The following is a 288,358-nucleotide window of genomic DNA, read 5'->3' as shown; positions in this document are numbered from 1 at the left end:
AAAAGAGCTCTAAAGCAGCCGGGGGCCGCCTCAGCGCCGCAGCCGTTGACCGCCCTAACGGCCGCCTCAGCGCCGCAGCCGTTGCCGCCAGCGGGCGCCCACTGCGGCTGCGCGGAGGCGCCTTGGCGGGCAGCGCCGCTGACACCGCCCCGCGCGCGCGCCCGCCCGCCCGCCTGAGGAGAGGGCCGAGCGCCATTCCCGCCCCTGCGGAGCGGGAGTCGGCGGCGGGAAACGAACGCTGCGAACTTAATTCTCACCTCGAATAGGCCGGCATTCCCGCCATGCGAAGCGCCGTGTGCGCCTGCCGCGTGCAGCCAAGCTCTTCCTGTGAGGCCAGACAGCGTCCTGCTGCAGGGAGATAAAACATTATATAGTTCGGGTGTTCCCGAGAGCAGCTGTGGCCAGTACGCAGCCATGATTAACTGATGGGTGGCACACGTGAAGATACCGCACTGTGGTAAACCAGCTCGTTGTAGGCCTTTGTGGAGGAGCAAATCAGCTAAAGGCGCAGTGGCCTGTACATGCCCTCCTAGAGAACTGCAGACTGAGGAACTCACACAAGCCCTGAACGTGAACTAGAAAATTATTATTTAACGCCGGGCCTCTTCCATGCTCCTCTGTGATCTGTCGTTGCCGTGATGGGCCTGTATTCAACTTTGTGAGACCTGCACTTCTCCACAGGGATTTCCTCGACTCCCACTGCCATCACCCCCTCACTATGACACAGGCCTAAGTCCTTGTTCAGCAGCACTGACCCACGCTTCATTTTAAGGAGCATTTAGGACTTGCATGCTACAAAATAGTCCTGCTGCTACATGGCACAGTTTTCTTCAATAATGTATGCCTGCACCCAGTATAATCTATTCGTCAAAACACAGTACCAAATCCCGATCCCGTTCAGCCTTATGGGTCAGACTTTTGTCAAAAAATTGTCATTAGACTTTCCTGTAAGATGTCCACCTTCAGAACCTGGTGCAGGTTCTACCATAGATGGAAATGGCTGGAGTTTGCCTTGTCTTTCAGTTCTTCAGCTCTCTGAATCCAAAGGTAAAATGTCAAAGAAGAGTGTGCTATTCATTGACAAATTAGCTGTTCTGAAGGATGACACTGATTTTCCTGTCACTTAACTGTGATGTCCCCATAATTTAGACATCTCTTGCACAGGAGTAGCACATTTAGGAGTTGAGGATGAAACTAACTTTCTCTTCAATTCACTGATGACATTTTCAATTTCTAAAGGCCGTCTCCCTTGTTCAAAAATAGTAGTAGTGATTCTAAAGAAATATAACAAGGCAAGGCAAACCAGCTGAGGTGGAGCATGAAATTACATTTCTCAAATATCATTAAGACTGGGTTAATTTTGTACCACTGGCCATTCTTGACTTTAGTCACAAGAGCAGATTCATTTGCCGACTTCTTGGTCAGTGGGTTAAATTTGGTCATGAAGACTTTAATCATTACTTTACTGTGAAAGGTTATTATTAGTCAAAGGTGATGGGAGCAGCAAGAATAAATAGCTTATTACTAATTTGTGTCAGTTATATATGAACTCAGTGCTTTCCTTCTTTTTCACCCATGTGAACTCAAACTGCTTTCAGCAGGCATGCCCCTATTTGCCATTTAACATGGCAATTACTCTTTTTTGTCTGTGCTTTTCTCGCAACTCCGCCTTTCTTTGCAGCTATCTTTTTTCCTCCTTCTCTGCTGTGTGACACTAGAGATGTGTTTGTTTTACAGACAAGAAGGTAGGTCTTTGCCAGAAATTCATAATCCGCTTCTCCTGTCAGTATTTACCCTCCATTTCAAGCTTCTCCAGTAACTTCCTACTTCCCTACATTTGCTTTTCTTATACGTATATAATAAAAAAAACCCCAAACTACTCAACTATGTAAATGACACACTTTACAAACTGATTCTTTAGAGCTGAACAAAAATGTTATTATTATGTTGTCTACCTCATGTCAGGGAAAGGACAGCTGCGTTTTCATGCAATGTGTTGACTCTGACTAACTTTCAAGGTCATAATACTGTTAGTAAGGCAGCAGTTAATCACTGGAAGGTTTTACCAGGTTAAATGGAGGATTTTTCATCACTTGGAAAATTTAAAACAATGTGCGGTTTTGTTCAACCACTAGTTAGTTGAGGAAGTGACCAGTTTACATTACTAAGCCTGTAATTTGTAGAAGCCCAGACGTGCTACTTACAGTTACTCTTCTTGGGCTGAAAATGTTCACCTCTAAATGAATAAGAGGAATGTACATAGATAATATAAAACAGTAACTACTCTTGCTGTGTTTGTATGTATGTTTGATTTATGAGTGGTTAGAAGAGTTGCTGGAATTCCTTTTAGTTTTGTTAAGAAGATAAGAAGTAACAGTTGAAAAACTTTCCCAAAAGAATTAATGTTCTAGAAAAAAATTCATTTTCTTTTATTTTTTTCTAGGTAAAGAAATCATCAGCTAATACAGAATGATGGATATTATTTTCTTAGTAAATGTATAGCAGTACAAATCTTTGAACTCCAGACCTCTTGTAACAGAGAGCTAAGACAGATTCTCACAGTGCTCTATTTTAATTTGTTCTGGATCAATATGAGTGAACACTAAATATTTCTATCCATTTTATCTTAATTAGGAAGGAAGGAAGGACCTAGACACTTTGCTCATAAGTCAGATAAGACTGAATTCAAATCTGTTTTCAGATCTGACAAATTTTGTCAAATATTCTCTATTTCTAATGTTGAATGGAATTAGGTCCAGAAGCACAAACACAGTACAAGACAACCAACTTTCCTACTCAACTTATTCCTCTGAAACTATGGAACATTACAATTTTAAAACGGAAGCCTAAGAACATATCATCAGTCCATTTTCCCCAGTTCTGTTTAAAGAGCTCTTTGAAAAGCATAGTTAACTTCTTTTTCATATGTTAATATCGTATTAAATTGCCTTATTGCTTTGTGATGTACAGAAACTTTGACGTTGGTTTCTCTTATTTTATTTCAAGAATTCTTTTTTCTTGTAAGCTCGAAAAAAGAATCTTCCACTTAAATAAGTTGATTGCAAGCAGTTTCAGTAATTGAATCCCTAGATATTTGTCTTTATGCTGGGAGGTTTCATTTAACTTTTAATGGATTTTTAATGCTGAAACAGTTTCATTTAAAACTGTTGCCATAAAACATGTTAGAATTTCTATTTTTGTTGCAGGATTTTTTCCCCAAAAACCGTTTTAAAAGCTGAGGTTTAAGACGATATTATTACACTAAGAAATACACTGTAAAACATACTTCAAGAAATGAGAAAGATTTCTAGAAAACAGAAAAGACTATCATGCTGTCAATCTGTTGCAGAGTGTTCACCAGCACTAAAATTTTTACATTTAAATAATATTGCTAATAACTAGAGTATATTTTCAGTGGGAAGAAAAATCCTCTGCAACCAAAATGTATAAGCTCTGTAAACTGAAGGCCTTTCTATCACAAATTTAGGAAGTCAGTGGCTGCACAGCTGCACAGGAGTCCTGTCATCAGGGTGGCTTACCTAAGCCCACCACCTATGGAAGAAGGATAACATAACTTCTGACCCCTGCTTCCTTTAATTGCATTCTTTGTAAAACAGGACCCAGTTAACCCCCTACTCTTCCCTGGCGTGGGGTCAGCAGGACTCAGACAGCATCCTTCTGTGCTGTGAATCGAGGTCTAATGGGCAAGCAGTCTGCAGAGAGGCAGGAAAGGTACCAGGGATGACAACCTCCCCCTCACAAGCCCAGGACACGCTCGGTCCAAGGAAGGTGGGCCCCATAAGGCAGCATTTGGGAACCAACAGATGCTAGTGAGGGCTTCCTGCACGGGGCTGGGCTCCATTGTCTGTGGAGGGAAGAGGTTTGATGACTTAGTTGTTTATCAAGATGAGGTACTTTATAAGTTCATATACCCAAAAAATACTACCTGAATGCATTTTCTAGGTGCAGAGAGCAGGAATTTAGTTGGTTCTCCTAAGACACCAAACTAATGCAGCTTAATAAGATAGTACCTGTCAGCTGAGCTATGGTAACAACAGGCGTGTTCTGATCAGCCTGAGTTACAAAGCAATTTGGCTAGATAAGTATCTTCTGACAAAAAAAGAGTTTTAAGAATAGGAAAAGCCTTCCATGACAGTCTCTTGTAATTAATCATTCACACAGACCTTTTTTTTTTGACATGATTCGACAAAATTTTAAGTGTTCCCAAGATACAGGACAAGTGACTGGATCATAAGAGCACAGATATTTCAGATCCAGGTAGATAAATATCCAAACTACCTAAGATAACATAAAACTGAAGTTTAGTTCCTCACAAACCAATCACAGAAATGAAACGTTACGATTATTTTAATATGACAATGGGGAAGTCAGTGGCTTTACTACTTATTCATATAATCTAGTCCTTAAAAATATCTCCTGTTTTCATCATTGTTGCAGTAAAAGTAGTTGTTCTCTTTATACGTCATTCAAACTCTCATACATCAATGAATATAAGATCAGAGGACAATAATATTCAAGGAGGGGCTGGTAGCTCACTCTTATGCAAAGTTGAAAAATGACCAAATCAGGACTTATACACACATATTGACAGGGATTTTTTCTGATTTTGGTTTGTTTGTTGGGGTTTTTTTGTTTTTGTTTTGTTTTGTTTTGTTTTTTTTAAATAAGTAGTTCCTAGAGGACTTTCAGCTCTACCTAAGCTCATTTCTTCTGAAATCCATCCAAGTTAAGACATTCAACATCACACAGAACATGTTCTTAAGTTCCTGCGTTCTGTTCATCTATTGTCCTATGTCTTGCTTTTGAGCCATGGCAAAGTTGTTGAACAGAAGGAAAACCGGTTTTAGCTCTTGCTCGTATCATTCAGCTAATCCTGTGATCATACTCGGGAAGGTCCTCCACTGAAGTCACAGCAGGTACAATGAAATCAGAATTCTGGATTTGACTTCATTGTGCACAGTGTCTGGAAGATGAATAAGCCAGACTGATACTTACAATGATGCATAGCCATTCTCAGACAGTTTAGCATAATACATTATTCCAAAATCTTCTGAAAATACCAGCTTTTGGACACTCATAAGGTTTTTAACAAAGAACTCTCTAAATGCATTTTAAAATGTTTAAAGCCTTGTATCACTAAAAAGGAGACCTGAAAAATTAAGTCACTGTGACTTTCCAATTGTGGCCATGACAGCATACATTTATTTCTGACATTTACCGTTATTCCCATGAAACCCATAAATATTGCAGACAACTAGCTGGTTGATCAAACATTGCATACCTTAGCTTCTTCCATAATTTAGGATTTTTTAAGTTAGGATTTGAAAAATAAAAACGTTGAACATTTCATATTTATTACTTTGCAGTCTTCAAAAGGAAAATCATGCACCCCACCCTGTTCTGCACCATCCAGTGAACAACTCCTCAAAAGAGCAATGATTCCTGTTGTGGCTAATCGGTTCTGTAATACTACAGATCAATGTGGAATATCTTTTTCTGATTCCTATTTATGTCCTTGCCCATATGATTTCCTTCACCCTGTTTTGGGATATATCATTTAGTCATTCGAGGCCATCACAGACATTTTACCTCCTGCAGGAATGAATCCCACAGATTACTTATACATGTAAAATATATTTCCCAATAATTCTAAAACATGCCTCTGCTTTCCTCTTCTTTCTCTCCATTCACGCTGCTAAATGCTACAGTAAAAGGACCTCTAAACCTTATTTTTCCTGATAGCATTTCAGCTAGTCCCTTGTACCTTAAAATCAATGAAAAGACATTTAGCAAAGCACGTCAAATGCAACAATAGCATTGAAGAATATAAAGATGTCATATGTTCGATTTTCGTCTGCTCATTTAAAAATATGTTATCTGTATTGTTAACTTCTGGTGGAGGCTGGGCAGAAATTGATATTGCTATTTATGTTTGCTCCTATGGAGAGGTTCTGCCCTCTCAGAGCACAGTAATTGTGCTCAGTAATTGAAGTATGGGATTATTTTAGGCTAATGTGTGTTTACTTCAAGTTAAATTTCATCTCTGCTACTTCCATTTCCCTCTGAAATGTTTCTCAGTCCTCCATAATTTTCACCATCTCTGCCGAAGCTTTCTTCTCCAGTAGTATTACTGTCTCTGTCCTGCTTCTGTCTTCTTCCTTCCCCACATCAAATGTCTGGATTTGTTTCGTTTAGCATTAGAAGTTTATTTTGTATCTAATGCAGTTTTGACCATTATATCAGATACTTAGCCAGAGTCCTGTGGTTTTTGTGATGAGCAGTCCTGTCTCACAAACCTCTAGTTTCTAGAAGGACTTGACAAACATATTGATAAGGGACTTGACTACTGCTTTTCCAGAAGGCTTTTCAGAAGATCCTTCACCTAATGCTTTTAAGGAAATTAAGACAGTATAAGAAGGAAGACAGTTGCATGGGTAAATAATTGGGCAAAAGACAGGGAACAGAATGTAAGAGTAAGTGGTCAGAAAGCTGTTCATCAGCTTCATAAGCAACTTAAGAATAGGTGTCAATGAGAGGTGAGGTATCCATGTTTACAAATAATGTTAAGTTATTCAGGATGGAGTAACTGTCGAGAATTGCAGAAGGTGCCTACAAAACTGAGTAACTGTTTAAATGTATTTTGCACCCAGATGTTGCATATGTAGTTTTATTTGCCTCATCTCAAAAAGACAGAACTGGAAAAGGTTTAGAGAAGAACAGCAAAGATCACAGGTATGGTGTATTTTCCAATGAAGAGTGACTCTGCAGACCAGGACTCTACAGCCTTGAAAAGGTCAAATATGTGGCAGAACCACATAAAACCGTAAATAGCCCCAGAAAGTTTTTGCTTATTTTCTTTCCCAGTGGAAGAACTAGGGCTCATCAAATGAAGCTAGCAGGAAACAAATTCACACTAAGTAAATATGTAGTTAAACAATATGTAGTTAAACTGGTGGAAACCCTTGGTATAGGATGCTATGAATGCTAACCATTTACATGATCTCAAGGGGACACTGTATGAAATCATGGAGAAGAAGTCTAATTGAGCTGTTAAACACAAAGATTTGGCTAAACCTCTCTGGAGAAGTCTATGAGCTGCAAATTCTTGGTAAGAATGCATACCAGGAGGTGTCACTGGAGGCTTGCATCCCCAGGCACCTGCTGGTGGCCACCACTGGCAACAGGACACAGGATTAGATGGCAGTGCAGCCGTGTCTTATGTTCTACTCCAGTAGTGGAGTTACGCTGGTTGCTTTCAGTCACCGAGACACTTGGAAGAGCAACAATGGATGTTGTGCCTAACTGATGATGTACTTAGTCAGCGAAGTTACGAAAAGACCCAACAGCTGGATATTGAAGCCAAGAAAGTACAGACTAAGATACAGTTTTTAAATACAGAAGGTCATTTATGTTTGGAAACCATTAGTACAGCTGTAGTACACTCCTGCTCAATCACAGCTTTCAAAGAGACATATGTCTTTTCTCAAAACCAAGACTTGTGTGCAGACACCACAGGGAAGCCCCACAGGCAGGTTGGAAGTGCAAGTCCTGACAAGACAGATTTGCTTTCTAGCCTAGAGGCTGGACACAACTTCAGTCTGAGCCCCTGTCCTAATGTGATTGATGAAGAACAGCTTAGAGAATTGCCATCGTCATGAACTGCATTCAGAGATGCGTTTCCAGTTGGAGTCAGGGCGTGTGTCTTTTAAGATATAAGTGTAAGAACATGCTTTCTTTCATTCATTGAAACAAATTTGTTGTAAATCTTTGTGTCATCCATTGGGATCTTTGTAATGTTACATTCTTAATGAGTTTAATAATTTTAGCACCTCTGTATAAATACAGAATTAATTTATATTAATCCTAGTAAAGTACAGATCACTGCCAAACTACTGCTTAGTTCCTGTTTCACAGTGTACTGTATTGGCAAAATTATGAGCTGAACGAGCTAATAGAATCTGTTTTGAAATATGGCCTTGATTTTGTGAGCAGCTGCCCGGCGTTGTAATCTTACAAAATCAACTTCAGTCTATATTTGTCTCCCTGTCTGTAACAAGAGGGTAATAATTTACTTCACAGGAGGGGTATAAGGATGGGACTGATCCTGTCAGTTCCTGTAGCTCTATCTTGCTCTATAGTCAGAGGAGTTCAATACCTGGAGGAATGCAGTGCTGAGCCCAGTGTTAGCAAAAGGCTTTGGAGATGAAAGCATAGAGTGCTATTTTTAAAAGATACATTATTCAGCCTTCAACTGTGAAATCCCTGCTGCTATGTAAAGAAAACATTAATTTTCCTTTAAAAGAACAGTGTGTGGGTTAAACACTTCTGATGGCAGGACTCTGCACAGCGTGTGGGCTTTAAGTACAGATATAAAAACTAGCCTAGAGTACTGTTTCACGTATAGTGAGAAAACTTGTACCGTTTGGTTGAGCTAAACGCTTACAATGAACTTTGACATCTACAAATGTACTTTGACACCTGACTCCTACTGCAACCGGTGGGCATTAAGTACCTAAATACCTCACAGGAGCTGATCCTTATGTCTTGTGGCTGGTGCTTAGCTGGGATTCAGATTTAAATGACCAAAATTGCCACCCACAGAAACTATTCAAATGCGGTCCAACTCTGGTAGTGCCTCAAGTCCCTAGTGAGATCAATTTTTAACAGTAGAGCTCCAAGGAGACCTCCAGGCATGTGCAGAAATTTCTCCTCCTTAGCACTACGAGGTGACTCAGTATTTTCCCCACACAAGTTCCAGCCAAATCCACAAACTAAGTGTTCCACCATTTTTTCCTATCCTAATCTGGCAAGCAAGTAATGGCAGACGAACCAGCTTGTACTGTCTAAAATATAGCTTTTAAGACAAAGCCAAGGGAAGGAAGATGGTGGTGTTCCCCATCCCATCAGTTGAAACAGCAGCTTCGTTTTTAAGGCTTTTATCCAGGAAGACCAGAATTCAGATCTTTCTGTTTGATGGGTCAAGTCCATCTCGTCTGATTTCAGTAATCAGACGGAATATTACGTGCAGTGTGGAACATGTATTCTCAATATTTCCATAGAAGCTATTTTTATCCGCACAGGATACATAGGTAATTGCAACAGCGTGTACCTGTCTCTCTAGCCTAATACTACAGAGGTGCACCTGGAGGGGGAAGTCTTAGATGCCTGTTTCATTTCCAAGGACAAGGTGTATATTTTGCTTGTACGTTGTAAAATGCTCTAACAGTCCTTAGATCTAGGACTTGGGCCAAAAATTCCTGCTCCCAGGAGAAAACAATAACCGTGTACTGCGTTTCCATGTTTTGAAAGCAAAGCGTATGTAAGAGTGAATAGGCATCTACCTGTAGGAGAATCCTGTGTGCAGAGCTATTTCTAGATACCATTCAGCAAAATATTTAGACTCCTGCTTGAGATATACTGATGATTTAAAATTCAAAACCATTTTCCCTGTTTTTCTATTAGCAAATTAGATGGTTTCCTGATTGATGACTTTGCTAGTTTACAGGTACTCTGGAGAGCTGCACAGAGGGAACTCAAGCACTTAGTGTAGTCCTGCGGACTTTGCTTTAGCAGAGAGGCAAAGGAGGTCACACATATACAAAGGAGGTATTCAGACATTTGACTTTCTTCTGATACTACTACCCAAAAAAATCTATTTAACTCTTACACTGAAGATCCTGGAAATTCCCGGAGACACCATACTCCATTCTCAGCAAACCCCTTTCTTCATTAAATAGTAGTCTTATTTCTGCGTAGGCTGCTTTCCTTTCCTTAATGAACACCTGCCCCCCTAAACCTTCACCCTATATTTATTCTGAATATAGAAGACCATCCCCCAGTATCAAAACCAATTCTGTCATTGCTTTTCTCTTATTGACGTGAAATACAGTGAAACATGAGTCACAGGAGAGTCCACATGTACACATTGTGGCTAAGGGAGAGGAAAAACAACTGTTAATAATTTTCATCTGTTACCACGTTGATTAACTTTCTTCCAGTCACAATGATATCACTGACCTCAGAGGAAGGGAAAAAAATAACATAAAAGCACATTTACATTTCATGAATAGGGTCATGCAAAAGCTCTGGGCATGAATACACTGCAGACAACCAATAGGCTTTTTCAGCAGAGAAAAATCATGCTTTGGGCTACCATGGCTACCTTGCTGTCTCTAACAGGGCTAACACAGCCAAACTACTTCCCCAGCTAATCCTGCCCCTGGCCATCACATGACTTTTTTCAGCCCGTAAAGGGTTGAGTTTTTTTCAAATATAGGTTCTTTAAAGATAGACATAGAAAAGCAAAATGCAGTCACATTCTCAATCAGCTCATTTTGTTCTCCCAGTGTTTTGTTCTGTACGTCCACGTTATACTTGAACTAAAAGTGACCTGTCACTTTTAATGCTAGAAATGTTTGAAAAATCGGTGAGAGAGACAGACATTTATTCTTGTCTCTGAGGCTGTCTTGCTCCCATTTAGGTGCAGAAGGACTGCTGGTACTAAGTACTAAAAGTCCTGTCTATTGTTATATTAATGACTATGTGATCTCTTCTTCCCGGGTCAAACAGAGTGTTCCTCTGTCTCAGACTTTGATTATTGTCCTGTAATTTCCCCGTTGGTGTCACTCATCTGACAGCATGCATTCAAATTACATTTCACTTTCTTTTGAATGAAAAAAAATATATCTTGATCCACACATAAAATATTCATGTCACAATCTCTGGAAAAGTAATTGTGTCCTTAAAGTTCAGACACTGCCTCACCCCTGGGGGTTGTATATACCAGTTTAGATGGTGTATGCTGTTTTCAGCTACCGCTGTGGATCAAACACAACTGCTGGCTTGATTTCTAAGCACTGTCACTGTGTACCATATGAATATATAACAGCAGCGTAAATTGTCTGAAAAGCTGGTATAGCTGATCTCATTACATAAAAGGGGCTTTTTTTATTAAGGGAACAATAGAAAATTTAAATGTCTAGGAAGTTTTCTTGAGAGTTGTCAGGTAATCATCATGCTCCTGGGGAAGCTGAAGCACAGTCTTCCTTCTGTGAAAATCACTCCTTTCAAATCTCTTTTACCCATGTAGCTCCGTACAGAAACACACATAGCTGCCTGGAGCAGATATGGCAGTCACCAGCAACATTACGCAACTCCACCAAATCCAGCAGCGGTGATCTCCAGACCTCACTGGGATTTCAGTCAGGTCTGTGATGGACCAGGTATGCCAGTGGGTTAGACTGCACCTGACTATTTAGGAGGGTACATGTGAGAGGCTGAGCACTAGTGGTCTTCTCCATCTAAATGACGTGCAGAGGTTGGCTTCGCTTTTAGGGACCGCAGCTTGATCTGAGCACATGGGGATGGTAGGGAGGGCCACCATGGCCTGCACAAGACAACAAAGGACAACACATGTTATAGCGCTGCCCCAAAAAGATATTTTCTGTTTGTCAGCCTGCCATCAGTGCAGTCGCTCCAAAATCTCCCTTTCCCACGGCTGGCAGACCTGCTCAAATGTGAAAATGTTGGCCCTAGTTGTATTTGTAAAACCTCTCCAGTATTGCCTTAGTGTAGTTTGGGATATTTTGCTATCCATCCTTTAACCATCGCCTCTCTGTTTCAGTGTGCATCAGTGGTTGGCGGTGCTCTGGCTGGCTGGCTTAAATTCTGTCTGTGCAGCCATTCACTTCGCTGGTGCAAATAATCCTCCGCGGCCTGACCCACTGCCCCAAAACCTTTGGCTCAAGCCCATAAAGGCTACATCTCACTGAGCTATGCTTCTCTCTCAGGTAACACCCACAAATATGAAGAAGGAGAATGCTACAGCTCTATTTAAAACATTAAAATGAGTATTAAAAAGTACCGACACAATTAGAGCCCAGTGGGATTTCACTTTTTACCAACTTCTCTGAATAACAGATACCTTTAATTCATGTCTCTGGTTTCTAACCAATTCCTTCTCCATCTTAATAATGTATTACCTCACCCATATTTAGAGAACTCTTACAATAATCTATCAAGGGAAACTTTGTCAAATAGCTTTCTACAAATCTAGACATATTAGATCTATTAATTTAATTTAATAGCTGCTCCACATTGTAAAAGCAACCACTTCCTTTTTTCTGTAATGGTGAGAAAAAAAAATAATGCTTCAAGTCATTACATTAGCCTCACTCTGCTCAGATTATATGATGTGACTGCTTCAAAGAACATTTTTTAATAAAAACTGCCAATTTGCACTTGCAGAAAAACTGTGCTTTGCTGGTTGGTGTCCTTACCTCCTATAATGCACATTCCCATTGAAGCTACAAGTCCCTCACCTTAAATATCTCCTTAACACCGAAAAAGAAAAAATGGTGAAGAAAAATACCACTATCTCCACCTTCTTCTGTGTGCCAGAGAGATCAAACTGAGGGAGCTCATGGACCACACTCATCTTTTTTTCTGAAAGTACAGCCCCAGCAGAGAAAGTCTCATATTTTATTACAAAAAAAATATATTCCAAACCCCTGCAGCTGCAGAGGGAAGTTTTAACACGTTATCCGTATGTTTTCAAAACTCAGAATATTAATAAATTCATTCTATTTCTTAAAACCCAGGCATATGGAAATTGGACTTGTATTTAATCAGCTGAACAGAGGTATTTTTCATCAGAGGAACAAGAGTTGAGATGGTTTGTTTCAAAAGGACAACTAACCTATCCTTGAAGAGCAGTATTTGCCTCAGCTGAATATTTGGGTGGTGTTGATTACAAGGATAGTATCTTGCATTTTTATATATAAAGCCTTTTATCTTGTGAATCTGGAGTTAGCAGACTTAGCATTGCCAGCAACTGAGAACTGAAAATAACATCAAACCTTGTAATACTGTTAAGAAGGATTGATACATATCACATGGAAAAACATCTTAATTCTTGTTCTCTGTTTAAAGCGAGAAGACTCAAGGACAGAGCAGCTCCTCTTTCATCTTGAAAAGCCTGCCATACACTTTTTGTATCGCATACTTGGAATTGTTGACTACTGCTAATCCAGATTTTAAAGGGGAGTTTTTGCCCTGAAGAAGTTGGTACAGTGATTCAAATTTCAAAGAGATCAGAGCAAACACTGTTTTTCTTTGGTTAACTTTGCATAAAATGTTAAGATGTGTCAGTCTAATTTCTGATAAATGAAAGCAGCTGATGTTTGAAAATGTACTGTGGAAATGTCTGGCTGGCTGTTCGCATCCAGGGTGAGAATCAGCTATCAAGCTTGAAGGCATTTTAATGATGCTAATGTTTTAATGCTGGCTGTTAAATGAAAACGAAATTTTGGTTTTTAATGTGGAATATGGAACTGCTCCTAATGGTTTGGCTAGGACTTCTCGGTATATCTCATAAGTTCATACAATTAGATTAAGCTATGAAAAATTAACTATTAGACCATATTCATTTTTGATGTAGTAAATCCACCTGAAGTCAGTGGAGTAAAATGAGGTATAACTTTGACCCAACAGCTGTATTTATTGCAGTTAAGTCTAGGGTTAGAGGCATGGTCTTTTCTGTTAGCCGTTCTTTTTATTCTGACAAAGAATTATAGATAGGGCTTCATATTTCTAAAAAATTACTGTTACAATAAATTAATGTCTGATCTTTCTCTATTATTAATATTGAATGAACTCTCAGAAAACGATCATAGTTGTTTATGATAGCGCATAATTATTTAAAATCACAGTGATGCGTTTTATTAGAAGCCCACACCCTACAGAAGGTTTCTCCCTCTATTTCAAGGAAGAACAATCCGTAGGGTTTAAAGGAACATTGTTGGCACCTTTCTTTTCCTTTAAAAACTGAAGAACTTTTAGACTACAACATTACATATTAATAACATTTTATGGTTTTCTATCATCATTCCTTTCCTTCCAACAGGTTGAATGGTGTTTTATACATACTTATTTTTATTAACTACTCAAAAGAGTTCTCAGTCGAATCTCGTATGAGCAGACTTTCTCCTTGAGTCTGTGCTACTTTCCTTTGAGTCAGGAATGGAAACAAGACAGAAAACTCACATGACAAAAGAAGTAGTGTTTGAAAGAGGGACTGTGTTGCACTTAATGGTCTATGACTGATGAAAGCTGGGTACTTTTCCCAGTGATGACTGGTTTTACTCTGAGCAAATCACTTAAGTCTTCACGCTACAGTTTTCCCTCCTATAAAATAGGAGCCTAATGCTTCCTTCTTGTAAAGGAAGAAGGTGAAGGAGTGAGAGACCTTTTTTGTCTCTCACACCCTTGTTAGAGTGTTAATTCTTAGGATGCATCTCCGACTGTATGGCCAAAGGAAAATAAAGGTCTTGATGTTAATCAGAGCCTCTAACTGGTACCTGAAATGCAAATAACGAATGCTAATTCAAAGTGAAAATCCTTGGATTTATTTTTTTTGTTTTTGAAGTGTTCAGGTCAAGTTCGAGATCGTTCTTATTTTACCTGAATGAGTTTTCTTGAACCAGTTCCAGTTCTGTTTGAAAAATATTTGGCATGGTAGTCTCTAATGTTGTTCACAGGCCATGCTAGGATCTTTATGAGGCTGAACATATCCTAAATTCAATAAAACAAAAGAAAGCACTTATGTTTTTTTTTTTTAAATTGTTCTTTCTTACAGACTGCTGTGTTTCGGGGAAAAGAATACTTCTCAGCTGTGTGTCTTTCATTTGGTTTTTCCGATTTCAAGCTTAGCAGGCACAGTCTTTTTTCACTTAATAGGCCAACTTAAATGTATTGTAATTAAAACAAAGATAATCTTATTTTAGCGTGAAGTATATATCTGAATTTTACATTATCCTTCAATGACAACACCTATGATTTATATGTGACTGACAAACTGAAAGTTTAGAACTTAAAAGACTGGGATGTTTTTATTCTTTTTTTCATTTTTACTCTTTTATTAATTGGGGAAGGAAAGGAAAGTAAGCAAGAGGTAACTAATCCAAAAAAGAGGAGACTTGGGGCCTTGGTGCATCAGAAGAAGATGCTGTCCTTTTTTGCCACTTAAAATTTCTGGTCACTCAGATTTTAAAAGTGCATACAAGTCTCCATTATAAATCAAAGTTCCTGCCTTGTGATTTAACATTATCATAAATGCAGTCTGTCAGAACAGATATCTCAGGCCGCAAGTGCACGTGGCTCCATATCACTTCAGGAAAGGAGAGGGCTCTTCTTAACAGCTAATCTTTGCCACCTAAATTAGGATGCTGGTCTTTGGGTTTAATGGATGGGGTGCTGATAAGATCAATTCAGACCAAGTTGGATCGTGCTCTGAAGTGCTTCTTACAGAAGACACACTTTAGCCACTACATGAACAGAAAACCAATGAAGACCAGGTTGCTAAACACGTAATTGAGTTAGGTGCCCAGACTTAAGCAGCAAAACAACTTTTTCTGCAAAGTGTTCAACCTGAGCATAAACTGGTGTTGCCTAAAATTGAATCCTCAGAGGAAACGCTGAGTGCTCTCAAGCATCAGTGTTGCATCAAAGTATAAACTAGCTACAGAAAATGCAATTGCTTCGCTCAAAAATACATGTATGAGAAATCATTTTAGAGAAAATAGGAAACAACTTAAATATTTGAGAAACGGACAGGAGCCACAACAGAGCTAAACATCTATTAAATTTTGACCCATAGCAGAAAGAAGAATCACTTAGGAAGTGTAGAGGGTTTTCCCTCAAGTCTTCCTCTAAAACAGAAAAACCACTTTTTGAAAGACCAAAAAAGCTTATTTTAGCCTTAAAATCCAAAGATTCCAGGAAATCCTGTGCTTGCTCATCTCTGTGGGTCAGCTATTCCACTAGTCATATCCTTTACAGCGGGCAATACACAATGCTTCAGAGAAAGCGTAAATTACTTGCTCAGAGGGATATTTTTTTTTAAGCTAACAGCCAGAATTAGTGGGCTAGGCTGTGTTCGAAGGCTTCACGTTTATAGCCCATAGAAATAGTTTATCTTTTGCTTTATTCTGTTATAGCTCTGTACTTCTTCTGGGACCAGAATCAATACAAATAACAAAGCAGTAGAAGAGCCTGGAACTAGGCTGGCTGGATAAAGTTTTAAGTACTAACAAATTAAGGAAAAACTCTTCAGATTTCCAGATTAATTAATTGACAGGAAGGCAGTGGAGAAGCACAAGCTGACTGACATTTGATCTCTAAAACAAACGTCTGCATTCATCTTCTTACCATACCCACCCCTGCTCTACTCTGCATCACCAATATAAGCGAGAGAAAGCAGCATGCCAACATTTCTTCTCTATCCATTTGCAGCAGTGGAATTGCATTCTTCTCAAGTGCTTTTAAAGTTATATTTTTAGTAGATGCTCCTTCCTTTTAGAGTAATTCTGTTAGGAGTGTATCACGGGTGCCATGTTAGCAAAACTTAGCTATTTTGCTAAATGTCAGAAACATACCAACAGCAGCTAGGGCAGCACGAGGAGAGCCCTTTTGTCTGATCGTGAAAGCTGGGGATTGTTTTGACAGAGCAAGATGAAGAGTTAAGGAAAACACTGTGGTTGTTTTTATTTCTCCTACTCCTAATGCTCTTGCAGTTACATGACACCTTTTTACTTCCGCCTCCTTCCTTTTTTTTTTTTAAATAAAAATGAACAAATGAAGGCAAAAAAAATAATCCACTTTTTGGGGTAGAGTTCAGAGGTCTGAGCGTAGAACTAACTTACCCTGGGAACAGGGATTTTTAACATTTTTGTATTGATTTAAGTCAACAGGCACATTTGCTTAATTACACAGACACGCACACACCCATGCATATGGACACACACACGGAACCACACAAAGAGCTTAAGGTAGAATAAAAGTCCCTGCACAGGATGCTCCTAGGACTTGAATTCATATTGAAATTCACCTCTTACAATGAGTTGCCATCAGTTTGCACTATATTGTGACAGTTAAGCCTCTCCATCCATCCATCCATCCATCCATCCATCCATCCATCCATCCATCCACCCACCCATCCCCACGCGTGCATGATTTCAAATGTCCCGTACTTATGGTTGTGGCTCCTGTACAAATAAACCTACAGAATGCGGTCTCCCATTACCGCTTAGATCCCTTGGCACTAAAAAAAAAAAACTAAATGAGAAAGCCATAGAGGATTTCAGATAAGAAACAAAAATGACAGAAGAGAAGATCCAGAATGAATTGCCACGTCTCAGATTGTGGAAAAACTTACTTTCTCCCCCTGCCTAGTTAGCCAGCTTGTCTGTCAATTCCAAAAGGGAAAAAAAAACAAACAGAGAAAAGCAAATACAAACCATTTAGTATGAGTCTGTGGTTTGGGAAGAAAAAAAACTTCTAAATCCCATCCCGAAGCTCATACATTTCTGTAAATATATAAATATTTTGCACTGCTTTCTAAACAAAAAAAAATAAAGAATGCAGTTCATCATGAACCAGAACCACTGCTAAGAAAGCACTGATATAAAAAAGAGGAAATTTCTACTTCACTCCAACAGGAATTTCAAACTAAGGAAAGCATTTCTGATGTAAAAGCACTAATCAAACAAATGGTCTGTCACAGATGTGTGAAGAAAAATAATTTTAAGCTCCTTGACTAAGCCAGTCAATTTGCTGTTCTGCTCTTTCTGTGTTTTCTTGGAGATGCACTTCCTTTGAGAAAGTAAAGCCAGACAGAAAACTAAAAAAACCATTCATAATCTAGGAATCCTTTAATGGCAACGTATGTATTTTTGTAGCACAAACACAGAAATTCACTTGACATCCTATCAAGAATGGAAGAAAGATAACTTCTCTGTGTTTGGTCCTCCCAGTTCTAGAACAACAAGGTCTTTGGGGGATTCAGCACTTAAACTTGGCACAAAAAGCAATTCACATTTCGCATTTATTCAAGTCCTTCTCTGGCGTGCCTTTGAAAAGAGAACAAACATATTTGTTGCTAAGGAAGGCCATACAAATATTTAAAGTTCTGCTTGGATTAAGATTTTGCAACATGAATGTAAAATGAAGTTGTTTTTTTCTCTTTCGGCACCTGGGCCCTGAAGAACATCGGTGAGTGAGTAGCAGCTAACTTAGAAACTTGCACTGTGGCACTTAGTGGAGAGATAAAGGGAAGATACCAGGACAGACAAGATTGATTCTGCCCTGATTTAGATGCCTAAAGATTTTTGCACTGAAGCAGCAAGAAAGCTTGGTCGTGGTTTCAGGTTGGTTAATAGAAAACGATTATTTAGATTACAGTTCCAGTAGAGATCTCACCCCTAGCTAAAGTTCTACTGTGCTAAGCACTGTAATACAGTATAGAGTTCCTGTTCTGAAAACTTGCTACAACAGGATACTGAGGCATTAAGTGAATCTCCACAAATCACAGAGCACAGCTGATGCAGGCTCCAGTTCTCCAGAGTCACACTTCAGTGTCCCATCCAGTGGGCTACTCAGGCTTGTGCAAAAATTTGGGATTGTTGGGTTTTTTAGCTCCTTTAGTCTCTTATGATTTTTCCAAAGGCTGAGCTTGTGCTTATTAGAAGTTTAAAAGACGGGCGTTCATGTGAGCTGAACAATGAACTGGTTGGCCAGTGTACCAAGGCAAGATTCATTCCTGTGTGCAAATAAGTTACCCATACAGATTCAATTACTTAAGTCATGGTTATTAAACAGCTACTGAGTTTGGATGTACAAGTGTGTGGTACCGGAATAAAGCCCTCCATCATTTCCTTTTTATGACCTTCAGCAACACTTGGTTGGTACTGCAGCTTATAAATATTAAGGAAGTATTACTAGTTAGAAATAAATTTGCTGTTGCAATATCCAGATTAATAAAAACACACCAAACAACACAACAAATTCTACAGCAAGAGGGAAGCTAATTTTTTTACACTATATGTCCCATGCAGATGTCATAGAAAGAGGCAAAATTTAAGTTTACAAGTTTAGATCAAATGTTATGAATTGACATAAAATTGAATTCAATGAATGACTTAGTCTATGCCCGCACCGTCATTTTAGCCCATTCCTCTGGCCCCCTGCCCGTGTTTCTCACTTGCCTCGCCAGTCCCTGCTCCCATTGGGAGTGAATCAGGTGCCTGGCACTGAGGCGAAGCACAGACGCAGAGCTGTGCCGCTCGCCGTGGGCTGCTCGCTGCTCCAGGCAGTACAGCCACAGACCTTCTGCTCCCAGCAGCGCTAACCTTGAACAGTACAAATGCAAGCTTGTCCCTGCTAGCCGCCTTCAGTATCAGGGTTTTCCTTTGACGTAGCTAACTAATATGGCGTAAGTAACCACAACCATGCAGAGACTTGACTAAGAGACAGTGCAAATGTCGCTTTAGATAATGATTTCAGCATCATACATCCCCTAAAGCATGAAGAAAAAAAAAAATCTGTTTTTTTAATGGAGAATAATCTATGAGAAAGTTCCCTGTGAAAAGGCAAATGTCATTAAAAAGAAGAATGTGGAAATAGCTAAGGAGCTGACGGAACACGTCCTGTACTCCTAAGGCCATGTCCTTAGCTGATACGAACAGATTTATGCTGAAGATAGACTCTGACAACACTTAGCTCCAGAAGAGGACACCACTGTTGTAACACTGAGCGTAACTTTTAGGGGCATTGCTGCCTAGTTTACCTTCATCCCCCAGGTAGTCCTCAAAGCTTCTTTTTTAATACAAGGATACTGAGATGCAATTTACCAGATATTATACATGGCAGGGGCAAGGGGGACATTAAATATAGTCAGTGGTGATATGCCAGTGCAGTGGTCTAAAAGGGGGAGAGGGGTAAGTATCTCAAAAGCAACAGGTACCCACATTTTCCTCCAATTAAGTTACAGAGTGGTCAAAGGTCTGGTGCTGATCAAACACAGCAACGTTGTCTCTTTGATTGAACTGTGGTCAATTTTCCTTCTCCACCTTAGAGCTTTTACAGTTCAGATACCAGCCATTAAAATATCTGACAGCTGCTAGGGATACCCAACAAGTAGGAAAAGACATATGAAATGGGAAAAAAAAAATAATTCTGTGCTCTTTGTTCAGCGTGCATGTCCTACAAGAATGGCAGTGGTCCTACAAGGTTCTGAAGAGGAGATAATAGACATCCTTTGATATGCCACCAATTTTGTGGAATAAAATATTGTTGTTCTTTACACAGGCATCCCCTAACGTTAATTCTATCATTAATCCAACATGATTCAAAACTGGGAAAAGAGTTTGTCTTTCTCTATCACGTTTGCTTACACACACTCTGTTGTCAACTGTTAAGTGTTTAATGGGTCTTTCTGTCTCCTGGAACTGTCCTTCTAAACAGTCACATGGCACTTATTAAAGTTACAATAGGGAATACTGCACCCTTGCACCGCAGACATAAAACACAATGCAAGTTCAACATTCTTTACAGAGAAAATCAATAGATCTTCTAACAAAGCAAACCTTCAGCAGTTTCTTATCCAACCTACAAACCCCTTTAGTTCAGCAAGTACAAGATGAATGACAGATAGCACTGAGCTAATTTCAAGAAAACAGCGCCGAAGCAATATCCTCAAATGGCCTATTATTCCTGAAACCACTGAATTTACACATTCATTTGTCATTATATATGGGGCTGTGTCCCATTATATGGTTAGGACAGTTTTTCTACTGATGAAATAGTACATCAATAAAGCCATCTAATGCATCATTATCAAAGCTTAACCTTGCCAGTATGTTAAAATACTGGCGTTAATACGTTCTAAATTAATTAATACTTTATTAGGACAGTGGTTTAGAAATGTACTTATTTCCCAGGCAATTTCCACGCTTCCGTTTTTGTTTCTTTCTTGCCTTTGGCTTTGCATTATTGCCCCAGTAATAAAAGGATGTGCCCCCTTCCAAGTGACACTGAACCATTACACTGCCACCTGATATTTATTATCCATATAAGAAAAGTTCATTAAAGAGAGTTCATTAAAAACTTTGTTAAGGCTTGATTGCTTTCTGCTTACATAGGTAGAAGCTCCAGTGTTGGCCAAAAGTACAATCAGGTGGTTTCAGTAGAGGGCTTCAGTGATTACAGTATGTCAGTTGCACTGACAGTACATTTCAATAGTTAAGAGAATCCCAGACCACAGAATTTCCTCAAAAGGAGCTGCACGTAACAAACACCATCATCGATGGTCTCTCCTGGTAACGTTCTCCTCTTCTTCATGTACATATTTCTTCCACCCTGCTACCAGATTGCAGAAACTACTTATTGTAGCTTCATAGAGAAAGGCTTCACTATCATTTCTGAATCTGTTGTCTTATTAAATCATTTTTTTAATCCGTGTAGCAAAGGTAAGAAGCTTGAGCTGATGCCAGTATGACTGAGGTACATGTAGTTTATTAGATGACTACTCACAACTACATGTTACGTGTGAATCTAGCCAGTGTGAACCACTGAGAGTGCATTCAGCAAGAACAGCAGCACCATGAAGACAGGATGCCAAGGAAAGTTCTCACTTTTCACTGCATAGCGGAGAACTATGGTTAATATAGCAAGAAGTCGTGAAGTAAAACAGATGGAAGAAACATTCTGAGTGTTAGGGAGGAAGCCAGAGCAGTAAGTTGTAAAGGGAGATGACTTGTTTTGCATGAACAGTCGGCATTCTGGTCAGATTTCTGGGTCAGATTTTATAAATATTTTCCAATCCTATCTTTTTTACTATTAAGACAACAATATCATTAAAGTCTCAGAGGGATTCGTTCTGAGAATTAGTGTTTGTCACTTGTCTGGTTAAAGCAAAACTTGAACTTTTAAAGAAACAATTCCTTTTTTTTTTTAAAACTTCTCCACAAACAAGAAAACAAAGCCTCATAAATCTACATGAAAGACAGCTGTGACTGGACCTACATAGTTGCAGAAAGGGTGAACCAAGTTAGAGGGCTCTTAGTCCTATTAGTTCCTGTGCCGAGAAGGTGGCTAGCAAGAGGCTGGAATAATCCGAGATTGATCATTTGCTGAGCTCCATCCACACTATTCAGGAGTCCTATTGCATTATAGCAATAATATATGACGGCAGTAACAGTAACTTTAGCAAAATGATGATATGGCTACTGTGCATATTAACGAAAGGATAATCACCTTTTCTAATTCTCCAGTAGGTGAGCAGCACGTCAGTGTTGTTTATCCAGATTATAAAATCAGTACAGGTAGGTGTAAGGGTATTGGAGCTTGTGAAAATGAAAATCACAAGTATCTGTAAGGATGCTGTAGTTATGTATGAATACAATTGTAGTAATTTCTCATAGATCTTTTTATAAGCCCTAAATTAATCAACAATACAGAATATCTACTATTGTTAGGATTTTTCAGATACCCGACAGCGTATTTTTAAACTATTCTATTTCCATTGAGCCTATCACTTGTACCTTTTGTGGCTACCTACCTGAATTATAGCCAAGAAAATTCAATCAAATTGTAGCAAAGGGTGATAGATTATTTGAATAATTGTTTTCTGAGCATCAGACTATTCAAAATTTAATTCAAAACGACTTATCTGTGACCTCTACAAAATTCCTCTCAGATAATGTCTGGTTATAATGGCATCAAGGAGAAAAATACAGGTTTGAATTGAGACCCACTCTGCTGCTAGGACCCGATTTAGAAAAACCTTTAAAGAAGCGCTTTATTGGTATGGACAAGGTTTCTTGTATTTGATGTGCTGGAGGTGATGACACATTTCAATCTCTCCATTTAAGAATGTGAGGAACCCCAGGAACTGAGTTTCTGGGCCTGCCCGTACGCTTTTACAGTCCTGCTCTTTCAGGGACTTCAGGATTTCTGCTATTTCCCCCAAAATGACTGAGAAATTCTCTGCTGATTTGGATCAGCATGTGAACAGACTTGTAATGAGCAGATACCTTCACTTGGAGGGAGCAGCTTACTGAGGGGAGGCTCTGTTTGGCCCCGCTTTCAAGGACGTTTATTATCTTCTCCTTTGCTGTTTGCACTGACTCCTGTACCATACCAATTGCCAACTCCTGCGGCAGCAGAAATAGCAAAGAAAGATGCCAGTCTCAGTGCTGCACGGGTTGGCAGAGCTACCGCGCCTAGGATGTTCACAGGCACTAGGTCGACAACATCTAGGGGGTTTAGAGAGAAGCGTGTTGGAATGTGTATCTGAGTAGGCTGGGGAACAGCCACTGAGCTCCTTGACTCTGCTGCAATGCTGCTAAATAGTCTCCTAAGGTCCTCCAAGTGACTGCTGAATGCTTCAGCAGGTAGCAATCTCAAACCCCAACTCACGACTCCCAGGTGCAAGGAAGGACAACGTGTTCCCTACCTAAAGGTTCCCTCATACCCCCCGTAATGAACTGGCAAAGAATCAGTGCTAATTTGGTGGGGGGAATGCTTGTGGACTTGAAAAAGAGCCTTCATCTGATTTTCCAAAATGTGAAAAAATGTAAATCACGCTATCCTGTTTCAAAGTCTATTAGACGGTAGCAGTGATGTATAGCTCAACCTCGCACCTTTCACTGTGACTAATATGCAGCTTTCCTGGTGTTCACTAGGATGACTGGTGATAATGATAATGATGAATATCCATGCAAAATATCTGAGGTTTTTGGAAAACGGTTCCCTTTGACTCATTAAGTACACAGGCTTCACCAGCAAGATAATGTGTCAAAAGCTGTTTCTGAAGAACACAAGTTACCACTTCGTTTAAACAACCCAGGATAATTTTAACATGACTGAATGTGCCTGAGCACTGCAAATGTAAAGCAAAAGTAAATTTTCCCTCCTTTAAGACTTGTCTTTACATTATCCAAGAAAACATTAAGATCGCTCTCACTGCAGTCGTATCTCAATTTTATACTCGTAGAATTTTGTGATGGTAATAAATTCCTTGAAAAATTAGTATCCCCAGTACGAAGAACTGCAGCTGATGTGCTCACTGCATACAGAAAGAACCGTGGCAGCTTACTTGTAACATTTAACCTGGAAATGTAAGAATTAAAGTAACTCATTCACTGTGTAATCCTGACATAAACGAAAACAGACGCAAAATAATACTACACAATCAAATCCAATGCATGGCTACGTGAAGCAGCAAGTGGATGTGACTGGCTCTTAAGTGAGTTAATGCGTAGGCTGCTTCCTTCACTGAATGGAATCAGATGGCAGATAGTTAACTTCAGGCATGATGTGTCTCAAATAGATTCAAGCTTGAAATATAATGAAACGAGTAATTGGCATTTACCCAAGAAGTGCCTGTATTAAATGGACGCTGAGAAGAAGCAAGCGGTATAAAGCAAGCATAAAAACTAGCAATGCCTAGGTGATGCTCTTTTCTCCTCGGCAACTGTAAGAAGCTTGGACAACCAATGTATAAGCAGAATAAAAGCACAGAAGAACCAGTGTAGGCAATCTCAAATACCATAGTAAAGGGGGGAAAAGGAATTAGAAAAAAAAAAAAAAGAAAAAAGAAAAAATATGAACAGTACCTGAATAATTGTGAAAAATAATCTCTAAAAGGAATTAACTGTGTAGCCATTCATCTTCTAACATTGTCAACACATACTTCTGCTGCTGTCTTAGAGTAGCTTCTTTAATATTTAGGAAGTACCACTGTCGTTTTCCCCCTCTGCCTTTCTGGTTGCATCCTTTAGGACTGACTGCTTGTTGCTAATGTCAGTGTCCTCAGGGAGAGGAATCATCATCCCCCTTCAGTTCCAGTCTGAGGCCGATGAGCGTGAGGCGAGATGGCACTTTGAGGGACTCTGCAGCACGGAAACACGTCCGGCACAGGAGGAGAGGAAGGACTGCTCAGTAATCAGGTCTTTGTTCTTTTCTACCAGTCTCTCAGGGAGACGTACTAGTGCTTGCATTTCCTCCTAAATGGGAAAATAAAGAGCTATCACACCTCATTTTAATTGTTTCAAACAGAAAAAGAATACCAAAAAATGTTGTGATATTCTTGGAATTAAGAATATTGCATTTATAGTGCGTAAAAAGTTAAGCACATCTTAATTTGCAATATTGCACTAGGAAGGAAAATTCATCCAAACTCCATCTGCCTTTCACCGTCCATTATAAATGCATTAATAAGAACAGGCTTACCAAATAATCTGACAAGGCCTTGAGATAATAACGAAATGTAATCTACCTTTACAATTATACGGATATGCCTGCACGGCCCTTCTTGTTACCCGTAGCCTTGAAGAGACTGCCCCTGGGCTGCAGCCTGCCAGTTAAATTACAGAGATTTTGAGAAACACAGCTCTTAACAAGGAAAATATGAATTTCCTGCAAACGTTCCTGATAGTAAATAGAAAGGATCTCTGCACATACAGCGACAATGTCCTCATCTGCCATCCTGCTTTCAAGCCATAACCAAATATGCTTACCGGCTGACCAAAAGTTAACTTGCTATTCCTGGATAACAGCTTTATCCTGTTGTACCTGAGGCTGCTTTAATGATGCTAAAAATACAGACCTCGTGGCTACGCGCTAGGCTAACAGAATTGGGCCCCCACTACATTATGGCTCAAACTTAACATGATGCATGATGTCAAAGCTAGAAAATCATTTTGTTTCCTAAAGTGGACAGGAGATGTGATTTAAACTGCCTGGGTTGGAGTCCTATAATCAGTCATCCAAAATAAATTTTATTATTTAAGACTTATTCAGAGGCAGACAAGCTGAAAACCTATTTTTATACAATAAAAAAGTTTATAGGCTCTCATAAACATGTAAATTACTTCTTCATACACATTCTGCACACTGATTTCTTTTGTTTCATATGTAAGACTTTCTGTTGTGCTTTGTGACTGTGCTCAGCAGTTTCTATTTGCAAACTCCCCCCACTGGGGTTTTCTTTGTCATTAACAGCACCAACCTCAAACTACTCTCCACACATGCCCTGCGACGAAAATACTGTTTCCGTACATAGGTTTGAATTAACATGGAACATTCCACCTAAACTCTCCAACAGCACCTGACTTTGTGTAGCTACAAACATGTAGCTAGTGCAAATATGTTTGTTAGATTTTGCTATTGTTTTGCTGCAGATGGGTGCAAGCAAATACTATCTGCATCACTGGTGTCCTCAGCCAGGCAGCGGGGTACGCTGACTTGCAAAAATTTTAAGGCAGGTGCACGACTTCCAGACTGAAACAGGAGTGAGGGACACCACACCTCCCTCCTCGCGTGGTCAGACCTACCAGTAGTTCCCAAATGATAGTAGCTTATGTTGCATCAACTCCCAGCTGCTGCGTGCTGACAACACGGGGTTGTAACAGCCTGGTTTTGGTTACACACGGTTACTGGGACATATAGATGCCTTGATCGTTTCTCCCATGCAAACGGCACATACTCCTCTGCAAACTCTGGCATATGGACACCGCATAATGTTCACTTCTCTGTCGGTTAACTTGCCTCATGTGCAGGGGAAGTCTCAAGGGCCACGTCACAGCGTCTCAGGGAACAACACTGGAGCCAGAGCAGATGTATGAGCCTTTAGTGTTTGATCGGACCTTCCTGAGAAGCTCAGCTACAAATATCTCTCTCCAGACCTGGCATCCTAGAGTAAAGTAACACCCAGTGACATAAACCTTCCACTGAACCTTCCACTGGCCTTAAGTGTGCTATGATGTTTTCCAGCTTTTATGGAAAAAGAGATATTTTATCAAAAGAACATTTTTTTAAACATTTCCACAACAGCCTGTTTTCCTCAGTTCAGAAGGAAAACAAGAACAGCTAAGAAATACTGGACATGTCTTACTGGTCAAGGGCATTTTCGGAGGAACAGGCAAACCCAGCTATTTTTATCTCATTTCATGCCCTCATGGGTTAGGAAAATGAGCCAAGTCTTTTAGAAAGTTGTATTGCACTTAAATTGGCTTTTGCCTCAAAATGCAAATCTTCCCTGCCAACACATACAGAATGTAAAACTTGCCAATTGGACGACAAGCAGGAAGCAGAGGATTGCAAATGATGTTGCAAAGATAGGAGATAAAATACACAGCCTAGTAGGAGATAAATGTATAAAGATTACTGCCATGTATATTTACTCCTGTGTAATCTAGATATGACTGGAATAATGACGGTATTACTTATACAGCTGTTTATGTATTTAAACATTTCTTTCCTGTTATTTTAAAGGATTACAGGGAAACGCAAATAAATGCTTTTTTCATGCTCTCCTACTAAAGTGAACAAAAAATAGTCTTTAACTATTGTTCTCTTTTTGCTTCCAGGTAGTAATCAGGCTTCATCTCTGTAACTCTTCCTGTTGCTACAGTTTCAGTTGTTCTTCCTCCCTTTGTCAAAATGTGCAGATTCTAATCCTGAAAACTTCCCTCGTTTTATCTCTGGACAGAATGATCCAGAGATTAGATCGGGTCTTAGATATCCCTCACAAACTTGCGCGTCTCCCAGTTGGAGTCACTGATTTGTCCTAAGATGAGCCAAATTCCACTGAATTCAAAAAGTTTTCTTTAAGTGACATCATGGGATGTGAGATATTTATGATGACGCTTTCACTAGTTTCTGATACTAGGAAAGGAAAAGAATTTTTTCTCTACTCAAAGAATATGTATAGCACTAGAGAAGTTCACTCCTGGGTTTGGGAAATGACTTTTTTTTTTTTCCCCCTCTTGAAGCAAATTTTTGGGCTCACGAAGTTCAAGTGAATGTCATATCTGCTAAGACGTATTCTGTAATCTTTTTAAAATAATAATGCTGAACAAGAATCACTGCTTCTCTTTGCTTATAAAAAATAGGTCCCAAGAATGTGTCATACAATTGTTCTTTTTTTTTTCTTTAAGATTGATTTAAATACTTTTAAATATGACATCAGCCTTGAAGCTTTTCATAGGAACAAAGACATATAGGTCAGGAGTGTGTCAAAATGACATTTAAATGTCAGACCAGCACTTACTTTATTGAGATATGAAGTAATGTCTGCCTATTCACTGAAAAAGTATTTAAGTCTATTTCAAGGTATCAAAGACAGTTCTGCAGTAATGATGCCTTTGAGTGGCTGCGGGAAGATGTGGAATAGAAACTGAGATAGATTTGATGGGGAGAAATAGTGGTGAATAAAATTAGGAATTGTCTACCAGTCTGACATGAAGTCAACATGACCACATTACATCTGTACTTGCACACAGTGTGAATTAAAGCAAAGAAAAATCAAATAAAGAACTTTGTGAAGCACCGTAGCTCAAAAATAACGGAAAAGATAAAATGCCACAAAGTTGGGGACAGAAAAGACTCCTTTAACATAGCTGAGCCAACATTGCCTCCACCCATTTGTAATGAAAAGTAAACGCAGAGGGGGCCAGCGACTTCTGTGCCAGGAGGCTGCAGTCAGAGATGACAGAGGATGGGGAAAGGAAAACAGCACTATTGAAGTGCAAAAACAGAAAACTGAGTCTAAAGACTATTAAGAGAAAAGTCTTGCAGGGAGAATATTATGGAACTGCAGTCTGAGTTTATATCCTGCCAATGAGGGACTGCCTTACTTACAGCTTCCCCCCCTAAGTAGTAGTTTGAGGTGAAGACCCTGGTTCAGGCCTTCCCAGCAGGGAAGGTGAAATACACTTCAGCTCCCCCAGGCGTTGCTCCGGCCCCAGGACAGGTCAGGGTAGCAGTGAGTGACACCCAAGGACCCTGCTCCCGGGCAACAGATTTATTCACCAGTGCCATCAACCATCCTTACCTCCTTCCGTCACATTTTTAAAAGCAGGCGTCACACTCGTGGAAGGACCTTCCATCCCTGGAAGAGGTGCAGAGTTTCTCCTTCATTTTCCCAATGACCTCGTACGCGTGGGTGTGTTGTTACCTTGGGGTGAGTTCTGCCTCCATGGCTGGGATGTCCTTGGCCGCTGTAGGATCACCTGGGAAGGCGCTGACTCATTCTGGGTGAGATAGAGGTACCTGTCCGCTAAGAAGAAAATGGTCAGCAGCACTCATTAGCTAATTTCTCCTATGCAGGTCACAGAATAGCTGTCAGCTAATTACCTTCCCTGGCTTGTATCCTAAATTGAATTTGAACTAGGAGTCCACAGGTAAAAAAGTTTTATAGTCTATTCCAAATCTCACACCTTTTATCCCTACATTGTTGGGGTTCGGGAAGGGAGAGGATGGAAAGTTTCCATTTCTTCCTCCCCACAGATTGTTAGTTTTTCCCCCAGAAATTCTTACTTTAAAGTTGTTGATTATTTCATAGACAATATCAGTGTGTGTTCTATGATGTACTTAAGAGCTCGGAATTTGTGAGCTTGCTATGCTGTATAATACTTTTACATTATGGGACAACCTACATTCATGATGCGCTGTGCGTTGACAATATATGGGTACCTTAACTGACAGGAGGACACTGTCCTTGTGGTCTAGTACCCTTACTTCATGCTGGCTCTGACAAATACAGCCAGCAGACATTAAATGGTGCAGACATTCAAAATACCCGAAGTGCATTTTTCATCCAGTATTATTTTTCACAAATATGCTTAGGTGACAGCTTGTTTAATGCACACTGAATAATATGGGTCATGGCATTCGCCAGCAAGTGAGAGAGCTCCACCACCGAACATTTTATTAGGTGCATTACTAGTTAGTGTTCACACCATCGTAACGTTTACATTTCCTTTTTATCTGGTGAATGACCAAGGGCTACACTGGCATTTAACTTATCCCTACATTAGGGACTGTGCAAAAAGAGAAGCGCCAAGAGGGTGCATCCCTGAATGGTACACAACACAATGGAGAGCACAAAACAGTGTTTTGTCTTCAAGGGGTATATTTTTGGTGCCTGAATCCAAAAAATGTTATGGGCATGGAGGGTACTAGCTACCCCACCAACCCCAGCTGCCTCTGACTAGGCAAAGCTCACCAACTCCCTCAATTCAGGAGGCAAAATGCTAAGGTTTAAAGAGGATCAGCCTCAGGTTTACCTGGACGCAGGTTTCTTACATGTAGGTCACTGGGCTACGTCATGACCATTCTTATGGGGGCTAGAGTAGGCAGGGGCTCTTTTTGCCTTCTCTTCTCCAACCGTATGGTTATAACAAAAACACGACCTTAACAGCCAAGGGTAATTTGAGGAACACGTACACAAAAAAACATTTGGGCAAAGCATCTCAACATCAGGATTCTGGAGTTCTGGTGCATCACACTGACATACATATCCCCACATATCTATCTGTAGAGTTCATCACCTTCTTATTCAATTGAAAATAAATCAATAACCTGTCCAGAATATTTTAAAGACTATAGAAAGAAGAAATAAAACGCTTTCTCCGTACCTCGATATTCTAGATGCGTTTATCCCACGCAGAGACATTCTTACACTAGCACGCATACGAGATGTTGCATCCACGTTGCCAAGAGCAATGCCATGAGGAGATGGTCTGCCAGAGACAAAAGCAGCACAGACACGTTAACACTGTGCCCCACGCACGCTAATAAGACCTGTCACTTGCCAGCACTAGCTAACACAGACTCTGCTTTGGGCTGACATAGCTATATTGCTCTTGAGGACTCTCAGAGCAGTCTGGAAGAACTCTGTTGCTCAATTCAGACAAGACCACAGACATGCAGTATCAGGCCCATCAAAACGTTACAGTCAAGATGTACTCAAGAACCCAGAGGGAGGGTGAGGAAAAAAAAGGTTATGCTATTTTGTAAGCATGGCTCTGACTGGCACCATGTTCACAGACCCATCGTTTATCAGACAAATTATTCAGATTATCACAGAATCACAGAATGGTAGGGGTTGGAAGGGACCTCTGGAGATCATCTAGTCCAACCCCTCTGCCAGAGCAGGGTCACCCAGAGCAGGTGGCACAGGAACGCGTCCAGGTGGGTTTGGAATGTCTCCAGAGATGGAGACTCCACCACCTCTCTGGGCAGCCTGTGCCAGGGCTCTGCCACCCTCAGGGTAAAGAAGTTCCTCCTCATGTTTAGGTGGAACTTCCTATGCTCAAGTTTGTGCCCATTACCTCTTGTCCTGTCACTGGGCACCACCGAAAAGAGCCTGGCCCCATCCTCCTGACACCTATCCTTTAAGTATTTATAAGCGTTGATAAGATCCCCCCTCACTCATCTTTTTTTCAGACTGAAAAGACCGAAGTCCCTCAGTCTTTCTTCATAAGAGAGATGTTCTAGTCCCCTAATCATCTTGGTAGCCCTTTGCTGTACCCTCTCCAGCAGTTATTATCTGCCTTTTTAACGTATTGTTTTCTATTTCTATTTTTTTTGATCATATAGTAGCTTGGTTCATATTCCCCTATGCCATTACCGGTTTTGAGTCTGTGTCCAACACAGAACCACAGCTCTAAGCTTTCAAAATCAGTTCCCTGGAATCGACCCAGAATTGGGATTTTGAATTCGGGTCATAGACAGCTTTTTGAACCCAGTTTGCTTCTGACAAAACATCCTTGAGATTGTCTAAAGAGAAGCGGTGTTGGTTTTTTTTCTTTTTACAATGCAAATTAAAACCTGATTTACTGAGCTTTACCCGCCCTGTGACACAGCGCTGCACCACCACAGCTGCCAATCAGGATGCTGCCAAACGCTGATTTTGGAACCCCGCATCCCAGCAATCAGCAGCACTGAGATTAACAAGAACGAAGCTCATATTTTTTTCATGAGAACGAAGCTTCCTGTCCATCAGTGCTCAACTGAGTCCTACTGTTTGGACCTTGTAAAGTTTGACCCATTTAGGAGAGGGCAACAGAGTTCCCATGCTATTTGTTCGGCAAAGTAAACCTCCAAATAGAAACTACAGGCATGTCAGCTTTTGTAAACTGTATTTCAAAGACACACAATCCTACCTAGGTCATCAGGGTTGTCAAAACACTTTTCAAAGATGATCGAATAGCCTTTTTCTATTTCTGTATACCCCTTTTTTCCTTTTTTTCTCCCCACCGTCGTCCATTTTTTCTAATACAGAAAAACAGGCAGGGAACTGAGGCACAGAGAGCGAAATGATGTGTTCCCCATCTAGCAGCAGAAGTGACAGAGGTGAGAAGAGGATTAGGTGTCCTGGGTACCTGCTGGCCATGAGACAACATCACCAGCCCGTTCCAAATTTATGTCAGGCCTGCTTGCACAGTCATAAAGCCTCTTGTTTTCCCTCTAACCTCCCCATGGTGCAGTCAGGATTTCTGTCCACATTAGCATTTTGATTCTGGAGTTCTGAAATATCTGTCCTGACACGCGGATGACAAGGAGCTGAAATAGTTTGATATACATTTGGAGGGCAAACTGAAACCAAAAATTGTGACAATCCACTGGCGATTAAAATGTCTTTGCTGCTTTATTTGGTGGGTCCTGTTGGTGCTTGGGGAGACTACAGCTGCCTGAACGCTTCCCTTCTACTTGAGCGGCTGGTTTGACAGGAATGGACTTTAGGCAACTTTGACGTGCGCTTAGCTCTTCTTTTTATCCTGTCTTTTCTACGCACACACATGCACACCCCCTCGCTTGTACGCAGATTCCTCCAACCTTGCCAGTCTTCTTTCTACAACCTGCCCCCTTTACCTGCACATACACCTTTCCATCCAAATGCCATGAGCTCTTCTTCCTAAAGATAATCACTGCTAAACGCTGAATGTTGCCTGGCCTGCCCAGGTCACGCATCTCATCCTCCATCTCTGCTCCAAATCCTTGTCTGAAATTCTATGCTAGCTTTTACAGTAGAGGTACAGACAGTGTTAAGTTTGCCAGCTATGAACGCACCCTGGTGTTTTCTCATTTTTAGATAATTTTAATCTGAAGGAAGATCTCAGCTTTCTTGTAACACATCCCTTTTCAAAAAAATCATGAAAAGAACAAAAGTTTGTGAATTTTGTCCTGAAATTAATTCTGGTGCCATATTTCCAATATTAGCCTTTGAATCCCTTCCAAGCTGATATTAGTTACATGGTACAGGACATATTTTCTTTTTTTTCTCTTGGAAAGAAAAATAGTTCTTTTTATTGTGGCATTTAATGCTCTCCAGCGCTTTTGAGGATCTTGATCTAAGTGATGTATTAACCTTACATAAATGGCTGCTTTTTTTTTTCTTCATTATTTTGCTTATTGAAAATCAAACGCTTATTTTACCATTGATAATGGTAACTCCTGCTAAAGGATGGTGTTAGTCTATTGATGACAATGAGAGATAGTGAGCTATGAAAAAAATCATAAAAAGGACAAGGAAGTGTAAGTTAAAGCCAGACATACTAAAATGAAAGACACACTTTTTAACGGTGAGATTAATTACCATGATAATATATTACTAGAGAAAGTGGCAGGCTCTCTAGCTCTGTGTTTCCTCAAGATTGTTGTTTTCCTGGAAAATCTGCCACTCTGAAGCATGTGTTCCTGAGGCTTTGTAGGAAGGCCTGGAAAAAATCCCACTACCCGCATGATGCTGGAGGTCAAGCCAGATCCCCAGTTCCCACTGGCAAGGTACGTGTCTGTTAAGGGGAGCTTACAGTGCTGTGGCTGGTGGTGCCTGTTCCCAACACGCCCTTTCTGCAAGGCAAGCCGGCTGGTCCTGGGCACAAACACCATGCTGCAGGAGGACGGCAGAGAGAGGCGGGTTGCATGCCCATGGGTGCTCTCTCTCTGATCCAGCTCTCCCTCAAAGTGAAGGTGCAAAAGAGCAGCAGGCATGCTGTAAGACCCAGAGGGAGAGCTTCAGAGAGGCAGGAAGGAGCAGGAAAGGCTGCGTGGGTGCGTAGGTTATACTCTGTACTTCGTCCTCCCGTCCAGGCCAAAGCCCGTGGCACCAGACACCTGAGAAAGAATGGAGACGCAGATCTGAGCAGCAGAGTCTGGATGAGAGAGGTAAGCAGGCAACAGAAACCATAAGGTCTGGGAGGACAGTGGCCTAGGACAGATGGGATGAGAGGAGGGGGAGGCCGGGATGAGTGCTCAGCAGTGGAAAAGGGAGAGAGGACGGATCATGAGACCCAGCTAGTGCAGAATGGGAACTGCTGTGCTGACTCTGGTTCTGCAGATGGACCCCCATCAGATCAGCACGTGCCCTCATCACATAAAGGTATGAAGAACATCTGCAGATTGGCTAGGACTCTTCTTTCCTACGTGTGGTGGATTGGCCAGCAGCCAGACGCCCACCCAGCCGCTCTCTCACTCCCCCTCCTCAGCAGGACAGGGAGAGAAAAATAGGATGAAGAATGTCATGGGTCAAGTGTCGCACTTTGAAAGTCTATCTAATCTTGTCCTGTTTCATACATCTTTACCTGTCTAGTCCCTTAAACATCACTGCTTCAAGACACTTTGTGCTAGAAGTTGGGAGTCTGCTCCTTTCCCTTCCTTCTTTGGCATGCGAGGTAACTGTCAAGGGTAAGGTCACAGGACTGCGGACTGACAGGCAGAAGGTCCTCTCTCCGTGGTTTTAGCTGGCTAGACATGAGCTCAAAGCCTATATTAGCAAGGTGTCATCTTGTGCCTTATCATAACTGCTCTCTCTCCTCTCCTGAAGAGTCTTAGTATCTTAACTTCATTTCTATCTGCATCAGTATAGGCGGTTAATCTTGACTTAAGTTAATGGAGATTTACATTAGTACTAGCAAGATCTGAATCAAGTAACACAGGCAGAACCAGGCCCAAAGGAAAGCCTGGAGGAACTCAGAGGTTCCCCCAAGCAAGTGATAACAGTGCTTAAAAAAATTCTGTTCCTTTGGTGACAGATTTCTCACACCGAATATGTTATTACCATATATTATTTCCTTTTTCTTTTTATAGAAACTTTGATATCCAATTTCTGGGTATAACTTTCAAATATTAGGCTACGTTGAACTTGTAGGTTCCTGAAGCTGATGACTGACATCAGTGATGAAAGATGGTAAATGCTGTAATTATAATTCATAAATTAAATGCTACAGCTAGGAGATGCTTAAAAAAAATTAATGTGGCTCTTAATTAACTTTCAGTGGGAAAGAATAAAATAGTTTATAAAAAGTTTTAACAAAAATGAAGTTGTAATTTTTTTGCTTTGGAAATAAATGTTGAAAATCAATTATCTTTGCAGAAAAATGCAAGATTCATGTTTTTATCAATCAATGAAGATCTGATTACACCAAAGAAACAATTAAAAATAGGACAGCAGATATAAACCAGCTTTTTTTATTACTTTTGCTGGACTAGAAATAGAACGAAAAGCAGCACTGCAGAACAACTCAGTGTTTAACCACTCTGTTGTTCTGTCACAGAGCAGAGATTCAATTCCAAATAGAGGATGTGAGTACTTCCGTGCGTATTCCTACTTTGTCCTCAGTGTTGGACAAACATCTGCTTGTGGCACCCTATATGTGTAATGTGGAGTTTATGAGAAACAATTATAAAGTGTTTTGCAGGTCAAAAAAAACCCCAAAACAAACCACCAAACATTTTCTTCATAGAGCAGTAAATTATTTATCTAGTTTCCACTGTCAACATTATGGGTGAGATTGCAAGTGACCGTACGTAACCTATACATGGGATAAGAAAGTAAAAGAGCTCGGTTTTGGGGCAATTCAGACCTTGACTGTCAGTGAGGTGACAGTCAATGAAGCCTCACACAAACACACCACCCCCGGTCCATCCTACGCAACCAACGTGCTTTGGTAGGGAATGGAAAGGGACACAGCAAGGAATAGTCAAACAAAGCTCTCCCCTGTTAAAGCCCTTTAAAACAGTGTGTACTCATTTTGTAAATCATCTCTGGGGGATATATCCAAGACAGCTTCCCTGAGAGAAAACCGAAATAACAGATCATCGAAGTTACAGGTTGAAATTCTCCAGCTCCCCATAATCTGGTAAACGTCAACTGATATTTCTGACTGCTGGAAGTAAATGATTAAGCCAGTATTTATAGACAGACTTTTGTTGTCCCTTTAAGAAAATACACACACACTCAGAGTTTAGTTTCAGTCCGCATATTGAAATATCTCCTTGTCTTGCTTGTCTTATTTTCAAGGGCTGGCATCCAAGGGCTGTCATGCTGCTTCTTAATAATTTTGACATCTGGTCAGGTCATTTTTCAGAATTAAATGACATGCAGCTTTCACGTTTTCCTTTTTCAACCTAGATAAAACTAATGCTGAAGCTTTCCTTTCACATATGGCAAAAGCATTTCCATATCAAGCTCATCACCGTTCCTGTTTAACGAAACTGCAATATGACTGGGACACATCATAACATGCAACATCACCCACGTCAGAAAAAAATACCTTTGCTCTCAGGAAGGTTAGGTATGCACTATTAAAAAAAAAAATGAAAAAAAATAATCAGATGCTTCCTGCATGAATTTTGGAGCAAAATCCCAACCTACATGCCTAGGGGATTGCCTGATGAAGGTGTGAGCTTGGTCTTTTTCTAACATACCCATGCAGACTTTTATAGGCAATTTGAGGAACTGATGCATGAGGCCAAAAATCATCCCCACGCTTGCCCAGTAGTCGCAGATGCGAACAGAACAAGCCTCTGTCAACTGAGTCTGCTACCGGTGGTCAGGCCAGTTTATGGACTTGAACCTTACCATAGCCTTACCTTACTAGGAGCAGTTTTATAATCCCTCGGTTCTGGCTGATGTGGTCACTTTTCCATACTAATATAGTTCTTTTCAAGAAACAACAAGCAACATATTTATTTATCATCTGAAGAGGTTCCAAAAAGAAACTTGGATATATATTTTAACATGACTGTCATTAGTATTTCTGTACAGGGAGCACTTCGGGACCCTCCGAAGTGCTGCCACTAAAACCAATTAGTATCCTTGCAGCGTGAGCTGCCATTCATCATGAGAAAACAGCTGCGATCTATTCTTGTATAATTAGTATGCATTTGTAATGCTGTAGATACTTTTATTTCTGTGTAATTTTTATGCTAATGCTGAAGGCAGAGAGACCAAGCTCCTCGCTGCTGCCTTTCTCCCCACGGCTGAAGCCTCTCCTCCAGCTCAGCTGCGAAGGGGACCAGCAGCGAGGGAGGGGAGGTGCCTGCATCTTCTTCAGCACGAGCGCGAGACGTCCGCAGGGCACAGTGGTGCCGTGACCTCCAACACGGGGCCACACTGCTGCGTGACGCGCAGGGCAGCACAGAGACACTGGGCAGCCTGACAACACGTTTATGAATACACCAGTTTGTTGCACTTTTTGGAGGCGAGGCGGGGCAGGAGAGGGGGTCTTTTTAAAGCAAGGAAGAACCGTTCTGTTTTTCAGGCTTGATCTCTTTCTAAGAGGAGAACTTAGCCTATTAGAAGACTATGCAAATCCCAGTTTTCTTTTTTAAATGGTAATTACAGTCAGTGTAACTCATACCATTATTTGTGCTGTGTGACATTATGTTAAATTCTTTTTCAGTTAATTTATTGTTTGCTACTGATCTCTAGTGCCCTTCAGACACTCTTGAAAATAATTATTTGGGGCTCTATTAAAATATTTTAATGAATAAAGCCCCTGAAGTACTAGCTGATGACCACCAGCAATATTTTAAACAGGAACAGGCGTGGGCCTTTGGGGTTTTGTTATTTTTAATATTACTGGAAGAAACTGGAACAAAGCTAACAGGGAACAAGCTTTCTAATGCTCTCTAATCTTGGGAGTCAAAAGAAAACTTAGTATGTTACTTTATACATAGGCACTGTTTTGAAAGGCTCTTGTCTGGTTGCTGTATTAAATTATGGAAAACTAGATTAACAGAATCACACAAAAGTGTTAGTTCATCTTTCTGCCAACGCATTGTGTTTTTTAAGTCCTTAACACCTGTAGTCCCACTTTGGCTGTTGTAGAACAAAGTGAGGTTGTGGACATTTTACAGTGTAAAATCTGCTGCTCTTGTCTTGACTTCCTTTCAACCAGGGGAACTCTGATGCCACCAAATTCTTGAACAGAACTGCATTAATTTGCATAAGTTGGAGGCTGAGATGAGAACAGACTGACTGTTCCTGTTGGGACATCCATTGGGGGAAGCGGGTGGGGGGGAAGAAGGCAAGAAAAAAAAAAGATTGCCTTATTTTGGATTCAATTAATCCATTTTCAAAATGGATAGAATCAATTTGAAAGAAGATGCTTTTAAATTGGAATTAGAGTATCCACACTCCTTACGAAAAGGCATTTCTCAAAAAATAAGTAACGAGAAGTAGCTTCTTAAGAGTGGCAAACCTTTGCAAACAGCCGTGGGAAAATTCAGTTATAGAAATCAAAAGTCAGAAATTTCAGATAATCAATAATGCAAGAGCTAGTTTTAGCCTGGCATTTTTCTTCATCTCTCTTCAGCTGCTGCTGCAAACCATTCTCACCCCCTGCTCTGAATGGCAGAAGATCAGAGAGTTAATGATATTACCAACATATATTACATTACAAAATTCCTGCTCCGCAGCGTGTTAGCTGCACTCATTCAGCCACCTCCACCCTCCTCTCCCATTTTAGGTTGTGCCTGGAACAACATACAGCTTGAAACCAATATTAAGTAACAGATTTAGTCACAGTTAAATTTCAAAACTAAAAGTTTCCTGCAAATCAGAGTATTTCTGAACTGCATTGTAGATCAGCACGTTAGAGACGGACATGAGCACTTCTCACTGTGACCGGATCAAGGAAAACAAAGTAAAAGGGTTCAAGAGAGTGTGATTTATTTGCCCTTATTTTCCTGAAAGCAAAGAAAAGTATGCTTTATGTAACTAAAATATGCTTGGGAATGGTTATGTATACTCAAAAAGCCAACACCTTCCTTGTTAACTTACTGTTTACATAAAACGTTACGCGTACATATGTGGTTAGCAAGGACAAGGTCCGTAGCTCAACGTTATGTTTTCTTCTGTGTCACAAGAAAGTCCGGGAAAAAATGGCATATTCTTAAGGAAGCACATCAACAGTGCCGTGCCAAACATCATCAGATTGTGACTAGTGCTCCATTTTACATCTTAAATATTTTTATCTTGTATTTGTTTTGTGCTATCTGAAGTTAGGTTTCTGAGTGGGCGCTTCAGAGCAAATATAAGCCTATATCCTTCACTGCAGTTCGAGAGCTCTCTTTTCTCCACAAATCCCCTCCTACTGCCTCCTTCCCATCTCCACAGTGCCTCAGCCTCTCATGAACGAGACTCTATAGTCATTTAACACCCTTCTTCAAGAAGACTCAGACTCTATCACCCTATACATGTGAAACAACAAGATGCCTCCTCCAGACGCGCTCTACATAAAGCAGTCTCATCAGCTAATCTCCCGCCTCTGGGAATCTCAGAAAATGGCTCACATCCTTCTTTACCCCTCCGTTTTATCTCTCTATCCCCTCTTACCTGCCTTTCTCTTCCTGCTCTTTTCACCCAACAGTGAGTTCGATGGAGTGATGCTCAGGAGTCAAGTTGCATACAAGGCTGCAAAATACACCCCCAAGACTTGACAGGTCCTTCAGGTCAAGAAGTTCGGCTCTGCAAAAGTGGCGGAAGACTGTACATCACAACAACTCCGTTGCAGTGGCAGGCAATCGATGAAAACTCAATAATATCAATAAAATATGTACAAAGACTATGATGTTCGCTGTTTTGGGGCTGCATCTTTGATAAGATGTCAGTAGCAAACCACTAGGAGTTGCCACAAAGCTGTGACACATTGATTTTATGAAATTGGAGTCTCTGGCTCTATTTCTATTAAAAACAAAAGAAAACAGGCACAGGCATTCCTCCCGTGCACCTGGGAGCTGTTGGCTAAGGAGTCAAGTAATTCAGAATTTGTGCTGTTTAATTTTAGCACTGCAAACTACCTAAAGCTCCTGTAAAATAAGAGCTCATTAGGGGCAAAATTGACAGTGAAGGTATTTTCTGCAGCTAAGCTTCCAAGCCAAAATACTTGTATCTAAAAAGATGGGGGGGAAGGGCAGGAGAAAGTGTGCTAAAATATCTCTCCATGTTTTCTATATTGAAAAGGGGCTTCTTAATAGAAAACTCTGCAGCATAAGATTTAATCCCTCTCTGATGTGCAGCATCACCTAACATTTTAAAGAGTGAGATTTTAAGATGCTTTTACTTTCTTTCTGAAAGATTTCCAGATTCACTGGAAACAAACCGATTTCCTATGTACTGAAAGATACTAAAAGATTTGAAATTTGTATTTATAACTAGAGCCAAGTTCTCAATGTTGTGAATGGAAGAAATGCAATTAGCATGTGAAAATTAAAAAGGGAATATAGCAGCGTACGCATTTGACACCCTTGTCTGTGCTCTGTGATGACATCTCTGCTGCTTTGGCAGTTGACTCCTGACTATATTTCAATGACATGCTGTTTGAAAATATCCTGTTTAACCGTCTCCCTGTCTGTGCCATGAGGTTCACTCAGCTCCTAAGAAGAGACGTTCCTACCGTATCTGCCACGTAGCCATCCTTGGGCTGTGCCACGAGTAGAATAAAAGAAGACTTAGCAAATCAGGCTATCTCCCTGTTTCTTCATAGGCATGATTTTATCCAAATATATATACAGATATCTTATTTTTTTTTAAGGCAGCAGCCTCTAGAAGGTAGCTGAGAATGAAAACGTAACTGAGAAAGAAGCTGCCTGATTTGGAGTGGGGCAACAGACAGAGCTACTCTCATGCAGGCTGACATAGTTGAGACAAGCAAACAAAGGGAGTCATCAAGTGCCCTTAGTCTTGTTCTTTTGGAAGAACTGAGATGGAAGAGACCGAATGAATCGCCACTGTCAAAAAAGTGGGGAAGAGCCTTCTTCCACGGGAAGCCATCCAACCTCTATTTCCTGAGTCCAGTCTTGTAGCGTGCTCTCAAGTCAGTATAGCCCTATTATTCTATTTTAGTAAAATTTTCCAGGTTCAAACCAATGTTCCAAGATCATTCCTGTGATGCCAGCAGAGTCTTCACTTGTTGAGCATACTTACATCCTCAGAAGTCCTTTGATGGAAACACATCTACCATCAGACACGAAACTCTGTAGCTGCGGAAGGATCCAGTACTTCAGGGACCCATACTCCCAACTAGCAGTGCAAGATTAGTACCAGGGTCAAGACAGAAAACCAGACATCTCTTTTAGAGAAAAGAATAAAAGACTATGTATTAAATTGGTCCTTGTTTTTCAACACATTCTTTTTTCTGGTAAGTTCTCTATGCCCTATTAGTAAGACACACTGGTTGAAAGAAAAGGAAACTTGAAGGAACCAGAGGAATACTGACTGACAGCAGCATGCTCAAAAAGCTCTCTTTCAAAGGAAGCTCATAAAATATGTAGCCCAGCTGTTCTTTTCTTTCTAATCAGGCTTTCTGATATAATGAAGGTTCATCCAGAATGACGCTTCCTCATTCATGTGATGCTTCTGGCAAGAAAAGGGAAAAAGCAAATAATGGGAAAAGAAGATCAACTTAATCCATTTCAGCTTAACTGTGCAGGTGAACTCGGGAGGAAATGATTTTAAACTGAAATCTGTGAAACCTTTGTCTCTTCAAAAAACCCCTCTTTTTAACAGCAAATATTTGTTGAAGATTGCCCTGTCTTATTGATGCTGCTAATTCGCTAACGAATTAGTCTGGGTGTGCCACTGCATCTGGCCCCTCTATCTGCTTAAAACATAAATAACCGTACCACCGCCCCCACTCATAATGTGGTTTCGTATCACGTGCCCTGTGTCACTGTACAGCACTGCAGCGCGGTCTCCTGCAAGCATCAGGCAACGCCTGCCAGTCTGCTGGCCAGACTGGTTGTCCCGGTGGCACTGGGTTTACAGAGCATGCCAAATTTAGTCATGTATACGAGCATCACCTCGCTGACAGCTACAGTGAGATATACAGGGCAATTAGAATGGTGTTATTAATGGTAATCAAGGATTGACATCACCTCCTGCTCAGCCCATGTTATTCAATATAAAAAGAAGCTCAATTAGTTCTGCGTTCAGAGTTTGGGTTCACATTAAGTTGTGAAAGCGGCAGTTAATTGGGGCTTCTCATTTTGGCAGGTTAAAATAAAAAAAAAAAGAGGCATTTGAGTAGTTTTCACTTTTAATAAGAGCGCATTTTACTCTTAAGGTCAGAAGCGTGACATATGTTCTACCTCTTGTTACAGAAATAATGATGTATCGGGTCATCTGAGATATACAGGGATGAGGGGGAAAAAGGGAAAAGCAAGACAGAGAGACAGCTACAGGCCTGCTGTTGACATACGAACCTCTTCTTCTGTGCAGCCATCACTAGGACGCCAGGTTGCTAAATACCGTGAAAAATAAAACCACTTACTAAAAAGAATTATTTACTGTTTTGGATTGCAAAACATAACTCTTTTGTAGATCAGGCATTTTAAATAACTGTTTTGATATTCAGGCAGTACCAAGCAGTGAGACAGCTTGTCAGTGCTTCCTTTATAAAACACTCATTTCTTAAAAAACATCGCATTTCTTGTCAGTTGAAAGCAAAAACGTTTAAATCAGCGTGTCTATTTTTGAAATGAAGATCAGCAAAAATCAAAACAAAACAAAACAAGATGTTGCAACTATTTCCAAGTTCTATTTATACTTCTTCCTAGCAAAGAGATATTTTCTCTTCCGAAGGAAAATCCAGGAAAGCCTGTATTAAGAATCATTTTATTTAAAACCCGATACTGCTAATTAGGCTATTTTGTTGGCTTACGGGCTGGACAGTGAAGATGCATTAATTTTACGAGTTAGGAAGACAGCAGCAGCGTCATTTGCCGTTGTTTTCTGGGTAGCACTAGGGAGCATGGCCTCAGTTATCATTTTTCTTCCCACACGGAGCACTCCGTTTGTGGTGGTATTTGCATACCCAGAGGCAAAGGATCTGCAGAGAAGTGTCTGATTGTACCGCGCTCCCCGAAGTGGGCAGATAACCCGGGCAGCAGGCTAATTTATAGTTATCCAAATGAAGTACTGCGGACCAGACTCCCAAGAGAAGTTCTGAGCACCTTACTCCGTGAAATCAATGGGACTGTTTGCAGAGTAAGAATACGGGCAGACAAGTAAGTTTCTGTCGGATGAATTGCTCCGTCGGCTAAAACGCTTGGAGAAGGAATCAGTATGGGGTTGCTGACGTGCTCCGACCCAGCGCACTCTGAGCGAATTGGGCAAGTGCCCGTCCTATATCAAAATGTTTTCGGCAGTGACTCACACATTTATTTAGAAATACAGTATCTGCTCTTTAATTCGTTGACACCGGTGTTCAGAGCAGCACTGTCAAAGTCAGTAGGGTTACACGAGTATGAGGAGGGAATCAGGCCAGCAGTGTTTCTGAACGAAAGCGATGGCTAAGACTAAATGAATACAGCATCCCGCACAAAAGGCTGCTCAAGAAAATATTTTTAGAAGCTTGCAGATCCGCTGCCTATCAAGTGACTCCCTCCGTTGAGGCACCCGTTGAACCGTCTGTTTTACCGTAGGTCAGATCTGTCTCTAAAGGCCAGGTCTGACAGGCTGGCTGCTAATGCCAACCCAAGAAATGGAAATCTGCGGGGCTTCCTCTGCTTCTTGTAGACTGCTGACCTTTCTGAAGCCTAATACAAAATACAATGCATTGATGTTTGGGGATCGCTCGCTATTATTGTATGCTGACCATTTGTAGAAACTTTGTACGGTAACTATTTTGCCTGCAAAGCACGTTACATGGTATTTTGGTACGATGGGTGTAGTGTGAGCAATAGCAGTACAGCAATATGAAATAATGGCATCCATTAAAAAATGAGCATAGATGCAAACAAAAGGAAAGGAGAAAAAATTTCAATTTTATCACAGTCTTCCAATGAAACGTTCAGTAAAGAGCAGAGACAAAGTCCTTAGGTTTCTAATGTGCTTTTATAACACCACCACCCCTACCGCTTCCATCAGACCTTGTTTGCTGATGGAAAACCTTTCCTTTCATCATAGAGTAGTGTATGAGTTAGCAAAAAAAGAAGACAATAAAAATTGCAACATGCTAGCCAAAACCCACTTCCAAACAGCTAAAACAAACACCATCTAAACTTCCAAGCAAAAGATGACTCTGAATGCAGCATATCCTTGGTCAACTGAATAACTGAGCTTGAGAGTATGAGCCGTAGATAAATGTTTTCTAGGATCTGAGTTCAGCCATTTAGCAAGCAGGTGTTGCTAAATCCCGTCCCCTCAGGTGCACCAGCACTGCCCAGGCAATCCCATACCGAGAAACTCAGTTTATGCCGCTTTTCCAGTTTCCCTTCCACCAAATCATTATGATGGCCACCAAGTGTTCTAACATCTGGGTATCACACAATTGCTTTTTCCTTGGAAATACCTGCAATCTGGTCCTTATTTTGAGTCCCAGGAAAGACGGAGAAGCAGTGGCCCCAGGAGCATCCCTGGGGACTTACAGCTACTGTGGAAGTCCCAAGAGAGCTGGCAACGTTGAGTTCCCTGCTGTCTAACCCCTACGTAACTTATACCTTAACCTGAATTTAATCCACCATACTTAAATCAAATTTATAAAGACACACAAACCAAGAAAAATCTAAGGAAATGCCCTAAAAGCATGGATCTAAAAGCAGGTCAAGGGAAGTCTCTAAACTGGTAGGTAGAGAGGAGGCTCTTGAATAATTATTTATTGTTATCTAAGCGTTACTGCAACCTCCTGTTACTAAAACATTTCGTATGGTGGTATTGTAATTACACATAGCCTATTCTTAGGAAAGATTAGAATTTCTAGTTTGAGTTACTCTGAGTATTTCAGAAATTGGAAGGAGAGGAAGAAAATGTGTGATTATTTCTAATTATCTGCATCTTTTTATTGTGTCACGTGAAAGAATTCCTTTGCACTATAAATTTATTTGTCAGTTTGTTGCGAAGTCCAGATGTCTCCTTTGCATGTAATTTTAACCAAAGCGTAGGCAAAATAGCTTCCCTGGAAACTAGTATCAGTCCAACTAGTAATATCAGCTATGTTAGCAAGGGAATTAAGGTATGTCTGCATCAAGTAACAAAGTAGTGTGTACACATCCTTCAGCTGGCTTTGAGCTGATAAATCCACATGACAGTATGGTGCCGTGCAAGCGTTTGAAAATACTGTAGCCATCCATGTGTGGAGGTGCAGTTATGTGAGGGTTATAAACCCTCTCATCAACCCAAAGGCAACTAAATCCGGCGTACTGGCAGGAAACATGGCCACGTTGCTTCTTGAGCTGGGCTGGCTTGTACAGCCACACTGCAGGTACCTGCAGGGCGATCCCACTATTTCTGGTGCTGGGCTATTTTCTGTGTCCTACACTGTGGTGTCCAAAATCTTATTTCTTCCTGCGTACGAATTTTGACAAGAAAAGTAGCATCATTTACGGTGAGCCAGAAGCACAGCTAGCACCTGAGAAAGCGGGCACTGGAAGGAGTAAGCCAACAAGAAAAAAAAAAAAAGCCCTTTGGCGCTGCTGCCTGAAGCTTCACTGGCATTACTAATTTCTGCCAAGCAGAAGTTTTAACTCTGGAGAACATCCCACATAGCTGTCACCATATTTCTTCCATTGCTGCTGCAGCTGCACGACACTGCACTGCACTCGGATAGCACAAAACACCACTAAGCGAAACTCTGTTCTACTTGAGGATTAACGCCTGCTGCTAACCAGGTGCCCACTGGGTCTCACAGAGCTGTAATTCTGAGCTCCTCCTTCTCCCCCATGAGCATTGCTATGGTTCAGTCAAATCCATCACTCCTAAGGCGGAATGACCCCTCCGAGAGAGGATGCCCTGCACCCCCGGCGTCGTGGCAGCACTGGCAGAAACGGCCGGCTGAGGACAAGGGAGCATTGCAGCGTCCACAAAGGTTTGCGCCACCCGTGGGTGAAAAGTTGCGTACATCATTCCCAAAATAAAACATTAAATCTAGAAAATGTTTTGTTTTCATCTGAGCTGTAGGAAGAAAGCCATTTCAAATACAAATCAAATCAGATATTTTCCTTATTGAATATCTGTATCGCAATGAAGACCCCGTCTGGGACAAAACACCTAAATTAAAGTTTTGGAATATCCACCAGGAGGGAAATCTTCCTTTTCATTCAGGGCCAAGTCACTGTAAGCTTAACTTACAGTGAGGAAATAATTTTGTATCTGCAGCAAGTAGTCTCTACAGTTATTGAATTCAGAATTTTTCCCTGCTGAATTTACACAAAAGATATAACTTACTCAGTTTAGCTTCTAAAAGGAAATGTTTTCCTGAGTTGGCGTTTCCTGGCGTGAATTTGCAAATTCCACTTTCTAACATCCACTGTACTATTATGAATTAAAAGAGCCCATCCCCAATGCACTCTATCAATAGAAGCGTATCAGCTTTTGCACACGTTTATCCAGCTGTCATTTTTATATACGATGATGTGGGTCCCAGGCCTGCTTCGGCACAGAAAATACTGCCTGTGATTTTTTTTCCCCCCAGTCTTTTTTCTTGTTTGTTCCTAACAAATAAGAAAGTCAAAGAATAATTAAAGTGTAGACCAGAACAAAAATAACCTCATAGTAAACAAGTGTGCTTGTGCAATATAAATGATAATTTATTTTACAAGCAGAGATTAAAAGAGCTTGGCTTGTTCAGCTCCTCAAAACAATAGCTAAGAAGGGATATGACTGCTCCCTATAAATATATCTGGGTATGTAAACATGAAGGGAGAGAAAAATTACTTAGACAACCAGTAAAACATTGGCGAAAGGACAAATGAGTGTAAACGAGCCATGAATTAATTATGGTTAGAAATTAGGATAAGTACCTGAAAGTAGAAGATACCCGTGCTTTCAGGCTGATTTATAAAAACATGAGCTGCCCAGTTGCTCTGTGTTTAGCCTGAAAAGGAGTTTGGTGGTCTTGTTCCTGTTACCAAGGTGTGTGTGCGCGGAAACACAAATGGGCGTACATCCGACATGTATCCCGTAACATACATCCTGGCATATATCCTGTAACGTTTACTAGAGAACTGTAAAGGATTACTTCATTCTGCTTGTGAAAAGAGAAAATTTAAGCCAATATCCTTATGTCATCTGGTTTTTATAGAACTAATTTTAGATTCTGTGGGGTCAGACTCTTACTAACCTTCCTGTAGTGGAGGAGGGTGAACGAGGAGCCCGCCCCTGGACTCCCACACTATAAAAATCCCACTCTGTCCGCATACTTCCCTAAAACTGAGAGCTCTGCGTTCCCTGTGGGGGAAAACATGTTTCGATCCAAAACATAAAATAGTAAAAATTTTATTGTGGCACACTGAAGCTGGTTTAGAGACATTGTGCTCCCCTAAGGTAATGCAAGTCCTTGTTTCCCCTACCATGAAGCATGTTGGAGCTTTTTTTTTTTTCGCAGCTAGAGAAATCAGGGGTGTTTTTAAACAAATATTTCTTAAGATTGATTCTTTATTCCCCACCCACTTGTAAACTGCCTGTAAATGGATTTTAAAAATGACTGAGTTCGTCCTATACTTCAAATTATTCACAAACATGTCCAATAAATAATTCTTGTTCTGTAGACTGTTTGTAAAATGCATATTTATCTGGAATTGAAAATTCATGCTATGCAGCTAATTAGCCTTCACAGAGGACTTAAGCAGGCCTGAAGGGTGCCTAGGGCTTGTGCTAGCTCTCGGCACAGGGATGCATTTTCCCTAACTGAATTTACATTTCTAAATTTCTTGGACCATTTTATCTGGAAATCAAATCATCCCCACCACCACCCCAGCTTCCTACTTGGATCTCAGTACAATATTTGTTTGTTTTGATCAAGTCTCTCCTAGAATAATGAAATACACTCATGCTCCCTCACTAAGTTAACGCATACTTAAAACTGTGTCTTAAATTCCATTTAGAAACAAGTTTGACGGCAAAAAAGAGTATGAAGAAAATACGCATCTTTCACTCAGATTTCTTGCTAGATGTTCATCTTTGATTAGTCTCCAGTGAGTTTGATTTTCTCCATACTTCCCACTTTTAGCTTATTTTTTTTTATTTCTGCATGCACTATGTATTGTTTCACTGTACTACGTTTAGACCTCTTCAAATACAAAGAGACATAGCCAATATTTAGCATCATTATTATTCTTCCAATGCCCATCCCATTTACGTATAATACTAGACTCGGTTACAATGAAAATATAAGACAGATAATTTACAAAAACGGTGGAAATCCATTCCATAACCTCACAAATCACTCTCTACTTCCAGATAAAAATTCTCATCTTTCCACGCTAGATCATACACATCATGTAAGAATGATTTTTTACTTGTATCTCCCCCATCATTCTCATCAATATTTAGTAAATTCATTTGTCAACATCTTTTACTTTTCAAGAAAACAGAAATATTTTCAATCTTAAAAGCCTTGCTAAAACGCTTTGGCGTTTTACCGCGTCAACTGTGTTGACGGTCTTTGAGTGGAAAGTTCTGGGGCTTGTTAGATCTCCTGAACGTGCTATACTTCCAGCGTGCCACTACTGTGAAAATTTGAGTGACGACGCTGGAACAGATCTCCACTGCACTGGACATTGGAGAAGCTTTAAAATTACTAACAGATATTTAGAAGTATCCATGTTTAGTTGTGCATATGAAGACGAACTGTTAGTGTTCAGAGAAATAAAAAAAAAAAAAAAAGCTATTAAAATACTATTTTTAAAATAGCCAAAACACCTTTCAGATCAAGTGAGCCTATATCGAAACACATTGCTATCAAATCCGAGTTCTGCCTTAGTTAAGTAGAGAAGGGGCAGAGAAACTGAGAAAGCTGTAGGCGTACCTAGGTTCAGGAACACTTTTTCAGCAGGCCGTGTTTATTGATATTCCTAGAAGTACTAGGCTGCTTGTGAAAACATTAGTTTTCAAGACAGAATTGCTGACTAGCAAATCTCATATAGTCCTGCCTAGCATTAAATACCTGCTTTTAATGGTGCCACTTTAAGGAACGAGTCACAATGTAGAAGCTTATGTCCCCCGAACGGTGTAATTACTGAGAAAGGGTATGGCAAGTAGAGAGCACCCAGCCTCCATCTTGTTTTATTTCTGGGGCTGACGAAAGCTGCAATTTGTTACTTAGTTAAAGCTGGCAGATTAATGAGCTATCAAATTAGAGATGCTGTACACTGCATCAAAGTCACAACCAACTTATTCAGATCCCTTACCTATTAAATCAAATCTATAACCGAGCAAACCGCATCACTAGCAAAAAGCATTCCCCGGTCAACCACGCTGAGATGCTAATCAATATCGTCATCTCAGCCAAGGACTTCATCGTACCGAAGTCATGCAGGACAACTATGACAGTGCAATGCCTTATGGGTGGATGAGCTGCACTGGTGTAACTACACACTCCCTATAGACATGCATCAGTATACATATGCACCATTCCTTGGCTAATCTCTGGAAATAAACCAGAACTCCCATCAATGGCTACTCAGAACACGAGAATATGGATTATGAACCCCAGGAAATCCTCGGTTTGAAACCAAATTTCAGAATACATCATCACAAGGTATCGGAGAAAGCTGTAAAATGCAATTCTACTGACTAAGCTCTCTTCTGTATAGCACAAGTGTGCCAAGTTTGATGCAGAAAGATTTTAAACCAGCTGAGTGAGGTAGAAAAGAGTTAATAATTCTTTTTGCCCATACAGGCAATGATCCTCGTGAAAGATGGGATTTTTTTTCCCCTGAGTTAGTTCAGGGAGTTGTAGATCAGGTGAAGCTGAGCCTCATCAGCACCCAAAACGTTAATACCTGAACTTGTATAAAAGGTAGGTGTAGATCTTGGAATAAAAGGAACGGTGGGAGGACAAAGATGATAGAAAGGCGGCAGAAGAATTTCTGGCTGCTTACCCATACAAGAACAAGGAAAACGTCAGTTAAGAGTCCTCACTGGGCCGTTATCTGCACTGCACCTGCCGCTGGGGCCTGTATTCAGAGGCAGAAGGAAAGCACAATTGTGGTACAAGAAAAATAGTAAAAGATGGGAACTCAGCTGCAGTACTTTAAGGACACGGGTAGAGGCAAGTATTTTGCAGGTGTTGGTGCAAAGATATGTACAACCAGGTTTGAGACTCAAGCAGAAGGTCTTGACCAAAATTGTTCCCTAAGAATGAAATGCCTGAAAAGCATTCGCACTCCAGATAACTTTACTACACATCCTTTGAGAATATAGCATGAAATGCTTAGTGTGGAGTTTCACTAACAGTGTGTTTCTTCTTTGTAGACACGAATTCAGAATTCAGGCAGGAGGAGCTCCAGTATCCCAAAAGCACCGAGTGTTTCTACAAGTCGGTGACTTTACGTTTTGTTGAGGCTAATTGACCAGGAATGAGTCCCACTTTGTTCGTCTTCCCTGTATTTTGGGGAAATAGCCTGCAACGAAACTCATTTCCAGAACACGCAAATTCTCTTTGTATGTTAAAAAATTGCACATTTCTGCCTACGAGCTCTGGACTGCTTTTGGGTAGCAGGGCTGCCCAAGCTGGGTATGTTACAGCTGTGAGCAAAACCATACCATCACCATCAAAGCACTGGGACCATGACGATAAAATAAAAGGATGGCTCTGCTGCGAGAGAAAGTCATTTTCAGTGGGGAAGAGAAGCATGATGCTGCAGCTCATTCTCTCCATAAGGGAAGATGCTGAAGTGGAGAGAGGGCAATGTTTTCTTTCTTTGGAAACACAACCCACACAGAACCTCATTGCAATAGTCCTTGGAAGCCGAGCTCTGGAAGAACCATTTCCAGGATTAAACAGTTAGGTGCAATATTAATACTGCGGGCTTAGTCTCATGCTTAATTTTTGATTTGGACTCACAGACAGGCAATTAATTTAAATTAGGTGATATCAGAAGGGATGCTGTTGTAGCAGATTTCTCATCTGTTAATTTAGAACTAGCAGCAATGGTATCCAGTCATGTTTATTTTAATTTATGGGCATATTCGGTCTTCTGCTCAGAAGAAAGAGCAAATGTGGAATTGATGAGACTTTTTCAACATTATTTTTCTTTCTCCTTCCAAGTTTGGGGCACTTGCTTCCAAATGTCTGGCACAAAAACACAGACAAAATGAATGGCAGAAGCAGTAAAATTCCCAGATTGTTAAAAATTATCAAAACCTGAGTATCCTGAATATTGGTAGAATTTCCTTCCCTTTACTAATGAGCTTCCTACAGTCTATAGACAGGAATCTGATTTAATTTGAGTGTCTCTTAGAATAAGTATATTCTCCCAGGTACAAGAATATGTCCTATTATTTGAAATGCACTTGATTTTCTTTCAAAACCACATATCATTTCGAAAAAGGGTAAAGTTAGAGGTGAAAAGCGGATAGCGCTATCACGTTAGTTTTGTGGAGCGTCACACCTGACTCCAAGGGTTTGGTCTATTGCTGAACAAAGTGTCCTGCCTCAGCACCCCCACCCAGAAGACTGGTTTTCTTAATTTACTCCAGCATCCTCAGCAAGCAATAAAAGCCTTTCACAAGCAGCGTGACATATTAAGAAAGGATCTTCCTGAGTTGCCATTCATTTTTGAAATGTTATGTTATAGAATCCTGCCTGTACAGGAACAGGTTTTAATGTGCAACGTTCCCAACACGTCTGGCTCCCTTTTACTGACCTGGGCCCCAGAGTTGTTCTGCGTATGACTTACATCTTGTATAAAGGATATAAATTAATAAAATCAGGACACTTCCACAATTTTAGCGCATAAAAAATTAAAGTCTGTCAAACGAAAGGCACTAAGATTGCAAAAACAGTCATTATAAGTTAAAGTGCCATCTTAAGCCAGCCCCCCAAGGCTGTTTATGCCATGAACATAAACGTGAACACGCCACAGACATAAACTCCTCTTTCCCACAGGAGTTGTGGCCGCATTCCCTAAGCCACTGCTTGCTGTGTGGTCACTTTGTTGTACCACCACTGCTCATCGTGTGGCTGCATGCACTGCCCGCGCCCAGCCTCCCACTCTGGTTCCTGCGGTGCTCGTTACTGAATTGCCCCAGAGCTTTGCAAGTACTGGTACGCCTGCCTGCGTGAGCAGGGACTGTTTGCCCCCCGACCCCCACTTTTGGGCGGACCAAGGGAGCCGAGGAACAGAAACAGAGGACCCGCTTGCAGTGATTGTGGTCGTAACAGCTTCCAGCTAGCAAACCCAGGTGCCTTATGGCATCCTATAGACTCCTGCACAACTTCAGTCAAGCATTCAGGCCAGGACCACATCTGCTATTCAGGTAATCAGAGACAAAGCTAAGAGAGAGTCAGGGATTTGTGAAACATTAATTGAGCAGGAAGCTGGCTGTAGCCATCCCATGAAATGCTACACACTGGCCATCTGTAGCCTCTCATTCTTGCTGGAACCTAGGCTCTTGATTAAGTACTGTACGGCAAGTAACCTCTGGGCAGTCAGGAGTCAATTTGCTGAGTCTTCTGCTTAGGATGAATTGCCAGCAAGGGCGGGTGCATCTTTACAGCATTTATGTAGCATCTCACATATGCAAACGAATACATAGGAAGAGTTCTTACCATCACATTTCTCAACTTGGGTATCTCAGTTGTACCTATGAGGCACACGAGGCATAAAACTTTATTTCTGATCTTCTGATCTCTAAGACCTTGAGATATGAACTGTCTTGTGGAAGTGTTTGTCAGATCACTTGTTCGTGTGTTTGAAGATGTTCAGCATTGTACTTCCAGGTAGTTAAGGCAGCTACTGGAGTGGCAGGCATGCACCGTGGTAACTCGGAGAGTAAGGGAAATGAGGCTGAAGGAAAGGGGCTCAAGCTGCCATCACCAGGCCTGACGACACTTCAGGAGTACTCTAAGGCCACACATCTTGTCTACCAGGAAAAAGAGCGATTTTCAGAGGACCAGTTTGTCCAGATTGAACCCCTTCAAGAGGAAGGCTGACTCAAGAGAAGCAGAATTAAACTCTCTCCACAACTATTATTCTGCCCCACAAGCAGCAGAAAACCCAATCTGGGAATTCCTAGTGAATTGTGAATTCCTGTGAAGAAGCATTTTGATTTTATAGGAAGGCAACAAAGATATCACAGCAAACAGATATCAGTTCGGGGCACTAATTTTCACCTGTAACCTTTTGTGCTATTTTGGTCTTTACTAGAGGATAAGTTACTTTCACTGTGCCACCTAAATTGACTAAGATTTATCACATTTTCCCAGCAATTTCTTTAATGCGCCTTCAGAGCATTACGTAAAAATTGAATAGGCAGAAGAGTCTGCTCCAGACCTGTACGCAAACAGATGTCTTGCAGTATCTTTCCAAACCCCAGTCCCCTGTTGGAAATATCAAAGCTGCAATGTCCACTCAATGAGACCGTCAAAGTCACCTCTCATCAGCAAGGACAGCAGGACACAGCTTTTGTGGAGCAGGTCCGGTAATAACAACATCAACCCCAAATTAGGCTCTCGGGTAGCAGGGCAAACAGCCAAGTGAATAAAAGCATTAGGGAAACAAAATTCCACAATCACAACCCATTGCTGGTTTCAGAGGAAGAGAGAGATCTCCATCCAGGATTTCTATGAAAGTTTTAATTATATGCAAACTTAAGAGAATTTATTCTGTGTTTTTACTGAGCTCATTAGGGACCATTAGAAGGAAATATTCTAAAAAGCACTACATTACCTAAGGGACTTTTTTTTTTTAATTATTAATTATTTTAACCTACACTAGTTAATGGTCCAGCCTGTTTTGAAAAATACATACTGTACTTCAATATTACATATGTACCGTCCAAATAGATTCTGTAGTCAATGGCGGGAAGGATACACTTGAGGATGCACACAAACACATTTGTTTGAAAGAGTTATTAGATTTTCTAATAAGCTCAGAGGAAAGAGAAGGTACGCTCAAATGACAGCTTTTGTAAGGAAACCATGTGGTTAAAAATAGTCTTTCAGCGAAGTGCTGAAATTACAACCCAAATAAACAGGAAAGGATTCATTATGTTCCTTATTGAGACGAAGTTGCTATCGAAGTTAGGTATCAAAGATGATGGATATACTTCATTTGCCAAATATTTGGGAGTTCTGTACCTTTTAAATTGGCTTTGGGAAATGAAATCATCATGTGAGTGCTACTTAGAAGTTCTGTTATACATCTTACAATTGTTCTGTCGTGGCCTTATTATATTCATATATTGTACTTGCTATCTCAAAAGGAACATACCATGTGAAAAACCCCACCTGTCGAACTCCCAACTCTTCCGTGCATGAATGAGGACGGTGAAGCACACAGCTCAGCATAAAAAGCTAGATAAATTGTAGATATATTGTATATCAGAATGGTTCCTGAGATATTGAATACGTATAGTAAGGAATATAAAAGAATTCCTTTGCGACATGTGTTGCTTAGTTCAATAACCTCTGTAATGCTGGAAATACTTTTTCTCTCTCACTGTATTAACAGAAGCATTGTTCTTTGTACTTTTTCTTTTTTCCCTAGACAACTTTAGGATGAAAATTAACAGCTGAGGAAAAGCTGCATATGAATTTATGGGAGGGTACAACAAAGGGCAGCCTGTATAACTCACGGGAGGGCTAGATCCCATACAAATGTGCTGGTCTCCCCACCAGAGCTAACCCGTGATGGCAGAGCCCTGCAAAACAATACTGTATCTTGCAACAGTCTCTGGGCCTTTCACGTCTAATTCAGGCGCCTCTGCTACAGTGCTGCATGGCTTTATCCCTAAGGTCATTTCACAGGGATTTATAGAGTTCAGCAGGAAAGATACCTAGGTAAGCATTCTTTGCAAATTTAACCAGTTAGGTGTTTTTTTTTAAAAGAAAAGCTTCTCACAAAACGCAACCTTAAATGGAGATGCTACATACACTTTAAAACTGCCCTCTAGAGCTAAGTGAAAGATTTGATGTGAAGATTAAACCTCTGCATTATATTCTCTCTGAAATCAAATAAAAAGTAATAAAGAATCCTCCTAGTGCACGGTACTATACAAATATAAACCAGAGGGAAAAAATTTACAATGTTCTGGTGTGTTAAGACTGCTGTCCTATGTTAGCTAAAACTGAGCAAGTAAATACCTCGGTACAGTTATTCAAAATATATTGTTACCTTTCCAAGTTATGAAGTGCTTAAAAAGATATATCAGACAGTCTTAGAACCTTGCAAAAATGCTTTAGGTTCTCTAGAGGTAACTGAAAGATAAATGGTAATATTTTAGTATATGTACTTATGTAAACAAATACATTTATCTTTGGATATTAAGAGCTTTATATTTGAACAAAAAAGAGCGTACATGCAGATGATTTGCTGGTTCTGAATGTATCTGATTATATTGATTTGATTTTCTAGGCAATGGACTTGATTCACTGGTTTTTTCATTTGATTTAGCAGATGGTAATTTTGATTCTGTATATGAGGTACACGGCATGGTAGGTGAAATGGCTGATAAATAGGGAATTCAACTGAATAGGAAGTATATTTAATTTTACAGTTGACCTTCTATTTTAAAAAAATAAATAACTGCCTTTCTATTTAAAATACTCCTGTTCAAGGGGGAAAAAAAAGGGCTTTAACGTGGCCTGTTGATTTCATCACTAGCTGTCCTTTCCAGATGCTGTAACATACAGTAAATATTTTAATCATAATATGTTTCCTCAGATTTTGTCTCTCTATTTCAATGCCTCATGCATTCAATATAATTTTAAATTTCTGAACCACGCATCATTCCCCCCCGATTCTCCATCCTGACTTTGCTACCCAGAGGAATTCCTCTTCCCAGTTTTCTCTCCCTCTATGCCAGGCATCTCGACGCAGACTAGAGACAGGTCCCTCACCTTCAGCGTCAGTGACGAATTTTGTCTTCTCCTCCAGGTTACGTCTCTGAATGCTCTAGGGTATTTTATTTCCTTCACTGCCCCGTTTGGAATTTCTCACCAGCTACTTCTCACTACAGTCCTTCTCCTTCAAGCTAAATAGGTTCATGTTCATTTCTGCCCTCTATCAGTGTAAGAGTTTAAACCTGGAGTTAAAGGTACCCCCATGAAAGGGAAGGAAGTGGGGAACACAGAAGGCACTTGGGGAGACTGCTCTTTATCCCGAGGCTTGGGTTGGACTGCCAGAGCAGCTGTGCTGCCTAGGACTTCAGAGAAAGAGAAAGTCCTAGAGAACAGAAAAACTGGTCGAAAATAAGAGGAAAATGAAACCATCGGGGCAGAGGATCTCATTTAAGAGATATCTCTGAAGAGACATTGGGTCGAAGGCCACAAACACTCCAGCTGCAACAAGAGGACGCGGAGTGGGAGGGCATCTCTCCACAGGAACAGCAAGAGGACAAAAGCCGATTTATAAGCCCAGAAGCAGTGGAAGACATAACGAAATGCTTGCAAGTAAACAAGAGAGAAAGATTAAATGTTTCCTTTAACCTCCTCAAACTGTATTAACTTGGTTGGTGACAGAAATTACACTGCCCAAAGTGGACTGGGTCACTCCAAGCCATTTCACGAGCCAAACCCAAGGTTTCCCAAGTCATTTTTAATAATATAAAAGCATTCATATTCTGATGATATCAGATTTGTCTCTGAACCAGAAAAAAACCACCACCACGTTTGAAAGAGCAAAGGCACTGTTTGATGCATATTGCTCTGGGAAACCTGAGGCAACCCCGGGGGAGAGCGGAGAGGCAGCAGAGACGAGAAGCGCATACAGTTACTGTAGTACAGCACACCAAAGCTGTTTAAGAAGCCAAGTAAAAGCTACAGCGGAGGTGCCTGGAGGTTACAACAGGAGCCTTGACCCTGGAAAATGCATTTTCCATGAAGCTCCAAGAGCAAATATCATGAGGTGGAGGCCAAACAAAACCCAGGGGCAGAAAAAGAAGAAAATGAGCTCAAAAGAAACGGAGATTTGGTCCTTTCGGGTCAAATGCTATGTTTGTAATGCCTGCACTCCCATCTACGCTATCATTTCACAGAGGGACAAAAATAAAATATTTCACTAGGCAATATGAGGAAAAATCTGAAAAATGCCTCAGATCCAGGTTTTCAAAGGTATCTATAGACAGAATAGGTACATAAAAAAAATTCAGGAGTAAGTGCTTTCATATCTCCCTTTGAAATCCCTAAGTGCCATGGAGGTGATTTTCAAAGTCTCACTAAAAGCCTAGCTACAGTTTTAAATATTGAAGTACCTTGGCCAACATTTCTTAGGCTCTTTTCAAAATGAAATGCAACTTCTCACATTCCTGGATTACCAACTTTAATCCTTCTTGCACTGAAACAAAGACTGTTAGGGTTAAAAGCGGAGTTTAAAATAGTAGTATATTCCAGTTGTAGGATTCTGTATAAATAAACAGAACCCTGAAGCAATACCAGTTGTCCTGAAATTTCTACCAGGAAATTAAGTAAATTGGACCTGGATAATATAGAAGAAATTAAAAAGATGCATTTTATCCAGTTATATTTTGTCATGTAAAATTATGCGTGGCGATATTGGAACTTTAAAAATGCATTTTTGGATATCCTAACTTTGGGAATTCCATGTTCATGCCATCACTGAACCACATACACAGGGTTTACGTGAGTTATGGTTCTTCGTTTTCATCGTTTTGTCATATATTTTTCAGAATTATGACTTTTAATAGCAGTTGATGACAGTTTTAAAGGTTAATACTGTTAGAGGAAGATATATCACACCAGATCCAACAGCCCGAGAGGGGTGAAGCTGCTGCTGCTCCATGCCCCCAGGGCCAGCCAACAGCAAGGTTGGAGGAGTGTTCCCAGCAGGCACATTGTCCTGGGTTGAGCGACACAGGACTAATTTCTCTTCTAATACTGGGGAAAACTCCACTTTTGGAAGATTCGAGTGTCTGAATTTGTGAAAATATTTACTTTATAGCCATCTAGGCTGTGTGGGATTCAAGGTCTGAGTGTTTTCAAGCCTTGACAGGTGCAGGAAGGAGGAAAAGCGAGGCCTGGGCATTTGACCCAGGCTGGCCAACAGGATTATTTCATACCATGAACGCCACATTCAATATAAATTAGAAAGTTTGCTGCGTAGTTTCTCTCTCCCTTGATAGCAGCAGTGCAAAGAAACTCCTTTTCCTGGTGCCGGAGCCCTGAGCCCTCCCCTTCCTCCCAAAGCCGTTGCGCTCGCAGTGTCCGACACTTGCTGTCCGCTGCTGGGAGTGCACAGCTTCCTGCTGAGACAATGGGCTGAGTATCATTCGTGTATATCTTATATTAGTATTGGGATTAATACTGGTTCTTTAGTATTGTTGTTAATTATTTAGTCTTATCCTATTAAATCTATATTTCAACCTTTGTGTTCCCTTGCTTTCCCTGATTCCCCTTTCCGGGTGGCGAGGGGTCATCGGGTGATAGAATAATTGTCTAACTGACAATAAATTGTTATGGGTTTTCTCAAACCATAACATACATACACAGAGAGAGTACATATACACCACGTATACACATATATAAGTGGGCAGCCACAAAAAGCACAGGGACTCGGAGCGCTCACACGCAAACGGGCTAACCAGTGTACTGGCCAGCCCACTATTTACACGCAATCAGACCTTTTATCCCCTTATCCCTTTATTTTCCTACACGTTCCTCCCCAAATAACCTAACCCCCTCCCAAAAGTTCCTCCCCTAATAATCCCACAAATCCTGTGCAATCCCAAACTGCTTTTCCCCTGCATTCCATAATGTGTCCCACCCCGCAGTGAAGGGCCTGGAAGCAGCCGTCAGGGTATTATTTGCGCTCCCCCTCCTGCCGTTGTCTCTCTGAGCTCCTCTGTGGGTGTGCAGAAGAGCTTTTATCACAGAACCTAAGAGATACTTTAGACAAATCTATATGTAATGTGAACTGTGGTTATGTTTGACCACACAGCTATAAAGACCTAGTGAAGAACTCTCTACAGATAAAGTCAGATCTACTTTGACTGCAAAATTACTTTGTTTCTTCAGTCTATTAATATTCTAAAAAGTGGCTATATGCGGAAGTATTTAATCTGTCGCAAATATAAATAGAAGTTAGTTACGTTCACACGTGCCCGTTACCCTGGCATCACTGGGAGGCTTTGACATTCACAGCAATAGCACTATGCTGTGTTGTACATAAATTGGCAGAAATTCACGTTTGGGATTACTGCTCTCAGCACACTCAAACACACAGCAGTGAGGTCGACACATTTTCAGCTTAAATACTGCTCTTCCGTATTTCTGATTAATGAATTTCTCTTTAGTGTTCACTCTATCAAGTGCCTAAAGTTTAAACCTTCTATCAAATCAATAAAGCCCTTCCAGTGTTCATTATTTAACTCTCAAATGCTTTTCCTTCCTTATCATTTTTTCCCTGAGGTACATTAAGCACTTTGGAGAAGTGCTGTAAAGACCCTAGCATAAGACAGAATTACTTTTTAAAGTTTATGTTTTAACTACATTTCTTTACAATACAAAGTTAAATTACTCAGAATTGAAAATGACCAATTAACAGTATGCCATTAATTCAAACAAGTTATGTGTCCAACTTAGATCACCCAGGTTCCCTACAGATTGCATGATCACATATATACCTTCATAAATAAGTGGTTACGATGACATATTTCTGTGTTGGGTCACTACTTCGGTTTATAGGTTGTCACTAGGCTTCATCCATATCCCATACCCCAGTTTAAAGAAGACATGACAATTTGACCCCAGTAGAAAAGGTTTAATCTAAAATAGAGTACACTCTAGTGACATCAAAGTTGTATATGTAAAGGTGTATGTATAAAGGTATATATATGCAACTTGATACATATATTTATATATGTGCATACATAGATATATTAAATATATATATATATGAATGTATGAAACCCTAAACCCATCAGCAAGTGGGTATACTCTGTCTTTAATGGCTCTGGCAAACTTGGCTTTGGGTGTTGGCACAACAAAATTCTATGAATATCTTCAATCAGGAGGCACGCTACGTTTAGCCTCATTTATCATAATTAGCTTAAGCAATTTCAACATTATAATAAAGGCGATGGAATCGATTTGAGTTGTTTATTTATTTTAGAGAAAATATTTTTCCATTTGTCATCATCATTTCTGCTTGGCACTTGACCTTTTAATCAAAACGTGCACAATCATTTCTTTTCATCCTATGCTTATTCACTGATTACTTTTGCTCATGGTTTATGTGTTGCCCAAGTGCTGAGTAACCAAGAGCCAGCAGGATGACTCATTAGCATGATGCACAGCTATTATGCTGTTATAGGAGATGACTGAAGAAAACTATACAGGACTGACTACCTTCTTGCACCTGCATCAGCTCCAGGTCTGTGGAGCTGCAAATCATAATCAGAGAGATACGCCAGCAACTGTGGTTTTCTACTGCCCAAGGAACTGATGAGGGAGTGCCTAAGCCCATGTCAGAGATAATTAATATTGCAGTTGTGCTTTAAAAACTTTCTTCTTTCTGTGTTAGTTGCAGCAATTAAGCTATATGAAAACTCAGAATCTGTCCAGAAATATATAAAAAAACCCCTTCCTTAGCAGAAAAGAACAAGAACAAAAACCAAAACTCATTATCAAATACAGGGCAAGTTAGCTGTTGTGCAGCTATCAAGAAAAGGAATTAATCAAGACAAATATATTTTAAAAAAACCAACACCTATAGCACAGAATAAATCTTGCATAAGCTGTACTTCAATACAGAGTGTAAAGTCATAAAAAACGTTTTCCAATAAGCATTTTGCAAAAAGAAGTAACTAACTGCCTTGATATAACTGATCAGTGTTGACCTGCAATGTCTCTTTACTAGGTCAAACTTGAAAATCAGGCTTCTTCTCATTAAGTAAAAGATTTTTTCCAACTGAAAGAAAAAAAAAAAAGAAAAAAAGTATCTCTGTAAAGTTGTTTAAAAGTTTACCCAAAGGAGCCTTTCAAAGACTGGACTGGAAAGAAACATGGTCCACTCGAAACAGAGATAGTTGCCGAAGCTCCGTAGGCAATGCAATCTTGCCCTTACTCAATATACGTGGAGAATATTGATAGTGGAACTCAATTATGAACGACAGAGAAAAGTACTGAAAATTAATCTGAATAAAATGAAGGCCATTGATCATTGTCAACAACCCTGAAAAGCCAAAAAAACCCCACACCCAGCTCAGCATATTTGGGGAGATAATTGAAAAGTAGAACAATAAATCTGCTTTAATAGCCATTTAGCTCAACTAGAAATCAGACAATAGAAGTCAGGTAGAAAAGAACCAGTCTAACCACAAATGGATTTGCAAATATGAAAGTTAACATGAGAGTATTCTTCCCCAAGTCTTATGAATAAAGGGACCTACGGTCAGGACATCCATCAGGTAACATATGGTTCAGAAAAGGGATGCAGAATTCAAAGAAGCTATAGCTATATCATGTCATAAAACAGAGTTTGAAAATGACTAGAAACAAAGCAATTAAATTAAAAAATTTTAAATAGGGAGAACAGCACAACTTTCCTCTAGAAGGAAATACAATATCTATGGTCAGCAGCTGCTGAATAGTACAATTCAGTGGTATTGCTTGAAGCTTGTAACTGGAAAATTAATCTATCGGTCACTGACATAGATGCTGAACAGATGTGTTCTGATACAACTTGTATTGATATTGACTTGAGGCATAGAGGAGAACAGAGAATTTTACCTGCAACTCTTACTAAAGGAATTTTATCTGTGCCTCAGTTTCAGGAGAATAGGAAGGTTAATGTGTATTTTGTTTCCTCAGCCTGAGTGAAAAAAAAAAGGATCTATTATTGGGCCCAGATAAAGGAAAATCTCTCAGCTAGCCCTCATCATTATTCCTGCTGATTTTTTATTCTTGTTTGCACAAAGCTGCTTTCATCAAACTTATTTTTATTATCCTGAATTACTTATGAATAAAAAATTCTGAATCATAAAACTGTGGTAAGAGATCTTTAAATTAATGTGAAGCAGATTCACAATATACCATCTTAAAGGTATCATTTTTTAATACCTAGCAAAGGGTACAGTTACCTCACATTTTAAAACTATTAATTTACTTGGAATAAAATGGTCAACATAGCCTTAATAGGCAAGAATGTAACTCTTAAGTTTACACATTTCTTAAAATGTTGCTGAAGATCTTTAGGCGTTATTTCACTTTCCTTCTCCACATTCTGAAAAAAAATTACCGATGCAAATTGTATTAATATTAAGAGCAAAATTAGTCTTAAATGGATTTGACTACCGTAATTGGAATTTATGCTTTAGCTTACCAGTCCTCTACAAGGCACAGGTTTGACTTTGCAAATCAAGAGATACCTTTGCTAATACAAATATTTGCTAAAATGCACCGGAGACCTGGCCTTTATTTTCACTCCTCTGCAAGACATGTTGAACAGGTCTCTTAATAATCACCTCAGGAAAACCTCAATAGCTCTCCCCACTTTTTTGTATTTATTTGGTTAGTTCCACACCTTAGCACAACTGGCCTTTTTTTTCTCCCACTATTCCTTTAGATTTCTGGAAGAAAGGATCGTTAACCTATGAGCATTTTCTGCTAAAAAAAAAAAAAAAAAAAGCCAAATTCTCAACTGAACATAAAGACAAACAAAAGGAGAACTTCTCTGACATTACCTTTAATCTGTGGGAGAGGCTGTCTAAATGCAAATGAATCCACAAATCTCTTTGCAGATCCATGGAACATTTGGTAATTCCAAAACAAGGGCTAATAACCCAATCTCTGTGAAGGAAAAGCCATCCTTTGAGGACTGGTTTTAGTGTGGTCCATATCAGGGAAAGTTTGAGTTACGATAAGCCCAACAGTATTATCGAATATATTGATAGTTATAATACTGCAATATGCAAGTGATAAAACCATAAGTAGCCCTATAAAATACTCGCAGAAACACCTATGAGTAAGATCTCATACCAAATTCCCAAGCACTCTGCTGTAGAACAACGTGTATTTCCTTCCCTGCTCTCCAACCTCCCTCCCACAACCGGGTATCAGACCACTGCAGCAGCTTCGCACTGCGTAGAAGAGAAAAGGAAATGAAAACGAGTTGCCAAAGAGGATTCAAAGAATCAACAGCAGGAAAAAAAGACCACGACCTAGATTTGACACATTTCAGTTCACGCTTTGACACTGCCTGCTCCCAAACTGTTACAGGAATATTCTGAAACCCTTTATTGAAACTAATATACACGTGCTTCCAGTAGTTCAAAAATGACAGGAGCCAAAGAAGAAAATTTCCTAATTTTTGTAGCGTCCAAAAATAACCTGAAACATTTTTTTACATAAAGAATACATAATCCCTACAGCATATGCGTCAGCTCGATGGATAAAGGGTAGTGTGGAGTACAACCAGCTGGTCCTAGTCTACCCTTTCACCTGGCATGAAGATTGCGTATTAGCCATGAGACTTCATCAACTTCAATTTATGGATTTTCAAATGCTGGATGCTCTCCTTCATCTATTCCAGATTAAGGAGAAATATACACACTGTACTTGAAAAAGGAAAACTCATCTGAACTGTTGTTTGATTCTTTGTAAAGGGCAGCTTTCAGAGGAACAGCACATTCAAAGGAGCTTTTTCCATAAATATAGCATCTCAGAGACAATGAATGGACGGAGAATTCCATTTGTCAAATTATTTTTTCATGGCTGCTCTGTGAGATTGCGGCAGGCAGATTTGATGAACAGCCAGACCACAAATCTCTGGCACTTTTATCACTCCTTCTGGGAAACTACTTGTGCCCAAATGCAGTCGGTCCAGACAACTGTACAAATAGACTCCCCAGGTCTCCTGAAGCTGCCCCCCTGCTGAGCCACGGAAGCTACATCCTTCTTCAGAATTATCCTACTCCTTTTCTCCTCGTTGAAATAACAGGATTTGCCAAATCCACTATGACAAAGAACTCAGTCACCCTCTGTCATATTTATTCTTCTGTCGCACGCAAACCTTCTGATGGGGTTGTAGGGTAAGACTGCGGAATGAATGTGCATTTTGACATTGGAAAAGTTTTTTTGACTTTTCCATTGTCCCCTAAATCTTCTCTCCTTATTTTTCATGCTGTTAATCGCCTTGGTTTTGCTTCATGGAACGGAAGCCCACTTACTTCTAACTCTATCACCATTGAGCAAAGTCCTGGTGTAGAAGGCTGACCTGGATTATTTGCTCATTTTGTATAAACATCAGCTGAAATGCCAGGGCTCGATTCCAGCCTCACTTCTACTTGTTTTACAGCATGACAATGAAATTGCCTTCATTATTTCTGCGCTGTGCCAATGAGATCAGAAAGGAAGTTCAGAACGCACCATCCTACGCAGGAGTCTAATTTATTCCTCTAGATTACTGGGGAACTTATTTTGTCATGAGCTCATACATATATGGATGGTGTATACGGATGTTTATTTTTCCCAGCACTGGAACCTTGCCTAGCTGTACTAGATGTCTTTCCCTCACACTTGCAGACTCAAGTCTTATCTAGTTGGAGTTTATGGCAGCTAAAATAACCCCATTTGACCAAATGTTCAGTCTCATTGTTAGTTCAGGCAGAGATTATAGTCACACTGTTCACATTGGGATGGCTAATGTCACATCAGCGCTTTCGTTATAAACCCTGTTCTAAAAATTCATTCCAAGATGAAACAAGACTGGCATATCAGTTCAATACTTGAATGTCCTTTATAAAATAGTTGAAAACAGTTTAACTATTTTTAAACTGCAAGTAGAAAAGCAAAATAAAACAAAAACTAAATTCTCATTGTTGTCTATACATAGAGCATAAAATATTTTTTTTCTTTGAAGCTGGCAATCATTTCACTTGGACTCTGTTCAATAGATTCACTCTAAGTCTTTACATGGTTGGAATAAGAGGTGTTAGGGAAAGAAAAATTGCAAATCAGGAAGACACCACAGGTATGATGGCAAAGTAAGGGGAAAGCTGAACTCGTTCTCCTCCACTATAAGAGCTTGATGTGGCGTGAGATAGAAGTGATGGACTGATATCTCAGTCTTACTTTTGAGTTTCCTAGGTGGCAAATCTCTTCCGTGACATGAATCAGGTGTTTGCATTTCAGACAACCATTCTGAGTGATACGGAATATATTAACGCCATCAGCATTTCAGGTTGAGTTGATTAGCATGCAACCCAGACAGAAGTGACCTGGTAGACTGCGACCATCACAGCAGGACTTCTGATTCCAGTATTGCCTTCAGGAGGCAGATGACTTAAAACTGTTCAGCCAGAAGTTTTGGCAGAGTCTCAGTTTCATTCAGCCAGGCTTACCGAGGAACTTTCTAGATCAATATAATCAAAGAGAACATGCACAGGAGGCTCCCTTCTAATTCCAGTCTGCAAGAAAACCACAGTGTTACTGGCATTTGTTTTCAAGCATGTTTTGAGACACTTTTTTCTGTTGCTGACAAAAGATCAAACTGTCCCATTTAACGAACAGCTTAAGCAAGCAGTCTGTTTATGCTTTTGATAGTAACCTTTGCCCAAGCAGCGTGGCAGGACTATCTTTCTCTGGCAGGTGAAGCCCTATTGAGGAAACTAATTGACAGATGCTATATTCCCAGAACAAGGTAAACTCTTGACGCGCCTGGCTGGATCACATTCTTCCTTGGCACTTGCCATATACAAAATACAATAAAATAAAAAATCACTGTACTGTTTATCGCAGATGCCTGGTAAACCTTTCAAGAAAGGGGAAGGGCTTCCGGCTTCAGCAAACAGCATGTTCTCTGCAACCACGGTGCCCAAGCTGTTGATGGAGAACACTCTTCTTATAAAAAGCTTGTTAGTTTAGAGGCTGCAGATGTAATCCAGTTTCAAACGGGCACAAAATTACAAGGTTTTGAAATTCTCTGAGACAGCAGCTTTCTGGCTGACAAATGGCCTATTGGTGGGTAAGAGAGACTTCACAGCCATGGACCTCACTGGGATCTCTTCTTGCATTATTCCTGCCTGGCCCTTGGAGCATCTTCTGCTACAGCAAATGTTCTAATACCTCAAAACTCAACCTTCTTCTTCCTGCTACCAGAAATGAATCAGGATTCTTTCTTTCATTAGCTGTCGTCTGTTCTCTCTGCATTACAGCCAACAGCAGGGATGTGCAATGGCCCTAATGAATTTTGCAGGTTCAGTTGAAAAAGAGCCAGCTCTTTTAGCTACTTCATCTCGATACAACTTGCATCAATTAGCTCACAGACAGGTGAACATATCACTAGAAAATCTGACCTAGCAACTCCTTGCAGGATGGATTAGCAGCGAGATAAACTGAGATAAAACCTTGCTTTGCCAGGTTTTAAAAGAAAAATAGACTATGCATAAACCTCCTTAAGCAATAGGAAAAAGAAAAACTGCCAGTGAACTGGACAGTCATGCTGCAAACGTGCAGTCAGACCTCCAGTGCAAGAAAGAATTGAAATTTCTCCTCAGAGCCTTAAACAGAGGGCAGGGGAGGGCCCTTGGCACTGCTCCCTATGCGCACGGGAGTACTCTGCCTTCATCTCCAGAAAGCGGGCTGGTATGAATTGCAGTGTAGGAAGCAATTTTAGAAGGAAATAAAAACTTAACTTGAAGTTTATCAATACCTATGCCTCTCCCTACAGATAGGTATGGTGACAAAAGCTATTTTTCAGAGTGCATTTATAATACAAAGAGTTGAGATTTGTGACAAGATGCTATTGTTGTTCTCAAAGATCCTGCCTGCCCTCAGCACTGCCTGATCTCTGTGGAGCGGCTCCACGTGCACAGGTTGGGAGAAGAGTTTGCAGAAGATTAGGAGGACAGTTACTTCTTTGTTGTTTCTAACTGAAAGTGGCCCTGATGAGCTCTGGAAGCAAAATTGTCTTCCCCACGTTCGTAATGCTGATTTCTCAACTAGTATAGAAGAGAACGAGTGAAAAGCTTACCACGGTCAAGTGAGAAGGCATGGGAGAAGGATGAATACGGAAAGAAGCAAAGGGAGAATAATAAACAGGGACTGGTGGAGATTGCCAGCAAGCAGGGCAGAAGGGAGCAATTGGAACGTAAACCTCCGCCAGAAGCAGGAATTGAAATGCGGTCAGGCAACAGCTTGGCAATTTAGTAGCAGAAGTACATTCCTCATCCCCCTCTAGTGCCAGATCTGCAGAGAGGATGACTTCATGCCGCAGGTTTCCCTGTTAACTCGAATGGCTTACATCTGTGCTACTGACCCGAGAGTGCTGATCATAAGGTACTGCACTAAAACGTTGAGCCCTGCAGAAATGCCTGCTCTGCTTTGCATAATCCAGTCCCAAGGGACTGCAAGATTCCCCTTGATTTCCCACTTTAATTGCCCTATGATCATAATGAGACCAACGTTTTGGTACAGGTCTATTGGAAGATGTGTTGATTGATTCTGAAATTGCCACCTGTCTCGTTTTCCTCCGGCTGAAACAGCACGCGTATGGTTGGCTGCGCTTACCTTAAACCATCCAAAAAGGTGACAGGGCAGGGTTATAGATGAACAGGTCTCAATTCAGCTGCCTAGCTGTTACGTGTCTGACTGCCATTTGAGAGGCAGTCAGATACCCAAGCTTAGGCAAGAGAAGTAATCCCAGAGACTACTGGGGTCCAAGACTGTGTTAAAACCTCTGATAACCGTTTCATAATCAGTATGCACCAAATACTCATCTATACAAGAAGAACCACTGTGACACCACCAACAACAAAACTGAAGTAATTTTGTTTACATTTTTGCTAAAATGCCAACACGTAACCAGTCTAATATTTTGAGATAGCATCCAGAGCCTTGCACTAACAACACGCATTTCACACTTAGGTTATGTATTTTGTATGTAACAGTATGTAATACACTGAAATTTTATTCTGCAGCCTTAAAGAATTTCACACACATTAACTAATTACTCCTGACAAGACTCCTCTGAGGTAGGTGTGAATGTATCATTTGCATTTTATGGGTGGGGAATCTGAGACAGAAGAAGATATTCCTATCTCACACTGCTGTAAACCCACTGAAAAATAAATCTCTATTAACTAAGGGAGTCCCAGGCTCAGATTAAATCAATGGCAAAGTTCAGAGCTGGACATTTTGTTCTTTTCTCTAATATCTGTGCTCACTCTAAAATATCACAGGAACTTCCTCTTGTTCCTATATGAAAACTTTCAGTGAGGGTTCCTTCCTTTCCCGAGCAGTTGCTTGACACCTGACACAATATAAGCCCTTGTGATAACCAGGGCTTTGGGGTTAATATCATAAAAAGGTGTCAAATACTTTTCAACTAGGCCTGGTCAAAAGTTTTTTGATGGATGTGCCTCCTCCAGGAGAGACACTGCTAAGGGATGTGATGCTTCTACCAGAACCGTTGTCAGGGAGAAGGATGGGGGGACTTGGGAGTCCCTCTGGGGTGGCACTGAGCAGCTGAGATGCCCCAATTCCCGACCAGTCAGCAGGGTATTCCCTGGCTCTCAACCCTCTCCCCACCAGCTCCTTGCTTAGCAAGATGCTGGGTTCCACAGGCTCCTGAAGAAGACATCTCCTTCGTCTGCTTCACTCCCCAGGCAGTCAGAGGCCTCTGGCAGCTCCAGAGGAGAGTATGCCAGGGAACACAGAGCAATTGCTTACGGAGCCGCACAAGACATTGCCCTTTGGTTCTCACATAACTCCCTTTTCACTCCAAATTTCATTACATAAGAATAATAAATAAATAAATAAATGAAAATAAATTGTTTCATCCCAATTCAGGATTAATTTTAATTTTTTTTACTCTTAGGGACAAAGGGAAATTACTGTTTCCATCAAAAATCAGTTCAGAAAAATCCCATACTTTTTAATTTATAACATCTAGAACTGCGTTTCAGACTCCTAACACTTCAAAGAAATCACTTACAAAGCTTACTACTGCGAAACTTTGGGTCAGGCCAACTATTAATGCTGAAAAATTAAGGGCTTGAGAATACTTAGGGGAGTAAAAGAGAAAGAAAAAATATTGCTTATTTCATAAGGGAAAGTCTCAATTTTACTTCTAATAACTGTCAACAGGCTGTATCCAGCTATGTGGATAATTGCTCGTGCACACCTACACTAACGCAGGTGAACTTGATGAGGCTTTTCTGGGCAGAATTTTTCCTATTTGGTTTTATAACTCAAGAGATTTCTAATCTCTCCAATCTATCTATACACGAAAGCCATTGCAGTTTCTCTGCTTCAAAATCGGTATTAAAAAGAAAGAAAGAAAAAAAACCATCTAAAAATGATTCTAAAATATACTTGCCTGGAAAGCAGCAGTTAGCATGAACTTGAGGGGGAGCTGGGGGGGGGGGGGGGGGGGCAGGCAGGGAAGGTGGGTCATACAACTGGAAATCCTCCCACTATTCCCTATTTAACAACAATTGAAAAATAGGACTGGATTTTTAACTTAATTTATGCGCATAACAGAACATAAAATAGACCCCTTTCCTTGCAACCTGCATGTCTGTGCACGAGGGGTTGTTCACATTCCAGGCAGGCAGCCGGGTAGCAGGAATGGCTGAATCGCCACGCTGTGGCAATATCACAGGGGCCTGTAAATAGCGTGATGGGGGCAGGGGGGGAATGTTTATCTTTTTTTTGCTTTTAGCTTTCTTGAAAGTTGGCACGTTTTAGGTAAATGAAATCTCCCTGGTAAATATTTTCTGCAAAAACGAGCTATGTGGAAAATGGTCGCTGTGTACATTCACTTTTCTTGCTTGTATTTTGCAAAGCATGAAATGAAAAGCTTATTTACTCGTGATTCCCCCCTCCGGAGTCAAAATGCAAGTCAACTGCTGCCTGATTTCTGTTCAGAAATGCAACGATACAACACGGTACAGAAATCTTTAAATATTAAAGGGAGTAAACCCACATGACACAGGCATGCCACATCATAGCTGATCTCAATGTGGCAATTGAATACAACGCACCGCGAAACAATACACGATACAGCATATGACATAAACATCCAATTTTAGCAGATGTTCTCTTTGCTACGTTCAAGACTTTTACTGTGCCCTGAGATATTTATGGAAGACTCACTTCCCTGTAATGCTGGGTAAGAGGTGATACATAGCACTAGGATGTGCAGCACCATAAAAACAGCTCTGCAAGCTGACTAAATTCCGTGAAAAAGACCCACTGGAATAAACATTGTACACGGGAAAAAAGGTGATAGATGTCAGCGAAAACTGCAAGAACTCTACTGTCTGCATACATCATTCCCTGTGGCTAAATCTATCACTTCCATTGGCACACAAAATGCCTATACTCTGGGGAAGAAGCAAAGCATTAGACAGCTAGATCAGAAGGATGAAACACGGCTTCAAACTTCTTGAGTAAGATGAGAGCAAAGCAAGCTTTATATGGCTGATTGAGAATGGATGGGGTAACAGATGCGTTCTGAAAGAATTCACAGCCTTTACTGAAAAGCAGTGCATTGCCCTGAGACCCTTGCATACAGCCTATAAGGCATCCAGTCCACACAACTACGTCTGCATGTCTGGTTTTGTTTGCAAAAAATAATGAGACAAATGTTTTGCGTATATCGGGGTGACAGAAGAGGTAATATAAATGCAAGCTTTGTGGCCCATGAGAAAATAAGGGTGGAGGAGTGAGGAATGATCACATGTATACTAAGTTAATAATGCAATGCTGAAATTTAGGGAAAAAATGGAAATAACTGAATTTTGAGGTTTTTTATAAATTAATAAATAATGTCTAACAAAATTTGTACATTCTTAGATTGATTTTTCGTAATGAAATTGTATTGGCTGTCCAGATGAGCAGGGGTCAGGGTTGTAGAAAGTCATTGAGAAGAGACCCGTATTAGAGGTTCTGTGACTTAAATTGTTATGCTACTTCAAACTCTCTTGAGATCTCTTCATTTGACCCAGTTTTAAGCTATCAAAATCCTCCAGCTTGTGACTGGAGCTGAACTTGCCAAGGGACACAAAAGATAATAATAAGGGCTTCTACAGGTATGTCAGCCAGAAAAGGAAGCTCAAAGAAAGCGCAGCCCCACGCCCCACCCCCAGTGAACAAGACTGTTAACAACGGATGAGAAGGCTGAGGAAGTCAACAACTTTTTTGCCTCAGTTTTCACTGGCAACTTCTCTTCCCGCACCTCTTGAGTTAATGGACCACAAGGCAGGGACTGGGGGAAGAAAAGTCCCTCCCACTGTGAGAGAAGATCAGGTTCGTGACCACCTGACAAACCTGAATATTCATAAGTCTATGGGACCTGACGAGATGCACCCCAGAGTCCTGAGGGAATTGACTGATGTAGCTGCCAAGCCACTCTCCATGATATTTAAAAGTCATGGCAGTCAGGGGAAGTCCTTGGTAACTGGGTAAAGGGAAATATTGCACCCATCTTTAAAAAGGGTAGAAAGAAGGACCCTGGGAACTACCGACCTGTTGGCCTCACCTCTATGCCTGGGAAGATCATGGAAAAGATCATGGAAGATCCTCCCAGAAGCTATGCTAAGGCACAGGGAGGTGATTATGACCTATGCTAAGGGAGGTGATTTGAGATAGCCAGCATGGCTTCACCAAGGGCAAGTCTGGATTGACCAAATTAGTGACATTCTATGATGGAGTGACTACATCAATGGACCAGAGAAGAGATAAGTATGTCACCCATCTGGACTTCTGTAAGGCCTTTGACACAGTCCCCCACAACATCCTTCTCTCTAAATTGGAGAGAGATGGATTTGATGGATGGACTGTTAGGTGGATGAGGAACTAGTTGGATGGTTGCATCTAGAGGGTAGTGGTCAATGGCTCAATGTCCAGATGGAGATCAGTGCCAAGTAGTGTCCCTCAGGGGTCCATATTGGGACCAGTACTGTTTAATACCTTCATTACTGACACAGACAGTGGGATCAAGTGCGCCCTCAGCAAGTTTGCAGATGACACCAAGCTGAGTGGCATGGCTGACACACGCCAGAGACTGGATGCCATGCAGAGGGACCTGAAGAAGCTCAAGAAGTGGGCCCATGCGAACCTCATGAGGTTCAATAAGGCAAAGTCCAGGGTCCTGCACCTGGGTCGGGGCAACCCCCAGCATCAATACAAGCTGGGGGATGAAGGGGATGGAGAGCAGCCCTGTGGAAAAGGACTTGGAGGTACTGGTGGATAAAAAGCTGGACACGAGCTGGCAATGTGTGCTTGCAGCCCAGAAAGCCAACCCTGGGCTGCATCAAAGGAAGCATGGCCAGGAAGTTGAGGGTGGTGATTCTGCCCATCTGCTCCGCTCTCGTGAGATTCCACCTGGAGTACTGCATCCAGCTCTGGAGTCCTCAGCACAGGAAAGACATGGATCTGCTGGAGTGGGTCCAGAGGAGGGCCACAAAGACAATCAGAGGGATGGAGCACCTCTCCTATGAGGACAAGATGAGAGAGTTGGGGTTGTTCAGCCTGGAGAAGAGAAGGCTCCAGGGAGACCTTATTAAGGTCTTATTAAGACCTTTCAGGACTTAAAAGGGGGCTTATAAGAAAGATGAGGACAAACTTTTTAGCAGGGCCTGCTGTGATAGGACAAGGAGTAACGACTTTAAACTGAAAGAAGGTAGATTCAGATTAGATATAGGGAAGAATTTTTTTACACTGAGGGTGGTGAAACACTGGCACAGGTTGCCCTGAAAGGTGGTAGATGCCCCATCCCTGGAAACTTTCAAGGTCAGGCTGGACCTGAGGCTCTGAGCAACCTGATCTAGTTGAAAATGTCCCTGCTCATTGCAGGGGGGTTGGACTAGATGACCTTCAAAGGTCCCTTCCAAACCAAACTATTCTATGATTCTATTATAGACTGAACCGAGGCTTGTGAGTGAGCCTCAAGCATGCTCCCTCTCCTCCTGTCCCTGTCTCCAGGTGAAGTGAGGCCAGGGCCCATGGGAGAACTAGGGCATGTTCTAATGGATTCTTCAGTCTCAGAGAGACTGGGGCCACAGGTCAACATTAATCTTCTGGAAAACTAAAAGGACAATATCAGCACATTTTTTAAATGGAATTAATGTCACTATTATTCGTGTTTATTATTCTGCTATTTGGAATAGGGCAGCTTATACAAAATGTCCACTGGGAAGAAACACAACAGTGTACTTGCTACATTTATACAATCAAAATGATGTTATATCCCCAAAATTAGAAGGGAAAAAGATAATAGAAAATTACTTGCACCATGAACCATTCAGGTCTGTTGGATGCCATTATAGTTATTGTATCCAAATAGATGTAGACAGCTTAATACTTTGCTCCAATGTGGTATCTTATTTCCCAAAGATACACTCAACACTAATGACTACCTGCATGACACAATGAAATTCATAATTACTTTTCATTTAACAAAAACCAGCAAATGTTAATGAGGAGTTTTGAGTATTTCCCATATCTCAATATACTGGTTTGGAACCCTTAATCAGTCTGTAAGCCTGTTTACAGCAATAAAGATAAACCCAAAGACTGGTAAGAATTAGATACTTCCAGTGACCCCTAATTGTACATCTTCAAACAAAGCAATAGGGAAATAAAAATAAAACCCAAAGAAATAAAAAGCCATGGCATGGTATACCAAATGACATTATTATAACAGAGCACACACGTGCCAAGGCTAAGGAGAACTTCGTCAAATGCTCAGAGAAAAAAGTACATCAGTGAAAAGACTTGAAATTTCATTGAGTAAATAGAGACAGAGGAGAAGAAGAAATTACCTAAGAACAGGAAAACCAAGATTAATAAAAAGAGATGAAGGAGAAAATTAATTTCATTTTAAGATAAGGAACAGTGCTATGAAGAAGACAAATGAAACGACAGCTCGGAAAGGGCATACAGGAAACTATATGCACAAATTGCAAATTATAAGTTTTGTTAAGTTTTCCCAATTTCCTGACTTCAAAGAGGGAAGGGGGTGAGAAATGTAGGTGGGTTAGAAACTGAGAATAAAGACACAGTGATTTAGATGAGTGCAAAACCACTAAAGATTTTTGAGAAATCAGTTGGAAACGATTGGAAATTATTACCTTGTGAAATCTCTTATCTGTGGAAAATTAGTGGTGGTCGTATAGCAGCTTCTAGCAATAGACAAAACATCACCTTCATGTTGGCAAATTGATAAGAAATGGCAAAAACCAAACAGCTGTGAAACAGTCTTAACTAACTTCTTTTAAGAGGATTTGTTCTCAAGATCAGTCAAGCAAATAATTTGTTGTGAATTACCCATCAAGCTTTGCATGTTCTTTTTATCCTTTTGAAATTTGTACAAACAATTTATTTTGCAAACTGTATTTAAGAGTATTTGTTTGGAAACCCTCCTAATTCCTGAGCTACGGTGTATGGCACTGTAAGTCTTCAACATTCAAGGCTTGAAAAGTGAGCATTATTGACCAACTTTATTTGTACACTTAGGATCATTCTTTCTGAGAAGATGATAGAAGACATTTGGAAGAATTTCTGTGTTAACAAATTAAAATAGCCTTTAACAGCTTAATTCCTTAGTTTCCCATTAGCAAACCAGAAATATTTTCTTTCCAGTTTGTAAGAATACGCTTATTTATATTGCTCGGTGATACTGTGCAATATCCCACAGTTATAGTTGCCAGGTTAATTTATAGGTAAATGTATAATTTCAGTCACCAATAATGTTAGCCAAAGTATCTTTGGCTCAAGTAAAATACATAGAATTTTAAAATTAAAATAATTTATTACTAAATTCTTTGTAGAGATCATAAGGTAGAGGAAGAGAAGGAAGAAGATGGTTTGGTGGAAAAGAAAATGTGAGAAGTAAAAGACCCTAACTGTGCAGTTGTGCTGTCCTGGACCTGTTCTACAGGTGTAAAAAGAGAGTCTTAAATAAGAGATTTTCTAGACAATATAAAGCTCTAAATTCAATGTATTTAGTCTTCATAAAACCATTGAGCATAGTGTCATATGGCAAACTGTTAGGGAATAGAAAGACAAAAACTGCAAGATGGCTAAAGAACCTGAAGAAAAATCTTCAACGTTTATATTCATAGAAGCTATGGAAGATTACCAACAGAGTCCCTCGAAGAGGATCTCAAGATCAGTTTAATCTACTATTTTCATTAAAACTTTGTCACAAAACATAGGCGTGGACTCCTAAAACTTACTGAGGACATGAAGTTGGAAGGAACTATCAGTAGTGCAGAGGAATAGAGATACCATCTGAAAAAACCTAAATTACCTGAAAAGCAGCAGTACTAAAATGGGATGAAATTCACTATGAATTGTAAGGTCATACACTTAGGAACTAATACAAAATATCAGCCAGGAGTTCATGAACAGAGGAAGACAGAGATCAGCATGTAATTCTCCACTTGGTGTCTGCAGCCACAGCAGCTGTGTCTATACTAGTTAGCCTGCGCTGGTGTGGTGTCCATGCCATCTAACCTCACACACCCGGTGGGGCTCAGGTTTGGCCTGTGGGAGCTGGCCCCATCTCTTGTAATGCCAAGGGAAATCTCTGGAGCAGTGCTGACCAGGGTCTATTCCCATAGGCAATATTGAGAAATTCATCCTGTCCTAGAGGAGAAGAGTGGACACGAGCTGTAGCCTGACACTTGTGTTGAAGGAAAGAGGTTGGGTCTGGACAATTTTATTTCTCTATAGAGACTTGGCCATTATTTCCAGTAATGACAGGGAAAGCTTGTCTCGCTGCAGAAGGCACTGATATTAACTCCTCAGCGAAAGTACACAGACTTCTGATTCCTCAGGTCTAGGAAAGACGAACACAAGCTGGGGCAGGTGCTGAGATGATTAGGAGGATGGAAAGTCCATCTCACAAAGTAAAACCAGAAGAAGCCAGCTTGTTCAGCCTACCCTCTCAAAGCCTGTGACCAGCTATAACTCTTGTCTATGAATACCTACTGGTAAATGCAAAGAATGAGGCCAGTTAACTGCAAAATGCAATGCTGGCAAAAGAATGATCTGGTATGAACTGGTTACTAAGATGTTTAGGCTGAAAAGTGGAAGGAAGTTTTAAGATGTCAGAAGAGCAAGGTTCTGTAACAGCTTTCTGAAAGGCTACCAGGGCGACAGAGGACCAGATTTCAGAGTCTGCTGGTCTTGTGGATTGCTCTTCCTTTGGATTCAGCCTTGAAGACTAGGCGTATTAAAATACCAAAGCAAAGCTGTATGCTGCTTTCAAAATTGTGGTTTACCATTGACATCTTAGTAAAACCAAGAAGGTTATGATTAATAAATCTCCAAAATGTGGACCTATAGTTCGTAACTTTGTTTCTTGGTCACAGTGCAACTGTTCACTACAAATACACTGATCATCCAAGCAAGACATGAATCTTCCCTAGGGCATCTCCAAAGCTGTGCAATGAGCTCCCACTGGAATTAAAAACCACCCCCAGCCTTAACTACGTTCTGCTTCAGTGCCCCAAATACGAAGCACATTTTTAAAGACAGAGAATAGGATGCATTCATTCTTTCAGTATTAAAAAAGTAACCCAAAATTTGCTATGTACATAAATCTTCCATGAAAGAATGAATCAAGCAAGAGACAGAAATATCATTTTATCACATTGCAGTACTGAAAGAGGCTTAGCGTAACTGTGAATAGGTGGGTAAAGAAATCGTGATAGAATAGTTGCATCTGACCTACTCTTTGTACTCCAGACAAAAATGAAAAACATGCGAGCGGGGTAGTTTTACTGGATGATCAAAAATGAGAGGTTCAGAGACAGAATCAAGTAATATATCAGTAAATCTGCATGTGAAAACTCAGGCAGTCTCTCTGTGTAATTAGTATAGTCAGTGAGGAAAAATTTCTTCTGTTTTTCCTTTGCATGGTTCCCTTAAATAAAAACAAAGAAGTAATTCAGAGATGACAATGAATATTGAGAGTTATGTTTTGTCAGATACATCCTGTTGCAGAGCATCTTTCTCAATGAATGAATAAATAAATAAATCCTTAACAAGCAGGAAAAGAATACAGACTAAATCTGGCTACTTCCTTTTAATTGAATTTACTATTATTTAGTGACTCTGTATGGAACAAGCATACAAAAATGGCATAGAAGAAAAGAAGACAGACACTTTGGGATTCTAGAGAAAAAGGGAGGAGCAAGTATGACACACTGCTTACCAGTGACAGAAGACTAAAAAAGCCCCAGTGCCACCATTATGACAAAGGCAAGGAGATTTATTCAGTGATGCAATTTACCACAATTGGATAGAAAACAACACTGTTTTGAATGTGTACACCAGTTGAGAACCCTATGATTGATAGCATACTCGTGGCTAAACACAACTGGGTTCTTTGTTTGCTTCCAGATTAGTTAGAATTAAGAAGCTCTCTCGGTAAGATATTTTTCTGGGGAAGGAGTAACTGAAATAGCAAAGGTTTCTTTCCAGATAACAATAGCATGGCTTGATATAGATTTCTTGATGAAGCTGCTCAGTACGTTTGCAAAATAAATTAAAATATAATTTCAAGGTCATAAAAACCTCATACGAAGAATGAAATTCTGATCACTCATTATTTTCTTCCTATGAGTTAACTTATTATGCTGGTAAGGAAATCAAATGAAAATCAGAATTCTGCACTTCCAGCAGCTGGAACTGTCTTAAGAGTATTATTTACTCACTTGTGTGGGCAGGAATCACTGCAAATGGTGCAGGGCTGCACTCACAAAAAATCAGGGAAAGTTCTGCTCATCTTTTAACTGAGCTTCAGCCAAATTTTCAGCAAACAGTGACTAATGGTTTTGTATGACATGTAGACTTTCTCGCAAGACTGAGATGAAACACAGTCAATAAGTAATACGCTTCACTTCATTATCTCGTGGCTGGGCTTCCTCAAGCACCCTCAGAGGGTGAAAAAGCTTAATCCTTTGACTGCACTTTGACAAGTGCACACATGGTCAAACATCCATACCCACCTACGCACAAATACACCCCGACACTTTCAGTCCCTTACCTGGACACTGCGGAAACTGCGGCCTTAACTTTTTATCCGGGTAGACTTTTGATACAAAACCTGTGTATTTCATGACCCTTACCTGAGTGTTAGTTATATTCTTCAAAAGGATGGAGCCAAATTAAAATGGTTTTTATTCTAAATAAAGTTTTAAAGGAATATATGTAAAATGTATTTTTATTGAGACCTTAAGGTTACCTGAAGAGGGGTTTAATTCACTTAAAAAAGAGATACAACCTTAGAGATCTTTCTAAACCTAATAAAGCTGGAAGAGAATGGAAAAAACCTTGAGGGAAATAACGGGACTAGATTAAACCTTGAAGGAAGACAGACTCTGAATTTCACATAAACTGCAATGTACAAATATATGTACTTCGGGCTTTTCTGGTCTTGCAGTTTACGCTAGATGAGATATGCTGCAAGCTCTGACTTGTATGAACATTATATGAAATCAGAGAGTTATGATACACACTTCAAATGGTACGAGTGCCATACCTTGCAGACACAAACGCTACCCATGCTTAATAATCAGCAGACTGTAGAGAATACTTGATTCTATAAACTTTAACAGGTATGTAATTGTATCATCTCTATTGGCATTTGAAGCCATGCTTTCATTTTAAACAATGTAAATCCCCAAAATATTATTATAACCTTATTATCTACTCTGCCTGGTTGTTTTCCATCACTTTCAGCGCTGCAAGGTTCCCATTAATTCAAACACAGAAGTGATAGCTTTTGAATGGTGATAAATACCCTTATGGTACTCTTCATGAAAATGGTATACCCAGTCGTACTTTGCCTGCACATAATCACCTATCACTAATACAGAACTCGCCACTCAAATGAAACTTTATGAATATTAAGTGAGACAAATTCCCTACCTGGAAGAGTTGACTATTTAAAATAAGAAAGACAATATCCCTTTCTTGTAACCCAAAGAAGGAAAGGAAAAGAAGAATCAGCTGAAAGAGTTGCAGTTCAACCAATTAAGAATTAGCATTCCCCAGTCATGCCACTTCCAGTATCTGTGGTTCTGAACACCAAAAGGGAAAAGTATTCTCAAATCCTGGAGTGGTAATGCCTTATGTGAAACTTCTGATTAAGCAATAGTTAAGAATTCATAGAATTTTTATTTTGACCCTATTCCAGTATTTTTCATTGTTTACTGCAGGAATAGTCCCACTGATTTCAATGAAAATTCTCACTGGAGTAATCTCGAGCTAGTGTACCATTCATGGTAAGAATATCAGAATCTCTTTCTTAATTATTTTCAATTCAGAAGCATTTGCAAACACAACTTCCGCTGAATATAGAACGGATTTTAAGTATTCCCTTAATAGATCACAGAAATAGTTTTTCACTTGCAGGTGTCAGAACTATTTATCCTTTGGACTACTTGCTGCTCCAGATTTGTAGGTGACCAGTCAACAACACATCATCAACATATCATATAATCACAAAAGGCAGGAGAAAAGAGAAAGCAGAGGAGGTGAGACTGATTATCTTTGTCAAAGGCAGCAGTGAAATCAAGAAGAGTAAGCTAGAGGCATGTACCTTAAATTGATCAAGGAGTAGCTCATTAGGAGCCTTGCTTCATGCCGCTTCTGAGGTAGTGAAAGGGCAGAAGGTAGACAAGAAAGACTCGAGCAGAGAGATGCAGGGTGAGTCTGTGCAGCACAGGGGATTTGTTAGAGAAGTAGGTTTTTTTAATGTAAGACACCACAAGAGCATGCTTCTAGGCTGTGCACAGTTACAAGCTGAGAGAAAGGTAAGAGCCTCCAAAATAGGCAGGAGAGGAGGAAACTGAAGGGACAAGTGAGACCCCGCAGAGTAGGATTCAAGTGGAACATCCGATTCTTACACTGTGGTGAACAGTGGCAGATGGGAAGAGACAGGAGGGGAAAAAAAAAAAAAGAAAGGTTCAAAGATGATTCTGTGCACTTCAAAATAGAAAGAGACATCAGAAATGACCATATAAATTTCCTATAGAGACATTAGGTTTATGACCTGGCGTTGGAGGAAAGGAGAGCAATCTCTCTCTCATTATCTTTTGGGGGTTTTAATTATTTTAATGTGCAATTGTGCTGCCTTGGAAGGATGATGATAGCCTGGAAAAGGATTTGGAAAAGTTTCTCTGAATACCTTGCCTGCTTGCTGACTAGAAGCAGGGTCTTGCCGCCAACATCAGTTAGGAAATAACCAAGAAAAGCTACTCAACACATGCTAAAAGCCTTTGTGCCCTTGAGATTCTGCAATGGTGCCAACACCCAAAACCTGTAATTCCAGTGAAATGCAGAAGTGCATTAATAGTAAAACCAACAAAAGAGGATAGAAACCTGGAATTTAAAACACAACTGGCTGAATATTCTGATTGTTTATAATAAAAAATTATTTCGTTGGCTCCCTTGTTTCAGGAAAGCGAGACCTATAAGCAATGGTCCCATTAGAAAAGTCCTTACTGTGACAGGGAACCTGAGGTGACTGCCCTTCATCACAAATCAGAAGAAATGGATCTGTTTTCATGTCTACAGCTACTGCAATTATATCCAAAGCAAGTAAAGATTTGGGATACACATCTCAAAGGGCCTGGCTGTCACCAGGCACACGCTGAATATTTCCCAAAGCTCAGATCCTGTCCATGACTTCCCATGTGCAAGGTCAGAATTTACTGTTTAATTTTCTCTCTCTCAGAACAAGCTGCAAAAATATGTCTCTTGACTTTGTATTCCTCCCTATGAGGAAGAGAGAGTTTTCTCACTCATATTTAGAAATTTTGTCAAGGGTGAAAGAAATGCAGATTGAAAAAAACCAAACAGCTTCACAACTTCATAGTAATAAAACCAATCCAGAAATAGAACTTTGATCAAATAATAAAAAGAATGCCCTACAATGCACATTCAGAACTAATTCCAAGTTTGATATTAACAAGTAACTGGCTTTATTTGCAACAACAATGCAATCTCTAAAGAGATTATTGTGACAAAGACAGTCTTCATCTATAGTCTTACATTAAAAAAAAAAGAAGATTGGATTATGGTCTTTTAATCAATATCCTTATTGCTTTTAATTAAAATGGAATGAAGAGATGTGGGAACTCATTTCAATAACATCTCAATCAGGTATGAAGGATTCACATACAGTTCATATAGTGACACTTGTATTGCAGGCAAAGTTTTGCAGAAACAGTTGAAATACTGGAGTCGGAGACTTTCAAAGGTCTAAAACGGTGCTTGGACCCTTTGCTACTGATAAAGCTTAAAAGGCAGCTTTCACTAGAAGTCACTTCATGGAAATGCAGACACTTTCACCAAAAGAGTATATGAAGGGGAGGACTCTTAACTAGTGGTAACTAGCTATGACATGACACAATACGGAAGTCACTAGAGAGCTTTCTAGAGGCCAGGCATAATTCCATCTCGTTAACAGTTTGCCTGAATTGTTTCTATTTTGTAACAGAAATGCTTGTAAAGTATTAAAAAAACCCCGTGCCTGCAAGACTGACTCAAGGCATGCATGAGTACCACCAGCCCCTGATAAGGACTGCTGTCTGCTGGCCAAAGCAAAGGCACCGTGCAGCATGGCATGGATCCCTGGACAGCATGTAGTCGCTTTTGCCAAAGGTACATCTGGCAAAGGTTCGGCAAGGTACTGCTCCAACAGGCTTCCAGGGAAAGCTCACGTTGCAGCTGGAAAGAAGGCAAAAGAATTCTGCCTATGTAAATCTGTGTACGAGGCCACCAAGGATACTACAGTCAGCAGTTTGTGGTCCCAGGAGCTCTGTGCAGCCTGGGGAGCCGTAGTTCCCCCTTCTGAACCTCACAGTAAATGTCTGTGTACATCCACATAATGTATTCAGAGCTACGTGCCTCCTGCTAAAGGACATCTATCAGCACCACCGCCGCAAACTCCTCTCATCAGACAACCATCAGCACTCAAGCAACCTTTAGTGAAACAGAAAACAAATAACCTCTTAAGACAAAAATAGTTTAACACTTATTTATAGACTGTCATTACCACTTCATGCCAGATGGGAAACACAATGAGCTTGCAGGTGAGATGCTGCCACCTGTCAAAACCAGGTCAAATGAAAACCTTCATTTTATCATTGCTCCTTTGGAACCATTAACAAAGCCTGAGACACTGGACTTTCATTTCGGATTATTTTTTTTCTTTCTGTTCATTACACATCTGCAGAGGCCCGCTGAAAATGGATGATACAAAAAACTGAAATGTTTCAGGGGACAGGAAAACAATGTCCTCTACAAAACATTACCATGCGATCACCAGACACATTCAATGCATTTTGCTTGACAGAATAGAAGTGGCGACAACAGCGAAATTCAGAAGCTGAAACAACTTCCAGGAAATTTGAAAATAAAGTAGCACATATAAAATGTCATCCCACAAACGTCTAGCCTATATGGTACCACAAACTCAATGCTTCCTTCCAGTTTAGCTGGAAGGCGACTGAATGCAAAAGATGGTAAGCAACAGTGACATGAAGGCTAACACCATGTCACAACAGAGGTACCTCAGCATAATCTGTCAAAATGAGGCATTTGTCCTTGGGAAAAGAGAGTAGTCTAATTTTATATAAATACATTTATATAATTTAAGATATCTTTGCATATATTTATACACACTGGCATGCACCCAAATTGACTTTAAATGCATGCACGCTGCTGAATAAATATACCACATCTGTGAGCACACCATATGATCTCAATCAAGAACTTCAAACAGCCCAGAGGGATGTGAACACCATTGGAAACCCAAGGAAGATGCATGCTTTTTTTCCAGAGTTCCTTAGAAAACACAGACCGTGGGCACGTTACGTAAGAAATTAAAATCCATGTGCATCTAAAAAAGCTGCGTTTGCCATCAACATCGCGGCTTTTCAGCAGAAGTCATCAGAGAGGCCCTTGGTGGTGCATGTGGCCCCTTTTAGCGGGCTGGCGGAGGGATGGTCACCTCTCTGGGGCTAGGCCAGGCTGGGTGCTGGTGGGCTCCTCGCCTCCCGGTCACACCTACCCGCATCAGGGCTCTGTCACAGCTGTTTTTTTTCTGTGTCCCCTCCAGCTCTGAATACTCTTCTCTCTGAATTTCTGACTCTACGAGTGCCAAGATTAGATTTAAAGGGTAGTTAACAGGCTTTTTGTTAAAAGTGTTGCTATCACTTGTATTTATAGTTTAATCCATCAACAGACTCTTGTTTCTGCCTTCTCATTTTATAGCGAGCTTCTTTCTGGGGAAAAGAGATCACAGCTAGAGCAATGAGTTTTGTAAGGACACTCCAAAACAGCATTAAAGGAAAAAAGTCAAACCATCTCTGTGTTTCCTTATGCATGTTTCATTAGCGCTAGTTCACCGAGGCTCACAAAGCTTTCAGACATGAAAATAAAAGATGTTCTTACTGGAATCGTTGTCACAAGTTCTTCTTAAGGCTGGGAAATGGAGCACATCCCTGTCCTGAGGAGCTCACTAAGTGTGTGCTATGGGGCTATCCCGAGTTGGGGTATTTTTCTGAGCTGCAGCCTGGAAGCCACATTTGCAAAGAATATTTAAGCTTTTAAGATGATTATAGGTGACTGCAGGTTTATGAAAGGGTCTAATGGAATTAGGTACCTTATTTCCCCTGACGTTCAATGTTTTTTAGGCACTTCTCTCCTTATTAGATGACACAATTTAATTTATCCTTCAGTTATAATTTCTTCCGAATACCAAAGTAATATACTTTCTTCCAATAATTCTTCTAATTAAATGTTGTTGCCTCAAATATGTTGCACATACCCGTTCTTTTTTTAAAAACGTAAGAACATTAGCATTTTTCTTTGTCACACATTTACCATTTACCTATTCATATAAGCTTTTACATCTGTCTTTGCCATTTTCAGGTCCCCCATCCTTAAGTAGAAATAAATAGAAAAGGTTTTTATATTCCTGGGGAAAAAATCCTAAGCATCTTGTTCCCCTCTAAAATGGCAACCCCTGTGAAAACTAGAAGCAACACATATACTTGTTTATTCTTACAAAGTAATAAAAGACTCTGAGCTCTGGTCCTCGATGAACTGTCTGCTACAAACTGTCAGCTAAATATAAATCCATCATCATCTTATGCATCCACGCTATAGACCTTTCCCACAACCTTTGGGAAACATACCTTCTTCCCTAACCCCTAAACAAATAAAACAGGCAGCTGTAAAATGTTTATGCTTGGTTAAAATCTTGTCGTCCTTGAGAACACAGAAAACACAGGAATTGCCATATCTGATCAGCTCAATGATCCATCTCACCCACTATCTCGCCTCCAGCCCTTGCCAGTACCTGGAGGGAGCATAATGAAGCTGTTTTTAAAGGGGTGCTTGTTATCACTGTGCAGTGTGCGCGATACGCCATTACCAAGGAAGCAGACGGGCTCTTCATCTTATTCAAATTACAGACAGAAGATACAGCCATTATTTAGAACCTGCAGAATTTCATGAGTTAAGAAACAGGTTGGCAAAAAAAATGTGATTGACTGAAAGAGTGCAGACCCTTGGCTGTACTGAGATCAATTGAGTTACAGTGAGCTGGGGATCTGCTCCAAGTCCTCAAACTTGGAAGCTTCAGAAGCGATTCTTCTTTTTCGTAATTACCTTTTAAACATAGACAGCCATCCAATAAACTAATAATATTTTAGGGTAAATTCTTAAGTAGATTGTCAACCCTGATTTACTATTAGTCTCAGGAAGATCGTGAAAATATTTTAGAAGCAGACAGGAACTCGTAGGCAGGAGTTCACATTAGGAGCTTGCAGCAATACATTAAGACCTCTTTTTTTATAGAAAAATATCCTCAAAATATTTCTATGCTTTTTACTGAACATCCATTTTGCAAAACAAGTAGGGCATTGGGTAGGGACACATTCAGATTTCATGCATGGCTTGACTATGAAGATTAAATTGTAATTCTGTGACAATATTTTTTAAAAAACATAGCAAACCCATGTACATATTTAAAAGCTGTTTATACTCTGACATGTGGCTTGGATTTAAGCTTTCAGAATGGCAGAATTTGCCGAGAGCATGCATTTCTTGAGACATAGAAGAAAATATTAAATAATCCAAAGATTGTTTAAATAATTCCAAGAGCCCCAAAACATTGCTGGCTCTCCCTTGAGTCACCCTGGAGGCTGCAACTTACATGTGTTAAACTAGGCTAAAGCAGTGCTTGAAGTAGAAACCCTGCCCCTTCTTTTCCTCTAAGGAAATCCTAATCCCCATGAAAAAGGAAAGAAAGAGAAGATATTTGAAGAGAAGAGCTGAAGCATCCTCCTTGTTCATCTCTAGCTGTTGAATGGTCTCTAGAAACTTGACAGAAGATGAAATATGGACAGAGAACTTGAATTGCACCTCATGCCTCTCCTATCAGGATGAGAAGATGTAAATAGAGACTATCCACTTGATAGTCTTCATTAAAACTTAAATACTGAAAATCTAAACAGTAAAACTTAGTTACTCAAGTCTGTGAAAGCTGGTGAAGACATTTTCAGAAGGGACAATACAATGAATGGTGATGGTTTCCATGAGGAAGTTAACACTAGTGGCTGGGAGTTACGCGCCCACATCTCCATTAATATGATGCAACGTCAACAGCTCAGACAAGGGCCCACGATGCTTGGTCAGGGCCACCCCAACGCTGCTGCACCCCAAGTCCCTCTGGGCCCTTAAGGCAACCTGCTACAGGGAGTCTGCTGCACACTGTGTGTGTGTATACCACATAGTGAATGGGCATCCACCACTACCACAGGTAAAATCATTAGTAAAAAGGAGAATCTATGAACGCATACCAACTTACATCCCAAAGCCTTCGGCCACTAAAGCTGAATCTTGAGCTGCTGAACTATCGGAGTAAGATATTTAGGCTCTTTACTATTGTTACCTGCTGGCTCTTATAGGAGAAGAAAACCCCAGTGCTTACTGTGCTAAATCACATAACCATAAATGTTTCCATGATGAAATAAATTATGATCTCAGCAAAACTAGCATGAAACTGAGATCAGAACTGAGCCAAACAAACTTCTGTTTGTGCTGTAGGCAGAGCAAACAAATAAACCTAGTAGCAAATTTTAGGCACAAATATTTAATAAGGTCATTCCTCAGGTGCAGTAGCCTTTGGTGGCATGGTTCATTTCCAATATTAACTATTTAGTCGAGAAGTGAACTGGGTTTGCAGCTTTTCTTTTTCCCCCTGAATTAAATGATGTGCTGCCGTTCACCTATGAAGGTGCCTTGAAGCCTTGCATACATGATTTAAGGTGATTTCCTGTAAAGGCAGGAAAGTCTGTTGTGATTCCTTGGGAGTTATTTATGTCTTTGGGGAATGAACTAAGATAGTGTGTGTGTTTTTATATGTGTATGTATGCACGTATATATATACACACACATACATATATATATATATGCAAGCCCTTACTCCTGAATGGAGGAAGTGGATTCAAGAATAACCTGTCATTTTCTTAATTGTTAACTGAATGGAGTTAAAGAGAAACAGCTGCATTTCTGTGTTAGATTAAGTGGTAGAAATCTTACAAATAAATGAATAATTTCAGCCAAGATTTTTAAAATTTGTGCAACTTCAGACATCTTAAAGTGGAAGAACATTTTCTTCTCTTTGTAGATCAGATATTCTTTAAATGATTCAGAGCGAGCACCTCAAAAATAGAAGGATTTAAGACCTGTAGCTACTTTCAAGAATGGTCTAAATAAATGACATGAACATTTTACTTCGCCTGGGTACCATATCTGCTTCCAGTACTTGCAGTTTTGATGGCAGTTTATTATTTTAAGAAAGTGTTAAAGGCAACTAATCTAGCCGGTGGAAGAGATGTTGTCCACTCTGCAAATACACCTCTTGAAGATAGAAATGGATCCACAGTGAGTCAGTACTGACAACAGAGTTCAAATTTTTCTCTTGAAAAAAATTTTAATGTACATATCACCCTCTTCCACGCACTATGGACACTTGTTTTCACAGAATGGCAACCTCCATCTGGAAGAAATGGCAGTAGGAGAATCCTGTCTTTAGGAGGCTGTCTGAGGGAGCTATGTATCCCCAGACTAATACAGACCTAACAATTTAAAGATTAAAAATGCGCAGCATCTTGAACAGAAGAAAGCAGCAGATGGGAAACCATTATGAATCATAAGGGCAGCTAACCATTGCAACTGCCAGAAGGAGGTAAGCAACCATAACAACAGCCCAATTTGTTTTCCATATATCAAGCCTTAAAAGTAAGCGGAGTCAAGAAAACCAGACAAATCCAAACGAACTGAAATGTTCCAGGATTATATTTCAAAGAAAGCCTACATCTTGTAGGAAGAATCTCAAATGTTGAAGGTAGTAAGTAATTTTCTGTTCATTTCTTAGCCCGCTCTTTTCAAAAAGATTTTCAAAATCCACAGGGAATAGTAAATCAATAGCTGAAATAATATAAAACCCCAAATGATATAATAATAATAGAAGCAATAAGAATTGATAATAGAAACCCTCCAAAATCCATAGGCAAATAGGTAGTACAATTCAATCCAATAGGCAGCTGACCAAAACGAACTTTTCTGGTACGGACTTAACAGTTACCCAAACAGAGAAAAAGAAACTTGTTTCTTGTGTATGGCCTAACATTGTGTAAAAAAACCAAACCACACACATAGAAAAAACCCACAAAAAAATCCCCAAAACCCAACCAAACACAAACAAACAAACAAACAAAAAACCCAGAAATCCTATGCATTTCTCATTTGGTGAATCAGTTTTAGCTGGAAGAGCTTGAAGGCTACTTCAACTAGTTTGCCTACAAAATGTTTGAAAGTGAGAAAGACTCCTGAAATTAGCACTATTTTTTTCCAGTTTATTTCATACCCTTGAAAGAGTCCAGGAAGTCCCTTCTCTACTTTAGTTACTGGATGTCTTGGCCATGACTGTGACCGTGCTGTGTTCGTAGCTGTCTTCTGTTCAGATTCTTGGAAAGGGCTTGAACTATTTTCAAGACTACTCAATAATGATCATGTATTTTATTAAAACCCATTAAAAGGAATTTTGCCCTGACTTAACTTCCATTATAGACTATTGAGTCAATGGACGTGCACAGTGCCTAAATTGGGAAAGAGTCTGATACTTAGGTTTTATTACATCTATCATTCTAAATTTAGTGTAAAGGAGAAGGAATACAGTCTCACACAGTCGTTCTCAGAGACAATTAAAATCTGTTGTTCACACTAGCTTCTTCCATACAGAAAGGTGGTATGGTATAAGACACATACTTATCTTCTGAGACTTTAACCCAGCTTGCAGTCCACAGCCTGGATTATTTGTTGTGATTTAATATGATGTATTCTGTACCTAATAAACCATTTAATTCAAATAATTATTACATTATTCAACTAAAATTGAAGTGATAATAATATGTGGATTCCTCCACTGAACTCATTCCCTCTGTAACAGTTTCACAGAGCAATATCATTTGAAGTAATCACTTTTTAGTGTAATAGCTCAGTAACCATAAATTATTAAAAACTACATTTAATGAATTAAAGTGACATAAAACAATCTGCGCTGAAAGAGAAGAGTATTATTTTCAAGGAGGAAAAGGCAAGAACACTGTCTCATTCAACAAGCTAGTGGGATGGGACGTGGAGCACCCATCTTTGCAAAAACCTAAAATGCAACACAATATACCAAGAATTGTTCCAAAATTTAGGAATTTGGCTTGTCATGTATGTTGAGCAAATAAGACTAAAGAAAAATCTGAGCTAACAGATTTCCCTTCCCATATATTTATTTATAAAAAACCTAACAATAGGTGTAAAAATCAGTAGGGTGGAGATCACACAACCTAAAAGCAACTACCAAGCACAGAAAACACAAGCACGCTTTTGTTTCTTTGTCCGTGGTTTCGTCCTGAAAAGTGCTTTGTTCTCTAAAATGTTAAAAACCAGCAGCAGCATCAAGTGTTACTTCTGAAGCAATATTCAGAAAGACTGTTGTCAAGCACAGGGCTTTAACCCTGGAAATAATATATGTTGAATACTAAACTGGGTTCTACAAGAGTAGAAGGAACCTGTTTTTTCTTTCCTAACGAAGTTTTCTTAAGGAACCATTGTTTACAAACTATTTTTCCCTCTATTTCAAGGTTCCCCAAGCTTCGTTAGGGCTGATGTTGCTGCCTCAGTACTCTAGTTTGATCTTCTTGGTGGCCTTGCTTTTAATTTAATTCCCTTTGGCTGCCAAACGGCCACTTGCGATACCAATGAGGAGGAAGCTGTAGCAAGGGTAAGGGTAGCGTAGAACCACAGCACTACAGCTTCGTCTTGGACATGCCCATGATAACAACAAAAGCTAAGAACGCTGAGGAATCACAGGACTCCAAAACACAAATAGCACTGCAGAACTAAAGAAAGAATTCAATTGAAAATAATTGCTTTAGAATCACACATTTGCAGTGACCAAAAAATATCTCCTCATTTAAGCAGACCGTAACAGGCGTAAACGTGGAGATTTGAGCTCATGTCTACATGACAACAAGACAAGAGAACAGAAGATTTGGAAGTAGATTACCGATTGATCTTCCAGAAAATTAGTGTTTGCATGAAATATAACCAGAAGTGTGATCGACATCCAATATCTCCCCCCGCGTCCCTTGAGAAGAGAATCTACCTAGAAAAGAATGCCCCCAGGCAAACACAGTAGCTCCTGAACTAAGAGAGATCTCTCCACTCAAATCAGGCTTTCGCAATAAAAGTTGCAAGGTTGAGGCACAGAGCAAAGTCACACGTATTTAAACCAGAAGAGACGATCAGTCTGGTCTGACATTCCACAAAATTGAGGCATAGTATTTTACTGACTGCTGAAAGGTTTGCCTCTCCTTGCTATTGCAAGACAAGAAATAACCTTTCCAGCATGTCAGCGGATGTTTGGCTAGTAAAGACAAAAATTGGCTTTCCCTAGCACATAGCAGCTACTGTCAATTTATAGCTGTTAGAGGAATAGAGATTTGTGCATTTACTTGGCACTGGTCCAAGCATGAGAAACACAGACAGCTGACTCTGAGGCCACCAAAATATCAGAAATCCTGATATTTTATATTTTAGCAGAAATGTCTCCTAGATATGCAGGCCGCAGACAGATTGCCTCCATCAGGATCCAGTGGTTCTCTGGAGACAGCCTCACTAGTCTCAAGAGTAAAGTAGAAGTACAAAAGCAAAAGATTTGTTATTTTGACAGGAGAAGAAGAAAATAAAATGTGGATTCACAGACCTCAAAAGTCTTAAATAAAAAGCTAAATCACACACACCCCCCTGCCAAGCTCCAAGAACATTGTGACTAGAGGGCTCAAATCTTTGGCCTATAGAGAGTTTGTGCTAAACCCTCTTATAAACAGCTTCGAAACTTCCACATCTCGCATATCTTGCACTGGTGCCCTGATTCATCAGTCAGAGAGGGTATTTCTCACAGGTCCTTCAGATTATATGATTTTAACTATTGCCATCTCAAGTCTTCTTTCCAATATGTCTCTCAGTTTATCAAATCCATAAATTCCAGGCAAACAGAATTTTCGCTTGTACTGCCATTTAAGTTTAACTTAAGCTATACATGACGACTAGGAAAACAAACTCAGAGGAAACCTTTTGGGGCATCACTTCCCTGTAGTAAACAACTCTCTGCGAATCTCTGAAGTGAGATTTCTGCTTTTGCCATAACCAGGGCATTTTCTGTGCAAACCGTGCCTTTGCTTTTGAGCTTCCTAACTCGGCTTCTTCTCCTGTCGGGCTTCAGCTAGGTCCTCTCTGGGCAACTCGTGCTTGCAATCAAACGTGCTTAAGCCATACAAGAGTGGATGGTTTCTATGTTCAAGGAAGATGGGAACGATTCCATATTTCACCTGCATGAGTGCAAGTGCCAGACAGAGCGCTACCCGTCACAGCACTGGAGGAGCAGACGGCCCGCTGTGACGCCACCGAGCGGTGGATGGTGATGTCACCAGACGATGGACTGTGACCTCACGTCCCTCACTGCTTATATGCGAGCACCAGCAGAGCCTGGTCCAGCCTGGCTCGTGCCTGGACTCCTGCCAAGCGTGCCTGCAAGGTGTGGAGCGCCGAGCAAGGATTCTTCTGGTGCTGGGTGGTGCTTTGGGGGCTGCCGTCAGCAGCTCTCAGTGCCAGTCCCAGAGCCACCCCCTGTGTTTCCCCGGCCCTGCCTGGTTCAGGCAGCCGGGCACCGTGGGGCACGCTCGCAACAGCGGAGGTGAGCTGTGGGGGAAACGTGACCCTGGGGTGGCCATGGGGCACACGGTGGGGCTGGGGGAGCCAGCAGGGTGTCCTTCTCGAGGGGCTGGGCATTTCTTCCTCCCCTCCCCTATCCTCCCTGGGACAGCCAGTGACCGTGGCCTCTCTCCATTTTGCAGCACGTGACACCCTTTGTCAGCGCTGTCGCCAGTGAGGGGGAGCAGCTCCTCATCCTCAGCTCTCCCCAACCCGCTCCGGAGCACAAAATGGACACGGAGAGAGAGTGGAATTGCCCTATCTGCTGTGACGTTCAGAAGGACATCGCCGTCGTGCAGCCATGCCAACACCAATTCTGCCTGGGCTGCATCCTGCGGTGGAAAAACAGAACACCGAGTTGCCCACTCTGCAGAACCATGATGGAGAAGATCAAGTTTTCCATACGGGGCGAATATGACTACCTAGAGCAGGTCATCACCCCTTCCGAACAACCATCAGGTGCCAGCAGCGAGGAAGGCAGAGCTCCTGGTGACCTGGAAGAGGAGGAGGCTGTGGAGAGAGAGGCCACGGCTACCGTGGGTGGCCTCCTGCCTGAGGTCTGGGCAGCCCTTTTCCAGGAGCACCAGCATCTCCTCGACCCCGTGCTGCCCTGGCTGCGCCGGGTGCTGCAGCAAATATATGAGGACCGGTGGTGGCTGGCGATGGCAGCAGAGAAGCTGATCCTGCAGGCCCTGTGCTTCTACGGGCTGGACGAGCACGCTGTGATGGAGCGGATGGAGCCTGGCCTTGGGCACTATACAGTCCGGCTGATCCAGGACCTCATGAATGTCATCGTGCGCCGGTGCAGGAAGGAGGCCCGGAGGCTGCTGCGCTCCCTCGCTGACGGGGAAGAGGAGGACGAAGACAACGGGGAAGAGGAGGAGGAGGTCGACAGGGAAGAGGAGGAGGAGGCCGACGGGGAAGAGGAGGAGGAGGCCGACGGGGAAGAGGAGGAGGAGGCCGACGGCCCTGTGGGCAGCCCCAGCCCCACCGTGTCCCGCGGGGGCACTCCCGGCCCCCAGCCGGCCTCCCCCAGCAGCCCTGTGGGCTCCCAGCCCCAGGAGGAGCCGGGGGAGGCGGCGATGGCAGCTCCCTCTGCCCAGGGCGGCAGCCGCAGCCCCTCGGCTCCCAGCCGGGGCAGGCACCGCTCACCCAGGGGGCCCTGGCGCCCCCCAAAGAGGAGGGCCCCTGGCCCCCAGGACTCTGCACAGCCCCGCAAGAGGCCGCGCCGCCGGCGGCGCTAGCAGGGCTCCTTTCCAAAAACGGAAATAAAATCCCATTTCCCCGACACAGTCTCTGGGTGCTACTTTCTGCCCCTTCTCCTGCTGCCTCTCCCTGTCCCCACCGCGGGTGGCACCAGCCTGCTGGGGGACACGGCCATGGGCCCCCGCACCTCCCAGGCCATGTTGGCAGTGCCTCCTCCCACAGCAAATCCTGCTGCAGCCCCGACAACGGAAGACGGCCTGGAAAAGCACCAGGCTGATGCTTATAGAGGAGTAACGAGTGAAAGGTTGACCAGACATTCCTCAGACAGGGAAAGGAAAACTCTGATAACGCCCAACACAATTTCTGCAGAATGCATCAGTGAAAAATGTACCGTTTGCTAATGCAGAGTCCAAGGAAACGTACAACCTGAAGACCAACTAGAGTTCATTTAATCAGAGGCGGGGGGAAGGGGGGAAGAAAGATCTATGCGTTCAAACAAAAATGAGTATTATAAAAGGAGGGCAGGAAGAAAGGGAAAAGTACAGCAAATTATGGATATGAAAAGGAGGGTAATACCAGAAGTGCTGTTCATATGAACACTAATAATACATAAGGATCTTGGACGTATGTATGAGAAAAAACTTCTTTACGGTGAGGGTGTCAGAGCACTGGAACAGGCTGCCCAGGGAGGCTGTGGAGTCCCCTTCTCTGGAGACTTTCAAGACCCACCTGGATGCAGCCCTGAGTAACGTGCTCTGGGCAATCCTGCTTTAGCAGGGGAGTTGGACTAGATGATCTCTAGAGGTCCCTTCCAACTCGGAAATTCCATGAATCCCTCTGTCCTATCACCAGCCCTCCTCTTCTGCTTGGCATTAGAGTTATTCATTAAATTTCAAGCTCCAAGTTAAAACGTCACACTGGAAGAGGGGGTTCATAAGTGAAAAAGCTATGACATAAAAAATTACTCTAACAAAATACAAATTTTATGTGTTAAAGGAGAAGGGAGATATGCTCATTTTGGGTGCTAACCAACAGAGGTCAATCTTATTATATTAAAGATGAATTTGGCTTATTACAGCCTTCGGAAAGCATCTTGTTACAGGTTACCGTCATAGGAAGAGAACAGAAAAACTAGCGTGGAGGAAAAGCTTTCAGAATTTCTCCCTCTGTCAACACCCATCCACACCATCCCCAATTTAATTTTTTAAGTGCCTGCTAACAATGGCATTTTAAATGTTCGGTTTGGCTCACTAAGTGGAAGAAGAGAGTTCAGAGGTTATGGACTGTTATAACTCATCCATGTTTTATTGTGCCTGATTCTTACAGGCAGGAAAATCTCACAGCTTTTGAACGGTATGGCATGTTAATCACCTAATTTGTAGGTGAGTACTCGTAGCGTTTTTGGATCAAAGCATCTTTAAACCTCTTTAAACCATCAAAAATGGCTGGTAATTTCTTAGTTGAGTATAAAGGATGTGTTGGAATGCCAAATTAGTGCTAGAAAGCGAATGAAGGCTTGGATGAACAGTAACTGGATTGAAACTTTTCACATAAAAACTAGACTGAATGAGCTTGCAAAAAGAGGTCCTCGCCTAAGAATTTGCACAGAGAGAACAGCACATGACAACTCGGACTGCTTCAGATACCATCAAACAAAAGAAATGCCCAAGCCTAGAGGAAGCAATGTGATATAGAAGCATCAGACTTGGGCATCAGCTCTGGTTATACACCTCATTCTCATGTGGACTTGCTATCACTTTCTGTCAAACAGCTTATTACGTGTGCCCCATTTTCCTCATAAAGTGGACATAATTTTATTTGTCTTTGAAAAGTTATTTTTTAGATATCAAAACGACCTTTTAAAAGATAGGAAGGAAGCGTTGTCTGGAAAATTAGATAATCACCTTCAACTTAGACAATACAGTGCCATAGCTTTACTCCTAGTTATTTCCTAGTTCATCCTGAGAAAGTCACTCTAGTACTTTTATGTCTCATTTCCCCAGACAAAATAATAGTAGGAGTACTGCAAAAATAAATGCATCCAGCCAATATTTTCTACTCAGATCTGCATCCATTCCTGCCTGTAATCTGACAGTGTTGCAGGTGCTGTTTTCTGCTTGTGGGATGATGACTTTAGCATGATATATTGAGAAATCATGTAACTAATTAATTCAGCATCTTACTTTGATGATATGGCTTATGTTGAGGAGGGAGGAAGAGAGTCCAGCTGGATTCATTTAATTGTTTCTTTAAACAGCTTAAGAGAAGTAGTGTGTGATCATCTGACTACGTGACATCAATTTCAGCACGAATACAGAAGAGGTGCAGCCATCAATGTTAAGGTGGCAATTCATGACCACTTGGGATGGGCAGGTTACCTATGTTTCTCTTCAGCGTTCCCATGAACAGTTAGCCCTGTCTGTAGTGGGTATCTTCTCAGGTAAAGATTTTCCATACACCTGTCTATGGTATTCATTTAATTTACGGAATGCTTCCTTTTACGTCCCAGTACAAATTCATACAGCATCAATGTTCATACCAATTTACAATATCAACAGCAGGTTCAAAATAACCGTACATGGAATACCGAAGTATGCCTCTTCCATCTTGCAGGCAAGAGAAATGCATTAAGATGCAGACCCAAAAGATTCAGATAGAAGTACATTATTTTTGCCCACAAAATGCTTACTATCTTTTCCTCATAAACAGATGTAAATTTAAAATTACATTTGCTGTAATGAAAAGAAGACAAGACTGGGGCTTTGAGAACTTTTTCTCCACTATGGCAACACATTCTTACACATTAAATCTGCTGTTGACAAAGACAGAATCTGACCTAAGAACGGCTGATGCCTGTTGGGAAAACCGCATACACCCATAGATGAGACCTGTCAACACAACTGACATTGATAAGGTCGGACAGATTTCATAGCTGGTTTTGTTGTGGGTTTTTTTAACCATCTTTGCATTTGGGAAGCTATACTCATCAGAACATGAGCAATTTTAGGAAACAATCACTTTTAAAGAAGCATTTTTTTCTCCAAGACTAATCAACTTTGCATATTTACAGTAATGTGGACAACAGTCCCTGTAGCATCTTCATAACAAATCGGCATAACTGTAAGGCATAGATTGTGAATGATACCAATCACAGGGCAGAACTAAACCAGATATTCCAAAAAGCTTCATTATCTACCCAAATCACAAATTGTTTTTTGAATTGTCCTGGAAAAACACTGCTCGAGCTCCTAGCAGTAATTCAAAATTACTACTCTTGACCCAAAAATATTTGGAAGGACCTATCCTGGTGGGCATTATGCAGGTGAAATAGGCTCTTTCTCCTCCTCTCTCTCTTTTACAAAAATTTACTATCCCCGTTGTGGCAAGAAGGGATAGGAATGCCCCCTGAAAATACTTAATGACCAGCTCCTGTTGAACAAAAATTATCCCTCAAAATGCCAGATGTTTAACTTGCATGGTTTCCAATTGAAAACGCACTCCTAGATACTCAGAAAACATCTGGGAAGCCTGGCGGTATTAGATAGCTATCCTTGAGAAAGCAAATGAGATAAATGCAGCCTAGCACAGATCTGGTTAGGCAAGTGAGCATGACGTTGCGTCAGTAACTATCCCCTTTCTGTCATCGCTTACAAGAACTATTCTATTGTTATCATAGAAGTAGGTTTAGCATCCCAATATTTTTTTTTCCTTACTTATACTGTGGAATTCAGTAAATCCAAGTGCCCTTTCACATAAAAATGCACAAAACTCCCTCTAGATAAAGTGCTAGCCCTATTGGTAAAATGCAGACAGCTCTGAAAACATCCCCAAGTACTACAAAAGACAGCCCCGGCATCACTAACTAACGTCCAGGAAGAGTGAGCTAGCAAATCTGTTAAAAATTAAAAGTATATGCTCTGGAAAGCATTTGAAAGGAAGAAGCGTAGTCACCAGCAGAGAGCCAAAAATGCTTTAATTTGCATGCTGCAGGACTCTCTGATCTGTAAATAAGAGCAATTACATCAGAATACTGTTACTGGCTGAATACTGTTTTCCAGACAAAGGCACGTGGTTCCACTGGGCACACAGAGCATGGAAATCAGACTGCACTCCGTTTTGCTAGCACGATTGCTGAGGTCTCTGCTTACCCTGCAGAATACAGGGTTTATCCAGGGGGTTTCTGCTCAAGCATGAGAAACACAGACAGCTGACTCTGAGGCCACCAAAATATCAGAAATCCTGATATTTTATATTTTAGCAGAAATGTCTCCTAGATATGCAGGCCGCAGACAGATTGCCTCCATCAGGATCCAGTGGTTCTCTGGAGACAGCCTCACTAGTCTCAAGAGTAAAGTAGAAGTACAAAAGCAAAAGATCTGTTATTTTGACAGGAGAAGAAGAAAATAAAATGTGGATTCACAGACCTCAAAAGTCTTAAATAAAAAGCTAAATCACACACACCCCCCTGCCAAGCTCCAAGAACATTGTGACTAGAGGGCTCAAATCTTTGGCCTATAGAGAGTTTGTGCTAAACCCTCTTATAAACAGCTTCGAAACTTCCACATCTCGCATATCTTGCACTGGTGCCCTGATTCATCAGTCAGAGAGGGTATTTCTCACAGGTCCTTCAGATTATATGATTTTAACTATTGCCATCTCAAGTCTTCTTTCCAATATGTCTCTCAGTTTATCAAATCGATAAATTCCAGGCAAACAGAATTTTCGCTTGTACTGCCATTTAAGTTTAACTTAAGCTATACATGACGACTAGGAAAACAAACTCAGAGGAAACCTTTTCGGGCATCACTTCCCTGTAGTAAACAACTCTCTGCGAATCTCTGAAGTGAGATTTCTGCTTTTGCCATAACCAGGGCATTTTCTGTGCAAACTGTGCCTTTGCTTTTGAGCTTCCTAACTCGGCTTCTTCTCCTGTCGGGCTTCAGCTAGGTCCTCTCTGGGCAACTCGTGCTTGCAATCAAACGTGCTTAAGCCATACAAGAGTGGATGGTTTCTATGTTCAAGGAAGATGGGAACGATTCCATATTTCACCTGCATGAGTGCAAGTGCCAGACAGAGCGCTACCCGTCACAGCACTGGAGGAGCAGACGGCCCGCTGTGACGCCACCGAGCGGTGGATGGTGATGTCACCAGACGATGGACTGTGACCTCACGTCCCTCACTGCTTATATGCGAGCACCAGCAGAGCCTGCTCCAGCCTGGCTCGTGCCTGGACTCCTGCCAAGCGTGCCTGCAAGGTGTGGAGCGCCGAGCAAGGATTCTTCTGGTGCTGGGTGGTGCTTTGGGGGCTGCCGTCAGCAGCTCTCAGTGCCAGTCCCAGAGCCACCCCCTGTGTTTCCCCGGCCCTGCCTGGTTCAGGCAGCCGGGCACCGCGGGGCACACTCGCAACAGCGGAGGTGAGCTGTGGGGGAAACATGACCCTGGGGTGGCCATGGGGCACACGGTGGGGCTGGGGGAGCCAGCAGGGTGTCCTTCTCGAGGGGCTGGGCATTTCTTCCTCCCCTCCCCTCTCCTCCCTGGGACAGCCAGTGACCGTGGCCTCTCTCCATTTTGCAGCACGTGACACCCTTTGTCAGCGCCGTCGCCAGTGAGGGGGAGCAGCTCCTCATCCTCAGCTCTCCCCAACCCGCTCCGGAGCACAAAATGGACACGGAGAGAGAGTGGAATTGCCCTATCTGCTGTGACGTTCAGAAGGGCATCGCCGTCGTGCAGCCATGCCAACACCAATTCTGCCTGGGCTGCATCCTGCGGTGGAAAAACAGAACACCGAGTTGCCCACTCTGCAGAACCATGATGGAGAAGATCAAGTTTTCCATACGGGGCGAATATGACTACCTAGAGCAGGTCATCACTCCTTCCGAACAACCATCAGGTGCCAGCAGCGAGGAAGGCAGAGCTCCTGGTGACCTGGAAGAGGAGGAGGCTGTGGAGAGAGAGGCCACGGCTACCGTGGGTGGCCTCCTGCCTGAGGTCTGGGCAGCCCTTTTCCAGGAGCACCAGCATCTCCTCGACCCCGTGCTGCCCTGGCTGCGCCGGGTGCTGCAGCAAATATATGAGGACCGGTGGTGGCTGGCGATGGCAGCAGAGAAGCTGATCCTGCAGGCCCTGTGCTTCTACGGGCTGGACGAGCACGCTGTGATGGAGCGGATGGAGCCTGGCCTTGGGCACTATACAGTCCGGCTGATCCAGGACCTCATGAATGTCATCGTGCGCCGGTGCAGGAAGGAGGCCCGGAGGCTGCTGCGCTCCCTCGCTGACGGGGAAGAGGACGACGAAGACAACGGGGAAGAGGAGGAGGAGGTCGACAGGGAAGAGGAGGAGGAGGCCAACGGCCCTGTGGGCAGCCCCAGCCCCACCGTGTCCCGCGGGGGCACTCCCGGCCCCCAGCCGGCCTCCCCCAGCAGCCCTGTGGGCTCCCAGCCCCAGGAGGAGCCGGGGGAGGCGGCGATGGCAGCTCCCTCTGCCCAGGGCGGCAGCCGCAGCCCCTCGGCTCCCAGCCGGGGCAGGCACCGCTCGCCCAGGGGGCCCTGGCGCCCCCCAAAGAGGAGGGCCCCTGGCCCCCAGGACTCTGCACAGCCCCGCAAGAGGCCACGCCGCCGGCGGCGCTAGCAGGGCTCCTTTCCAAAAACGGAAATAAAATCCCATTTCCCCGACACAGTCTCTGGGTGCTACTTTCTGCCCCTTCTCCTGCTGCCTCTCCCTGTCCCCACCGCGGGTGGCACCAGCCTGCTGGGGGACACGGCCATGGGCCCCCGCACCTCCCAGGCCATGTTGGCAGTGCCTCCTCCCACAGCAAATCCTGCTGCAGCCCCGACAACGGAAGACGGCCTGGAAAAGCACCAGGCTGATGCTTATAGAGGAGTAACGAGAGAAAGGTTGACCAGACATTCCTCAGACAGGGAAAGGAAAACTCTGATAACGCCCAACACAATTTCTGCAGAATGCATCAGTGAAAAATGTACCATTTGCTAATGCAGAGTCCAAGGAAACGTACAACCTGAACACCAACTAGAGTTCATTTAATCAGAGGCGGGGGGAAGGGGGGAAGAAAGATCTATGCGTTCATACAAAAATGAGTATTATAAAAGGAGGGCAGGAAGAAAGGGAAAAGTACAGCAAATTATGGATATGAAAAGGAGGGTAATACCAGAAGTGCTGTTCATATGAACACTAATAATACATAAGGATCTTGGACGTATGTATGAGAAAAAACTTCTTTACGGTGAGGGTGGCAGAGCACTGGACCAGGCTGCCCAGGGAGGTTGTGGAGTCCCCTTCTCTGGAGACTTTCAAGACCCACCTGGATGCAGCCCTGAGTAACGCGCTCTGGGCAATCCTGCTTTAGCAGGGGAGTTGGACTAGATGATCTCTAGAGGTCCCTTCCAACTCGGAAATTCCATGAATCCCTCTGTCCTATCACCAGCCCTCCTCTTCTGCTTGGCATTAGAGTTATTCATTAAATTTCAAGCTCCAAGTTAAAACGTCACACTGGAAGAGGGGGTTCATAAGTGAAAAAGCTATGACATAAAAAATTACTCTAACAAAATACAAATTTTATGTGTTAAAGGAGAAGGGAGATATGCTCATTTTGGGTGCTAACCAACAGAGGTCAATCTTATTATATTAAAGATGAATTTGGCTTATTACAGCCTTCGGAAAGCATCTTGTTACAGGTTACCGTCATAGGAAGAGAACAGAAAAACCAGTGTGAAGGAAAAGCTTTCAGAATTTCTCCCTCTGTCAACACCCATCCACACCATCCCCAATTTAATTTTTTAAGTGCCTGCTAACAATGGCATTTTAAATGTTCGGTTTGGTTCACTAAGTGGAAGAAGAGAGTTCAGAGGTTATGGACTGTTATAACTCATCCATGTTTTATTGTGCCTGACTCTTACAGGCAGGAAAATCTCACAGCTTTTCAACGGTATGGCATGTTAATCACCTAATTTGTAGGTGAGTACTTGTAGCGTTTTTGGATCAAAGCATCTTTAAACCTCTTTAAACCAACAAAAATGGCTGGTAATTTCTTAGTTGAGTATAAAGGATGTGTTGGAATGCCAAATTAGTGCTAGAAAGCGAATGAAGGCTTGGATGAACAGTAACTGGATTGAAACTTTTCACATAAAAACTAGACTGAATGAGCTTGCAAAAAGAGGTCCTCGCCTAAGAATTTGCACAGAGAGAACAGCACATGACAACTCGGACTGCTTCAAATACCATCAAACAAAAGAAATGCCCAAGCCTAGAGGAAGCAACGTGATATAGAAGCATCAGACTTGGGCATCAGCTCTGGTTATACACCTCATTCTCATGTGGACTTGCTATCACTTTCTGTCAAACAGCTTATTACGTGTGCCCCATTTTCCTCATAAAGTGGACATAATTTTATTTGTCTTTGAAAAGTTATTTTTTAGATATCAAAACGACCTTTTAAAAGATAGGAAGGAAGCGTTGTCTGGAAAATTAGATAATCACCTTCAACTTAGACAATACAGTGCCATAGCTTTACTCCTAGTTATTTCCTAGTTCATCCTGAGAAAGTCACTCTAGTACTTTTATGTCTCATTTCCCCAGACAAAATAATAGTAGGAGTACTGCAAAAATAAATGCATCCAGCCAATATTTTCTACTCAGATCTGCATCCATTCCTGCCTGTAATCTGACAGTGTTGCAGGTGCTGTTTTCTGCTTGTGGGATGATGACTTTAGCATGATATATTGAGAAATCATGTAACTAATTAATTCAGCATCTTACTTTGATGATATGGCTTATGTTGAGGAGGGAGGAAGAGAGTCCAGCTGGATTCATTTAATTGTTTCTTTAAACAGCTTAAGAGAAGTAGTGTGTGATCATCTGACTACGTGACATCAATTTCAGCACGAATACAGAAGAGGTGCAGCCATCAATGTTAAGGTGGCAATTCATGACCACTTGGGATGGGCAGGTTACCTATGTTTCTCTTCAGCGTTCCCATGAACAGTTAGCCCTGTCTGTAGTGGGTATCTTCTCAGGTAAAGATTTTCCATACACCTGTCTATGGTATTCATTTAATTTACGGAATGCTTCCTTTTACGTCCCAGTACAAATTCATACAGCATCAATGTTCATACCAATTTACAATATCAACAGCAGGTTCAAAATAACCGTACATGGAATACCTAAGTATGCCTCTTCCATCTTGCAGGCAAGAGAAATGCATTAAGATGCAGACCCAAAAGATTCAGATAGAAGTACATTATTTTTGCCCACAAAATGCTTACTATCTTTTCCTCATAAACAGATGTAAATTTAAAATTACATTTGCTGTAATGAAAAGAAGATAAGACTGGGGCTTTGAGAACTTTTTCTCCACTATGGCAACACATTCTTACACATTAAATCTGCTGTTGACAAAGACAGAATCTGACCTAAGAACGGCTGATGCCTGTTGGGAAAACCGCGTACACCCATAGATGAGACCTGTCAACACAACTGACATTGATAAGGTCGGACAGATTTCATAGCTGGTTTTGTTGTGGGTTTTTTTAACCATCTTTGCATTTGGGAAGCTATACTCATCAGAACATGAGCAATTTTAGGAAACAATCACTTTTAAAGAAGCATTTTTTTCTCCAAGACTAATCAACTTTGCATATTTACAGTAATGTGGACAACAGTCCCTGTAGCATCTTCATAACAAATCGGCATAACTGTAAGGCATAGATTGTGAATGATACCAATCACAGGGCAGAACTAAACCAGATATTCCAAAAAGCTTCATTATCTACCCAAATCACAAATTGTTTTTTGAATTGTCCTGGAAAAACACTGCTCGAGCTCCTAGCAGTAATTCAAAATTACTACTCTTGACCCAAAAATATTTGGAAGGACCTATCCTGGTGGGCATTATGCAGGTGAAATAGGCTCTTTCTCCTCCTCTCTCTCTTTTACAAAAATTTACTATCCCCGTTGTGGCAAGAAGGGATAGGAATGCCCCCTGAAAATACTTAATGACCAGCTCCTGTTGAACAAAAATTATCCCTCAAAATGCCAGATGTTTAACTTGCATGGTTTCCAATTGAAAACGCACTCCTAGATACTCAGAAAACATCTGGGAAGCCTGGCGGTATTAGATAGCTATCCTTGAGAAAGCAAATGAGATAAATGCAGCCTAGCACAGATCTGGTTAGGCAAGTGAGCATGACGTTGCGTCAGTAACTATCCCCTTTCTGTCATCACTTAAAAGTAAGAACTATTCTATTGTTATCATAGAAGTAGGTTTAGCATCCCAATTTTTTTTTTCCTTACTTATACTGTGGAATTCAGTAAATCCAAGCGCCCTTTCACATAAAAATGCACAAAACTCCCTCTAGATAAAGTGCTAGCCCTATTGGTAAAATGCAGACAGCTCTGAAAACATCCCCAAGTACTACAAAAGACAGCCCCGGCATCACTAACTAACGTCCAGGAAGAGTGAGCTAGCAAATCTGTTAAAAATTAAAAGTATATGCTCTGGAAAGCATTTGAAAGGAAGAAGCGTAGTCACCAGCAGAGAGCCAAAAATGCTTTAATTTACATGCTGCAGGACTCTCTGATCTGTAAATAAGACCAATTACATCAGAATACTGTTACTGGCTGAATATTGTTTTCCAGACAAAGGCACGTGGTTCCACTGGGCACACAGAGAGCATGGAAATCAGACTGCACTCCGTTTTGCTAGCACGATTGCTGAGGTCTCTGCTTACCCTGCAGAATACAGGGTTTATCCAGGGGGTTTCTGCTCAAGCATGAGAAACACAGACAGCTGACTCTGAGGCCACCAAAATATCAGAAATCCTGATATTTTATATTTTAGCAGAAATGTCTCCTAGATATGCAGGCCGCAGACAGATTGCCTCCATCAGGATCCAGTGGTTCTCTGGAGACAGCCTCACTAGTCTCAAGAGTAAAGTAGAAGTACAAAAGCAAAAGATCTGTTATTTTGACAGGAGAAGAAGAAAATAAAATGTGGATTCACAGACCTCAAAAGTCTTAAATAAAAAGCTAAATCACACACACCCCCCTGCCAAGCTCCAAGAACATTGTGACTAGAGGGCTCAAATCTTTGGCCTATAGAGAGTTTGTGCTAAACCCTCTTATAAACAGCTTCGAAACTTCCACATCTCGCATATCTTGCACTGGTGCCCTGATTCATCAGTCAGAGAGGGTATTTCTCACAGGTCCTTCAGATTATATGATTTTAACTATTGCCATCTCAAGTCTTCTTTCCAATATGTCTCTCAGTTTATCAAATCCATAAATTCCAGGCAAACAGAATTTTCGCTTGTACTGCCATTTAAGTTTAACTTAAGCTATACATGACGACTAGGAAAACAAACTCAGAGGAAACCTTTTGGGGCATCACTTCCCTGTAGTAAACAACTCTCTGCGAATCTCTGAAGTGAGATTTCTGCTTTTGCCATAACCAGGGCATTTTCTGTGCAAACTGTGCCTTTGCTTTTGAGCTTCCTAACTCGGCTTCTTCTCCTGTCGGGCTTCAGCTAGGTCCTCTCTGGGCAACTCGTGCTTGCAATCAAACGTGCTTAAGCCATACAAGAGTGGATGGTTTCTATGTTCAAGGAAGATGGGAACGATTCCATATTTCACCTGCATGAGTGCAAGTGCCAGACAGAGCGCTACCCGTCACAGCACTGGAGGAGCAGACGGCCCGCTGTGACGCCACCGAGCGGTGGATGGTGATGTCACCAGACGATGGACTGTGACCTCACGTCCCTCACTGCTTATATGCGAGCACCAGCAGAGCCTGCTCCAGCCTGGCTCGTGCCTGGACTCCTGCCAAGCGTGCCTGCAAGGTGTGGAGCGCCGAGCAAGGATTCTTCTGGTGCTGGGTGGTGCTTTGGGGGCTGCCGTCAGCAGCTCTCAGTGCCAGTCCCAGAGCCACCCCCTGTGTTTCCCCGGCCCTGCCTGGTTCAGGCAGCCGGGCACCGCGGGGCACACTCGCAACAGCGGAGGTGAGCTGTGGGGGAAACGTGACCCTGGGGTGGCCATGGGGCACACGGTGGGGCTGGGGGAGCCAGCAGGGTGTCCTTCTCGAGGGGCTGGGCATTTCTTCCTCCCCTCCCCTCTCCTCCCTGGGACAGCCAGTGACCGTGGCCTCTCTCCATTTTGCAGCACGTGACACCCTTTGTCAGCGCTGTCGCCAGTGAGGGGGAGCAGCTCCTCATCCTCAGCTCTCCCCAACCCGCTCCGGAGCACAAAATGGACACGGAGAGAGAGTGGAATTGCCCTATCTGCTGTGACGTTCAGAAGGACATCGCCGTCGTGCAGCCATGCCAACACCAATTCTGCCTGGGCTGCATCCTGCGGTGGAAAAACAGAACACCGAGTTGCCCACTCTGCAGAACCATGATGGAGAAGATCAAGTTTTCCATACGGGGCGAATATGACTACCTAGAGCAGGTCATCACCCCTTCCGAACAACCATCAGGTGCCAGCAGCGAGGAAGGCAGAGCTCCTGGTGACCTGGAAGAGGAGGCGGCTGTGGAGAGAGAGGCCACGGCTACCGTGGGTGGCCTCCTGCCTGAGGTCTGGGCAGCCCTTTTCCAGGAGCACCAGCATCTCCTCGACCCCGTGCTGCCCTGGCTGCGCCGGGTGCTGCAGCAAATATATGAGGACCGGTGGTGGCTGGCGATGGCAGCAGAGAAGCTGATCCTGCAGGCCCTGTGCTTCTACGGGCTGGACGAGCACGCTGTGATGGAGCGGATGGAGCCTGGCCTTGGGCACTATACAGTCCTGCTGATCCAGGACCTCATGAATGTCATCGTGCGCCGGTGCAGGAAGGAGGCCCGGAGGCTGCTGCGCTCCCTCGCTGACGGGGAAGAGGACGACGAAGACAACGGGGAAGAGGAGGACGAAGACAACAGGGAAGAGGAGGAGGAGGCCGACGGGGAAGTGGAGGAGGAGGCCGACGGGGAAGAGGAGGAGGAGGCCAATGGCCCTGTGGGCAGCCCCAGCCCCACCGTGTCCCGCGGGGGCACTCCCGGCCCCCAGCCGGCCTCCCCCAGCAGCCCTGTGGGCTCCCAGCCCCAGGAGGAGCCGGGGGAGGCGGCGATGGCAGCTCCCTCTGCCCAGGGCGGCAGCCGCAGCCCCTCGGCTCCCAGCCGGGGCAGGCACCGCTCACCCAGGGGGCCCTGGCGCCCCCCAAAGAGGAGGGCCCCTGGCCCCCAGGACTCTGCACAGCCCCGCAAGAGGCCGCGCCGCCGGCGGCGCTAGCAGGGCTCCTTTCCAAAAACGGAAATAAAATCCCATTTCCCCGACACAGTCTCTGGGTGCTACTTTCTGCCCCTTCTCCTGCTGCCTCTCCCTGTCCCCACCGCGGGTGGCACCAGCCTGCTGGGGGACACGGCCATGGGCCCCCGCACCTCCCAGGCCATGTTGGCAGTGCCTCCTCCCACAGCAAATCCTGCTGCAGCCCCGACAACGGAAGACGGCCTGGAAAAGCACCAGGCTGATGCTTATAGAGGAGTAACGAGTGAAAGGTTGACCAGACATTCCTCAGACAGGGAAAGGAAAACTCTGATAACGCCCAACACAATTTCTGCAGAATGCATCAGTGAAAAATGTACCGTTTGCTAATGCAGAGTCCAAGGAAACGTACAACCTGAACACCAACTAGAGTTCATTTAATCAGAGGCGGGGGGAAGGGGGGAAGAAAGATCTATGCGTTCATACAAAAATGAGTATTATAAAAGGAGGGCAGGAAGAAAGGGAAAAGTACAGCAAATTATGGATATGAAAAGGAGGGTAATACCAGAAGTGCTCTTCATATGAACACTAATAATACATAAGGATCTTGGACGTATGTATGAGAAAAAACTTCTTTACGGTGAGGGTGGCAGAGCACTGGAACAGGCTGCCCAGGGAGGTTGTGGAGTCCCCTTCTCTGGAGACTTTCAAGACCCACCTGGACGCAGCCCTGAGTAACGTGCTCTAGGCAATCCTGCTTTAGCAGGGGAGTTGGACTAGATGATCTCTAGAGGTCCCTTCCAACTCGGAAATTCCATGAATCCCTCTGTCCTATCACCAGCCCTCCTCTTCTGCTTGGCATTAGAGTTTTTCATTAAATTTCAAGCTCCAAGTTAAAACGTCACACTGGAAGAGGGGGTTCATAAGTGAAAAAGCTACGACATAAAAAATTACTCTAACAAAATACAAATTTTATGTGTTAAAGGAGAAGGGAGAGATGCTCATTTTGGGTGCTAACCAACAGAGGTCAATCTTATTATATTAAAGATGAATTTGGCTTATTACAGCCTTCGGAAAGCATCTTGTTACAGGTTACCGTCATAGGAAGAGAACAGAAAAACCAGTGTGGAGGAAAAGCTTTCAGAATTTCTCCCTCTGTCAACACCCATCCACACCATCCCCAATTTAATTTTTTAAGTGCCTGCTAACAATGGCATTTTAAATGTTCAGTTTGGCTCACTAAGTGGAAGAAGAGAGTTCAGAGGTTATGGACTGTTATAACTCATCCATGTTTTATTGTGCCTGATTCTTACAGGCAGGAAAATCTCACAGCTTTTGAACGGTATGGCATGTTAATCACCTAATTTGTAGGTGAGTACTCGTAGCGTTTTTGGATCAAAGCATCTTTAAACCTCTTTAAACCAACAAAAATGGCTGGTAATTTCTTAGTTGAGTATAAAGGATGTGTTGGAATGCCAAATTAGTGCTAGAAAGCGAATGAAGGCTTGGATGAACAGTAACTGGATTGAAACTTTTCACATAAAAACTAGACTGAATGAGCTTGCAAAAAGAGGTCCTCGCCTAAGAATTTGCACAGAGAGAACAGCACATGACAACTCGGACTGCTTCAGATACCATCAAACAAAAGAAATGCCCAAGCCTAGAGGAAGCAATGTGATATAGAAGCATCAGACTTGGGCATCAGCTCTGGTTATACACCTCATTCTCATGTGGACTTGCTATCACTTTCTGTCAAACAGCTTATTACGTGTGCCCCATTTTCCTCATAAAGTGGACATAATTTTATTTGTCTTTGAAAAGTTATTTTTTAGATATCAAAACGACCTTTTAAAAGATAGGAAGGAAGCGTTGTCTGGAAAATTAGATAATCACCTTCAACTTAGACAATACAGTGCCATAGCTTTACTCCTAGTTATTTCCTAGTTCATCCTGAGAAAGTCACTCTAGTACTTTTATGTCTCATTTCCCCAGACAAAATAATAGTAGGAGTACTGCAAAAATAAATGCATCCAGCCAATATTTTCTACTCAGATCTGCATCCATTCCTGCCTGTAATCTGACAGTGTTGCAGGTGCTGTTTTCTGCTTGTGGGATGATGACTTTAGCATGATATATTGAGAAATCATGTAACTAATTAATTCAGCATCTTACTTTGATGATATGGCTTATGTTGAGGAGGGAGGAAGAGAGTCCAGCTGGATTCATTTAATTGTTTCTTTAAACAGCTTAAGAGAAGTAGTGTGTGATCATCTGACTACGTGACATCAATTTCAGCACGAATACAGAAGAGGTGCAGCCATCAATGTTAAGGTGGCAATTCATGACCACTTGGGATGGGCAGGTTACCTATGTTTCTCTTCAGCGTTCCCATGAACAGTTAGCCCTGTCTGTAGTGGGTATCTTCTCAGGTAAAGATTTTCCATACACCTGTCTATGGTATTCATTTAATTTACGGAATGCTTCCTTTTACGTCCCAGTACAAATTCATACAGCATCAATGTTCATACCAATTTACAATATCAACAGCAGGTTCAAAATAACCGTACATGGAATACCTAAGTATGCCTCTTCCATCTTGCAGGCAAGAGAAATGCATTAAGATGCAGACCCAAAAGATTCAGATAGAAGTACATTATTTTTGCCCACAAAATGCTTACTATCTTTTCCTCATAAACAGATGTAAATTTAAAATTACATTTGCTGTAATGAAAAGAAGATAAGACTGGGGCTTTGAGAACTTTTTCTCCACTATGGCAACACATTCTTACACATTAAATCTGCTGTTGACAAAGACAGAATCTGACCTAAGAACGGCTGATGCCTGTTGGGAAAACCGCGTACACCCATAGATGAGACCTGTCAACACAACTGACATTGATAAGGTCGGACAGATTTCATAGCTGGTTTTGTTGTGGGTTTTTTTAACCATCTTTGCATTTGGGAAGCTATACTCATCAGAACATGAGCAATTTTAGGAAACAATCACTTTTAAAGAAGCATTTTTTTCTCCAAGACTAATCAACTTTGCATATTTACAGTAATGTGGACAACAGTCCCTGTAGCATCTTCATAACAAATCGGCATAACTGTAAGGCATAGATTGTGAATGATACCAATCACAGGGCAGAACTAAACCAGATATTCCAAAAAGCTTCATTATCTACCCAAATCACAAATTGTTTTTTGAATTGTCCTGGAAAAACACTGCTCGAGCTCCTAGCAGTAATTCAAAATTACTACTCTTGACCCAAAAATATTTGGAAGGACCTATCCTGGTGGGCATTATGCAGGTGAAATAGGCTCTTTCTCCTCCTCTCTCTCTTTTACAAAAATTTACTATCCCCGTTGTGGCAAGAAGGGATAGGAATGCCCCCTGAAAATACTTAATGACCAGCTCCTGTTGAACAAAAATTATCCCTCAAAATGCCAGATGTTTAACTTGCATGGTTTCCAATTGAAAACGCACTCCTAGATACTCAGAAAACATCTGGGAAGCCTGGCGGTATTAGATAGCTATCCTTGAGAAAGCAAATGAGATAAATGCAGCCTAGCACAGATCTGGTTAGGCAAGTGAGCATGACGTTGCGTCAGTAACTATCCCCTTTCTGTCATCACTTAAAAGTAAGAACTATTCTATTGTTATCATAGAAATAGGTTTAGCATCCCAATATTTTTTTTTCCTTACTTATACTGTGGAATTCAGTAAATCCAAGTGCCCTTTCACATAAAAATGCACAAAACTCCCTCTAGATAAAGTGCTAGCCCTATTGGTAAAATGCAGACAGCTCTGAAAACATCCCCAAGTACTACAAAAGACAGCCCCGGCATCACTAACTAACGTCCAGGAAGAGTGAGCTAGCAAATCTGTTAAAAATTAAAAGTATATGCTCTGGAAAGCATTTGAAAGGAAGAAGCGTAGTCACCAGCAGAGAGCCAAAAATGCTTTAATTTGCATGCTGCAGGACTCTCTGATCTGTAAATAAGAGCAATTACATCAGAATACTGTTACTGGCTGAATATTGTTTTCCAGACAAAGGCACGTGGTTCCACTGGGCACACAGAGAGCATGGAAATCAGACTGCACTCCGTTTTGCTAGCACGATTGCTGAGGTCTCTGCTTACCCTGCAGAATACAGGGTTTATCCAGGGGGTTTCTGCTCAAGCATGAGAAACACAGACAGCTGACTCTGAGGCCACCAAAATATCAGAAATCCTGATATTTTATATTTTAGCAGAAATGTCTCCTAGATATGCAGGCCGCAGACAGATTGCCTCCATCAGGATCCAGTGGTTCTCTGGAGACAGCCTCACTAGTCTCAAGAGTAAAGTAGAAGTACAAAAGCAAAAGATCTGTTATTTTGACAGGAGAAGAAGAAAATAAAATGTGGATTCACAGACCTCAAAAGTCTTAAATAAAAAGCTAAATCACACACACCCCCCTGCCAAGCTCCAAGAACATTGTGACTAGAGGGCTCAAATCTTTGGCCTATAGAGAGTTTGTGCTAAACCCTCTTATAAACAGCTTCGAAACTTCCACATCTCGCATATCTTGCACTGGTGCCCTGATTCATCAGTCAGAGAGGGTATTTCTCACAGGTCCTTCAGATTATATGATTTTAACTATTGCCATCTCAAGTCTTCTTTCCAATATGTCTCTCAGTTTATCAAATCCATAAATTCCAGGCAAACAGAATTTTCGCTTGTACTGCCATTTAAGTTTAACTTAAGCTATACATGACGACTAGGAAAACAAACTCAGAGGAAACCTTTTGGGGCATCACTTCCCTGTAGTAAACAACTCTCTGCGAATCTCTGAAGTGAGATTTCTGCTTTTGCCATAACCAGGGCATTTTCTGTGCAAACTGTGCCTTTGCTTTTGAGCTTCCTAACTCGGCTTCTTCTCCTGTCGGGCTTCAGCTAGGTCCTCTCTGGGCAACTCGTGCTTGCAATCAAACGTGCTTAAGCCATGCAAGAGTGGATGGTTTCTATGTTCAAGGAAGATGGGAACGATTCCATATTTCACCTGCATGAGTGCAAGTGCCAGACAGAGCGCTACCCGTCACAGCACTGGAGGAGCAGACGGCCCGCTGTGACGCCACCGAGCGGTGGATGGTGATGTCACCAGACGATGGACTGTGACCTCACGTCCCTCACTGCTTATATGCGAGCACCAGCAGAGCCTGCTCCAGCCTGGCTCGTGCCTGGACTCCTGCCAAGCGTGCCTGCAAGGTGTGGAGCGCCGAGCAAGGATTCTTCTGGTGCTGGGTGGTGCTTTGGGGGCTGCCGTCAGCAGCTCTCAGTGCCAGTCCCAGAGCCACCCCCTGTGTTTCCCCGGCCCTGCCTGGTTCAGGCAGCCGGGCACCGCGGGGCACGCTCGCAACAGCGGAGGTGAGCTGTGGGGGAAACGTGACCCTGGGGTGGCCATGGGGCACACGGTGGGGCTGGGGGAGCCAGCAGGGTGTCCTTCTCGAGGGGCTGGGCATTTCTTCCTCCCCTCCCCTCTCCTCCCTGGGACAGCCAGTGACCGTGGCCTCTCTCCATTTTGCAGCACGTGACACCCTTTGTCAGCACCGTCGCCAGTGAGGGGGAGCAGCTCCTCATCCTCAGCTCTCCCCAACCCGCTCCGGAGCACAGAATGGACACGGAGAGAGAGTGGAATTGCCCTATCTGCTGTGACGTTCAGAAGGGCATCGCCGTCGTGCAGCCATGCCAACACCAATTCTGCCTGGGCTGCATCCTGCGGTGGAAAAACAGAACACCGAGTTGCCCACTCTGCAGAACCATGATGGAGAAGATCAAGTTTTCCATACGGGGCGAATATGACTACCTAGAGCATGTCATCACCCCTTCCGAACAACCATCAGGTGCCAGCAGCGAGGAAGGCAGAGCTCCTGGTGACCTGGAAGAGGAGGCGGCTGTGGAGAGAGCGGCCACGGCTACCGTGGGTGGCCTCCTGCCTGAGGTCTGGGCAGCCCTTTTCCAGGAGCACCAGCATCTCCTCGACCCCGTGCTGCCCTGGCTGCGCCGGGTGCTGCAGCAAATATATGAGGACCGGTGGTGGCTGGCGATGGCAGCAGAGAAGCTGATCCTGCAGGCCCTGTGCTTCTACGGGCTGGACGAGCACGCTGTGATGGAGCGGATGGAGCCTGGCCTTGGGCACTATACAGTCCTGCTGATCCAGGACCTCATGAATGTCATCGTGCGCCGGTGCAGGAAGGAGGCCCGGAGGCTGCTGCGCTCCCTCGCTGACGGGGAAGAGGACGACGAAGACAACGGGGAAGAGGAGGACGAAGACAACAGGGAAGAGGAGGAGGAGGCCGACGGGGAAGTGGAGGAGGAGGCCGACGGGGAAGAGGAGGAGGAGGCCAATGGCCCTGTGGGCAGCCCCAGCCCCACCGTGTCCCGCGGGGGCACTCCCGGCCCCCAGCCGGCCTCCCCCAGCAGCCCTGTGGGCTCCCAGCCCCAGGAGGAGCCGGGGGAGGCGGCGATGGCAGCTCCCTCTGCCCAGGGCGGCAGCCGCAGCCCCTCGGCTCCCAGCCGGGGCAGGCACCGCTCACCCAGGGGGCCCTGGCGCCCCCCAAAGAGGAGGGCCCCTGGCCCCCAGGACTCTGCACAGCCCCGCAAGAGGCCGCGCCGCCGGCGGCGCTAGCAGGGCTCCTTTCCAAAAACGGAAATAAAATCCCATTTCCCCGACACAGTCTCTGGGTGCTACTTTCTGCCCCTTCTCCTGCTGCCTCTCCCTGTCCCCACCGCGGGTGGCACCAGCCTGCTGGGGGACACGGCCATGGGCCCCCGCACCTCCCAGGCCATGTTGGCAGTGCCTCCTCCCACAGCAAATCCTGCTGCAGCCCCGACAACGGAAGACGGCCTGGAAAAGCACCAGGCTGATGCTTATAGAGGAGTAACGAGTGAAAGGTTGACCAGACATTCCTCAGACAGGGAAAGGAAAACTCTGATAACGCCCAACACAATTTCTGCAGAATGCATCAGTGAAAAATGTACCGTTTGCTAATGCAGAGTCCAAGGAAACGTACAACCTGAACACCAACTAGAGTTCATTTAATCAGAGGCGGGGGGAAGGGGGGAAGAAAGATCTATGCGTTCATACAAAAATGAGTATTATAAAAGGAGGGCAGGAAGAAAGGGAAAAGTACAGCAAATTATGGATATGAAAAGGAGGGTAATACCAGAAGTGCTCTTCATATGAACACTAATAATACATAAGGATCTTGGACGTATGTATGAGAAAAAACTTCTTTACGGTGAGGGTGGCAGAGCACTGGAACAGGCTGCCCAGGGAGGTTGTGGAGTCCCCTTCTCTGGAGACTTTCAAGACCCACCTGGACGCAGCCCTGAGTAACGTGCTCTAGGCAATCCTGCTTTAGCAGGGGAGTTGGACTAGATGATCTCTAGAGGTCCCTTCCAACTCGGAAATTCCATGAATCCCTCTGTCCTATCACCAGCCCTCCTCTTCTGCTTGGCATTAGAGTTTTTCATTAAATTTCAAGCTCCAAGTTAAAACGTCACACTGGAAGAGGGGGTTCATAAGTGAAAAAGCTACGACATAAAAAATTACTCTAACAAAATACAAATTTTATGTGTTAAAGGAGAAGGGAGAGATGCTCATTTTGGGTGCTAACCAACAGAGGTCAATCTTATTATATTAAAGATGAATTTGGCTTATTACAGCCTTCGGAAAGCATCTTGTTACAGGTTACCGTCATAGGAAGAGAACAGAAAAACCAGTGTGGAGGAAAAGCTTTCAGAATTTCTCCCTCTGTCAACACCCATCCACACCATCCCCAATTTAATTTTTTAAGTGCCTGCTAACAATGGCATTTTAAATGTTCAGTTTGGCTCACTAAGTGGAAGAAGAGAGTTCAGAGGTTATGGACTGTTATAACTCATCCATGTTTTATTGTGCCTGATTCTTACAGGCAGGAAAATCTCACAGCTTTTGAACGGTATGGCATGTTAATCACCTAATTTGTAGGTGAGTACTCGTAGCGTTTTTGGATCAAAGCATCTTTAAACCTCTTTAAACCAACAAAAATGGCTGGTAATTTCTTAGTTGAGTATAAAGGATGTGTTGGAATGCCAAATTAGTGCTAGAAAGCGAATGAAGGCTTGGATGAACAGTAACTGGATTGAAACTTTTCACATAAAAACTAGACTGAATGAGCTTGCAAAAAGAGGTCCTCGCCTAAGAATTTGCACAGAGAGAACAGCACATGACAACTCGGACTGCTTCAGATACCATCAAACAAAAGAAATGCCCAAGCCTAGAGGAAGCAATGTGATATAGAAGCATCAGACTTGGGCATCAGCTCTGGTTATACACCTCATTCTCATGTGGACTTGCTATCACTTTCTGTCAAACAGCTTATTACGTGTGCCCCATTTTCCTCATAAAGTGGACATAATTTTATTTGTCTTTGAAAAGTTATTTTTTAGATATCAAAACGACCTTTTAAAAGATAGGAAGGAAGCGTTGTCTGGAAAATTAGATAATCACCTTCAACTTAGACAATACAGTGCCATAGCTTTACTCCTAGTTATTTCCTAGTTCATCCTGAGAAAGTCACTCTAGTACTTTTATGTCTCATTTCCCCAGACAAAATAATAGTAGGAGTACTGCAAAAATAAATGCATCCAGCCAATATTTTCTACTCAGATCTGCATCCATTCCTGCCTGTAATCTGACAGTGTTGCAGGTGCTGTTTTCTGCTTGTGGGATGATGACTTTAGCATGATATATTGAGAAATCATGTAACTAATTAATTCAGCATCTTACTTTGATGATATGGCTTATGTTGAGGAGGGAGGAAGAGAGTCCAGCTGGATTCATTTAATTGTTTCTTTAAACAGCTTAAGAGAAGTAGTGTGTGATCATCTGACTACGTGACATCAATTTCAGCACGAATACAGAAGAGGTGCAGCCATCAATGTTAAGGTGGCAATTCATGACCACTTGGGATGGGCAGGTTACCTATGTTTCTCTTCAGCGTTCCCATGAACAGTTAGCCCTGTCTGTAGTGGGTATCTTCTCAGGTAAAGATTTTCCATACACCTGTCTATGGTATTCATTTAATTTACGGAATGCTTCCTTTTACGTCCCAGTACAAATTCATACAGCATCAATGTTCATACCAATTTACAATATCAACAGCAGGTTCAAAATAACCGTACATGGAATACCTAAGTATGCCTCTTCCATCTTGCAGGCAAGAGAAATGCATTAAGATGCAGACCCAAAAGATTCAGATAGAAGTACATTATTTTTGCCCACAAAATGCTTACTATCTTTTCCTCATAAACAGATGTAAATTTAAAATTACATTTGCTGTAATGAAAAGAAGATAAGACTGGGGCTTTGAGAACTTTTTCTCCACTATGGCAACACATTCTTACACATTAAATCTGCTGTTGACAAAGACAGAATCTGACCTAAGAACGGCTGATGCCTGTTGGGAAAACCGCGTACACCCATAGATGAGACCTGTCAACACAACTGACATTGATAAGGTCGGACAGATTTCATAGCTGGTTTTGTTGTGGGTTTTTTTAACCATCTTTGCATTTGGGAAGCTATACTCATCAGAACATGAGCAATTTTAGGAAACAATCACTTTTAAAGAAGCATTTTTTTCTCCAAGACTAATCAACTTTGCATATTTACAGTAATGTGGACAACAGTCCCTGTAGCATCTTCATAACAAATCGGCATAACTGTAAGGCATAGATTGTGAATGATACCAATCACAGGGCAGAACTAAACCAGATATTCCAAAAAGCTTCATTATCTACCCAAATCACAAATTGTTTTTTGAATTGTCCTGGAAAAACACTGCTCGAGCTCCTAGCAGTAATTCAAAATTACTACTCTTGACCCAAAAATATTTGGAAGGACCTATCCTGGTGGGCATTATGCAGGTGAAATAGGCTCTTTCTCCTCCTCTCTCTCTTTTACAAAAATTTACTATCCCCGTTGTGGCAAGAAGGGATAGGAATGCCCCCTGAAAATACTTAATGACCAGCTCCTGTTGAACAAAAATTATCCCTCAAAATGCCAGATGTTTAACTTGCATGGTTTCCAATTGAAAACGCACTCCTAGATACTCAGAAAACATCTGGGAAGCCTGGCGGTATTAGATAGCTATCCTTGAGAAAGCAAATGAGATAAATGCAGCCTAGCACAGATCTGGTTAGGCAAGTGAGCATGACGTTGCGTCAGTAACTATCCCCTTTCTGTCATCACTTAAAAGTAAGAACTATTCTATTGTTATCATAGAAATAGGTTTAGCATCCCAATATTTTTTTTTCCTTACTTATACTGTGGAATTCAGTAAATCCAAGTGCCCTTTCACATAAAAATGCACAAAACTCCCTCTAGATAAAGTGCTAGCCCTATTGGTAAAATGCAGACAGCTCTGAAAACATCCCCAAGTACTACAAAAGACAGCCCCGGCATCACTAACTAACGTCCAGGAAGAGTGAGCTAGCAAATCTGTTAAAAATTAAAAGTATATGCTCTGGAAAGCATTTGAAAGGAAGAAGCGTAGTCACCAGCAGAGAGCCAAAAATGCTTTAATTTGCATGCTGCAGGACTCTCTGATCTGTAAATAAGAGCAATTACATCAGAATACTGTTACTGGCTGAATATTGTTTTCCAGACAAAGGCACGTGGTTCCACTGGGCACACAGAGAGCATGGAAATCAGACTGCACTCCGTTTTGCTAGCACGATTGCTGAGGTCTCTGCTTACCCTGCAGAATACAGGGTTTATCCAGGGGGTTTCTGCTCAAGCATGAGAAACACAGACAGCTGACTCTGAGGCCACCAAAATATCAGAAATCCTGATATTTTATATTTTAGCAGAAATGTCTCCTAGATATGCAGGCCGCAGACAGATTGCCTCCATCAGGATCCAGTGGTTCTCTGGAGACAGCCTCACTAGTCTCAAGAGTAAAGTAGAAGTACAAAAGCAAAAGATCTGTTATTTTGACAGGAGAAGAAGAAAATAAAATGTGGATTCACAGACCTCAAAAGTCTTAAATAAAAAGCTAAATCACACACACCCCCCTGCCAAGCTCCAAGAACATTGTGACTAGAGGGCTCAAATCTTTGGCCTATAGAGAGTTTGTGCTAAACCCTCTTATAAACAGCTTCGAAACTTCCACATCTCGCATATCTTGCACTGGTGCCCTGATTCATCAGTCAGAGAGGGTATTTCTCACAGGTCCTTCAGATTATATGATTTTAACTATTGCCATCTCAAGTCTTCTTTCCAATATGTCTCTCAGTTTATCAAATCCATAAATTCCAGGCAAACAGAATTTTCGCTTGTACTGCCATTTAAGTTTAACTTAAGCTATACATGACGACTAGGAAAACAAACTCAGAGGAAACCTTTTGGGGCATCACTTCCCTGTAGTAAACAACTCTCTGCGAATCTCTGAAGTGAGATTTCTGCTTTTGCCATAACCAGGGCATTTTCTGTGCAAACTGTGCCTTTGCTTTTGAGCTTCCTAACTCGGCTTCTTCTCCTGTCGGGCTTCAGCTAGGTCCTCTCTGGGCAACTCGTGCTTGCAATCAAACGTGCTTAAGCCATGCAAGAGTGGATGGTTTCTATGTTCAAGGAAGATGGGAACGATTCCATATTTCACCTGCATGAGTGCAAGTGCCAGACAGAGCGCTACCCGTCACAGCACTGGAGGAGCAGACGGCCCGCTGTGACGCCACCGAGCGGTGGATGGTGATGTCACCAGACGATGGACTGTGACCTCACGTCCCTCACTGCTTATATGCGAGCACCAGCAGAGCCTGCTCCAGCCTGGCTCGTGCCTGGACTCCTGCCAAGCGTGCCTGCAAGGTGTGGAGCGCCGAGCAAGGATTCTTCTGGTGCTGGGTGGTGCTTTGGGGGCTGCCGTCAGCAGCTCTCAGTGCCAGTCCCAGAGCCACCCCCTGTGTTTCCCCGGCCCTGCCTGGTTCAGGCAGCCGGGCACCGCGGGGCACGCTCGCAACAGCGGAGGTGAGCTGTGGGGGAAACGTGACCCTGGGGTGGCCATGGGGCACACGGTGGGGCTGGGGGAGCCAGCAGGGTGTCCTTCTCGAGGGGCTGGGCATTTCTTCCTCCCCTCCCCTCTCCTCCCTGGGACAGCCAGTGACCGTGGCCTCTCTCCATTTTGCAGCACGTGACACCCTTTGTCAGCACCGTCGCCAGTGAGGGGGAGCAGCTCCTCATCCTCAGCTCTCCCCAACCCGCTCCGGAGCACAGAATGGACACGGAGAGAGAGTGGAATTGCCCTATCTGCTGTGACGTTCAGAAGGGCATCGCCGTCGTGCAGCCATGCCAACACCAATTCTGCCTGGGCTGCATCCTGCGGTGGAAAAACAGAACACCGAGTTGCCCACTCTGCAGAACCATGATGGAGAAGATCAAGTTTTCCATACGGGGCGAATATGACTACCTAGAGCATGTCATCACCCCTTCCGAACAACCATCAGGTGCCAGCAGCGAGGAAGGCAGAGCTCCTGGTGACCTGGAAGAGGAGGCGGCTGTGGAGAGAGCGGCCACGGCTACCGTGGGTGGCCTCCTGCCTGAGGTCTGGGCAGCCCTTTTCCAGGAGCACCAGCATCTCCTCGACCCCGTGCTGCCCTGGCTGCGCCGGGTGCTGCAGCAAATATATGAGGACCGGTGGTGGCTGGCGATGGCAGCAGAGAAGATGATCCTGCAGGCCCTGTGCTTCTACGGGCTGGACGAGCACGCTGTGATGGAGCAGATGGAGCCTGGCCTTAGGCACTATACAGTCCTGCTGATCCAGGACCTCATGAATGTCATCGTGCGCCGGTGCAGGAAGGAGGCCCGGAGGCTGCTGCGCTCCCTCGCTGACGGGGAAGAGGACGACGAAGACAACGGGGAAGAGGAGGAGGAGGCCGACGGGGAAGAGGAGGAGGAGGCCGACGGCCCTGTGGGCAGCCCCAGCCCCACCGTGTCCCGCGGGGGCACTCCCGGCCCCCAGCCGGCCTCCCCCAGCAGCCCTGTGGGCTCCCAGCCCCAGGAGGAGCCGGGGGAGGCGGCGATGGCAGCTCCCTCTGCCCAGGGCGGCAGCCGCAGCCCCTCGGCTCCCAGCCGGGGCAGGCACCGCTCACCCAGGGGGCCCTGGCGCCCCCCAAAGAGGAGGGCCCCTGGCCCCCAGGACTCTGCACAGCCCCGCAAGAGGCCGCGCCGCCGGCGGCGCTAGCAGGGCTCCTTTCCAAAAACGGAAATAAAATCCCATTTCCCCGACACAGTCTCTGGGTGCTACTTTCTGCCCCTTCTCCTGCTGCCTCTCCCTGTCCCCACCGCGGGTGGCACCAGCCTGCTGGGGGACACGGCCATGGGCCCCCGCACCTCCCAGGCCATGTTGGCAGTGCCTCCTCCCACAGCAAATCCTGCTGCAGCCCCGACAACGGAAGACGGCCTGGAAAAGCACCAGGCTGATGCTTATAGAGGAGTAACGAGTGAAAGGTTGACCAGACATTCCTCAGACAGGGAAAGGAAAACTCTGATAACGCCCAACACAATTTCTGCAGAATGCATCAGTGAAAAATGTACCGTTTGCTAATGCAGAGTCCAAGGAAACGTACAACCTGAACACCAACTAGAGTTCATTTAATCAGAGGCGGGGGGAAGGGGGGAAGAAAGATCTATGCGTTCATACAAAAATGAGTATTATAAAAGGAGGGCAGGAAGAAAGGGAAAAGTACAGCAAATTATGGATATGAAAAGGAGGGTAATACCAGAAGTGCTCTTCATATGAACACTAATAATACATAAGGATCTTGGACGTATGTATGAGAAAAAACTTCTTTACAGTGAGGGTGGCAGAGCACTGGAACAGGCTGCCCAGGGAGGTTGTGGAGTCCCCTTCTCTGGAGACTTTCAAGACCCACCTGGATGCAGCCCTGAGTAACGTGCTCTAGGCAATCCTGCTTTAGCAGGGGAGTTGGACTAGATGATCTCTAGAGGTCCCTTCCAACTCGGAAATTCCGTGATTCCGAGTACACAAAACCAGTGGCTATTTGTGATGCTTACAAAAATTACAGTTTTTAAAAGTGTTGCTCAGCATGACCAACAACTTTTCTCTTGAAGCCAAGTCCAAAATTGCTTCTAACCGTTCCTTAAAGTTTGTTAGGAAATGAGCCCATTCTTTTTTCATGTGTACATGGTTCCCCAGTCATTTCTCAACTCTCATGCCTCTCAGGTCAAGAGAACTGCCACAAGACCTATTTTATAGTCTTTCTTAAGGGCTGGTCGTACTTAAAGTAAACATTTCTTTACAGGTCTTCCCATTTTATCCTAGAGGGACAGGATTTCTTTGACTGTTTTTATTTAGCCATTTGTACCAGCCAGGCCATTCTGAACAGATTCAGATGCTGCTTTTTTGTTACCCTTCTGGTTCTTGTAGTATCTGCTCCCTTATCCATGTTTCTTACTTTTCTTAGAACTCTATATTCCAATTATATTTCCGTCAAATACAAAGACAGCAGAAATACATCCATTTCTCCAGAAATGTTTCTATGCACTCTCAAAATGTAGATTACCATAGATCTTAGAAAGCCTGTATTTGCTGTAAGCTTCATCTGGAATAATCACACATTCCATCTTTGCATTACAATTTCATGCATATATATGAATGAAATAAATATGGCTAGATAGACACGGAATAGCAAACTCCTTCTGTTTCATTTTCTCCACTTTTCCTTTAATGAGGGAAATGCTTTTCCACATCAGCATTAGTAGAAGCTGTCTTCTGGGTGTAAACTCTACTATTGTGCCAGAGTTTGTATCATACCCTCCTGCCTGAAGACCGAGATTCACCAAAAACCACCCTGTAAAAGCAACGTCGCTTTTCCTTAGTAGATTTCTGCTTCTCCCTTTCATTAATCGTAAATGATCTTTACATGTATGCCGCCTCAGTTTCTTCTCCAAAGGCCTCACGTTGTTCTAACAGACCTCCTTTCATGTACCATGCCACAGTTAGGACTCTCATGCTTAATGACTCTCGCTTTTTTTTTCTGGCTTTTTTTCAGATCACTCAACTTCAGTGGAAGGCAGACAGGGAAACTTTTATTTTACTGTTGGCCATCATATCATTATCAACAACACTCTCCTCCCTTTCCCTCAATCTCCAGCACACATCATTTGATGAGCTCTGTCACTGAATCACCAGAAAATAAATTTCCATATTCCATTATAATTTGCAAGGAAAGATGGCTTACATAGAAAATAACTGCTTTCAAAAATCATAATTCAGTTTACATAGTAGTTATCAACATCAGATTTCTTTTCGCCCTTCCTTTTATTTTATGGTTGTCACTTTTCTACCACATATGGTTAAACCTGTACTGAAAACGTTTAAAATGCAACTCTATAAACACCCACAGTCAACAACAATAAAGACTTGTTTTCAAAGTCTCTAGGCAGTTGAGGACTACTGATAGCGGTATTGGTTTGCTAGAGCCCATTATTAACATCAGGAAATATTCTCTGGAACAATGAACCTTTAAAAATCAAGAACAAATTTATCACAATGTGGTGTTTTCAAAGGTATTAATGGGAGTAGTATTTGTCTCTCCCTTGCCTCTCTCATGCATAAGTAACAACCTCTCATTGAAGAGTTAAATTCTGAGTGCTTTAATAGCAAAAGTACACCTGTCTGAGGTATCTGGCCCCTGAGAAGTAACCCAGTATTATACTGGAGTACACTAATTTGTGTATATTGCTATAAACATCAGGAATGCTCTGGTTTCTGCAAGCAAGGCACAGTCATCAAATCTAAAAAGCTGCAGAACCATTTTATTTCTTAGTTTCCTTCCATCATCTCCACTCCACAATGCCCTGTTTACCAAAACCATGAAACTGCAATGAGATCATTCATTCACACCTGCACAGAGTAGGGCAGGATATATTTCTATAAACAGACAATCCAGACCTTTTATTTTTCTTTCTTTTTTTTTTTTTTTTTTTAAATTAAAGAGTAAAATAACTTGATAGAGTTGCTCAGCAAGTCCTGAAAATGACATTTCACGCTTGGATATGTATTTTGAAGCAGATGGTAAGTTTTGGAAGAAGATGAAGAATTGGGATTCAGCTACAGCTAAATGTTCTGGAAAATGAATGTAGATTATAATCCAAAAAAGTACAAAAGATGGGGGAGATTGATGTATCAATCCTATCTATTTTAAAGTGAACTCAAGTGAGAGCTACACAAACATAAGGCTACAACTTCATGGTCACAAAGAAAGTGTCATTTCAAAGAGCTGTAGGGGCTCTTCTCATTCTTCAATGAATGGGAATCAACCCCTGCTTAGACAATATGGTACTGCTAATGTTTACCAAGCACAATAACTACTGGAGTGCAAGTTCCAAATCAGTCTCTTTGAGTCTAAAATCTACTGAAAATTGAATTCCTAGAAGCTTGCTTAGGTGTCATCACCAAGAAGATAAGCCTGATGCTACCCTGAAACTGTTAAGGAAAGCTCAGATTTCCTTTCCAGCCAAAGCAGTCTCAAATACCTTATTCAACATTTCCCCTAATGACCTATAGAAAAGCTTGAGAATTCTAATTAAATCACTGATGATCCATAATTGAAAAGCACCATCAATACAGAGACTCTGAGTACCTTAAAGAAAGAAATTACGACCTTGAACCTGCAGTCCCAGAAAAGGAATTAAATTCAATCAGAAAAATGCAAATTTCCACATAACAAGTAATAAATAGAGTTACTGTTACATGTTGGAAGCTTATTAGGTGGCAACTACAGAGAGGAAAATGTGGTGATGCTACTATCTGACTACAGTGAGGGTGTATTGTGTACCTTCCCGGTCTGAAGCCCTGGTATTCTAATAATAATAAATTCTTAAGTCCTTGTACAGGATCTGCAACAGTTCTCTGCTGATGAGAAAACAATACTCCAAGTTCCATAAAATAATAACTTCCTTGTGAAGTATATCATTATAAGGAGGTAGTCACTATCTCCTAAAGCATGATTTTTATACTGCCACTGGCAATTAATGCACTGTCCTAAAACATCTTATTTCATAGGAGGTACACAGAAGGTCATTTGGCTTTGCTCATTGTTTCATGAGAATAATATCTGCAATACAAGTACCTGCACAAGCTTCAAGGTAAAGATGACAAACTTAATAAACAAAAAGGCACAATTTTGCCTGATTTCACAAATCTTCAAGACATTTTAACCTGTTTTTCTACAAAGCATACAAAATGATTCCTGTTTTATGATCATAGACTCCTCAATAAATATCATTTTTTTACCCATTTTAGATTATCCCAAAACAATAATATACCATTAACATCCAGGATTTACAGTGTAACTAACTCTCAGAACTTTATTCTAGCCATTGTGTTTTTAAAACTGAGGTACAGATGTGTGACAAGGCTGAAGTTGGAAAAGCCAACTGCTTTTAAGTCAAAACTGATAAAGAAATAAAGTGGAAGCATGTTTCATAAAACAGTATCTTGATTAGGGTTTAACAGCCTGTCATAACCCCAAAAAATGTTGATAGATTGCTTTAAAACATTAGAAAGATCATTTTGAGTAGCAATAATGGGTGCTGAGTTTCCTCAGTCCAACAAGAAGGAGGCGTAAGGCTAGATTTTAGGTGGAAAGCAAGAATTCTGGTTTTTCCTAGGTGAGCACCTTCGAAAGGAGGACACGTGTAAATTCTCACTTGGAAAGGGATGGGCTGTGGGAAGGATGAGGGAACGGTCAGTAAAGTCCAGATGATTAAACCTGTGCTGTGAATGTGACCACATAACTTGGGCACAGAATTGGTCTTTTCTTTTTTCTTTTTTCTTTTTTTTTTTTTTTTTTATCTCCAGGAACACTAACAGGACTTCGTAATATTTACATCCTTGAACAATTATCTTGAACAATTTCCTAATGGCACCATCAAGCAAGAAGAAAAGGGCTTTTGTTCACAGACACTGTTAAACAAGGTACATTTTTTTCTTCCTCACAAGGGAAGAGGATGTGTACTGAATCACACTAACACATCCTGGGCCCAACATGAAACCAATGTGATACTAAACTAGCCTCAAAAAGTAATTTGATATGATTCCATTTCATATAAGAAGATGATTTAGTTTTTAAGGCTTTGCTTGGTAGGTAAACGTATAAGATTTTATTAAGACAAAAGGTATAAGAGGTATCAGTAGCAGAGCAGGGAAGTAAGTGCTCTTACTGGACTTGAACATACATAATTTAAGTTAACACCAGATCATTTATGTCAAAGAGAAAATTTAACTAGTGATTTTCTGTTTCTTACCACACCAGTTACCCACCAAGAAGGATTTATATACTATTTTCAAGAGACGAGCATTCAGTCTTTCACTATTTCTACTGTAACATTTTAATGACTCAAGCTAGACCTCAGAAAACCCTGCTTGAACCTGCTGAAACTGCTTGCCATTTTCCATCAGATTTCTTTCAAGCAAACGTTCATTCAGAATGAAATTAATTTTTTCACTTCTTCCATGAAGATATTTCCCAGTCTTCTGCTTCTGTGTTCATCTTTCTTGAACTCAGTGCTGGCTTTCAACACTGTTGGTTGCTCTCTCCTCAAAGATGCACCCTTCAAAGCTTTTTCAGTCCTCATCTTCTGATTCCTCTAACGATTGTTTCTCTGCTCCCTTTCTTGGTCTCTCCTTTGATGGATCAGTTTTCTGTTTCCAATCAGATTATTTCTGCAGTGCAGCACAGACATTGCCAATCTTGCTTTAAACAAGCTAACTCCCATAACTTGGTCTTGCGATAGCAGCATAGAGCTCTGCTCAGGCTGTTTTCTTCCTCTTCTCCCCACTTCATGTTTTCATATTTGCCTTACATTGGGATTTTGATTCTTAAAAATTTTTTTGTTCAAGCATCATCCTTTGCTTTGGCAATACTAGCCTACACCTCCAATCCTCTTATTTAGTTTTTTAAAACCCTCAAGGCTCCCTTCTACAAGCTCTCCACAAACCAGGTGGTTAAGAGGAGAACCAAATGAGAATAAACAATATAAAAATCATAAACAGTGCTGCTGTATTTTTTTCTTTTTCTCTCAACTTAGTTTTCTATCAATTATAATTACTACCCGTGTGAAATGGTGGGGACGTACAAGGGACTGTTTGAATTACAAGTGGAAAGCATTTAGTTCGTGGTAGTGTAGTGTAGACGCCAAAACAAAATTCCTGCTACGTTTTATACATAGTCTCTTTCTGCAACACGACTGCTTCCTCCCTCGTTGCCAAAGAAGGTTAGGCACATTTTTTACTGTCAGCTTAAACCCACATTTAAGGTTATTTGAAATAAAGCCTCAGGCTTCAGTCTTGCAGCTTGAGACCAATTCTATCTGTATTAATGAGCTCTATAATTGTCTTGTATAACAAAGCTTTCAAACCTGTAAACCTTTTAAAATTATTTAAATCTCATTTTAAACTTACAGAAATACTTCACGGATTCTGTTTGCACTTGCCAGAGACGACTTCTTGCTAAAAGTGCTTAAACCCTATATCTTACTTAACAAAATAGTTTTAAAAATCAAATATTTGCATCCAAGAATTAACTTTTGTTTATTATGCAATTCTAGTCCTCAACAAAATAACCTCAGATGTAAACAGGACACATTTTTATCCATCGCTTTCTCACTCTCACAAGCAGGTTCTGAGTCTTGCCTCTGTTATTTCTGTCATTAGCTTTTCGTTTGAGCACATGCAAAAGTACACAAAGATATAAGAACGAGTGAGGTACAAGACTCTGCATGACAGTCAGAGCTCAGGCCACTTCACTTCAGCTCAGACATTACATACGTGTTAATGAGAATGCCACATGTAAAGTAGCGCAATTACACACAATGATCACTTTAGCTGGCCCAAAAATCAGAACTCTTTCTAGCTTATCTTACCTTTAAAATACAGAAGCTAAATGGTTAATCAAGATGATTATGTAGTATGTTTGAGAGATCTTTTTTTTCACAAAAAAAAATCCTTGAACCACTGAGCAATCAAAGCATTCTCCCCAAATTTACTACACTCATTATCTTAAACTAAGTGTTTGATCTCAACTCACAAATTAGAGTGACTTTAAAGAAGCTTGATCCCATAATTAAGAGGCCAGCAGCTCAGATCCATATTCCCTTCTCTCTTTCTGTAGTGTCCTTCAACAGCTGTGGCTAAAATCCAACAAAAATTCACTGAAAACAAAAAAGTTGTCTGCAGAAAACCAAAGTTGCTACAGACTTAGACATTTATAGAATTGCTACATGACATTTTGTATTTCCTAGCAAAACCAGGAAAGTGCCAAGATCTGTTCCTAGCTATACTGGTGAAAACTGGGAGGAATTCAACTGATTTCAGAAGAATATCCATGGAATTACATTGGCTAGGAAGCCCTTCCTTTGAAATTTTGCTACAACATTTATTGTCAGTGAATTCCAGTCATCCGCATGACATCAGATGGTGAGAAAACCTTGTAAATTGGTACAGGACCATCTGAGATGTCAGCTCCTATTTCTGAAATTACTCTCACACATATGCAAACGTGGCAGTATCCATCAGGCTTTCCACTTTGAGAAGTTACAGAGGATCTCAACTTGTTCTGTTGTGGTGGATTCTAACACAGAGGTCATGGCTGCATGTTTTATCTATGCCTGCTTATTCCTTTGGTTTTGTCTGTTCATGTGCGTACCAGACAGGTACAGGCTGTACACGATATTAAAATAATATGTGTCTTGACTTTTCTATTAATCAAGAGATATTGAAGTGGTTAATCTATAAAAGTCAGTAGCATGAAAAATAACAAAACAACACCGGCACAAGTGCACTTTAGAATTATCACCAAGTATGAAGTATCCTCCTCAAATCCTTCAAAGTCATATTCAACTCTGCTTGCTGTGTACAACTGAAGCTGTCTGGCAATGATCAAAAAAAAAAAAGGATTGCTGTAAGAGGTTATGAACCTTTACACCTAAATGAGTTAATATCCTTCAAACTCCCTCCTCACAACTACTTCATAAAACTCAGAGAGTTCAAGAACACTGAACTGAAAGTTAGTCCTGAAAGTTGAGAAACACACGGTTAAGTTTTAATTAAATCAACAGATCTAATGATACCTACCCCAAGGTCAAAATCTGGCTCGGAGGGAAGCCAGGTTTCCTTTCATTTCTGTATGCTGGAGGCCTTAATTCTCCATCTTCTTGCACCTTGCATTTTTCTCTGCTTAAAGTGAGAAAATGTTAGCGGTCTGTTTTGCAGGCGCAAAGGGCTTTGAGAAATGCCCAGCAACGAGGGATCACCTTGAGAGCAGGGATCTCAAGGGAATATTTTTGGTAGACTATACTGAAAGACCATCGTTTCTTTGACATTGCAAAGCATTCCAAAGAAATTCAAGTTGTACATTATCACTTACAGTCCACCTGCGTGCTACAATGCTGTCTGAAGCTGACGGTAGACCCATGGGATTAAAATGCAAGTTTCATTTTTTTCTGTTCAAAACTTCTTAAAATCTTTGATGGAAGATACTGCATCTAAGAAGGAAAGTGAAACAAAAGCACAATTAAAAGACTGCATTTTAAGATTCGTATCTTTACAGTGGGCAAAGGATTTTTCATACCACCCATTTTACCTCTAATCTTTTTTTCCAGGAAAACATCAGATAGTGAGTCACAGCTCCCAGGCTTATGCATGTGCTTAATATTGAGGGAATACTTAAGAAGTGCTCTGCTGTGCTGCCATCACAGTTCAGTCCTGTTTTCTTCCCCAAGAACGGCAGCCCTGCCCCCCCGAGGGGAGGGTGTGAAGACACCGTGCCATCTGCCCGGTGTACACTCTTATTGCTCTGCCAAATCAAATGCAATTCATCCTTCACCCACTAAGAGATAAGCAATGTTTCATGATTTTTCCTTTAGCAGTGTCCTCCAAGTAGGAAGTCTGGGATTTTAGCACACATTTTTTTTGTTTCTTTTCCCAGCCTTGAGAGGTTGGCTTTTTCTCTTGACATGCAAGATTTCCAAATAACACAAAACATCAAAATCCTTTTCCTGGAGCAAAGACAGCATGTTCAACTCCCCCCTGCCTCCAACCTTCCCTGAGACACGGTCTCACCAAACAGCTGATATAATCTCAATCATTTGCTGGCATCCATGGGTGTATTAAGACACTGTTTCACGTATCCATTGATTCTAACAACGCTTTTGATTACCTCCACGTACAAGGCACCTGTGCTGGGAGCGACTACTCTTGTTCAGCATCAAAACCCCCACCTCTGCCTGGGACTCATTGGCCACGGCTATAGGCTCAGGTCATGGCAGGGCTGACCTGTGTGGGCTGGGGAGAAATGTTTTCCTGCTTGTAGAAGCACGGGCTAAGAAACGAGTCTAAATATATAATGGAAGTAGGAGGCAGAAGTGAGAGAGAGAGAGGGAGAAAGGCTTCTTGAGGACAGATCTTACTGGCGTAGCAAGCCTGGTATTTCAGAATAGGAAAAACGTCTGATGGCTCTTTCTCTTGTATTCTGAAAAACAGGGCTTATTTACAAAACAAACACACTGAGATTGTACCAAAAATATTGTGTGCTCATGTTACCAATCCCTCCACCTACACAAAGTGTTCTTGCATGGTCTTTAATTTTGACTAGCTGCTCAGGTTAGTGGAGCGGTGGTAATAAATTCAGCTCCTGTTGGTATTTACTGACTGCCTTCAACTTTATGAGATAGCAATATTGGTATCAGTTAATCGACGTTTTCCTCAATACTGCAAAAGAGATTTCCTGAGCTTACAAAACCAAGGCTACCCATATATTAGCACTATTTTCTAAAGTCTTTGTCAAGCCTGTATCATTGCATTTGCAAATCAGCCCAGGTCTGCATGGATACTTCAGTACTTTCCTGTGTAGAAAGATCAGCATCTTGGCAGATCGCAGACACAGACTAAATATCATGGGAATAAAATCTGCTATTCTTCAAAGTAAAAACGATATTTTAAAGGTAAGTAAATCAGATATGACCTGCAGAGGGTGCCATGGCAAGCTGTGTATGAAAAGAGAAAATAACGATCAGGTGAGTTCTTTAACACTGAGTGAAAAGATACACTCCACCTGAAAGGTATGATTAAATTCATAGAGGGTTGTGGGTTTTTTTCTTTCACTGCTTTGGTCTCTTTCTTTACTAAATCTGGATATACAGGATGGAAAGAAAAAAAAAAAGTCAGAGCACGTTATAAATAAAGAACTGAAGTTAGGAGAGCTGATAAAATATGAATACCATTCCAAGGAGCTTAATGTGTCATAGCTGCATAATAGAAAAGGGAGTGAAGTGCGTATGTGTCCCTGCTGCTTAACAGTAGGTTTGAAAGAGGCTGCAAAGGCAGCACAAGTGGAAAATTCCCTTGTTGGCTGCTTTCCAAGGCATCTATTCAGCTTATGAAAAATATGATGTTTTATTTGATATCGAGGGTATGGACTGGGCTTTTTGTGGTTTTTCTACAGAGAAACAATGGGAGAATGGAGTGGGACACTGGAACCCAGTACCTCTGCCCCCTTCCATCCAGTTCTTTATTATTTTTAAACCTCTCATCAAATCTGTAAAATGTCTTCTTCATAAAACACAGCCAGTCCTACACGTGACAGATAACATGAAAGTGCATTTCTGTGATCATCTTTTCTGGTCTCAGAGGTGAACAGTAGCCTAGTAACCAGGGGCTGCTAAATACTGATACCTTGATTCAGCGCAGCTCTGGTAAGCCTGCCATCTTCCATCTCCAGGGGAATCACTGTATTAAATTTACATTAAAGACGGCTGCATGGCTGACCCAAGGGTCATATTAGCATTTTTACTCCGGTAAGTTGGTCAGCGGAACATTTCTGTACCATGAAAATTATTCCGGTACTCTATTGTTAGGAATTAAACATTTATGAGAAATTTTGTAAGAGCATATTAGCAAGAATGAGCTGGTAAGCTGTACAATGAGGGCAGAGCAGTATCAATATGTAGATCTGAGAAAGAAAATCAAATCGGATTCTTTTCATCTCAAAATGAAAGCGGACACCGGGAAACTGGCAGGAATGTGAGTGAACGGAATGTTCTATTTACTGCAAGAGACACAACAAAGGTAATGGTGAAAAATGTGCTTGATCCCCCCTGCTCTTCGGCACTCACTGGGCTCTATTCTCATGCAACCCTTTCATCAGATTCAAAGTTTGCTAGTGTATAGCAGGTAAATATTATAGGCCAGAATCTCCATTTTTAGATAAGCACATCATGCAGAGCTACTTGGATTTTACACCCTTGAGATTCGAGGATCAGTCACAAAGCAGACGAGGGACTAATTGACATTTATTCTGTACTTGAAAGGAAACCAACAACCGTATGTTAAAAAGGATCAGCTGGGAAAAGATAGTAGAAAATGGAAATATAGAAAACGCTACCTCGCAGCTGTACAAGTGCAGGAGGATTGAAAAGGAACCAGCACGACTTGGCATTCAGAATGGAGTAACAACAGCTCTCACAGCCCATTAATATCTATTTGTCTGTACCCTAGATAATTCCATATGGGCGAGAATGACCAAAGAAAAACACTTAACAATCTAATAAGCACTAATAAGCACATTTCTTTGCACTGAACAATGAACTTAAGACCAGGCCAGCAACTAATTCTATTATATTTTAAAAAGATTTGGCTACGCTATGCCTTCCCCCCCCCCTTCTTTTTCCCCCGTAAGACTGCCTTCTAGGAAAGAAGCTTTTATTGGCAAGGTGACATCAACACGCTAAGGTAATTTCAAGCACCTCTCCTCCATTTCTAGAAAAAGGGAGTGACTGAGTGGTTTCCAGCCTGGGAATCTGGCTCTGTAGACACTACCTCCTGGCTTGTACTTCTGCCTCCATTGCCCATATGTAAAATAAGAAAGGAATAGCTCTTTGATACTTCAGAGTTTTAAGAAAATACCTCATACAAAGAATGTAAGATGATACAACGTTTGGAAAGGGGATCTTCAGACTTTTGTCAGACAGTTCCTGGCTAGACGTGGAAGGAAAAGGATGACTTCTGACAACAGGAGAGGCAGAAGAAAGTAAATGGTCTCAGACGCAAAGCAAGGGAATTGAAATGCAGCTATTCCCATCGGATATACAGTGCCAGTTCCTGGAATATCTCCTGCATTATATAATCGCTCAGCCAAGAATCTATTGGTTAAATAATGGGCTAAAACATGAATGTAGAAGCATCATATGTGTCTATTAAAAAAAAAAAAAAAGTTTAGAAAGAACTTTCTAATCTCTATTCAAGCCAAAAATCTCTTTAAAACATATTCACTGATTTTAGCTCTTATGTGCCAATTTCCAAACTAAAGTGATATATTTGAAATGAGCGACTGTCTTGAACTAAAGCCCTGTGTTCCTGGAGGAGAACAAAGACTGTACAATGAGCCTGTACCTCTTCAGTGAGCTCTGAAAAAGCACGCTTTATATATTAAAAAAAACCCCACCCTTTCTTTAGCTTACCACGTATTCTCTTTCTCTTAGACTTTGGGCTTTTGGGGTTTGATTTTGGCGGCAGGGGAAGTGCATGTGTCTTATTCTTTGCTGTTTTCTCTTGAAGGCTTGTCTCATGATATTCATGCCTTTTTTCTCTAGGGGTCATCATTTTATTCTCGTTTTCTCTGCTTGGCATCTTCACATCATCACTCCTATCAACGTATGTTTGTATCCATTCAGACCCCCGACAGCCTAAAATCTGATTCAGACTGGAATATACAAAGACCCAAAGCCTTTCAAAAGTGTTTGATACGAACAGCTGTTACAAATGCATATGCAGTCTCTTCCTGAAATTACAGAACATTTCAGTTGGAGCTGGGACAATGGCTTGCCGATGGAAGAATTTGCAAGGTAAGACAGTGTCATGTTCACAGCGCTGGAAAATTGCTATTGAGCAGCAGAAGTGCTCTCAAACCCAGCAGTCATGACACCATGCCAGACTCAGGGGAATTAAGCCACCTCTACACCGTTTGCCTTCTGGGGGCGGCTGGGAACTCTCCCAAGTCCTGGCACAAAGCAGAAGGCACAGAAAAGCTGCCCTATCTCATACCTGAGTGCCCACCGCTCCAACAGCCTGTTACAGCAGCAGGGACTGGCAGGGCTCAGAGGTGCTTCGGCTGCAGCCCTTTTCTTCTCTGAACACCCCCCACAGCAAGAATAGACAGTAGAATAAAAGCCTTGATTCTCTGCCACCAGGAAATCCCTTTCCACTGAAGAACCCTCCTGGGGCCGCATCCATGGCTGCTGTGATTGCTTTTGGCAACTGCAGGAGATGGAGGGACATGGCCAAAACATGCCAACAGTAACCATATTCACAGCCTTCTACTCGGGGCAGCTGTTTTGCAGAAAAGTAAGACTTAAAGCAACACTTCTACAGCAGGCAAGAAAATATTTTAAAATACTTAAGTACTACTTCAGGTTGGGCATAATGATTGAAAAGTTTTATAACTTTACCGAACAAAAGGTTTAAAGTTCTTTCGAGAGAGTCAGATTTGAAAACAGGGAGGAATTCATTTTTATATCTTATTTACATGATGATTCCACAGGCATCATAAACACCCTCTATTTGGTTTTGGCTATTCATAAAGTGGTTAATTTAGCAATAATCTTAGAAAGACCAATTACCACTTTAGAAATTAAGGCTAGACTTTCAGCCGGGCTGCTTCCAAATGAACCACTATGACTAATTTTTGCAGCTTTCCTATTTTTCCATGAGAATGCAGTTTTTCACAGAGCACAGCTATACAGTCAGGTTGCAAATAAAAATGTAAGCGGAGAACATGTGCCTTCCCCTTTTGGTCACATGCACACAGGCTACAAGCAGCAAACCTTCGACTCCATCCTCTGCTCAAAGCGGTTTGAACCTGCACCTCCTACTGCAAAATAAAGACTCAGACTACCAAACTACATAACATTTCAAGAGTGGCACTTTAAACAATCTTTGTACTGTAAACTATTCCACTTTCCATGAGGAGCGGAGCATGGATAGAAAGAGTAGACAAACATGAGCAGGAATGACTGCATCCTGGTGATCTAAGTAGTCACCTAGGGAGGAGCTGCCCCAGCAAGAGCGTTTCAGTGAATGCGTAATGTTAGGTACGTGCTGGAGCGGGGACATGAACCCACTTCATACTTCTCCCAGAGAGACACCCCTAGTCATTAGGCTGCGGTTGTATTTTTTCCACTCCAGCCCAATAAATTATTAATTACTTAAAGTAAAGCGAAAGCAGAGTGAAAACCTTCAAGGATGTGTCACTCAGGCACCAGCCACTGCAGAGCAGCGGGCAGTTATAAAGGTCAGCTGCAAAACAGCAGCAGATGCTCTAACTTTAGGGAAAATGAAGAAGGGGTTTCATCATGACTTGTTACATTAGTGTTTCATTAGGCCCTTTCCTCTACTCTTTCTCATTCCAAAAGGAAATGAGACTGGAGACGGATGCTCTCCTGCAGCACACGGTTTGTTGACTTTGCTCCTGAGAGGATTGGGGTTTCAGCCATATTCCCCCTTCCAGCACCTTCTCCTGGTTAGCACGAGCTTTGAAAGCGCTGGCTTTTTATGCGCCCGGGTCCCCTCCTGCATTACGCAGAGGACCCTGTCAGTCAGGTCAGCGCTGGTGAGTACATCGGGCAATGAAGCACTTCAAAGGCAAAGCCGCAGCATCGGTTGAGCTCTGCCACCCCACATGCACACCAAGATTAACAATGTGGATTTAAAGCAATAAAGGATGTGACCACTCCATGGCTCTCTATGAAACAACATCAGTAATGATTCCCCCCCCCCCTTATCATCAGATGTTCCAAGGATCACATCGAGCAATCGGAAAGGCTTGCGACAAGCCATGGAAAATCACGCTGCCTTCCTGCCTTTGCTAGTCAAGCCATAAAAGCTCTCAGAAAAATAAATCGTTTTTATTTTTGTGCAGGGTACAGGCTACAAATCTGCCTTTAATATCACTCTCCAGGGTTTCAAGTAAGATCTTTTGATCTTTCAGCAGGTGCCTTGTATAATCTCATATTGCTAATGGTTTTAGGTAGCAACAAACAGCAAACTGTGCCTGACTCAGCAGTCCCTCACTTTCTATATGGTATCACCCCCGTGAAAAATGCAGCATTTCCCTGCTAGCTGTTCCTTTAAAACTTCAAATAAAGTTCAAATAAATAGGGAGAGGAAGGCAGTTATAAGGGGGGTGGGGAGGGGGTAGGGTGGGGAACAACAACCCAGATTTTTGACTTGGAAGCTGTCACATTGACGATTGTCAAACATCCGCCTGCAAACAAAAAAATTAAAACCTAACTCAAAGAAAACAGATATTTTTCACTCACAGAAACGTAGCTCACGGTTCTGCAAGCAGGTAGCTTATGTGAACAGGAAGGCTGCTAGTAGAAGGTTTCAGTAGGACTACTCATCTACTTGGAGAGGCCGTGTGCCTAATCACAACTGAATCACAACTTAACCGATCAGGGCAAAACATACTCGAAGAGCACTAACATACCATCTAAAATTCATATGACACTGGCCTACACAAAGTACGTGTCTGATGAATTGAGGCATCGAGGTTTCACTCAGAAAAACCGAATCTTTACCTCACACCTAAATCTCTACTTCACATCTGAATCTTCTGAGGCACTTAAAACAGATCACAATACAATATACTATGGGAGTGCTCTGAGTGCTCTTCTTAACCTCTCCAAAGCAACAGAGAAGTAAGCAGCTCCAAAGACTGGTAACGCCCTTAAGAAACTCAGAAAGGCTGTAGACGAGTTCTTCTGGGTTTGTGTTTTTCTATTTCCCTGTAGAAGCAGATTTTAAGAATTGAATGCAAAGTCTGTGTTAAAGGAATTCTAGTAAGTATGAGAGCGCAATCCAAAAGCTAAACCCAAGATAAATCTTTTTTTTTTTTAACCACAGGCAGTAGAGTGGCAATTAGCTTTAGCACAATTTCCCAGAAAAGTGAGGAGAAAAAGAAAAAAAAAAAAAAAATCAGAAAAAAAATTCATCAGAGTCTGGAACTTAAAGTTAACCTTCCCCCCAGCCTTTAAAACAAAAGAGATGGTGAGGAACAGACCCACTCTTGCTTTCTCTTGGAGCAACTACTTACCCTTCAGAAGGTTTAGAATGCTTTTTGATTCCCTATTTTAAACAAGATCCTCTGCTTTGCTGCTTTATTGATGTCTCCCCTAAATCCTTCTTTTTTTTGCTGTTCTGATTTTGAAAGCATGGCGCACAGTCTCTGCATCTCACAGACCAGCTACACCAGGAGATTCTACAGCTCAGTGGCGACTCCAGTCATTCATCTCATGGCTCTGGTTTTCCTCTCACATACATCACTTTTACAGTGCCATAATCCCACTGACTTCAGTGGAGGAGCTCCTGATTTACACTTACATTGCAGAGTCAGGTCATGTCGTTTCTACATAGCTCGTTAGGCTGAGGACAGGCCAGAGCCTGCTGGACCACGGTGGAGTAGATGCCTTTCCCCTGACAAAGTCTTCAGAGAACTGCCAGTCGTAGCGAGGGATGCGCTGCAGGGGGTTCAGCATCCAACTGAGGATAAATGTCCACAGTCAGTGTGGAAGCTTCACCCGTGCAAACATCTGATTTGTGAAAATACATGCAGCCCCATTTCTCCCTCTTACGAATCACACATCTCCTATGCTAGATGTTACTTCTGTGTCTGCCCGGCAGTGAACACATCTGCTTCTGCAGGGAATCCCACCCATGCCACAAATGTTTCTTAACATCAGTCATTTTGTCATAGCGGGATCCCCAAAACTGGCAACTCCGTCAAAAAGATTTTAAACAACTGTCTAAACACTACAGCTGCTGCGCATGATCTCAATGAAAACCTCAACTGTTAGGATTCTAATAGGATTTATTCGCAGCAAAATGACTACTTCTTATGATATATACGGGATCCTGTCAGCCCAGGAAATTAGAAACCTGTTAAAAATTTAAAAAAAAAAAAGTCTTTCAACCAGCAAAAATGTGCTAAGCAAGGACTAAAAAGCCTTTCAGCTGGAAGAAGTGTGCTAAGTGAGGACTAAAATGGCAATGCACACCCAGAGAAAGCTCCCCAAGATGGGGGAAATGAACAGGCCAGGAAATTAGTGAAGAGAAACTGAGCAAATATTAGTAGAAATGTGTATTATCAAAACAATCTTCTTCTTGGATACAATAGACAGGAAGAGCATGCTAGTAAGCCCAAGAGACCCATTTGAGACCAAGGAAAAAGAGGAAATGTCAAGTCAAAGGGTGCCCAGGGCGAGCAGGACTAAGCTGCTCCCTTCCCAAAGTCATTTCATACGTCTGCTCTCAAAGGCAGCCCTCTAACCGGGGCTTTGTGGCACCAGCCCTCAGCTACAGCATCTAAGACCAGTCACAGTCTTAAATGGCAATTTGAAGAAAAGATTGCTTTCAGGTGCATCGTAACATTTTACATTTTCCTACTTTATGCCTCCCTTTTGAAACGGCCTTTTCAGCTTCGTAGTCAGGAGCTTATCTCTCGTTTTAGTCTTATCTACTGTTTCAAGTAAACTCAAGTGAATCTGACAGTCTCAAGACATGTGGCTTTTATGGAAATGACAAAATCCAAATAAATTGATGGTGCAGACAAACTCTTTGGGCGATCTGCAGTGAAAGCTACATTTGGCAACCCCAGAGGCTAGGTTAGGCATTCCGCTCGCTTGCAGAAGTCAGTTTGAGAGTAATACTGCAAGTTACCATATAAAACAGATGATGTTTCCTGTAACGGATTTTATTCAATACCCTTTGGCAAAGCTCAGACAGCAGGGAAAAAAAACAACATTGCCCTTCCAGCATTTATTTATCTCAGAAACTTCTGACTCCTGCACCCTCCATCCCATTTTCCCCACTGGTCCTAAAAGGAAGTTGGTTTCCTCTCTTCAGTACTACGTTTTCCTAAATTGCATCTGAATGTGATGCCTAAAATAGACCTTACAAGATGTTACATACATTGGATTTATGGCGTAAGGGTATTACTATACTTACAGAGTTGCAGGTCTTTTTTCTGAATGCTCATGGATATTTTTGATGTCTTGAGGCTTTCAGTCCTTCAGAGCTTCAGTGGAAGAGAAGGTGCTGCAGCACTGGCGTGCCAAGGGGCATTTGGAATAGAAGAGCTGCAGGCCTCAAGAACAGCAGTAACAATGGCATCATAGGTGGGATTCGGGAGCTTGAATTAGCAGTTGGACAACAGCAGATTAAAATAAGATTTATAATTTGCAGTAACAAGTCTTATATCAAACTTCAAACTTATACAGGCAAAACTTCAGCCTTACGATGTATCAGTTCCTCTTCAACTACTTGCAACTCTACGATAGTATTACACCTTAACCTTGAGACACATTGAATCCTAATATTCAGAACCTGTATCTAAGAAAAGAGTACATCCTGCATTCTTAAGTACAGTTAAAAAACAGCGTGTTCCACATTCTTCCATTTCCCAGTTTGAGCTGTCTTCAGTGTTGTTATTTTTTAAGCAGCTATCAGCTTCAGCCTGTTTACATCTGCCAGCCCATGATCCTCCAACTCTCTCTCAGCCATAAACCACAGATGCTTCACACTCTCTGAATGCAAATGACTCATTTTCTAGTGGTTCTGATAGATATTAAAACATCCCCTTGATGTCTTGTCCCTTCCTTTATGCTGAGATTTTACGCTTTTTAAAAAAAAATAAACACGCAACCTTCAAGCTCCTAAGAAGAGACTCTTGTTTAAACCTGTCATGGAAACTATAAACAGATAGACAGATCAGAATTTTCCTTCTAGTTTAATTATCTTTGTGAACAGAAATTTTAATTATTTCTGTTTATCAGATTTTACCTATTTTTCTATTTATGAACATGCACAGTTCCTCCACTCCATTACTTGCAGGACTCTTGAGAATGTTTCTTACATAAGTAGGTCATCTATTCGCTATGAACCGTAAACTGAGAGTATGTAATCACTAAGTACTCCGTGAAGCTGACTGGTGTTATTTCTTTCCTGAATGAGCCACTCAGAAACAGAGGTATTTAAATTAGTAATTTAAAAAATATGACTGTTTTAAACAATAATAAAAAACCCAAAATAAATAAAAAACCCCAAAAATACTATTTTGGTGAAAACCTTCAGAACCCACCAATTTGTCACACGTATGCGTGACAACTGTGTGGCAAAAGGTAACCATTAAAAGGTCGAAAATGCTATGTAGCTGAATTTTAATTTCCAGCTTAGAATGAATGTTATCATCATACTCTTCCTACTACTGCTGCAAAGCAATGTAACTGCCTAAAGCCCCATTCATGGTTTGCTGACGCTACTTCTTAGGGAAAGCTTCCATTGAAAATGTCAACAAAAATTACTTTAAGAGAAAGGGCTATAAAACCCAAGATTAAAGTGAGTCATCCCACAAATATCTCAAGTACAAGCAGTCTGTACAAAGCACTTGAATAAATCTTTTTGAGAATTATTTTCACTGCTAATTAATGTAATCTGACAAAATTAGAGGCGCAGACTCTTCTTAAGAAGTTCTTACAAAGGAGTATCAAGAAAGTGCTGTGCCCCTTCCTCTCTTACATACAACGCAGCAGCAAGACGCCTGAGTCGCTTAGAAAACTAGCCATATTTTTGTTCAGAGAGTTCATGTTATGTGGTGACTTCAATGACATACTGCTTATTGAGAAAGCTGTTACATTTCTAAAGCCTTGTGGCTCGGCTAATTGTGTAGATTCAAATTTTTTGGGAGATTAGCGATACAGCAGCTCCTTGTTTGTGTCAGTTGCAATGTTTTCCATCTGATGATTAGTTTTGATGAAGTGAATGGAACAATCAGCATGTGTCATTACAAGGCTTGAAAAACACAGGCTCTGGAAGGATTAAGATTCCTTTTAAATGTGAGGGGAGCTCAACCGCTTTTGGCACCGACTAAAGTCCTGACTGCTTAACAGGAGCAGATCCTCATCTGGTGTGGATCATCACAGGACCACTGAAGAGACTTTACACCAGACAAGCATCTGCTGCCAGCAGTTTTCTAAAACTGCCCGCACTTCTGCATGCCTCATTGGGTTGGCTGTCGAGCAGGAGTGGATGTCCTCCTTATGTTCCCGCTCCCACTCGGTGCAGGCACGATGTGAGACTGGCTAGCTTCAGCATACGGAGGTGCAGTCGCTCCTGCTCTCGGTACGAGGTGAGAAGCACTGCAGCGCTCACGGGTGGGAGAGGACTCTCTGGGCTGAGGACTTCCACCACGCTCTGCTTAGCAGAGCACGCTGCGCCCCTCCTGTCACTCATGGCAGGAAGGTGCCAGGATCTGCTCACCAGAGCCCAGAGCCTGAATTCCATGGGGTCCCTCCCATCCCCTGCTCAAAGTACTCCCACAAAATGTAAAAAGGAGACATGCTAATTCTTTGATTGCTGGTGCCAAGAGGAACGGAATGCAGCAAATCCAGCATCAAATGCCGCAGCTTTTCTCTGACACCTCATCTGCCATCACTGCAAGCAGGAATAAAATGACCAGCAGTCTCCAGAAAAAAATAATACACTCTCAATTAGTGCTTATGTTCAAACTAAAGAGCACCTCCTGAAATGCTCTCTATAGATTTCTCCATTCCAGAGTAAACATAGTAAGCCTACTTCAGCCAAATCTGTCTTTGATAAGAGAAGAAAGGCTACATTATTAATATTTGAAGTCAAGGAAGGATAAACAAGGATGTTGGAGAAATTAGACATCAATTATACTTGCTCTACCTTGGAGTAAGCGTACCCATTTCTTTCACTTCTACTGAAAGGCAATCAATAAAGCAAACAATATAGATTACTAGAAAAAGAATACAGAGACAAAAAGAGAACATCATTATGTGCCCGTATATACCCATAGAATGCCAGTATTTGGAATAATGCAGGCAGTCCTGGTGCCTCCTTTCCAAAAGGCTCCAGTAGAACTGGAAAATTTTCAGAAAAGAGTGAGAAGAATGGTGTAGGCAGAGGACAACTTCCACACAGGGACGAATAAATGGGCTACAACCTGAACCAGAGATGCCTAAAGGGAATTATGATGGGGGATCTATAACATCAATTGTGGCGCACAAAAACAAACAGGAGCCAGCAGTTCACCATTCCTCCCACCACAGGGCATCAGCAAAGCTCCCGGGTAGCAGGAGGTGATCCAAACAAACAGGAGGAGGTGACTGATCACACAACAGGTACATAGGCTGCGGGGAGCCCTTACCCCACAGTGTTGTGGAAACTGCGGTCTTACACACGATTCCAGTGTAAAATCTACACAGGGCTATTAACACAGAGACATTGGAGACAAGGAGAATATTCTGGGGAAGTGCCACGATATGCTTGCTCAATTTTTTGTATTCTTCACTAGATAACTGCTAGTAGCTTCTGGTTTAGATAGGACAGCGGGCTACACGGACTTCTGCTTTGACCCATATCTGCAATTCCTTTATTATGTGCTTTGACTGAGGATCACTCCCAAACATCCCAGGTCCAGGAAAGTAATTGCAAAGGTTATGCTCTTCTTATGATGGACTGTTTTGGTTTAACTGGATTTGCATGGTGGTGTTCGTCTTTTGGGAGGAGAAAAAAAAACCCACCCCAAACCAACTACATCTTTGTTCAGCAGTTGAAATCATGCTAAATTATTTTGTAGGATGGAATAGCAATTTTGGAGGTTTAACCTCTTCATTGAACAATATCTATTAGAATATTACCTCCTTTCAGTGCCCTTCTAAAACATTTGGAGATAACTCCCTTGAATATCTGCTGTCAGCATAAGAGAATGTAAATGTAAATGTATGCCAATATATTTCAAGTCATTTCTACATACAAGTTTTATGTCATTCTGTTATCCCCTGTGGGGTCACCATGAAGCATCCTGAGCAGGTAAATCAGTGAGGTCTTTCAAATGTCAAGAATGCCACAATACCTTTTCAAATGGAGCAGTCCTCTTTCCACCGAGGGAATGAGGAGTATCATGGCACAGCTGGATTTATTCTGGCACAAGGTGCGTCTGTGAATGGCACTGACTCCTTTCTTTGAGTTGCAGTCACTGATGCTAGTCAGCCAGCGGCACCACCATAAACATTCATCCTACAAAACAGCAGCAGATAATCAAAACGTCTGTACCCTAGTGAAAACCGCTAGAGCAGCTGAGGACTCTGCTTCTGTGATTTGCAGTAGTTTGATTTACTCACTGAAGCGCCTCTGATTCACACCAACTGAGAAGATGACCCTTGCTTAAATTTCCCACTGCAGCTTATTCAAGCAATGATTAAAGGGCAAAAATATGCAGGTGCTATGGGAAAAAAAAATAGTATAAATGCTACATTTTGATACCAGTTTGCTATTATTTTTTTTTTAATTTTCCATCTGAAATTCCCATAATTAAAATTCCCACTACTGTAATTTGCTGTCACAGGAAAATAACATTATTTTGTATATGCAATTAGTACTGTATGAGCTGGAAATCTGGACAACTTTATGCTGAAAATATTTTCTCCCAGATGTGTCAAATTTACTATGAGTTTTAATTCCAAAGTAGAAATTTTAGTTCATTAAAAAATTACTTGCAGAAACTATATCAAAAGGTTGGAAAATGGTTGAGCAATCAAATTGTCTCAAGAAGAGAAAAATATCTTTGAAGAAAATGTATCTACCTAACAATTAAAAAAACAAAAACAAAACCACAACCCCCCTAAAATTTAAAAAGCAGCAGCAAGAAGGAAAGTTAAAATAGCATGATATGCATTAAGCAGTCTAGAAAGTCTTCCTGGTACTCTACGAAATGCAAAGGGAATTTTGCTTTATCAGCAAGTGACAGTACTTACTTTTACCTTTTCTGTCAAAATTATCACCTCTGAACTTAGATGGCTCCACAGCATCCAGTATCAACACATTGTTCTCTTTGCCAGAAACAATTCAGAAAACTACTTTTCCACTAGAACTGCACCTTCCCTCGAGCTAACATCAGTCTTTCGTAAACTGAAACCTCCTGTGTGAACCGAAAGTTCAGTACCATTTTTGGGTACCATTTTCACCTATTTTGAAAAGACAGCAAGGCCATCCTCTGGACTCTACCATGACAAGTTTGGTGCAGAAGCAAAGGGAACTTCATACCGACTTTGTGGCTGGGATCTAACCAGGGACTAGTCAACCTGTGGCAAGGCAGGAGCATTCCCAAGCCTGTCTCAGATTAAACCATCACAGCCTGAAACCCGGAAACAAGAAGAGAAACCGGCTATGACATGCGGCAACTCCTTACTACAGAACCACACTGAGGCCTGGGATGGCCTCAAACATTTACAGCAAGTAATTTTCTTATATGTAGGTGCGTTTTAATAAATAGCTAGCTCCTGAGAAGGTTGTTCATACTTGCATCTGGGCAGGAACATTTGCTGAGTAAGGGCTACTCAGAATGAGCAGGATTTTTACAATCTCGCTTTTAGACTCAAAACATGACAATGATAGAGACTGATTTCTGCTCCAGAGAACTTACATTGTACATACGTGCTGGGCAAAGGCAATTTTTATTTGAACATAAAAGGAACAGTGCTATATCAGTAGAAAAATAACAGATATTATGTACTTCTATGCCAAAATCCTTGCAGCGGAGAATTGGCTCGTCAAGAAACCAGTTATTTTAGCAAAGCTGCTCTTGATCTGTTCTCATGTGTTTTAAGAGAAATCTGAAGAATTCTTCTAGCTTGTGTCAATTACTGGAAATACCACATTGGACCAGCCACTTCTCTTCTGCCTACGCTTCAAAAACCTTGGTGATGTGTGGAGAGGGAGCGAGGGATGGTGGAGCTGGTCCGTCTCTTTGATGCCAGCTAGACATCTGCAGCTCTGTTCTTCTGACTGCTTTCCACAGCCTGAGCAGGACGGAGTGCCCAGGACAGAGGAAAAAAAGCTATCCCAATATGTGAAAACTTATTCTAAGTGTTATTAACACTTCTGCAGTTACTCATGTTCATTTTCTCCTTGTTTAAAAAACACAGAATGAAAATCTACCATTCCTGCAGATGGTGGAAATACACAGAAAACAAAAAAGAAAGGCTCATATATTGATAACACTCTTCCCCTTGGTATTGAATAAAGAACATAAAGATGCTTTGCACTTTGTGGCTCCAGAGCCAGCAATAAGAGCGCTGGGTCCCTGGAAATGCTTTAATCTGAAGGCACGGTTGCATTAGCTTGCAACAACAAAGATTGCTATCACTGCTTACAAAGCAATACATACAATCTCTGTCTTTAAAACTCAATATTTAATGAGAAAACGACTTTCTTCGGATTTACAATAAAGCAAAATGATATAAGGAAGACAGCAGAAAAGAGGTGTGGAAAAAAAATCACTCATCCCTGTTCAAAGAAACCATATGTTCACCAGAATGGAAGACTGTGCATCTTGCACTGTAATCGTAAGGGAGGGAAGATCCTTGAGAAAGAAAGGAACTTAATCTTCATTTAAAAACAAAACCCATTTTAAATACCTTTGTGTATTGATAACAAATTTTTCAAGGCTGAACCAAAGCACACAAAGAGAGTTCCACTGGAACAGCTTACTTGGCATGATTTAACTCTCATATGTTCTGGTCTACCAACAGACAAAACTCTGTATAGCTCCCAGTTGAGCCAACGGGGTTTAGCCACAAAGTTGATCATATTCTCCCAGTAATAATACCTTACCAAGGCTGCAAGTCCAACCTCTTTCATTGTTGCTGTTCTCTCTGATTTAAAATTAAGTCTCAAATGTTGACAAGGGTTTCCTATTAAGCATAGTGAAATTTCAGTTTACATTTTTCTCCAACCAAAATAAATGGAGGCTGACTGTACAATATAAATATGAGTTTAAAAAGAATCAATTTTAAAAGTTGCTAAAAATCATTGAAGCGTTCCAAATGCTTGAGCAAAATATTTTCACACACACATGAATGGCTGAAGATTAAATGAACTCTACCAGCCAAAGGGAAAATCAAAGGACAAAAAATATAAAAATTCAGTTTTTCAATAGAAATCAAAATGAAACACCTGAATTTTCTGTCTTAAAGCATTTAAAAAATCAAAGACATCCTATTAAAAAAAAATATTGTTCTTTACTAAGGGAAAACAAACATATTCCACTTTGAAGCCAAATTAAACTTGATCAAAAGTGAGAGCTTTTTTTGATTATTTTTTTCAGAGCTGGAAAGCTACATCAATTTTTTTCCTAAGCAATATTACCTATCAGATCCTCCCTTCACCTTCTTTTCCAGTTCAGCTAGTAAAGGAAAATATCAAGTATTTTTCTAGGGCTTCTTACATCATAGACATTTAAATCAGTTTTAAAAACTCTCTATTTTTCAGCCTATTATAATTGGTATTTGCATGATTTTTAACGTTTGAAAAATCAGCATCTCATGAAGTGTTCTGTACGTATTGTGTTTTCAGCACAGTTCCAAGTTTGCCGTCTAATATTTTGGCACAGCTAATCTTGATGAAGTAATTAAATTAATTAGCTGATGAATCAACTGGACCTACAATTTCTATCTGTAATCAGCCAGTTAACCTGTGAGACAGACAAAATAATTTGAGAGTTCTTAAGTCTGAACTGATGTCACATCTCTAACGGCAACTAAACAAGACTGTATTAAGTGGAGGTGTTACACTCATTAAAAACAAAACATCCTAGAGGAAGTGAGCCTGCATAATCCTCTTTTAGTTTTCAGCACCTTGCAATGCTAACTATGAGATATATTGCAGTGCAGTTTAAAATGTCCAGGCTCACAGTCAGCAGTAATTCAAAGCAGCAGAGTGCTGATCAGAACCTGACTGCCTGGGAAGAGGCTGCTCAGGGTCTTCCAGGGATGGAGTCAATAGCAGTGATGTTACCTGCACTCACCCTTTCTTATATGATATATGTGAAGGCGAAGGTAGATATGAGAAGGACTGGTTATGCCATATTCCCCAAAGATGACATTTTGTTTTCTTCCTGAATTGGAAAGGAAGGAATTGTGATACCAACCAACTGCAAAACAGACGAGTGACTCGAACAAAGCAAAATTAACTGGAAAAGTAAAAAATAAGCCCTTAGCAAGCAACACATTTTATTAACTAGACATCTTTCCTAGACTTGCTCAGTGCTTCATGTGAACATTTGCCTATCCCAGGCTAATGCCCTCCCAACACTGGATCAGGTGAGACCACATGGGTGGGACTGGGGAAGAACTGGGTTCCCTACCAATCTCTGAGCCTCTCCTCTAGGGTCTCTTCTGAGGGTCTCATTTTTGTTGAGGTTCAAGTTACTCCGCATATAGGGATACATATATAATTATATCTTCTGCTGATACTAGTGAAAGCAGTCACAGTGACCGTCAAATGAGGGTAATACTATGACTCTTGTAATGAGAACTAATAAGCTATTAGAGCAACTAATTTGTTCTAAGAAGAACTTAGAACAAAGAAAGATGGGATCCCCAACGGATATGCCCACATCAGCATTTTATTTCACAACAGGAGTCCACTTTTGAAGTGAATGTCCCAATTGTCTGCACGTAGCATCTTCGTGTTTTACATCATGGAGCAATCTTGATGCACGCAAGCTGGGTTTCTTGCAAATGAAACCAAACCATAGAGTTTGCACAAGGACCACACCTAATAAGCTCCCACCGTGAAAAGGGAAGCAAAGCTTCAAACCAAAAAGCAGGTTGCACCTTCATCACATCCTCCAGCACGGAACAACTGCACCTGCACCAGCAGAAGGTTCTCCAAACACTGAACAGTGAAGTGACCATGAAGTTCCTCTTCTGCTCTACCAAGTTATAACGCTATGCAATGTCCCAGGCATACAGTTCTGCTCACCTGAGAGGGATGAAGGCTTTTCTGATGGGAGAATAACCAAGTTGCAGTGGCGAGACCACTGTAACCTAATAACAGCTGCCACATGCAAAGGGTGGCGTTCAGTTTTCAATGAAATTTTAGAAGATCAGGAAAAACCACCAGATCTCCAGTGTGGCATAGCAGACGCATCCTCACCTCATGAGTTCAGGTGGGAACACATTTCTGAGACTGCATCTGACTCAGTATCTACAATGCTGGCCTAGGGACTGTCACACACAAATACCTGCAGGAGAGCCTGGAGGCTGAGCTGCAGAAGTCTTCTGCATTGCAGCTGGCAGCAGTCTCAGAAACTACCTGGCCATTCACAACCCTACACAAGTTCCTAGCTCCATCCTGGAGGCTGAGCAAGCTGTGCCTGCAGCCCGCCATGCTAAGTGCAACTCTCACAGCCCATCATCTCCCTCCTGCACCTAGCAAAGTGGAAAGCAAACAAGCCCCTTGACTAAAGCTAGACCTTGAACAGCTTTCCTGTGGTTCCTTTTTTTCTTCTTTGACTTTTTATCACCCATAAAAAGAAGCACTAAGGGGATAATACTAAGTAAAAATCGTCTCCCTTTGACTGTCTGTAAAAAAGAAATGAAACAATTTCTGAAGAGTTCTAGAAAAATCAAAGCCTAACATCTGAGGTACCTGGACACCATAATGATAAGTATCAAGAACCGCCCACAAACATACCTAGCCTAGAGAAAGTATTCGCTAAAAGTTTTTTCTCCTTTTCAGCCATCACATAACAATAATAATTGTGGAGGTACAAAAATAAACTTGAGACATTTTTCATCTGTCAGGAGATCATAATTCACAGACTTTGGGTACACAACTTAATAAACAAATGGTGGCAGGACAAAAACTGTCATTTCTGTCGCTTCTTCTAGGGAGTGGCGAATCATCCAGTGTGGGGGAAAAAAAATAAAGCTGTCAGAGATTGGTCTGTGCAGCAGGAAAATCTCCTGCACAGGGTTGTTAACAGCCCTTATAGTCCTATTCCCTAGACAAATCACAGAGCAATATTAACAGCAACTCAAGAGGTAGCACTCATCACTGTCATTCACCCAGATGCAAGATCCTCTGCCAAGATAAGGTTGAGGAGAACTGATATAACCAAAATAAAGGGTGGTAATGACAATATCCACAATGCATAAATAAAGGGACTTCTCTCCCCTTTCTTTCTTGAGATGATGGGGGCAAGTCTTCATCTCATATAAACTGACATGGTTCCACTCCATGGTTCCAGAGCCACACTGATTTACCATCAGCAGAGCAGCAAGTTACATAAACCATTTTCCAAATGAAATACTTAACCAGCAAAGAGGCCTGTGAGGCTCAACTGTTCATTCTGGCCCTAGCAATATCTTTTGCACACAACTAAGTGGTACTTGAACAGAAAACCGGCTTATTCTGTCCCCCTCATTTGAAAACATGTCCTGTCTTAGCCCAGGTGAAGAGATTTCTGTATATGGAAGACCTGATTGTAAGCCTGGAAATTGTTCTTTATAAGCATTTTTCTCCCCAAAAAGAGAAGAAAAGAGATTACCACCCCTCTCTGGGTTCGAAATGCCAGAATGGTTTGATTGGCTTAGTTTCTATTTCCTGACTGGACAGGCAACACGCAATAATAAGCTTTTAAGTTACAAATACCTCTAGGAAGCATTTAAAGCATAATAACTCATACATTTATCCAAAGAACAGAAAGGCTGACAAACAGGCTTTCAGCTTCATGGCTGTAACACTATTAACAAACCACAGGGAAAAATGATTGCCCTCATTGTGAGGACAGCCCACAGAAGATCTGCCAGATGAGGTTCTGCCTTGGTCTTTGGAAACAGTAGGGGATTCAGCTCGCCAGTACGACGTACAAACCCAACTATGTCAACTGTTGAATGGCGGGGTCCACTGCTACAGAGCGCAAGTAAATGAACAAACCCCTCTTTCAGAAGACCTAAAAAAATCTTACAGCTTAGCCGTAGAGATAAACAATTTTGCAAATACTATCTTGTGAACACTTAATGCGCTGAACTGAAAAACAACATGTAATTAATGACTTGCTTTGCAACACTATTGCCACACCGATAACAGATATTAAAAAAACACAGCATGCTTAAAAATAGGAATGCAAATACACAAAATTGACTGAAACCACCACTGTAAGAACACAGTCGGTGCAGGAACAAAAATCCATAAGAGGTCAGCTCATATCTGCCATGTTGTTCAGATCTGTTGGCCAGATGTGAGCTTCCTTGCACAGCCAGACACAAACTCACAGAAGTTAGCTAGAATGACAGAAGCCTGTGGAGCTGCCCCGCTAGTACTCAGCAGACCTGGATTTGCGGCTTTACAGAGCTATCAGCTGGAACTGGCTGTGACTGTCCTACTACTTCCAATTTCTGTAGAAAGCAAGCCCTGGAGAGACTGGAAGGGAAGGTCACTCATACATTCTCAGCTATTAGAGCTGCATTAGCACTGAAAATAAGATTGTCTACCCTCTAATGTTGCTTCCTTGGTTGTGAAGACCCTATGTTCATACCAATCCTAGACTTCATTTTTTTTGGTTCATCCACCTCTCCCAGCTAACATAAACACCAACAGGTAAACTACTTGAAAGCAACTATACTATTTAGGAGCCTAAACCCATTGACTTTGCTGTGTGCCAAATACACTGTGTTGTGAATATGACAGCTAATCTCTCAAAACATAAGTTCCTTTGACATTTCCAATCATATCTAATGTACAATAATATTTCAGTAAACCTCAAATGATTTTTTTTAAATGTGAAATTTCTTAGATGTCAATGAAGTTTCAAAAAGATGAATTCTAGCTGCTATACAGAGCAGAAAAAAAGAGTCATAATAGAAAGGCCAGCAAAGTCTGAAGGTTTCCTGCCAATGAACTAGCTGGATAAGAACGAAAAAAACTTTACCAGAAACCTTAGGCTAGCCTCATTATTAGGCAGCTTCATTTTGATCTGCAGAACAAAACACTATTCCAGTGCATAGAAAAAAATGATGTAGTGCTTTTCTGCAATTTACCAGTTTATAAAAGAGCTACATCCTGGGATTTGGATGACTGCAAGGGCACAGCATTGATTTGCTCGTCGTACGAGGAGAGTATGCCTCGGGTAAACCTTTCTTGTCTATCATACAAAGGCTTGCATATAGATCTTTTGCAGACTCATTCTTAATAGATAAGAACACACAAATACTTTTGGAACTGGAGGTGAGTCAAAAGAAATTTCATTCCCACAGCAATCCACACAAGTTGTTAGAAAAGACAGATGCTACTTCAAAAATTTTATTCTACAGAGTTTGGCAGACATGAGCTTGAACTAATAACCAGTTAGCACCAGAGGAAAAGAACACCAAAAAAAAAAAAAAAAGATGATGTTTCTTGACTGTAATTTTGTTGCCTTCTCAAAACGTGAGAAAAAGCTTGTGAGATACTATTTATTATTTCACAGTACCAACAGCATGCACTGAAACATCACAAGATGAAAAAAGAACCAACTTCCATTTATCTTAATAGCAAAGATTTTTATTATAACAAAATGAAGGAACCTGCATTCAGTGTAATCAATTTTGTAATTGGAAGCTAAAGGGAAGCCTCACAGAGGAAAGAAGGTGCTTGAGGATAAGGCATTAAGGACCTGACACCTCAGTTAATTAAAACCTTGCCTGAGTAACGAGTGCAGTATCAAGACCTCATTAGTCCTAGTTTCATTCAGGTAGGCAATCACCATGACAGGGCCATCAGAATCGCTTTCCTTTTTGGCACTTTAAAGCTTTAGGCCAGGGATACAAGAGGCCAAGGAAAGCTTTGTGTTTCACTGGCTCGTGTCTCTGCGGGAGGACGCGGGCAGCGGAGCTGTCTGGAAGTGCCCGCTGCTACCACCTCCTGCTGCCCGTAAGGACGTGCATTTCCAGCCACGCGGCTCGCTGCCCTGACACTCCGCAACTCAGGTCAGAGACTAAGATGATACAAAGGATGAACACAGGGCCAGAGGCACTTTAATCGAATAGCCTGTTCTGCCGTTTTGTTTTTTTTTCCAGACAGTTTAAGAACTGAAGAACAAACATTTTCACAAAAGCATACATTGCCACTTGCCAAAGAGTTTAATTTCGACCTCTTTGTACACCTTAAGCCTAACACCGCATGTTGTCAGTTAAATTCAATCTACTTCAAGATTTAAACCTATTCTTCAGGATTAGAGCCTTTTTTTTTTCCCCTGCTTGAACAGGAAACTTCCATCCCTGTACCATCAGATTAGCCTCTACCACACAAGCATCCTAAGGAAACTGGTTAATGTGGGAGTAGATGGACCCTTCCATTTTAGACACGTGCATGCGGTGTCTTCAACGGTACTAGCACGGGAAGTCCTGTTCGCATGTCATCTTCTGCTCCTTTCTTCAAGATCCCTTGAAGCAGCAGGTAGCAGTCAGTAATAACTGATGTTGTTACACTAATTGCAAGGCATACAGATTAAATTAAAATGAAGGTTTACCAGGAGTGCACACACACAAAAGATATATAGAGAGAACTTATGCCAATTTCTGCATCCGAGGGACTGGTGTGGTTTTGCAAACAAATCTGCCTCTGGATGAACTTGTCGTCCAAGACTGCAGTCCGGACTATTCCCTCTTTTTCTTCATACGCTGTCAGATGGTTAAGGTGGGAAATAGACTTTTTTCTAAAGCATTAATATTTTGACAGTATAAGGCATTTGGGGGGCTTAGGGCTGTTTCAATTCCATTTTTCTGGTGATATTTGAAGTGATAATTGATAAAATCTCACTTCTTTTTACAGGTGTCAAGGAGGTGGAGAGTCGGGGAGTGGCAAGAACACTGTGTGGAAAAAAAGCTACACAGAAAACCCACAGAACAGCAGCAGTCCAAGGTGCTTTATACTACAGAATAACAGAATGTGCAACTGTACCAACGAGAGTGTAATTCAACATTTTTCTGTTGATTCAGTAGCGTATATGCTATTTATGAATAACTTTCATAATTACACGCCTTGGCATACCTATCAGAGGCCATACAATAACTAAAAGAATGCTAAGTTCACTGCCCCTTTAATATATTTAACTTTCCTACATTAGCCATTCTATGGCCTAAAATATACAAGAAGAGACAGAAAGAATACACCAAAAAAAATAATAAAAGGAACATAAAAACCAGGAAACGGTGATGGGTGACACTGCTAACATGTAGCTCAATTTCCATCCACAAACCTGTCTAAGATGTTGAACTGAAGGGCACCCGGATTTAAAAGTCTGAGTGGCAGGTTGATAGCACATAGTGGTATTAGAAAGAAAAATGGTGGATCATTTCATTCATAGAATCATAGAATCTTCATGGTTGGAAGGGACCTTTGACATCATCGAGTCCAACCAAACAACCTACAATCCCTGCCACTAGAGCATGCCCTGAAGTGCCAAATCTACACGTTTCTTAAATACCTCTAGGGATGGTGACTCCACCACCTCCCTGAGCAGGCTGTTCCAGTGCCTGACCACTCTTTCAGTAAAGTAATTCTTCCTGATATCTAATCTAAACCTCCCCTGCTGCAGCTTCAGACCATTTCCTCTGGTCCTGTCATTATTCACCTGGGAGAAGAGGCCAACACCCACCTCTCTCCAAGCACCTTTCAGGGAGTTGTAGAGGGCAATGAGGTCTCCCCTCAGCCTCCTCTTCTCCAAACTAAACATGCCCAGCTCCCTCAGCCTCTCCTCATATGACTTGGTCTCCAGACCCCACACTTCATTGCACCAAACATCAAACTAACTAAAACAAAAAGTTTTGTGATTTCATTGAATGGTACTAAAATATTGCAAATTAATGTCATCAGTGCTTTTTTGAACCAAAATACCATCCAGTAATTTTTTCTTTCCCAAATTGTAAAAACAGAAAGACCAGTACCCAAGAAGCGTATTTGACTACTTAGAATCACAAACAAGAAAGAAAATGTCATCCACACTGGATCTGACCTGGAATCAGCTTGTGCTGTACTGGGAGTCCTCAAACCCACCATATGAAAATCCTTGCTTTCAAAGGAACAACATGCCAAAATTGGAACAAAGAAAGTCCATTTTGCACTAATCAAGACTATGCCTTTTGTAAGGCAGTCATGAGATAACAAGAAACTATGGGAAGTGAGCCCAGTGGCACTGAATTTGGCAGAAGTTAAACCAACGACACAACCCTTTGTTATATTGCATTTACTCACATTAATGTTCCTCAGACTGGAAAATGCGTGTGGATCTTGTGGAGGATTTGCAGCTGCAGCAACACCAAGGATTCTTTTATAATTCATTGATGTTCATTGTAATTCAACTCCAATATCCCCGTATTTTGACACTAATTGTAGAGAAGACTACTCAGGCTTTTTTTTTTCAGTTAATACTTCTAAAAGTCAACAGTTTAAAAACTTGTTTTCCATAGTTTTTCAACTGCACAGAATAATGACACATCAAAAGACAACTTTGGGCATGAAATTTTAAGCCTAGCTTTTTCAGAGTAGACGATTTCAATTTTTTTGGCTACTGTATTTCAATATAGGGCAATACATGAGAGGCATAATGTTAATTGGCATCCGTGTTTTAGAATGGTCAGTTAATCAGGTAACTACTGTTGAAAATTTCCTAGTCTATTAATGTACTTACATCATAACATTTTGATGTTAAACTATTTCTGCTCAAATGAAACAATAGCTCTTATTTATATCTACACCTACGGATACAGATATACAAACACATAAATAAAAAAATAACTAAAGGAATAATTAAACTTCACTGATAATTAAATAAACACTAATTTCTTTCCATTGATCTGGTTCTTTCAGGAGTTTGAGTTTCAGTTTGAGTGTTACACAAAATTTATTGATCATAGCCAAATGCTTAACCAGCATCTAAATCTGTCACTGTACTTGCTCCACAGGCAGGCCAGAGTGAGACCGGACACGCTTAACGCAGTTTCTGTATATCAGTGAATCACAAAGATTACTTAATAAAGAGTTCTCCACAGTAATATAGGGAGCCAATGACCCTTAAAAGAAATATTCTCTATAATGATTGAGAATTGGCCGAAAAATAGCTTCCATATAAACTTTCTCTGTCAAACATGACTCACTGAACAATCATGAAAAAAATTCTCTTTAAAACTACAAAGAAAACCATATAAATGGCAGAACAACCCTTTCTCACCATTTCAGAATGGAAAGTTTAATTGCCTGTTTCAGAATTGCTTTGTTTAAAAGTCTGGTCTTTTAAATAGTTATAATAAAAACTGCAATATTTCAACCAACTGAAAATTGTAAAAGCTATTATATGTTGGCTTTTTTAATCAAGGTTAAGGTTAAAAATGTGAAATATCGAATTTCCAAACAGTGGAAAATCCACTGCTAAGTGGGTCTACTTGGAGTTGCATCTTTAGCTCCAGGGCTACCTTGAAGCCAGCATTCCCTGTTCCACAATGTTCACAAATGGCAAAATCTGGTCTGGTTCCTTGCTAAGGGAGGTATTAGTGAGAAGAGAAAACTGAAGAACTGCGCAGGGCGCATCTGTGGCTGTTGTTGAAACAGTGCTTAGGACGGAAAAATGGACTTGGATTAGGTTTCAAAACCCACAACTCTTCCCAGAATGTGTTTAGGTCTATGTTTCATACCTGATGGGAAAGGTAAAGCTCCCAGCATCCTCCTAACATAGCTCATGTACAGAAGCTTCATAAGATGTGCAGATTCGCCCCTTCCTGACATCGCAGAAGATGCTACAAAGACACCTTAAACACTTCTTTCTCATAAGTAATCACCTCCATCTATTTAGGTAGTAAATACCAAACATGGAAAGACAGGAATAACACCTGCAGGTCAGTCCATCCAACAAAGAGGTTAGGTACTTTGGTCAAAATGTGCAATTACTACAGGAGGAACTACTGATCTGAGAGACGAAAGAGACACTTCTGGTAAAATGCTCTTCCTTTTGCTTCTTCTCAAGAGCAGATATGAAGTGTCAACTAGTAGACTGATGTGGAAAAATACGTCTCGATAGAAACAGCCTAAGGAGTCTGTACGAATCACATGCTGCCCGTTGCTTTTGCGACATCTAACTGGACACCACGGAAGAAAGCAGTACAGCCTTATAAAATTGAGTCACCTGCAGTGAAACTCTGATGGAAAATTAACACCTGCAGGTGACTCAGCCATGGAGGGAGGAGGAAGGAGTCAGAGACCAGCTCCACAACCTGCTCTGCCAGCACAGAGTGCCCCAGGGTGGCCATCACCACCAGGGACCAGCTGCGGGTCCGGTGCAAGCAGCACACATTTTTGAAAAAAACAAACAAACAAAAAAAAACAAAGAAAAAATAAAAGTGATTCTGATCTCGCGTAATATTAGCAGTCACTTTGAGGCAGTAGAAGTGCCTGTGCAGGGAAAAGAAAAAGATGCAGGGTAAATCAGACTGCAAATCTTCTGTGGCTAACAATATAGGGAAAGAGGGAAAGAATGCAAATATGAGAAAGTACTTTAGTATTTTGAATATCACCACAAGACTGGCAAGCGCTGCATTGTGCTTCGCTTTAAAGTAGAAAACACTGCATTTAATTAGAATAAGTAGGTAATATTAATTGCCATCGCCAAAGCAGATGCTACGGACAGAATACCACATAAACACGTGGGGAACCACTGAGTGATACAAGAGCCCAAGCGCTCCAAAATGAAGGAAGCCCAATTAAGCTGTTTCTTGAGGTTTTCTGGCTTAGATGCCTCAGATGATCTGACTGAAGCTCTTCTCAAATTTTGACCCCTCCAGCTGCCTCCCATTTGGACCTCAATAGCTCAGGTCCCTTATCATCAGTAAAACTCAGCTTCTAAATTTACTCAAGTTTAGATCCATCCAAGTATAAAATATGAGGGTATTATAATACAATATTCCTTCTTAAGATTACTGAATGAAACAAGAAGGTGTGGTTTTGGTTTGTTGGGGGAAAAGAACACAAAGTAAATTCCATTTAAAACTCAACAACAAGGGAGGAATAGGTAAGCATAAAAAACCAGAGCGATTCATATTTATAAAAGCCCGAATGTAATGAAGAAGCATTAATAAGCCTTTCTGCTTCCTTTAGCACCCACAGCATGACACTGTTCTTTAAATGAGGAGCTCACTGCAAGGGGCATATCTCAACTGTAACTAAATCCAAGCAGGAGGTCAGCTACCAGGAGACTATGGCATACATTTGCAGTGTTTTTAAAAAAAAGATTACCGGAAGCGGTTTTGGTGTTATCTAATTGTCAGAGAGTTATTCTAAATTCAAAACATGCAAACTCATACAAGAAAGGGCTTTACTCAGGAACCCAGTGTGAATAAACCATCTAAAAAATAAAATGTTTTTGTTCTTTTCCTTAGCTGCTCAGTAAACATCGCCTGACATTGTTTATCTTCATTTGCTTCTTGCCTACTCAACATTCATCATCTCTCATCATTCATCTCGATTTGTTCATGTCCACTTAACAATCGTTATCCAACGTTGTTCAGCTTCGTTTGCATCTCATCCGCTTGACAGTCATTATCTGACATTACTCATCTTCATTTGCCTGGCAATATTTCACTGATATTCTTGTTCAAGGATTCATCGGTGCTTTGAATTTCCCATTTTTTCAATATGCCAATATCCTTATCTCTAAGCGTCAAAAGTGACCACTTTTATTATTCTGACACAGTTTGAAAACTGTTTTTCAGTTCCAGTAAATCTCATGGAAAGCACTGCCCTTTCCTGCTTCTTCACCATGATGAATATGCAGTATTTCCCATTTTTACTTCACGAGGAAAAACATAATATTGCTATATTATTTTATTTATATATATAACTATGTGTATATATATGCAGACAAATATATAAATATATAACACCATAATTTCCAGGATAAACAACAAATATCACTCAGATAAATAATGCATTCTCTTGACCTTCAGCCCTCAGAGTAGAGACGCTCTCAACCAGCAGTATTGTACTTAGAAGTACAACACATTTAGGCATTTCTTAAGCTGAAGAGGAATATATTTCATAATTCATTATGCCCTCCTGCATTAGTATTTTGTGGAAAAAAAAAGACTAAATAAACAGTTTGTAATAAATACAGCGGCAAATATGGCATCTCCCCTACTCTTGAATTTTCTTCAACTACCTCATACTTTTTTACATTAACTACTTAAAAAATATAATTTTTTTTGATCTGAATATAACACCAAAATTCTTTCAAATTTATAATTCTTCAGTCAAGGTAACCAGAACAAATTCAGTGAACAAAATAACCTGTTTATACCACGTAGAGTATAACTCCTAGGATCTGATGGAGATCCAAACATAGATGGAAGAGTTTTCAATATTCTCTTAAATATGTTTCTATGAATAGCCTGCAAATTAATTTGTTTGCTAATACACTGCAGAAGGTGACCACAGAAGACAAATAAATAATTTACACAATGTGAAGAAAGTTATTATAACTGTTTCATGAACTGCTCCAAACAGCACAAATCTGTCTTGCCCCAAGGCATCTATTACAGTTGGCGTCATTTATTCTGGCCAAAGACCTGGTCAAAGGCTCTAGAAGTTGTATCTCAAGGTTTCTTGTGATTAGAGGTCACTTAGCATACTTAAATGAAGGAAAACTGCAGAACAGAATGCCATTAGGGCCTCCTCAAGTATGACTGCTGCTGCTTAGGAATTTAACTTCATCTCACATACACAAGGTTGCAATCATAAGGATGAGATTAGCTGCAAAATCACTCCTTTTTCAGCCAAGTGACATCAACCTTCAAGCAAAGACAAAGACGGGCTAAATACAGGCCTCCCCCCTTGCATTACATCTTTCGCTCCCTCCTCCACGCACACAGATTTCTTGCTTGCCTTTTGCTAAGCTGCAGCCTGCGCTGTGCCACGCAGGGAATTCATGCATCCCCCCCCTTGCTCTCCCGTTTCCCCCTGCACACACAGGTTTCAAATCCCCACGTTCCCCTTTCCACATCCTGTTGCCACATGGGCCGTGGCAAAACTCTTCCTTCACTGACTTCTTTTGCAGCTCTGCCTTTATAGCCCCCCACCCCCCCACGGTATTGGCACTTCAAGTCTAATGTACAGTAAGTGTGTCGTAAAGCAAACAAATTTTTTTCTTCCACTTCTGGCAGGTAAACCAAGATGAAACATCACTCCAAGCCCGGTTTGTTTAGTGTTCATTTCCCCAGTTCTTGTTCCTAATCCTTTAAAGATGATGGGTCTGTGGCCAATACGGACCAGCATAGACCTACAGAAGGTAAATGAGATACAGTTTGGGTAATTGTAGCCTAAACTATATCATGTTTTCAAATTTCTCGTTTGAATTCAGCTCAGTTTTGTTCAATTATGCCAACAACACATAGAAGCTGGTTCCATAATATCTATTAATTCATCACAGAATTAGTGTAAAAACTATATTTTATATAAAAGCTTTAAGAAAAACATATCACTAGGATATAATTTTGTGACCCTCTCATGCCCCCAGCTGTCACAGTCCAACATTCCCAACATTATCAAAATCAGCTGCTGAATGCGCATTTATAATTCTCTAGGGAAGACTGGTTTTAAGTAAGAGTAGTCCTCTACCTCCTACAAAATCAAGGTTTTTAAACTAACTGAAGCTGGCCTATAAGAAAGGAAACACAAGAGACTTCTGGAATAGTCTCAAATAACTATATTTCTATTAGCATGTATAATGTTATTAAATTTAAAGGATTTCATAAAGATTCATTGATTTCAAAAACTTGAAAGGAAGGTGTGGGTTTTTTTAAAATTGGGTGAATGTCATGGCGAGTTCCGAGCAGATTAACCGTCCACTTCCTTTAGTTCTGATCAGAAATAAGGGGAAGGAGGGAGAGTATTTTTATACCAGAAGTAGAAGTAAATTGTTCTGTCCTTTTCTTTTTCTTTAACTGAATACACGGATAGAAAATATGCATTGTGACATTGTTCAGCCTTATCCTTCCATCTTCATTCAATTTTCTATCATTAGCTACCCTCTTCTTACTGAAATTCATGCATTTCTTCTAGATGGGGATTCATTATAGATGTTTCAAGACAGTTATCAAAGAGCATATGACTCACTACAGTATTTGAAAGGTGATAAAGAGCTTTAGGAAACAAATAACAAAAACTTCCTACTGGCAAGGACTGTTACCATGTGAAATAATCTTCCATGATAGGCAGTAGAAACCTCATTATTTGAGATGCTCAGAAGAAGGCTAGCACAAGCACTGGAAAATACAGTATATGAGATAATCACAGAATCGTAGAATCGTCTAGGTTGGAAGGGACCTTTAAGATAATCGACTCCAACCATTAACCTAACACTGCCAAACCCACCACTAACCATGTGCCCAAGCACCACATCTACCCATCTTTTAAATACCTCCAGGGAAGACGATTCTACCACTTCCCTGGGCAGCCTGTTCCAATGTTTGATAATCCTTCACTATTAAGAGGGGGTTTGACCAGACGACCTTGGGGGAACCTCCCCTTACCTGGTTTGTAATATGTAACAGTTTAGGAGACACATATGCAATTAAAACAGGCTGATGTAATTTGTGAAGCACTCAGACTCCGTGTGAGGTTGTAGTGTCTATATATATATACACATATATATGTACAAGAAATTAGTCACAAAGCTCCCTGTGGAGCTTAGGTAAGTCCTATGGCTAGGTCAGTAGACATGCTCTAGAAATGCAACATCAACAACTACTGTATGTTTAAAAAGGGTTCCCAAATACTTAACTTCCTCTACACCCACCTGCCCAAATGTGGGCAGCTGCTATATTTTCTTTTCTGGGTTTTTAAAATGTGTTAGAAACGTGTACAAAATGGATAATTTCATGTGTATCTGTAAATTATCCTATGGGGACCCATAGGCAGCACACACAGTTTGCTAATTTGTGCGGGACAGGATGGGTGTTTAGTGTGTGCAAAAAGGGTATGTGTTTTGGTTTTCAAATTAATTTCTCAGTAATTAGAAAGCATCTCTGCCTCATGTGAATTGAATCAAAGAGTTCATGGATCACAAGTGTCTCAGTGGATGAGGACAACTCTGTCTAAGAGGGATTTCTCTTTCTTTTTTCTTTTTCTTTTTTTGAAAATCAGTCTTATTTCAAAGCCAATGAACTTTGCATTTAAATTCAAATGCTTCTGTTGGCCATTTTTTAAGATGTTTAGATTAGATTTCGTATATTTACAAATAATTTCTAGAAGAGCAATAAAAAATCCCAGCCATATCACAGAATCACAGAATGGTTCGGGTTAGAAGGGACCTTAAAGATCATCTAGTTCCAACCCCCTGCCATGGGCAGGGACACCTCCCACTAGACCAGGCTGGTCTTGAACACTTCCAGGGATGGGGCATCCACAACTTCTCTGGACAACCTGTTCCAGTGCCTCACCACCCTCACAGTGAAGAATTTTTTCCTGATATCCAATCTAAATCTCCCCTCTCTCAACTTGAGGCTGTTACCCCATGTGCTATCATAACACCCCCTGATAAAGAGTCCCTCCCCATCCTTCCTGTAGGCCCCCTTTAGGTACTGGAAGGCCGCTGTAAGGTCTCCTCGGAGCCTTCTCTTCTCCAGGCTGAAAACCCCAACTCTCTCAGCCTGTCCTCATAGCAGAGGTGCTCCAGCCCTCTGACAATCTTCATATCCAGATGCATAGGAAATGTCTTCCTCAAATCCAGCACAAAACCCCCATCCTAGATGGTTTCCATTTCTTCTGATGCTTGAGCACTTATTTTTCGAGACACTGTCTCCAAGGAAGTGACATAGCATAGAGAGCTTCCCAAAAAGCTGAGCTTCAAATGGAAGCTAACGGAGCTGCAGGTGCTGTGCACCTCCACCCACTGGGAACTTGTTAATCCAAGCTCAACTCCTTTCTAGCTCAACACCACCCACCAGGAGATGCAAGATTTCTCCCTCCCCTCGAGCTTGCCTGCATATAAATCTACAGCAAGGGCAGTCTGCGTGAATTCCCAAGTGCCAGCACCACTTCTCAGCAACTAATGCTCTGGTGAATGCTCCCGACCTGGCAAGCTGGGTCTGACACGAGCGACGCCAATCCCCTCTTTCAGACCTGGGTTTGGGCTGGTATACTTCAGCTCTCCATCGCTGTTTCAAAGCAGGACTTCTGCTGATAGCTGCACCGTAACGTTCATAATGTACAATTGCGCTTAGGCAAATTGCATCTCATTACACATCATTCCTACACTTGGCTAGAGAGCAATGCTTTCATCTCTCGGCTGCTGTCTCGACACAGACTTCAAGCAGTTTAAGCAAGAGTCTAGTGCCCAGAGGGTTCCCAAAATCTGAGGGACTGTTTAACTTGCATTGCAGGATAAGTGCCCACGTAATGAACAGCTATCCTGTAAAATGCAGTTCTGTAGCACAAAAAAGCTTATAAGGAAAGAAGAGACAACTGGATACTTCTCACAGATAGATGGTGTTTCATTCAACCCTTGGAAAGACAAATAAGTGTTATCAAGCTTTTGTATATCTCTGTACTGGATGCAGGACAAAAATTTGATATCTACTGTGGCAACAATAGCTTGCTGACTTAGTTCTGCTTTAAATAATTATCTTTGAAGAGGGGTTTGGTGAACAGGTCCAACATTTCAACTGAATCCTTAATTTTTTTGTTGCAATTCTATTTATTTTAACTCCAACACAAGGGTGGGGTTGAGGGGGCGTCCTTCTGCTGCGCATTTGCTTACAAACTGTGTTTTAGTGTCCTCATCCAGCATTGTCATGATTGGTGAAAACGCAGGGCAGATTTGTAGATCAGATTCAGCTTCACGGGGCCTCAAGCAGCGTGTAGTTCAACCGGTGTTCCTCATCTGGCCTCAACCAGCGTTCCTCATTGGCAGGGTATGATGAAGCCACTAATCAGAGCTAACGGCGAGACCGCAGCTCCTCCAGTCCTGAAACACACTTTCTCCCTGAACTACCCAGCCCTGTTCCACAAACTATGCTTAAGATTTTTGAGGTACTGAGTACAACCATTTGCAAGGAAGAAGAAGAAAGATGTGATTCATGCCTTATCAGGCTAGCCGTTCCTGCAAATAACAAATAGAGCGAGAAACAGGTTTCCACTGTCACCGAAACCCCACTAAACACGTGATGTGCGACTCCATTATCTTCACCTCTTTCAGCATCACAATGGCCATGCTGCGTTCAGACATTCACCTTGATCACTGCCTAGCGGATTACACCCCCGAAATAATAAGAAAAAACAAACTGATCTACATTGCATTTCTAAAGTAGAAGCAGAGCATAGTGTTTGGAAGCCTTTCAAGTAACACATTTTGTTTGCATTTTTATGAAGGGTTTTTTTCATCACATTTAATTTGGCAGCACGGTTTACGAGTCAGGCATAACAGTGCTGGAGAGGAAACCAAATACATTTGTAATTTTCATTTTGGGAAACTCTAGGAAGAGATTAAGAAAAAAACAAACATCAGACTTGTCTCCGCCTCTGTAGAGATGCTACTGGAAGTATAAGAAATAACAATATTTGGGCTTGACAGGGAAGAATGTGTTATTCCATCACCCAGGAAAGTACCTGTTAAAATGCTGTAGTTTAAAACCAAAAAAAAGCAAAGCAACAGCAGACTACTGAAAAGACTCTGTACTTCCCTGAAAAAAACCCACGGCCATGAGAATAAAAGGTTAATGTTTATTTTTAACATGTTGCTGCTAGGACTTGGGCCACCAGCTTCTTTTGATTTCTTTTCTCCCCCGTTCAAACCCTGCTTTTGTTTTTACAGACTACTTGAACTGCTGTAGTGAATCGCAACCATAAACTATCGGCATGGCATCCTCTCTCTGACCCCCCATCAACAGACAACCTCTAACTGAATACAGCTAATTGGTATTTATTCTTTGCTGCAAAGCCATGGCCAACCAAAACCATAAGTTTGAAAAATGCCTGCTCAAGAAATGTCACTGCAGCAAAATTACACATTGGGCAGGAGGATGGATGTTACCTTTTTTGAAGGAGATCGGTGTCTACAGGCTTTAAGAGCTTTAGTTTCACATGAATTGAGCCTGATGTTGCATAAAAATTTGTCATGTTGCAATCCAAAATGAAGCAGCCTTTCATATACACCTATTTTGCAGCCTTAGCTCTTCATAGGAGAAAAAAAAATATTAAATGCCACAGCCCAGGTTTTATCCGTCTCCAAAGACCAGACTGGTGGTCTGTGCAAGCCACTCAGTACCTGCAAGAGCAGTAGCTATTGAGACATTAAAATGTTGTATTTTCGTTGCCTACAATAACATGATAGCCGCTCTAAAGATTTATAGCTAGTAATCACAATAATGCTTGAAAGCATGGGGCTTTTGAAAAAAGTTGTTTTATAAAAATGACAGCTTTATGGTGCTGGTTCATAGCTATGACTGACTTGGTTGGTTTGTTCAGTTTATTAATGGAGAGTTTCCTTGGAGGGTTAACATTTACATTTTAGAAAGCTGTGCATATTCCCTGTGTTTCATGCTACCTGGTCAGTCAGCAGTATCTTAAAATCTGCACAGAATTTGAGGCTACCACAGGAATCAGCAAGAAATTCAGCCTGAGGTTTAGAAGCACATTGATCTCTCAGGCACTCAAACCAGACATACTGGATTTGGGCGATTGGACTAGGCTGCTCTCACAAAGACCTTTTTCGCACCAGTCCCTGAGATACTGTAACTCACTGCACCACTTCTAAAACCACACCAAGCTGCATCACTGAGGCCCCAATCACTGTGTATTTGCTACCTCATGGCCACGTTAAATTCAGTCATACTTTGGCAATTAGAATTTTCAGACTCCTACCAGTTACCCGTGTAACTCCCAATGAAATCCCACACACCTAAACTGCCAGCACTCCTTTCAGTTTGGGCTCATCCTTGGCTGGCATAAGTAGAGTTTCACAGAACCTGTATAAGAGGAAAGAGTACATTTCCTCTGAAGCATTACTCAAAGTAACAACCATTTCTGCTTTAGAAAGATGAGGTTATTACAGAATGCAAGAAGCATGTACACCCCGTTAGATGCACAGAGAGGCAGTAGGACCTTCATGCTCATGGAAGAGCAGCTATTCGGGGACTGGTCACAGGGAGTCCTCAAAGCCTCACAGAACTCTTGTGGTGATCCCGTTTGGGGGGGGGGGGGAATAAAATAATAATTGCTCTTATTTTACAAATGAATTAAATTACTGAAATATTTTGTAAAAGCATAAAATAAGACTTCTGTCTTATTAACCAATTCTTGAGTTCCCTGCTTGGGTGTCACATTTCTGTATTTATTAACCCTAATATTAGAAAACAAGAAAAGGAGTTTTTCTTAGACCAAGCAGAATAGATCCAGAGAGTCCCTTCCCTGTTGTTAAGAAGTTCTGGACTCTCTTTACTACTGCCTTATAGATCATGCAGTCATTTTCATAAATGACTACAAGGGAAAAACATTTGCAAAATGTCAGAGAACTGGCGGCACCCTGGGTGAAAGTTTACGTGAGGCGTAGTGGACCCAAACTTGCAGGTCTTATTTGCATGAAAGGTATGAAAACACCAGCATGCCTTTGCTGCCAGTTCCCTATGCCAACTCAACTGTCATCTCCTTCTCTTGTCTCTCAACTTCTCTTTTTCCTAAGGAGATCCAAAATATCAGGAGCATTAATAAAATAAAAACATGTTTCACGATGTACACCAGCTCCACAGCCCTAATTGAGCCGCAAAACTGCCCTTTAAACTGCATTCTTCTGCACACAAATGCATGAGTCAAAGCCAGTGCAGCAACTTTTACTCTTTTCCTTTGCTTCTTTGTTTTGACACAGTACCATGAATAATTCCCAAAGAGGGGGGAAAAAAAATAATCCTAGTTTGTTAATACTTTTCAGTACAAAATTAATGTTGATAGCAGCAGGCTCCAGAAACTCACAACCTTGAAAACTGTGGTGACATTTACACTGTTCCACTCAGCTTTAGTTTGGATTGATAGGAGCTATATGATTCTTCCTCAGAAGCTAATGAGTGCCTGTAACACCAAGTGAAAAAGAGACATGAACTGGAAAAGAGCCCTTCTCTGGTTTCTCATCATTTCCGTTGCCAGGGAAACAGCTTCCCCATCAATGGATGGCATGGGGTCGGACCAGCTGCTTCCTCCCAAGGCTAGCTCCCCGAAATCACAAGGCTGCACTGAACAGATTAGGAATAAAACAGAATAAATCCATGTTTCTCTAAAAAAGACCAGTTGAAACAAAACTCAGCAGAATTATGGATTTTCTAATTATGTCTTTTGAGCATGGCACCACAAGAACTGTCTCTTAGAGATGTCATAAATCCAAGATCCCGGCAAAACATGGTCATTAAAGATCCCACGCCATCTTTTCGTAAGATTAAACACATCATTAGTCTCGCTGCCTTGGCTGTGCTCCAAGTTGAACAATTGCACTCTAGATAACATACCTAAATTCCCCTGCCACTTAAACATGAAAACGACGAAAAGTTTTCATCGCTTCCTTTTGTAAAGCACAGAGGTCATTGCTGGTACCATTATAATGGCTTTATGCCACCAAAATTCCCAGGAGAACTGACACACTCATTCCTGAGATGACACAAACAAACAAACCTATCGTTCCATTCATAGCAATAATTAAATATTCTGCTACGCAAAAGTCTATTACATACGTTCTGTTTAAACACCTCACAGTTTGCAAAAAGATGATAAAGCTTGACATGAATAATGAAAGATTAAAAAATGATGGGAAAGCTGTAGGGAACATGTGCTTGCGACAATTTTTGATACACCCCAAGGATTCAGTTAGATTTAGGTTCTGACATTTCTTCGGCTCTCTACATCACTGATTATTACTTGCAATGTAAGTTCAATTTCTACTTCACAACAATGTTCTGGGAACATACATTAAAAGTTTATATTAAAAGGCAATGAATACGTTATATTTTGCCTTGGTTAGCAAGCCTGGCCAGTGATACAAGATAAGAGTAAATTCCTTTCCTGACCCCACACTTTTAGATGCGTTTTAGATACACAACGGCATTGGCAGAATCCAGCCAGGCTCTTACTCCCCCACTTAATTTCCTGGTATTTGTCTGATGGTGCCAAGCCATCGTGAAACCTTACAACTCAGAAAGAAAGCGATGTGCAACCAGCAGCAGAAGGAACAGACTGACAAGAAACCATCACAAAACAAAAAATGAAAATATAGGAGATAACCAGTCCTGCTACATGTTGTGATGTTTTTCCAACATTATTTATGTTTACATATTATGCTTTGCTCCTAGTGTTTAAATCACTTGAAATATAAGAACTGGTATCATAAATTGTCCAATATGTGTTTGGGATGTTAGCTTCTTTGTTAGCCTTTTTTCCCCGAAGACCCCCTACCCTCCTCTCCTTCATCCTGGGATAAGAAATGACAGTGAAGTGGTCTAGACTTCCATAAACGCCAACAGGATCACAATCTGTCCCTGGTTTTCTCTTTCTCTATTGTGACATATTCCGTTATTTAACTAGGCACATGATGAGATGTAATTTGAATTTACAGCATGGAAAAGAGTCCCCGAGCACATTACAAACTCATCTGCCAACTGCACACAGCGATTGTTCCTCTCATTTCTGAAACGCAACCACTTCTGCTGGGAAGCACACTGACTTTTAATGGCATCACAACTGTTTAAGATGGAGAAGAAGACAGACACCATAACCAGTGAAAATATCCGAGAGATTTTCAAGCTGATCCACGTTCCTTCAAAGCCTCTCAGAGCACTTCCCAACGGCCTGTGGAAAACTGCCTGAGTGTATTTTACAGAATTCTTCTGCAGTTGTGTTAACCAGTCTCCCAGCTCATCTTTGGAAAGAAGAGGCTGCAAGTTTTATATTTGACCCCTGTATGGAAAAGCCACATCCAGCCAGAGGGAAAAAAAAATCAAATTTTTTACTAGATGTGAAAGTACAATAGGAAACAGGCAAACATAATGTGTGAAAAATTATTAGAGAATGGCACAAACTGTGGGATTATTCACGTCTGCAGACTTTCTAGAATACGTCTATTAAGTGTCCACAAAATCCTATAGCATTTGTCCCCACTTCAACAATTAACTGCAGGAAATATTTTTGAAGTCCCAGAGAAACCAATTAAAAGGTGTTCCTGAACCAAGGCTCGAGTCACAATTAAGTTTCATAAGACTTTCTCATACACTCGACTGAGTTATTTAAAAAAATGAGTCACCAGAAATGACATTTTATTCCCATTTTGGCAGCTGTGAATCACTCTGGCATATGAATGGACCCTGTGATCAGTGACCACAGCAGACTGAAGAACCTGATGGTAGGATTTGCAGGAATTTTCTATCGCCAGAAGAGGCCTTTTGCATACGCCTCACAGCTCTTCCCTTGCTTTTGGTGGCATGCCGGGAAAACACGGCTGCATGGCAGATAGGGTTTTGCAAGCAGACTTGCTGGGTCTGCGTAACAGAGACGCAAGATATATAATATAATTGCACAGTATCTGATTTGTCCAGGGTACAGCAAGTTGCAGAAGCCATGCAAAAAAAAAAAAAAAAAAAAAAGAAAAGAAAAAAGAAAAAAGAAAAAAAAAGAACAAAAGAAAAAAAAGACCTACATGCTACATGTCATCATTCTCCAAGGAAGCAAAGATTTGAATATACGTGAGGATTAGCAATAAGCTGAGGAAGAAGCAATGCGAAGAAGCTACACACTGAAGAAAGAATCAGTCAAAAGAACAAATCCTCCTTTCGAAAACACAAAACCTACCACACTTGGCAGGAAAGAGACTATCAAGGGCTACGCAGAAGGCAATCTCTTACTGCCGGTACAGAGCAGCAAAAAGACGCTGTTTCCCCGTCCGCGAGGACCTTCGTGCCACAGAGGGAACACCACTGAGGAAAGCAGAGCCAACGACTTTCCATTACACTGAGTTATGGCATCGCAGGGAAGCACTGAATCAAATCTAATCCCAGCTACTCGTAGGCCTGTGACTTAGCAATTGACGATTTTTGTGGCATGCCACTCTTCACTAAGCAGAAACAAAGTCCCTTTAAGCCTGTGGAAAACCAGATCAGCTTACGGTCCCTGACAGCTCCTGCAGTTACGCCTCCGTCTGTATTCATGCAAGAAAACATACAAAAGGGCAAACATAAACTTATCCTCGTAGGTGAAACCCTTCCCCAATTGCAGCCCCTGCTGCTGCTCTCAGACCTGGTTTTATCACTGCACCAGAAGTGTGACAATAGTGGCAGAGGGGTGACCGAGGTTGCAGCGTTCAGTCCTTTGGTGCTGCTGCCTCTGCCCTTGTTGTTTAGGGGACTCAGCGGCAGGGCTGGGTCTCAACCCACCAGTTTATATTTCACAATCTCTTCGTAACAACAGGAGACGGACAAAAAACAGATTTTAAGTTGTCCACAGAGTTAGAAGAAAAGGCGATATTAAGAAACCCAGCTCTCTGCTCATTTCTGAATCCTTTCCCTAGGTTGGCTATTGTATAAAATAATAGTAGAAAAGGGTTATTTGGTATTTTTAAACTGAATTTGTAACAAGAGTCGAGATAGTCGACATGCTTGCTAAAAATACTGTATCATCCACTTTAAAAGGAATGAAGTGTGCAATGGTAATTTTTGTCAAGCTTTCACTAATCCTTAAAGAACATTTTAAGAGTTTCAAAAATACAGCCAGTTCCCTTCTGCTAGGCAATTTGTGCAATTTGCAAAATTCTCATTCTTCCAGTCTTGAGGTGCAGTGTGCTACTCATTCCCTACCTCCTAGGTTGGGAAAGCAAATGGTGAACAAAAAAGCAATGGCAATTTGCCACTTACAAAAAAAAATAAATATCTGCTTTTGATTTGAATGGCTAGTTATTTTACCATTCACTTCACTACAGCTAAGCAGTCTGCACCATATATTAGCATATTTTCACTCATGCTGTAAATGTATTTACTAGCTAAAAATCCTGTTGCTATTACAGTTAAAACTTGCACCACATATGTGGCCATGAAAGTAACACCACTAAATAAATAATATAGATCTAATGTCACTGAAAAGCAACCTTTGGGAAAGACTACTGATAGGAAATACCTTCATCCATACTTTTATTTTTATTACAAAAGTCAGATAATCAATATACATATATTCATTTCTGTTCAAAGCCTAAAGTGTCGAGAAAAATAGTCAGGGCTCTTATTCTGACTTATAGATGAATCCCCATTGTATGAAGCTGCTTGAGCACAATCCAGCCTTCCAACCTTCACCCTCTTAACTCCACTTTTCTACTAGACACACATGAATCGGCTCTGAGTTAATAGGAATGGATCAAATATACCAAATTACCTTGAGATCAAATTCATACTGGATATCTTCTGAGATTCAAAATATTTTATTTTCACTTTATTTTCATTTTTCTCATAGTTCTTCTTATTTTAGATTTGCCCCCAAAGGAATACGTTGCCATAAATTACCTATTCTCAGAATATCTTCTACACTAGAGAAAATTAAGAAGTCCCGGGAGAAGTTCTGCTGTGAGATTTCCACATGAATTTTCTATAGCCTGGAGGTTTGATTAAGAGCTAAAACCAACCGGTGTTAAATGGACGGAGCTTCCAACTCCACATTGAAGAACTGAAAGAAAGGACACCAGCCACTGTCACCCAGGTGCTGTTCAGCAGTCTTCTCTGGATCAGGTTTGGCAATTCCTCAGCACCAGGAAGCTGACCACAGAGTCCGCTGGCCAATTTTCAACAGCTATAAACCCCAAGTGAAGCTTATGACTCAAATAACTGTGGCTGGATATTAACGTCAGTTGGATGTTATTCACCAACAGTCAGATTACCAGAAGAAGGAAGAGACATTAGCCCTCACACGAGCACAAGCCACCAAAGCACATGGTCCTTATCATGGGATAACCCTGCATCCTTATCTCATCAGATTTGCCCCTTAGTACAATCCTCACCTGTGCACCGTGGCTAACTCTAGCCTATTTCTAGAACTACAGAGAACGATAAACCTTTCCCGGCAAGCCTAGTGAGACCCTAAAATGAAGCCTCGATCCAATGGTCTCTAAGGTCAGTGAATTTTAGATGGGGTTGCATCACAGCCTGATGTTCAGCTTGACTGCACCAACGGCCCAGATACAGCTTTATTTCGTCTGCTGGATCTTTCTCTGTATTTCCTTCGCAATCTATTTGAGGTCTAAAGTTATCCTGGCAGGTTTTAATCATCAAGGAGCAGTTTAAGCAAATTGTCTTTTCCCCATATCTAAATAGCATGTTTTATTTCCCCTTTACTGTTCCCAAGCCTCGTTGTACCTCAGCGCTGGTACATAGCACGGCAGTTACACCCTAGGGAGTCTGCCTCCATCTGCGTTCCTGCACCCCCACCACATCCTTGTGCAGATTGGTACCATGGGGCTTGTCCTTCAATTCTGCAAGTTTTATCAGTATTTTCCATGGATGGATAATTTTCTTTTTAAAGTCATGTTATTTTTCCCCATTTCTACATTTTTAGCACTGAAGTAGCACTTCTCATTCGCACATCTCGGAGGGCAAGAACCGTATTAACCTCCTAAGTCAAAATTTTTCCTAATTGTCAAGAACTCTGCTTATGTTCACTCACTTTGAAAATCTGGCTCAACTGTCCAAAATCACACATTAGAGAGTTACTGTTAAGAATGAGGGCAATTCTGATCTCTCTCTCTCTCCCAGCCCCTCTTTCTGTCACCCACCTTGTCCCATCCCCCCCACCCCGAACAATCCATAAGATAGAAATACCAACCACAGTTACAGGACAATGAAACAAAGCATGATTTACAGAAGCACCACCCAAGGAGAAAGACTTTTCTTAGGGAAATCGACCAATCCCATAATCAAAACAGGAAGGAGAGAAGAGAGATGAATAAGAAAAAAGAAATAATAACTAAAGACAAGGTAGAATGCGCCTCTGCTACAAATAAAAATTTCCTCGCAAACTTTAGCAGGGCTAAGCAGAATCACCACAACTAAGGATCTAGCGCATGGATGACATAAGGAAGAAGACACCCCCTGCTAGTTAAGATGCAATTTGAGCTGTTTCAGAGAGTTTTCATGCACCTGAAAAGGACAGACACCCACCTCCCATGCAGATAAATATCCTGTGAATTACAGATTACAATTATTAAAATCATGCGAATTACGAACAATCTGCATATACCGCATCTCTAAGCATAAATTTGCTTGGTGTGGCTAAGCCACCTTTTGGGAGTGGAGGGGAAGAAGTACTACCGCAGCTAATGCAACCTGCAAAAGGCAGAGCACCATTTTCTTTTTCCCATTTGCTGTGGTAGAATCAAAAACATTAATAACGAAAAGAAATATCACACTCCTGCAAGGCACCGAATGGCGTGGAGCGAGACAGATGTGCTGAGCATCGTTACTCAGCAAAACGAACACAATATGTACAGCCAACTGCTTTTCTTTTTTTTAAAAAAAGAGCATTGCGCTCGTTCACTTTCTATTGCAGATGGAGTTATACTCATTTGCTTTCTCTTGCTTCACTCAAAAATCAGTTGAATGGAGAGTGACTTAAACTAGACAGTCGAGCGAGAGGAGCTGAAATAAGAGGAGAGTTCTGGTAGTTCAGTGTACGGCAATTCCTAACTCCAGTTGTGAGAAGCATCTCGCAGAGCAAGCACAACACAATGTTAACTTGTCTACATAGCTGACTGCAATACGTTGTCAGACCAGAGTTAGCTTTAAACTTGCTTTCTGGGTGCTGGAAACAATGCTGTCACGATGTTAGAGAGCTCTGGAAGAGTTATTTTACCATAACTCCCTAGACAGAACCCAAGACTTGCAGTGTAAGATCAAGAGGCTGCAAGTCTGTTCAAATGCCAACCGAGCAGGTCCTTTTTATAAACAGGGAATTTATTAACATGCTTAAAACATGCAGCTGATGAATATATTATTATTTCCTTTACAGCAGCATCTAGAGAGGCCTTCAGCTGAGATAAGGACTCCCAGCTGTGCTAAACACTATGCAGGCATAGAGGAAAAGACAGGCTCCATTCAGAAGAGCTTACAATGTACAATGTACTGTGCAACTGTTCACCCAGTTCTGCTTGTCAGCAACACTGCGCTCTAAACCCTGTATTTTGCATCTGTGTCTTTGAGCAATGACTTCAGGATTTCATGTAAAAGCACTGGCTTGCCATTCTGATGGTCTATTATACCCGTCAGACCCCCAATAATAGTACGTTAGTTAAACACAAGGAAAGTCTAAAATCTTCCTATTTCTTTAACGCAGTATTAAATACTGTAACACTAACTCAAGTGCTAGTTAGCCCATTCTGCTTTACACAGTCGTATGTCAGTCTTCTATAATAAACCATGTGATGACTCATAAACATCTAAAACATTTCTCTTGGTGTTCAGTATTTTATAACATAGATGCCAATTATGTTCACGCAGCAGACTGCACAAGCCCGAACAGTCATCTATTATATGAATGGTTCCATTGATTCCTATACTACAGAGGGTTATGCTTTCATATATCATACTGAATAGGATTTGTTTCCACAGACACTGGGGGTAAACTATTCGTGAAAGTGCTTTCGCAGGTTATAGGCACCACCACTGTGCTCGACCTTACTCAAAGATTTCCCAGGCTTCAAATAATAGACCTTCCCCTCACCCCAACCCTCATCGCATTTTTCTTTTAAAGCAAAGTTTGCCATGAGAAAAAAGCAACTCATTTTACAGATATACAGTAATAGCCATTGTGCTCAACACAATTTAATGGGACTGAGTTAAAGAAAGGAGCTTGAAAATAACCTATGATGAACAGCAGGTTGTCCTCTAAAAATACCTAGTCATGGAGCACTCAGTAAAGAAAAGCATCCAGCTCATGCAGATGTATACAATACGGGACCTTGAGATACACAACACACTGAAATTAGAGTAATGGTCTACAGATTACAGCGCTCTGCCTTTAAAACGAAATACTCAGAACCGTGTTTTTATTAAGAGGAGCCATGACATTTCTAAGTCACAGGCAACTGTAACACGGTCAAGGTAACACTCCGAAACCATGAAAATATTTAATTGTATACAAGACATCGGTTCTTGCAACACCAACATTTACCCCTCACAGCCACATGGCTGCTTTTTACAACCAAGCTGCTGTTGACTGCTTCCTTGGAAGAAGTATGGATCCCTGGCTGGAGCCTTAAGCCACAGGCAGGAAAGATGCCCCACGAGGCAGGAGCGCTGGGGACAGAGCACGCACTATCACACACAGAACTATTAGTTCTCAGCATTAAAACCATTGAAGCAGCCTTCAAGAGAAGGCAAGAGTATAGTCAGAAGCCCAGCATTTCTCCTGGACTGCCTATGCCATTCAAAGTGAGAGGCTTCTCTTCCTGATCTCGCTCCAGAGAAGGTGATCAAAGTATTCCCTCTCCCTCCTTTGAGCTGAGGCGCCATCTGTTACTGTCACCTCGTCGTCTTTCTCCCCTATTATATCAGCAATGCTAAAATGGGTCCATGCGCCACTCTTCGTGCATCTTCAGCTTAGTACCTAGCGCAATCAATTCCTGCCTGAAATGTGAAGCAATTTTGGCTCCACCTTCAGTAAACTAAATATTTCCTGTCAAAAGGTAGTCCCTTGGGTTAGAACAACCGCAAACCCCTACTGTCCCCCCAAAGGGAGCTTCTGAGGAGAAACAGGAGCATAAATACCACAGAGCTCGGGGGGGTCAGGAACCTGAAGACCCTGAGTGAGCCCTCTTCCTCCACTTCAGTAGAGACAGAGCTTCTTAGTTCAGACTGGGATAAGACTAGGCTAAATGAGAGTCAGAGGAAGGTGCAGGATGGCAATTGGCAACTTCATTTCACACCCAGGAGACTCAGACAAAGTTGGTGCTTTATCTGCACCCTTTATTTGTAGCCTGCAAGCCTGATGAGTGGGATACAGCAATAAAAAAATTTCATCGCTGTCTTATTTTCCCCTGATTGGTCTGGCCAACTTCACTAGAATGACAAAACTAGTTTGTTTCAAAATATCATTTTAAAGTGGGGAAAAAAACCCCCGCCTTTATTCCATTGGTTGTTCTGAAAGAACTGAGACTCTGGGGATGAAGTCTACTACTAAATACCAAATATTATTAAGTCTTCTCCAGTGTCTCCTGCACATCTATGCAGACTCTCTTATTGCTTACACAACACTATGAAGCTCTCAGAACTATCAGTCATTTATATGTTATAGCCACCTACCTGCTGCTTTTTTTGTTGCCTTAGTCTTCCTCCTCAAAAAACTAACCTCATGTCCATCCAGCTTTTTTTTCTTTTTCTCAAACTATACTTTTAACCTGGTCTCGCCAACATCAGTATCTACTTAGCTTTCCCTCACAGAAGCAATCTCAAGCACTAACAGGGGCTTCCCTGCTGTTTCTTCGCATTTTATCACTTGATCTCCTGTGGCTATCCTGCCACAAATTATTTTCTGCCTGCCTTTTCCATCATTGCTTTATTCTGTATCAGTCCATTGTACCATTAACTCTGTTGGTAGCTTTTCTGCTTCTAGAAGTACCTTTGAGCTTGGCTGGTGTCTGCAAGTGCAGCATTCACAGCAGGGCAATTTTTTTCCCACTAGAAAGAGGCCACTGTTGCTCAGCGCTGCCTTTTTAACAGTTTATCTAGTCCATGCAAAAGATGTAAGCAACGTATGGCTACTCTGACGTTTTAGCTTTTTGGAAGAAATACGTGGAAGGCAAAAGCTCGTGAGACTGTTTCACGAGAAATCATGAAAGCCCTAGATGATACCTCAGATATACTGGTCACAACTGTACCAGGAGCATTCATAAAGGCACCTTTAGAGGCTCCACTGGGCTTCGACACCATCATGGTCTCCTCTGCTTCAAGTTACGTGGCAATTATTCTTGGTTTTACTGAGAGTCCCTGTAAAGTATAATAAGCAGTCTGCAAATACTTAGATAAAACCATAAAAGCCCAGGTTGTGAAATGCCAGATACATTTTATTTAGATTATTTCTTACATCTGGTCAGGCCCAGGCTCGGTTCTGCATCCTCCAGAAGCACAGAGATAGTTCTTGCTGGAAGACCTACAACGGGCAGCCCACAGAAGCCAGCAGTCCCACAGCATGCCAATAGCCAATAGAGCATAGCTGCAGAAGGGACTGGAGACAATGAGCACTGCCCAAAGCATGGGTCAAAAAAAAAAGCGGCTGAAGATGCATCTTCTCATCACATCTCCACCACATAGGGATGAATAAAGCATAAGATTGCAAGAGTTAAAAGAAGACTAATCATTTGTATGACAGATAAACACTTCCTTAAGGAATCAGATTCCATATGTGATTCTGCCGTAGCATTTCTACTGAGATGAAGCAAATAACTTAAAATTGATCTTTTGCGAGAAGTCACTGAGATCTACAAAGTACCTGTGGTGGTACTTTGCCTGCAGTAGAGATTAGGTATGTAAAGAGTTTGAGGAAACTGTACTTAACTGTGTGTGCCCGTTTTCTAAGTAGTCACCTGAAAATCATTGGATCTAATTGGCAGAAATTCTGAACACCCACAGACCTAACAGAAGACAACAAAAGTATTATTTCACTTTTATAAATAGATGATGTTGCATACTGGTCAGACAAGCTGACAACAACCAGTGGGCACTTCTGGCCTTAACCTCTCCATCTGAATTCCCAATCTGTAAAACAGGAACTCTGCCATGACTTTACCCTCCAGGCTAATTTGAAGATAAAATCAGCATCTATAAGGCATTCAGACACTGCACTGAGGAGCATCATAGAGAAACCCATGGGATTATTAATAGTTTTTCCATCGTAGTACACGTGCTCATTAATAAATAATCAAGCAGCGTTCACCTCTTCTACCAGAACAGAAAGAGGTCCTATGGGAGATGTGATTAAAGGTTGAATCATAACGCATATGCACAAGACGGCCGCATTACAGTAGCCAGGGCAGTTTCTCCCCACAGAAAGTTGGGATAAAATTGTATGGAAACGAAATTCACTTCTGGGAAAAACAAATCTTCTAAACTGCAGCTCTTGACTTGCTGTAATTTGGGCCTCCTTGTTTCAACTTTGTATATCTAGATGCCCTCAGGGAAGCTGCTGATGGCTTAGATTGTTCTGAAGTTATAATGAAACATGTAGAAAGAAAGCAACATTACTTTCTTGCCCTGTAATTAAAAGGTTGTGCTAACTATTCCCTTTGGGTCAGGAATTCTTTAAAAGGTAGCATATAGTGCTGCTGTAAGATATAAAAGAGACTTTCTATAAATTACCATGTCTGTAAAAATCTGCAAAAGTGTTTATTCTGCATGCGGGGGGAGACAGGGGGGAGAAAAAAGCTATCATGTAGCCAAATATTGTAACTAACATGATTCACTGATTATTAAAAACTAAGGAAATTTCTTTCAAGCTTCTGTAATTGCACCAGATTTTGACAGTGTGAAAATACTAATTTGTGTTTTACAAATCCAATAATATAGCAAATAGAAAGAAGAAATAAAAAACACACGAGCCATTCATCATGTCATACAATACAGTCTTACGGTGGGTGACCTGGTCGTGCAACTAAGTATATAATTTATAGGAGCTACTGGGCTAGATTTTCTGAAATACTCATCTACAAAACATACCTAGAATAAATCCAGGTGCTTGCTGTAGCCTAAACTGTAGATGAATGTTTGATATAGAGAACTGAGGTTCTTGGGTTTGTTTCCAAATACGGCTTACCAACCAGCACAAGTCAACAAGTACAAAGTCACCAACTCAACTCTTCCATGACCAAAAGTGCACCAGCAGTGTAAATCAGACCTTAAAAGCCCATGAACTCTCTCCCACTGTCTGCGAGTCAAATACGCATGCAAAAAAAAAGTGAGAGATGAACATCTGTAATCAGGAAGTGCCTTTGAATAAAAGGAATCCAAGGTGCATGGAAATAGCACTGTGTGAACCAGCCACGTTCAGAAATGCAGATGCCCGGGCCCAGCCACCATCAGCACGTTGCCTTACACCATGTACCTGGGTATGGTGTGTCACGGCTATTAGGCGGCAATCCCACACACACCCTGCAGAGCATATTCATTTTGCTGACAACAGTAATAAAGTAATTGTTCGTTAACACAAAGAGATATCTTCCTTAGTGATGATCTTAATTACTTGAGAGGAAGAATACAAAAAGGCAGGCCTCCTCAACCACTTCTATCAGGAAGGACTGCACTGGACGTGGGTGAGGAGGAGGGCTTCGAGTTGGTGGGACAGACATATTTTACTCGCTGTAAGGGGATTGCACCCAAATAAAAATGAAGGTTTTTCTTAACTAGCTTACTGAATCAACACTTGCCTCTCTCCATTTATCAGTACCCCACCTGTAAAATAATATTTCTTTAGCTCACAGATATGTAATACTTTGAGAACAATTTTTGTAACGTGCGAGATCCTTGCCTAAAAGGCACTTAGAGAAGTATCAAGTATTAGAAGATGCATTCACTGACACAAAGATAGCTTGACCCTTTTAATGTTTGGCATCATCACGGGAATAGGCAAATGCATTTACAAGGCATGCATGCCCTCAAACATGAAAAGAAGCTGGCCAAGAATAAATAAACTTAGCTGAACTGCATATGCTCATAAAGCCAAGCAAATATAATTCAATACAAATAGGAATTTTACTTGCATCTTTCTGGGTTTTGCCTAACAGGAACACTTGGCAATAGTTCTGTTTACTCCTTCCAGATATTCTGCTGGCTGGATAGAGACCATACGGTTTTAAATACATTTCCAAGCACTCAACAGGAGTTAGCATTTGTCTTTAAGAGCCAAGCACCCAAACCTGGATGGTACATAAATACAGTTCTCAAGACTGAGGCCTTCAGAAAAGAAAAGATCAATTGGGACCTGCTCACATTTCAGGCTTTTAAGGAATAATTTCCACCTATGCCGCCCAATCTATAACTTTTACCAAATTCCACACTGAATCCCCAAGTGAGGGATATACAAAGAGCAGACACGAAGTAGATGCCAACTTAACATGAAAGCACCACATGCATCCGAGGAAGGATGCCTGTATAGAATATATGTAAAGAAGAATTATATAACACGTCTGAATTACAGAAAGGACTAATATCTGCCTCTGAAGGCTAATAAACACTGATGATCTGTGAACGTCCTCTACTCTCTCATCGCTAATTACTCAATGCTCTTGCCTCTCACCTGACATGCTCCTTTTGGATTGCCAACTTTCCCATACATGCTAATTTTCTATCCTGCTCCATAGTTTTCATGGCTTGCCCCTCCTGCTGCAGCTAACAGTTTGTTATTTGAAGACGACAATGGCTATAATGACATTTTGCTCTCCAGGAAACTGTGCTTCAGTATCCTCACCTATAAAACAGAGACGGAGTTCAACTCAGTGTGTTCTGTGGTTCTGTTTGTTGGCATTAATAAGGCACTTAAAGCATCTATGAGAGTATACAGGTGCTATACATTAATATTTTTAGGATTGCATACTTTGGTCTCACATTTATATATATCTACATAAATTACCTTTGTCATACAAAACTGATTTGAAGAGCAACTGTTTCCACAAGATCAGTTGCACGGGAAGAACAGGCATTATTCAACAACTATTTTCCTCCTACTGAAAAGCTGGGGAAGCTAGTGAACGCGGAAACAATCACATGCATCTTCCCAGTAAAACATGAAGAGTAAGGAGTCAAGAACAGTTCACAGGAACCCACAGTTCAAAATTTATGTGTATAAAATGTTCTTAACAGTAAAAAGCACTTCTTTTTTTAAACAGAAGAGAAAGTTCTCTTCTTTGGAGAAGAGCTTCACAGTGTATAATTCAACTTCTGTTCCAAAAATGAAAAGCAAAACAAACAAAATTCTTCACCGTTCACACTACAGTCATAGACCCCACAGAAAACAAGTCTTCACAGTACCCCAGAACCAAACCTGGGCAAAGCCTTCCACTCTCTATTAGCCTGAGACTGAACGTGGCACTTTGTGCTCCACCTTTCAAACTTAGCTTCTTATCTGTGCTGGCAAAAATTAAAAAGCTTGAAAGCTGTCTCCTGCATCTCATAGCTCTCTACACCTAACTGCATTACCATGACAAAAAGAGTCCTTATGATTCCTCCTACACAGGAGTACAGGAAGAAAAACTTGTAAATTGGCAGTGACATCATCTGCTAGAAAGTGATTCACACTTCATGAAACAGCAGGGAAAATTAAATTTACTCCCAACCACCCCAAAGCTCTTTCACTGAATCAGTGTGTGGCAGAAATGATAGTAGGAGACGTAAATCCTTTCTCTATTTTAGAAAGACAAGGATTGTGTAATGAGCTAGAGTGCACAGAGCAAAATTACCATATACTGTCACTGAAATATATTTCCCCTGTGGTTTTGCTAAAAAAGGTATGAAACTGGGACAGAAAATAAAACAGGTGATGCTAGAGGCAGAAAGCGGATTAATACGCATCACCAGCGATATGTGACCGGCTTACAAAACGATGGGTTGCATGACTGACAGTACCAGAAGACGAGCTGTTCAGTATTTTCTCTGAAGCTGCCCTATCCTCGGAAAAATAGCCACACCTGAATACATTGCTACTTTCACATCCCCTGCTTTGCTGACAATGGAAGAAACAGAGAAAACTTTAACACGTGAAGGATAAATGTTCCCCACATATCTTTGAACCCTGCTGGACCTTTGACAAAACGAGAAATGAAAACATTGTCTAGCTTTTCTACAGAATTCCTCAGATGTAATTGCTACGGCCATTAATATTATGGTGGTGCCCACGATGAGCAGACATTTGCAGACAAATGTGAAGGATCTTGCCTTGCCACAGACTATAGCTGATTGAATTACATGACTTTCAGGCTGGTATAATTTTCTGTCCATGGGTAAAAGCATTGCAATTGCCAAATAAATTAGGCATGAGCACCACACAACAGGAGAGAACTTCTCTAAAAAGTCATAATTTATGAAGGCAAATCAAGTTGCCTCCACTCATGTAAATCTACCTTCAGCTAGTGCTACCACATGCTGAAAGGAGTGATGTTTATCTAGCTCTGCAGAGAGGACAAGCCTGAAGTGCCATTTCTGTGTTGAAAAGGAGGAGAAAAAAGGCTTAAATAGCTGTAAATGAAGTGGCCTACAGCCTTCTTTTTAGCTCCCAATGGTATGGTCCAATCTGACATAAGAACCCCATACACAAGAGAGCCTGCAATAATAGTTTGGATAAAACCTCCGTAATCCATATCTGAACCATACAAAGACAACCAGGCTCCATGATTCCAGCAAACTATTAAAACCTGGGCATTAGTCAAAAAGTTTCCACAACTTTGCGAACAAACCTGGGCATCAATTCAAGCAAGCAAGACCTTGAATACAGTTTTGCCTCAAAACCACATGAAGCTTATTGTTTCATGCAATTTTGATGAAAAAACACAGCTGTACTGACAGCTCCTGTCACGATTCAATGTCCTTTTTGGAGCACCTCATTGACAAGCTGGCAACTCTCCACAAGTACGGCGAGAAAATAAATGAAATGTACCTTCCTGTTTCCATCCAGTTCTGAAAAAGGCACTTGTACTGCAGCAAGTGATAAGTCAACCCATGCCTGCTATGATTTTCTTTCTTACCCTTTTTTTTAATCAACTACCAATTTTAATAATGTATGGTTTATATAAATGTTACAGTATAACCTTGTACAAAATTTAAGCTCCAACAGAAAAATGAAAATAAAGCACTATTTAAAATACACATTTATGTAAAAGATGCCTAAGAAACATAGAAATTAATCTGAGGTTCACATGGATTTAAGCCAAGCTCTGCCTCTCCTCATGCTGGAAGTGGAAGAAGAGTCACGCGAGCCTGGCCCTTCGCCTGGGCTGGTCAGCCTTCGCAAAAAGGGCTCTCCATACAGCACTTTCCTGGGATATACGCTTCCATCTGTACAACCTGCTACACTGCGTCATGCACTGCCCAGCACCAGATAGCTGCACTGTACTTCTTGCAGGCCTTACTACATTTATACTCAAGCAAGAATCTCTTTATTTCAATAATAGTTTTGTTATGAGTGAAAGCTTATGTTGGTTTACACAGTTTGAGAAGTTATAGTAATGGATATTCTCTGCCATTTCATAACATTTTTTCAATAGTAGTAAAAAGTCAACACAATAAATAATTATGAAACATTCCCATAATACTCATTTTACTATTATAAAACTGTAGAAGCAGAGCCTCCCTGATCAATAATGGATAAAAGGAGAGGCAAACCAATTACTGGCTCTTCTAAAAAATAACTTCCCCCTCCATATACCTCTCCCTCCGCTCTGAGAGTAAAACAGAAATATTAGCTCTGTATCACACTGCTACTGTCTTTGGTGGTCCAGCAGAGGAGGAACCACGAGTGGACTTTTTGGTCTTCACTGGTATGATCAGGGTGCAGTAATCCACTAAATCTGAGATTAGTGGCAGTAGGGCTTTCTTTTTCTTTATACCTCTTGCACCTCAACATCAAAACCAACAGAAAACAAAACCTGTCCTAGAGGAGGTAGCACTGCTTAAGTGCTCAGCAAGACAGTTCAAATGAAGGAACAGTTTCCCACAGCCTGGAAAACACAGGGATGGCGTCCTTTGATTCGCTAACTTCTATGCTAATATCCATAGTTTGCAACTGGGCTCCTGGGGCAGCGCAGTAGAACTACTTAAGCAGAACAGTTAAACAAAACAAAAAGGAAGAAAACAGGAGCACACATTGACAAACACCCTGCCCTATCTTACATTAAGCAGAAGATAAAACCCATAATACTGTTTCTTCACATGAAAATAATTCCTGTTTTTCACAGTGCTGCTTGAATGACTCCATGAGTCTCTTGCTATTCCCCCGCTTTGCGTGCAATTCTTCTTATGATCCCTCTGCAGAGCACTCAAACACAGCAGCTGTGGGCTCGCAGTTCCCCTTCTCAAATCCCCCGCTCCCGGCCAGCCGGGTTCTCCGCTCAGCTCTGCTTCTCAAACAACTCTTTGCCCCAAATCTCAGTGCAGTTCCTTCAAACTGCTCCTGCTGCGCCCTGCCCCAGCCCAGGGACCACAGAGGGTTCTGGTCCCACCAGCGGTGGAGGAGGAATAAAGTGTCAGCCCACTCGCACACAGCGGTCAGAGACAACTGAAGAATTAACTGAAATAACTGAAGTTTTCACCTTGCTTCATGATTATGTACAATTTAACATTTTGCATTCTTCAGCTGCAGAAAAATAACAGCTTCACCACCACTATGCTCATTACATCAATCCCTCATTATTCTTATTTTTCCGCAATATACCTATCACTCCAATATTTACCACTGATGAGTCACTGTAAATCTTAACTGTAACTTCAAGGTTACCTTTATTGGAAATGTCAGGCCCTACAAGGAAATAACAGAGCCGGAGGCAGAACAACCAAAGGGAAAGTTTATCTGGAAATTCAAGAGGATGGCAAGTCACCTTTTCAGCAAGGGGTTTATTTCAGGATTCTGGCTCAGCTCTGATTGTCACCAACATAGATTTTATATTTTTAAAAAAAAAAAAAAAAAAAGCAGGCTGATCCTTCCAAAGGTAGTTTAATAAACAAGATACTCGACAACCACCACATTGCAAACTAAACAAGGCAGCAACTATGGTATTCCCGTGTTCTGTAAGTCCTACTTCTTGCCAATTAACACTGCCTTGCCTTGGTGCTCCTAGATGATAGATACTCCCTTTTGAAATGATGGTCAGAAATCAGGTCCTAGCTGGCAGTGATTCCCTGAGTTAAGCCTTGCAACTCAGACAGTGGTTATCTTTTTTAAGGATACCTCTGGACAACATGAAATCAAGGTCTGGAAACTCCACTTGGGAAGTGCTAAAGCAGCACAGATTCACATGTAATATAATTTCAGGTCTGGCTTAACAAATGTGTTTTAAAAATGCATAATGAAAATAGGCTCAGAATCTACTTCCAACATCACAAAAATGTTTTTAAATTTTAATAGGTATGTCCTTTTTCTATTAGCCTACCATCCTGGTGATCCCCAGACTATCGGGATCAATATATCATCTACTGCATCCCCTTCCCTGTAAAATTAACCTATTTCTCACTGAACCCCAGTAGACTATTAGACAGAGTCATCTGAACAGCTTTCTCCTTTGCTGGTTGACCATAGTGCTTTTACACCTGTTCCTGACACTTCAGAGCAGCAGTCCTTGGGGATGGGGGGGACACCCAGAGGACAGGACCACCAAAGGTCCAAGGAAAGGACAATTTGCGCAGTTCCAACATTTCTATTATCCACTTGGCACACAGTTGTAGCTCGACTTAACACACAGGCAAAACTGTTGCAGGTGTACAGAATATGTACACTGTCTCCTAAACAAGTCTGAGAACAGCTGCCTTATCCCAATGTGGCTATCTTAATTTTTGACTAAAGGGTGGCTTTGAAACCCATCGTAAGCGGGCTGTTTTATGAGAAAAGGAGATATCAGACCAGACACATTTTTTCTCTAAGAGGCAATGTGCAGTATTTCACTGAGTTCACTCCAAAACTTAAGAAACTACAGCCAATTTGAGTGCACATAGTTTTAACCATTGCTGCCCTTACGCTGGAGTAGGAGTGCCTCATTAGGAAGCTAATGGCTGCAGCCACTGGGAATCAAAAAAAACCCCTGTTTTGGGGAAACTCTTCTTTAAAAGCAGCCACACCAATCAGCCTGGAAACACTAGGCTGACACCTACAAGCAGTCTGATCAAAAGAAAAAGGTACAGAACTCAGGACAACAGATATCAAAACAAAAAAGGAGGAGGAATATACATGGCTTCCCAGCACGCTCCCTGGCAACAGACACCTGGAGCTCCCATCAATAACAACATGTCCTAAAGAAGGAGGAAACATCTCGGCCAATATAACATTTTCCTTTGACAGTGGTAATACATCATTTTATTTGTTACGGTGACTGTTTCTGCAGCACCTACGTTGCAGGGAGCAGAAGGAAGACAATTCCCCTCTTTCAAAAATTGCCCCAGTTTTCAAGTGAGCACAAGAGTCTGTTGTGAGAGTCTGTTCCAAGGCAGACTAATTTAGAGAAGTTGGAAAAGCCCAACATGCAGTTTTGCCAAAAAACCCAAAAAGAGTATTTTGTCAAATTTTTTGAAAGATGAAAAATGTTTCAGTGTTCCAATCTTTCCTATTCAGATTCTTATTGGTGTAAAAAATGAGTGGGCAGATTCATTATGTTTTTTGCCAGTCTATTCTGTTCCCCATCTGTACACAGTTCCTGTCCATCTTGAAGAAAGATGGGTCAGACTGGAAAAGCAAAAACAAAGCAAAAAATACTCCGGATTTGTAAACGTCTCCTTCCAATTTCAGTACGCCTTAAGACCTATTAACCAATTCCCTTTACTAGTAATTAAAAAAACCCTCTTATCTGCTAAAGATGCACTTCCACTACTAGCGTGTCATCCTTCTTTTCTCAGGGCAGAACCTTCCCTGGACCAGTGCTGGCAGGCATCGTGCCTCTGGAAAGGGTCACGTAACTCAGCAATAAAACTGCTGGCTTTTATCTCTGGGGCTCCAACCTCTGCCGCTTGAAGCCTCCGCACAGTTATGATCTCCTTTCAACATGATTACCTTGATAAGCTACATATTCGTCTTTGGGAGGGTCATCGGTAATGATCTCTTGCTCAATCCTTCTATTTCTCATTTCAAAGCAAGGGTTGCCATTCAGCTAATTTTCTGTTATTTCAAAAGCTTCTCCAAAGTCACGGCATGGTAGAATGTCTAACAGGATTGCTTCACAAGAGAGATGCTTTTATATGCACAAATGGCTAGTTAATATAAAAACATACATCAATAAATAATGTTTAAAAACATAAGGAAGGCTTACATGTTTTATAGGAATTAGTAAACATGGCAACACAATGCTAGTGGCTTCCTTTATGTAGCTTTTTATGGACACCCAAAAAACCCCACCCCAAAAACTCAAACCAAAATAACTCCCTCCCACACATAAACATATATTTTTTTGTTGTTGTTCTTTGCCCTGGAAAAGGTTTTTCCCTGTCCTCTCTCTCCCTGCTCCTAAAGAGTAACCAGTAAAATATATTTTCTTCACTGATTTGCAAAAGCTATTTTTCCCAACTGGGTTCTTAAGCTGCACATAGCACCCTGTAAAAAATATTTAGCCTGATTTACAAAATCTATTTCTCTCCTTGGGCCTTTAAGCTGCTGTTGCAGAAGTGATAAAGGTGTTCTCATTCAGACTTTTATTGTTTCTGGGCCCCTCGCCACCTGTTTTTATGTTCCCCCTCTTCCACTTTCTTCCCATCTCTTTTGCACAGGCGCCACACTTGTCTGTCAGAGCTGATTCTGCCAGACATGTTTTCACATGATATCTAGCCCATAACCAAGGGGTAAGAGGTAGCAATCCAATTGATATGCCTTGTCCAGGAAGTAAACTTCACAAAATCAACAGTTTATCATTTTTATTATACACAGCAGAATTTGGTTTGCTTACCTTTACTTCTGCGTCTTAATATTCACTATCAAAACACTTCCCCCCTGCCATCAATCCCTACCTCAAGTGAGGACCTCTGTGAAAACCCAAATGTGCTTGAGTTCACTTTGGGCCTTGCATGGCTTATGCTTTTTTCTGAAGTCTTCTCTTGTTTCATTACATGAGCTCATTTCATAAGCAAATATCATACAGATTCAAATGGCTCCCCCTGTTATGAGCAACAAAATGACAAAAGTTTCCAATAATTTTGTAAACTGTGGTTTACAGTTTAGCTGTAAAAAAAAAAAAAGTGAGGTCTCTGTTTAGATGCCAGCTCACAGTGCTAAAGAAACCATGAAACGGCCCAGTCTACAGCAAACTACAATTTCAACGACTACCTAAAGCCTGGAAAAAAAGCAATGACCTGAAATCCTCAAATAAGCTCATTTCCGCTCAAAAGCATAAATTGTTGCAAAGGTGAATTAAAGCGTTGTCCTAGAGATTAAATTTCAAGTTCAATCAAATTTACATATATTTAAATATAATTCAATTTAGCTTTATGTACTTGCAATTATTTTCTCCTCTCAAGCCATAATTGCTCTTTGATGGTCTACTTTTCGAATCATCCCATTTGTCGCTTGTCCCGTTGCACCTCCTCTGCTCTGGCCTGGTCAGCTGCTACCTTACGACAGACAGGATTCTAGATATTGTGCTTTGAAGCGAACGTCAAAACCATTAAAATATAACAAAGCTGTTTTAAGATATATTTATTTTTTGGGGGTTTGTGTACATCATCATGTTAATTATGCACGTGGTTTTGTCCATAAAATTCATGTATATCAGTAAGTATGCAGCACAGAAGCAGAAATGGAGATAAAAATGACAAAAAATCAAAAAGCTAATGGAAAACAATTAGTCGCTTGACAGTGGGTTTCAACTAAAAGTTTACTCAAAGCACACTCGTTTTTTTATCCAATAGATCTACCTCCACTGTAACCTCAGATGAGATAATAAATGTGACTTAGTATAGTATCTTTTTTTCTTAATATCTGTCCTCATTAATATATTCTACTTCAAAGGAATGGAGTAGTTCATACAGAGTTCAAATGAATATGGTTTGATTTTGCAAAAAGTGTCTTTTCTTTGAGTGTTGCCACTTACTGCATCACTTCAACATGAATTAAACATGAATTCATGATAAAATCATCAAAATGCAAAAACAAAGAGATGGTAGAGGGATCAAAGGCACCTTCTAGTTGCTAGAGAAACCAAAACAGCAAATGAATTTGAAGTACACAGTACTCGCACAATCTCCTAGGACAAGTGCACATGAAGCATATGAAGAAACTCTTCATCTACGTGTTTCAGCAGCAGAACTGAAATGAACAGAGAATAAATTCATTAATATTATGCTCAGATGGGTTAACAGTTGCCAGATTAGTGGGAGGCACTTCTGAAAGGCGCTGCGGCAGGTCACTAAGAAGAAGTTCACTCTGTCACTGTGCAAGTCGAGTGGGTACAAGAAATTCAGATCCAAGTTTTTCAGAGTGCTATTAATCAGGAACACATCAATTGCGTCAGCTCTGAGAGCCCAGAAGAAACTATATTATAGAGTTCAGATTCACAGACTGTGGAATATGAAGTGCAGCTTTCTAGGCTGGGCATTCAAAAACATCACCACACAAAAAAAACCACGTAGCGTAGGATTGAATTTTTCTCAGGAGTTCTCACTTCCCCCATACTCCTCTCTGCTGTCTTCAGAGGCTCCAAAGATGCCGCTTGTAATATTATTTTATGTAATATGGAACCTGTCCAGTCTACTTACTCATTTCACAAAGACGACAGACAAAATAGCATATGGTAATGATTTTCAGTCACAGCTGCCCTCGTTGGAATTTGAAAGGGGAAAGGCTCCATATCCATTACTGGCTCCCTGAAAATCACATCCTCCGGGGAATAAGAATTGTCTCTTTTGTTAGCTATTCTAATTCTCTGATTAATAATGATAGTTTTGATTTAAATATGGGCAAGAGAAGCAGCAAAGTGTTATCAGTGCAGCAGAACTGATTACAAGGCAACTGGCAGGGCAATGCTGCTGTGGGGGGACCCAAAACCCTCCTGGTGACCCACAGATCCCTCCACAGGAGCCACTTTGCAGAATCTATTAGGCTGGTTGCTGCTGTACATGAATCTACAGAGAGGTCTCCAGATGGGGCAGAAAGAGGGGCATGTCCCTCTCCTCCATCCCTGTGAGCAGCCCTGGCTGTCGGGGTGGGGGGGGGGCTGGTTTCCCACCCAGGTGCAGCTCCCATGTCCCCGGAAAGCCCCTTCCCCAGCACTATGCCCTTGGGCTGCTGCACCTCCCAGGGGTGCCCCATGTCTGGGACCTGCCTGCCCCTGCAGCGCCCCACCTGCACCCATCAGGGCTCCTGAAAGGAGCAAAACCTGGAGAAGTGGAAACCAGACACAAGGAAGGAGGTCTTCTCCTAGAACAAGGGCAAACTCCTTTGAGTATGCCAAGCAATGAGGTGGCACGTAGCAAAGGCTTCGCATGCCCTGTTTGCCCCTAATTATCTGCTGTGGGTCCAAACATGGTGCTGTAAATGGATGAATCATGAATGTTTTTATTTTAAATCGCAAAGGAAGGATAACGCCCTAATGCTCTTTAGATGATGTTTCAGGGAAGAGAAGAACCTAAGGCAAGCATTTCTAAAGTTCACCTTAATGTAGCCTGTGCAGTACCCTTGAAGGACTAAGCACCGCTGGCCCCGGCATATTCATCATTCTGCTCTTGTCACAGCATTTGATTGAATGTTTTTTCAAGAGGTAGAGATTAAAATGAACCAGAACTAATTGAAGGTATATTTAATAAAAGCGCCATCATTGTAATGAGTATACAACTGCTACATTAATGCTGAATAATGTTTAAGCTACTGAACAAGTCCATATTGTTTCACCTAATGGGATTCACCGATTACCAAATAATTAATTCTACTCTAATTTTGCAACACCATGTGGAAATGTGAAACCCACTCATAAATTAATTAATGCTCAAGTCAATAACAGAGACAAGTGTCTGGGACTTACTACTGCTTCTCCTGAAATCAATCAAGGTATTATCACTTACGTAGAGCCATACATGATTGGTTATGGTTCTTCAAGCATTCAGTCTAGTTACCACATTGTAATTATGTGTAATACAAGTCTGGCAGAAACGGGCAAACACTGAGTAGCCAAAACTTCTCCAAACCTTTTACTCGCCTTCAATTACGCTGATGTCCCTTTTCACAGCTTCAAAACTCTCTTACTTGATTCTCACTATGTTTGCCAATCTGTCACATACCCTTTGTGTAGATGCCCTGCACTTCTGGCCAGAACGCTGCATCTGAAGATACGTTACGGCTCCTTACTTCCCATTTTCCAGTTCAGTTGCACAGGCTATTGGCACATTTGTTGTGGACACTGTTTACGGATCCAGGAAAGCAAACAGCCTAACAGATTAATTCTTAAAATTCGACTATTCTTGAAAATAAAAAACAATAACAACAACAACAAAAAGGAAATAAATCAGCTACAGCCACAAGTCACAGTATATATCCTTATTCCTGGAAATACCTTTGCAAGCAGCCTCCAGCCTGGGGCCATTCTGAGTTTAATAGAGATTGGTGTAAATTCAGCAGGTTTTCTCTAGGTTCATTTGTGTAGCCAGGGCCCTAGTTATTATAAGTTAGGACCAGTGTGTTTCAGATTTCCTCCATCCTTTTTACCCTACATACTTCACAACTGCTGGAATAGGCAGCACTTCATCTAATGAATAACAACTGACCCTATGTACGATCATGCAGATCTGGCAACCACAGAGATTTCTGTAGTCCTTCCAAAACCAACCAAATTAAATGGATAGGAAATAAAGGGCAACAACATTAGCCTTTAAATAGGATGGGGTAAAACCTCTTCCATTTAGGTGAAGAAATGCTCTGATTAGACCTTTAAATATTCTTAAGCATATGGAAAGGAACTACCACCAGTCTTACATTCAGCATTTATGGTCTTCTTTCACATATGGCCTCCAGCTCATATCCAGACCTCAAAACACAGCCTTGCCACTACCACCAGAAGGGTCTTCCCTTGCCCCCTTACATACAAAAGCTGTGCTCCACAGAGATCAGGGCTCAGCTCTTGGTGGTGCTGCCCTTGCTGGTCTGTGTCAGAGGAAAGGGCACCCACAGCCTCATGGTTTTTCAGAGCAGAAGGCTTGTCAAGGGTGGTGAATAGAGGACAGGAGAACAGAAGGTTGCCGAGATGCAACAGCTGCCCCTGTGGGACGGTGCAGTATTTGGTTCATTGCAAGGCCTGGGGTCCCCTGGGAAAAGGTCCCCTTCCACGGCTTATTCCTCTCCACCACTCCATAATCCTGCAATATCTGCATTTAAACTCTGGCTCTATTTATCGTTCCCTGTTTACAGATGTTAAACCATTTAGACAAATATGCCTACAAGATATTTGCCAGATTTTGAGCTATAGGAACCATGAACTCAGCAGGTCTTAAAAAGTGATCCGAAATACCGTATATGGTCCCCACCACGAAGCTCGTTAAGCACAAAGCCATGGCACACATTTGAAAGGCCTGAAGAAAACTGGAGGAAGCAGTACCTGGCCCTGCTTTGGTGGTGAAGCTGCTAGCACGGCACAGCAGACACTGAAGCACAGGGCAAACCATGAGTGATTCCTTACCCAGCTGCCCTGCAGCGCTGGCAGAGAGTGCCAAAAGGGATTTTAACATGGCAAAGGGGTTTGCCAAATGCTGCTACTTTCATTTAATCTCTTTAACCATATAAACCAAAAAAGCTTTCAATCAAGCATTTGAACAAGCACTTGAGTTCCTCATTCTGCCTCACAACTCCTGTAAAAACATCTTTTTAGGGTCCCCAGAGTTTAAAAAAAAAAAAAAAGGCAACAAAACATAGGAAAACATTTGCTGGTGCTCTTTATTTCTCCCTCCACAGCTTTTAAAGTAAATTCCAGAAAACTTTCAAGTCATCTTGTAAGCCTTACTGGTAACAGAGAAATATCAGAATCCTGCAAATTTCCCTCCTTATGCCCTTCAATGCCAGCAAAAAGCCATTCAGCTCCCTTCTACATAGCTGATGCCTTAATTAAGGTATGGGCCTCATGGAAAGGAAAGCTGAAAAGTTAAAGCTTGTTAAAAATGCCAGAGCCAAGATATTGCAGCAATCAGTGCTACACAATGACTTAGACAACAGTTCCAACATCATGTATGAAAACTGTGAAAATGACACGATTATTTGCAAACTGTTTTTTTTTAAAAAAAGAAACCAAAACTCCCAAGCTCCAAAAAACTCTGATGTGAATAAGCTAAGTTTTACTCATGGGCATCTTAAAAGGGAAGTTAAGAGAAGAGATATTTCCCATGAGATGTAGAAAAACTACTAAGGTCTCCAGGTGTCTATCTCCTTCTGGTAGCTCAATGCTTCTTTTTCATTTCTAACATCATGTCAGTCCTAAATCAAAAACAGAGAAGCAGCATAAGAGGTGGCAAAAAACATCTAGGAGGTGAGATAACTCCAAAGGAGTGGAGTTGGCTATGGAAAATAGCCGTTAAATTGGCAAAAGGAAGTGAAAATGGAAATAATCACCTCCAACCTGGCCTAGAGAGCAGACAGAAAGCCAGGGCATGTCCAGCCTCTCTGACTGCCCTGGTCAGTACTGACACCACATCAAAGGAGGAGTAAAAGGCAACAGATGAATAGTTTTCCTTTTCTCTTTTAAACAAGAGACTGTATAAATCTTCCTGATTCCCGTCTCTTATTCCTGGCCACAGAAATTTTGAAACAATGGCTCTGCAAGATCCCCTAAATACGGAAGCTGGAAATGAAAAGACTGTCCCTGGTTGCTCTATAGAGTGCCAAGAGAGCCTGCAACTGTCTTGGGTTTTACATGCATTCATCCAGCGCCAAATGCGCCCTAGAACATTTACAATCCAAACAGGCAATACGTGAAAAGCAAAGATTACTACGCCTATCTTAAAGCGGGGAGACTGGGGTATTCACTAGTTTATCTGGAGTATCTGTAGCAGAGCAATAATGGAACTGAGATTCCGTCTCCATTAATCACAAAACCATCCTTTCTCATAAAATTGTTCTTAATTACATTATTTCTCTTTTTTTTTCAGTGCTGTCCCCTCCATAATATTAATTGTACTAATAAAAAGTAGAAGATAAGTGTATTAATTTACAGTTTAATTAATTAACTGTTTAAATGAATCTGTAAAGAAATCGTTCTACAAGACAAATAATCATAAATGTCCTACAAAAGTGAGTGGATTCACGCTATCTAACAGAACTTTTCTGGTCTGGCCCCACATATTTCCTAAACTGATGTTTTATTTCTTCTCAGTCCGTGAGATTTACAGCGGGGATTTAGCACGGCTAATGAACATAACATATGGAGCCAGATTCTGTTCTGAGGGAGAGAGGTGAAACATCCCACAGGTCAGGGACATGTGAAAGGGATTCAGGACTCCTCATCATCGTATCTGTAATTCAGTCCAGTCCCTACAGAGCCCCATTCAAAGCCTGGGGAAATCAGTGGACGTCTTTCAACTGACCTCAATTTTTATATCAGGCCAAGGTCCAAGGGAATAAAAAATGGCAGACTAATTCACAACTAAAATCTGCTCTCAGAGTCCCTGATTGCTTAAGGAAAGTAAATAGCCAGTGCTTGATTAATGCCATTATTCATCACGTACAGGGCATTAAAATCCAGCATTGCTAACATCTTGGCACAGTTCGGAATTAGCCCAGACTCTCCAATGAGATGCCCATCTTCTTCAAACGCAGGGAGGTTATGAACAGCCCTTCCTCCAGTTTGAGAGCTGCCTAGCACACACAGATAAACACACCGGCTGCTATCAGCTCGGCAACTTCCTCCATGGGAATATTGCCTCTGGTGCCCGGTATGCTCTAGTGCTCATCCCCTCTGGGGGGGGTGGGTGGGGGTGTCTGTGTCTGATGTCTGTGTGTGTGGTTTACCTCTTATTAATGCTATTCACAGCCATAAAATATTTATGGCAGAGGCTTGCATTCGGTTTAGCAGACTTCATAATTACTAATCTATTTTTTTTTCCCATAACAGCTGTGTTCAAATTAATTGCAATCCTCTCTCTTTCGCCCCTGCTCACCTGCACACAGGTGTGCACACACACGCTCGCCCTCTCTCAAGCTGGCCGTGTGTTTTGCGCAGGGGCTCTCCTGGGCACACTGGAAGCATAAGGTTGGAATTATTTTGGGCAGAGAACAAGTTCCTTTTCTGAGGCAAATCACGCATGTGGGGCTTCCTGTTAATGATGCTATATAAGATCCTATATAATATCAGGAGCCATGCCATGTATTTTAACGCATTGCACAGGAAGAAGTCTACCTTTGTTTAAAGGGAGTGACACGCCATACCAATTAAGTTACATATATTGGGCAGTATATCATGCCTTTGCTAGTACAAATTAGAAAAGCATCATTAATTTCACAATATTCATAGCTATAAGAGATAATATAGTATAAATAATTGAGGTAGGGAACTAGCCTTCCTTTGTTTTAATTATTGAAATCACTGGAATCATGATGATTTACATGAGGTAGCTCTCGACTTACTCTTTCCATAAAAAGAGATGATTTCTCATGACAAAATCTAGATATTAAGAAGACACAAAAGTAAGGACTGTGTCTTTAGTGTGATGAAGTGAAGGCATAAACACACGCATTTGATGGCATGCTTTTGACCTATTAGCAACTGATGTCGGGAACAGCCTTCATGAGACCTCAGGCACAGAAAATTTCACCTCCATGACTCTGAAGTTTGGCAAACCCAAAATGAGAAACAGATTTATGATTTCTACCACGCAATATTAACAATAGAGGCATCTCTCACTCCACTAAGGAAGAAAATCTCTAGATCATTTATACTGAATAGGTGAAAAAAAATAAGGCAACCTTCCACATGCAATTTGCCAGTTTTAAAGGATAAAATTTCATTTCTTTGTTCTGTCTTATATGAGCCCTGCTGAATGATCCTTCAGAAATTCCATCTCACCAAATATTCCTTCCAATAACATACTGTAAATTAAAATCACATGAAGGATGGCAGAACAAATTATTTTTCTTTGTTAGTTTATCCATCTTACTAGCTCTATTTTGAAAGCTAATTACTAGAGCGAATTATTATTCAATACATAGATGTTCAATTTGAACAGCAAATTATTTTTCCTCTTCCACTAAAATCTTTTTCTATAATATAATGTTTGCACTGGCTTGTGACCATTTTAAATAATCAAGGTAAAAATACCTTACTAGCTGAAGCAACCTAGAAAACACGATTTAGAAAATTAACGCTTGTGATAAAGTAGCAGAGTCAGGCAATGTCCTACAAGATGAGCCAATCTTAATTCTTTAGAGAGGAAAATAATAAGTGAGCGTGTTTAGCGCTGTTTTTTATGACCATTCATTACTCCCTGTACAAACTCACTTCCAAACAGTACCAAGGTGTTACTCTGGAAGTAAAACAATAACTTCTTTGCGATTACTCAGTGATTTGATGATTAAACCTTGTAACGTCTTTCCAGATGACAACTGGAAAAGCCCAGTACATTCACTGCTTTCATCTATCCGTACAGATACCTAAGGTGCGTATGTGGCATCACCCACCCAGTCTGTGAAACCATCCAGAGTTCTGAGAATATCGCATTTTCTCAGACTCCTTGGATTGCTAGAATTCTTAGATTATTTCTGTAGAGAAATCTGATTCTTTTTAAAAAAATCTAATTAAATAAGATTATTTCTTATTTCTAAGTGTTCTCAATACGCTAAAAGAGAACAGAAAGCAGCATCTAGGAGAGTACCATAAGACGAAAAGTAAAAAAGCACATTATATATAAACAAGATAATGCAAATGCCTTTGTGCAAATTCTGTCATGCAAAATACTTCAAAATCCTATAGGAAAAAGTATTTCATTACTTAAATTTATCAAAAGAAGGATTAAGATTATGGAGGACAACTTCGTGAAGTTTAGTGAGCTTTTTACATTTTTAGTAAAATCTTTTACCGTTCACTTTATCAGAAATCAGCAGGGATACAAATACACAGAATCGTATATAATAAAGCTGCAGCACTGATTGCATTAATAACTGCAGACCTCTAAAGTCTTCTGTATGAAGCTGTGTATATATTGCATTGATTTGTGCCATCCACCTTGATCACAAGGAAAATGAAAACTTTCTGCTCAAAAATAAAATTTAACATTTTTGCAAACATTTGTTTGGTGAAAATACTCCAGCTATAAGTTCTGCCATTATAAAATGAAGAGTGAAAATGTATTTATCACCTAGAACACAAAGCTTTATTAATTTTATTTTTCTTTTGAACTTTTATACCTTTCTACACACTATGCTAAATTACATTTGTAATTAAGGATCTGATTATTCGTTAGATACAATAAGGATTTTGGATACAGTATATAATTACCTTATTTATATATATGCAGAAATGAAGATACAGATCTGCACATATTCTTATTTATCTATAATTTTATGTGAGTTCCAAAACAACCAGTGGGACCTCTTATATGTATCAGTCCAAACCTAGAGATTAGGCTGTTTTGTGCTATTTCTCCAGTGTATCCAGGATGAAGTTGAGGACTTCACCACTAGCCTAAAGCCTCTGTTTCCCCATAGCATTTCCTCCCTTTTAGCTTCTATCTCACCCAGTTAAATACTGTCGATAAGCTATTTACATATTTACACAGAATGATGTATGACTGAACGTAAACTTTAAAAGGTTTTATGGCTATTTATTTTTTTTCTTTTAAAGAAGATTTGGTCATTTAAACCGAAAACAGCCGTGCTCTTTTCTGGGTCATCTTCAAGCTGCCCTGTATTTGATTTATTTTTCTTCGAGGTCTGACTTCTAGTCTCATTTTTCCCTATATTTTCAAAGTTCATGCTGTGTGACTCCAATTTAAATCAATATCTAAACCCTATGGAATTAAGTGCTTTTGCAAATATAACCTTTTGTGACAGAATATCTGTCTGCACTCTGAAGTGGATTCACTGAAAATAAAAGAAACTTTGCAAAATTTGCAGCCAGATCCTCCTCCCTTCCCTTTAGTCACTAAGTCCTTAACTGGCACCACAGGTTTCCATGCACACTCCAGCTCATCTTGAGTCAGAGACGTTACAGATGGCAAGCCAATAATCGAGGCACCGTGGTTCCAGCGAGTAGGGAACAACCATGCTGTTTTGCAAGGGCTCATGGGATCCTCATTGCTTGAGTGCAGGAGGCATCCCACAAGATGAAAGACTTTCACACAGTGCGGAGGCTTCTTTCAGCTAATGCACACATCCCAGACGTGCTCTTTCCGGCTGCTTTTAGAAATACATACCCTGCTATTCCAACTGTGTTGGCTTTCCTTTTGACTGATCGATGTCTGTCACCCCATACTTCCAAAGATAACAAGCAGTGGAAGCCACTTAGCCCAGAGCGTTTCAGTTTCTGAGTTGCCCTTTTTTGGGTGGAAACAGGCACAATCATCTCTTTAATTGAAAGACGTATACTAAACACCTTACTCCCTGTGAATCTCCACCCTACCCATAGCAATCCTTACTCAAATGCTGCTACACTAGAGGTATAGGAAGGAGCTAATACCAAGTATTAGCGAATTCTTTCCTTAGAGAATCACTTGTTACTTTCATTTATTAAAACAAACAAAAAAAAAATTGTCCAAAAGAAGCAGCATGTGAAAGTGAGGTCATCACTCTTTCTGATCAACCTGCTGGAGAGAGACATTTCAGAGTGGCCAGTGTTTCGTTTTAGCATGCTGAGCGTCCAACACTACAGCAGTGATCCCAGAAGGACAAGGCACTTTCATCCCAAAAGCGCACGAGACAGCCGTGTTCTGCCCACACAAGTGCCTGTGGCCGGCACCTTGGCAGGTCCCCGAGCTGCCTCCGAAACCCTGTGCTTTCTCCTGCCGGTGACCTCATCCCTGAAAGCACAAGTGCAAGACAAAGAAGAACACACACCTGGTGTTCAAGCCTCGAAGTTTGGCTCACCTTCAGATAAGTGGTGCTCCTCCTTTCCTAGCCTGAAAGATGAGCAAAACATTTGTAAAGCCTGCTTGTGACTTTAGGGACACCTCTTGGCAAAAGGCAGCAACCATGGCCTGGGCATGGTCCCCTCCAAAGGAGCGTACATGAGACACAGCCCTACTGGGGCAAAAGCGGAAACCTGAGTCGTTGCTGCCTAAAGAGAGCGAACTTTTTCTCCTGACAGCCTTGCAGCCAGCCAGCTCCCCTGTTCAGCAGGAGAAAAGGCAAGGAACACTCTCTCGTTATCACTTCCTCCAGCAAAGTAACTAGAAGGAGCAAGCTATTTCCTTCACCCAGGGGGTCTGTTGCCATCACTCAACAGGGAGCAACAGAAGAGGAGAAGAGGACAGGTAAACATCTGATTTTCCTTCCTCCCTCGTGTAAGAGATGTGCTCAGTTCAGACCATCACTGACAAATAAACAGTTATGGGGAAGGGAACAAAATCAAACAAAACGTTGGCTTTTTAGTTAATTACATTTTAGATTTCACTGCTGCTAGCTCTTCCAAAAGAGCATCAGGCTGGTGTCGAGCAGCTGTGTTCCTCTGGGGCACTGATAGGATTCAAGCCTTCTTCAAGACCAATACTTGCAGCTACCTTTAACCCAATGAGGCATCAGTTGTTTTCAGATGTACAAATGAGTTTAATAAGGGTCCCAGCAAGACTCTGAAATCATGCTTGACTTGTCACACCTCCAGCCCCCCAGGCTACATTTTGTTATTGATCTGTTTATTGCTTCCGCTGAGCGAACACTGTCAATCCACCTATGTCAGAATCCAGCCTGCAGCGGACACTGTTATTACTATTTAAGTGATAAATGAGACATGCATTTCATTCAGCATGTTTGTGAAGCAAAAAATATTCATTTTTTTTAAAGCACTGATACGTAGGAAAGTCAGCAAGGCCCTTCCTTTTCATTTCTTGCTGCAAGTAGTAATCAGTTTTACTGAGCTCCAGGTAGAAATGCCCATATGAAACAAAATGTCGCTATTAAACTTTGGTGTTTTGCTTGAACTCTTTGGAATAAATATTACAGGATTAAAAAAAGAAAAGAAAGAAGGAAAGTAAGCGCCCAATCCAAGACATGTTGAAGTCCATGAGAGTCTTACCGTGCACTTTAATGAGTGCTTTTTTAAAAAAGTTTGGAAAAATAGAAAGATACAGCCCACTCTTGGAGTTCATGTGCTGCTCACCGGCAGTTCCTTCCACCACAGGTGGGAGCACTACAGTTTATACCTCCTCCCCTAAACATGGAGAGGGGGAGGCTTGCCCCTGCCTGGGGACGCCCGCTGATTCTGCCCTTGCTGGAGGCTGCTGGGGAAATAGACATTTTGGGCCTTGAAAGAGCTGGCACGCCGCCTGCATGGCTTGTCCTGTGATTTTTCTCACAAGCCTCTATGGTGAACACCTCAGCGACCCAAGGCCCTCAACCGGCGAGCCACTGACTGGCACGCACAGGCACACAAGGGGCTTACACCTCAGTGAAACTGTTTACATGCCCAAAGCTGAACGCACAGAGAAGGATTATGAGCCTTGCTGAAGCCACCTCATTAGGAAGGGAGATGGGAGGTTTTTTATTTTATAATTATTGTTTCTCCAGTGGCCCAGGAGATCCTGTACTTTCAGTGCAGGTTTGTGATCTTATGAAAAGCTTTACAAGGCATTTGTTTGTTTCCTTTCTTGAAGCAGATGATGGCTGAGACGTAAGAAGAGACAAAGTCTGTGAACATCTGAGGAAGGTTCTGTCTCATGATTACAGTCAGAGCGTATTTACATTCAACCCATACTCTGCTGCTTTAAATCATTCTGAGAAACATGGAGCTGATCCAGAGCAACAAATCACCTCAGTAGCTTTTGCACTTTCCAAAGGGGATAAGATGAAAGAAAAGATTGTGTTCTTCCTGCTCACCACATTTTTTCTTATTCACTAAACACTAGTTGCCCACTGGAAAAGGAGTCATTTCCCAAGTTAATAACGGAAAGAGCCTCTTTTCATTTGCATCAACTGCACCTTTTCAGCTTAACTCTGTATCAGCCATATAAACCAAGGTTGATTTCAGTGCTATAGTGCACCTAAGCAGCCAAGGGTTTCACTGAGAAAAGGACTATTAAACCCTCTTGAGACTATGGAGCAGGTGAAACTCTCAGCTTCTCTGAGTGCTGTTGGCCTATCTCAAGGTATCTTCCGGACATTAATATTTTAAGGAAATAACGCATGAGAGGTGTTGAGAAGTTTCCAAGCACTTACTGAATTCATTATGGGAGACAATCCATCGGTCTCCTAAAGACCAAAACTCACAGGATACCTTTTTTTTTAACTTCCCAAACATCATGTCCTATGCTTAATGGAATAATAAAAGAAAAAGGAAAACAAAACCAAAACCAAAAAATTCACCTTTGGTGAGAGAAATGCCTACCCTGGTATATTGGAACTGATGAACTGATGAGAACACTTGACATCAGTAAGTGGTGAATCAGACTTCAATTTCATAGGCATTAACAAATTACCACTACAAAGTCTCTGTTTGGTTTGCTGTGATCCTTAACAATACAGGGGCTGTTAGAGTCAAATCTCAGGGGCTGAGATTTCAAAAACCACACCTTCTCCTTATAAAAAGATCCATCCAGAAACTGTGAGAGGTGACCCCATATTCTTACCCAAATGCTAAGAGTGCATTATCATAAAATTAAAATCTAGAGGACAGAAGAATTTATTAAATAAGAATGTATTTATTTACAGCAATGCTCTGAGTTATGATTCACATAAAGAGTATTTCCACGTGCTAATGAGCAGGTACTTACACGTTTTCAATATGGCAATACCAAAGCATTGCTGATGGATATACTTAACGAAAAGATAAGAAAAAAATTTCAGAGGCCAAGGGGAGAAAGGTTTGAATAATTCTTTTTTTCCCCTTTTTTGGTTTGCTTCCATTGCTTAATGACAAAAATCTAAATATCAACCTAAAAGACTTTAAACTTTCCGGTTTCTTTTTCGCTGAGATAGTAACTTCTCTTTAACATGCCTTCCAGTGTCGTATTCAGACTGACAAAAACTATTAATTTTTCCCTCATTGAGGACACATTCAAGCAAGATGACATTAAAGCCTTTGTGTCAACCAGGGCTGCCTCCTGCAACAAGACAAGAGCCCGTGTTTCTGCCCAGCACCGGGCCCGCCTTGATAGTGGGAAGGGGCTCAGAGTTGGGCCATGGAGCAGGAGGATTTCTCAGTCATATGAGGAGAAGCTGAGGGAACTGGACATGTTTAGTTTAGGGAAAAGGAGGCTGAAGGGAGACCTCATTGCCCTCTACAACTCCCTGAAAGGTGCTTGTAGAGAGGTGGGTGTTGGCCTCTTCTCCCAGGTGAATAATGACAGGACCAGAGGAAATGGTCTGAAGCTGCGGCAGGGGAGGTTTAGATTAGATATCAGGAAGAATTACTTTACTGAAAGAGTGGTCAGGCACTGGAACAGCCTGCCCAGGGAGGTGGTTGAATCACCATCCCTAGAGGTATTTAAGAAACATGTAGATTTGGCACTTCAGGGCATGCTCTAGTGGCAGAGATTGTAGGTTGTTTGGTTGGACTTGGTGATGTCAAAGGTCCCTTCCAACCATGAAGATTCTGAAAGGAAGTTGTGACCTGACCTTTTTACCATGGTGCTCTCAAAAGCCCCCTTCACATGTTAGGAACAGGTAATCTATTCCCGGCTATCAGCCAGGATCATTAGGGTTAAATATGTTTAATCCCAGGATTTAGAAACTATGCTAGTTGCAACATCTGGAAAATTTTTTCCATACCAGTTCATTCACTGCTAAATCATGACAGACTAGTGTTTCCCTCACCTTTTATGGTGAAACCACGTAACATGCTTAGCTTCCCCATCCCCTGGGTACTCTTTCTGTTCCTGATAAAACATGATAAACAGTCTTTTGCCTAACCTTAAGTTGACAAGTCCTTAAAGCTTACAATATATAATTCTTCCTGGGACTGAAAATGTGGAGAGTACTCACCGCTTAGACAAAAAATCTAAAACCAAACTAAATCTGCAAGTGCTTCTTCCACTACTTAAACTTGATTTACTTCAATTATGGACAAGGCTGTTACATGATACAAACTATCTTAGTAGATTAAACCCATAACCAATGAAGAAATGATGTCAAACGTTGTTAACATTCAATATGCCCTGTATATATCTTATTCAGTAGAAAATGAGATTTAACATGGCACTCTTAAAAATTCCCCCCCCCCCAAGCAGTCCTAGCCTAGTTTTCAAAATGTAAGATGAAAATGTTTTCTGTTTCAAATTGTAAGAGAATAGAGGAGGAGGGCTACACTGAGACAATCCCAAAAGCTTGTTTATAGGAAAATGAAAACATGAAAAAAATACAAACAGCATGTGTGTCCTTAGAGCCCTAAAAGCTGCCACTACATCTACTGGTTCCAGATCTGGAACTGGATCTGTGACTAAACTGATTGTTTTCAGGTCAAATCAAAGCACACTAAAAACTGCATGCATTGTTTCACAAACCCAAAATGGAAAAAGTGAATTGTAGGGTCAAAAAAGCTCTACCCATGGCTTTCTCCTTCCAAACATTTCTGTCTTCATAACTTGGTTGGTTTGGGGTAAGGAAGAACAGCAGTTCTACATATATTCTAACTAGGCCTCATGCTGAAAAGAAAGCAGAACCTCCAATTTACACATAGCAAGAGAAAGATGTAATTTACCTAAGGTCTGCAGCAGACATAAGCATCACCTCCTCTGCTGCAAGTCCTTAAGTGCAACTGTCCCTACGCACCTCGTTCAGATACAGGAAAGCAAGCAAGAGGAAGACAGCAAGCGACACTGCCCTCTCCACTAGCACCGGGGGACATAACCGGATCCCTCACAGGGACAGGGCAGCCATGGGATTTCTTGCAATACCCAAAAAGTTTTGCCCCTTCATGTTTCCCTGCTGCGGTGCATTTCTGCCCTGGTTATAACAGGAGCCGTCACTTCGCATCTCTCATTAAATAGCTGTTTTGCCAGTAGTTAACAAGCACCCTGGGTCAAGATACAAACTAAAATGACGGTTTACGCTGCCGGACAGTGTGCATCCTGCATTAAAGACAAACACCCCTCTTCAAATTGTATCTCTCCATACTTTCAAAATTTCACGAAACGCATCTCCATCTGTTTCCTCTGGGTTTATTGCCAGTTGGTTGGTGACAAGCAGATCTGTGCATGACTTCTTATTGCCAATACAATGGGTGGATAGTTAGTCTCAGTAATCATCATATTACAGTGTAACCGAGCTGGAAAAACCTGTATTTCTCTTGTGAGATGGAACTGAATAATGCCCAGTTACGGTCAGTGTGCTCTCACTGGGAAACGCTGCGTATAGCTCTGCTGTCCAGCCTGGGCTTGACACTGCTCTCCAGCACCTCGATAACCTCCAGCAACCCTTTATGGGGAGGAACAGACGGGGAAACTGCCTGGAGACATTTCTAGGAGCTTCTCGGAGGGAGATGGAACGAAGCGTCTCTCTGTTGGGAGAAACTGTCTTGAGAAAAACAATTATAGGAGTGGGAAAGTCTGTTAGATCTGAGAAATAAAATTAACACATCAGTTTGGGAACGATTACCTTTAGGGAAGGACGGGAGCAAGTTAGAGTAAAGGGGGAGGGAGGCATGGATCCAGACTTCGCGTTTTCAAGGTTTGTTTCTCATATGCTGTGTGAATAGTTTGGTCCGCAAAACAGCTAAAAGGTGTTTCTGTCTTAAAATGTCCCAGAAACACTAAAGAAAGCAGCATTATGTGCTGCAGTAACTAGTATATCTCTTTCTCTCGCACACAACTCACAGTTAGGGATTTCACACAGCATATTTTAAAAATATATTTGTCATCTGTGATCTATTAAGCCCTCTATCTGCAGCAAGCTAATGAGAATTTTTGAAAATTATGCCAGTTACCACCTACACGCAGAACTATAGACAGAAAGGATTATACCCTAAGGTGCATTCACATATATAGCACATGCTGTTTGGATTAGACAGCACAACAGGAAGAATTTACTGAGACATCATGGTACCATGCACAGATTATATCATTTTATAAGAAATAATCAGTGAGGGGGTTAGCCTTTTCCCACAGATGTAAAAGGAAAGTCTTTCACTTGATTTTTTTTTTTCCAAAAAAGTAGGATTGGGCCCTGAAAGACTACAATACGCAGGACAAGAAAATCACCTTGTTTACAAAATGAAATTATATCGGCATCCTTGGCCATAAAAGATGCAAAATAGACCTAAAGATTAGGGAATTTGCACAAGGAAAAGTAAAGAAGGGGGGAAACAGAGCAGGGAAGCCACAGATACCCTACCACGCAGCTAATGAGGTTGTGGAAAAAGGCATTTTGTCTGCCAAGTGCATGGATACAGCAGGAAGAAAACCTCTGAAGCAAACTCCTATTAATTCTCCTGTGCTCTAAGGAGCGCTGGCTGCTCCACGGCTGTGTGTTGTACAGCTACAACACAGTAAGTCCACACAAAAATGTCAGCAAAAGCCAGGGCCTGGTGGGCGAGAGGCCAAAAATGCTGCGGGGGGAAGGCGTGCACTGTGAGCAGGCATGGAGCTCTGCGGGAAGCAGCGCTGCTCCAAGACCTGCCCTGGGGATGCCAACAGAGACCATGCTCTTGTGAGACCACACATCCTCCTCCACACGCTGCCGCCGCCAGGGAGAGGGACAGCAACAGCCTCTTCTCAGAGACCCACCAAGCCCAGATACTAAGCAATGTTTAACCCTGGTCTTATTCTTAAGCGGATGTTGCCTTGCTTACAGAACTGCCTTGTGGCTAGGTTGAGAGAGCAGGAAAACAAGCAGAACAACCGTTTAATTTTATTACTCTATTATGAACGATACTATCTTTTAATTATGCATCCAATCAGTCCCCAGGTCTGCCACCCTTTCAGTTCCATAAGCAAAAAATGATACAAAAATAAAGATGTCATCCTCTGGGCACGGAGTCCCTTCACTGGTCTTCAACTGCGAGGCTTCATCTGGTACCTTCCAAACCTGTGCTCAAACATAACATTTCCACTTGAGTTGTTCTTCTTGATTTAGACTAACAGAAGTGCTTTTAATCTCTCTGTGGGGTATGATCCTGTGAAATGTTTTATGACCACATAAGGATGAAAGAGAAGTTGGTCTTGTCTGGTTTACAGCTGGGGGAAGGGCAGCAAGAAATCTTTACCTCTCCAGCGCACAGTATATAAAAAGCATGGGAAGATTTGCAGCCTGCTCCGTGCCGCTTGGTGTTTTCTGTCTCTGCACTGCTTTGGAAGGATGGATAGGTATGCAGCGAGCTCTGAAATAGCAGACAGGCTCTGGAACAGACTGAGACTTCTCTTGTCTGCTTGGTCTATTGCCTCTGGAGGAACTAGAGGATCGCAGACCAGCCTGGCGTCTGCTGATGTCTCCCAAGAGATGAATATTGTTGAGGAAATAGCACAGATCTTCAACAAATTTATTACTCAGTTCATCGGCTTCTACTATTCATCTGGATATTGTAATAAAATTACTTATGTGTTACCTTATTCCTAGAGATAGTACTTCCTTTCTGCACCCTAGCTGCAATGCTATTTCCATAGCAGTATTCTTACGATTTAGGCAATCTCAGCAAACACAGTTATACCCTTTTGCTGTTAAAAATGCCATCAAACCATGCAGGCATTTATGTAACAACAGGATATGCAGAACTTCCAGTCTCACAGAGTCACGGTACAGTCTCACAATGCAGCTTCACCATCTAAGTCACAAATACAGCCTCTAACACCCAGGGATCACAGGGATCTTAGTGCAGCCCAGGTTATTTTGCTATGATAACGGTGGGGACAAAAAGCCTACACAGAGAGGACATATTTACTACAAACATTGAAGTTACACAGAAAAGTTCCGTGGATTTCAGTAGATATTTTCATATTTCTAACACTGTTTTTTTGGCCAGTTTCAATGAGTCTAGAAAACAGTAAGTAAGTAAATTATGAAGTGGCACGCTTTTGCCACATCTCACTCCCGAGGCACGACCTCATTACTCGGAGAAAGCCTTAGTGCCTTCCGTCCAGATGGTGTTTGCTGGTCTGACACGGGGGCGGACACGTTTCACACAGATGTCCAGAGCTTTTTAAGACAGAGTGGGTGGAAGAGTCAGACCAAGCACTTGCTGCTTCGGGCAGGAAGGTGCAGTTGAAATGAATGCTCCACATCCGAGTTCCCTCACCTTTATAAAAATACTCTATTAGAAATCTAGCGGTTTCAAAAGGAATAGAAAAAGGACATCACAATGAAGAATTTGTAAGAAATACAGAAAATACTGGTGGATCCTCACTAAAAGTCAAACAGGCCACTTCATTGCCATAATTCGGGTCCCTGTGTTCTTCTGGTATGAAAGATGGAAGCTTTCTACTTTTAGGATATTATTATTAATATTTACATGGAAATTACTGGAAGAACACACACAGAGACAAGAATCCTAACTTTTAAATAAATTTACATCCAAGATTTTTGTCATGGCGTCAGCAGAATAAATTGCCACCTGCAACACAGTTTGATCCTACCCCATTTCAAGAACTCATTTCTGATCAGGATTTGAGTGCAGTCCGAGCTCTCAACACATTGCAAAAGAACAATTCGGCTAATTTGACCATAAACATATACCAGCTGAAATCAGTCTATATTAAATTATGTAGTACTCTTCATGCACAACATCAGCTTTCTTTTAACCTCTGTCCCCAGTGGGCGTAGTGTCTCATAATGTTTAAAAAAAAAAGCTTTTAAGAAACATCAGTACTCAGAAATGTACAAATGTCTTTACTATTTGAATTATTTGAGCTTTTATGTATTATTCCTGTTCCCTGAAAGAAGCAGAAAGTGTAAAAGACAGTTAAAAGTTAATAAAATTATAAAATAATAATAAAAATGTTAGTTTTATAAAAGGGATAAACTTACAGGAGTGTAAAATCAGGCCCAGTGTATAAACTTATATTAACAGCAGATTACATTTATTATCCAATGATGATCATCAAACCCAGGAGAAGAAACTGCCCATGTGAAGGCAGTGTTGTGTTGAACAGTCAACATGGTACAGCCTACAAATGCATTTTTTTAAGACCACTGAAAAGAATCTTGTTTTTAACTTGCACTAAAATTCGGTTGAGAAGCCATTATAGCCATAAGGGGTAGCAGAACAGTGTAATGCTACTAATCAAAACAAAAACTAAACCAATTTTATTAGCCGAGCTCTAGTTTGACATTCAAATACATTGGTATGATGTACCAACAAAAAGCCTAACACTGCAGAAAACATAGATTAATGTGTATTATTCTCTTCCCTGACTTTTTCTAAGCTGGTTACCTAAATTATAGCAAAAAATCACTGAATGCCTAAGCAGTTCTGACTTGGTGTTTGAAATATCCCTTATTTCTCTTAGCCTGTACATCTAAAATAACTTAGTTTGGAGGGAAACAAACTGGCTATACACTTTAGAAAACTTATGCAACAGTTACAGTGCTGGAACCTGAGTCAAGTCTCATTTTGATCCATGATAAAATTGCCACCATCTTCACTAGGAAGTAGAGGTGAGCAAAACCCTTTCATGGACAAAAAGTTCACCAAAACTCACAGGTGTGGAGAAAAAGAAAGTATGACTTGGGAGAAATTAAATTGATCGTGTATTTGCTTGCAAGTCGTGAAGTAGTTTGAGAAAAGGGAAGGGGGTTTTAGAAGTTTCATGATTTTCATCTTTAAGAAGTCCAATGTTTTATAGTTCTATTTGAAAGGTACATTTCAACCTACTATTCCAAAACAGTCTCAGTTTGAAATCTATCTACAGTTTTAAAAGACATAAAAACGGACTTAAATAAAAAGGAAGAAAAAGATTCACTTTGAGTTTATGTAAATATCACTCCACAACAAAAATATTATTTTCTAATCCGCCCAGATTATTTGAAATTGTTTTGGTTTACAGCTGAGCTATAATGTCCCCATTCTTAGGGCTTTTGGATATTTTTGGGTGATATTTTTAAGAATACTATTTTTTGCCTTCTGGATTTATTCCTTTCCTTAAAAAGAATATTCCTAAGTGATGGAACAACTTTCTTTCCTGTTAAATAATACATTACATAAACACAAAAGTACGGACAAAAGGAATATTGAAAATAGGTATCACTGACTACTAGTACCTGAACATTAAAAAAAGAAGTTTTTTTATGATAAATTCTAATTTTAAATTATTTCTTTCAAGGCTTATTGCTTTTGTTTTTTTATCTTGATCCATTAATAGCATAGCATAGCCTGGCATATCAACCCACAAAACCTTCTGCAGTGGGAAACCTTTCATTGTTTCTCTTATCCTTTTTCCTCCTACAAACAGAGTTCACATTGTGCAAAAACTGATTGAGGCAACTCTAAGTTTGCTGGGAATACCAAAAAGTTTCTGTTTTGTTAAGTAAAAGGTTTTAAAAAAAGGGGTTTAAATGTTCAGCTGAAGAACAATATATTTGTGCGCACGTAAAAGTTATCTTTGAATCTATCATCTATTTTTCTGTTTTTAAAACATGGATAAGGTTACTGACCGTTCACATAAAAAGAAATTTCAGTAGGTAGTAGCTTTGGAGCATCAACACCGGGTCCTTCCCCTCAAGCCCTTCTCGTTTTTTAAACCTCAGGTTGACTGACTGTCAGCTAGCTCAGGCACACATTTATATATAGGCTATGACAGACATCTTCCAAATATTTGTTCCAAGCTACAGAAAAAGAACTGTTCATTTTATCAGAAGAGAGAGAGATATATGATTCTGTAGCTGCTAAGCTTTTGTTCCCTAACAGGTCAAAACACAAAGCATGACACCCCCCACCCTTGCCCAAATGCAAATAATTAAACAAGAACGTACGTTCCTTTGTTCTAAATTTTCTGCAAACTGATATGCAGAATTATATGCTCTTTGTTTGTAAACATGTCCCTTTCCTTCATTATATTTTCCTTTTTTTTTTTTTATTTATTTAGAATCTGCTTAAAAAATACCTGTTTCACCCAAGGCTTTAGAGCTTTTACACACAAAGCATCTAAGCCAATGCATCTTTGTCAACACACAAAAATTCCCCAGGGTACATGAGCTAATGACTCAGACCGCTACGTTTCCTCAACAAATATCAATTCCTGTAGTGCCTTTCCCTATTCTGTAGCTCACAAAAGGAGCTGGGTCTTGCATCGTCCTCTGCTCTGAAAGCTAAAAATTATAGAAAAAAATAGTTCAAAGCATAAAAATATATTTTGAAGTAGATGACAGTAAACTCCATGAGAGTTTTTATACCCCATGTTATTCTTCTACCACTGGAAATCCAGGCTCAGCATCTCAGTTGACCATAGAGACATAGAAAGAGAAAAGAAGTGCCATAAGTTTTAATTGAAAAACTGTCATTTTACACTACACCTGACCATCGGGTGGCCATCAAAGAGCCAAGCAGAATATTGGATCCATGCTCCAGCCAAGATACATATCTAAAACATTAATTACATCTATCCCTTTTAGAAAGCACGATGCTCTTGCCTTAGGAGGAAAATACAAAGAATTAGCATGAGCGGGGAAGGAGAAACTTTTAAGCTGTCCTCAAGAATCTCAGCTTTCATCAGAGAAGAAAAACTAGTTTGGACTTGGGAAAACCTTCTCTAAGGAAACCATACTGTTATCTGCGATGCATAAGTGCTCTTCAGTCCCCAAAGACCTTGAAATGTTTATCTTCACAATAGGGTACCCCATGCGTCTTTGAAAACGTTAACTGTTTATTCAAGGCATGAAAAGAAAGGAAAAGATGAATTGTATCAGAGCACTAGGCTTGAGAAAGGTTAGAAGAAAATGACACAGAGGGTTAGGCAAGCAAGGAGAGATGTTATCAACGTGAAGTGAGGTTGGAAGGGAAGTCACAAAATAAGCAATCTTTTTTTTTCAGATCAGAAGTTTGGGAAATATTATCTAGGAGTAGCTGAGCTCTGTGTGTGCACATTTGTACTCCAACATAAATGTGGAAGATTCTGTGTGTGGTCTGATGATGCAAAGGACACTCCAGAAAACCTAAATCACTGGGGAAACTTCTCCCCAAGCTGATGACCAACCCGTATAGTAAAAATTACTGACGTTTTTACCACATTTTAGATAAAGATATAAACTGAAGACAGCCTAATGCTGACCTTACACAGAGCAATGAAGTGAGCTTATTACAAACTCTGGACACAGAGTGGGAAGTAGCAGCCACTGTACAGAAGAGCCAAGACTACCCTTCCCAGGCAGCCAGAGGCCTCTCCTCTGCTTGGTCAAATTGGGGTAACCCCTTTCAGAGGATTTTGGCCTTTGCCTCAAAGGCAGAGGTAAAAACTTCAAGCAATAGAGCTAGTGTTTTATGCAGCATGCGATGTGAACTCCCATAGTTTCAAAAGTGGGAACTTCCCACTGAGGCTTTGATCAGGGAAGGGGTGTTTTGAATTCAAGTCACCGCAGTGACTCAGAAGAACCACTCGAGCAAAGGGTTGCAAGCCTGTTCTTAGTTTATGGTCACCAATGCACTGTGAAACATTTACATCTGGTATTACAACAGGTAACTTTTCTTTTGAGAAAAACATTTATTTTCTAGCATTTGTACTTTTATAACACTTTATGCTTGCAAAAAATTACTGATGGGGTTTTTTGCTCATCTGATAACACTGATCAAAGCTCTTTACCTTTCTGACCCTCAGAGACTTTTAGTCCCTACAGTCAGCTCTGTTTTCTACCATGCTTTTTCCTTTAATCATACCTGGAGTCACTCAAAATGGTGCAGTGTTTACAATAATGCGCTGAAGCTTTTTAAGTCCATCTGATGAAACATTATTAATAATTCATAATAATATAATAAATCATTTACGTTTCTGCAGAAGGATTTATCACACTGCCTTGCCTGAATCTCTTCTCTTTCCAGGTCCTATGTGTCATACACAAACACCACTGGCAGAACTCAATTGGAAAACATGTTTCTGCCAGTCAGACCTCAGGAAGTGTGAGTGCTCCCTGATGACAGGATCGTTTTCGTAGGGTAAAACCTGCACAACTGCAAAACTTCTTGAGGAATATTTTCCGAAGTTAAAAACCCTAACAAAGACTGAAAGCTCAGTAACTTAAATATATGGGAATAAAATGGTCTTCTAACTGCGGATGGGAGGCATATACAGAGGACATGAACTGAGCATCAATAGCAGTTAGAAATTTACGCCCTTGCAGAACTATTGCAGTTAGGTATAAAGATTTCATTACTTCCTATCAAGAGATCAGGATACTCCCTATTCTTTTTAATGTGTTAGATAGAGAAGTGGTTTATTGCTGAAGAAATTTCCAACCATTATTAGAATAAAAGAACCTAGACCACCTCTTCAAAAACAGTATATTCATTGTATAACATCCCTTTTTGTGAGGCACAAAGACTAGCCTACAGAAGTCTCAAGCAACTACAGGTCTTACTCCCTTCACATGGGGTTATGGCTCTTTGCTTCTGACAGCAAGACCCTCGAGGATTTTGTTTTAGGTTTTGTTAAACAAGGACCATAGAAAATGGGGTTCATGGTCAAGCAATGCTTTTTTCTTCCCACCCTCTTAATATTTTTAACCAGTCCCCAGCACTGCCATAATAGTGACTCCTTTGACCTTGACCCACGCTTTAATCTTGTGAGCACAATATAGATTCCCATTAAGTCAACAGCAGCTGCTTAACTGGCAGCAGCATTTGAGCCAATTACTGCACTGTGAAAGGGGACAGACAACTCCCATGGCTGTTCAACTGAAATAGAAAAACCGAAATTCTCTCACCAGTCCTCCTCGGTTGAATGGGATTCAGCAAAATAAGACCTTTAGTTCAAATCACTCTTTTCTTTAGGCTGTTAGCCAGAACTCGGTTGTCATTATTACTATTCTGCAAGACCATGCTTTTTTTAAATGAATGCTTGTTACTTCACCTCCACTTTTGTAAGCTCATATTCTTCAATCTCAGTTTGTCTCTGAGGCCTATCTTTCCTACCGTGGGAAAAATCAATAGCCGTCTGCATTTTGCCAGGACCCAGTGGCTATTTCCCCCCAGTAAACTCATAGTAAATTGGGTATTCCTGCCTTCCCTAAAGAAGTGACAGCAAAGTGTAGAGTGAAAGTCCACTGGAATTTCCAGACTCAGTAGTTGAAGGTCTTTCTCGAGGACGGTCTGAACTAACATCTGAAGAAATTTTCCCTCACTTTGTTCTCATACTAGGTAACCTTGTGTAACTCTTTGGTGCCACATCTTTCCTCTGTGAGCCTCCTTTCATTTAGCAGCATGCTCACAGGAACTTAACCAGCTCCATAAAAAGAGTCGAGCACTGGAAGACAGCTCTGGCAGGTAAGAGGAATGAAGGACTGAGAATTTCAACAAATCTCCAGGAGCTGCAATAACACAATGCTTGGCACATTGTCATCTTGCCTGTCATTCCTAGGTCAGTAATAGAAATCAATTTCTATATGAAACCACCAGAACTTGGAGAGCTAGAATATTGCTGCAGGTGTCGAATGTCCTTTTTTTCGAAAGCCCTCTCATGCCAATTTTTAACAATCAGGGGAGTTCTCAGTTCTGCACGTAAGGTATGACTTCTTTTTGTGCACAATATGAGAATTCAATTACTGTGGGACCTATTCAAAGAACAGAACTTGAAAGCTTCAACATAAATTCAAGTGGTGTTCAAGACGGATAATACACTTCAGTCACTAACATCTGCATATCCAAAATACCGTACTATCCAACAGAGCAATCAAGCCCTTCTGCAGGAACTCAGCAGGGCTGCACTCCTGTCTGCTGGCTAAAAGGTCAGATGTTAAACTGACTTCACAATATTACAGGAAAGCTTAGAAACTAGCACAAGAAAATAAGCCTTATGCAGACTATAGCAAGGGTTAGAATAGTGCATCATTTGAAAAGAATTAGTGACAACAGCATTAGGGTAATAAAATACAGTAAACACTTTTGCTAGCTCTTATATTGCTGATAAGTAAAACTATACTGAGTCCATTATTTCAGTTTATAGAATATACAAAAGTATGTCTGCATTTTATCTAGTCCCTTAGCTTGAAATGGAAAGTGCTGATCGTGATGGATTTTTACTACGTATTTATTTCAATGAACTGAGAAATATGAGAAAACTACCATTTTTGGCTGATACACAATCTTGTTTCCCCCATCTCTAATGTAAAAATGAAAAAGCTGAAGCACTTAAAACACCTTAAAAATATATACCGAAATCCCAGTAGTTGGCCATTCTGCACTGCTGCAGAGTCTAGCACTGAATTGCCTTTTGATTTTAAGCCTATTAACCCAACTATACATGAAGAATGAAGCCTTACCAATACAACGTGCTCCATTTTAAAGAGCTGTAAAAACATAACACCATCCCTGAAACAGATTTAGCTACATCCTTGTGAACACAGCAGTACTGCCAGACTGACCTCGGTGCCAAAGGTAGATTACGGAGCAGATCATCTTGAGTGTTCTCATGCGGCACGTACAGGACAACCAGGTGATCAGGCCCAGTCAGCATGGGTTTATGAAAGGCAGGTCCTGCCTGACTAACCTGATCTACTTCTATGACAAGGTGACCCACTTAGTAGATAAGGGAAAGGCTGTGGACATTGCCTACCTAGACTTTAGTAAAGCCTTCGACACCAGTTCCCACAGCATTCTACTGGAGAAGCTCATGGCCTGGGTAAAAAACTGGCTGGATGGCTGGGCCCCAAGAGTTGTTGTGAATGGAGTTAAATCCATCGGCGGCCAGTCACAAGAGGTGTTCCCCAGGGCCAGTTCTCTTTAATATCTTTATCAATGATCTGGATGAGGGGATTGAGTGCACCCTCAGTAAGTTTGCAGACAACACCAAGTTAGGTGGAGTGTTGACCTGCTTGGGGGTAGGATGGCTTTACAGAAGGATCTGGACAGGCTGGATCGATGGCCAAGGCAAATGGTATGAGGTTTAACAAGGCCAATTGCTGGGTCCTGCACTTGGGTCACAACAACCCCATGCAGCACTACAGGCTTGGGGAAGAGCGGCTGGAAAGCTGCCTGGCGGAAAAGGACCTGGGGGTATTGGGTGGTCAACAGCCAGCTGACGTGAGCCAGCAGTGTGCCCAGGTGTCCAAGAAGGCCAATAGGATCCTGGCTTGTATCACAAATAGTGTGGCCAGCAGGACTAGGGAAGTGATCAGCCCCCTGTACTCAGCACTGGTGAGGTACCAGTGCTCGAGTGCTGTGTTCAGTTTTGGGCGCCTCACTACAAAAATAACATTGACGTTATTTTTGCGTCCAGAGAAGGGCAATGAAGCTGGTGAAGGGTCTGGAGAACATGTCTTACGAGGAGCAGCTGAGGGAACTGGGGTTGTTTAGCCTGGAGAAAAGGAGGCTGAGGGGAGACCTTATCTCTCCCTACAGCTATCTGAAAGGAGGGTGTGGCAAGGTGGGGGCTGCTCTCTTCTCTCAAGTAGCAAGTGAAAGGACAAGGGGAAATGACCTCAAGTTGCACCAAGGAAGGAGGTTAGGAAAAGTTTCTTCACTGAAAGGGTTGTCAAGCATTGAAACGGGCTGCCCAGGGAAGTGGTTGAGTCGCCATCCCTGGAGGTATTTAAAAGGTGTCGATGTCGTGCTGAGGGACACGGTTCAGTGGTAACTTGGCAGTGTTAGGTTAATGGTTGGACTTGATGATCTTAAAGGTCTTTTCCAACCTAAATGATTCTATGAATACATCGCAACAGCACCTGAAAATAATTTGGTTCCACACTGTGAACATGTAATATAAAACTACAGGCAATTTAGCCTCATCTCAAGAATAGCAAAATGACTCCCAAGCAAATCATAGCTCAGTTTACACTTTCCAAACCTCACTTTTCAATGGACAGCCTGTTTATATGTCCACAGATGCCACAGTATGTTTTACTCCAGGTTTACATCTTAAATATCATCTCTTCATCCACATGCCTACAATCTCATTCGAGTTACCCATGATTATATATTTTAGCCTGCATCAACACTACAGATCTAAGGCATCCCTCATTATTCACAGAAAGCTGTTTAAATACTATTCATACAGATATTAAAGCTTTACCTGGGACTGTTAGGTTCATTGCCTGTATTGTCTGCATATGCAGTAATGGGAGTTCACTGTCATGTTTTCAAGCCCAAGCACTATAGAAAGGTTACTGGAAGGGTAACAGAGTACAGGTGGCTGTAGGACCCAGTTTACCAAGAAATAATCCTATGGAGCAGTCTTTAACGAATTAAATACCACAGAAGCCAAGTGAGGGATCTAGGTACTTGAAAATAGTAGTCATGATTTTAAGGCTGCCACATTTCTAATTCATTTTTAATGAATATTGACTTCTATCTGCTCTACCCTGCCCCAACAAATCTTGAATTAAACGCAAGGATACGGAAAAGGCAAAGGTGTATGAATAGGGCAGCCAAGAGCAGAAGCCTATCCATCATGTCCCATTGGACATAGTCTGTCTTTTGGTAAGAATATAGAATGTGTTGGGTTGGAAGGGACCTTTGAAGGTCATCTAGTCCAACCCCCCAGCAGTCAAGCAGGGACATCTTCAACTAGATCAGGTTGCTCAGAGCCTCATCAAGCCTGGCCTTGAATGTCTCCAGGGATGGGGCCTCCACCACCTCTCTGGGCAACCTGTTCCAATGTCTCACCACCCTCACTGTAAAGAACTTCTTCCGAATGTCTAACCTAAACCTACCCTGCCCTAGTTTAAATCCATTGACCCTCGTCCTATTGCTACATGCCCTTAAGTAAGTATTGCATATGATGAACGAAATATACCCAATTTGATCAGAGGTACGCATTTAGATAAAGGATACCATGTTAATGCTGGAACAGGCAATTTCAATTTTTTTTTTCCTCAGTAACAGTATTTTTTTGAAGTTGAAAGGGTACCAGGATTGATCAAAGCAATATACTGTTATACCAAAGGTCCTTCATTTCTGTTAGCAACACCCTGTCTTTGTTATTGTTCCAAAGGAATTAATGGATGTTTTTAGTATCCCAGACCTCTAAGCATGATTTTCCTTTAACTGTTTTGCTTTTGAACAAGTAAGAAGTACTGTGAACACAGTTCTGCTGTGTTTCCTGAATATACAGGGCAATAGAAAGTAAATTAATTTTAAGGAAAACTCAGTCATCACTATATGCTCTTTCCACATATTTTGTTTAGTTACATATGTTTATTCTGTAATCAGTGAGAACAGAGAGGTTAAGTAGAACAACATTTGTTTTGCACTATTGCCTCTTTCATGCTTCGGAGGATCATAAGTGGTTTAGACGGGGGAAAAAAGCTACTGGTCTACTGTTAGAATTGCATTTACTTAAAAGCATTCAGTGGCTATTACGTTCTCAGGTGCCATTTATGTAAAAATGTGTTTGCTGGACAACAGAGCAATCTCATTGATCAACTTTAGCTTTGGACTTCTGAGGTATTCCTCACCAGAACTGCTTTGCAGATGGTTGGGATGAAGCACCCCCCACCATTCACCTCCCCCAAGGGTCAGGCACACCCGAAATGACCCACTTTCGGACCAGTCAAACTACAAAACCAATACTGAGAACACTCTTCATGACGAGCTTCTGTTAGCCATTGTAACTGCTGCAAACATACAGTCATCGATCGCAAGATCTTTAATCTTTTCTGCATTTCAAGATGCAGTTACATCATAACTTTTTCACTGCTGCAGCTATTAATTTTATTTTTCCTCAGCTGCTCTTCTTTCCACAAGAGTTAATGCTACAAAAAATAACATTAAGAAATATATATGTGAATCTATTAGAGTTGTATCATATATTCATCAAACAGTATTTGTTCAGCTTATTGTTCCATTGAATACCTTTAGAAAGTACGAATAACTATATTTGCCAGCTTAACTCCATGTAATGCATTGAATAACTCAATCATTGAAAGCTGTTCAAATAATGATTACTACCTATTTCTTATTCTAATTTGTCAAAGTGAGGGTTAGCAGACACTGTAATAGGCAACACCGGTTGTTACTATTTATGGGACTGCAAACTCAAATGGATTGCACTGAACGATTCTTTTTATTATATATTGCTACTGATATTTGCTCACTTGAAAACCCATTAGCAGAATTCCACTGGTGTGAACCAGAGCAGTAGTAGTCCCACTTATCTAACACATGGTATATCTAGACATACTAGCAAATCCCAGTACACAATATCGATGGACTTAAGTCATTTGGGAGCTGGAATGTTTGTTTATCAGAAAAAACAGTGGAAGGTAGCTAGTGTACAAAGGCATGTATTTATTTGCAAACTTCAAGGAGCAGCAAAATGTAATAGTGACCTCAAGCTGCACTGATGCTCTCCAGTAGCAAAATTTCTAAAAATGAGATTTCACAACCGAGAGTGGTTTTGTTTTGTGTGTGTCATTGCTTCAAGATGAAAAGCGTTGTGGCTTCTACAGCTTTCAAGATGTATTTACCTACAAAGTTAAGAATAAGATTTGCTAATTGCATGTAAAAAAAAGCAGTAAATTAGACTTTGTTGTTTAGTTTTTGATCTAAAGCATTCTGTATTGTCAAAAGGAAGAGAACTTAGCGGGAAAAATTATAAATAATGCATAATACCGTCACAAAAGTAAGACTGGATATAATCTCAATAATCTCTGATATAATCTTCTCTGATAAACATATAAGAAACAATGCCATCATAATGAAAATTTCCCTGCTTCCCATCTCAGACATGGCAGCAGAACTTCAAAAGGTTTTCCTAGGTTTCTGCCTTTATTCATAACGTAAAACTACCAATATTTAGTCTAATCAGAGCCAAAAAATTAAAACCATCCAGTCTTTTTTTCTAGTAGTATTTCTAGTACTTCTCTTTTCAGCTTGAAAGAATACCCCTTAATTAGTAAATGAAGCTACACTTATGCCAGTAATTAATTTTTCAGTTTGCTAGCTTAGCAAATCAAGTCACATCTTCTGGTCAGCTGAAAATGGGAATGCTTTTCCCTCCTGGTACTTCTACCTCTCTCCCTCCCTCCAACTATTTTGAGCTAAATGAAACAATTTACATTTGCTTTGTAATCTGTAAGAGGTCGAAGTAAAATTTTCCTCAAATTCCAGTAATGAAAAAAATACTTCATTTTTTTAATATGAAATTTTTCATTTTCCTGGATTTTTTTAATCTTTCTGTTTACTTTCCCTCTTTCCTTTTTGATAGTTTTTGTGTGTCTGTGACAGAAATGGCCACTAAACTCAGCATAATTTGCAGATAGTTTCATATAATCTAAAAGCTATAAATAATTTACCAGGAAAAAAAATCTTTATGAAGCTCTTTCACAGCCTTTTAATTACAACTGGGCAAAACAGAGGAGAGGTGAGAAAATTGAAACATGATTATTTTATAACCAAAACAACAACAACAACAACTGTGCTCAATTTCTAATGAAGACGTTTCGCTCCGTTTTCAATTCATTTGGGTCCTCTTGTCTTTGAAAGGGATGTCACCCCAAACGCAGTAAATGTTTCTTTCCAGAAAAATGACGTTTATGCTAGCCCACACAATTTGCATAGTAACACTAGCTTATGTATATTATTTACTTATCCCTTGAAAGTCTAAGGACTGCCAGTGGACTGTGTGCAGTTCACCATAAATTAAAAGCAATCCTTGGAGTTCATATCATTAAAGGTATAGGTTTGGAACAGAGATAGTGGACAGTGTCCCTATGACCATATGTTACCAGTTCAGACATATACAGGATATGAGATCTGGGGTGTCACAATGCTCTTACTGACCTGCTGTAGAGATACTGGGTGAAGTATTTGTTGGAAATATTTTTACTCTCTCCTGTTTGAAAAACACCACTAGCCTTTCAGCAGGGCACTGGAGTGTAAGAGGATGTTTGGGCAGCATGGCATGCTATGATCAAGGGAAATGTCCCATTAAGCAATTATATTAATTATAAATTGCCTTTAAGAGGCATACGCTTGCACAACAGATGATGTTCTTTCCAGAAAAGATGGTACAGCCAGAAGAAAAGGATGTTCCTTCCAAAACTTCCACTGGATAGGCTTATCAAATTCAGGTGTTCTCTCTTCATGAAAATAGTTCTATCCAGTAATTTAATTTTAATTGAATAAACTACTTACGTCTTGTCAGCTGTCAATTAACATCATAAAGGCTTGCATTAAAGAACATACATGTACGGTACCATAGTTTTAAGGCAGGGTTTATTGCAACAAAAGAAGATTCAGATTAATTGTTGATATCACGCAGCATTATTGACACAATGTTGTGATGCTTTTGTTTGACTCAATAACAGATGGCTCCGTATATTCACTTGGAGCAATATGTGCTGTCTATCTGAATTCCCAACGGGCATGCCTATTTTTCAGTTGTGACAAAGACCTGGGCTGTCTTTTCCAAAGGTGCCAAACTAATTTGGAAATTAAGGAGTTCAAAAGACGGTTGGTTAAACGAGCTCTCAGACTGACCTGTGGGCCTATTCAAACCCAGTTTACATAAGGGCGCTGGCATCCCCGGGCCCAGCTGGCTGCTCAGTGTAGGTGTTTGGGTCTGCAAATTAGGCCCTGGATATAATTCAATACCTTGCTCTTCACAAGTGATAGATGAGCTTGGTTTTCTAGCTGAAAAGCTGATAGAGTGACATTCATAAAAATAAACAAGCATTTGTTACTTAGAGAACATGTCCTGGAATATATTTCTGAGTGTCGTCAGAGAGACAAGGAGGCTGATAATGAGGACGATTTGTTTGCCATTAATCATCGTAAACACCAGAAAATATAAAAGTTTAAAAATAAATAAAAAAGCTGATGATCTGAGACTGTTTTCTGTATTTTGCCCTCTGCTTTAGCAAGTTGTTTTATTTTTAAGAATTCACTTAGTTGCGGGTGATAGTGCCAGAAAGTGTGCGTAAAATCGTGATCACTTATAAAAGGAGTCCATCTTGGTACTTTGAGACTTTTCAATCAGGAAGCAGAAAAGGATTTATTTCATGGAAAATATGGTCTGGCAACAAACTTGACCTTTCCCAATTCATGTCTTTAGAATAAAAGGAGAACTGGACACAGGGGTATGTACTTAAACTTGCACACCCTCTCAGCAGACCTTGGAAGAAAATACTCTCTTGTTCCTTACACAGCAGGCACAGAATTAGGAGAAGGTTTTTAGATTTGAAATTTCAGCTTCTGACTTTTAAGGGATATTGGGAAGCCCCTTGGGACAGCGTGTGGGTGAGCAGGTGGACATGAAGGATAGGGATTCTTAAACCCTGCATCTGTTTCCAAGCCACTGGGCAACGAAGTTGAGGGGGCAAAGGACCAGCTTATTTTATAACAAATAAAGTAAGCAGAGGTCAACAGCAAACCCGCACTGGCACAGCTTAACTTAGTTTACTAATATCTGTACTATCAATGACAATCATAAAGACACACAAAATGGCGCAGGTTCCATGTCCATTTTCCCAACCCAACAACTACTGTGGAATCCAGCAGCAGGGTCTTCTCTTTCTGCAAGGACATTTCTTCTACTGCCACACAAATTTTTGCCTGCTGCTTTGTCATCCACTGTGACGTGACTCTCAAAGTTAGCAAGCACTCTATCACGATTCTACACAGAAGAGACTACTATTTTGTATCTGCAAGTCGCCTTTGAAAAATGGTCGGCTCTCCTGTCTCTCACAGCTCAGGAAATGGCTGACTTGCACATCAGTTCTTGCAAGCAATATAAAAGTAGACCCTGCCACCACCACAAAGCCATCCTGTATGCATTCTGTGTAGCTCTTAAGTATGTGTACATCGATACAGAGTCCACGTATAACTACATATAGGTTGTATTATTCTTCAAAGATTGTTTTGTTCTGTAAATGTCTGCTATAGACAAAATAAATCTTGGAGCTCTCACTTTTTAATTTCATTAGTGTAGATCGTACGTCAAAATCATGTTTCCACAAGCACTGTTGTCGTGAAATATACAAACAGCTACCACAAGAATACTGTCAACTTTTGTACAACATTTTAACCACAAATTGGTGGATTGAACTACCTGAGGGATGTGAGTACAAGCAATAACTAAAGGTACCTGCTGTACCAGAGTAGCTCATCACCAGTTAAATGCCACCGAATATGGATTCCAATACTCAAATAAAAGAAAGGTATGTTCCTCCTAAATGGAATTTAATGCTATGTCATTGTTTTAGGGAAGCAAAAGATAAAAATTCAGTCTTCTTCAGCTAGGAAGATGGCTGAGGGGATATACCAGGGTGATGTTCAAAATATGATGCAAGTTCAGAGTGAAATATCACCAAGTATTCTTCGTTAAAGAAAGCAGTTCCTGCTGGTTTCCTGGTGATGCTGATGAGAGCTGATACAAAAGAGTTGATTTTGAATTATTCAGAAGAACTGAAAGTTGTAAAGAATATAGCACAGATGATTAAAATAAAAACCAGAAAGCTATGGTTGCAAACACATGGAAAAACCGAACTGCTCGTTCAACCTACATGTGAGAATACCCAATGCAGTGGCTGATCTCTAGTGAAAATGTCGCAAATCGTATACAAATTAGTATGAATATTTATCAAATGTTTTAATTAAAATTATCAAGCTGTTAGATTATGTTCCAAAAAAAATCAAAAGAGACAACAACCATGAAGCAGAAACAGTGTAGCAGAACAAAAACTCAGCTGGAACCCCCATCAGCAGCCAAGGAAAAAATAATGTCGTGTGAGCATCCCACAGCCTTAATTCAATAATACTCAGAAAGCCTGTACATCCCAAAGGGGGCATGTTGCTTGAAAATGGAATTCATTAATGCTCAAGCTCAAAAATCAATACAGGAAACCCACTGAACCAAAAAGCATATGCCGTGAGTCAAATTATCATCATTATAGATTAACTGTTTTCATATTTTTGCTTTCTTTTGTCAAACCCAAATAGGCCATCTTAGGGCAAACAGCTTTTGTTCTTGGGGAGCTCAACATTAAATTAGATATAATAGGATGTAAAGTAGATCAAAAAACACTTTGCACCCTGATGCTACAATGTACTGAACTGTTTCTGCTAGTCAGCTGGAATAGAGAAGAGCCACCTTCTTGTACTGCATGACCCCCCTTGCCTGGCTGACAATTTGGCCCCACACCTCCCTTCCAGAGGAAAGGCATTACACCAAGCCATGTTTGCTTGCAGCATTAATGCCACCCCACGCAGTTATCAAACAAAGCCAAAAGGAAAACTGAACATGGGTTACAATTTCTGCAGTACAGCAAAATCCCATAAAATAAATGACTGAACAGAAGCCATTTGGGGTGAAGGAATTTTCTTGCGTGTTCACATGTATTTTGGCAGCTGAAAACCTCCAGAACTGGGGCTATGTGTTTAATGCCAATCCTTTCACTTAAGAAACTATATTTACCCTCCAATTTAGATGAAAACAGAATCTAAATACAGCATTTGCTCATAAGTTTATGACAGTTCCCTCCTGTCAAGCACGCTACAAAGACATGATTGCTGCAAAGGACACACGAGACCGCCAGAGACCTTAATTCAGAGATTTCATCTGTAAAGTTTTCACTGTAGATAGATATGAATTATAATTAAAAACTTGAAAAACATTTAAAATTATTGTATCAGTAATAAAAATAGAAAATCTTATATTGAGATAAATAACACATTAACAAATCAGCCTACAGTATAACGAATTAGGCGAATAGCATTATTCCATTCTGCTAACACTAGCCAGAAGAAATGCTCACTTAATGGTGAACACAGGGTACACCACAGCACCAGCCCGTTGGTTTTAGCGGAAGCGGCAAATCCTCAGCGCTTCCAGCACAGCCCTGGCTCTGTGTTATAATCTTGGTACTGGGAGGAATGCTTAAACATTCCCTTCTATTACTGTAAACAGAAGGATTTCCTGATGAGCTCGGGTTGATGGGCAGTCTGTTTGCAAATGTGTCCTGCCTAAATTATAGATGCCGAAGCCACAATTAATCAGCTTCTATAGTTCTCATTAAAAAGTAACTGCACTGCAAGGTAAAAATAAATTTGCAGACAGCTACCTACTGCATTTGCCTTACACTTTATTTCAGAGGCAAAAAAATGGCACCATTATTAAAGAGAGTCTCTGTGTGGAAAAGATCCTTAGAATGAGAAACTGCATCAGAAATGAAAATGTAGAAAGCTCCCCATTTGCAGTTTCATTTCATTTCCTCTCCAACTGCTACGGATAACCTACTATTGTGTTTTGTTTGTTTTCTTTATATCTCAGAATAAATACCGTTCCAGATTCATAAACAGAATTCACAGATCATTTAAGGCTGAATCTGTAATAAGCCTGACTCTGTAATAAGTCCGAACATCTTTAATTTGCTTCCTTCTTCCTCTGGGTTCCCTAAAGCTTTTCGTTTTGCAACTGTTGTCCTTTAGATTGTATTCCAGCCTAAGCATTTTATTCGCCATTTGATTATCTTGCTGCTTTTGCCAAGACCACAAATACTGAAATCCTGCCTCATAAACCCCAAGGCTTTCAAGAGACTGGACAGCTAATATCTGACAACAAAGTTCACTTTCCTCCATGGCAGCTAATATGTTCTAGCTCGAAACCCTAAGGGGCTACAGCTATAGACTACCAATTTATAACATGCATCCTATGTGAATTTTCAACAACAGGAAAGTAAGAGTCAGCTGTCTCTTTCCTCTTAAAAAAAAAAATATTTAAAATTACATCTCAAAGTCTGGACAGACCTGTGTAATACAAGAGCAAGGTGAGCATTCGTGACTCCAAAGCATTTTTTTCCTTGCTGTGCCAGTAATACCTGGAATAAATGTATCAGTATTAAACAAATCATCTTGATAATAACCTATTATTAAAATTGCTTGCAACACCTCTCAGCTGACTGCAGAGGAGTCTTTTTGTCTGTTGTTTCTTTACTCATTGCATTACCTCAAAAGATATCTATAAAAGCATTCAAAGACTCGTGCCATTAAACATACAGATTATCAGAAAACCTTTTGCCAATATCAAGTTTATTAACAAAACCACCTCTGATTGATTGTTAGATTCCTGGGCTTTAACAAACAATACCTCCCATCTCCCTCCAAGTGTTTTAAAAGAAAGGCAGCATCGTTGTACCTAAACTGCAGGTAAAAACCCAGAGGAAGTAGCTTGTGTCGGATCACTCAAAGGCCAGCAATAGAGACAGGACCAGCACGCAGGCTCCTGAGCTTTGGGACAGCATTTGAGCCGGTAGGCCATACCTACAGCGTTATGGTCACACACCTTTGCAGCAAATCCACATTTTCCAGAGAAGTCCCACCACAGCCCAGGTGACAACTTGCATCTTTTACATGTAAATGGGTACCTCATTGGGTTAGTACCTCCTACTACAGTGGAGCAAAGCTGGAATAGAGTGTTAATAACTTCAATGCCAAGGGCTATGGCATTTTAAGTCCAGAACAAAAGAACATTCTGCTAAGAGCTAACACCATTGCCATTTAGTAATATGCTAACCATGTATTAGAACACTTGCTTCATTATCATTGATTTTATTTCCTTTCATTTCTAACTTAATTTTGATGACTGAATTTAGATAAGGAAAGAAACATCTCTGTTTATCAGGCAAACCCTTATGTGGCTTTTTGCTCCACTGTTATGAAATTAAAGCCAGGGAGTGAATGCTATGGGCAAACTGGTAAAATGTGTTTATTTCCCCTGGGAAAATATGTCAGCAGAAAAGTGAACAACTATATGCACACATATTAGAAAGCATTAATACAGCTTGCAATTCTAGAGCTGTTTAAAAACTGCCTTTGGTATTCACGGACTACTTGCATCTGAACGTATATCCATCTGGATATAGGTATATTTTTCTCATTTCGCAATGATAACAATAAAACTATATGTATGAAGGAAATCTATTTTTATGAACAGATTACAAGACCATCCACTGCATTTCTATACAATTTAAAAGGAAATTGCTGTATGAAGAAAAGGTGATGCAATCATTTCCCGAATCTGAAAATCCTACCTAGGTCATGACATGGGATTTTTCTCTGGCAAAGCTGTCATCCATTGGCCCCGACACTGCAGGAGGAGGAACAAGGTGACCAAGACTGCCCTTTAATCAGGTCCTAAATCTATTCACTTGACAAAAGCAGGAAACGAGCTGGCAATAACTCATCTGTTACTGGTCGCTCTTCATCTTCCAGCAGGTGAAAGGATGAGCTGAAGAGAAAAGCCCTCAACGTCCCCCCAAAAGGCAGTGTACGATGCGAGCAGTGGGAAAGGCGGCCCTGCTCTCACCTCCCGCAGGAGAGCAGCCCGTTCCTCCCTCGCACAGTGGCCACCTGCTCCAAAGAGGGGCGTAAAGGGAGCCCTTGGGTGCAGAGGGCACTGCAAGCATATCCCCTGCTCTCCTGCATAGCCTCCACCACTGCCGTTCCCCGGGGGGAGTGGAAAATGGACGCAAGAAAACTAAAAGGGCTTAAGATTTTAACAAAACTCCTACACAGTGAGGGCAATGTGGTGGTGGGGAGGTTGGTTTTTATAACGTCTGACCATTGCTGACAAGCACCCAAGTTGTGCCGCTTCACACTAACTAACAGCCTCTGTAAGTCAAAACAGTACTTGTTTTAACGCTAATTGAACAGCAAATGTGAGATAAAACAGCAGAGTGATGGACTCAATATAAGCAACTGGAAGGGAGAAAGAAAATCTACTGTTTGGCAGAAACGATCCGCTGAGCAAGTCTGGGAGTTACGAGGGACAATACAGAGAGCATTTAAATGCCAGAGCAGGCGCCACCTTCCCTGCGTCTTCAGCATCGCAGTTACTCTAGACTTTAGCTAAAGACGAGAGAATTACATCAGGCCCTATAACACGGCAAGGTAAATCATCATGCAGGAGCCAAGCCGTGAGTTAATAAAAGTCAGGTGGCCATAAATCTATGGAGAATGAATTTCACAGAAATCTTTCCATTCCTGATGGTTGCACACTCAGTAAAAATCCCACCTCTGAGTCTGTTCCCAGGCACCCCATATTCTGGGCTTGCATCACTGCAGGCACATATATATATACACACACACACACAGCATCCCTGCTACAGTTAACTGTACCAAAATTCCCAGAACTAACTGCGCAGTTAGCTTTTTATCGAAGCTGGCCCTTGATTTGGACTATCAAACAGATATTGGCAGCTGATGTTTGAAAGGATTTCCTGTGGTAATTTCCAGGCAAGCAAAAAAGACGTTAATTAGACTTTATCATCACATGTAATGAATAACACAAGATGTCAGAACCTTGCTCAGACAGAAAAAAAAAACAGAATACCAAAACACACAGATTTTTTTAATTAGGCCCACTCATAACATTAGTCCTAATGCTGTAAGAGATCTTTGGCGCAGCAGCTGTGTATTTCTACATGACAAATCCACTATTACTAATACTGTATCTCTTGCAACTTATTAAAACAAAAAATCCAAACTTCTGAAACACCTCAAGACTTTTGGAATTCGCAACGCTCTAAAACACGTTTGCAACTAAGCACGCATTCATGAGTTATTTTTTAAGGCGGTATTCATGGGAAAATGAAAACAATCCCAGTTGCTGTCAGCATCGTTTTCTTCCCAACTGTTGACTAAGATGTTTTGCGCGCTGAAGACATTTGCAGCCAGTGTAGTTCAAAGACGTAAGGCCTGCTCCGCTTTCCTTGCAGGCAGACAGAACCTTCCCATTGATTTTAATGGGACTTGAATTTAGTCCACAGAGATGCACAAAGTGAGGCTTTTTTAGCACTATTAGTGATAGCATCTGCCACTATATTTCCTATGAGAAGAAAGGCTATGCAATACCTTTGAGATATCTGAAACAAGCTGTTAATGTGTAAGCTTTCAATCTCTGCTAGAATACTGTTTGCAATCTCAAAGTCAAAGCCAGTAGCATATGCAAGCTGGAATTTAATGCCATAGTACATATTGAAGACATTTAACACTAGATGTCAAAATAAACATGTATCCGTTAAAACTCCTATTACAAATACATCCACTCAAATTCAAATGCTGCAATATAAAAGAGAAGTGTGCCTGGAATGTATTTAATGTCAGGAAGGATAAACTAAAATGTGAGAATGCCGTTTCTTTTCCCAGACTCAAGCTATGTTTATCAGATCACTGGATTTGGGATAGAAGTGATGTAGTAGCAAAACAAAAGAATACCACTGATATAGCACTAATAGTCTAATCACAACCCACAAAGGCAAAGGCTGAGCTCAGACTAAGCACCTTGTCAGAGGTTTACTGCACTAATTATTAACAGAATTTGTTCTAACCCACCGGCATGACAGCCACCTCTGAATACCACATTTACCCCAATATCTGCTTATAAAGCCTATCAAAATACAAGTCTCTCTCATGTCTGACTTTTCACAAATTGCATTTGTTTTAGGATTAAAGCAGGGAATTATTCTGTCTTTGGATAAAAGGGTTTATTTGACACTTGTCTTCGCTCACCAACGCTCCAGACCATTTAGGCAGCAATGACTTGCATTTATACAGTCTGCTCAAGTCCTATTAAGCTGCAGTGGAGTCAATTTTAACTCAAGTTGTGGAATACACAATAATAACCTTTAACTGTACAGCACATCAGTACATGCTATCTAAATTGCAAAACGCACAACATATCATTGTCTGTGACAGATATGATTCTGCATAACAAAAACCTGATGGATGGGATTTTTTTTCCCATTGCTTTACATTTTGGTGGCCTCAGCTTCTCTGAGACTGTAGAGCCACAGCTCAACTGTAACAGAAAAAAGGGCAATTGTGGAAGCACAGAGATACCTCTTGTCCAGAAAGGTGCAAACTCACAAGATACCAGTCTACTTGTTCTAGAGAAGGTGAAATAAAATGGTTCTCTAGGTTCCAGAATTAGGATAAAGACACAGAGTGTTTTTTTTCCCCCATTAAACAGTAACTATTACATGAGAATACAGGGGAAGTCTAAGAAACTCCTGTAGCTATGGGCAATTCACCATGGGGTGAAGCTGCAGCTTGCCTAGCTGCATCTGCCTTCCCCTGTATCTTCTTACCTCCTCTCTCTACTGCCAGCAATGTTCAGACTTATCTGTGATTTATGTTATCCAAAAGGGAGGTACAGTAAATAAGCTTCGCCAAAGGAAGAGAAGGATGTCAAGCTGCATCATAAGGGATCATTATCTCAAGAAGACGAGAGCATTCACCTTACCATTACATTACTGACCAAGTTTCATCTGCAAGCAAGCGCACTCTGGGCACTCTCCTTTGGCATTGCCATTGCTGTAGCCAATCCCTTCATCACTTCCCACACACTAATTGCATATTCCTGCCTCCAAGTTTGGCTGTGAATTGAGGCAAACATTTATATCACTTTTCATTTTAACCTGATTTTGTCTACGTCAAATGCAATTCTCTTTTTGTTGCACGTGGAAGGATTGCATGTGCTCTTACTGTTCCCAAAGGACTTTTATAACATAACTAGGGCTGCGAGACACATAGCTGAAAAGAAAGGCCAACAGGAAGATTTTTGAATGTGTAAGATAGTTTGTCTCCTGTTGGCTTTCAGTAGGAACCAGATGCCATTGCACTGATGTTAACTCTCTCTCTTCTTCAAAATGAAGCCACTTTGGGCTTCACCACCAGGAGCTGTAGCTACCTGCGAAGGGCAGTATTAGTGAACTACGGATCTTTACACTGTTTGGCAGGAAGATCTCCAAAGAACGTGGTGGAAAGACAAACTTTTGCCAGCCATGATCTCAGCAGACAGTGAAAAGGATGCATCACATTATCAGAAATGGGTTTTGGATTCTTTTATACTTTAAGCTATGCACAGAAACGTGGAACTGTGATGAGAAACTGAAAATATAATTAATCTTATGAAAAGCAAAAATTAGGACAGCAACGCATTAAACTGCTCATTCATTTCCATAGTTGCTAGCCTAAATCAGTATTTATATTAAGACATGCCTGTATATTCCTATACAACCCTCTCTACAAATGGCTCTTAGATTTCCAATAATAGAACTATTCAAAAAGATCTGCCCTGTGTTTGGATAGCGTATCCTTATTTATAATTTATTCTTACTGGATGCTTAAATACATGCATGCAGAACTGCTCACTCTCAGGACATATTCTGTGCAGTTATAGAAGAGCTACTGGCTAAAAAGCCTGTGGACTCAGTATTCCTCTGCCTCTTGCTTTTCACGGTTGCCAGGACCAGATCCAGTGCCCAGCAAAGGCAATGGAAAGATTCCCACTGTTTTCAGTGGGCTTTGGTTTGGGCTGCAATCCTTCCTTTAGAGAATATATATCTCATTCAAATCAGACTGGCAGTACATAAACTGGAGAATGAAACTCCCCAGCCTTTAAAATCAGCTCTTACACACATGATATAGCTTTGGAAATAACGTTTCCTCTGCTAAGATATAGTGCCTGTGAGTCATTCTGCCAAACTGATACAGACAGGAATGCTTATTAGGAAACGAAACCAGTTACTCCATGACAATATATCTTCTCAAGGCAGCTGGCAACCCCCCTCTTCCCCCTGCACAAGTCAACACCAAGGCAGATGGAAAAGAGATGCCTATAAGAGGCCCAAGTAAATGGTTAACACACTAAATAATAGAAAAAAAGATGAAAGGCAGAAGATGGAGAGGCAGTAAAGACAACAGAATCAGCAAGAGATTGCAGAGATGAATGCAAAAGACCATATGGGAATGCTCCAGAACAAACAGTATGTTAAAAATCACGTACATCAGCAGCATATTTTCCCAATAAGATAGTATCAGCTCCAATTCTTGAACATCAGATTTTCCTAAAAGAAATCTTAACACACTCTGTGTTTTCTTTTAACAACAGCTATACCCTGAAGTTAGCTTTAGTAGAAAAATCATATGATTCATCCTAATTTCTTCTACCTCCCCATGCCTCTCTTGCCACTCCCACCTCATTTGAGAAATGAAGGACAAAGCTCTAGAAGTGGGCATCTAAGCCTGTACCACAGGTTGTCATTTCAGCATTTCACCATATGGACAGCCTGCACAATATCAAAAGATCTTCTCGACATCTAACAACTTATCTGATCTTCAGAGAAACATCATTTAAGACATTTTTGTCCTTAGAGCGCAGTCTAGCAAAGTCTTGGGCACCTATCCTCATCACTGAGTAAGCTGTGCAAGTCACTTAACCAACTGCAAATAAAAGAATATTCTCAGTGAAGAAAACAGCTCTACATTTAACAGTTGCCAGAAGCACTGCTTTCGTTTTCAAGGGTACTCCACACTAATTTGGCACCTGGTATCCTCAGTTTTGAGAAGGGCTTGGTAGAAAGTGTTTAGTAAATTGTAAGTTTCAGTTATAAATACTACGAGATATCTGAATGCTGTGACCAGTGTTCCCGAGCTTTCCACTCCCAAAGAACAGGAGATAACCTGGTATTCTTCAGATCAGCCTCAAGCAGTGTTATTACAGAGGACATTTAAAAACGGACTACCAGGTTAAGAGATCAACTGGACCATCAGCATCAAAGAGAGGAAAATCACACCACAGAATGCGTGCCTCCCTCTGCCAGGCTCCCCATGCAGACTCGAGCACGATGGGGCAGCGTTACCCGGGCAGCTGACAGCCCGACTCACCAGAGAACAGACCACTCTGGCTCACCGGGCAATGTGAGTGGGGGAACTGCTGCTTTAAATGTATTTCCAGAGACTATCAGGTTTCCTTGCCATAGAAATGGAGTATCAAAGGGTTCTCTTGGGGATCTCCTCCTTCTTCTCTTGGGGATCTTGCTTCTCTCGTTCTTCAATTACAGAAAAAATACACATACTTTTTTCCCCCTCCTCTTGCTTCTAGAAATTCAAATCATACCATTGTATAAGAGACTGTTCCCAGTGAAAACTCAAATCAAGCTGCATCAAGTTTGCATTCCCATTTGTCCACTACATTTTTTTTCTCCACCAACAATGTAACCAGGGCAAGTAAACTCTCTGCCCTAAACCCAGTAGGTTGACTAAATCATCATGCTTTTGTCGTCGGCATCTCTCAGCCACCTACTCCCTGTTTTTTCCCAGCTCCCCGTTGAAAATAACCATAACATATAGGCATATCAGAAGACGGTTTTGAAAACAGGGAATTGAAGTGCAGATGCTGCTGCCATCAGTTTACAAGGGGACTCTGTCACATCAACCAGTGGCTACTCAAACTGCTCCCTACTGCTTCAGACAGGCTAAAATTAGATTTTGGACATCGGGTCATAAAGTGTAATTTGAAAGTGTATGTATCATCTCTAAAGCCACAGACAACGTATCTAGCTTCTGTAGGTTCAACAGCTGAATTATATACCATATAAACTAGAAGTAAAGTCGAGAAGAGTAAAGTTAAAAGCAAACACTTTAAAAAGATATTTCTTGTATAGATCTCGCACAGTAAGTTACAATTTTTCAATAGTTAGTCCTTGGTTTCAATGCCATCATAAGCATAAATTAGTCACAAGCCACCCTCAAAATATTCACTCAGTTACAGTAACCTTGAAATCTTCATCACTACTAGCAGTTAGGTACATTACTTTTCCTATATTTAAAACAGAGTTCTTGCCCAGTTTGGATGAGAGAATGGCTATTGTGATTTTTCTCAACTAGGCAAAAAATGTATGAATCTCTCAGATAAATACATGCTAATCCAGGCTTTTTGTAAAACATCAGATTGGCAAACACAAAATTATAAAACTTAATTTCTCCCATAGCTGTCCCTAAGAATATATATTTTTAAGAAACTGGTTGTTTAGAATTAGAGTTTAAATTTCCTCAGATGCCCCGTTTCTCTGGCAACTCATTTCTTGTCTTAAGAGGCTTTCTGCGGAATTGAAAACATCTACCATTAAGTCTGATGCCATTACTCTGACCTTTATTTTGTCTCAGCTGACCTCAGACTCTGAGCAATCGCCTTTGCTCGAGGCTACCTCTTGTTTCAAAAGTTCCAGAGGATCCACATTTCAGCAAGACTCAGGATGCAACACGAAGGTTTCTAGAATGCAAGTGTTCAACTTCTAAATCTATGTTACGAAAATTCTTCCTTGGGTAAACAACTTACTTATCTATAAAAATGGCCACTGTTATTTAAGACCCCTGACCGAAATCAGATGGTGGCTGGTCCAGATAACAGAAACCTGATAAAGGCCAGATGTGAAAGCAGCTCTTCTCTGTCCATTTCATTAGGACACCTCACAAAACTATTAAAGATCACATTTCTCAAACTGGATAAGGAACATCTCTAATGTACCCCTGAGGTCTAAAAAGGTGTTGGCAGAGAGTACCACAGGGGCAGCAAGCCAGAGGGGCTGTATTTTCAGCAGTGACACAACTGGGGACCCAGGCGCAGTCACAGGGGTGAGCTGCTACTCATGGACTGTAAATAAACCTCCATTTCCAAAGCTTCAAGTCAGCACAGCCCATGCTGTAAAAGAAAAAAAAATAAAAATAAAAAAAAAAAGACAAATCCTACATTGCTCTATAGTGACAGAAATGCACTCTGCAAAACAGGGGAGCTGGTTATTATTCTTTTCCTAGTGTTGGGGAGGCCTCTCCTGGAGTCCATTCTTTAAGAGAAGAAATAGGAAAGAGGCCAGAAGGAGGAACCAAAACCAACCAGCAGCTCTGAATGAAGTGTTTTTTCATCATCTACCCATGAAGGAGCATTGAAGGAGTTGGGTCTGATGGTCTATGAAAGAGACAGCTAGGGAGGGGCACGATACCGATGTCTCAGTTTGCAAGAGGTGGTGAGGAGGCGATCCATCGCTCTCCACATGCACAGGGGGACAGGAGCAGAGGAGCGCGATTTAGGCATATGAGTCTACATAGCCATGTGAGAAGTGGAACAGGCTGCCAGCCGAGGTGATCTTCTTCACCGCGATTATAAGGAAAAAGTTGAGCAAGTACCTGTCAGTCAGCACCTACGTGCCACCTCTCCGGCCCCAGAGCACAGAAACGGCCTCTCCAAAGCCTCTCTCTGTGACAGAGAATTCCCACAATTACCATGACTCTTCCTTGCAGTTTCAGAAGGTAAGCTCCTCATGTCCCAAATTTGAGATGTGCGTTTGATTTTAAGCAGTTGCATAAGTAATATACATATTTAAATTTATTTATTTATTTAAAATAACTTGCCTGTGGCTGAAGCCACAACTTAATGAAAAGATCCTTTACGTAATCTGCAAGTCTGTTTGTTTGTTTGTTAATTAAAGAAAAATACTTTGCAGCAATATGGAATAAAAACGACACCCTGCAAATTCAAACTAATTACCTTGAAATAAGTCATTCACAGGTAGGAATTTAAAACAGCCTGTATATCACAGACTTTGTCTGGTTTTTCACATGTTGAAATCTAAATTTATCTGATTTTTTTTTTTTAATATCCTGAAATGCTATTTACTAGGATAGAAGAGACCATCAAGCCTTATTCTTGTTAATACTGTCAGATCTTATCTCAAATTCACTATGCTGTTAGGATCAATATTTCTTTGCTCAGCACATCTCTAATAGAGCAGCTGAACTGATGCACAGTCTTTGAAGTGTGCCACCCCCCTCACCCTCTCCAAAAGCAAAGGCAGAAGCACAGTAAGCCATTCACATTTATTGCCACATTTTCTGTGAGTAGCATTTTCTTCCTCTAAAGATGCATCTTAGTCTCTTTTAATTAAAATTTATTGTTGTAATTTACATGATGTATTGTTGTCACATACACGGCCGCCCTTCTGTCACCATTTTTAAGAGCTTTTTGAAATCTATCTGACCTATGGCACATCTAAATTTTTCCACAGGTCAATGTGTAGGTGTTTATAACAGGTATTAAACTCAGCAAACGGTTGAGCATTGTAATTTCATCACATTAAAAGAGTAAAAATGCAGCAGTATATCTAATGAAAACAGAAAGTTCGTATATGCTGACAGGAGTAAATCCTGCTCCCATACAAGACAACGAGAAACATCTTGCCCACCATGCAGAGTGGGAAAAGGATTTGCTTTACAATGGATAGCAGTAACTGGCATAACTAGAAATGTAATACTCACTCTTGGTCCCAAAACGGAACTGGACACCCATCATGGTGGATGCTTCACAAAAACATAATAAAATTATGGTCCCTAATCCAAAGACCTTTCATGGTAACTGTAGAAACCGAGACCCCAAACGAATCTACTAAACAGATGGCAGCGACGAGAGCATCGGATGACAGGTAAATCTATACTGCTATGATACCGTGGGTACTCTGTAAGTGGAAGCGCGCAAGCAGACTCCTTACTTGCAATGCATGCTGTGAGAACAAATCACGGCATGTCCCCGCTGCACCCGACAGAAGGAGGCAACGCTTCTGATGTGCACCCCGCAGGCCACCACCACACCCAAAACGGAGACGCATAAATGCAAAATATGGGCCCAGGCAGATTTGCACAAGCAAATGCTGCATGCACAAGAATAGAGGACAGTGAGTACAAATAAACTTTACCCTGCCTGTCCGTCACTCCTGCAGGTGAATCACGCACAGGGAAACCTCACTCTTGGTGGGGCACGGTATTCTGCATTCAGACCCGGCTCCCTCTCTTTGTCCCCACTTTTCACACTTGTTTTTGTCAAAAATTCACAGCCTTCACCAGCAAGCAAATAGAAGAAACACCGGCTTTTCAGTCAAAGAAATATACAGCTTAGAGAAGACCTGAGATCTAGTCACGTACCCACTGAAGACCAGGACTGTTGGTTACAGAAATCCCAGTGGATTCCTTTCCTGGGAAAACAACTGTTTTTCTCTCTGTCTTGGGGTCAGTGCTCTTTGACGTCTTTGTTTGATATCTGTGCCATATATTTCCACAAGAAGTTGCAATGTTCTTAGTACCTGTTCTCTGGCATGCTTATGTGCCTGCACGCTGGCATACATTAATACAAATGAGTTTACATTGTATTTCAATTAATAGGATTTTAAATGTGACCGTGCAAAAATCTGCACTGCAACTAATATGAATTTGTTTAATTATACAGTTCTCAGAGCTTACTTTCTTTGTGTTTACAGTCCTGTATCCTGAGAGTCTTTGTGGTTTGGTGTAGGAGGAGGGCATAATTAAACTTTAACAACTTTTCTTTATTAATTTCACTTTTAAGTCCCATAGAGAGGAGAGATGATCTTATCTGGAATGGCTGTAATTTATTGCCTTCCCGCTCTGATGCTGCCTGCTGCAAGGAGAAAAGCTATAAAATACTAGTTGGGATCAGACTTCCACCTGGACCTCAGGGTAAATGAGGACATCCTCCCCTCCTCCTCCTCCTCTCCCAAGCCCCCAGCAGCAACCTCTAGTCTTAGAGGCGAGCAGCACACACCTCCTGTGCCTTGCAGTCACACAACTTTCCACTTTCTCCAGTCCAACAAACGTTTCTCCATGACCACTTCTCTGGTCACCTAAAAGAAGTTTTGCCATACGAGTGAATTAACTGCAGGTTTCAGCGTATCATGCCAAATACAGCATTAGTTTCATCATTCTGAACTTTCGTGCCTGAAGGCTAATTCAGATCAACGCAGAAATACAACTGAGCTCTTAAACAACAGGTCTCCCCCCCAGTAAAAATTGCCACCATAATTACTGTCACTCCTGCTGGCAGTTAAAGAATCAAAGCAATAAGAGGTGGCAAAGCCGAGCACGTCACCTAGTGTATCCCTCTGCAAGTCCGTGATTGTTCTCTACTTTTCTTCCACGCAGCTTGACAAGACTTGTTAAAAATGCCCAAAGCAATTAAGTTTCAGCGTCTTCCTTTGGGAGACAATTCCAGGTTGTAAGAGATTTCACTGTCTCGACAAGTTCCCTGATATTCAATCTAAATTTCACTTAATAATTTCCTCTCATTATTTCCTTCTTCAGACCCATTGTCAAACCCTTCCTCTTCAACCAGCGTTACATCCTTCAGGTACATAAAAGCATTATCTACTATTCTTCCCTAATTTAACCGCCACATTTTCCACATCATTTTTGCTCCTCTTGGTGACAGAGCCAAAGAATAAGTTTAGCTTAATTTTAAATCCCCATGCCACCTTTCCTGAGGGCACATTAGCACGTTGTACAGGGACAACTTGCACTGCTGTTGTGCACTCATGTTGCTAGTCTGGGAGCCAACGTGAACGCAGTAATTTACCTTGACAGTTGTAAAGAAATTCCTTCAAATGACAGAAATATTTACTTCCAAACACTTTTCTGAAATGGCATGAATCTGATCATTGTGTGGCATACTGCGAATTTCATCTTTTTGCAAAGAATATAGAAATTATGTGGGAGGGGAAGACAAAACCGTACAGTTGCAGAGCTATAGCAGGGTGGAAGGTAACTCTGATTTTCAGACTTTCCTCAATTGCCTTGTGTACATTGTACACTCTCATTCAGCACCTGCTGAATGCATATAATTACTAACACTACAGATAGTAGCTCTTAATCATTTTCAGTAATCAATAGAAAAAACATCTAGCCAAAAAATATTGCTAAAATTTTCTGTACGTGATGAAAGACCTCTAGATACATAACGTTCACTTATTTTCTGCCCTAAAATAGACAAACAGAAACAGCAGATGAGGGCATTTGCATTCTAAACTCAACAGGCAGCTGAAGTTCAGCTACATGCCTTGAAATAATCTCTTGGCCATGCCCCTGATGACAGAAGAAGAGCCATTAGTGTATCTTGAAAGTACCAGCTAGAAGATCTGATCATTTCAGCTTGGTCAGCTATCATTCATCAACTGTTTGATAGCAGATGAGAATTCAAACTCCCCAGATCAGATTAAAAACTGTGCCTGAGAGTTTAGGACATAATCAACATAAGTAGATAACAATAACAAACAGATATGCGATCTCAAGAACCATGTTTCTGTGACTATAATGACGCAAGATCTTTGATACAACATCAAAAAAACAGACTCTCAATGTCAGAAAGAGCATGCAGGTGGCCTGCCTTAGTGTCAGACAGGGAAATTTGCACTTTGCCAGTGCAAAGCAGACAGAGTTTAAGGGCAAAGAGCACTCTGGTGTCACAATACTGTCTGTCCCTCCCAGCTTAAGAAATACTTTCAGGCAACCAGGGCAGCTCTGACCACAGTCAGAGTCCCAGGTACGTTATCAGCAAATTCTTTATCCAAGAGAGAGCAAATGCTGTAATATATTTCACTATTACGTAGCGGTACGAGTGAAAAGGCAATCTCTGTATCCTTTCTTCCCTCCCATAGCACAGAGTCAGGCATGATTCTGCTTTAAAATGTTAAAAAAAAAAAATAAAAAAAAAATAAAGCAGTGTCAATACTAGCAAATTGAATTTGGCTGCATTGTGTGACATGGTGTGAATAACGCTGGATTCTCGGAAATGCTTCAACAATTTCAAGTTCAGAAAGTAACCTAATTAAGAATTTCAAGTCTACATAATAAAGATCCCACCCTCCTTTTTTACTCTCGTTCATCAGCCCCACTGAAGTTAGCAGGAGGCATTTTCTGGCACTGAGAATATTACATCTCAAGTGTCTATTGTGTTAAGGCCGTGCAGCTTGTGCTATCACACTTACGCATATCTGTAACGTTCTGCTCCTGGAGCAGCTGTATTCATGTCCTCTTTTCTCCACATGGAGCAATAAATCAGCCTTCACTGCCGAACAGCATATGGCCAATTGTAAAGGCACTGTCCCCTTATAACCCAGTAAATGTGATTTTTGCCATAAATAATAAAACGCCATCGGTTTTGCACTGATTTGACAGCGCATGGTCTCTGCAGTTCTTTGGGATTGCCTTGGCCTCAGCTGGCTTTAGCATGTTTTAGCAGTCATCTGGTGGGTCGAGTGATGATTCTCTAATCTGTTTTATCTTAAATTCTGCAAATATAGTAATAGTACACGGCAAAGGTCTGACAAACCCAGGTAGTCTCTGCATAAAAACAATAGCCCTTTACGTTAGTTGATGCTGGGACTGCAACTTCCAAACTTGAACAAGAAATCAATGAAAAAGAATCAAACTATGATGAGAAAGAAATATAGAAACCCAGACTCCAGGCTGAGAAGGCAGAAATTCTACCACAAACATCACACAGCTCCTTGTGAAGGCCTCGAGGTGGCCCGAGACTTGTCACATCCCCGCTTCTGCTCTGCTGGAGGCAGGCTGAAGCTGCCAACCACAGGACCCAGAGCTGGGGGCTAGAGCATAGCACTAGAGAAAAGGGATAGAGAGAAATCAGGTCTCTGTGTAACAATTTTAACTGTGTTATTAAATGAGGCTTTTGTATATTCATTTGCTAATTTGGAGTACATTAGAGTATTAATTGTACTATGAATAAATTCTTTGCTCCATATATATGATGTATTCCCTTTTTAAGGTTCTTCCTGTTACACTTTTGTATTTTATATCATAGAAACAGAGTATCTCAAGTTGGAAGGGACCCATACGGATCATTGAGTCTAACTCCCTGCTCCTCACAGGACTACCTAAAACTAAACCATATGACTAAAAAGCATCATCCAGGTGCCCTATGAACAGCAACAGGCTAGGTGCCGTAACCACGTCTCCCTGGGGTGCCTGTTCCAGAGACCGAGAACCCTCTCAGTGAAGAGCCATTTCCTAATGTCCAACCTGAAGTTTCCCTGACACAGCTTCATTCCGTTTCCCCATGTCCTGTCACTGGTCATCAGAGAGAGGACCATATGTAAGCCTTACATGTAACTGTTCCTTTTACACTGTGGAAAACGTAACTGTCTCATAAAACCCTTGCATCCCGTGTTTTTCAAATAACGTGTAAAATTTGCTTTATGATGAAAGCACAAACTACATGGCAAACTGTTCATCAAATCTGCCCTACTGGGTTGTACTCCTGCAAGACTTTTAGTACATCATGTTTCTGGTAACGAAATAATTACATTACATGGCTATACAGATAACAAATACCATTTAATTAGTAAGGAAAGAGTTGGAATTAAACTTGCAGGTTTTTCTAAATAAACATTTTAGGAACAATTAAACTTGACTACAGTGAGGTATGGCCCCTTGCTAGAGCTGTAATACCTCAGGAAAGCTTCTTGGCAAGCAAAGTCACTCCTCATGAATGCAGTATGATCTTAATCACAGCTAATGGATAAATTAAAAATGTCAAAATTAGGGCAGCAGATTAAGTGAATACACTGGGAAATAGAGTAATAAGAAAGAACAGCAGGAACTGAAAAATATGTTTCCTTATTATATTAGAGATTTTCCTGCGCTCTCAGTTTTCATCCTTTAATCCTCCTGAATCAACCTGCATGTGGCTTGTTCAGCAGATAGATGATAGGCATTGAAAGAAGAAAATTGAGCTGGCTTTCAGCTGCGTCATGGTGTACAGGCAAGGAAGGGCACCGAGAAGCAGGGAGTGCCTCATAACCATCCACTGACCAGTTTGCCTTTGTGAAATATTACCAACTTAACCTAAAGAAAATCTGAGCCTAGCAGGCAGGACATAGAAAGAGGTCAGGATATGTTATTCTCTCCCTATGGAAATGAGGAGGAGGGAGGAAGTTAGGAAAAATTTCTTCACTGAAAGGGTTGTCAAGCATTGGAACAGGCTGCGCAGGGAAGTGGTTGAGTCACCATCCCTGGAGGTGTTTAAAAGACAGGTAGATGTAGTGCTGAGGGACATGGCTTAGTGGTAACCTGGCAGTGTTAACGGTTGGACTCAATGATTTTAAAGGTCTCTTCCAACCAAAACAGTTCTGTGATTCTATGTTTGTCCATTACCTCAAAATAATTTTTAACTCAAACAAGATCAAAACATGAGTTAAAGCAAATAGCCATATATAAAAGGTAAAGCAGACAAAGGTTTATAGAGATAAAGGTGTGCAAATAAACCCTGTAAACTACTTGAAGATAGTGTGCAAATGGAGCCAGGTTTATGTCATCTCATATGCATATCCTCACAGTGCCAGATCAAAGATGCGGTCCTACATTTGTGCAGTGTTTCCATGGGAAAGCATCTGCTGTGAAGGGGACACGTTCTCCTCTAGAACCCAGATCTAGCTGTGCGCACTATTCAGTTTCAATAGTCTTCCCCCTTTCCTCTCTCTGCTTTTCACCACATTTACAGGAGACTTGAAAAATTACGGCTTGTTTCACCTTCCCTGTCGTTAAAAAGATGGTATGGATGGCTTAAAAGAAAAAGGGGAGAGGAGAGGGCTACGTAGAAGGAAAAAAACAAAACTGTCCTTTAAAAAACAAATCACATCAACTTCCGTGCAATCAGGATCTTACACCACTGAATACATTATGAATGCTCCCACATGACAAAAGCAAAAAGAAACTCAGTAAAGCCTACGAAGAACGCAGCATTAAGGCAACTAGATTGCTTCTAGTACCAAGGTTGCATCATTCAAAATTAACTTAGGTATTTTTGTGCAATGATAGTTTGCAAAATTAAGAAATACCGTAACAGTCTATGCAGACAGCTGTAAGAATCCACACAAATTAAAGAGGGATTACATCTGAAGCTCCACCCAAATTTCTAATCATTAAAACATCGCCAAGTGTTCATTTTGAAGACTTTCCTTGGATCTGACATGCTTTAGTATTTGTAGAAGTTGTAAACCCTAATTTCTTAATAATGAAAAAAGACACCGTTAAAAGAGAGGCACGGGAATTATGTCACAATATAAACTTGCCACCTACACTGAATTAAGCACAATACGGGAGTAGTGTGACACATTTGTAATGACAAGTTGTAGCCAGGGAAATTGTCTTCTCTTAAGGTTCCTCTCAAAATTCAGCCCATAATATATTTCAACCTTTCCGGCAAACCTAAGGTCAGTTTTAATAAACACGGGGTTTTTTGTCAAAACCATGCAGTGTTCAGACTCAAGATAAAAGTGAATGAAACATGGGAATACTGAAGGAATATTGCTTTGAATTTAAAAAAAAAAAAAAAAAAAAAAAAACAAACCAAAAAAACCCCAAAAAAACAAAACAGAACCAACTCTTGTTCATAATATTTTTCATAGCAAGTGCAAAAGATAACTGTGCATCCCAGTGAATTTGAACTAAAAATGCTGTGCAATTCCTACAGCTGAATACCTTCTAATCTTGAAAGCAAACCACATATCCCTAAATACTTATTCTTACTGTTCAAAATTATCAGATCATTATTTTATAATGGCTACTAAGGTATCACAGGAAAAGCCAGTCTTTCAGTTTCACGGTCCCAGACTGGGTTCCAAAGAAGTCTGCAGGATAATTTATAACGCAAAGGGTTTTTAGCCTTTTTTTTAGGCTAGATTTTCAGCACTAGTCTGGGTACCTGAATCAGTTGGATTATAAGACTTTTGCAGTGCTGCTCTTGGAGAATCAAGGGGAACTTTGGAGAACTTTTGAAAACCTAGGAAAAGAAAAGCATATCTAGCAAGAATGTCTGTAACTGTGAATAACAAGCTGGGTGGAAAAAATAACATGCTCAAAAGCAGAAAGCTCATTTTAAAAAGAGACAGGGAAAAGTCTTTAGCCTTTTAGCATGCTTTTGAGAAATCTAAAGCTTTTAATAGCCCACATTTAACTAAACAGCCTCCCATTCCAAACTCCTGTTTTTAAAACAATATTACACAGCTGTTAGTCGTTGAATTTTCAACTTGGTACTTTCAGAAAAAAATTAGATATTTTTACATATGAACTAAAAGTGCATAATCTAATTACATTTGTGCATCATGCATCAACTCTCAAGATTAAAGTAGGTGGTGCAATGAATACTTAATCAATTGAGTTATTCACCCTCTCACGTTCATCACAATTCAACATATAAAGTTTAAATTTTTTGTTAGTATTTTTGTTCTAAGGATTGGACGTTGATAATAAAGTCCTAGGAAGTTCTTGAAAAAACACATTATCTGTGCAAACGACAGAAATGTAAGAAAAGTTCTGAACAACCTAATAGTTTTCTGACAAGCATATTTCTACATCCTAGACTCATATGAATTCCTGTGGATCACTTTCCCTGTTATTTAGTTTCCTGAACTCACACATTAAAAAAAAAAAAAAGGAGTTACAAGATTGTTTTTCCACTAGACTATTATAAAACCTGAAACCTCCTTTTTCTCTAAGGAATATTAGGGCAGGTAACGGCTTTTTGTCTCCTGATGTACATTCATCTCATGCAAACAATTCAAAAAATTACAGAAAATATATTAAGACTTTCACTGATATAACATCTGTAAGAAAAAAGCGTTGTGGCTATTAAATCGTAGTACCACAAATATTAATTCCTAGCAGCACGATGAAATTCATCGACTTCAAGAGTTTGTATTTTGGATAGTAGGGATGTTACCTTGTTTTTAAGGATGATACTGGCACTGGTAAGAAACACGCTTTATCATACAGGTGACAAAAGAATAAGGACTCGTCTGTTTCTTAGCACCCATGCATGGCACAGCACAGCATAGCACAATGCAACATAACATAACACAACACATAACCATAACATAAGACCCGTTAGACTCAGAAAGGAGCGCTTCTGGAGAATTATACATATGCAAACCGGCTCATGCTAAGCAACCACACCGTGGGGCGTATGTTAACACAACATCGCATGGCTTGTTTTGAGTATGAGCTATTTTTATATGTCATCAAATGAATCAAAAACAGCACACAGAGCAAACTGTCGATGGCAACCTTGGTCAACATCATGGTACCACTTCAGATGGAGAAGTGCATGTCGGAGCACGTCGTTGTTCTGTGACTGTTACAACGTGCGTGGCATTTCGTGGGAGAGGTCTGACATTGCAAGGAGACCTTCAGCAATGTGTTTGCCAGTAGTCAAACTCAGAAGAGAAAGCCTTAAACAGCTCATGAGTCACATGCTGTTCACAGGCTTGAACGATGTTCTTCCAATCAAGAGATCAAGGTCATTTACTTATTAAACATATGGTCTACCAAAAAAGGCACACTCTTCCCAACTCCAAGTATGTGAACAGAAGGAACTGCTAACATCAGACTGTAGCATTCAAATCATTTAGGAATGCCTTTATATCAACCCTTTCTAAAGCTCAAACTACGCACCGAAGCAGCGCTTCACTAATATACTGTTAAGCAGGTTAAATAACTTCTCCATTAGGTAAAGAGAGAACCAAATGTAAAAGAAAGAGCATGCTCTGACATCGTCTGGAAAAAGGTAAGAGAAACCTGACCATGAACTCTCTGAAACGCAGCTGAATATCAAGCTCGTGGTGAAAGATCAATCGGAGGAAGACTGGATTTAGAAATACATTCATGTATTTAAAGGCCAAAATATTCATAGCAAATTATTCCTTTTTGCTGGGCTATCAATATATTACAACCTGATTTCAGTACGGCGTTCAGGCCAGGATTCCTCTCTTTGCTTTGACATACACATTTTGACTAAATTAACTGAGAAATGGTATAGGAATATTTATGGACTGACGCGTGTGTCTAAGAAATTTCACTCACATTTTTTAAATCAACATACCCTTTCATTCAGATCTGGACAACCCCGTCTAAAATCTACTTAATAAAGATTAATTCAGTTCACAGTGGCAGTCAATGTATTATGCTCTTTCTCTTGAACATCCCACTGAAGAAGAGCAAGCTAGAAAGACCTAATATAACTAGATCAGTTAGAGAGATCCCACACAGCATTAAAAATAATGATTACACAGCAGGAGCACCCACAGGTAACCTCAGGTGCCAGCTTCAGCTCAAGTACACACTTTCCCATTGCTGATGTCTCCGGGTTTCTTACCAGATTCCCAAGTTTTCTTGTTAGGACATATGGGGGTTTGTCGAGCTGTCAACAGATCCTTCCTCATCTCCACCCTGCCTCACTGAACTCCTGCAGGCAGCAGCCTCTAAACACACATAGTGTTATTCCTTCCCATTCAGACTATTTTTAAAGCTCTAGATATCAACGGAATCAGAAGACATTTGTGAATCCTGATTCCCATTCATCAAATTGTTTCAATAAGAAAATTTTAAAAAGACAAAATGACTGAAGGAGGAAGAGGAGCTGGGGGACACGAGAGGACTCAAAAACTATATTTGGCCAGAATCATTTGGCCAGGTTCATATTCAACCACAAGGTGGGTGGAGGGGTTGGCGGTGAGAGACCCAAAAAGAACCCCAAAACAAAACCCCCTGTTGCCTGTTTAGGTGGGTAGTTTTCTCCTTTTGATGGGTTCCAGAACCCACCTTCTAAAACTTTCTCCTCATTATGTTCTAAAAACAAGTCCAGGTAAATAACATTCATTATCCCTAGCATCAGTAAATTTTAATTACATAGGCTTTGTCCCCCACACAGTGAACTGCTGGGAATTCAGTTGCTCTCAGACCTTCCCTTCCCCCTGCGCTGTTGGTTGGTGTGGTGTGTTTTCAGCAGAGAAGGCCTGAATACCAAGCGTGGCAACTCGCCGGCATTTATTTACAAGGCAGAAAACGTGGAGGTTTTCTCATCCATAAAATGCTGCAGTTGCTCCCTATGCCGGGGCAACTTGTAACACCAGCAGCGACAATCGTAGCGAGGGGGAACATCAGCTCAAGATGAGAAGGGACAACACTGAAAAGAAATCTCCTGACTAGGAATCCCGCTGCACGGCTGGCAGCCCTGCCCTGCCCTTGCAGCGATGAGCGCACCAAGCAGCCCGGCCGTGACACAAAGTAGTGGCAGGAGAAGAGTTAGAGAAGCAGGTAGGAGCGGGTTGCATGGAGCCCACCACCATAAGGCAAGTCCCCTCCCCTCCTGCAAAACACGGCTTGAACCATTTTGACCTGTCCTCAGCATTACCTTAAGAGCACTTACAACCTCGCCTTTCCTTCGGCAGCTGTCACTGCTGACTCCAAATTTGTATCGCCTATGCCCTATCAGCCCTGCAGAATTTGACATTTCATTTAATTATTTCTTTTCAGAGAACATTTTTTTTTTTCTTCAGCAACGATGTTTCAAGGTATTTGTGAATCTTGATTTGCATTTGTCGAATGATTCTGGTGCAGGGAGGGGGAAGGACAAATGAAAGAAGGAGGGAAGGAGGAGGAGAAGGGGGGGATAAACAACTGTTATATTTGGCCAGAAAAAGGCGGATTCAGATTCGAATCCTCTTTTCACCTATTGGGATCTGAATCCCAACACCGGCTCCTGCAAGACTGCCATAATCATCACAACGTGTGGTTACAAGTACCTGTATCTACTGGAGCAGGGAATGAAAAAAGAAAGTTATGCTTCCCAAATGAATGCCTCGTCCCCAAGCTTTATGAACTCTTTATTGGCCTCAGCTTTTGAATTTGAGAAAGCATAGCTTTCAAATTTATTTTTTTTTAAAAGAGAACGAGGAAGTTGGTAAAAACAAAATTAATGTAAACATATTCTTCTGACTAGATCAGCATCTTGAGGCCCTGGATGAAGCCTTACCCTTTGGATTCTTTCGCTGCCCAGCTCCAATTCTATCAAACTCAGTCGTCAGAAAAGATGATGGACTGAGAGCTTTAAAGCCCCGCAAACAGTCTGCATTTCCTACTGTAGACCTCATCGCTTTGCAAAGTAGTTCTGTGAGCTCACCTTGGAAAATTTACACCAAGTTTAACGTAACTGGTATTTTCTTTAACTTTACTTTATATCTAGCAAAGCGCCGTGACCTCAAGGGCTTTCTAGTCTTTCTCATTTGCAGAAACAGCTCCAGAGAGCCTTAGTGGAGAGTGCTAGAATGAGCCTCTAGACACGCTCAGCATCACCACAGATTATCGCACGCGTCTGAGACATCCGACTGTACGGGGTCACCGCCTTTGTCTGTTGTTTTATCAGCAAGTCAGTCCCAAGGTGACAAGCGCAACAACTCATTTCAAAAGGAGAGTTAGTCGGGAGAAAATAAAACAGTTGAAAATCAGAATCTGGTAAGAGTTTTTAGAAGCCACAGGAGCAAACATAATACTGTCTACATGCTGCTTAACACGTTTCCCGCTTTACAGAGCAGGGGTTTATATGTTTTCCTCATCTGTTTCAAAACACATTTAGCGGTGTCACAGAGTTTGGCTTTGCAAAAGTGGTTTTACTGGGTGGGGAAAATGGGGCATGGAGACGTGAAATGGCTTGTCCAGTTTATCGGATATAGTTGGTGACAGAGCTAAGAGCATATCCAATGTGCCCTGTATTCCTGTCCAGCACCCTGGCTTAAATCGATGTCAGTAAAAGTGGTATGAAACAACTGAAAAGGTGAGCCTTACGACCTTTGCAATAATCTCCAGTCCATGGGAAGGGGGAAGCTTGCTGAACTTAAAAGCTGAGCCCTTCCAGGTTCATTGCTTTAGCATCAGTAACAATCTCAGCACCTCCGTAACAGTCGGGCTGCTAACAGGAGTCAACACTGCTAACAGAACTAACGTATTATGGTTGCGTGAAAATTTAACAATACTGCAAAATATTTCCATGGGAAATGGTAGCAAAACCCATTTTTTTGTTTTTGAGTCTATAGAGGGAGCTGATTTATAGGCTGTATGAGTTATGTTGGTATATTCATTTAGAGTTATAGTACTTAACTAGAGTTATGATACTCTAAATACACCTACAGATGCAGCCAGGAAATATTTTTTTAAAATGTTTATCTATCTGTAGGTGCCCCATAAATCTGGACATCCTTGGATTTAAGCCCCGCCCCCCCCCATCTGCAGTAAGTACTGGCTACAGTTTCACCATCATAGCATTAACACAAGCTACAAAACCCAAGTCAGCAGCACAATAAATACATGGAAGTTCAGTACACTCAGCCCTGTGCTCCCAGGGGCAGGCTGGAACCGGGAGACTTGATTAAAGTCCATTTAGCAATATCCATACAACACTGCAATCACCAACCAGGTACCCTGCTATACCCCATCTTGTGCTGTAAACTGCCTGTGCAGCTTCTGTAACGTGAGGCATACTAATCTAGCGTATGTAAAGACCCAAAGGATTCAAATACTTGCATAGGGAACAAATTTAAACTACGATTTCCACACGTTGTAAAGCACGAGATATATGGTACAATAAACAATCCCTTACCCAGGATGTGTTTTTCTGCAGTTAACTTTCTTCTTAAGTGCTGGGCTCTGAAGGCACTAAATAATCTCTCTTTTCTGACAGTGGCGCACACTAACAAGGAAAATAACAAGAACGGCGCCGAAAAGCTGAGTGATTTAGATAGTGATTCAGTCTGACGAGAACTGTAATGAAATAATTTTCACTCCCGGTTGCCTTCTGTGACTATTTGAGACTGAAATTTCAAAAGGTTAAAAGCTTGCACTTGGCGTCAGATCCCCGTATCAGACCAAGTCCCCAGCCTGTGTGCTCACTCGGTGATAAGGGCGCAAAGGATTGGTCTCCCTCGCAGACCAAACTGCGGAGGAGCTCCGCAGCTGGTGGGTGGCTACACTCTCCTGCTGCCAGACTACCTGGGGTGCTCTTCACCCCAGGTACTCCACTGCAGGACCATCTTCCCCACTCACCCAGAGCCTCTCCTGCTCTATCACTACTCCATGAAGTTTTGAGTAAGAGCAGCGCATTAAACCCCTCATCTAATCCTTTAACATTTTGTCGATGCTACAATAAGGCAGGTTGTTTTTTGGTAGGTTTGTTGTGGCATTTTTTTCTTGTAGAGTTTCCTCTAAGGCCTCTGAAAACTAATGCACCTGAAAGTAAGTTTTGCATTCCTTTTCTAATGGCATTTTATATAGAAGATTTGTGAACTGGAAAATTATGCATTTGTGTTTGCTTATCATCATATCAATAGGAGGCTAATTTTGTTGTCTTCTCTATAAGGTAATTCGATGAATACCTAACTAGCTTTGACTTGTCTTCCTTATTAGTATTTTTTGTATTAAAATTTTATGACTCGAAGAGCAATAAGTTTGTATTTGCTTATCTTATTAACGCATACACTGAATCCTGAAGGCATTTTGCCCACTTATACTAAATTATCAAGGCAGATTTTTGGCAATATAACTGACTGATCATGCAGCTCTACTTTAGTTCTAGCTTATATTAAAATTCTTATGGTGAACATTAACTTCCCGTCTGATAGCACACATTTTCTGTTTCAGAAACACTTGGTAACTTGTATGTAAGAAGTCTTCTATTTGTGCACTGGCGATTTAGAGAACGGGCCGCTTGTTTCTAGGTGATTTCTTGATTACAGTTTTCAAAATACTGAAAAAAAATATTAAAAGAGTATTTCTTTGTGTGCATTCCAAGTTCAAGCCCCTGCAGAAGAAAGGAAGCAAAGCTTGTTCAGCTTTTTTTACACACCTGCCCAGTTCTGCAATACAGATTCAGGCAGGCTGATATCACCATCCAGGGAAGTACTTAACTGTGTCCATAAACTCTACAGTTTCCAATGGGAATTCAACACATTTACTCTCTGTCTGATATTCTGATTTTCATTTCACAGTCTTTTTCCCCCACCTCTGTTGAAATTTAATAAATCTAAGGTGAATTTTCCCCAAATATTATTTTTTTCAGTTAATAGGCAAACTCATCTATGGCCTCTATTCCTATACCGAGCCTCATGCTGTGGAAGCTTTCTTCATTTTGTCTTGCTCTCTGATGAGGAGAAGTAGATCTACCAATGAAAAAGTCATTATAGGACAGCCAGATTTATAAAGCTCTTATAAACAAACCCTTCACAGGTAATTAATTACAAATGAAACATGATGACTTTTACTGCACTAAGTAGCACCTACTAAAGCTTGTTTTTGGTAGTGAAATTGTAACATACATAAACAAATTCTCGAAGTTCCAGAGGTAGGAGGCAACTTGAATGTGAGTGGCAGAACGTAATTAATCACTATCCGATTTTCCGCAAGTAGAGTCTATGAGTCTGTCTTGCCTATGATGGTAATTGGTAAATCATGTCCCTGTCTTAATCCCACCCCACGAGATTTCTCATCTTATTTCTCCGCCCCATCCTGTTGAGGAGGGGAGGTGAGAGAGCGGCTGGGTGGGTGTCTAGCAGCTGGCCAAAATCAACCCAACACACCCCTTCAGTGCCAAAAAGCTCCTCAAGGGCAGGCTGGCTTTCCTCTTCCTTCCAGAGGATGCCACCTTGCTCCAGCCTTCAAAAAAGAACATAGCATGGGTATGAACACTGCAGTAAAAACAAGTCCCCTGCATCAGTCCCAAATAAGCCCGGAGCAACAGCAATTCTTGTAGTTAAGAATCAGGAACAGGGATCAGTGACACAATTTTCCACATCACGCAGCTGCAACTGGTCTCAGGCAGTTGTACACCCTGTGGAAACTTAGAAACTCCCTATCTAATCCATAGGGAAATAGATTGAAAACTCAAAGGTAAGCAATAGTAGCTAAAATTTGTGGCCTTTCAATACTTAAAGGAGTCTATAAGAAAGATGGGGACAAGCTTTTTATTAGGGCCTGTTGTGATAGGGCAAGGGGTAATGGTTTTAAACTAAAAGAGGGTAGATTTAGACTAGATATAAGGAAGAAATTTTTTACAATAAGGGTGGCGAAACACCAGAACATGTTGCCCAGAGAGGTGGTAGATGCCCCATCACTGGAAATATTCAAGGTCAGGCTGGACGGGGCTCTGAGCAACCTGATCTAGCTGAAGATGTCCCTGCTCATTGCAGGGGTACTAGATGACTTTTGGAGATCCCTTCCAACCCAAACTATTATATCATTCTCTAAAATGTAGGGTTGCTATGAAGAATCTCATTCCTGTGGAAATTTTGCCACAAAAGACTTCAGTGGAAAGGACACATTACGAATTTTACATGGGAGCTTGCTGTGTCAAAATGACTATATAGCATAAAGACAGGGGCTGAAGTAAAAATGGAAAAAATGATCCAATATCTGACCGAGAAAGAAAATGCAAAAGCCAAGTGCTTAATCATGTATTTTTAAGCTGTGTCAAAAATCATGACATCAAACAGGCTATGCATTTTGCCTTTGGGAAGATGAGCAATATTGCTTTACTCTAAACCTTTAGGATGCTCCAGTCACCATATAACTCTGATACAATGCCAGCTGGATGCCTTGTTTCCTTAAGGTTTCTTGAAAAATACCAGGCAAAATATGCAGATAGTTCCTTGAAGCACAAAGGAAAATAGTAGTTTTGCACATTAGGTTGAGCTGCTAAGGTAAATTCTGCTTCCCAGCTGTAGATGAGGTACTTTTCAAAGATCATGTTTTCCAAACCCAAGGATGGCCCTTGCAGTAAGTCAAGCAAAGGAGGTCACAGAAGGTCTGCATGGATGCACAGGGAGGTTCCCACAAAAACATAAAAAAGGAAGCATAGAATGAGCGGAAGCAGGGTCTGGGCTTCCCACTACAAGAGAGACAGGGACGTACTGCAGTGAGTCCAGAACAGGGCCACAAAGATGATGAAGGGTCTGGAGCATCTCTCACACAAAGAGAGGCTGAGAGAGCTGGGACCGTTCAGCCTGGAGAAGAGAAGGCTCAGGGGGGATCCTATCAATGTGTACGAATACCTCATGGAAGGAGTGAAGGAGACAAAGCCAGATTCTTCTCAGTGACATTCAATGACAGTAAAAGAGGTAACAGGCACAAAATGAAATACAGGAAAGAACATTTAAACATACGAAAAAACTGTTTTACCCAGAGTATGGTCAAACACTGCACAGGTTTCCCAGAGAGGCTGTGGAGTCTCCATCCTTGGAGATACTCAAAGCCCAACTGAACAATGTCATAAGCAACTGGCTCTTACTCTGCTTCGAGCAGGAGGGTTGGACAAGATGATCTCCAGAGTGCCTTCCTATCTCAGCCATCCCATGATTCTGTGATCCCATTACCAGACCACTGTATTGATTTGAGACATATGCAGCATGTAGACAGGTTTACTCATTACGGGCCATATTATCACTTCCACAAGTGCAGTACCTACTGAAAACAAAGGCGGCCAGCTGAGAAGAGCCCAAGAGCAGTGTACTAGCCTTCACCATTATAAAATGGAGACCTCAAGCCTGCTCAGATTTCAGTTTAAATTGCTCCAAAAGAGCATTATTGAAACAAAAATAGACTCCTCAATGGACAATTCTTTTGACTTGTCCTGTTCTCATGATCTTTCCAGAAATTAATAGACTTCATTTTAACCTTGACTGCACAAGAGAATTGCTCTCTTTGAAGATGAACTGTTGGTAGCACGAACAGTCCAGAGCATCCACTCCAGCCTTGCCAAATTTGTTGCAGTTTTGTTCCATATCTGCACTAGCTCCGCTCCGAGCCACAGTGACCTATATGGACATGAGAGACTGTGTACGCAACCTGGGAACAACACATTCTCTGAGGCTTGGAAAGATCAATAGTCCCCTGAAAGATAGCCAAATTTATAACAGCAGTTTATCAGTAATCATCTTACTTCAATTCATACTGACTGCTTTACTCAACCTACTGAAACACTGTCCATTTTCACTAGCTATTATGCATTTCTTAACTCTTAAAAGTGCAAAAGTGAGACAAACCTTTAGAAAGCTTTGAACTGGATTAGTACATCAAATAAAGGTCAAACATTTAACCCATACACTATCAGATTTCCAAATGGGAATCCTAAAACAAAACTGCACAAAGGAAGTTTATTGCTTCAGTGATTTCTTTTTATCAGCTAGGAGCCCTTCCCCAGATTCTTCTAACAGAGGATGTTGAAACTAACAGCGTGGACACGGGATGGTAGCAAAACCTCTTGGGGGGTACGCACAGTAAGCGTAAACCCTGCCTCATCAAGAGATGTGAAGTTGACAGAAGCCGACACAACTGAAGGATCACTTTGGGGAAAGGTAAATGTAGGTCCTGAAGCTCTGTGCCGGGCAACCAAACCTTGATTGCATGCAGTGGTGACTGCATACCTCACTGTAAACAAAACCCAATCTTCTTGAGCGTTCAAATTAACAAGCCAGTTTACAGGAATAAAAAAAAAAAAACAAACCAGAAAACTTTGTATATATATCTCTATGCGTGCGCTTATATAAGACGTAAGAAAAGCGCAAGGGAACATAAGACCAAGAAATAAGAAAGAAAGAGCAAGGGACAGATTAAATGACACAGGTGATGGAAGTCAGCTCAGTGAAGTGCCAGCAGAGGTAGATGCGTAGCTCCTGATGCCATAGTAACAAAGTGATACATAAGATTTACAGCCACTCTTTTAGGCAGAACAGTCAAGTTAGTGCACCTGGCTCCCGACTCCTAGGGATCCTTCTTGATCTATTGAAAATAACCAAACTTTGTATAAAAATATATAAAGCATCTTCACACATACACAAGCAATTTTTAATCAACTCTTTAATTACCTAGAGTTCACTAATCACTACAGTTTCAGTCCTGCTTTTATTGCTGACGGTCCCTAATGAGAAAGGGGTCTATAAGACTCCAAGAGCTATGGGAAGGTAACACTTCTTCAATTCATTTAAGTGGTAGGGTTGTTTTTTTCCTTTCCGCTGTATGTAAGACACACATTTCTGCAGTATTGGGTCAGTGGGGAACAACATACATTTTCACATTGTCATATTAATCTGGCTACTTTCTCCTGGCTTGGAATGATCAATTCTGTAGCTAGTGCTAGAAATCATTATATACTTGGGACAAAGCGGTAACACTGCTAGCTGTTAGTATGACTTTCTGTAGGGGCTTTGTAATCACACTGACTACGCAACACAGCAAACATAATTGCACATGAGTAGATATTTCAACACTATTGTATTTATTAATATATTTGTTCACAAAAATGTGGGGGTTTTAGAACAATAAATAAAATGCTAACAAATATAAGGGAAGATACCTTTCTGCTTCAGAAAGTTTCACCAGTGCTATAAAAGCAGCCTTCTTTAAATTATTTAGCTGAGTATATCTTATTCGTATACTTGAACACCGCTGGGAAACACTTACCTGCCTTAGCGATGCTCTCGAATTCTGAGTGCTTGCTAACCTGACAGCCTTTGGGACTGGCGTGGGAAGACAGTTGGACATCTGAAACAGCTCTCGGCCTGTGCATCCCCCCCAACCACTTTAAGAATCTCATCCATAGACCTGAATTCATGTTTTCACATGGTAAGCTATCAAAGCTTCCAAATGGATATTTAACTAAGACAAAAGGTTTACACAGACTAAATCAAGTATTTAATCATATGAGTGCTTGCGTATTTCGCTTGTCCTTTACTGACAAGGACTTTACAGAAAACAAAAACCACAACTGTACAAATGTCAAGGACCACAACATATTTAGGAGGAGGAAAAGCTGCAGTTCCATGGAGGACTACTCATTGTCGTTTTCTGTGCTCCTCATTTCACTCAGAATAACAGATCCTGACCAAGTCAGGTCTCCAGGATTCTGTTTCTCCAGTCAACCTATGCCATGCAAAGAGTACAACTATGGAGCAGAAATCCATGCTTTAGGGACAAGATGCTACAATATTTAGTGAATTTTCAAATGCCACAGTTCTTTAAGAAGTTGAATCCTGCTTTCCTGCAGACTCGTCGGGACTGCTGCAGGCTGGTGCCGAGAGCTCTCACCACCACACGTGAGAGTGGCGAGGCCTCCAGAGAAGAGGGGGAAGATGCTATCTTGGGTCCCTTTGCAGATTAAGGCATTGTTCTTGTTCAGTGTGCATTCATGCCCACTACTTTCTACTTCTTACAGTAGAGTGTGCCTCCTAACTGACTCCATAACCATTTTAAACCCAATAATACTCCGGTTATTTCACTAAAACTGCCTCTTCCTACAAGCAATTCCTCCCACTGCAGCAAGACTCAAAGGTGGTTTGCTGTTGTCATACAGGCTGATGTACATGGAATTTCCAACTTCTGAAGAATTCAGCTGCCACAGATGCATACAAAACCTGTTTTGAAGCTACATAAGACATAAGGCAATGGAAAACAATGCTTCAAACGCAAATTTTAGGGGGTCTGCTGATAACATTTAGTTTCAAATTGAGTTTGTGTGTGGTATGAATTCAAGCCAAAAGCCTTTGGACAAGAGCACACTATGGATGTGTAGCATTCTGTACAAATTTTTCATTTTCCCTTAATCCTGACTTAAAAACTAGGTTCCTGCGCATTTTTCAGTTGGACTTCAGTATAACCTAAGCAGCTTCTGACCTTGTAGAAGCCAAATCACATGTCTATGTCTGTGGTCTCACACAGCTTTCATACCTTCCTTTACACACACCACCTTTCAGCTCTAGAAATCATTAGCTAACTTGTGTTTTGAGGCACTCTCTGAGCTTAGACTTCCACTGCATCCCTTTGCCAGAAATGAGATTTCACAAGCAAGATGCCTGAAAATTACACCTGTGCCCTGCACAACACCCTGAGCAGACCTTTCTGCAAAGCTCCAGTTTATAAGATTTTCCAGTAATGCCTGAGCCCTTTGTGACCACCAACTACTGGCTGTAAGACAGAGACGTTGTAGAAGCATTACTAAATCAATCATTTTTATTTTGCGACAGCACAAGTGATGCTGATGTAAGACAAACATGTAGATGCAATTCCCTTTCTCGGTTTCAATGCGTGACTCTTACGGATTCCTAAGAAAGAGGATTTTCTTGGCTAGGAAATAGTTAGCTCTTTGTGAAAGCCTTGTCTGAATGGGTGATTCTCAAGGCTTGACAGCCTGCTGATTCAGTGCAACATGAAGTCTCAGTGGAGTCTACAGCACGGCACAGGACAGCTCTGCAATCAAAATTGCCTTTACAAAGAAAAATGGAGGTAACAAATTGATACAGCTGCATATAGATTTGTCTCCTAATTTGTCACAGGTTTAAAAATAAAAGTGGATTCTATTTTGCTTTACTGTCAACACTTCAGATACAGAATAACACCGCTGTTAGTAACGTGTTGTACTTAATGAGCCTTATTCTCTCTCCTGTGCTGCAGTAAACTCTCTTGCTATTACCCATGCATGCAGACTCCTGAGTACCAATACGGGCCTCCAGGCAACACTACCAGACAAAAAAACCCCAAGCAGTAACATCTCCATAAAGCCTCCTTCCTGAGAGATCATCTTTTGAATCAACTCTTGAACTAATATTTACCTATTTTACACAGCAAACAAGCCAATAACCAGAGATGCCAATTCCTTGCAGGTCCCACTGGAACTGTGGTGGCTTAGGACATGAGGGGAGAAAGAAATAGTCTCCCAAAGCTACTGTTAATCAGAGGCTCCTGCACACTTCCTACCGCAATGGGGAAATGCCTAACACGTGTTCATTTGACTAGCATTTCATTTCATCTGCTGAACAGTTGTTCACATTTACAGAAGAACCAGGTCTTCTGGGAATTTCAGATCCCCCAGAGCAGGCAGGACAAGTCCAGAGCAGCATCACACACCGGTGTCAGAGTAGCAGCTTCTCTGCTGGTTCCCACGGGTTCAGAGCGGAGGGAAGCTGAGCAGAGCGAGCTCTGCTGCACTCACCAACTCTCTTCTCAGTGCTGAGGATAAATGCAGCGGGGGCCTGCAGACCAATATGGCATGTTCCCTGAACAAACCCTGATGCAGCAGCTTGGCCGACATTCTTTCAGAAGTCAGCACCAGCCATTGAACAACTCTCACCTTTCCAGTGAATAAATGCAAACTAAACCTATCCTTTTGCAGAACTGTAATTATTACGATGCAGTTTCCCAGAGCTCTGCTGCACAGACACAGTGGTTTTTGAAGTACATTGTAAGCTATCCTATAAGCTGTCTCTCAGCCTTTTCAAGGCAAAGAAAATGACTATTCCAATAATATCTCTGAAAATCTTCCGGTAAAAAGGTAACTTTGAAGGATGTTGCTATTTAAGATTCCACAAGCAGTATGCTCATTTTTTTCCCTTTATAGAGTCTTTCCCTTATATAGAGTCCTAAGGAGTTGTCCCAGTAGCAGCTGGAGGCAATTCTCTCCTCTGGATTTCAGGCTGATGGAGAAGATAATGCCAATATCCCAATTATACGGCAGCCTGAATACAGACTTCTGAAATCTACAGAATTCATTGTATTCAGATATAAATTCCCACACCATCTCCCCCTCTTGCTGCCTTTGTGCACAGGAAGAAAATAAGCGGGTCAAGTCAGAAAGCCCAGCAGTATCTTAGATGATCCAGCAGCCTTGCATACAATTTCTGAACAGGCGTAGTTAGTCCAATATGTCAAACTGTATACATTACACACTGGTGGAGGGGAGAAACTCTAGACTGCGGTACTCAGTGAGTACATTTGCACCGTAGACACGATTTATTCAGCGTTTGCACTCTGAATACACATAGGCTAAACGCATCGGTGGATGTGTAGAACAAGCCAAGAGATGGCCTGGAATAAACCTTGAGAAGCTACAGCACAAAATGAAACACAGATTGCTCAAGCTTAAAGACAATAGGAAAAAGCTCTAGATAAAGATAATAAAGATTCAAAGAAAGAGGAGATAGATAATGACAGATACAGAGAAAGCTGAAGTATTCAATACTTTCTATGCTTCTGCCTTTGCAGAAAATGTTCAAAATGCTTAGCACAATTAGCTTGAGCAAGAGGAAAGAAACACAGGCAAGAGCAGGGATAGAGCTGGGTATTTAAAGAAGTCAGATGAATTCAAATTTGCAGGGTCTGATGAAACACCCTGGAGCGCTTAAGGAACTAGCTAGAGCAATCTCCAAACCATTAGTGATTATCTTCAAGAACTTAACGGAGAATGGCGAGTTCCCAGAGGCCTGAGGAAAGACAAATAGGTGAACAGCTTTTAAAAGTGGAAAAGAAGAACCTGGGGATTTGTAGACAAGGTCGCATTGCATTGACACCTGGAAAGATACTGGAACAAATTATTAATAATTAGTTTTTAATCCCCTCAAGCATAATAAGCTGAAAAGAAACAGACAACTTAGATTTGTCAAGAGCAGATCACATCAGACCAAACTCATTAACTTCTCTGACAGCATAACTGGCTTCGCGGAGCGTGGAGAAGCTGTAGATGTGATGGATTTTGACTTTTGTAAGGCTTTTGAGACTGTGTAGCGCGGTGTTCTCCTATGCGAAGGAGGGACACAGAGTCATTAGATTAGTCAGGTAGGTGCATTATCCTCTGTACTCAAAATTAGCAACAGTTTGCTATCACTTTGGGAGGGCATTTCAATAAAGTTCTAGCTGAGGCTTGGTTCTATTTAATCATCTCACTAAAGACTTGCATGATGGAATAGAAAATCCAGCTACAAAATCTGTGGGCAACAGCAAGCTGGTTGAAAGCACTCTGGATAAAAAGCTGACAGTCAGTAATGATCTTGATCAAGTGGAGAAATGGTTTGAAATCAATAGGATGAAATTCAATACCGACTGCAAAGTGGATGTAGGAAGGAAGAAAGAATGCACAAACACAAAATGTGCAATCACTGGTAAAGGCTGTAACAGACTCCGGGCTAAGTGAGAGTAAACAATGTGCTCCAAAAATGGCAAGTGTCTTTCTGAGATGTACTAACAGGAGCATCGTGAGCACAACAAGGTCAGTCTTTATTCCACTCGACTTGTCTCAGTACAGACGTAGCCTTACTGAAGTACTTTGTCCCGTTTTCCTCCACACTTTAGGAAAGATGTAAACAAACTGGAAAGATCCCAAGGAAGGGCAAAAATAATATGATATTTAAAAACATGACTTATGAAGGTGAAAGGAACTGATAGAGAAGACTAAGGAAGAACCTGCTTAATTTCCTTTGCTATAAAAAGTCATTATAAACTTGATGGTTATCTATTGTTCTGTGTATTTGCTGGTGAAGTATAGAATTTCAGCAAGAAAAGAAATACGCTAGGTATGAGGTGGGACTTTGTAATTATAATGCAAAAAAAAGCATAAGAGCAGGTTATGAGTAGAGAGGTTGTGGAATATCTACCACAGAAAAGTTTTAGATGTGCATTAAAGAAACACCTGACAGTGAACATTTAGACAAAGGACAGACTAGATGTGCCGCTGAGGTCCTTACATTTCTGTGTGGCTGAACCACGAACCCCCATGAAATCCTTGTCACGGGCACAGACTCTACATATGGAAGTCTCAGGTCACCCTCTCATCTCCAAAATACAGCCGTCTTGTTTTCTGGGACTAGGAGCCTGGGAGATCTCCACCAAAGTCAGTAGAGAAAAGAATAGTAACAGATGTTCTGGAACATAAATCCTACTCCCATTCAGAGTGATGCAGACTCCTAAAGTGTATAAGCTTTTGGTTGCTTTCATTTTTCTTCTTATTTATTGGTCAAATAGAAGACATAGCTTCTTCCTACAAATTTTGCCTCACTGATGTCCTTTGATAATCTTACCACTAGTACTGAATCTGAAATGTTAAGACATGCTAAATTACTGTGTCCTTCACAGTTTCAAACATCTAAATGATGCAAAATGAAAGCTATGCCATATGCCTACCTGCACTGCTGTGCTTTGAGGAGAAAATATGCCCATGTAGCCCTTTGTTTTAGTTGCATCCGTTTCATTAAGCACATTCACTACTGAAATTATCATAGTAGATGTGCAATTTTCATCTTACCAGAGATCTTAGAAAAGCAGTCGCGTGCTACCCTACTAACAATCTCTCTTTAACCACTATTTCTTACTCTGTTCAGAGGACCCAGCTACGTTCTAAATTTTTGTAGGGTGAGATGAACCTAGACAAACATTTCTTCATCCACCTTCTTCACCTACTCTGAAAATCTGATGATTTTTAACCATTTATTTGCCATTCAAGCTCCTTATGGGCTAGACCAGCAAGATAGTATTTTCTTCACAAGCAGTTGCATCTCTTTCTCATGCTGCTGCATCCCCTAAACTGCTGCAACATGGTATTAGTGGAAATTGTTACCATTATGTCTAGGCAATCAACTGCTTATGATTCTCTGGCTGGAAACCAATGCTGTATTCATAAGGGCTAACAATTAACAATGATATTTTATTAGAGGATAGGTTCAAGGATTGGCAGCTTACTCTGCTGCTGTTACGCAAGACCAACCTTCTCAATTAAAGCTCTGTTAAATCTAGCAGATTCGCCTCGTGTCTGTCATTGTGGCTACCACTAAAACATCCTTTCTCTTGTTTTGTGTTGTTATCTACTCATAGATTATAAAGTAAATTCTGCCTTGGAGACAAAACCACATATGAGCAGCTGAAGATAGAATTTGGCCCTCTATTTTCAATCTGCCCTAAACCAGATTGTTTACTTGATTGACACTTTGTGAATTTTATTAATTACACAGTAGTTCCTCAAGTTCTATTATGTGAGCTGTGAACTGCATTTTTTATTATTTCTTCCTACTTTCGTATTTTTCCCTATTGCAGAGCATTATTGTTATCTGAATTTTCTGCTACTGATCTGTTTCCTTTTCAACCTCATATTTGATATGTAGCCAACAGCAATGAACCAGCATTTTGGTTAATTTTTGAGTAGAAGTCTGCAGCTGGTGTAAATTAGTGTTACTCCATTATTAATCAGAAAAACTTCACTGTGGAGATGTTTGACATTACCTATCTGATGCTGTGGAAGTACTTGAATTCTTGGTATCTGGAGAGCTCACCTCTTGTTTTTAGCATGATGGAATCCCCTGTTCCTACCACACTGCTCTTTATAATCAAAATTGAATCCACGAGAAACAAATCTAACACCATACCACATTTACCCTTAATTCGGATCAGTATAAGTAGACTAGAACCACTTTTTGTCATTTTATCTCGCTCTCAGAGTGATGCAGAGTTGGAACAAGGGCAGTGCTCCAGCCTATACCTACTTCCATCCCCATCTCTCCTTTCCTGAGAGGAAACCAGCTGACTTCTGGGAAAATTGCTTGAAATCCATGCCATACAATGACAATAAAAGAAAAAACAAAGCACAAGACAAGTGGCACTGTATACCCTCGTGCCACTAACACTGTACTTAACGTTTTGTCTTTGCATGCTTCCAGAAAGAAACAAAACAAAAATAATGGAGGTTTTGTTGCCTGGTCTGAGAACAGGGCAGTTCAGCGGTGATAATGTAAAATAATTACAAGTGACCATCTGGTAGAGCACTTGTTTAGATAAACTTAATTGAAGCTGCAGGCAAACACTAGTACATACTGGGAATGGTGCTTCAACACACCACACTACTACCTTTGTCAGAGAAACCTGCGGGGCATTTAGCATCTCAGGAAAAAGGAAACCTCCATGAGACTGAGGCATGTGAATCCTGCAGAAATCAGCAACACGGAGTAAGATATAAAATGGAGGGGCTGAAACTCTTCCCCCACACTGAAACATAGGGCTGCAGACGTAGGACTTCATTGCTGGGACTGCTGTGCTTTGGAGCAGTACTTGACTTCAAGAGAATCAGATTTGACTCTGACCCTGCAGCAAATCTTTTCATCTCTCACTGCCCCGACTTTCTCTATCTGTAAGGTGGGGAAAAAATGATGTGACATTTTGCTTTAAAAATCTATAAGCATAAATTACCGTAAACATTTTTGTTACTTAAAAGTACTACAGCTTGCCAGTTTGCACGGTGGAAGTAATCTTCAGAGCCTCTCATTAATCAGAGCAAGAAAATCCTCTCGCCTGGTGTAGAAGTACACGGCGTGGCTGGGCTGCGTCAGGAACGTCCTCTCCCTCAAAACCCTAGGAAAGGCCATTTCCTTAGGACTTTTATGAGATGATAATTTGGACTGCACAGCTTGCTTAGCAGAGCTCAAGGGAGTTGGCAGTATCACGAGGGCTCAGTGCGCATTTTATCACTCAGCTCTGCGAACGCAGATCGCACTCAGGTCAGGAAAGCGGGTCGGCGCTGCACCGGCACCTCTGCCACTGCCCGGCTGCTGCTCCGAACAGCGAAGTGGAGGTCTCTTCACCTGGCATGCACTCAGATGATGGCTCAGTTAATAGTAACTCACTATTATTTTTGCCTCCTCCTTTCACAGGCTTTCCCACAAATATGTCACCATCTACTTTTGAACACAGCATTATGGTCACCAGTGTTCAAGACAGAGAAGAGATGCGTAATTTCAAACGCTAAGTATGAAAAAATAGCCCCAACGTCTCTGTTGATACAGAAGGTAGGCAGCAGTTCTCTGCACCAAGCTAATCTTGTTTCAGAAATAAGTAACCACTACAGGAAATATATCTGCACCAAAGCTTAGTTCCTACATGGGTAACGTTTGCTTGCAGCATCCCCAGAATGATGCACTAAGGAAAGAAGTGCTGACTAACAGATACACACTCGCCTCTTGTAAATTTTTAACCAGCCCTCCCAGCTTCTGTTCAGGCAGCGCTGTGCACGCACACCCCTTCAGCTGCATTTTTCAAGATGCAAACGTCTGGCAACATTCCTAAATAGTGCCCACTGTCCAACAACCATGGATCAAGCCAATACGCATCAATACATCTACTCCCACCATCTGTGAGGGCAAAACTGCAACTTCCAATACACACATTGGTGCTCTCTTGGACACAGGTAACGTACCGTACACACATTAGATAGTAGCACAGATGTCAGCACCCACAGAAAACCAGTAGAAATATTTGCACATCTGAAAATGTCCTCAGTAACACCCTCCCATTGTAGAAATGCTGCCTTTGAATTCACTGCCAAAGATTAGAAGCTTATGAGGATGAGAATTCACACCATCGGCCACTCTGCTTCTCGAGCAGCCTCACATCCCCGGGTACGAACCCGCATTATCCCCACGGTCAGCAACACACAGCCCCTGCGTCTCAGCACTGAGAGCATCTTGGCTCTCTGTGGCTGCCCTAAAGCCAGCACCAGCACTGTGTCACCAACCCGAAGACCAGCATAACTGCCCCTGATTTATTTAGCAGAGTATTTTTGTTGGTTTTTTGGGGTTTTTTGGGGGGGGGGGAGGGGAGGGAGTATGAACCCAAAAGGTCATTTTTAAAATGAAGAAGGGTTTTCAAAAACAAACCCACTTTTTCTGCAAGTAGGCAAGTCAGAGCAGGGATGAACGGCTTAGCAGCATGGAGTATTAAGTTAAATGGAGCATTCAGACTGGTTAGATCAGCTTACAAGCCACCACGTATTAACTGCTTTGTACTATACAGCATTATGAAGGTAAAGGATTTGATGGAGAGCATAAAACTAATCTTTGATTGTAATAAAATAAAATAAAAGGACTCCTAAATGACATGAAGATCGCCACTTAGAGAATTGTGATAACCTTTCCATTTTTCCTTCTAGAGTTGAGAGGCTTGAGTTATAGATTGCCGAGAAAAAAGTATCTCCCTAAAGGATGACAAATTAAAAGCCACACAGATAGTCAAGCAGAGATGCTATTCAAAATCAGGCTGGGACAATTTTGACCACAGGAGATGTTGACAAAGGCTTACACTTTTTAGAAGATTTTTTAAGAATGACAGTCAATATAATTTGCATAGAAGTGCAAAAACTTGCAAATATTTACTGAGAATCTTCTTCTCCTAGTTTTTCTAAGGTGTTCCTATTATTGATATTTTAATGGAAATGCTGAGTCAACTAAAGAAAATATTTAGCATCAAGGCTACACATCTCAGTGAAACAGATATAAGAGGTTGAGGTCAGGCTTCTGCCTGGCTATTACTTATAAGAGAACATTTCACCTGAAGGAAGCCTCTGGAAGCCCACAGGATCATACAAGGATGATTTCCCAAAGCATCTTTCTGTGGCCATTGGCAGAAGGAGAGTGGGGCTGGTGGTGAGTGTGTCGCAGCAGGTTATGGGTAGGGGGTGGACATCGCACTACTCTGAGGCCATTACTTTGAGGTGTATGGGAAGCCACACACCCATTCCCACACCATGCTGCTTGCAAAGCAAAGCCACCTCCTTATACAGACGTTTCTACCAAATGTCTTTTCCTGCTGAAAACAGGTAAAGGAACTGTCTTTTGCCAGTCCAATTTTTTTGCTTTACAAAACCAGTTGTACTGGTCCTTAATTTGTCCTTTTCTGACCCACCAGAGCTGGCAGCTCTGACACAGTGTTTGGCACTAAGTGTAGGCAGAGCAGCTGTACGAAGCACAACCTAAACAGCTCCTAACAAGGAAAACATGGTTGATGACTCATCTCTGACTGCACTTTAATACAGCAACTCAGAGTTTTATCTTCAGTTCTTAGTACAGCAAACACCGGTCAAAGACCAGTACAACACAGCCACAACCCACTGAGCCTGTGCACATTGCAGCGGTCGTCTCTGGTTTGGTGGGTTTTACATTACTCAACCCAAAAACCTATTTTGAGCTTCTGAAACTAAATGTAGTAAGTGAGGATTTAGCATGCTGTTTTCAATAACGCTCAAAGCAGTGTATGCTCCCATACTGACTTATCCACGTGTAGGATCCTATAAGCATAAGGACTATGTGCTAACTTTACAGTATTTCAGAAGGACTCATCTGCTGTCAAAGTGCTGCTTCTCTCCCACCAAGCTAGGAACTCAGCATCCACGGATGCCAAAATGAAGCTTCAAAATGACACTGCTAAGGGTTCAAAAAATACCTCATTGTCCATCTCCCCTCAACAGATGCCAAGCTGTGAACAGCAAGAGAAAAGATGCCACGAGCGTCGACTGTAGTGGACCTGTTTCTTAGGAGGTGAACTGCAACTGCCAAGTTACTTCTCTCAGTTCTTTACAAGTCAGTTTTGTCGCAGCTGAACACGTTAAAAAAATAAAAAAGAAAAAACAAAGAAGAAAGAAACTATCTCTATCTAATTCTTCTCTAAAGACCTGATCAGTCTCACTGCTGCTCTCCATGGGATTTGGATCGTGACATTCCATAACACTCACAGAAGAGTTTATATTTTAAAGGAAAAATAAATAGGTGATATCTATCATTTTTATATTGTTTCAATTCTTTTCTATTATATTTATATCATTCTTTTATATTATGCCCGTTATTTTATATTAGATTATATGGGTATAATATAAAGGTGTCTAAAATATGAGAAACTGCTCACCCACACGAATAAGCTAGGCCTAAGCATATACAATAATTTAAAACCAAATCTTTCTAGGAACTGGATAATACAATCAGATCAGTAAAGCATTCTTGTGCAATGACTGTGTGCTGAAGGAATAGTGTTTACAGTCAATAAAAGACACAATCAAGGCAAAATTTATCCTCGAGCTTTAAATCACCTTGAAATGGTTTTGCCTGAAGTATCAGCTTTTTTAGGAAAGGAGTATTTTTGGGTCTTATTTCTTTTCTATATAACTATTTTATGTTTAAATTAAGAAAAATAAACACTTCAGAAGTATGCGCCTTACATATAGTAAACAGCAGAAAAAAGACAAATAGCTGAATTGATCCATTTCTTAGTTCAGCTACATGCCACACTCACTCTTCTTTTAAAAGCAATTACAGTATGCGTACCAAAGTTTATGGATTGTGTGGTGTTCTCCAAAATGGTGAGGTATACCATATGTGTCTTGTTTCAGAAACAGAATGCTTTCACTGTTTTCAATAAGGCAAAGAAATGAAATGAAATGTTGACACACAAATGTTTTCCCTTGAAATCTATTTTATGTGAGTTACTTGAGGCATAGCTGTATATACAATACCTAGCAAAGGATTTGTCACAAATAACCCGTAATCTTTCACCATATTATCAAGGGGATATCTTAATAAAAAGAAGCTGCTAATGTGTGTATATCAATGGCAGCACACTAAATGAGACACAGATACATTACTATCAATGCACATTAAACGTCTGATACTAAGGCTCCAGGTTATGAGGACGTATTTATTTTGACCTATTTAAAAAATAAGTATCAGACTAAGTAACCCTTTCCTAAAATATGAAGGAAAATAAGGGCTCACTGTAACCCCTCACAGAATTTAAAAGCTGCCGGTATTCAAAGCTGTTCTCAATAGCAACGCAGGCTCAACAGGTAAGAAATCTGTGCGACTCTTTCAGTCGGCTGAAGAGCCACCATTTAAGACCTGGCGACACTGACACCACACCACAATTTAACTACGCTACACCCGAGGTGCACTATCCTGTTCTTGAAAGATGTTCATTGTCCTAAGCATGCATAAAAGGGTTTTTAGAAGAAACCAGTACTGCATTATCTAACTCTTTTTTGAAATTCCATTGGAGAGAAAAAACAAGTTCTTCAGGTCCACTTTGCTGAGAACAAGAAACAGCATTTTCATGCACAGCTATTTATTATGAATAACCTGCATGAGATCAACCTGTAAAATAAATCCTAGCTGACGTTAAAACATCAAACTGGCAATTGAAATTGTGTTTCCACATCAAGCACACAGCGCTTGAGTATCAAAGGTATCACTTTTATAATCAACTAATGTAATTACATATGTATATTATGTAATAATGCAATTACATATGCATATTACATACATGCTTTGTATGCAATGGTGATGATGCAGTGTATTAAGATACTATATTTAGACACATCATCAACCTTTGAGGAGTACAACTATCTGGACACATCTCTAATCTTCTCACTTGCATAATGTTTCATTAAAATTAATAGTTTACAAAGGACATTGATTAGAGTTCCCCGGATCTGAATCATGGACAAAAATCACAATTAGGAAGTGATACAACCGAGAAAAATAAAAGAACACATAGAAAAGCAACAGCAGTAGAATTTCCATCAATTTACATTATTCAAGTTTAACTGCATATATCAGCAAGACTGTAAAAATCGAGCTTTCATCTCCTATTTGTTCCTTACACATTGTGAAGACTGGATGGAAGGAGAAAAGAATCTCACCTCAGTGACAAAGTCTGCTGTTGCTATTAGATGCTGGTGTCCATCCTCATAACAGCTCGTGACAGCAAAGACCTTCCAGGATTTGGTTTGCTGGTAAGTTTTCACCTTTTCCCTTTGCCACCTTGGCTCTGAACTTTTGCACCAAGCCAATAAAAATAATGTGATACATAATACAGAAAGCTTTGTAGTAAAACAAGAGGACTCAAATCTAGGACCCAGCCCTCATGGACAGTATTGACAAACAAGGAGTATGATTTTCAGAAAGCCAAGAAGGACAGCTCTTTAGTGAGCCAAATGAGAGTGCTGGTTGTGCGTGAACTCCTGCTCACGCAAATCACACATGCCGATCATCCTGCTGCAGGCCCAAGGCAAAGATGCAATGGTGCAGAAAGCAGATTTGGGTAAGTTCTTCCATGTCTAGTGGACAGAAACCTAAAAGGAGAGCTGTAGTATGCAAGTTCCACTTTTCAAGTACTTCTGGCATCCTTCTGCCACCACCTATGGCATCAGGTTGATAAACAAGCTCAATAGAGAAAATTGAGATCCTGCACAAACATATTCTGCTCCACATTTCTGGGCATCACTCAAGGCCAGGTTGTGCTTGGAAAGACAGTGGCTTACAATAGCTTCTGGTAGGCAGAAACGCAGCATGTTCCTGAGCCCCATCTATGTCCAACTCACCCTGATTGAAGAGGGTCTGCAATACACCACAAAATACAGAATCATAGAATGGTTTGGCTTAGAAGGGACCTTAAAGACCACCTAGTTCTAACCCCCCTGCATGGTCAGGGACACGTTGAATATGTCGAACTGTACTTCCAAGAATAGCTCTAAGCCTGTGCCTAAGCCAATACTTCTGAAAAAAAAACAAGAAAAGTGGGCAAATCTACATTTAAAACCAGGGTTTTACCCCTGTTCAACTGACAGGGCAGACAAACCCCAAGGATATTCTCTACACAAGTCAAATGAAACAGAAATAAGGGATGGGAAATGTCAACACAGTGGCGTGTGTAATACACATGCGTTACTAAATGAGTAATACATGCTTCAAAAAGACTGCATTGCAGATACTAGTATTCACACAGAAAGTCATAGACAGAATTTAGCCCCATACTGAGCATTTTGGGAAAACAGTCAGTACCTCTCAGAACTGCAGAACAACTGCTTGCAGCAAGCTCAGATGATGGATCTATATATTAGTAGTTACCTGCTGCTGTAGGGCATAACAGTCCCACTAAATACTGAGCCATAAATTGACTTTTCTAGTGCTAAGTAGCAGTAGTATTTAAGAATTAATAATTCATTATTAATTACTAATTTTATTACCTATAATGTAATTGGGCTCACGAATATTTATTTCCCCACAAAGACTTCACCATCCTTTTTCCGTTTTTAATCTTAGGACTCCTACAGTGATTATATGTCTTTTTGTTATGCTAAAAATGTTCTTCTGGTTTGAAACATTCACCTCTCAAATAGCCATATACTCTTCCTATTATTTTTCTTTGATGCAAAGCAATGCAAAAACGGGTACTCATTTTCACTTCAGTGGGAGCTTCTAACCCCTCTGTGAGTTTTACTGAAATGTTTCATGTCTGAGCACCTAAAAAGTAGGACATCCAAAATCAACGTCCTCTTTGGAACACATAGCTCATTATTTCATCTTAACCATCTCGCTTTCGAGTCCTCAAACTCCTCCTCTCGGGTCAGTGTCTGCTATCTGTGCCACTGGCAGCTTTACAGCTCTGACCAAGGGCACAGATGCGTAGAAAAAGACTTAATTATCTCCTCATAAAACCAGGGCTACAGGTGCTCTATGAGGCTTTTATCCAGTGGTTATCCAGCATGAGGCTCCCCAAGAGGTGGTGGAGCTCTTTACACCCCAACATACCCAACTGGAGCTCTTCTCCCAGCCACAAACGATGACGCTCCCCTCACTGGCTCACCGTGCTGATCAGTACCATCCATCTGCCACCCTTCTACCGCCATAGGAATCAGGGCACCAAGGAACCAGCGTAACCTTACAGCCTCTACCTCAGAGAAATCAGACTTAACAGAGAGACTTGCAACAACAACAAAGTCCTCACCTACCTCCCTTCCCACTTTTCTGTTACCCATGAAGGGTAGCTGACATTAGAAGCACATAAGCTGTCTGGACACTTATAGACACCTCCTCTCATCACTCCCATTTCACCCTACTCCACTTTCAGTCCTCTGCTTTTATTCAGCATTTGCTTTTGCACCTTCTGCTTGCGCACTCTGTCCATCAGAGTTGGTGTCTTCCATCCTATCTTCACAAGCAAGGCCCTGAGATTGTTCTGAAGTGCCATGTATTATTACCCTCACATAAATAGCAATATACCACAAGAGTTGGACAAGTAGTTCCTTCACACCTTTTGGAACTACTTTTGGATTGTAGATACACTTTTCATCGAGTCACCTTTCTTAGTTGTCCAGTACCAAAATTTAAATTACACCCATTAATACAGTAAGTCTCTAAAATTATGGTACAGCTTGCGCCAAACCAGAATATATCATCCAGACATACAACACTGGCCTAGTAACTCCCTCTATCTTGTCAGGGAGTAGGTGGCTCTTACACAAATCAAAATGGTAAAAGAAATCCTTTGTTATACTAAAACCTCATTGTCCCCGCGTATGAAAACCAAGCAGGATTTCAAAAAGGATTTTGCAGACAGTAAAGAAAGAAATGCATGTAACAGTGAATACTTCTGACTTGCATCAATCTTAAAATGCAACAAAAGCTTGGCTTCTAACTCATGAGAGCTACGCAGGCATTAATTGTTTCTAACTTATTAACCCATAAACAAATTGGCACCGAAGAGGATGCTTAGATCAGTGGTCTAATACAGCAGGAGCATGCCTGTGACAGGCTTTGCCCAAATTGCAGTAGAAAGGGGGTAAAAGAGAAGTGGTCATGGGGATCTTGTGATTAAATCACCCGAGGGAGGTTCCTTCCAGGCTCTGGGAAACACACTGTAAAATGGCAAACTAATAATGTGGTAGCCATATCTTCCTACTTCTACAGTCTTGTGAAGGTATGTTGCTTAATGCACGTGAAATGATGGCCTGCAAGTCCAAGAACTACAAAGAAAAGCTAACTCAAACAAAAAGTAGTTCATAATCTCTATTTAAATGACCTCAGTGCATTTACTAGGACTTTACTAAGACATTACAGATTTGATTAATCCAAAATAATTCACATCCTATGATTTTATGATTTTCACTCTTCATCTGTGCAGAATTTTCATGCTATGGTAAATATGCCCAAGAAAGACTCAAGATTAGCCCCTGGGACTTCCTCTGCCCTTTCTGAGATTGAGTACAGAAACTTTTGAAATAACAACAAAGTTCTTGCAGAATAGACTGCAGTGCATTAGTAAATACAAAAGAGATCCTGATTCCATCATCACATGTGTTCAAGTTAGAAGCAACTCCAAAATAAAACAAGTTTACAGTCTGGAAACAGAGTCCTCTTGATATTATATTCTTTAGTTCTCATTACAGAGATCTGATATTGCTTATGATACAGATGTTACAGTTTATGGTATAGTATCTGCCATGGCTCTCATCCTGTTACTGTGGCATAAATTTTTATTTTTTTTTCATATGAGGGGAGAAGCTCCCATATATTTTGTTCATTGTGTTCATTTCTTCTTCTTTGGCTTTTCTTTTCACTGTATTCTGCTCCTATTTCTGTCTTCACTTACCTCCCACACTCAATGCATTTCTAGCAAAAGATTTTAAAATGCAGTATTTTTATTTCTCACAAAATAAAGAGGAAGGTAAAGAACATCATCACGGCAAAGAAAAATTACCTGACAGATCTCGAGTATTTTTTTTTGCATTTGTTCTCTATTTTTCCTTAATAGGAAAGAGCTGGTAGAAGCTCTTTCCATTCCCATACACTAACCACTACTAATCACGCGGGTATTGATTCAGTCTGTGAAAATGTATTGCAATGAGAAATTTACCTTTTGACCTTCAGTCTCTGCGATTCTTTTGTGATGAGCAAGAAAGCACTTAGAGTTCCCAGACCTAAAACCGTTTATATGGAAACAACACAAGGAAAGAAAAGATATAGGAAACGCCTTCTAACCCTGTCTTGTCAGAGACAGCACTTCTGCAGTAGGCACCTTCCCTTTCTCGATCTTTCCATCACTTCTAGCTGGGATTTGTCATCTCTGCTACTGTCATAGGTTTGTTTATGCCACCTTTTCATGCAAATTCTCACAAATGACTCTTAAGAACAACTTGTGAATTTGCTAAATAAGAAGTCAGAATGCCTGTAGTTGCAAATGTCTACAAAGCTGTGAAGGCTGAGGGAGAGTGGTGAGAAACTCCTACTAAACATACTCATTGGAGCCAGCGGCAAACAGGGCTCCCACATGCCCGCCCTGGGCAGCCTGCCATGCAGAGCGCTCCTGCTTCTGCGGACATTTGGGCACTGGGTTCTTCAGCCCAGCGGACTTGAAATGACCAAGGGCCAGGCTTGTAGCTCAGTCAGCAAAATGGGTCTGCCCCCCGGCCACGGACCCCAGCCCCTTGGAGTCTGAATTCAGACGGTATTCCTGGCAGCATGAGCTTCTGGAAAGAGGGGCTACGCCTACAATGCTAAATTAAAGGTATCCGAAGAAGTTTCCTAGCAGGAGAACGCAACTGCCACAATCACGACATTGGCAAAAGGGTCCCTGGCACGCTTTTGGCCCATTTCAATTAACAATACTTCCAACATTTATTAGGCATGACTGGAGGCTTAGCATGTGCCCAAGTCTAGTCCCAGTAGTGGTTTGGATGTGGCTACCCGGCTCCATAGGATAAGAGTGTTTAATGGCAGAGACATGGCCTGTGCCGCCACAGGTGGCCTGATGCTGCATCTCCCTTGCCAAATAGCACAGCCCCTCGGGGCAGATCTGTAGAGCAAGACAGCTCTGCTGGGGAGCCAATGTCTACGCTATACACTTATACAGGTCTTGTGTTTGACAAGCTCTTTTTTGCTCCTGTGGACTGAGTGTCCATTTGCAGCTAGAGCACATCAGATGCCTCCCTGAGAATGCATTTTGCCACTTAGTTTTATCTGCAAGGAATCTAACTCACGTGCTCCAAGGCCACTCTGCTTTGTTACCAAAACTGCATGTAGTGCCAGGAGATGCACTTCAAAAAATATGAAAAGTATTTTCCCACAAATGAAGGAGTGTTTCTGTCCTTTATTGATGGTTGTGCATGTGTTGATTCTAACGCTTAGTGCTATTTTTCACCCCTGTACTTTCCTGACCACTCTTGATGTATGGTATACCACAAAACGCGCTTGCAGACAGGTTGCCTTTGTGACAGTTGCAGAGATGTGTTGGTGCACTTTGCATCTTGGAAAATGGAAATGTTAGACTCCATTTGGTGTTTGCTGATCTATGGCTATTTGGCTTTCCGTGATTAATCTAGTCCAGTTTAGGAACTCTTTGAAGACTTAGAGCACATACTCTGGGGAAAAAACAAAATCATAATCAATAATTTTCTTTACACATTTCAGTATCGCATGAAATGAATTAAGACTTATATAACTTTCTATCGTTTCATTATAAGGCTTGATGTATTTTGATGTAGAAATTATCTTAGGCGCTAAAAGTAATCTCCAATTACGATAAACGTTCTGTTTAGGATAGACGCCGTGTTATCTGAGGAAGTAGCATTTTGACAAAAGAGGAATGATGTATGTTTTGGAGAACTGATGGTTTTTTAAACTGATTTTTCTATAGGTAACTTGTGCCATTTTTGAGACAGATGGTGACGGCTAGATATAACGATGTTGGAGTATAATTCATGATTAAATAGAAGTGGAGGTTTGGAGAAAGCAAACTGAATGTTTGCCATATGAATAGTTAATATATTTGAATGCTTGTATATCGTCTCTCATGTTTTTATTTCCTTTTTAATGACAAGGGGGCATTAATGACAACATTTCTGGCACACATATACATAAACAAAATGTTAATGTTTTTCCTCTGGTTTACAGATACAGTTAGATACACAGAGAGTTGTACCCATGTATCCCTACCTAACCTTCCACATACAGAAGTTGAAACTCCTTACTTTTGACCATCACTGAAATGAATGTGTTTTGTATGAGGGAGAATTATAAAATCAAGCTCCCATATTTTTTATGGCATCTGTTTTCCCTATTATGGCTAGGAACAGAAGAATCCTTATAGCAAAATCATCTGGAACTTGTGTCAAAATACACAAGTTCCGTGCAGACATAGATGGCATGATTACAGTAAAAAGCAAATAAACTGTCACGTCATAAATCCATTACTGTTACAAAGAGAATAGTGCAAAACCTGATATGTCAGACTTCAAAATTCAAGGGGATTACTATTACTACTCCTCTAAGATTAACCTGCAAGAGTTTGGTTCATATCTCCTTTTTATCGAGGTAGCTTCTATGACCTTCAGCAATGTTACCAAAACACACTGAGAGGACGGTTTGGCCCAACGTTTTCAAAACTATTGGTACAGTTTGTGATACAACCAAGTCAATACGTACAGCCAAAATAGTCCACGTGGCACTACTTAGCATCAAAGTCTTCAGGCTTGATATAGAATATAGCCATATATGACTCTTCTCTGGGTTTATTTCAGTGATCTTAGGATACTGTTCAAGTCTGAAACAGCCTGGTCTTCACCTATATTGTAAAGATCAAGTGTGTTCTTCCTAAATGTTTAAAAAGTCAGTGTGATACAATGATGAATGTGGCTAACATTTGACTGTACTTTGCGAAATAAATTAAACAGGTTTCCAGTTATGAAGCCAGAAAAAAAAAAAAAACAAACCTTGTGAAGAAATTAATTAGGAGGTAAATTCACACAGCATTTTGTAGTGGTTGCTCATTCTACGCTCTTATTCCAAAGAAATATGAGTGTGTGTCCTGCTGGAGCATAGATTGCACACACAGGCAACCTACTGCAGAATTGCTGGAAAAATTCTACTGAAACTTACATTACACTTTTATCAGTTACATCGTTGTGACATTTTTTTTTTATATTACCTACATTATACCAAAAAAAAACCCAATACTTTTTTTATTCATCTTGTTCAAGAGCACTTGAGTGCTTCTCTTTCCAGAAAATATGTATTAGTTATGAAGCATGGATGAAGGGAACATAACTTGTCAATAGAATTAATTTTTTTAGATACTTTTCACCGCTAGTATGTCCAAAGGAAAAAACCTTCTACCCATTTTGCTATTGGTTAAACTCAGTCCCATTCTAAACAGTGGATGTGCAAAAATTGCATGTTACTGTGAAAGTATTGAGTTAGAATGATAGAATGAGATTTTTTCAGACCTTTCTGAGGTAAAAGGCTTCAGGAGCCACTGAACAATTAAATCCTTTGCATTTAGGAGCTAAGCTTTTCAGTCAACACTTTCAATATGAATGTGACGGGATATTTTTGATAAATGTTACCACTCATCAAATAAAATATTTTCAACAAAAGGTATTTTACCAGCTCTACCTGCCACCTACTAAGATAATTAAGGATCTGTTTAAAGTTTTATTCTCAGTTTAAAGAACAGCACATTTCGGCTAAGACTTAAACAACTTGTCATTTTGACTTATGCCTGGGGTGAACAGCATGCATTCCTATACCTACAGCCTTTGGCACCGTTCACATTTGCTCCTGGGCTCAATTCCAAAAGACGCAGTTTTAAAATAGTGTAAATAGGTGCTCTTACAGATTTTTTTTCTTTATCACTTTCCAATATCTTAGCCCCACTTCCACTTGTTTAAAAAAAATAAAAAAACGGGGGTTTAATGGCCTTGGCTCACAGTCAAACACAGCTCCTGCCAACTTTAACCCATGCTACTGTTGCAAGTAGCTGAGGCCATTCGCTATAAAACAGATGGATGTTCTCAAATAAAGTCCGATTTCCATAGGCTGCCGAACCATACAATTAAAACACCCACTTGGATAATCAACTCAGGAGTACTTGATAAACACGTGCCATTGTGCAACAAGTCTGGCTGCTTGGAAAATCATGGACTTGCCTAAACCAGGTCAAAGCCAGAGCTGGTTCCCTAATCCACAGTTGAATTAAGTTTCCCTCCCTCAGAAATATAGCCAACCCCTGCACAACACCCAGTTTCTGCGCTGCGGCAGCTGTTCCTCAGCCTCCCAGGAGAGAGAGATTCTTGTGAAGTCTTAGGTACTTCCTGAAGCTTGAGCCATCATGATAGAAACCGTTCTCCACTCCTCTTTTCTTTCTGTACCTTTGAAGTCGTGGAGGCAGCAACATCTGCCAAAGTGCATCAGACAAACTGGCACTTAGAGCTGAGCAGTGGTTCTTTCCTAAATTTATTTCCAGAAGTTGACATGAATGCAGTACAAACAGATAACTATGATGAATCTATCTACTCATAAAGATTAATTGGTTCCATTTGCTGCTTCTGCTATTGTTATTTAAAGAATCAACAACCTAATTTTCATTAATATTTTGCAGAAAAAAATATGATTTAGGCTATTATGAGTATTCACCCATCTCCCTCAAGAAAACTGCCGAAGATAAAATTACAAATGTGTAGGTAATTTATTTGCTCAGCCATGTGTATCAAAACAAAATATGTTTCTCTGCATATTCTGACCAACTAGCCACCCAGTAATATTTTAAGACTGTGTAATACCAAAATTAAATATGTTTTCATAACTACACTTGTCAGGATCATAGCTCAATGTATTTTCTTTGCACAAAATAGGCAAATTTGAGTGAGATGGTAAAGCTAAAGGGTACATTTGCCTTGGGAATTAATCAACAGCCTACAAGGAATATGCACATTGAATTTCTTTTTGCTGAAATAATGGTGAATATGGAAATTTTCCATGTTTTAAAAATGAATACTCCTTCAAGGAACAGACGCAGACACAGAGTTTAAACTAGGAGAGCCAGAATAATCAACAACAACATACGCATAAAGCAAGACACCCTTCAGGCCCACAACAGCGTGGGACACAGGCAACAAAACACTCAGCCAGGTTTTACCTAGCAAGAGGGAGATGTTCTTTGCAAGTGATAGACGGTAAGAATAAAAAACCTATAATCTCAGATATAACTGAGTGGTTCCAGATGGGAAATGAGAAGGGCATTGAAGTATCAGCTGCATTTGTTGTTTCATTAATCACCATTCACAGGAATAAGCTTGCATGCAGCCAGTTTGAATGGGGCCAGATAATATCTCAGAAAGATGCATTAGGAAAATGTACTCCTCCAGTTCTCAGCAAAATTTATGGGCCCAGGGTGGACTTATACCTGGAATATCTGCATCCTCCCTTTTTTTTTTTTTTTTACTTAAGTGAACAAAGAAACCCAAACAAAATTTTGTATAAAGATCCCTTTTCCAGGTCTGGATAAAGAGGATCATCCAACTGCAGTTGTGAAAGTTTGCAAGGTGAGACACGTGGTGCCACAGATGAATCCACTAAAAAAAGAAAACTAACCAGAATGACATAAACCAAATGCAATGTATGCAAATTAACCTCGATCACCGTGGTTAGCAATTGGGTGCATTTTGCTCTTCCATATAATAGATGATCTCACTACCTCTCCTAGGTACAATTAGTTGTCCTAATTTCTTTCAGTAGACAGCTTTGCAGTGAGGCAGAATTAGAGCCAGGCACGACGCTTCTGTCTGATCAGAAACAGTGAGGCAAAAAAGAAGAACTAATCTTGACTAAAACTTTACCAGTTTATTTTGTGTGACAGATAATGCGTTTCTACAGCCTCCCATGAGAACTCATATGGAGGAGGTTTAGCGAGCTATCAACACACTTTGTAACTCATATCACATCGCATTAATCATCAGCTTACATTAAAAAGGCCACCTGTCCTTGCCTGTTTGTTCCCTACAATGAAAAACGTTCCTCTATATTGCAGTTGTTCAATTAATCTGTATATTTGTTACAAGATTTTGCACATTAACATCTACGCATACTGCAATCACTAAATCTACAGCTCTTCTTGTTAGAGTTTATGCGTCTGTTTTCAGGTATGAGGGAAATGAACTGAATAAAATAACACAAACGTATTAGTTCTGTGCTCAACCTCTGACCACTTAAAGGCCAATGTTTAGAGAAGAGTACTACAATTCTACCTCCCACTCTGGACCTGATGGTGAGATGCCATAAATTTCACAGACTCATGCTGATGGCATTTCTATCTGTTTTGTATGCTTAAGCAACATGGATAAGCTTCTGAGTTTTCAGGTATCTTCCCAGAAAAAACCCCAATCTCAGCTACACAACACAGGTCAACCCAGTTTCAAACACTGCTCTGAACTTTTTCAAACATTAAAAAGAGGAGGGCATTAGATCTCAGATCTGTACTGTTCTGCCCTATCTCCAGGCCTGACCAACAAGATGCTGTAGGCTTGCGCATCTCTGGGAACGCAGCTTTAGGCCAAGAGCAATCTAAAACGATGAAAAGTCTAAAACCATCAGGAAAATACAAGCACGCTCCTCCACTCCACTCTCCAGCCACCACATTAGTAGGGGAGCTGATCCTGATAGCCACAAATAGGCCTTGTTACTCAACACTCGGTCACTTTCCACAACTATCCCTGGGTTATCACTTGATTTACACGATAGGATAGAGAGATAAAAGCAAACAGTGGAATTACGATGCAGACTAAAAGTTAAAACAACAAGAGATGGATTAGGAGGGCGTGCAAGAAAAGGGATCAAAGGATGCCTTGTGCGTGTGATGACCTGGAACCGATCCTGCAGCTTGCAGCAGCCAATTATAGGTTTTATTCTGGTGTGATTTAACAGCTATTTGAGAAGCTTGCATCAGCAGATTCAGTTATTGTGGCTTTCAATAATTTTAGCAGATACAGCACTAGAGATGAATGCTAATTATTTTGTTTGTGTAAGAGCTGGCTTGTTGTTGTTGTTGTTTGTAAACGCATATGATCTAAGAGCCATTTTCCAAGATATGAAGTGGTAATGGTAAATAATATTATAGCTCATGTAAATATTTGTAAAATATACAAAGAGTTATTCTTTACTTGGACAGAACTAACTTTCACCAATTAGAAGGGAGCTCTAAAGCCTTCTGCCTTTATATGTATGATATTAGCTGTGTATTCACACAAAAATAAAGCTATCTCTTTCATAGATAGGACCATCTTTCTGTTTGTACTTTAGCACTTTTCCTTCATACTTCACATGACTAGAGAGGTAAGAAAACCAGCACTTCAAGTGAGTGATTAAAATCAGCAAAAAAATACATGACAGTCTTCACAATAAAATCCTAAATTCAGCCCTCAGTGATTTGAGATGGCTTATGTACCCCACTAGAAAACTAACCTACATAAGGAAGATTGCTTCTTCACATTAAATTGGGGTTGGAGGGTGTTTCGTTTGGGGGTTTTTTTGGGGGGTGGGATAAGGGAGGAGGTGTTAGTGTTTTTGTTTTGTTTCAGGGTGTTTCTTTTAAGTGCAAGGGACCAAATAAAAATGTTTCTTATTGTTTGATTTGGGTTTTCTTTAAGTTGACCAGCAGTTATAGTTTCCCTTCTCCCATGAAAATGACCACATCTAGTTCTGGTTCTATGTGCAGAATCATTTTAAAATTAGCCTTAACTGGTCAAATCATTAACCCTAAAAAAATCTTAGCCCTTACTTGGATTTCTGTTTCAGATAAAGAATCCATATAAACACTTGGGCTTTTAATGTTTTACCCCAAATCATCGAATAGATGATACAACAAAATAATCTATATTCCATACATCCTTTTCCAGCATTAATGGAACTACTTTGTATCCTATTTCAGAAGCAGCACTTCACCCCTAGATGTAACTAGCTCAAACGTAAAATAACAGTGAGACATCTTATTTTTGTCTCTAGGTTCCCTTGCGTGGAAGTAACTATATTGTCCTCATCCTGCTCTTCTTTTTACACGCGTCTCCTGTTCCTGTTCTGATGGGCTGGAGAACTGGGGAGAATGTTCAGCAGATGAGTTTTGTTTGCTTCAGAAAGAGAAAAGTAGACAGTGGGATTGGCGAAATAAGAAAAAAAACTAGAGAAAAAACTAGAGAAACCTGGGCAAACACTGCTCCAGGTGCCCTGGCCATGGTGGTCTCTGGCCAGAGAGAGACCCTGGCACTACTGCAGGAGCCCTTCAGAAGCATTGCTAGCCCCAGAATAGGCATTATCCTGCAATAACAGCTGGGTAAATAAGCATATGCCTGGATATACATCAACATACGGGTATAAAAATGCACAGGATGGAAAATGTACTGATGGAAATTTCCAACAGATGGAAATGTACTGTCCACCACCATTAAAAACTGGAGGTGAGGGCATGTTCCTAATAAAAAGTCATAATTTCAGCAGACAGCTGCCAAGGCCAGAGGTGTTACAACTGTTTATAGCAACTCGGGGCCTATTTCATTCTCCTGAAGATGAACAGGGGCCTGCTTTTATTCAGCACAAAACACTCATGATGTAATAAATATGGCAGCATAAATGCTCACCTAATGTAAATAAATACAGCTTCAAAAAAGCACTGTACAGCTGCTAAGGACTTGGTCCTGTGTGTAAATGATTTCCTCTCACAACACTATCCAGATTTATTGCTTGTGAGTGACAAAGAATCAATCTTTAATCAAAAATATAAGTCCTAAAATGAATTTAAATTAAAAACTATAGAATCATTTCTCATCTATTGCTCCAGTGACAACCAAAAATACAGAGAGTCTGGAACACAAGCAACAGTGTTCAGCCATTTTCATTTGCACTCCATTCACTCATTAAAGTGTTTTTACCGTTATTTCCACAAAGGAACTCATAAGATTTGGAAGAAATATAAAAGGTATATTCCCATCATTTGGTGCTAAGCCAAATCCCCCAGAGACCAGGCCCTGCCCCACTGCAACTGGGGTCTGTAAAACCCTGTTTGCGGCTCAGGTGCACCATTCGATGCAACCGAGAAAGAAGAAAACAACAGGCAGCTACAGTCTTCTGCCGGAGGGTACACACTACACACACCCTTGGAAATCCAAACGAATTTGTGGGTAACAAAACTCCCAATGAACCAGTGGTGGCTGGAGGGGAGCTGACCCCTGGCCGCCTGCTTTTCCTACTTTTTCCAGAAGAAGCTGCATGGATGGGGGAAGGAAGGAAAGGACGTGTAATGTGTCTGCGCTGTTAGAAAGGAGCTGGACACATTATCAGCAGCATTTTTTCAATGCATCTTTAGAATTACCAGACACTCCAAAATACAAATTCTACAGCAGAAAAATGATTCTTTTACTTATTTAATAGGTTCTTCACATTTGCTTTTTGACGAGACTCTCATTTTGAAATAGCCACTTTTACTTTAAGACAGATGCTGGCCTCATGTGGACCAATACCGGGACTCATTTACAGCCAGGTTAGACTCTAATTTTGCATACTGCTAGGAAAGGTGACAGAGTTCACCTCTGATGTGAGCTAAGAGGGAACCAGGGGCTCATTCTCACACCGACGCTGCCCAGAGCCTTTTTGGCTACAGTAAATTCAGAGCTCTCTCTGGTGAGCCTGGGCATTCAGCTCCCAGTTTTGCTGGCAAATAAACCACGTCAAACGGGGCCACCGGCTCTGTATCACCAGCGATCATAAAGCACAGCCCTTCGCCATCTACAACTGTGCCCATTCAACATCTCATTCAGCAAAGACCACGCTTTGAGCTGGTGAAACCTCGGCTGTCGCAGTTGGCTGGGGGTCTGCCACTGGCAGCAGGAGGAGCGGGCCAGCTCGCCTTTACTTCCGAAGCCACGTCTCAAAGCCTGTCTTCCTATTAATTCTTTCCTAAATCTGAATCATTGTCTGAGCAGGCCATAAATAGTAGCTAATGCTAAACAGTATTAGCTATAACAATACTATGATTTTTTTTTTCTTCATTTAACTAGCAATTATTAAGCCCAGATGGATAAACTGTGAAACTAACTCTCAAAATATTTTCCAAAATTATAAACACCAACCTACAAACATCACCAAATACTTGAAAAGCTCTGACAATCTCATAGAGGAAACACTTATTGCCAAAAAAACACCAAAATAAGTTTTAAAATGAACAGGTTACTCTTTTCTATCAGAATATTTGAGTACACTAAAGAAATACGTTCCCAGTAAAGTTATACACTTTATGGCTGTAAGCTCAGAAAGCTACATAAATTTGTTTCTCCCTAGGGCAGATGACCCGTGCATTGAAGTCAATGGAAAAAATGTGGTACGTAAAGTCAGTCACACAGATCTGAACCTGGGGAGTGCCAGCGTTAGAGTTCCTGCCTGGAGGACTGAAAATACAAAAAATAATTGAATTCTTATCCAAAGTAATAAATTAGTTTTATTTTAATGAAATGTTAAAATTATTTTGCCTTTTTTCTTATTCACTGAAGAATATATTTAATGCTTTAAACGGTCAGAAGGAAAGAACCTTTCTTTTCTAAGAGTATTTTCTACTTTATTTTCCGCTTTCTTGATTTGTAAAAGATTTTGCAAGTGATTCCTACAGTGTCTTTATTTCATCACTTTCAGTGCTCACTCACGTTAATACTCTGGGCTGTGAAGCAGAGCAGCTGAGGCAGCAGTTCATCTCTTGCTCTGTCATTTCTGCAGAAATGGTAACCTCTAAAAGAAGGACTAGGATAACAAGTGGGTGCCTTAATGGGCCAAATCATTAAAACTAAATCTATCCGTTCGTTTCTCAGCATTCACATCATGTACATGCACAGGTCCACACATAGGTAGGTAAAATTTAGAGAAAGTAAGTCTTCCATCATTGTAAGAGGATTTATAGAGAAGAATCAAAAGGACGAGAAAAAATTATCTCATTTTCATTTTCAACCCTATTAAAATTGTAACTCGTCCTCTTCATGTGAATATTACATATCCTGATTTTCACAAACTTCATCTCCATTTTAATCTCCAGCAGTTCCTAAGCAGTAATGCTCCTCTTGGCTAAGAGATCTTGTTTAAAGAAACACTTTAGAAATTATATCATTTACACTCCAAGCCATTATTCAATAAAGCTGTAATCATGTTGCCCTAAATCTATTTGTCCCACATTGAATAATCTTTTATCTTTTCCACTTGAACAGACTCTGCATGCTGTTGTACAATCAAGGGTAATACCATTCTTCCCAAACACGGTTGCCTTCATTTTAATTTCCCCCTATTATTAAAATAACAGAAATAATCATTTCACAAATTATGCTTTTCTTTCCTTTACGCCTAGCCCCTAAGACCTACTTCAACAAAGGACTTTATTAAAATATAACCAGCTTCTCTATTCCTTTTTTCCCTTGGCAGCAGAGAAGAGGGTTTGGGGATAACGCAGTACTATACTAATGTTTAGATTTGTATTTTGGAATACCAACAACCAGTGCGATCAAAAATACTTGTTCTTATGATCTTTTAAAAGCCTCAAAATTATTTTAGGAAGGAAAAAAACCAATTTTTGCAAGACTCCCCCTTTTCTTTTTTTACAGAAAATGTAAATGTTTTGTTTAACTAAAGTGCATAACAATGTAATAAAAATTAAAATCTATACTATAAAGTTATAAGAGTATACTAGCGTGAAAATTTTGAAGTGAGGGGGATACCGTAGTTCCCCCGGCATGCACACAGACACACACGTATTCAGGTGGCTAACTTTCTCCCATAGTTTCCAGGACTCATATATATGAGCCCTGGCTTCAAAGCAAACTGGAGTCCAGAGGAACGGCATACACTGAAAGGTGCTGAGAAGATGCAGCCGGTTCTGCAGGATTAGGGCTTTCAAGCAATTTCTCTTTTGGGCACACGCTACGCCCAGCAGCTGGCAACAAGCTGCCCCTCAATGCCACCTTCCGAATGCTGATTAAAACCACAAAACAGTTTATTGCCATGCACTCGGGGCTTTTTCAGCCTTAGACTCGTGTGAGCTTCCTTTCTGGATACTTCACCCAAGGTTGGCTGAGACGAGGAGGACGGCACTTAAACTCTGTTGGAGTTTTAGAAGGCAGCATGTCCCATATATTCAAGCCTTTCTCCATATCCCTGTTAGCGCAGTAGAGAAAATTAAGGTAGCAATACTACTGCCAGAAAAGGCAACATGCAAATGACTCATTTACTTTTTGTCCCTCCTTTCCCTTTCATCTTCTGACCGCCCTGCATTTAGCCATAAGTCCATTTGGTTTAGTAATTTCTCATTAAGAACATGCTCAAGATCAATACATTCTTCCTCATCATCACTAAATTTTCTCCCAGTTCCCAAATGAAAGATGCAGAGTCATCAATTCTTGGCCAGATGTTTTCCCCAAAGTCAACTTTATCTGAATTGAGGGTCCTTTTTGCCCTTCTCTCAGGCTCTTCCCAAAAATCACCACTCAGTCAAGGCTTGCGTGAAATATTGATGACAAAAATGAAAACCATATTGAGTGGTTTCCACTAAGACACAAACACGTAATAACTGATCACTTATGTCAAAGCCAGGGACACGTTCTTTTGTACCGAGACATTTCACCAAGTTACTTGTGCTGTTATGCAGGATACAGACTGCTAAAGGCTGTATTACTTCACTTTTTTTCCCATGCACATACTTCTCCAGATAAAGTCATCATATCCGTTCCTCCTCCTCCATACAGTTGGCACAAAATGTTCAGATGGACACCAGATAAGGCAAAAGGAGGATGAGAAACAGAGGCAGCTAAAGCAATAGGACTCCCATGTGATAGCAGCACAGTATTGATTTACATTTTGAAAACAATGTCGAAGACAGACAGAAATTATTTGAAGCGACAGAGAAGCGTATAATAACTAGAAATTATAAGTGTGCTGATCAGGATATAATCAATATTAGCTTGCACTGAACCCAAATATACGCATACTAAAATAGCATAGCCAACAGCAATATGTACACATTTTGCAACACTGATGGCCCATTCCAACACCGTGTACAGTATCAGACATACACCGGTACGTGAGCAACCTGACCAGCAAAGGGGCAAAGAGAAGCAGTTGCTTCTAGCAACTACTAGAACTACGTAGTAGACAGCTGGGATTTAGTAGAGTTTTTTTTAAAGTTGAAAATTTGTCAGTCTTCTAAACACTTCTATCAATGTGCTCTCTAATTTCCTGATAATATATCGAGATATACAAAAATATGTACCTAGGGAAGCTGGGATTATCAGAATCACACTTTTGTTTCTGGCTCCAGCCATCCTGTTTATTTTTAATGTCACATTGTATGTTTCACATGACGGGCTTTGAAATTCAGTAAGGTTTTCTAAGATCATCCCCATCACTGTAGGGGAAGAGGAGCCATTATAGCTCGTGGTGCAAACCGCTGCCCGAAGCTGTTCTTCTGAGAATAGTGCTAATCTCGAACACGCAAATAAAAAGCAGTAGGAAACAACAGAGTAATTGGCTCCCCATCAACAGTGAATGAATAGCACGATACTTTACCCATCTTTATTTTTCAGACTCAAGTTAATTGAGAGATGGCTATAAAATAGTCAGCTAGTAACAAAGTGTGTAATGGCATATTAGCCCCTAACTTCATCATTAAGCATGCATGTTTGTTATCCACTGACGAATCAAATACTCTGTTGAATCTAAGATATCACGGGTACAACAGCAGCATTCAAAACCTATTCTCAATGGATTAAATAAAAAAACCAAAAGGGTTATAAACATACTGACAGAATTGACAAAATGCTGAACGTCTCACATCTAAGGCTGCAGATCTGAGTGCTCTCCTGGCCATGGCTGCCCAAGGCACCTCCTACCTCCTGCTTGTTCCCCTTTCCCGTGTTGCAGAAGAGGAACAGGAGTCACCGTCCCCTCTGGAGTGACTGGCTGAGCTGCCCAGAAGATCCCTCCATGACCTACTTCTGTCAGGAGGAACTATGTTAACTGTTTGAATTGCTTTTTTTGACTGTAATGAGACTGGAAGTTCTCCTACCCCTAACCAAAAGGGTTCATCTAGAGCTCAGCAAACCCCAGCACAGTGGCGGCAATAAACGGTAACCTACTGGCAGCGCGTCTGCACCCAGAGAAAAAGCTGACATTGGCTGTACAGAGAGCACGCTTGCCAATTCCACCTAAGAGCCATTCACAAGATGATCTGAAATGAACTGCTGACTCCAAGCCTGGTTCTGGGCGGACACGAAACACTACCTTCTTTGTGAACAATTTTTCCTCAGCTGAGAAATGAATGACTCCTGAGCTGCCACGGCTGATTGCTGGAGAACAGGGTTACAGGACAGAGCATTTCGTGCTGCCCCTGCCTGCGCTCTCCTGTTGTAGATAAGCCAAAGACTCCCAGACGCAGGCTTGAAAAGCCACGACTAATATACTCGCTAAACAAGCAAACATGCCGGCAGCAGAGCAGCTCTGCCGGTACCTCTGAGAGCTCCTGCTACCTTACACAACCCCCGCAGCATCAGTAATGGAGCATTTGCTGAGGTGAACAAAAATAACAGTCTAAATCAAGCAACGTGGGAATATACATGCCACATCATGGTTTGCCAGCTAAATCGTTTTTTGCTGAAAATTGTTTTCTGTTGGAAACCCTGCCAGGAGAAAAATCCTCACACCACTTTCCTCTCGAAGGTCCAGTACCCAGCTCAGTTTACTGGTGGAGACTTCTCGAGCACAGACCTGACCTCACCATTGCTGGAGGGGTCACTACACGCGTTCCACATGAGCTCTCCAAGTTTCATCATCTTTCACAGTACAAGAGAAAGGCTTCCTTGCCCATTGGCTATTTGAGACATGCCTTTTGTTACCACACACATGAAGGCTAGGGAATAAGAAATCACAGTACATTTGTTACATTTTTTTAATTGCCACATAAATGTAGCCCATCAACAAAAAACTGCTTCTACACTTAATGTAGGGGAAAAATTGGGACTAACATGTACATAATCAATAGTACATGATCTTTGGATACAGACATGCATTGTATGTCAGTGGAGATGTTTAAAAAGGCAACTCTCCCTAAAACGAACATTCCTTTCTGTTTTCTAAATTAGTGTCACAAGCTCACACTTTTTGATTTCAGAAAAGATAAAGATCTCAACACGTATCACAGAGGCTACCATTGGACCGAATGCCCATACTTCTTTCCAACACAAAGTCAAATACCAAGCATTCTTTTCCAGTGCAATTTCTTCATATTATCTTCCTGTTTCTTTAATATCATGCTGGCTTCCTCAGTTATCTGTGCATTGCTGAGGTGATGGTCAAGCATTTAGCATCCAGCTTATCTCCATCTGCTGTCTACAAGGATAGATTTGCTGTACTGCAGGAAAAGGGAACTCCAACATTAAACTCACGGTCTACTGCTTTATTTCAAATGTAAAAATTAATAGGGCAAGAAGCACAATAAGAAACAATCAAGCAACAGCCTAGAAAACCCGCAACGAAAAGATTTTTAAAAATCAGTGTTTTTTAATGAACAGAACTGCCTTGAAAACACAATCATCATATTTATAGAAAGTAGCACCACAAATAATTATCACACCCCGGGGGACCACAGGCTTCACAGATGAGCTAAGAAAGAGGAGATGTATAGGCCACTTTTTTCCTCCCCTGCCATCATACCGTGCACTGACAAATGTACAAAACAAGGAAAATGCCTAGTACCACTGCCACAAAAAGCGCTTGGAGAGCTGCCCGAGTACCCATGCTTTGGCACACCTCTGTGCCAGGGCACATGGTTGCAATTTGACCTCTACAGTGCACACGCATTAGGTCAGAGGATGCCTTTGTTATGGGGCACGCACTGCTGCTGCAAGGCGGTGACAATGCCTACCTCCTTAGGTCTTTGTCACCCCTACTCTGGCTCCAGGAACACAGGGATTAATCTCCTCCAATTTACTGCTCTCTCTAAAACCAATTTAAGGGAAAGATTTACCCTGATACACACACAGTAGGAAATTACGTGGATTGAATTTTACCAAAACCTTAGTTTCAAATTCCTTACTGCTGTGTTACAAGAAAGTAACAGCATAAAAGTCCTCATTTATATTAGATGAAATGTCTTCATCTCTCCATTATACAAAGAATGTATAACTACCTGCTGGTTAAAAGAAAAAAAGGCTGGAGCACAATCTCTGTGATCAGCTCCTCCTGATTTCTGGAGGACTTGAAGTTTTTTACTCAAAGCAATCCATATAGTTTTCCTTCCACTTTGCATTCAGGGAGCCTACGGTCTAGATCTAGTTGAAGCACATCTGACAGAGTCGATTTATTTTCTAAGATTTCTGTTTGTTATGTTTTAGTGGCATTGACCTTTAATTGCAGTTTGCACAAAGGCCCAGACCTTCATGCTTGCCAAGATCTAATTTATCTCTAAAATATAATATACAGAATTGAGCTAACTGAAACTCAGTGGAGTAAATACAAAAGTCTGGCACATAGTCATCTAAGCTATTTCAACATTATCCTTAAGTGGTTAAGTGTGCAAATCTACGATCACAATAATTATATTTTGGGCTAAATCAGATTTAAATAAAAGAAGGCTGAAAAACTGGCCCAGCCTCTCAATTTCTAAAAGCACATGTTTTATTTTATTGGCAAGCCATCACATTTAAGAAATCTAATAGTCATGCAAGAGCTGACAAAAGATGAGGCAGCACACATTGCTGCTGACATATGAAATGCATTTTCTTGCCCACTCACACGTCTGGGTTTTGGTTTGTTCCCCCCCCCCCCCCCCCCCGCCAGCTGAAGGAGCAGTTAGTGTTGTTTAGACTCAAGTCTGCTCAAGAACCTGCTAAACTTTGAGGAGTAGTTTCATGACCAATAAAACTAATGAAGACCAAATTCTTACTAAATTCTGTCTCCTGTGACTTTCCCTTGTGTAGATTTTCTGATGTTTAATAGGACTGAAATCTCACAGGAACCTTCCTTTAGTTGAGGCAGTAATAGGTTCTCCTTTTTCTGGCTGCTTGTTTTTATAAAACTTCTAGAAACGTGGTATCTCTGAGACTTCTGCATCTCTGAAATTTGGTTGAAATTAGCCAATAGATTAAATACATACAGGAGAATGAGAAAAATATATAAGTGCATGTGTGAGTTCATGTGTACACACATATAGACAAGAATGTGACCATACAAGTCTTCTTTCCTTGGAAAACGAGGCTAAATCACAATTCTCTCATCGGAAGCATGCAGTGCCATATACTGCAGTTTGCTAAATCTCTAAATGGTAGCTTGAAGCATGTGTTACCAGCAGGGCCTTTTGCAAGTGGGGGTGCATTCTCAGGAAAATTATCTTTGTCCAGAATAAGACCTCATTTTATGGATGAGTCTCCTTCAGTAATGACAGGAGATCTTCAGATCAAACAGTCGGTTCTTGACCGCGTACACAAACGCTGCTCCTGCCAGCAAAATTTTCACTTCACCTTTTAATGCTGGCAACATCCGAACAGGCCTGTGCAGCTCATTGAAAGTCCTCTCGGTACAAAAATTGGTCACAGGGCTCATTTTTAGATGCATGCCTTCACTCTGTGTTCAGTTAACCTCCTCCTCTCATACCATTAGGGACTGAAGACGAGCTGCTTCTTTCAGAGCCCCATGAGTCTCAGCTTTCTGCTTCTCTCTACTGCTCACCTGAAAGTCAAAGGTCATCATAAAGAGGTATTTTCATCCTTAATGACCTTCACCCTTATCCTTAATCTCCTCGCCCTTATTGATTTGAGCTGTAGTAAAACAATGAGGGTTCTTGAATTTTATACTCTGCAGCCTGGAAATCTCATTTTACACATCTGCCCAGATTACTGGTTGTCCTTCATCTCCGAGAACCATTTGCTAATTTTGAGCATCTGACTGACAGAACAAAAGAAAATAGAATACAATTTACCAGAATTACCTGACATCTTTCCACTCCAACAGATTCAAAGCCTATCTGCAAAAATAGCACTCATACACAAAAGTGAATGCATTTCAACTTTGAGTTCGGATGTGAGGCAGAGGAAAGGAAATGCATGAATGAGGAAGAAGCGCATAAGGGAAAAAAATAAGAGGGTTTCATTGTTTTCTTTTGCCCGAATACACAAACACTACAGAAGATAAACGAAGACTTAAATCAGGAAAAATGTTTTTCCCTAGGCACATATCTACAGCAGCACACTTACCAACAGCGCTTGGTTCAAAGGATGTTCCCTTTTACAGATAAACTCCATCTTTTATGAGGAAAAAAGATTTTTATAACTGAAGGTGCGAACGCGATACAGTCACTGGTGGTTAACTGCAAATTAAAACTGACTGTGCACAAGGAAATATTTAAAATCATATTTCTTCCCTGAAACCCTATATTCTAAGCTCCACGTCTTCCATACCAGACTCAGTAAAGCTGCTGGCCTCTAGGCAGAAAAGGACAGCAATTTCTTTTCTTTTTTCATACTGCTCTGCCTTGTTCAAGACAATTTATAATGCTATTTGCTATTATATGGGGGAATATGAAACCCCAACTTTAGGAAGCAAGTTTAAGTAGGTGCAGTTTTTCAACTGTTTAAGCAGAATTTGACCAAGAGAAAAATGCTCACACACATTGCAATAACTAAGGAGAATTGCTTCCAAAAGTGAGTTAGGTATGGAGGCATGTTACTGGCATTATAGTCAAAAATGAGATGTGCTTTCAACTTTTGAAGTTGCTTTGGAAGATACTTTTGGCTATATTTACTTCTAATAGTCAAATAAGCATGCAGATCTGTGCATACACAAAATCATATACGGTCTTCACCACTCATAATAGATTTGATGTAATATACATAGTATACACATATGTAATACAGTTTTATATGAAAAGACATCCTTTCTCTAGGTCTATTCTGGTGTTTATACAAAAGCAGGAAGTGATTTCACTTTATTCAAAATAAAATTCAAACGAATTCTCAAGGAGAATGAAATGTTTGTAAAATTTAAGCAAGAACAGGAAATATAAGTAACCCATTTCTAATATTAAACTACTGCTGTCATCAAATTAGCTCAGTTCAATCAGTAGTGGTTCATTAGTGTCATACCTTAAATTGTACCTGAAAATGGGGTACTGCTTACATCATTAAAATATTTTCATATATCTTTATATGTGTACATATAAGATATTATAGGTATACACTCGTGTATATATTAAAAACAAAAGAGCTTCTAAAATGGCGTACATGTCAAAGCTCATCAGAAGGCAGCTGCATCCAGGTTTGGAAACTGGGAAAGGTGATAAAATCAACAGTATTTAGACTAGAAGTGACTCTTTCCTTAACTGTATCCTAATCTAATTGCTTAACAGTTGGTACAGTCCTGAATAGTCAGAAATAAAATTAACACGTTGCTCCATATTGACAGCGAAGTTTCTCAAAACTCCACCAAGGAGACGCTCCCTCTGTCCTGGAAATTATTCTTTCCACAGGGTGTTCACAAATTTAATTCTTTAAACAGTTGTATTCTGCACAAAGGTCAAGATCCAAAGTGATACTGACACATTTTGAATCCAAAACTGGCAGAAATTGTGTGCCAGTGCATCACGCATGCACAAAGCTGCGACCCAGCCTGCTTACTCATATGAGAAGCCGCAGATTTTTACATTTCATTGCAAGATCTTGGGCATCTGCTCTTGAGTCACCCTCATCATTGCCGAATGGATCTTCTCTCCAGGTACTTCTCTTTTGCCAAAGGCAGTCTAGAATTTGCAGAGTGGGCAACCCAAGCCAAACCATATCCAAAAGCCAGCAAGTAGAAAACATAGTGGGAGCAAAATGAAGCACTGAGTTGAACCAAAACCACAGAAACTAAAGCCTCTCTCATTCATAGACGCGACCAGAAAAAGCTGTTTTGCATTGCTTATCCAGTGACTAAAACACAAACACCCTCAGGAGCAGAGACTCAAAGCCCAGGTCTCCCCCACTCCAGCTGCATGCCTTACTCCTAGACATTAAGGTTAAGCTCTTGCTTGCTCTCTCCCCTTGAAATTTCCTCTTTGGATTCCTGTCAATCTGCTGTCCAAGTCCGATAGGAATGATGATGGATGATCTCTAGGGAAACGTAAGGGGGTGGTGAAGACAATTTCCTAGCAGCAGGTAATATATAGGTGATTTTCTCCGACTGAGGAGGGAATTTAACCCCAACCTCCCTGTTCCCGTCCCCTGCTGCTGTTACTGTCACACAGCCACCGCTGACTCTGCATTCAAATAAAAGGACGAGCTTGTCATCTTTGTCGGATGCCTGTGGTAGCTGTGACATTGCAGTTTTACATTACACCTAACTGAAGGCAGCAAATACATGCCTTAGTCTCAGAGAAAAAAAATGAAACAGAAATTCAGAAATGAAGCTCCTCTCTCTGGTATTTCTATCGGTGAATTTTGAATCTCCCATTCTCAGCATGCTAAAGGTCATCAATTTCATTCTCTGAGCTAACACTGCAGCATCTCAAAGCCTGTAAGATATGGCCCAAATTCCCTCCACATCATTCAAAATATGGAATCTCTGCATATTTTTCATTACCTACCAAGACAGGTATGTTAGTGAAGACCTACCTACATAAATTGCTGGATTAATTTCTCTCCTGTAGCTTCTTTCTGCTATGCAAAATTTACATATCTACTTAGCTGGAGCCAATATTCTCATCCTTACCAAAATGTCTGGTTGCCTTTGGGTGTGTATTCTTCTACTGGTTTTCCCTAGATAAAAAAATCATCTATGTAAACCTAAAGCCCTCTATACCATCAAAAATGTGTTACACCTCAGGTGTTGAACATGATCCAAACAGCAGCAGGAGGAAACAGTCTTCCCAAAGGAGGTGCTGAATACACACAAAGACTAGCACAGTTTGCTAAAAAGAGCTGCCAGAACCCTGCTGCTGTGCTCATTGTAAAATATATATCTATACATATATCTATTAAAAAATTTATATAGAGGTATATTTGGCATCAATCATACTTCCAAAAATGTCTTCCTTTGTAGGTGGTGGAAAGCACTTTTTTCAGTCCTCCTTTTTTCCACGGAAGAAAAAATTAATATAATAATGTTTCTTCTATTTGCTCAGCAGTTTCCAAAGCAATAGGTCTGTGCAATTCTTCTCTTTCTGCCTTTTGGACAGGAGGATCTATCCTAGGGCATCAGCCATGTGGCAAAGCTGAGATTTTTCATCTCGATTCAATATTCTGCTGAGGGCAT

This window comes from Chroicocephalus ridibundus, chromosome 3, assembly GCF_963924245.1.
Source record: "Chroicocephalus ridibundus chromosome 3, bChrRid1.1, whole genome shotgun sequence".
NCBI classification, from domain to species: Eukaryota; Metazoa; Chordata; class Aves; order Charadriiformes; family Laridae; genus Chroicocephalus; species Chroicocephalus ridibundus.
The sequence above is the reverse complement of the archived record's forward strand: the minus strand, read 5'-3'. Positions refer to the sequence as shown.